At 46.2% G+C, this 288,358-nt stretch overlaps 1 protein-coding gene across 3 annotated transcripts; it reads left to right on the plus strand.

Moving 5' to 3' along the window:
* Positions 1 to 24,979: 24,979 nt before the first annotated feature.
* On the plus strand, positions 24,980 to 232,907 carry TP53I3 (tumor protein p53 inducible protein 3). 3 transcript variants are annotated; one of them, XM_069605866.1, is made up of 7 exons: positions 24,980 to 25,073; positions 51,107 to 51,255; positions 58,267 to 58,409; positions 138,655 to 138,922; positions 199,749 to 199,961; positions 209,499 to 209,695; positions 229,410 to 232,907. In XM_069605866.1, the coding sequence occupies exons 2-7, from the start codon at positions 51,198 to 51,200 to the stop codon at positions 229,590 to 229,592; spliced, it is 1,062 nt and encodes a 353-aa protein (XP_069461967.1). In that variant the 5' UTR covers positions 24,980 to 25,073; positions 51,107 to 51,197; the 3' UTR covers positions 229,593 to 232,907. The 3 variants fall into 3 exon arrangements, with proteins under 3 accessions (XP_069461967.1, XP_069461968.1, XP_069461966.1); XM_069605867.1 differs by lacking the exon at positions 51,107 to 51,255; XM_069605865.1 differs by lacking the exons at positions 24,980 to 25,073; positions 51,107 to 51,255; positions 138,655 to 138,922; ... (1 more) ...; positions 209,499 to 209,695; positions 229,410 to 232,907 and adding an exon at positions 111,386 to 117,456 and having other exon boundaries at positions 58,274 to 58,409.
* The last annotated feature ends 55,451 nt before the right edge of the window (positions 232,908 to 288,358 follow it).

Genomic DNA, 288,358 nt, shown 5'->3' on the forward strand with positions numbered 1-288,358 from the left:
TTTCATGAATGTTGCTTTCTAAGGTTGAGAGCGGTTTACCTGGTGAGATTTCATAATCTCTCTGATGGTCTTGGGTTATTTGCACTATATAAAATATATTAACTTAAGATAATATAAACAAGCCTTATGTTCAACAGATGCTGTTCAACCCATCCTAGAACCTCCTGACACTTCTTGGTAACGTACAGTTTTTATCTGAACCCTGTCGGGGTAATCTGTATCAGGCACCAAAGGGAAAATGCACCATTGGTTGCACATTATTGTACATTCCACCATGGCCCAACAGATCTTAGGTGGTCTGTTATTGAAAAAGTCACATGTCCCTGGAGAGGTGGGGATATACAAAGTCTCCTTCTGGGACGAGAACAAAATTGGATTTTCCGCCTCAAAATGGACAAACAGGGCCTCAATGAATCTATAGTTTGGCACACTTTGGCCACACTCACCTAATTAGTGTATTGGTATGTGTATCCCCGGCTAGTCACATCTGATGGTCCAGGATATCTGGTGCCACAGCAGGGGCACATTTATCCAACATATAGCACTAAAAAGGGCAATTTATTCTAGCCTTACTGGCCTTCCGTACAGGATTTGTAAGTATCATCATTATTTGCTCATTTGATGCCCACTAGCCCCATACCATCCATTGATACACAGAGCAACCACCTGTCTATAACACTGGGTGACACAACATCAGTTAATGCAAGTTGCCTGCCTGATTGCCTTTTCTACCCTTCATGAACTATACGCCATACCGCACTATTGCGCTGACGATTTCATATTCCTTACATCTGGTCTTGGCTTTAGTAGCCATTAATCATCCGGCGACTCATATGCACCCATATGCACTTTTCAAACACAAGGTGGCGCTTTGCCATCTGACGGACTCTCGCAGCCTGACTGCTTGACTCATTACGTTTGGGCCAAACATCGCAACGTCATGACATTAATCCGCGTTGACGTCTCAGCCTTTTTCTTTCAGTTTGTTAAGGAGAATTCTCATTCTATGGCTAATTTCCCTTACCTATAGAGTCCCCCAGCAGATTTGCTGGAGGTCCCCCAGCAGATTTGCTGGATTTGAAGGGTTTGTTTATTTTTCCTGCTAAGAGTGAGACTCTTTTCCCACTGTTAGGCATTTTTGCTATGTGTGTTCTTGGCTATTTTTGTGTTTAATGTCTATAGGATTTTCTCACCCCCATGGAAACCATCTTTACTCACATGTGTTACACAGCACCCTCAGTGCAGTGACACAGGGGTGTCATAGAGACCCCCAAACATAGACTCCATACCCTCGGACTAAATACTGTCTCCCAGGGCATGTAAAGTCCCCATTGACTTTACTAGTCAATTTGTATTAACTAAACCAGTACAAACCATCTTACTATGGAGGTACTGGAAAGGGTTAATAGTTTTTCCGTACAGTCCCTCTCTCAAAAGTTTCTGGCTGGTGGCAGTGGTTACTACCGTATATATTTGACCGCAAATATTTCCCTATGGGATTTTCACATTGTTCGAGGCTACCACTTTTTCTGACAGCCTCTAACATACTGCCGGTGCATTTTAATATTAACTTGACTCCGGTAGGTTTTATTTGCCAGAACTTTAATATAACTTCTTTCTCGTGTCTTTCACTAAAATCCTAACCCAGGTTTGGGGATCCTTTGTCCGTCCTTTTGGCGGGCTTCCACCGAGAAGCCCTCCTTTCGGTGCCACTGAGTCTGGGGTGGGTCCATTGTGTGGGAGGGGGAGTAGGACCCCTGGACAGGGTTGCCTCAGCAACCCATGTCGCACTCTATCCTGATAGGCTGGAGGGTCTCCCGCCAAGATGACCACTCCACTGTGTGAGTGACAGCTAGGCTGTATGAATGGGGATCTTTTTGCATAAAAGCAGGGTCCTGAGGACTGGAAGAGCAAGACGTCGCCACTGGAACTAAGGAGCCGAAGAGGAGAGAAGCCAAAGACATCTGCAATGACTGAACCACCGGTGAAGCCCTGCTGCCGCGTCTCACCACTTTCTCCACACGACGAGAGAAGATCTTCATCTGCAAGAGCCTTCTTCCCTTCAGCTGGTGGGGCCAACCAATTTGCCAATCGCCTTCCCGGACCTGCCTTGGTGAACCTCCCGTACCCAGTACTTGGAGGCCGGATAGCCAGGCACCAGTCCACCAGGACCGCGATTTAAAGGAGCGTACCTTTTATTCGTCGGGCAGCACCGCTGTGGGTAGTGCAGTAACTCGAACCTTCCTCCACAATGAGAGTCCCTCTTCCTCTGCTGGAACACCCGGACTGAAGGAACTACCAGGAACAACCGCCACCGCAGGAGCCACTTCTTCATTTAAAGGTACATTGTTCCGCCAGGCCGCCCTTTCTTCGCGGTAGCACTAAAGATGTTTTAAATCCTTTACCTACCTGTTGGGTTGGCCGCCCCTCTCTCTTAACATTGTCTTTTCAACTTCTGCATCCACCTTTTCAAATTCGTTAACCAAAGACTTGACTGCAGGTACGAGAACATTTTGCTCCTGGGCCTTTGCCCTGTACCACTGACTCTGGCACAGGCCTACTGACTCTGGCTACATTTGTTAGACCTGTCATCTTTAGATTGATTTTCATCTAGAACTGTGTGGTGCACCTATCTATTACAACTACCCTTTCCTTCCCATTTTTAAACCTTGTGAAATGCCATTTTGCTCAGTTTTCATTTAAGTATTGTCTATACTGATGCACTGTCTTGCTTAAGCTGGTCCACAAACATATGGGAAGTGTTGCTAGGGTGTGTAGGACACTATTTCTATATAACTTGTGCTTTCCCTCCCTTGTAAGGAATTGATAGAGTATCCCTTGTGTGTGGTTTTCACTGTGCCATTTTGCTCAGTTTTCACTCTGGTTCACTTGTTCTACAATTTAACTTGGGAGTGTGTATATTTTTCCTTTGACTTAAATTAACTTGCTTGATGACTGTGATACATGTGTTTTATTAGAAGTGTATAAAATAAATATATAACTACTTTTTAATACAAAGCTTTGGTTAGGGTAGAAAAGGCAATCAGGCCATAGTATTGTAGGCCTATTGTGTAAACCCTGAATACTGCTCATCTCCCTCTTGAGATAAGTCTGACTGCTCAGCCACAGCTACCAATTAAATCTTTGTGGTACAGACTGATACCAAAGGGGATTTATTGCTCTCACCTGTAGTTCTAATCTTGTGTAGTGCTCCCTAAGGGAACTGCACAGGATTCTGCCTAACACAGTTCATTCATTTCTTGGATGCAACACCACGCTCAGCAGAAGACGCCACTTGCTTAGAGAACGCATTGGAGAAACGCAGCTAGCTACACTCCCGTTTGGAACGGCACCCTGTTGCAAGGTAATTACAACCACTGACTGTGCCGATACAAATCCAGACCATCTGGCACGCACCATGTTATTCTTAATAGTGACATCTTCCCTTACAGGGATCTGACGATTTTTTGTTCCTGGCATAGCAGACCAACATTGGTAAGAGCGACTGCTCGCAGGTTTGTTTATGCTCATCCTGATGTAAGGAATCTTCAGCACTTGATACTACGCACTACAGGTACATATAGGAATAATGGCCCGTGCATGCTGCTAATATAGAAAGGGTAACTGGGAACTATGCAATTTCTAACTTACATCCCATTGCTTCTTTTTGGCTCTGGAATAGTGATAAATACAGCGAAACCCACTGAACCACGTACCTTATTGTAAAGTACAAGAGCACCACAAAGTCACTCACTCTAGTTCCTGGGAGAACAAAGTTCAGGTGGGCAAACACATCCACAGTGATTAATAGAGTAGATCTTACTAGAGGATCAATATCATATACAAATGGATCGTAATACGTTGCATTAATGTTTGGGATGTTGGCACCATAAGGGCCTATGTTGAGCCCATCAGACAGACACAGCAAGTCCCTACTGATTCCATCAGGTAGACATATAAAGTCACCAGGTTTGCTTAATTCAATGAGGAGATTGATTATTGTTCTTTCTCAGGTGTGTTTTACACACATGCTAAAGTTAGCAATGTTTGTTCTAATTTATTTAGCCTTAGCAACAACTCTAGTAACTCTGGTATTGTTTTTTCTTCACAGGGCCACAGATTCCTTTCACGGACTGCCTAGCAGTATCAACAAGGAGGATTCGAACCTGCAATCCTTCTTCCCTTTTCTCTCCAGTTTGTTCTACGGAGACTGTCCTGAAGAAAGTGGTTAAATCCAATTAAAAACCACTGAAATCGGTAGACACTGAACTTTAAGAAAGTATCGGTTCTATCTTCCACACAGAAGTGGGAGCCTCCCCAGGCAGTTCCCTTTCCTGTGGAAGCCTTAGTTTTGTCTTCAGTCGCTAATTTTGAGACAACCTATTTGTAAACAATTTAGAGGTTTGCATACATGGGTTGGGTTACTTTAGTACCCGGTTTTACTAAACTGATGACTCTGGTTATCTTTTATTAACACTTGCACACTCCTAGCCCACTTTACAGGTTATTAAATTGCATTTTCACCACAAGTAGATTGACATGGAGTGCGATTGAGCTCTGTTGTTTTGCTCACATTTATTTTTTACTGCTAGGTCATTGGACACACTTCATATCCATATAGTGTGTCTGATTTGTTTTGTGAGATCCTACCCAATTACTATTTGATGATAGGTGAATACTGGAAATTGGTAGATATTCCATTCCATCTCCTGTCACTTTTAGATAAGCAGCACATCAGCGCTTTCCAGTATTAGTGGGACTTAGGCAGGGATAGTTTGAATTCATCTCTATCCTACTGTCCTCTTTTGTATGCAGCTAACACATCAGAGTCTCCCCCGACATTGACCCGTGGCGACCCTCGCCTTTGGACCGCCACAGATTAACGTGACCTCTTGTTGCTAATGATCATTTAACTTGGGGTAGTGTTCCAATTTTTTGTGTTATAATCTTGTTGCATGGACAAAACCCTTTGAAATCTAAGGGACCCAATTGTGTGTTTTGAACTTCTTCCTGTTAGTCAGAAATGAATATTTGTATTTAGTTTCTTCTATGTGCGACTAATCTGGAGTATTTGCGATCTTCTTTTTCAACTATTAGGTTTTATTTAAGATACATTGATTTTGTCAGATGAATTTGATTCTGCTTTAGGCTCTATTTAAGATACCTTGATATTGTCAGATTAATTTTGTTCCATATCAAAGTTTTAACTGCTTTTCACCCTCCAATATTTCAGTTTTATGATACATGTATTTTCCTTTTCTTTCTATACACTGTTTTTAGTCTAATGATTGCTTTCTGATGATACTTGGTTTAATTTTTGTTTATTTCATTTATAATGTTGTAACTTAACTTATTTTGTCAATTTTGTAAAGGTTTCAATATCGATTGAACCAAATCTGTTGTTTTCTGGTCAGTCACGTTGCTGAAAACGAACGTGCTGGAAAGTTCTGGGAGGGGTGTGTCATGATCACTGGGTTTCCCTTCAGAGATTTTCTTTGGTTCCAGTGCAGCAGGGTATTCGTGGGTTAATGCTGAAATAGTCTGTGGTATTTACTTGTAGAACACTTATTAGATTTCAACATGGCTGCCAACGAAATTCCTCGAAATAGAATTCGCAGTCTAGTTGCAATCACTCACACCTCACTGGGTATTTAAGCCCCTCCCCTTTTTCGTTCCGCGCTTCGCGTCTGATTTTTCTTCAGAGACGCTTACCGCGATTCGGAATTCCTGCAGCGTTCCCTCAGTATTTTTCCCTTCTTTTGCCCGTATTTCCTTTCTCACCCTTGTCCGCCCTTTGTCCTGCCCATGTCATTGTTTTTCCGGGTATTATCCTGTTTGAGTTTTCACAGAGAGCAAGTTAGTCAAATTCAGTCGAAACCGGAGTACGGAGGGTTACACAGTCACTGCAAGTATTGTTTCCCTTATTGGGAGTTCTTCAAGATTCAGTTTTCTTGCTATTCAATCACTGAATTTCAAGGTAACCTAGGCTTTGAGTTAGTTTTGGAATGTTTGTGGTGCACCAGTGAATCTTATGCGCTTCGCCTTGAATTGTGCCATTATGGTTAATTTATGACAAGTCGTTGAGTTTCTCAGTAAATTCGCTCTCCCCAGCAGGCACGCGTATTCTAGTATTTAGTTACGCTTCACAGGCTAGTGTTCATTCAGCACCACGCGCACATGTTTTGTTTTTCTCCTCAGCAGGCACACGTATTCTAGGAATTAGTTACGCGTCACTGGCTAGTGTTCTTTCAGCACCATGCACACATGTTTTTTCATGACTAGTCTAGGTGCAGAATTATTTTCCTGCTGCACTTTAGGCGCGCATTTTTCTGTGAAGAAATTTTGAAACATTATTTAGCATTCCCCCACAGTTGTGTGTCACTAATATTAATTGAACTAATTCATTGTCCACACAGCAGTGCAGGAGAATTAATAGTGTGAGTCCTTCTGACTGTTTCCGTGTTTCTCTCAGACCCCTGTCAGCTTTCTAGTCAGCGACTTCCATTCAGTGATATCACTAGCCTCCCGTTCCCTCAGTCTTCAGAACAAGCGCCCCTGCCAGTTGCAGGATGGAGAGCTCACCAAATAAGAACCTAAGGTAATAATAAAGAACAGTGGGAATCAATAGTTATATCCAGTTATAGGAAAAGGTTTTCTAATAGTTGTCCCTGGTTCTCTCACTAGACAAAAGGTTCAAGAAGAAGAGTAGCGATAAAAGAGATAGTTGAATACAACGCACCCAGAGAAGAAAGTTATCAACATTTAGTGGTGTCCCCGCATAGTCTAAGGTAAGCGTTACAGAACGCGAAGCCGTGCAGAAAAGTACTCTGCCTGGACATCATGGGATCCCCTGAGATAGATCAGCTCATCCAATTATTGGGCGAATTGAGGTCTGAGGTACTTGCAGCCAGGTCTGAAACCAGTGCCCTAAGAAGGGAACTAGGAATGAATAGGGAACGAACTGACAAATTAGCTCGTCAATTGTTAGCGAATCAAGCAGGGCAGGTGCCCTTACCCCAAGACAATGCCCAGGCTTCATCCTCTTCATCGCACCCTGTTCCTGTTCAGGTGGTCATTCCTGGGAACATCCCATTGGCACCTCCAGAACGCTTCACTGGAGACCCCAAAGAGTTTGCAGTATTCCTTTAATCAGTGCAGACTCCATTTTTTGTGTCGACCGGGAGTCATTCCCAATGATCAATCTAAGGTGGCCTTTGTGTTATCTTACTTGGGGGGATGCGCGGCAGATTGGTCCATCCCCCTGGTAAATAGGGATGATCCTATGTTACAAACTTTTGCAGAATTTCAACACGAATTGGAAAAACTGTTTGCTCACCACACGCAAGGACAAGCATTGGATAATGAATTGCTGTCACTAAAGCAGGGCAATCAGGAACTGCTTGCATATGTTGCAACTTTTAATAGACTGGTAGCTGAAACTAATTGGCCCACTGAAAAGAGAACAACATTGTTCTATTGTGGTCTCCGCAATGAATTGAAGGACGTTCTGGCTCAAGTTGTAAACCCGCCGGAAGGAATTGCAGATTTCATAGATTTAACTATTCAATTGGATCATCGTGTCCAGGACAGAAGACTAGATCGGGCTTGTCAAGACTATCGGCCCTTCGTAGTCCATTCCAGAGAACCAGTGGGGAAGTCAGGAGTGGAAGCTCGTCCAGAACCTATGCAGTTAGGGGGAATCCGAGGCCCAATATCCCAAACAGAGCGAGACAAGAGACGGCAAATGCAGTTGTGTTTATATTGTGGCAAGGCTGGACACTTTTTGAAAGAATGCCCGGTGAAACCGGTTCGGAAACCATTGGGAGGAGTTAATCAAGAGAAAAAAGAGCAGGTGGCGGAAAACTCCAGTGCCCGACAAGTTTAGAGGTCTGCTTGTCGAGCATGGAAAAGGTTGCAGCGACCTCACACTTCGTGTTTCCTATAGTCCTTTTTCATCCAGAAAACCCCGCAGACAGGCATGCTTTAATAGCATACATTGACTGTGGGGCCATTAGTAATTACATGGATCAACAGCTGGCAAGCACTTTGGGATTCTCTTTGAGGAATAAGTTGGAAGCCGAGAATGTTTCAGGGGTCGATGGCACTCCATTGGTATCAGGTCCAGTTACACAGTGCACCAACCCACTCATTATGCTTTGTCAGGAAGGACACAAGGAGAGGATTTCTTTTGTCCTGATTCGAGCCCTGCAATTTCAGATCATCTTGGACATACCCTGGTTGGAAAAGCATAACCCCGTAATTGATTGGTGTGCCCGAACCTTAACCTTTTCCCCCAAGTGTCAGAAAGAATGCTTTTCAGTAGAAGGTTTGAAAGAAACTCGACAGCCTTGTGCAACTACCCAATCTACTCTAGGTTTAATAGGTTCATTGCCAAAGGATTATCAAAGATTCCAGGACCTATTTCAAGAAGAAAAACAAGCAGAAGTATTACCTCCACACAGACCGTATGACTGCCAAATTCCAGGAGCACAGCTTCCATGCAGTAGAATCTATGCCCTCACCGAAAAGGAAAATTTACACTTGAAGTCATACCTGGATCAATACTTAGCCAACGGATTCATCAGGCCATCTAAGTCTCCGGTGGCTTCGCCTCTCTTTTTCGTGCCTAAGAAAGAAGGTGATTTAAGGACATGTATTGACTACAGAGCCTTGAACCACATTACTGTGAAGAATCGGTATCCTCTCCCCCTGATTTCAATTTTGCTGGACCAGGTTAAACAGGCACGAGTATTCACCAAATTAGACCTGCAAGGTGCCTATCATCTCATCCGCATTAAAGAGGGAGAGGAGTGGAAGACTGCCTTTCGGACACGGTTCGGGCTTTTCGAGTATCAAGTCATGCCCTTTGGGCTTTGCAATGCACCCGCAGCTTTTCAGTCCTTCATGAATGACATCTTTTGAGAACTGTTGGACATCTGTGTGGTTGTCTATGTGGATGACATTCTCATTTTCTCTGCAACTATTTCGGATCACGTGAAACATGTAACATCAGTGCTGCAAACGCTTAAGGAGAATTCTCGGTATGTTAAATTAGAGAAATGTCATTTCCATGTTCCCGAAGTGGAATTCTTGGGATTCATCCTGTCGGCACAAGGAATCAAAATGGACAACAGAAAAGTTGAAGCAATTCTGTCTTGGCCCGCCCCTAATTCTATCAAAGGGATTCAGAGTTTTCTCGGATTTGCCAATTTTTACCGGCGATTTCTTTCTGATTTTTCCCGCCTGGTTCATCCTATCACTTCGTTACTGAGAAAAAATAGAAAATTTGAATGGACAAAAGAAGCTGACGAAGCATTTAAAAACCTCAAGGAGCGATTCACGGCAGCACCAGTCCTTCATCATCCAAGATCCGACCTCCCGTATGTGGTTGTGACAGATGCATCAAATGTGGCCATGGGAGCCGTTTTGTCCCAGCGTGATCCGGATACCCAAGAGTTGCACCCAGTAGCCTTTTGGTCTAAGAAATTCTCTGCTGCAGAATTGAACTATACCATTACTGACAAAGAACTGCTAGCAATAAAATGTGCACTGAAAGAATGGAGGCATCACCTGCTTGGAGCAAGACACACTGTGACCATTTTTACCGACCATCGTAATTTGCAATATTTACGCTCTGCAAACGCGCAATCCTCTAGGCAGTTGCGATGGGCCCTCTTTTTTGCCGAATATGATTTCCTCATTACCTTTAGACCTGGGGTGCGAAACGGTAAGGCTGATGCCTTGTCACGCATTGGAAAGGCGAAGAAGCTTATGTGCCTGTGAATCCCGTGGAGATCATTTCTGGGGAGAAGGTACTTGGGGTTCTAAATAGCGTTGATTCAACACTTGAAGATCTACAAAATGAGATCAGAACCAGTATTGATCAGGATGAATTGAGGAAGTGGGAGTCAAGGGGAGAACATTTTACTGTGCTGGATGGGTTACCTTTTTATCAGGAACGTCTGTACTTACCCACGCCAAAACTACAAGAGCAAGGGATTGCTAGTTATCATGGAGCACTGCTGGAAGGTCATCCTGGAGTCACCAAGGCCTTGGAGAAGGTAAAAAGGTTCTATTGGTGGCCTACTTGGAGAAAGGATGTCATTCAATATTTGAAAACCTATGGTAACTGTGCACAAAACAAAACTCAAAAACCTGCTGGTTTGCTTCAACCATTGAGTGTTCCTCCTGCCCCCTGGCACACGATATCGATGGATTTCATCACAGATTTGCCAAATTGCGAAGGATACAATACCATTTTAGTGGTGGTGGACTTATTCTAAAAAATGGCACATTTTACCGCATTAAAAGGATTACCATCAGCTTCTGAATTGGCAAAAACCTTTCTAGAAAATATTGTAAAGTTACATGGCTTCCCTACAATAGTGATTTCAGATCGAGGAAGCCAATTTGTCGCTAAGTTTTGGAAGAAATGTTGTGAATTAGCAAAGGTAGATGTACGCCTGTCAACTAATCATCATCCCCAAACTGATGGCCAAACTGAACGAACCAATCAAACTCTGGAACAGTACCTTCGATGCATGCTACATCAACTCGAAGAAACCTGGCTGAATGTTCTATGGATTGCAGAATATGCATATAACAACTCAGTGCATGCCTCCACTGGACTAAGTCCTTTTTATACTCTACATGGCAGACATCCACGTACTTCGGTCTATGATCCACCAGAACCTCTGGAGATGCCTGCAGTGAAATCTCTGCATGAAAAAATCACCACAGCTGTAAACCAGGCAAAAGAACATCTGACCTTGGCTAAGGAATCCCAGAAAAAGTTTGCGGATGCAAAGAGATGTGATGCTCCTGAGTATAAGGTGGGGAATTTGGTATGGTTATCCACTCGGAATTTGGCCCTGAAGGGATCCCGAAAGTTCCTTCCACGATTCCTGGGACCTTTTGCTATTGAGAAAGTAATCAACCCAGTAGCCATGAAATTGATCCTTCCGAGAACCATGAAAATCCATCCTGTGTTTCATGTTTCTCTTTTGAAACCAGTTTATCCAAACACCCGAATCCAAGAGGCTCCAGCCCCTGTGGAAGTGGAGAATGATCAGCTGGAGTACGAAGTCAAGGCCATCTTGGACTCCAAAATTGTGCGCAACAAACTATTCTACTTGGTGGATTGGAAGGGGTACGGCCCACAGGACAGAACTTGGGAGCCCCTTGAAAACCTGCATGCCCCTAGATTGTTAAAAAGCTTTCACCATAATAACCCATGCAAACCAGGGAAGGGGAGATCTTTTTAGGAGGGGCTTTGCGGGGGTATACTGTCATGATCACTGGGTTTCCCTTCAGAGATTTTCTTTGGTTCCAGTGCAGCAGGGTATTCCTGGGTTAATGCTGAAATAGTCCGTGGTAGTTACTTGTAGAACACCTATTAGATTTCAACATGGCTGCCAACGAAATTCCTCGAAATAAAATTTGCAGTCTAGTTGCAATCACTCACACCTCACTGGTTATTTAAGCCCCTCCCCTTTTACGTTCCGCGCTTCGCGTCTGATTTTTCTTCAGAGACGCTTACCGCCGTTCGGAATTCCTGCAGCGTTCCCTCAGTATTTTTCCCTTCTTTTGCCCGTATTTCCTTTCTCACCCTTGTCCGCCCTTTGTCCTGCCAATGTCATTGTTTTTCCGGGTATTATCCTGTTCGAGTTTTCACAGAGAGCAAGTTAGTCAAATTCAGTCGAAACCGGAGTACTGAGGGTTACACAGTCACTGGAAGTATTGTTTCCCTTATTGGGAGTTGTTCAGATTCAGTTTTCTTGCTATTCAATCACAAAACCTAGTAACCTAGGTTTTGAGTTAGTTTTGGAATGTTTGTGGTGCACCAGTGAATCTTATGTGCTTCGCCTTGAATTGTGCCATTATGGTTAATTTATGACAAGTCGTTGAGTTTCTCAGTAAATTCGCGCTCCCCAGCAGGCACGCATATTCTAGTATTTAGTTACGCTTCACAGGCTAGTGTTCATTCAGCACCAGACGCACATGTTTTGTTTTTCTCCTCAGCAGGCACACGTATTCTAGGAATTAGTTACGCGTCACTGGCTAGTGTTCTTTCAGCACCATGCGCACATGTTTTTTCATGACTAGTCTAGGTGCAGAATTATTTTCCTGCTGCACATTAGGCGCGCATTTTTCTGTGAAGAAATTTTGAAACATTATTTAGCATTACCCCGCAATTGTGTGTCACTAATGTTAATTGAACTAATTCATTGTCCACACAGCAGTTCAGGAGAATTAATAGTGTGAGTCCTTCTGACTGTTTCCGTGTTTCTCTCAGACCCCTGTCAGCTTTCTAGTCAGCGACTTCCATTCAGTGATATCACTAGCCTCCCGTTCCCTCAGTCTTCAGAACAAGCGCCCCTGCCAGTTGCAGGATGGAGAGCTCACCAAATAAGAACCTAAGGTAATAATAAAGAACAGTGGGAATCAATAGTTATATCCAGTTATAGGAAAAGGTTTTCTAATAGTTGTCCCTGGTTCTCTCACTAGACAAAAGGTTCAAGAAGAAGAGTAGCGATAAAAGAGATAGTTGAATACAACGCACCCAGAGAAGAAAGTTATCAGCATTTAGTGGTGTCCCCGCAGAGTCTAAGGTAAGCGTTACAGAACGCGAAGCCGTGCAGAAAAGTACTCTGCCTGGACATCATGGGATCCCCTGAGATAGATCAGCTCACCCAATTATTGGGCGAATTGAGGTCTGAGGAACTTGCAGCCAGGTCTGAAACCAGTGCCCTAAGAAGGGAACTAGGAATGAATAGGGAACGAACTGACGAATTAGCTTGTCAATTGTTAGCGAATCAAGCAGGGCAGGTGCCCTTACCCCAAGACAATGCCCAGGCTTCATCCTCTTCATCGCACCCTGTTCCTGTTCAGGTGGTCATTCCTGGGAACATCCCATTGGCACCTCCAGAACGCTTCACTGGAGACCCCAAAAAGTTTGCAGTATTCCTTAATCAGTGCAGACCCCATTTTTTGTGTCGACCGGGAGTCTTTCCCAATGATCAATCTAAAGTGGCCTTTGTGTTATCTTACTTGGGGGGATGCGCGGCAGATTGGTCCATCCCCCTGGTAAATAGGGATGATTCTATGTTACAAACTTTTACAGAATTTCAACACGAATTGGAAAAACTGTTTGCTCACCACACGCAAGGACAAGCATTGTATAATGAATTGCTGTCACTAAAGCAGGGCAATCAGGAACTGCTTGCATATGTTGCAACTTTTAATAGACTGGTAGCTGAAACTAATTGGCCCACTGAAAAGAGAACAACATTGTTCTATCGTGGTCTCCGCAATGAATTGAAGGACGTTCTGGCTCAAGTTGTAAACCCGCCGGAAGGAATTGCAGATTTCATAGATTTAACTATTCAATTGGATCATCGTGTCCAGGACAGAAGACTAGATCGGGCTCGTCAAGACTATCGGCCCTTCGTAGTCCGTTCCAGAGAACCAGTGGGGAAGTCAGGAGTGGAAGCTCGTCCAGAACCTATGCAGTTAGGGGGAATCCGAGGCCCAATATCCGAAACAGAGCGAGACAAGAGACGGCAAATGCAGTTGTGTTTATATTGTGGCAAGGCTGGACACTTTTTGAAAGAATGCCCGGTGAAACCGGTTCGGAAACCATTGGGAGGAGTTAATCAAGAGAAAAAAGAGCAGGTGGCGGAAAACTCCAGTGCCCGACAAGTTTAGAGGTCCGCTTGTCGAGCATGGAAAAGGTTGCAGCGACCTCACACTTCGTGTTTCCTATAGTCTTTTTTCATCCAGAAAACCCCGCAGACAGGCATGCTTTAATAGCATACATTGACTGTGGGGCCATTAGTAATTAAATGGATCAACAGCTGGCAATCACTTTGGGATTCTCTTTGAGGAATAAGTTGGAAGCCGAGAATGTTTCAGGGGTCGATGGCACTCCATTGGTGTCAGGTCCAGTTACACAGTGCACCAACCCACTCATTATGCTTTGTCAGGAAGGACACAAGGAGAGGATTTCTTTTGTCCTGATTCGAGCCCTGCAATTTCAGATCATCTTGGGCATACCCTGGTTGGAAAAGCATAACCCCGTAATTGATTGGTGTGCCCGAACCTTAACCTTTTCCCCCAAGTGTCAGAAAGAATGCTTTTCAGTAGAAGGTTTGAAAGAAACTCGACAGCCTTGTGCAACTACCCAATCTACTCTAGGTTTAATAGGTTCATTGCCAAGGAATATCAAAGATTCCAGGATCTATTTCAAGAAGAAAAACAAGCAGAAGTATTACCTCCACACAGACCGTATGACTGCCAAATTGACCTCATTCTAGGAGCACAGCTTCCATGCAGTAGAATCTATGCCCTCACCGAAAAGGAAAATTTACACTTGAAGTCATACCTGGATCAATACTTAGCCAACGGATTCATCAGGCCATCTAAGTCTCCGGTGGCTTCGCCTCTCTTTTTCGTGCCCAAGAAAGAAGGTGATTTAAGGATATGTATTGATTACAGAGCCTTGAACCAGATTACTGTGAAGAACCGGTATCCTCTCCCCCTGATTTCAATTTTGCTGGACCAGGTTAAACAGGCACGAGTATTCACCAAATTAGACCTGCGAGGTGCCTATCATCTCATCCGCATTAAGGAGGGAGAGCAGTGGAAGACTGCCTTTCGGACACGGTTCAGGCTTTTCGAGTATCAAGTCATGCCCTTTGGGCTTTGCAATGCACCCGCAGCTTTTCAGTCCTTCATGAATGACATCTTTCGAGAACTGTTGGACATCTGTGTGGTTGTCTATGTGGATGACATTCTCATTTTCTCTGCAACTATTTCGGATCATGTGAAACATGTAACATCAGTGCTGCAAACGCTTAAGGAGAATTCTCGGTATGTTAAATTAGAGAAATGTCATTTCCATGTTCTCGAAGTGGAATTCTTGGGATTCATTCTGTCGGCACAAGGAATCAAAATGGACAACAGAAAAGTTTAAGCAATTCTGTCTTGGCCCGCCCCTAATTCTATCAAAGGGATTCAGAGTTTTCTCGGATTTGCCAATTTTTACCGGCGATTTCTTTCTGATTTTTCCCGCCTGGTTCATCCTATCACTTCGTTACTGAGAAAAAATAGAAAATTTGAATGGACAAAAGAAGCTGACGAAGCATTTAAAAACCTCAAGGAGTGATTCACGGCAGCACCAGTCCTTCATCATCCAAGACCCGACCTCCCGTATGTGGTTGAGACAGATGCATCAAATGTGGCCATGGGAGCCGTTTTGTCCCAGCGTGATCCGGATACTCAAGAGTTGCACCCAGTAGCCTTTTGGTCTAAGAAATTCTCTGCTGCAGAATTGAACTATACCATTACTGACAAAGAACTGCTAGCAATAAAATGTGCACTGAAAGAATGGAGGCATCACCTGCTTGGAGCAAGACACACTGTGACCATTTTTACCGACCATCGTAATTTGCAATATTTACGCTCTGCAAAAGCGCAATCCTCTAGGAAGTTGCGATGGGCCCTCTTTTTTGCCGAATATGATTTCCTCATTTCCTTTAGACCTGGGGTGCGAAACTGTAAGGCTGATGCCTTGTCACGCATTGGAAAGGCGAAGAAGCTTATGTGCCTGTGAATCCCGTGGAGATCATTTCTGGGGAGAAGGTACTTGGGGTTCTAAATAGCGTTGATTCAACACTTGAAGATCTACACAATGAGATCAGAACCAGTATTGATCAGGATGAATTGAGGAAGTGGGAGTCAAGGGGAGAACATTTTACTGTGCTGGATGGGTTACCTTTTTATCAGGAACGTCTGTACTTACCCACGCCAAAACTACAAGAGCAAGTGATTGCTAGTTATCATGGAGCACTGCTGGAAGGTCATCCTGGAGTCACCAAGACTTTGGAGAATGTAAAAAGGTTGTATTGGTGGCCTACTTGGAGAAAGGATGTCATTCAATATTTGAAAACCTGTGGTAACTGTGCACAAAACAAAACTCAAAAACCTGCTGGTTTGCTTCAACCATTGAGTGTTCCTCCTGCCCCCTGGCACACGATATCGATGGATTTCATCACAGATTTGCCAAATTGCGAAGGGTACAATACCATTTTAGTGGTGGTGGACTTATTCTAAAAAATGGCACATTTTACCGCATTAAAAGGATTACCATCAGCTTCTGAATTGGCAAAAACCTTCATAGAAAATATTGTAAAGTTACATGGCTTCCCTACAATAGTGATTTCAGATCGAGGAAGCCAATTTGTCTCTAAGTTTTGGAAGAAATGTTGTGAATTAGCAAAGATAGATGTACGCCTGTCAACTAGTCATCATCCCCAAACTGATGGCCAAACTGAACGAACCAATCAAACTCTGGAACAGTACCTTCGATGCATCCTACATCAATTCGAAGAAACCTGGCTGAATGTTCTATGGATTGCAGAATATGCATATAACAACTGAGTGCATGCCTCCACTGGACTAAGTCCTTTTTATACTCTACATGGCAGACATCCACGTACTTCGGTCTATGATCCACCGGAACCTCTGGAGATGCCTGCAGTGAAATCTCTGTATGAAAAAATCACCACAGCTGTAAACCAGGCAAAAGAACATCTGACCTTGGCTAAGGAATCCCAGAAAAAGTTTGCGGATGCAAAGAGATGTGATGCTCCTGAGTATAAGGTGGGGAATGTGGTATGGTTATCCACTCGGAATTTGGCCCTGAAGGGATCCCGAAAGTTCCTTCCACGATTCCTGGGACCTTTTGCTATTGAGCAAGTAATCAACCCAGTAGCCATGAAATTGATCCTTCCGAGAACCATGAAAATCCATCCTGTGTTTCATGTTTCTCTTTTGAAACCAGTTTATCCAAACACTCGAATCCAAGAGGCTCCAGCCCCTGTGGAAGTGGAGAATGATCAGCTGGAGTACGAAGTCAAGGCCATCTTGGACTCCAAAATTGTGCGCAACAAACTATTCTACTTGGTGGATTGGAAGGGGTACGGCCCACAGGACAGAACTTGGGAGCCCCTTGAAAACCTGCATGCCCCTAGATTGTTAAAAAGCTTTCACCATAATAACCCATGCAAACCAGGGAAGGGGAGATCTTTTTAGGAGGGGCTTTGGGGGGGTATACTGTCATGATCACTGGGTTTCCCTTCAGAGATTTTCTTTGGTTCCAGTGCAGCAGGGTATTCCTGGGTTAATGCTGAAATAGTCCGTGGTAGTTACTTGTAGAACACTTATTAGATTTCAACATGGCTGCCAACGAAATTCCTCGAAATAAAATTTGCAGTCTAGTTGCAATCACTCACACCTCACTGGGTATTTAAGCCCCTCCCCTTTTTCGTTCCGTGCTTCGCGTCTGATTTTTCTTCAGAGACACTTTCCGCGGTTCGGAATTCCTGCAGCGTTCCCTCAGTATTTTTCCCTTCTTTTGCCCGTATTTCCTTTCTCACCCTTGTCCGCCCTTTGTCCTGCCCATGTCATTGTTTTTCCGGGTATTATCCTTTTCGAGTTTTCACAGGGAGCAAGTTAGTCAAATTCAGTCGAAACCGGAGTACGGAGGGTACACAGTCACTGCAAGTATTGTTTCCCTTGTTGGGAGTTGTTCAAGATTCAGTTTTCTTGCTATTCAATCACTGAATTTCAAGGTAACCTAGGTTTTGAGTTAGTTTTGGAATGTTTGTGGTGCACCAGTGAATCTTATGCGCTTCGCCTTGAATTGTGCCATTATGGTTAATTTATGACAAGTCGTTGAGTTTCTCAGTAAATTCGCTCTCCCCAGCAGGCACGCGTATTCTAGTATTTAGTTACGCTTCACAGGCTAGTGTTCATTCAGCACCACGCGCACTTGTTTTGTTTTTCTCCTCAGCAGGCACACGTATTCTAGGAATTAGTTACGCGTCACTGGCTAGTGCTCTTTAAGCACCATGCGCACATGTTTTTTCATGACTAGTCTAGGTGCAGAATTATTTTCTTGCTGCACATTAGGCGCGCATTTTTCTGTGAAGAAATTTTAAAAAATGATTTAGCATTCCCCCGCAGTTGTGTGTCACTAATATTAATTGAACTAATTCATTGTCCACACAGCAGTTCAGGAGAATTAATAGTGTGAGTCCTTCTGGCTGTTTCCGTGTTTCTCTCAGACCCCTGTCAGCTTTCTAGTCAGCGACTTCCATTCAGTGATATCACTAGCCTCCCGTTCCCTCAGTCTTCAGAACAAGCGCCCCTGCCAGTTGCAGGATGGAGAGCTCCCCAAATAAAAACCTAAGGTAATAATAAAGAACAGTGGGAATCAATAGTTATATCCAGTTATAGGAAAAGGTTTTCTAATAGTTGTCCCTGGTTCTCTCACTAGACAAAAGGTTCAAGAAGAAGAGTAGCGATAAAAGAGATAGTTGAATACAACGCACCCAGAGAAGAAAGTTATCAGCTTTAGTGGTGTCCCCGCAGAGTCTAAGGTAAGCGTTACAGGGTGTAACAAAATCATTGATGGATTCTGTGGAGGACTTAAGTCTGGTATAACATACATCCCCATACGTAGTGCCATCATTTTGGAGTAGAGTCGGTGCCAGTGAAAACAGGTGCCGTCTTTCATTGTCTACTGAGTTGATAAGAAGGGCATGCAGGAGACCAGGGCTGAACTTCAACCCAACAATAGCCTCAATATATGTTACAAAGAGGCTTTCCATGGGGACAAGGAGATTTGAGGAGCCAAAGGGCATTGCTGGAAAGCAACAGAAACATACCATTCATGACTCAAACTCTCCCGAAGAGACACATCATACCATTGCTAAGTATGCTACTTTGCCTCCCAGCCAAACAACGAATCACCTTCAAAACAATGTGCATAACACACAGTGCAATCCACGGCCAGGGAGCGGAATTCATACAAAAGAAAATCACCATCTACAAACTAACAAGAAACTTAGATCCAGCAACAACATTCGCCTAGAACCTAAACTCTACAGGAGAAAAAAAACGGGGAGGATCCGCCTTCTCTTGCAAAGCCGTAAAACTCTGGAACTCTCTCCTGAGAGAAATACAAACTGTGGAGGACCAACTAAAATTACGAAAACTTCTAAAAACCTAGCCCTTGAGCTCCGAAGGGGATGAAAACGACTGAACAACATCTCACACCACGAAACGAACAAATACACAGAAAAGGTGCCCAGCAAAACCAAGGACGGAAAGAACACAACCGACATGAACCGAGACCAAGCAAAGGAACCAAACCCCATCAACACAATCCAACAAGCCAATCCAGATAAAAATCAGCAAGAGAAACAAGCCTGAAAAGAGTGGAGTACAACCACTGAAGTACTCCAGGAAAACAACTTATTCGAATAACCTGATAGAATACGCCGACCGGCATTTAACCTACCCAAATAGTCTGGGATTATCCAGAATACTCATTATTTGTGCAAATCAGACACTCTTGCACTTAGCATCTATGTGCAGGTTAGCCACACTCAGCATCCAGTCTAATAGTATAGCTAAGCCTTGTGCCCCTTGCTGCACCCTGAAACAGACACTTTATAACTTCTGCATAATGCTGGGCTAATTGACACAGACTAATGGGGGTGGGAAATGCATCAAACCCAATAGACTGATGGGGGCAGGAATTGTAAAACACCCGGATTGAGAGTGGGTAGTGTGTTGCACTGGGGTTCAGGGCGGGGGATGGGAGAGGCTTCTCACTTGGAAGGGCGGTTGAAGACCAGAAGTGTTTCTCACCTTGATAGAGTGCTGAAGGTGGGATGCGTCCTTCACTGGGATTGATGAACAGGGGCAGGAGATGTATCACACTTAATTGGACTGCCAGTGTGTGAAATGCGTCACACGTAAAGCAATGGCATTGGCGGCAGAAACCATGTTGTGCACGGATGGAGTTCGGGGGACAGGGAACGCATCTCTCCTGGAGGAATTTGTGTGGGTGGTAATTGCTTCGTACTAGAATGAATGACAGGGGAAGGGATATGGGTCACATTTAGTAGGAATGTCAAGGGTAGGAAATGTATTGCCACTAACTAACCTTACTAAAAACTCACCCCTCTGAAAACACCCTCTCAAACTCTAAACGAAACACAACCATACTTCTACAGCACCCAAACCATACTTCTACAGCACCCAAAACCGTACGCACTTCACATCACCCTGACAAGGAAACAAACCATACACGATCTCACCTCGACACCACAAGACGGCCATCAAACGAAAACACGCCGACGCTCAGTGACTGGTTTTCTCCGAACTGAAGCTGCCAACAGCACATCACAACTCTCTTGCTCTTCTCCCGCTCAAACCGACTAACTTACCCCGCCACCCTCGTTGCATTGCAGATCCGCCAGGGCGAGAGGTCAAAGCCACTCCAACATTCTAATAAATGTAACAGTCACTAGGAATGCATTATTTCAACTGAATGTGTTTTAATGACATCTGGATAATATTGGTGGGGATAGAGCACCCAGGGGTATTTGAAAAAACAATACAGATAGGTATGATCCAGTGGAAAAAACTGGATCACAATGGAATAACAACAACAACAAACTGCTACTCTTGGTCAGTCAATTCAATTGTGCAGTTACAAGAATGAACATAAACTCAAATTCATGAACATATATACAAAAATCACAAAAACAATGCTTGAACTGTGCACTGTTCAGATGGTATTTGTCGTCGACACAACAGTGTTTCCGCCTAGAAGAGCTGTAAGGTGCAGCTATGTGAGCAGGCCTTCATCAGGACGTGTGATGGAATAATGGTTGTCCCAGGCTCTCTATCTATAAACAAACAAATGGAGTGTGGTGAGTGGAGTAGTGACCTCAAATATAAAATGATAATTCAGTGAGCTACCTCAGGATGCTGCATTAAAAAGAAGGAAAAAACTCCCTTATTGAGAATCCTAATTCTTACCGAAGACTTATCCAGTGCAAGGGTAAGCGAGAAAATCCATCATTGGTATAGATATCTGGACGGCATTAAATGCGCCGTTGAGGAAACAAGTGTGTACCTGTAACGACATACGAGGGTCTGTGAGGATTCTGTACAGATCCTGGTTCCACACATAAGTAAATGGGGAAAAGGGTAAAAACTTACCTCAGACGGTAAGTAGTGTCTTCTAAGCTGATATTAGTGGAGACACCCACTGTGGATGGTGGCTGCTGACCCAGATTGTCCAAAAGTGACAAAACCTGTGTACAACAAACGCATAACAGTAAGCGAACCAACGTTTCCAAAGCGCGTGTTGTAGAACAAAAAGTAGCTCATATTGGTGAAGAAACAATATAAGTATAATATTTGTATTAACTTTGGACAGGGTGGCGTTCTAAACTCCACCCAAGTAAGTAGCCCAAGCAGAGGCACATAGTATGGCACTTAGTTCCGTGACTCGAAATGTTCGTCTGGGCTGTGCGGCGCGGCGTCTCTGGATACGAAGGCTGCCGAGAAAGTGAAAGCATAGCCATGACGACTCTGGGTAATCAAACCCATGGGTCGTGTTGATTGGTTAAGCGGTGGCGCTCCCCTGGTGGGGCATCATCCAACATGTGACCAATCAGCGGCCGCCATGGGAGCCCGGGGGGGAGGGCCCGCTAGCTGTGTCGGCCTGGTGCACGAATAATGCATGCTGCAGGACTGGGATGGTGCGTGCGAGTAGCACGTAGGCTGTGGAGCTCTAACTAGCCCGGTGTGCAAGGGCAGCAGTGTCAGGTGTATGCACGCTGTGTTGCAAGGGTGGGTATGCTAGTTGTCACAAGATTGTAAACGTACAGACAAGGACTTCTAAATCACATAGCCTAATTATAAAATCATGTCTAAATTAACATCTGCACTCGGCTGTATGGGGACACAATTGTTCATTATTCCTCAAACTCGGTGTGGCGATATACATTTGGGATGCACGGGCAAACAGTGCTTATGATGACAACAAGAGAAAACAAACTTTTGGACAAACACATCCGAATTATACAGTCACGTGTGACAAGACATTTGCAGTCGACAAAAAAGAGGAGACAGGGACAAAGCACTGACAAGACTAGAACAACAGTTAGTCCACAAACTTGACACCGTCAGAACAGGTTTGAATGTTTCTGTAGAATGGAAACCCTTCTACAGCCAGTGAATTACAATGGATTCTTCGTTTTCCAGGTGACCCTCACATCCCGCCCGTACTATGGGGCCATCTGTTTTTGTTCTATGCTGGGCAAATAAAATATCTTTCTGTTTTGGCAGGCTACTACCAGAAATCTGTGTGGTCACCCAGCTTTCTGTCATCTACCTATATGGTATTTGTCTTTTTCTATCCATCTGTACTGCAGGCCTAGCTGTTTGGTTGGACACGAATAAATATTGATGACATTCATGTCTTGTTGTTGCAAACTGCACCATGCAAATATACCATCATGAACTGTATTCCTAATGTATACCGCCACACACAGTGTGAGGACTAATGAACAAAGGTTTCTCCAAAATGTTTTTTCCTATATGGTCGACTGCAAATGTCTTGTCATACGTCACTGTATAATTGGTATGTGTTTGTCCAAAAGTTTGTTTTCTCTTGTTGTCATCATAAGCACTGTTTGCCCGTGCATCCCAAATGTATATCACCACACAGAGTTTGAGGAATAATGAACAATTGTGTCCCCATACAGCCGAGTGCCGATGTTAATTTAGACATGATTTTATAATTAGGCTATGTGATTTAGAAGTCCTTGTCTGTACGTTTACAATCTTGTGACAACTAGCATACCCACCCTTGCAACACAGCGTGCGTACACCTGACACTGCTGCCCTTGCACGCCGGGCTAATTAGAGCTCCACAGCCTACGTGCTACTCGTACGCACCATCCCAGTCCTGCAGCACGTATTATTCGTGCACCAGGCTGACACAGCTAGCGGGCCCGCCCCCCCGGGCTCCCGTGGCAGCCGCTGATTGGTCACACATTGGATGACACCCCACCAGGGGAGCGCCACCGCCTAATCAATCAACACGACCCATGGGTTTGATTACCCAGGGTCGTCATGGCTATGCTTTCACTTTCTCGGCAGCCTTCGTGTCCAGAGACGCCTCGCCGCACAGCCCAGACGAACATTTCGAGTCACGGAAGTAAGTGCCATACTATGTGCCTCTGCTTGGGCTACTTACTTGGGTGATGTTTAGAACGCCGCCCTGTCCAAAGTTAATACAAATATTATACTTATATTATTTCTTCACCAATATGAGCTACTTTTTGCTCTTACAACACGCTCTTTAGAAACGTTGGTTCACTTACTGTTATGCGTTTGTTGTACACAGGTTTTGTCACTTTTGGACAATCTGGGTCAGCAGCCACCATCCACAGTGGGTATCTCCACTAATATCAGCTTAGAAGACACTACTTACCGTCTGAGGTAAGTTTTTACCCTTTTCCCCCATTTACTTATGTGTGGAACCAGGATCTGTACAGAATCCTCACAGACCCTCGTATGTCGTTACAGGTACACACTTGTTTCCTCAACGGCGCTTTTAATGCCGTCCAGATATCTATACCAATGATGGATTTTCTCGCTTACCCCTGCACTGGATAAGTCTTCGGTAAGAATTAGGCGCCTCAATAAGGGAATTCTTCCTTCTTTTTAATACAGCATCCTGAGGGAGCTCACTGAATTATCATTTTATATTTGAAGTCACTACTCCACTCACCACACTCCATTTGTTTGTTTATAGATAGAGAGCCCGGGACAATCATTATTCCATCACACGTCCTGATGAAGGCCTGCTCACATAGCTGCACCTTACAGCTCTTCTAGGCCGAAACACCGTTGTGTCTATGATAAATACTATCTGAACAGTGCACAGTTTAAGCATTGTTTTTGTGATTTTTGTATATATGTTCATGAATTTGAGTTTATGTTCATTCTTGTAACGGCACAATTGAATTGATTGACCAAGAGTAGCAGCTTGTTGTTGTTATTCCATTGAGATACAGTTTTTTCCACTGGATCATACCTATCTGTATTGTTTTTTCAAATACCCATGGGTGCTCTATTCCCACCAATATTATCCAGATGTCATTAAAACACATTCAGTTGATAAACTGCATTCCTAGTGACTGTTACATTTGTTAGAATGTTGGAGTGGTGTTGACCTCTCACCCTGAAATTTCGGTTTTGTTTATCTAAGTATACCCACTTGGGTTTTTCAGGGCCTTGCCAGGTGCCCTAATATTTAATTTAGATCTGCCAGGGTGCCAAGAGACTACACAGGTGGCAACAGTGTGCAAGAACCTTTAAGAGAACATAACATAACATAACCGAGAATGGTGGGATAAGGGGGCCGTGGCTGATGTTGGCCACAGAAGTGGGAGTGGGACCGTAATGTAGAGCACACGGAGTGAGATCACTCCCGTTCGTCGCCACTGTTGTGATCCAAAGAAGGCTGAACACGGTTTGTATTTGACAAGAAACAATATTTACTACGCAATGCCTCTTTCGGCGCAGCTACCTGGGGGCGCGGGGTGTGCACGCAAGGCACAGGGTGCATATACATTGCCTTTTTTATATATCTTGCTTTCACCTGAATTCCCAAAGTCAAAACAAGCACATTATACTATTATATTTAAAAATCGAATGTGCAGATATGTTCCTTGAGTCAAGGTTCTCACATCTTTTTAAAATGTGTACAGAAATGATAAAACCAAATCACTGAACATGTATCAACTGCTCTTTACGCCAGTAGTGGCCGCACCCACGCTCTATTTGCTGTTCTAGGTGAGCGGCACAATACTATCAAGTCTAAATGGAGGCAACCACATCATCACGAGAGATGGGGAGTAGAAAGGATGTTTGTATCCAAAAAGTAATATGAAACCTTGAAAAGAGAGCAGCCTTTATTTATGTGTTAATAAATTATATGACAGGTGTCAGAACCGTGGCGTAGATTGTTCTATGCTCTCTAATACCACCCCCCTATTTTGTTTATGAAATGGTTTCTTCCACTCGTCATGCAGGGCGGGCCCAGAGTTGCAAAGAGAAACTTCCAATAGTTGGACATCTGTCAGTTCACAGTGTTGCATTTCTCCAAGTGGAACGACGCTCACGCGAATTGGGAGGTGAGTCCCAGACATTCAGCAATCAGTGCAGTCTTCACACATGTTGTTATGTTCCACGTCTGCATGCGTTATTGGCGTATTTGCGAAATGTTTCATGTACGTGTTTTAGAAGCACTATAGTAGGCTGAAACGCTTTCCATGATTTGTTTTTCTTATGCCATTTTCAGGATCGTTTTCTTTTCCCCCGGCTACTGTCAAATAATTTGGCTTTTATGCTGGGTGATTTAATATCCACTCACTGTGGGTCTGCATCCAAGAGCAAGGCTTCTACATGCCAGCACACAATTTAGGAGAGCGTCCCCTCGTTTGTGTGTTTACAGATCTGTGCCTTATTATCCGCGCTTGTTATGCAATTAAATGTTTGCAGCATCATGCAGGGTTTGCAGCGTTATGTGCTTGTTGCAACGTCCTGCTAAATGTGCGTCGTCGTGCAATGTATGCAACTTTATTCTGTGACTAAGTCCCCAGGACAGGTGAAATCAGATGAGTTCACTTATATTGGGTGAGACCCCATTGAAATCTATGGATGGCATGGGGCTCTCGGTGTGTATAACGGACCAACCGCCAAAGGTGTGTCAGTTGAGAAGAGTGCAGATGCCTACTGTTCTCAAGCAACCCAAACTACAACACATCTCTTGCCACATAGATGCCTAGCTGCGGCAGTGCAGTTTCCCTGATCTGCCTCGCATCACCAATTCAGCTAAAGCAACCTTGTTCTTTTCCCACTATCCCACTCAGGTTTCTGTTACAGAACCAAAGAGCCTAAAAGGCAGGCAAATGTCAGAAGTCTGGCTGTACAAGTTAGGACCTTTTCTGCCCCCAAAGGCTGTGGTGAAGTGTGGAGTCCCCCAGGGATTCCCGCTGCTGCTTTTCTTGCTATGCTGAGACTGAAGTTCCAGTCTTACAGAGATAGTACTTGTTGGGGGCTGCACCGGGTCACCGGGCAGCCCCAGGCACTTGTCGGGAGCACCCGACTGGGTACCCGAGGGTGGCGCTCACGCCGCGGATGATGTCCTGGGGATCGCCCCATGAGCTCCAGATCACTGGAGGTCTTTTGTTGGCTGGGGGCACCCAGCACACTGCGGCGCCGGCTCTGGGGGCACCCAGGCCGGGGTCGTCCTCAATAGCCATGCTCACATGGCTCACAAACAGTGGAGGTCGGTGTTGCCCTGCAGGGGCGCCGGCCTCATGGTGGGCCCGGTCCTTGGCCCTACACCACGCAGTGTTGCGCCAGGCAGGCGCACAGGAAGAAGCACACCGGAGTCGATGGTGTGACTGCCGAGCCGGATACGGCTCGGTACTTTTATTAGGTGGGTGACGTGGCTACAGCCACGTGACCCAGGACAACATCCTGGGAGATACCATGCTCCCAGGAGGGGCACTATGCAACCGTACTCAGGTGCATCTGAACGGAAGTGGGCCTAGGTGCGACAGGAGGAACCTCCTTGTTGTGGGTATGCCCGTGCCTCGGGCCACCCGCGCACAAACTCGCTCACATGCATCCACACAAGGAGACACGGGACACGCATGTGTGCCTTACGGCGTCCCGGCGGCAACTGCCCGCACGGACGTTCTTTATTATCAACCCGCATGCGCAGACCAGAACGAGGCTCGCGCATGCGTCGTTCATGCTTGCAACGTCACATCCCTTTTTTTCCTCAACAAAAACAACATAGCATCAACATGGATGAACAGTATAACCTGAAAATATAAAACATGTAACCCAACGTGGGTTGGCCGGCTGCTGTAACCTCGGCTCAGTCTCCCGAGTCCAGGACATAGTCCTTGAGGCGAGCTGGCAGTCTGCGGTTTCCTTGCACAGGGTACCGAGGGGTGCTTTGCGAAGTCGCGCTGGGACCATCTGCGTGCGGAACGGCCTCCCTTTGGGCGTCCTCCGCCTGACCTTCTGGGACAGCCTCGGAGGATGTGCTTTCGTCCGGTTCACTGGCCCTCGTTGAAGTGTCCCACTTTTTTGAAGAAGGACCTGTTGCGGGTGACTGTCCCCCAGTTGCATGCTGCCGTGACCATGGTTCCTTTCACGTGTGTGACTGTCCACGGGTGAGGCTCGTAAGGCAGTGACAGTTTGCCTTCTGGGCGGCGATTCCGAACTAGCACGGAATCACCTACAGCCACTTCCTTGTCTTGGAGACCTCTCCTCTCGCTCTCTCTCTGATTGCGGGCTGCCCGCTCCTCCCTCACTTTTTCATTGTCAATGACCCAGGGTACTCTTCCTTCTACCTCCCGGTATAATGCCGCGATGGCAGCGCCCGAATAGCGCCTCAGCAGGGGCTACACCCGTCGATTGATGCAGCGTGGTCCGATAATCTCGCAGGAATTCCACAACCTTCTTCGGGAGGTCCTCCTCACCGCTTGCAGATATTCTCAGCACCTTGTTTAGCGTGTGCATGAGCCTTTCAGCTTCCCTGTTCGCATGCGGCCACAACGGGGATACTCTCCGGTGATGGATGCCCCTCGCTTTGAGATACTGTGCAAACTGGCTGCCCGTGAACGGGGGACCATTGTCTGAGCATAGTATTTCGGGGAAGCCATGGGTCGCAAACATTTTGTCCAAGGCCCTGGTGGTGTACTCGGTGGCGGTGGACTCTCGACCACCGCTAAAAAATACATGCCCCGACCCGTTGATCCAAAATCCACATGGACGGTTCCCCAGGGCTTTTCGCTCCGTTCCATTGAGCTGATCGGTGGAGCTTTATCCCCGGGATTCGCCGCCTGAAACGGCAGACACCTCTTTATAAACAGCTCGACCATTCCCTCGAGGTCAGGGAACCACACCTTGGATCGAAGCCACGCTTTGGTCTTGGCTACCCCTTGGTGCCCTATGTGAGCCAACTCCAACACACGATCTCTCAGGGCCTGTGGGATCACAATTTGCCTCCCCCTCAGCAGTAGTCCATCGTCCGAAATGGATAGCTCTTCCCTCACCCTCCAAAGCGCCTGAAGGTCTTTCTGGGCATCAGCCTGCCGCCTTCAATTGTTCTGAAGCACTTCTCTCCAACCTCTGCTTCTAACCGCCGTTTTGATGATATGGAACACTTCATCCTTGGACGATTCTGTCGCTATGGTGAGTCTGGACAGCGCCACCTTCCACCACATGACACAGCAGCCCTCGACAGTCAGACACCTCCTTGGTCTTTTCCACATTCTCTGAGTTTGGGTGTCGCGACAGATAGTCCGTCGGATTATTGGTCCCCGGTCTGTACACCAGTCGAACCCCATATTCCATAAGGGCCAGCATCGATCGCTCAATTCTGGGTGGAGGTTTAGATGACACACCCGCCAGGATGGGCACCAGGGGCTTATGATCGGTCACGACTATGACCGGCTTGCCCAGGATGTAGAGACGAAAATGGCGACAGCCCCACAGTATGGCCAAGGCCTCTCTTTCTATTTGCGAGTAACGCTTTTCTGTGTCTGTGAGCGCCTTGCTCGCGTACGTAATGGGTCGCATGTCCCCTCTCTTGTCCGCTTGCATCAGGACCGCACCTACACCCACCGGGCTGGCGTCAACAACGATCTCGGACTCAGCGGTGGGGTCGAAGTACACCATGGTGTCTCCGTCGGACAGGGCATTTTTGATGACCTGAAATGCCTCTTGCTTTTTCCTTTCCCACACCCAGACAGCGTCATTCTTGGTCAGCGCTCTGAGGGGTTCCGACAAGGAGGCCAAACCCTTAATGAAGCTCCTTACCTCCGTTGGGGACTGGGGTGCTGCGGCCTCCCGAATGTCCTTGATCTTTGCAGGATCGGGCGACACGCCGCTGGCATGAAAGATGAAGCCAAAAAACCCAATTCTGTCTTTGAAAAACTCACATTTTTCACGGTGTAGGGTAAGCCCCAAATCTTCTAGCCTCTTCAGCGTGCACTCCAATCTCTTCATGTGTTCTGCCTCTGAGTCTGCAAACACCAAAATGTCATCGCTTATATTCAAGACACCTTTCAGTCCTGCCAGCGACCCCCTGATTGTATTTTGAAAAACTTCGGCAGCAGATGAAATGCCGAAACTCAGGCGCTTAAACTGATAGAGGCCACATGCGTCGTAAAAGTCCTGATATAACGTGAGTCTGGGTGGAGCTCGAGCTGATGGTAGCCCGCCCTCAAGTCTAACTTCGAAAAGACTCTCGCCCCTTGCAGTTCTCCGATAATATCATCGAGAGTGGGCGTAATGTGTCTCTCCCTTTTGATAGCCACATTTGTGAGGCGCATATCGATGCAAATGCGCACCGCTCCCGGCTGTTTTGGCTTGGGGGCCACCACTATGGGCGAGACCCAGGGCGTCGGGCCTTCCACCCTCTCGATGATGTCCATTCGGACCAGTCATCGGAGTTCTTCGTCCACCTTCTCCCGGAGATGGAACGGGATCCGTCGATGTTTGAGAGCCATAGGCCTGATGGTGTCGTCAATGTGGAGACGCACAGGAGGAGCTCTCAACTTTCCCACTCCTTCAAAAATGCCTGAGAATTTGGCCACTAGCTGTTCAATGTCTGCTTGATAGATTGCGAACGCAAAATGCACAAGGTCCAATGCCTCCGACGCCGCACAACTAAGCAGGGAGTGGGGGCTCACGTCAGTGACGGAAAAAACATGCTTTTATGGACTTGTCACCCTTTGAAACGGGCGCCACGAAGACGCCCTTGATGGGGAGCGGTGTGTCGCCGCCGAACGTGAAGATCTTTGCCCTCGAGACATCCAACGGTGGTGGTCCCGGGATCGACTGGTAGTGATCTGAGGCCAGCACACATACCAAGGCTCCCGTGTCAATCATCACTTGTGTAGGGACCCCTTGAATGTCCACGATGCATTTGGGCTGCCTCTTTTTCCTTGCCCCTGTGGCTATGCTCGAAATGAAGAACACCTCATCCTCCTCTTCTTCCTCCTCGGCCATGTTCAGCCTCTGCATATTCTGTTCAACTGTCGCAATGCTCTTTTGCCCCCTCGACCCGCTGCCAAACAACCTGGCCGGACCCCTATGAGTAGCCACCGGCGCAGGAGCTCGGCACATCCGGGCATAGTGTCCGAGTCTGTTGCATCTGCCACAGGATCTGGATTTGGCGGGGCATTCGTCCGAGTGCGGCAAATCGTATCCGCAATATTGACAAATGGACGCCACTCCATGCGTTGGACTTGCTTCCTGGCATTTCTGGCCTCCCGACTGCAAACTCCTCTTCTGACCTGCCGGGATGCACCGCCGTGTCCATTGTGGCACCTCTCGATTCTGCCAGTTCATATATTCTTCCACTGTCCAGGATCTGTGTCAGAGTCCACCCTGGCTCCCTTAGCACCTGTCTGCGGAGTTTGCCTGAGCCACAGCCTTGGATGACTTGATTTCTAATCATGGCCTCCTCCTTGTCCCATCTACACGTCGTGGCCATTTGTCTCAGGCGAGCGCAGAATTGATCAAGCGACTCTTCTTCCCGCTGTTTTTCACTATTGAACAGGAACCTCTCATAGTCCACGTTAGACAGCGGAATAAAATGATTCTTTAAGGCAGTCTTGACCGCATCATAGGTGACTAGTTGCAGGTTAAGGGACACATAAATGCGTAGGACGTCCATACCCGCAGAGTACAGTAGAGTTGCCCTTTTTGCGTCATCGTTCGTTTCTCCTGTTGCAGTGAATTACATGTCCAATTTTCTTATCCACAGCAGCCATCTTGGGCCCAATTTTGAGGGTGGACCCGACGTGTCGAATTCTTGCATGGGTAACAGAGATCCCTGTTGTCTCCTCCTTACCACCACCTGGCTGTCCCTGCATCTTCGTCACTCTCCGCCATGTTCACAGGTCGCATTGGCACCTCCTCAGGGTTTAGAGGTCGCAAACCTGACTTGTGCAGACAGTCGACGTATCTCAGGCCACTGCGTGGTGGGGATCAACGTGGCCGTGGACCCCTCCAATTACCACTGCTTGAAGGACAGTCCTCTTGAATGTCGAGAACTGTCAGGATTCCAAAAATGTGTTCGTTGTAGTTTCTATGGAACGTGAGCAGCGCACGAGCACCCTTTCAGGCCGCTACTGCCACGTGTCCTGCGTAGAAACCCATCCGCTTTGCTCGCGCTGGATTCAGGGAATGCTCCGGTATAACGTTGCTGCAGTGTGCATGCAGCGTTATGTCAGCAGATCGCTCCGTTTGCATCCCACCTTCGTCGCCAGATGTTGTGGGTATGCCCTTGACTCGGCCACCCCGCTCACACATTCGCTCCCACATATCCACACAAGGAGACACTGGACATGCGTGTGTGCCTTACTGCGTCCCGGCGGCACATTCCCGCACGGACGTTCTTTATTATCAACCCGCATGCGCGGACCAGAACGAGGCTCTCGCATGCGTCGTTCATGCTTGCAACGTCACATCCCTGATCTGCTGCACAGAGGATTTAGAATACTGGATGCTGGAAAACGGCCTCCAGTTAAATCCTCAGGAAACAGACGTCATTCTTTTGGGCCCCAAAAATAAACTCCACAGTTCCTTTCAAGTTTGTCCAACTTGACCAGGATTTAAAAAGACGACGTTGGTGTTCTCTGGCAAGCCGACTGCGATAGCAGATTAACTTTTTTCTTTTTTTTTTTTAACTTCGTTTGCTCCTTATGTGGATAAGATCGATTATTCTACCTTTTTGTGGGTTTGCTTGTTAATTCAAAATTGGATTGTTGCAGCTCTCTGTACAAGGGAATCTAGGAGTATCAGCTTGCACGCTTCAGCCATTCACCAAAACCTGACTCGTTGACAGCATTGCGATAAGTAGAATCACCTTCGCGTCTTTATTCCTCGTTTTTAAATGCTGGCATGGTTTGCCACCTAAATATTTAGAGATTAAGGAACATCTGCATTGAATGGTTCGAGCCCTGTGCTCTGAGAATCAGTGTTTATTAGTCATTCCTACATTTATTTCCAAAACTCGGGGCAATGATAGCTTCTCCATATCTGCCGTTTTTGTGACACGCTTCCAATTTCTGTACGTAAAATGGATAACTATTTGCCCCTTCTGCTAGACCGTTCACGGGTGATTATTATTTAAAAAAATCTCGATCTTCTGTTTAGTTGGTCAGGTTCGTGCCCAGCTATTTTTTGTTTTTCGCATTTTCATGCAGTTATGTCTAACTCTGGCACATTACAAATACATTCAGAACTCCAGGTATGCATCAGTAGCTTATATAAGTGGATTAACAAAATGTCAACAAGAACGGGTGGGGCTAATTTGGGAGGATTCATAAATAGATGTACTCTGAAATTTCCTGTAGAGGGGACTTGTCGTGGTACTTCGTTGTCACATAGTGCTACTGGTTATGGACAATTGGAAAAAAGATTGCATCAAAATACAAACACGAGCAGGCTCTCAAAGTCTGTTTGAGCTCAAGGCTCTTCCTTAGGACTTGAAACACACCCACGGAGTGCTACTCCAACATTCGTAAAGGCTGAAAATAAAACACAAGAAAGCAGAAATAACATGACATCTTAACGGAAACAGGACAAGAATAAGAGTACACAATGAAAAACACATTACAAGTGCACCTGTCACCATAAAGCATGCCTCTGGTTGGTTTGAAAGCCAGTTCTTGGCCATCACTGGCAATAGAGTAATAGAAAGACTATTTGAGGCGTGCGATGCATAAGGAAAAGGACATAAGATACATCCACACGTTACTCTAGGTGTGTAACAGAAATTGATTTTTTTTGTTGAAATGTGTGATTGTACAACCTGTTCAACCCGCAGTGTTAAACAGTCACGCCACCCTGTGCAACAAGGTATCCTGTCATGAACGCCAAACACGAAAGGCCCAATACAAGCTACATAGTTGCCACAGGCTGTCAGTTACATAACAGGTTTTTCAACTTCTACCTTAGCACTCTGCATTCTCTGGTAAGTAGGCCTGAGTTTAATATTAATAATAATACTAATTTTCCATTTATATAGCGCTACGAACCCTCAGGCATCTGAGCGCTGCTTATTATTATTGCCCACAGAAGGTTGAAAGGCTGAGTTTGGCCCTGCTGGGATTCGAACCTGCATGGGCAGGTTAAAGCGAGCGCTCTTGTCGCGTGCTATCTGACAGGCTCAGTGCTATTGTCAGCAGGCTCAGTGATGTTGGTTTATTTATTCATTTGCTTCATTTATTGATAGCGCCCAGACCCAGAGGTATCACAGCGGTAATACATACTTGGTCGCAGGTGTTACAGTATACAGTCATGACGAGATATACAGTGAAGGTATTATACATACTTGATCAACAGTATCGTTTTTCGTTTTTTTCTAAAGACAAGATAGGAAGGCTAGTTTTTGATGCCTGGAGGCAGGGCATTCCAGAGTGTGGGGGGCTATGACCGTGAAACTAGCTCCCCCTGCTCTTTTTCTGGTGTATCTTGGTGTGGATAAGGCCAGGGTACTGGATGAGCATGTGCATCATGGTTTGGCAGATGCCTTGGCTTAGGTTTGTGGGTGCAGTGATGTGAAAGCATCGGTGAGTAATAGGATGTTTAAATTCACTATGGGCTTTGATGGGCAGCCAGTGGGCTACCGTCGAGTTGGTCAGCTATGGTCAATACGCTTGTTTGTTTGTTTGTTTATTTGATATAGCGCAAAACCAAACCCGCGGGTAGCCGGGCGCAAACATTACAAGGATACTTGAGAACTTAGTTACAATGGAAAACAGAATAGGCAGTGGGACAGTTCAGCAAGGTTACAGTCTGAATATGCTTATACAATTAATGCCAAGTGTCAGGAGCATAGAGTACTAGGTAACAATCAGCCACAGTGTTGTAGTCCCAGAAGGATCCAGTGAGATTCCTAAATAATAGCAGTAGTAGAAAGGAAGTCCCTGTGGGGGGTCAGGTTTAACAAAGGGCATAGTCGGGGGGGGGGGGGGATAACACTGAGGACGAGTGGTTCTAGTGGGAGAGGGTGGTTACATTAGATGTCATTCGATCATATCCATGAAAGAACCTTGCGCCTGAAGCTAAGATAGGGTTGGTCTTTTCTAAGTTCTAAGGGGAGTTTATTCCATGTTTGAGCTGCTATGACTGGAAAACTAGCACCGCCAGCTGTGCTCTTTTTGTATCTAGGCACCATCAGGGTATAAGCGTTGGTCATTCTAGTGGGGCGGTTTGAGATTCTCTTGTTAATTCTATTTGCTAGGTAGGGAGGTGCTATGTTGTTGAGGCCTTTGGATGTGAGCGAGAGAATTTTGAGGGTAATTCTATCTTTAATTTTTAGCCAGTGGATGTTCCTTCTGGAGGTAGAGACATGGGATCTATTAGGAATGTTTAAGGCTACTCTAAGAGCGTTATTTTGGAGTGTTTGGAGTTTGTTAAGGGTATACTTGTTAGATCCCGCATATAGTGCATTGCAGTAGTCCAATCTGGATATGATAAGTGCATTAGCTAAGCTAATACAGCTAGCCTCTGTTAGGAATTGTCTACATGCGCGGATCAGTTTACAAGTATAGGCTGTGGAGGAAGCTAGGGAATTAATTTGTTTCTTAAAAGTGAGTGCTGAGTCCAGATAAACCCCCAGGGTTTTGACTGCAGGCATCACTTTGATGACATTGTTGTCAATGTTAAACGAGGCATAATTCGGGTCAAGTTTTTTAATCGCTGTCTCTGTGCCAAGGATCAGAATCTCAGTTTTGTCATCATTCAGGCAGAGGCCGTGGGATGCCATCCAAGCCTGAATGAGAAGATATATCTTGTTTACCAAAGCTGAGTCTTCCAGGAAGTTACCCGAAAGGGGGATAAGGATCGGAGTGTCATCTGCATAGTTAGTGTAGATGACGCCCAGTCTGTCCAACTTGTCAAACAAAGGTTTGGTAAAGATGTTGTACATAGTGGGAGACACACATGATCCCTGGGGGACACCGCAGGAGACTTGTATGGGATCTGCAGCTGCTAGGGGGGAGAAGACTCTCATTGTCCGGTTAGTTTTCATACCCCAGGCAGCCCGTAGTGCGTTATTTCATATAAGTTGAAGCTTGGTTATGTTTTTTTTGTGAGCCGATGCAGCAAGCCAACAATTAGTTCTGTTTTGTCATCATTCAGGCACAGATGGTGATCTGCCATCCAGGCTTGAATGATGCTATGGACTCTATTGATGCTGTCAGAGTCAGTGGTTTAGTTTCCAGTAAGTTTGAGAAGGACTTGAGTGTTGTCAGCGACGTTGGTGTAGGGTACAGGTTGTCAAGGTGGCTGAAGAGGGGCTTGGTGCACATGTTGTAGAGTGTGGGTGATAGGCACATGCGGTACCCCCTGTAGGAGACTGGGGTGGGTTCTGCTGCTTCAGAGCCGGCGAATGCCCTGGTGGTGCGTTCGCAGAGAAAGGAGTTAAGGATAGTGGGGGGGAGTGTTCTGGCTGGATTCGATGTAAGATTTGAGGTTTTTGCAAAAGGTGATGATGGAAAGTGTGATACTGATGACGGAAGGGTGGGCGTTCCAGCCTCTGAGTGCCATTGGTGAAGGCTTGTTTTTGTGTCCAAGTGATCTTGAAGTATGGAGTGTGTCGGAGATTTTGGTTGGCTTGTCTAGTGTTTGTGTGGGTGATGGGTTTCAGTTTGTGGGGGAGATAGGATGGGGTTTGTGGTGGATAGCCATGTATGTGATACAGAGTGCTTTGAAAGCAATTATCTGCAATAGCCAGTGGAGCTGGGAGAGAGCTGTGGTGATGTCGGTGTGTTTGGGTAGGTGTAGAATGAACCTTGCTGCTGTGTTTTGTATGACTTGCAGGGCGGTGTTGGGTTCGCTAGGTAGTCCAGTGAGGATTGGACATCCGTAGTCCAGCTTGGAGATGACTAGCACCTGGACTGCGGCACAGAATTTATCAAGAGGAAGGATGTGTTGTATCCTGTGTAGGAGGTGTAACTATAGGTTGCATGTTTTGGCGATTTCAGCTATGTGGTGTTTGAAGGATAGGTGGGGATCAATGGTGAAGCCTAGAGACTTGATTGGTGTGGATAGGGATAGGCGTGGGTTGTCTGTGGTGAGTTCTTTGATCCAGGGGGTGAGGCCAAACTTGTGTCTGGGGAGGCAGATGCAGAAGTATTCCGTCTTGCATGGGTTGATTTCAGGAAGTGGGTGGCCATCCAGGTGGTGGTGGTGGTGGAGAGACAGTTTCTGAGGGTATGGAGTTCTTAGGGGGTAGGAGATTTGGAAGTATAGTTGCGTGTCATCTGCTTTTTGTGCGTGTCATCTGCTTTTTGGTTAAAGTGGATGTTGTGGGTGCCATGTCTTTCTGATGGTGTCGACATATAGATTGAACATGAGGGGAGATGAGGAAGATCCTTTTGGTGCTCGGCATTTGACTGGGGTGGGAGCTGATCCTGTCAGTGAGCAAGGGGCTAGACCACTTGAGAACAGTGCCTGAGTGTTTCATCGTGTGGGGGGAGGATGGTGTTGTTGATGGTGTTGAAAGCTGCAGAAAGATTGAGAGAGACTAGTGTTAGGGCTATTTATCCTTTGTTGATGATGTTGTGTGGGGCATCCAGGATATGGAGTGTAGCTGTCTCTGTGCTGTGGCCAGGGCACTGATTGAAAGGGGTTGAGTAGGTTGTTTGCAGTAATGGGCTGTTGGAGTTGGCTTGTGACAAAGCGTTCCATAATTCTGGCGCAGTATGGGAGGATTGGGATGTGGTTGTAGTTTTCAAGTAGCGATGGTTCCTTGAACAGGGGGTAGATTTGTCCTGTTTTGAGTGCAGAGGGGAATGTTCCATGTAAGAGATAGGAGTTGATGATGTTGAGCCATTGAGGATCCAGGATCGTGAGGCAGCTGGATGCAGCCCGAGATAGGCATGTGTCACCTAAGGATTGGGCTGGACTGGATTTGGTTTTGAGGGTGATATAGGTGTTACCCACTCAAGGATTGGGCTAGACTGGATTTGGTTTTGAGGGTGATATAGGTGTTACCCACTCACACATGGCATGAGGAATTTTGAGAGTTCTGCAAATACAGAAAACAAAAATAAGACATTTGCTTCTATATTCATTGAGCAAAGGTTAGTGGGTTTAATAAAGTATTTTACTAGAGAATTAGAAATCATGTTTCTGCCCTATAACTTGGACAAAACTGCAGCCGTTTTATCTGCCTAAAGATGCATCTACTAAAATATCCTGAAGACCTTTTTCTCTATTGTGGATAAATATTGACACATCCGAAATAAAATGCATCTTGTTATTTGGCAGTTCCAGACTAAAATATATGTAATTCTCTAAATATATGTACTGCATTTTCTCCCTCCTGCCTGCCTAACTGCATACATGTCCTTCATTGTCACACTGCAATTATGTAATGCACTGTATAAGCAACCTGTAACCAAGCTTTGAATAACCTTGCTGCTCATGCTCCCTCATACCCTCGGGTCGGGTGCGCAATACAAATGAATAAACTAAACTAAACGCAGGTAAAGCAGAGCTTCCTAATGATCCCAAGTCATGAGGGACAGGAGCCAGTTCTCGCTTTTTAGGTAACCATATTTTGGATTCATGGACTTGGTAGTACCATTGTCTATTGCATGGTAAATATGGGCCTCAAGACATGTAGCCTGGCAGCTATTTGAGTTGTTTTCCCCAGGACCTGCCTTTTGCTGCACTTTGAGACATGGGGTACATGGTTTCCCTTTTCTTTTCTCAATATTTTCCTAAAGCAGGATGATGCCATTTTATTTTTAATATTTCTCTTCACCTGCTTCCACCTTTCTTACTTGAATTTCTGCCACTGTCTTTATTTGGTGGATGCTGTGTTACCTGGTTATTTTCAATTCCCATAGCTGAAACTTTCCCATAACTTGTCCAGCCTTACCAAGGTTTGGTGGCTGTCCTTTGAACAGTATATCACATTTAAAGTCTTGTACAATGGGGGGGGGGGTCAAGGCTTATCTTCAGGTGGGCCCTCTGTATTTTATGGAGAACCTGAATTGCTGTCTTTGTCCCAAACATCTGAGAGCTGACTAGCACGGTGAACCCAGACCTTTTCTTGCGACAAAGGAGAAGCAGGTGAGCCTTGCCATGGCAATTGCACTAGAACCTATATGCTACCTTTTGCGAACAAGAAAGGAGCTTATGTAGCACCACACTGCCGTATGCCTCAGAGCACAACATGAAACAAGTCAAAACACACACTCAAACAGATAATACAGGAAAAAATACAAAGAAATGCAGGATCCATAGTTGACAGTCCTATAAAGAAGAGAAATCGACCACTATCTTCAAGTTCAATGAGACTCTTGACAAGTCATTACAGATAGACAAAAAAGATGACAGGTTACAAGTGCTCCAACCCACCAATATACACTGCCTGCCATTTTGAGTGCACCATTGATTTATCCTAACCCTTCAAATAATTTTAAGGTCTGACATTTTCACGACACCTGGCCCAGTCTTTTGATGTAACCATGCCAGAACCTTTTTCCTCAGGGCATCTCTTGGTTCATGTCTCACTGAAGTCTCCACGTTAGAAATGATAAAATGTCTACGGTCCATAACAATCTTTCAAGTCATCAGCAATTGGGGGCATACACGTTTTAACGAAAATGCGCGTTTCTGGGAAGACAATACTTCGAGTTAATGATATTTTGTTGGAAATTTAGTACATGGGTTTGGGCAGCCTCTCCTTCCCCAATCCGCCGGGTAGCAAAGGTCATTGAGTGTGCTTTTCAACTGAAGTGGAGGTATAGGGGACCGGTGCTTGTGGATCAGACATTCTTTTTCGTTGTTCCTCAGATTTGTTATCCAGAGGCTGTTAAGTATTCTCCCACTCAGCAGTTGTTTGATAAAAAAATATCCCTAATGTTCCTAGCAGTTGCACTCTTCCCATCCGCTGAAAGTTGTTTTTTTTTTTTACCACAGGGTGAGACATCAGAGATTATATTAAGATGTTTGCAGATTCTGGTTTATGTGCGTTTGGAATATTTGATCTTTTTTTATCTATGAGTTGATCCCATTGGCAGGATTGATCTGCCTTCACAGGCTGAAATGGCACTGCCAATTTGTCAATTATGTCTATCCAAAAACAGAATTCCGGAAAATGTTTGCATGAATTAAACTCTTTAATTACCCTATCCTTGATTGGAAGCCATTGTGTGTGGCTGCTTGGGTCAAATTGGCGAGTTGGTTCACACCTTCCCTCCAAAGGATCAGGAGAGGCTTGTGTAAGAGGTTCCACAATAACTTCCTGTATTTTGCAGTGTTAGTTGATCAGGGACTAATTTGTCGAATTCATCTATAGACATACCTAGATGATATAGAAGCATCAAGCCCTTGAACACAATTTTCAGTGGAATACTTCTTAGGGGGACACCACCTCTCTTTGGTATTGGTAATCAACTTGATAGATAATTTTCCAGTGCCTGGTAAAATGGCCTGCAAACAGCCAGAGTCATCCTTATCCTTATCAGCAAAGAACCCAGATCTCACATCCTGTAGTCTTTGCTTCTTTCTGGCACTCAATGCCATGACTTCCGATAAGGTCAGAAACAGAAATAAACAGCTCGCATACAAGCCCAAACCATGTTTCCTGTCACCCCCAAGCCCAGTGCTCAGAGTGCTCAATATATAGGACTCTCCAAGACTCACCCTAATGGAATACAGTACCAGAGACAGAGCCGGCCCAACCAGACGCTGCGAGTGTGCTAATGCATGAGCCCAGAAAAACACAGACAGGAAGCGCCACAGTAGCCTGACCCACACCGGCACGAAAGTAGAGCTGCAGACCCAGAAGGAATAGAGGCCCTCTGCGAGACAGTCTGCAGCCCGCTACACCAGACTGCGTCACTTGAGGTTCAGGGGCGCACCAGTCTCCAGCATTCAAGCCAGCATAGGGGGGAGCCCGCGCTGCCGACATCCGACAGGCCTCCAGGCCAGCAGCCCCAGTCCGACAAGCCGCACCATAGCACACACTCAATCGTGTTTGCACGCACGCCACCTCCGTCTGAGGTAATCCCTATCTTGCTTCACCCTTACACCCCGACACCAGACTGTATCATCTCCCAAGAAGACGAGGCTTCCTGGCTTGTAGGGAACACAGTCAATTTCCCAACTGCTGGATATCTCTGAGGGGTCGGGAAGACTGGGGCAGAGCCAGTGGAAAGTGATTGACTCATGTGACTGAAGGTGCTGCAGCCTTGTTGGCCTTTCCAAATGACTCTGTCGCTCTCTGCTTAAAAAAAGATAGTGGAACACTTCTAAGCACATGTAGTAACGTATATACCCCATCATATAGGTACACACTGATAGAGCAGTCTTTTTTCATATTGGTACATTTATTTGTAATACTGTTAAGTATGATTTGGTGCTCATTTCTATGCATCTGCACTTTTAGCAGATAAGGGAACTGAGGCGGAAGGAGGTAAAGAGATTGACTCCTGCGGTCATAACAAGGGCAATTGTTTGAGTCAGGATAAGAACCTAGATTACCGAACATCGTAGTCACCAGCTTGGTCCTCAAATCATATGTTCTCGAGAGTGAGGTTGCTGGCATGTAAGTAAAGCAAGACCATTTCTAATACACCTGTACCTGTGAAAGACCGTTAGTGCTGGGTGCAGAGACAGCCATTTGCATGTAGGCTTGACACATCACGTAATGAGCCCCATGCCTTTTGATATTTCGATGTAATTTTTCCACTTATGTTTAAAACGGTGAGCGTCAGTGAGAGAGAAAGTGGAACACTCCTGAGCGTGCATGCAGCTTGGATTTATGGAAGCATGCATGTGCTGTAATTATACAAATAATGAAGCAGGCAAAGTAGCTCTATATCTAAACTTTAATCATTTTAAGTGCCTTTTGTTTAGTCATATATTATACTTAAATAGTGCTTTCACAAAATAAAATATTTTATTCAGTTTATGGTTGGCAAAATCAAAATGCAAGAGGAACACAGTGCTGTCATGCAATGAAATTGTAAGTGACCCCTCCAGTTTGGCGGCTTCTTGGTGCAGTGGCAGCACAGCGGAGTTAAGACGGCAGAGTCGTGCCCACGAATGTTGATGGCTCTTTGTTCAGCTCGGGCTGGTTGGAAGGCAGAGAACAGAACACGTATCACTTCAAAAGCTTAAGGATCACAAGTGCACACACATTTTCAGGTACACAGTGACTTGAGCAGCCTCCCTTGTCTACTGCCTCCTCACCCTGGGAAATGCTGGCAAGGTAACACTAGTGTCAGTGTTGTTGTTTTGTGCTGGAAAAGGCTGGTGCTACAATAAGGTACTCCCCAGATAGCATCCAAGAGTGGCCCCATTATGGGGTGGTTGCAAGGTGCAGCATATTTACCCCCAAACATCATATGTTCTTGCTTTATCCAAGAGGTGGGTCATCAAAATGGCATATATTCTAGCATGGCATAAATACTCGCAACAATCCGAGTGCCGGGGTATGAAATGGGTATATTTTGCGCTTAGGATAAACCTCCCCCTTGGGGGAAATGAGTAATAGGAATATGACTGCAAAACCAAACACAAGAGACCTGTCTATTAGAGTCGTTTCAGATGAGTCCGTTAGTGTGTGCAGGATGGTCTTTGATGCCTTCTTGAAGAGCAGAAGTGTGGGGTCCTAGTTCCAAGGTGTGGGCTCCTAGACTGTAAAGTGCATGCCTCTGCACTTCAGCGCAGGAATGAGAGGTGGTTGGGAGATGGTAGTGGATTGAACATTTCTGTGGGGCACTCACTAATAACTGGAATCTTCCCACCAGAATAAAAATCCTCTCACACCAAACCACTACCAAAAAGCACTATCTTGACCCCTCGTCCCCTCCAATTACTGCCGCATTCCAAACAATCGCTTCATTGTCAAATTACTAGATCGCACAGCATACTCCCAGCTCAGTCTCTGCTGAATCCCACAGCATTCTTGACCCTACCCAGTCTGGCTTCAGACCTCTCCATGAAAGTGAATACTCCCTGGTCTCTATCTGGGGCGTCCTGAAAAGAACAGCAGACTCTTGAGGGCTGCACTGCTCTCATCCTTCATGACCTCTCAGCAGCCTTTGACATGATCAACCATACCATCCTTATGAACAGACTCTTTGACCTAGGTATAAGGGACTCTGCCCTAAGTTGAATCTCTGACTGCTCCCAAATTGTCTTTCTCCTCTGCCCCCCACCCAGTTTCCCACAGAGTCCCGCATGGAGCCCCCTCTCCCACTCCTCTTCAACCTCTACCTTTTGCCCCTCCCCGCGTTGCTCCGTTCACACATTTCACCTGTTGCAACTATGCACACACAGATCATCCTCAAGATTCCCAACACCCTGCCTTTACCCCACCCAGACCTGGCATCCTGCCCCTCAGCCATCAACCGCTGGATGATGAACAACCACTTGCTCTTCAACCCCGGAAAAAAAACGAAATCCTGATCTGTGGCAGGACAGCTCTCCTTCCCCCACCTATCCCTTGGTTAGGACCCACTTCCACTACATCCCTCTCAGTCAAAAACCTAGGAGTAACCTTCAGCTCGGATCTGACCCTCTCTCGTCACATCAATGCATTCTCCAGATCTTACACCTTCCATCTCTGCATCCTCAAGCGGATCTTTCCTTACCTTCCCTACTGTGAGGAACTCATGGTGGCAACAAGTAAGACAGACACAAGTGATCACAGTTCAAGTGTGCTTATTGAACAATGAATGTTGTATGCAGGTTGGGAAAATACCTATTCTAAACCTAAACCTAAATCTAAGATTGGAGCAAGTGTTGACCATCAAATGAAAATAAGGCAGCCCTAGTGGCTTTGTGTCAAAATAAAAGGCCTATACTACGAAACCTATTGTCAAGCATCACAACTTATACAAAAGGGGGTGTGGGATAGTTCTCAAGAAAAAAAAAGAAGTGTTCTCAAATAATATGTTAGGATGTGGTAGCCTGGGCCTCCCTTACCCATGTTTTGTTCACGCGGTCATATGGGAGTTTGGAGCACAGTACAGTCTTGGGCTTCTCCAGCTTGAGACGACAGTTCCAATGGCAGTTCTCAGGACCGTCGATGGCCAAGTCTCATTTCCTTTTAAAGTCGCTTGCCTTCGGGGTCTGCTGTGTTCAAATAACAAAAAAAAAGAAGTTCCTTTAACCAAATGAAAGTTAGTTAGGATGCTAATGATTCACCCCTGGGACCCGCTCTTCTGGGCGCTAACCCTTCACGTATCGTATTCTCAATTTATCTGTCAGTTCTTTTCTTACTTGAAGTTTGGATGATGGCTTCACCCCTGGATCACCCTCGGTCGGGCTCGGACCCCTCATGACTGGCAGTACTCGGGTGATTGCTTCACCCCTGGATCTCCCTCTGCCGGGCTTGGACCTGTCTTGACTGCTAATACTTTGGTCATAGCTTCACCTCTGGATCTCCCTCTGCCGGTCTCGAAACCTTCTTCTTTGGCATCCCTCCTTCGGGTTCATTCTTGCTGTCTCTTAACTTTTGTGTTCACTTTTCTCAATCTTGGGGTGACAACTTTTCACCCTTGGATCCCCCTCTGCCAGGCTCTGAACCCTCTCGATTCTTAGCCTCCCCTCACTGAGTTTACTGTGGCTCTCAATCGGAGTGAAAGTGGTTCACCCCTGGGTCCCCCTCTTCTGGGCGCTGAACCTTTACTTCAATGTTCTCTTTTACACAATTCAATGTTTTCGGAATTCACTTCCCTTTCTTTCACAGTGTTTGTAGGTCAAAGCCTTTAGATTGTACAGGGATTTTGCTTGATCCTCTGTATGACCACTTTGACCAATTTCGCTGGCCCTCCTACAGCCTTCTGGTAATTGTAGTTTTGCTCACTAGAGTCTCTTGAGTTAGCACCCACGTGGTGCCGGTTTCCCTCTGCAGCTGGTCTCCTCTTTACCACTTTTAACAGTTCATCGAAACTTGCTTCAAACTTGCCAGTCTGTGATACTCACTCAACACAGCCTCGTTCTTATTGGTTCTCCCTTTGACTCAACGACTGTGATAAACCGCTTGGCTTTCGGTTTTACTGGAGTCATGGCCGTACCCGGTCGCAGAAGCTTCCTTCACTCCTTCTTATCGGCATAGGCTTGGCCAATGTACTGTTGACATCTGCTGCAAGACACTTGTGCTATTGTTCACGGCCTTAGGCTCTCTTCCATGAAGTTTCCACGGGTCTTGGACAAAAAGGGCAAGGTCACATCTCTCCTTGCCACCCTCTCGTTTCCTGACGGCTTTCTCCTTCTCTCTGCCGCACCTGATTAGCCGTCTCGTCGTGCTCTCTGCCGTGCTCGCCTTGCTCGTACTGTGTTCTTTTACTGCACCTTTTATCCCTGTGGGGAAAGGAAAAGGCCATCCGGTGTTGGTGGTTCAGGTTATTTGCCTGACTTTGCCTGACCCTGGGCTTGGGACATGTCAAGTAGACAGGTTTTACATTGGTCCGTTGTCTTGTGTGTAAAGGTGACAAGAAAATGTGTGGAGTCACAAACAGAATACTTGTGCGCTATTTATCACTACTATATTCAGAAAAGGCGTGTCTAGCAGCAATTCCGTACCCACCAACCCATCCACAAAGGCTGGCAAAAGTTAACAATAGTATAATGAAAACGGGGGTAGGAATGCGCTTGACACTGTTAAACTAAAGTAAATCAACAATCTTGCTGAATACAATGTTTTTAATAATAAAACTTTCTTTGAAGAACAGCCGACACGTGTTTCGACACTTCGGTCGTTTTCAAGGCACACAAAACTAAAGATCATCAATTAGCTGGTTATATCCGGATCAAAATATTGAGAAAGTTCCCATCACTTGGGAAATATGGCGAAATGCAAAAGAACAAGGTACTAGTTGCCGTATTGGCCGACTGAAAATGTTTACCTTTTAAATTAGGTTCATTAGTTGGAACGTTATCCGTTGGTGATTCACTAAAATCTGTTTCAGAATCGAGATCCGAACTTGCAGGGGTAGTGTTAGCTGAGGTCGTTGCTGAGGCGGATTTACCGACAATATTAATATTGTCATATTTGGTTTGAAATGTATAGACCCTATCTTGACGATAATCCTTATCGTCTCGGAAAAACTTTCTGCATTTACGAAGTTTAATTTCATCCTGATATTCAACCAAGATTTCATGCATTTTGTCAAAATTCTTACGTTTGGTTTCTTCAGCATTTGGCATTTTAGTAATCTCATCTTTGAGTACTGTGATTTGGGTAAGAACCCTTTTGTGTTCTCTAGTGGCATGTAAAATTAATAATTCTATCATGTTCTTAGAGCTTTGATTAAGGTTATCTACCCACTGTTCCGCTAAGTCTGCATCCTCTTCTGCATCCTCTTCATTATCAAAATTCGGAAATGTTAAGTTGCGTAGGCCCCTCGGGATAAGATTGTCACTGTATTTTGTCACTTTTTACCTGTGCCAGCTGACCATCACTCTATTAATAATGGCTGACTATATGGCCAACAGGGACCAGGATAGAGCGGCCCTATTTGCCCCACGGGGCAGTACTGCCAATGCCTTTGCCAATAACACTAAAGCTTCTGAAACTCTTAAACAGAAATTTATCCGACTTGAAAGATTATCCAAGAAAGAAATCAATAAATACTGGGAGCAGGCTTCCCTCACTAATTATCTTGAAAACAATCTTATCCCGAGGGGCCTACGCAACTTAACATTTCCGAATTTTGATAATGAAGAGGATGCAGACTTAGCGGAACAGTGGGTAGATAACCTTAATCAAAGCTCTAAGAACATGATAGAATTATTAATTTTACATGCCACTAGAGAACACAAAAGGGTTCTTACCCAAATCACAGTACTCAAAGATGAGATTACTAAAATGCCAAATGCTGAAGAAACCAAACGTAAGAATTTTGACAAAATGCATGAAATCTTGGTTGAATATCAGGATGAAATTAAACTTCGTAAATGCAGAAAGTTTTTCCGAGACGATAAGGATTATCGTCAAGATAGGGTCTATACATTTCAAACCAAATATGACAATATTAATATTGGCGGTAAATCCGCCTCAGCAACGACCTCAGCTAACACTACCCCTGCAAGTTCGGATCTCGATTCTGAAACAGATTTTAGTGAATCACCAACGGATAACGTTCCAACTAATGAACCTAATTTAAAAGGTAAACATTTTCAGTCGGCCAATACGGCAACTAGTACCTTGTTCTTTTGCATTTCGCCATATTTCCCAAGTGATGGGAACTTTCTCAATATTTTGATCCGGATATAACCAGCTAATTGATGATCTTTAGTTTTGTGTGCCTTGAAAACGACCGAAGTGTCGAAACACGTGTCGGCTGTTCTTCAAAGAAAGTTTTATTATTAAAAACATTGTATTCAGCAAGATTGTTGATTTACTTTAGTTTAACAGTGTCAAGCGCATTCCTACCCCCGTTTTCATTATACTATTGTGTGTAAAGGTGTTTGTGTCGGAAAGGGGGGAAGTAAGAGTGTTGGATTGTCCTATGGGAAAGGATGGGGAAACAGTGCAATAGGGGATTATAACTTGTGTACCAGGGGGTTTGATGAATTTAGAAGGGTGAGAAAAATAGAAACGACCGGGATTGTTATCGCAAAATAAACAAGGGGGATTGTGGGAACGGTAGTGCTTTATCTGAGTCTGTTGGGAGTGCAGAAAACAATCAGTGGGATGTGAAAAAGAATGATAGAAAGTATTCGGATAGGGAACTGGAAAACAGGGATTTTGAGAGAGATGATTTCTGAATACAGCATGGTGTGGAATCCTATGGGATTTGTTACATACAGAAGGGATGGTAGGTTTGGGTAAGATGGATTCAACAGGAGGAAGGTTGGTAAACGTATTATAGTCTACGAAGGGCCCAGGTATATTGTCATCCTCTCCATCTTCCCTGATACAATACCGTGGCTCACCTGGGGCAATTCCCCGAACATAATCCCGGTCTCCCTTACCCAGGTGATCCTCCCTCGCTTGTCCACCCCCAGGGTTGGGATCTGAGAGTGCCAGCCCTCCGCAGGCCACCTGAATAAGGGTTTCCTGAGGTCTACTTGTGGAATACCCTCTGGTTTCTCACAGTACCCCCACAGAGTCTCTGCAATCATGGCCATCATCCTCTCGCGCCTAGACTACTCCAACTCCCTCTACCTAAGCGCACTCACATACCAACTCCGAAAGCTCTAAATGATTCAAAACTGTGCAGCAAGACTCCTCGTCGCCGTGTGTCCCAGAGAACACATCTCCCCCGCACTCCAGACAATTCACTGGCTGCACATCAGTCGACGGGCCTCCTTCAAAGCCATGTACATTACCCATTTTGCCATTTACAAGAAAGGTCAGGAATTCCTCCAAAACAAGCTCACATGCTACCGCTCCTCCAGAATCCTCAGATCAGGCTTCGCATACATCCTTGTATTCACTCACATGCAAGCTTCGTCCAGCAGCCCCCCTGCACACTCCCCGCCTCCTGTCCATCTGTCAGCTACCCGCATCATCTCTCCTTTCTTCCTCTACGCTCTGCCACCTCCAACCCCTCCTTGGTGGCGGCAGCAAACACATGGAGGACTCATAAAGGCACTCCGGTAAATTGCACTTGGAAAGAATCCTGAACAGTGGGCCAGGTTTTTGCACTGATATGGGTTTGGAGGGTGGGTAATGCATCGCACTTAAAATGCTCCTTCAGAAAATCGCTCTGATCATCCGGGAGGAAGGCATTCATGCTCTTCAGATCCCTCACTCGTGGCTGACACTGTATGTAACTCCAAGCACAGGAGGATGGGCCATGATGCCAAATGCAATCATGCAATGGGGACCTTGTTTCGCACTAGAAGGAACTAGGGATGGTATCCGCTCACTCTGAGATCCTCTCAGTGGGCGAGCATTATGCATCCATCTAGCACTTAAATCGTCTGGAATACATAGCGCTGCTCCATGGACATAGATGGCCCCCAGAATGTAGACATTGTTGTTTGCACAGCTGATCCTTTTCTCCAATCGCACACCGCCCCTTCGTAACTTAGCGGAAGGCACTGGCTCACTCCACACACCCTACACTCACATATAACACAAACAATAGTGCACTACACCTCTGCCATTAGAATGCAGCTACTTTCAATGATAAAAATTCGAACTGTACCTTCCCACATAACTATCTATCTCCTTCACTCCTTAAACACATTCCTACCCGTGTAGTTCATAGTATACCTCTGCTGCGCCCATACATTCCATTCAGACATGTGTGACACATGGGTGACTAGCAGGGTCACCCTCACATAACTTTAAAGACTGAAATGCACACACGCACAATAGCGCCTTTTTTGGACTCCAGTACCTCCGAGGGTGTTTAACCAACAGCGCGTTGGGACCATAATTATGTGAAAGGCGCTATACAAATGACAAAATGTATGTATTAATGAATGTAAAATTGTATTTCTGACAGACGTGCTGAGGATCCTCTTGTGAAGCTCCTGTGGGGAGTAAGTGGCTGAAACCCTTACTGTTAATTATATCTCTCCCTCGGAGCCACTGGAGGATCCATGGAGTGAGTAAGATGGGGCCGCTCCTCTTGATGCCACCAACGAGATATTGAGCTGCATTTAGTACCTTCTGAAGGGGGGGGGGTCACGCAAGATTTTGGCTAGACCAGTGTACAGTGCATTGGTGTAGTCTATTTTTACCTTAATAAGCGTGCCCAGAATGGCTTGTTCAAGTTCATATGTGCTTTAGGGGAGTGTCCGTAGCTCCTTTTGCCACAACTTTGAATTTGGTGAAGGAAAATTGCTATCAATAAAAAGGGGGGCTGCAGCAGCAAGACTTAAAGTTTCCCTCCTTTCAGTTTCAGTCTGCTCTCCCCCTTCCTTTCCTCTAGCTTTCACAAGCCATGCACCATTGAGGAGAAACCTTCTACTGCTTCTCTAACTTACTGGTAGATTTGTGTTCAGCATAAAATGGAAATGGAAGTGGATGAGGGGGGGCGGCTGTCCCTAGGTCTCTGGGAAGCTACATCAATGGAAATGTGTAAAGTGTTGGAAGAGGAGATTCCAATAATGCACTGTGGGATGGTACATGGTCCAGGTCCCCTTATGGGCTCCTTTCGGACAGAGATAAATTCAACCAAATGAAGTTTTGCAAGGACGTGGTATCCATGCTCCCTAGCAGGTGTGTTGTCCGCCTGTTTTGAAAAGTCAAGAATCCCTCTTTGACTTCTGACAGAAGGTCGTTCTAGATGGAGGTCAGAGCCATTTCTGGCCATGAACGAGAAGAAGTTTTGTTTGTCGGGCATCAGGACACAATGAGAAAATGGTACAGTTAACCTTCAAAAGCATGTTGGGGATCCTGAGAAGGCCTTCCATGAGTCCTTTCATGGCTAGGATTCCACGGTTTGGAGATGGGTTATCGAGGAGAGATGGAAGAGTTAAATCCTTGATGGGTTTTGCAGTCTATATCACATGTGGGACAGCACATTATGTGGTCAGTGTTATACTGACATCTCCAGTAAAAGGAGAACAGTGAATCCATGGAGATGTTGTCTGCATTGGTCAACTGAAAACACGTTGAATGTGAAACTGAGTGTTTATCCCATATGGGAAGGTGGGTGGGTCGCTAGTGGTGGAAGATATTTGGAGTATAGCCTTTCATTTTTTGAGACCATGTCCTTCTGGAAGCTGTCACAGCTGAGGGATCAACAAACAACTCAGGACTAAGATCAGGTGCAAAGGGTTTTAATATGCCAAGGGCTTTGTGTGGACTGGGGGCTAATCAAAGCAGAGCACTTTATGCTCACTTATGGGGCATGTGAGACTGGGGTGTACCCAGTGTTTATTGGCAATAGGGGGGTGTCATTTTGATCCAGCATGGATCCTAATATACTAGCAGAGATATGATCTCCACCAATTAATTACAATCCATGTGATTTTAGTGCATTTTCAGCATTGAGCAAGGTGGTGGAGCATAAGAACCATGTCCGCCGCCGCCATACACTCTGTGTACAAAATGCACATGCATCTCCACCCATACAGAATTTCATGTGGTAGAAGAGGCTGGAACCCGAATGTCATCCAGCCTGGCTTTTCATTTGGATTCATGTAAATGCCTCCTGCCACCTTCAATGCACGAACATTGAGGGCACCATTTATGAATGTTTTTGTGTTTGGGCATAAAACATAAAATAAACGTGTCCCACCCAGATTTCAGTGTTGGATTATAATTAATGCACATAAACAATTGTCCACAAGGCCTTCTGGGGCCTCGGGGCTCAATAACTTCAACTCTCTCTTCCTAAATATCTTCCTTCTTAAGCTCTTCGCTTGGCCACCTCCAACTCCCTCAGGGTCAGTAGCTTCGCCAAGCAGCAAGTTGGTGGTAGATCTCTTTCTTCGGCTGGGGCCTCCCTGCCTCTCTAAAAATTGAGGAGAACCATCTCCGGTTCTGGAAGCACCTCCAAAACCTTCCTCTTTGCTTCTGCTTTCTCTCCTCCTCTCCCCTACTGAACTCCTGGCTGAAACTGAAATTGCACTGGTCGGCTACCCTCTGTTCTCGGGCCCCGGTCCCCTCTCCACTAGTTGCACACCTGCACTGCCCCCCTGGCAACCCTTGCACTTTCTGTATCCCTACAGCCCCATACCAGCACTTGACACCTGATGTCTGCACCAACCTTTGCACTTGCCACCAGCTGGCCGCACCTATTTATTGCTCTTATTGTTTTTATTTATTTACTGTTTATCCTATGTACTGCACTGCCCCTCCACCTCCCCCTCGCACCTTAACCCTTGCCCTTCCCCCTCCCCTGCACTTGCGCGATCTCAGTGTCACCTGGCCTAGTAAGATCGTTGTCTGTCTTCCCTCTGTTCCCCTCCCTTGCCTCGTCGTGCCTTGAAACACTTGTGTATAGGCACGTTATAAATGCCATATTATATCAATCTAAATTACCTAAAGAGGGCTGTCTTGCATGTAAGTGTGGTTACAAGCCATTATCGCAGCACAATTTGGGGGCTCAATCCAAATGAGCCCCAATATATCACGTACCGCTCCTAGATACGCATGTTTTGAGTAGCCTCTGCTCCTAAAGTTTGTATATGCTGAGGCCTAATGTAGTAGTTCCAGGAATCTAATCCATTTGTTGTTCATTGCCAGGTCTGAGGTATAAGAGACTCCGCTCATGAGTGAACTTGGATAGATGTTTTAAGTGATTTCTGGCTTCATCCAAATCGAGACTTCTGCAAAGATGTTTGGGTTGATTCATATCCTTCGGAAGGAAAGACCAGCCCCCCTGAAGAAATTCAGTAGGTATTTTCCAGCGTAATCAGCGATTTAGTGGTGATTGGGGCTTAAGGATCTAAGCATGGTATCTCGGAGCACTCTCCTTTATCTGTGTTGTGTTACTAACAGCTCAGTAACAGCTCTAGATACAAACTTGAATATCATAGATGTTTTGTTATCTTATGGTCTACCATGGAAAGCTGTTCAGTGCATGTTGACCAAAAGTTCTCTTGGCTCTCTGTCTAAATGACAGATAGTGAGCAAGCACAGGAGAAGCGATGTTTTTTGGGATGGCGGCAGAAAGACAGATGACGGGAAAGATAACACAGGTGGAATAGAAGGTTGTTCCATTCTTGGTTGGCAAGCACAGTAAAAAATTGTCCGACACTGAGAGCAGTAAAAGGTAGGCACTTGAAGGAGCAGAAGCTGAAAGGAGCGGAGGGACCTGGATGGGGTGTAAAAACGAATGGAAAGAAAGTTGGGCTGGTTTTATAGAAGTATCTGTGGACTATACAGAGTTCTGAAAATAATTCTCAAGAGGATGGGGAGCCAGTGGAGGCTGCAAAGACTTTGTGACTTGGTGATAGTTAATGGTGTTGCCGATCAATCAAGCGGCTGCATTTTGGATTAGTTGTAAGAGGGGAGACCGAGGTAAAGAGTTGCAATATTTTCACTGAGATTGCACGAATGTAGTGACAGTGATTGTTCACGCAGGGGGACTGAGGAAAGTAAGAATCTGAAGAAGTACCTCGAGTTGATGAGAGCAAGATGAAACAATGTAGCAGATTTGTGTGACTAAGGAACGTTAGTATTCGAGTTTGAAACCTTGATTTTTAACAGCGGGCACAGGTGGGGGGCATGGCAGAAGAGATATAGGCCACATTAGAGGCAACCACAGAGTAGTTCGGACTACAAAGGCCATGACCGCAAGCCTTATCAGAGTTGAATTTCAGAGCGTTATAGCTCATTCAGGAGGAGATCTCGGCAATGCAGTTTTGATTCGATATTGGGGATAAGTTAGTGTTGATGTGAACCCCAGTTTGAGTTTCGTCGGCATAGGTTTTGTTCATGTGCCTCGGAGAAAGCTTAGGGTTCTATTTCCTTCTAATTAAAGGTGGGGCAAGGATCTCAACCATTGGGCTGCCTGAACAGATCTATTAGCTTTCCTTGATCTAATTTCTTTGGACGAATATCATTTTGACTAATTGTCTTCCACCAATTTTCCCACCTTTGTTTACCACAAAATGAAGGGTCCCTGCATCCCTATCCACAATCCCCTTTTGTTTCCTGTTCCCCAATTTACCACATATAGGTTTGTGGGGAAAAGGGTAAGATAAAATCAGCAAATTTTGTTTTTGGGCAACATGCCATTCGGCAAAAGTGAGGAATGCCGCCTTAACAGTAGACGGCTTAGTATTAAAGTAGGTGTGCATAAGTTGTTCAGTTTCTGGTGTACTCCTGGGCTGTCTTTGTGTCCTGGGCTGTACTTTCACCCTGACTACTCCTTGGCTGTCCTTCATGGCGTGGGCTGCACTTCTTGCCACGTGGGCTCAAGGCTGGATCTTCAGGGTGGGTTTGGTGTATCCTGGTGGTGTTTGGTGGAGAATCGTGGCCCTACTTTCACCTTTCTCGCACTCTTCCTTGTGCCATTCTCCCCTCAGAAGGGTACGTGCTGTGATCAGGAGTGAAAAGGAGCACGTTACAAGTACTTGCAAGGCATAAAAGTGACTCTGCTATCAGATCTGTACAGACACAGAGCACACCCTATCCTACTTTCCAGGAGTCAATAATCACTAGTCAATAGCTAGTGGTGAGTGCCAACGTTGAGGCCTGGCTGTGATTGTACACTAAGTGCATTCTCAGTCACCCATGTACTGTGATACTTTGGCAGGTAAAGCCTGATATGGCTAATCCATAATTCAGCTTTTCTTTTTTATTATAGTGCAAAACCTGAGCTGAATCATTTTGAGAATGTATAGAGAATGAGGCTACGAGAGAATGGAGAATACGGGATTCGTGATCTTTATCACTGTCAACAATTTACCCAATCAACCACATCTACTTCCATCCCTTCTCTAGTTTTACACCAACATGCTAAGATTTCTGCATTCAGTTCTTTGATGAGCAGAACCAGTTCCGGGATGGAATGAGTCTCACGGCTTGGATCCCAGGTCTGCCCTCCACATTCAGTTGCCGTTCTGCTGGCCGCACTCAACACCTGCTGAATGCCACTAGCAGCAGGCGCCTGCCCAAATTGGTGGGAGTTCATGTGCCTCTTCCCGCTGAGTCTTTATCTGCCGTTTTCCATCTGACCCCTAGGCCTTGAACTGAGAGCCAGGCAGCTTTAGAGATTGGAGGCTGGGCGATACTGCGTCTTTTTCCTTGGTGAACATCTCCTGTTATCAGTTGGATTCCGAGGCTATTGCCTGAAGTGGGTAGAAGTAGAGCGGTTCAGTGGTTGTGATTCCTGGCTCTGAGCCTTGTGTAGGGGGGCAGTCATTGTGTAGCCTGGTGTCATGTTAGCAACGTGACTTTCATGTTTCTGTGTGGAGCCTGGTAGTCTTGTTACCCTCCTTTATTGAACCCTATTATCGTGCCACTGACAAGAGGTGCCTTAAGGCAACTAAACCTATGCCACAATGAATTGCATCTGCCAATGGACCTCGCTCACCAACTGCCATCAGTTTACCCACTCCCATACCACCTAGTGGTTAAACTTATTTGGGGCCCAGAGACAGAATGGGGACCCAGCTCTGAGATCCTGCACAGCTCTATGTGTCAGAGATGATACCTCAAATAGTTGAATGGGAGAAGGCTGCCTTGAATGATTGCTCTTTCTGTGGACCTTTTAATCAGGCATGCTTGTAGAGCAGGATGCATCAGAAAAGGGGGAATGTACAAAGTGGAGAGTGAAAGACTCATTGATCAACCAGTTGGAATGCCAGGCCCCATGTCCACAATTCCATTTAAAGAGTGAAGAGCAAATTCAGTCCCTGCTGGCCAAAAGCCAGTGAGAACCTCTCTCATCACTGATTGTCTAACTGTCATTCAAGATTGGTGTGCCGCCAACGATCTTTGTCTGAATGCCAGCAAGACTGAGATCCTCCTCATTGGCACACCATCACCTTCCTTTCCCCTCACTCTCTGGTCGGCCTCCCTTGGCCCTCCTCCTATCCCCACCTGCGAGGCCAAGAACCTTGTGTCACCTTTGATTCCACACTCTCCTTCTCTGCCCACATCGCTGATGCATCAAAAAAGTCAAAACTTCCTACTGCACCTCCTCAGAGGTACTCTTCCTTTCCTCTCATTCCCCCAGAAGCTCACTGTCTCCCAAGCTCTGGTTCTCTCTAAGTTGAACTATTGCAACAAGCTCTTTCTTAATCTACCTACCTCTACTCTCCGCCCTTTGCAACTTATCCAGAACAGGACTGCAAGACTTGTCCTTGGCCTCAAGCCCTGGGATCGTATCTCTCCAGCTCTGAAATCTCTCCATTGGCTCCCAGTGTATGCAAGGATTAAATTCAAAACCCTCTGCATTGTCCACAAGGCTTTCTGGGGCCTGGGTCCAACATACCTTTGGCTATCCCTCCGCAAATACCTCCCATCTCGAGCACTCCGCTCCTCTACCTCTAACTCCCTCAGGGTCGGTCGTTTCTCAAAGAAACGAGCTGAGGGTAGATCTCTGTCTTCGGCTGGGGCCTCCCTCTGGAACAGCCTCCCTGCCACTCTAAAACATGAGGAGAACCATCTCCGGTTCCGGAAGCACCTCAAGACCTTCCTCTTTGCTTCTGCCTTTGCCCCCCCTCTCCCCTGCTGATTCTACTCTCCCTCGGCACCATGCACCTGGCCACCCTCTTTCCTCCGGGCCCAGGTACCTGCTCCTCTGGCCACCCGCACGCACTGCCTCCGTGCCACCCCCTTGCACTGGGGTCTGCGTCTGTAACCATACAGCCCTCACCCCTTTGTTTTGTTCTTCGTGCACTTATCAGACCTACCCAGCCTGCTGCCTTAAACGCAGCACTGCCACTTGCTGGCTGCACTCCCTCTGCTTGTTGCCTTTTTATTTATTAATTAATTTATTATTTATGTTTTTTTCCCTCCTTGCTCCTCACTCTCCTTTTGTTCCCCCTTCCATGCACTTCTCCCTCTCCCCCTCTACCATGCACTTGCGTGTTCTCAATGTCACTGGGCCTAGTAAGATCGTTGTTTTTGTTTCTCCTCTGTTCCCCTTCCCTTGCCTTGTCGTGCTCTGAAATGAGCGCGATAGAAATAAAATATCAATATCAATAAGTTGAGGCCAGAAGAGCATCAATGCAGTGGGCTACCTTCCCTTTAGTTCTCAAGTCCTCCTCTCAGTCTTCTCATCGCAATAGGGTGACCATAGCCATTTGGGTGTGCGCCCTATGATTAATGAGGCATAATGCTCTTGTGAACCCCTCCACTTACCTTCCCATAGAAGCAGAAAGCTAAGGTTTAAGACTTGTCTCGAATATTATTGTAGAATACTTCCTGAAGCAAACACGTGCTGATTGGACTATAACACCTTTGAGACAAAAAACGCAATCATACCACTTAACCCATTTCAAGAAAGATGCCACCTTCAGGTCCTATTGTACAATATACTGGGGTGCCAGTGTCCTCTGGCAGCGATAACCCCACCAGTGTAGCACACTTCCCTAGTCTTAGCTCTGATTATGCATCATATGCACCTCGGTCTTGTTCCAGTAAGAGCATAGTTTGCTCTTGCAGCTTGAATTTTGAAGGATCCACCAGTCACTCCTTTCCGTAATACCACACAGCCAGACAAGATTCTAAGATTAAAAAAGAATAGGCTGAAAATACAGGACATGCAGTTCACAGCCAAACAAGCTGAAGGGCAGGAACACTATTATTATACGTAACATCCCTTATCACTCCTGGCGTCGACCTTGTTGGCGGTGGGGGGTAGCAATTCGGAATAATATCATGTGGTGGATTAAGGTGAAATTAGGGGCAACCATGGTCTTGCGCTGAGACTTGGTGAACATTTAAAGAGAATTGATATTTCAGAATGGGATTTAACCACTGATTGCATTCACATTGACTGGAGGGGAGGAAGTCATTTACCAGAGTTTCTGGAGAAGTCCACTGCCTGGCAGCAGAAAGCTTTGCGTCTTAACATTGCTATTGACTCCTCGTCCTGCACGGGCCCTATTTGAAAAACTCTGAATTTCTTGATGTTATTTCATTTCAGGGTCAGACTCTCCGTACTCCAAGGAACATTTTGTTGGAGCTGAAGTATTTGGACCTAAAACTGCTAGCTGATCTTTTTATTGGTAGAAAATTAATTTAAATATCTTATGTCGCATTTAGTTTTTTATCCCTCTGGCATTCCTCTTTTCTTTTTGTTTCGTCTCGGCTTTGATATCTTTGGGTTGTTAGTGGATCACTAAATATCAATAAAGCGGATATGTGAAGCACCAGCGCATATTCTAAATCAGTCTGAAACTGTGAAAGACATTTATAATGAAACGTATTACGTAAAACAAGCATGATTTATTGTGATGGGATGCAGGAGGACCACAGTTAACAGCAACAAGCGCTGACTTATCTGAGCTACTTTCATCCCTTTCTAAATACTGCATAAAAAGGTAATTTCCTAAATGCATTAAAGTACATAGATATAAGTGTTTTCCACCTTTGCAATGAAGTGTCGCACATAAGCCATGAAAAGTCACACTTAAGCAAACTGCAGATGCAGAGATGTCGCCGACAGACCATGTATACAGAGGAATACAGCTCCCTACACAATAATAAAGGCAGGGATGCAATAGCAAGTCCCATTGTGGAAAATGCTTAATTTCCTTATGCCGGTTGGCAAAGCGTGCACTGCTTCAGGAACTCCTTGTTGTGCTGCCTCCCACTATACAATCAGTCCTAACTTTGAAAAGATGCATGAGCTCAAACGCACTTGGACGGCCAAAACCCAAGTGGTTCTTTTTTCAGTGAATCTCTCTTTGAGTTCTGAGAGCCAGTAGGCCAGTGGGTTGTAGAAACTCCTCGGTGCTGACGGTACCAAGGAGATTGCCAGAGGCAGCAGCTGCTCCCTACCCCAGCTACCCCTAATTGACGTCCATGGTAATTCCTCATGGAAGTGTCTGTATGCTAGGTTAATTCCAACTTCCTTTTTGTGATGTTTTCCCAGATTGGGTACAGACTGCACGAACATCATTGATATTGTCAGTCTTCTTTAGGTGATGGAATGATGGCGCTCTGCTCTTCTTTCTTTGCCCGTTATCATTTTGATATAGTCCCAAGATTGAATATTGTTCATTGTTTGAGGTCTTCTTTAGATCTTATTCCCTCGTTGTTGCTTCATTTTTATTATTCTAGTGCAGTTCAGACCAATGAACTAACACTGTATACATACTCTGAATCTTTCCAACCTGTTTCCCTGGGAGCAAGCACTGTTGTTGATTATTGGATAATTGCCTTGCAAATTAAATGATTAATAACCGCATTGTACAGTGGTCAGAGCTGTGATTTGCTTAACCTATGGTCTAAATCCACCTAATATGTCGAGTCTCCTTTAATATTCTACAGGTGTTGTGCAAGGCCATGTATGTATGTGGAATGTCTGAAGTGGACTATATGTGCCAAATTCATGCCTTTATCTTTCACTGTAGCTTTAATTAAAAGATAACTGTGCAAACGTTGCTGTCTTTGTTGTGTGAATGGACTCTCAATGAGGGTGATTTGCGAATTACGATGCAGACACCTAAGTATTTGTCACATCATCTAGACTCTGGGGCTACTCACCAGCCATGGGATGACTATTTGAAACTCAACACAGTGCCCCGGTGTTAATTGTTTTGTGTACACACATAGTACTTTGTGATTGTTCTGCTTCTCAATACTCTTGCCTGTGAATGTTACCGTTATCCTGATCTATAGTGCTCCACTGCTTCCAAGCTTGGTGTGTGCTAAATAAATACAATTATTAATATTGAATGCTCATATGTTTATTTGAAGAGATTTCTCTGTGTTTTGTACAGAGACCATGTTGGCAGCTTTCTTTGACACTCCTGGAGGCCCAGAAAAGCTTTATGTTAAGGAAGTACTCAAACCAAAACTAAAGGAAGGGGAAGTCCTTATCCAGGTTCAGGCCAGTGCTCTGAACAGAGCTGACCTATTACAGGTGTGTATACTGCGTTACCCCTCCAGTGCGCTCTCCATTAATCTTGTGATGCTTTACCTTCTGTTATGTGTCTCAACATGATGTGTGCCTGTATTTCTTAAAAACAAGTGTCTGGTCCAATACAAATGATATTCACTCTAGGAAAAAGCTACTATTAGAATTACATATATGGACATTAAATCCCAACTAAAATAAAGATTCTAGAACTGACAGCTGAAGGAGATGGCTGCCTGCGAGCTCCGCTCTGCTCCTGCCCTGAGATCCTGTCTTGAAGATGACTGACGTGGTTTCTATTGAAATGACAGACCCCCCTTCCTCTAGAAGATCCAGACAAGGGGGGTGAATCGGCTGAGCTTCATGAAAGTGATTTACAGCCTTCTTAAAGAGTCAAGGATGGATTGATTGCCTGCCGGGCAAAAGGTCAATCTATGGAAGACTATCTGACTCGGATTATGGATAGCGTGGTCTTGTCTATTGGAAAAATCTAACAGACTGGTCTAGAAATGAAAAGTGGCCAGGCTTTGGTTATAAAGTGAACTGAGAACTTGGAGTCCAAGGTATCGGATTCTGAAGACCATCTGCATGTTTTGGAAAACAAGATTTCTCAACTGTCTTTGCTTTTTGAAGATGCTCAAAGGAAGACCTCTGAACAGGAACATTGCTCAAGACGCTCTAATCTAAGAATAACTGGTTTTCCTGAAGGGGCTGAGAATGGTCTTCCTATAGAGTTTATGCAAAATGCTTTATCAAAGCTCCTAAAGCTCCCCCCGGAGATCTGCTGGAAATTGAGAGAGCACACTGCTCTCACACTGCTCTTTGGCTTCTAAACCAGCCCCTGGTCAACGCCCCAGAGCATTCCTGGTTAAGCTACTTGGGTTTCCTGTAATGGAGATGCTTTTAAGGAAGGCTAGAGAACTTGGGGGAACTAAGATGGAGTTAAAAGCACAGAATTATGCTTTTCAATGATTATAGCAGGGAAATAGCAGCTCAGAGGACTCTTTATGGAGGCAAAATATTTGGCACAAGAGAAAACCATTTCATACTACATGACCTATCCTGCAATTCTTAAAATTGTTGTGGATAGTGTTACCCATACCTTTGCAGACCACAAGGCTATAGATTTTTAAAAATACCTTTCGACAGGGGAAAGATGAGAGACCAGCTCCTAGAAAGACCAGACATTTACTATTGTAAAAAATGTATTTTTCTAGGTCTACTATGTTCGCTCTGAAATTTCTGTTAGTTTAAAGTTTGTGGCGCGAGTTGCAACCTTTCATGCTTTTCTGTAGGTGCTTGTCTTATGTTTATTTGTATCTGTAATACCCGGATATAGATTCTAAGCAAACCCATGTCTGCCTTTGCCTGAGCTGAAAGCTTTCCGTGTTGATTCGGGATGAGTACAACTTGGAACCGAGCTTCTATTTGTCCACATGGGAATCACACGACGAGTCTGCAGCTACGCCTGTGTTACGTACATGTATTGCGAGCGGTCATTTACCAGCATGCTGATAAACATTGGAAGGGAAACCGTATTTGTAATGCAAAAGGCGTATATCTTAGATCAACTTTGGAGACATATGTGATTCCATCGGTTAAACGGAACGTGGCGGATTGGTAAACGCTTTTTCCATTTAATATGCACTGGATCCAAAGATGATTTAGAACTTGGCATTTGATCCATACTTTGACCTTGCAAATTTTGAATTAATACATCTCTGGTCCATAATAAGTTATGCCCTTCACAATAGATAAGTTGGGTACCATCTAAAATGTGCCGCCATGTTTACTGTCATAATTATAATGAACTGAATGATTCTTTTGCTTAGAATTGTAATCTGAATGTTGATATAAACGCTTCCACCTTGTTTCAAGTTTTGATTTTTAAAGCGCGCACATGCCAAATTTAATCGTATTTAGGCGCAGATGACAAAAAACAAAGGTAGAGTATATAAATCGAAACAAGTCCCCTAAAAAGCAGGGCTGTCTACCTAAAGAGAAAAGTTTTCAATGCTCGGCGAAATTGCAGAAGAGAGCTCATGGTCCTAAGTTGCAGAGGTAAAGAATTCCACAGCTTAGGTCCAAAGACAGAAAATCTTCTGTCACCTCTGGAGATATAGGTTGAGTGTGGGATGATCAGAAGATGACTGTCACTAGAGCGTAGTTGTCTTGCTGGGTGATATGGCTGAATTAGCTCTCTCAGATACAGAGGGGCGATGCCATTTATGCATTTGAAAATAATGCAGGCTATCTTAAATTTAATGCGGTCAGCAATTGAGAGCCAGTGTAGCTCTCTCCGATAAGATGATACATGGGTAAATTTTAAATATCAATCTAATGGCCGCATTCTGGGCTCTCTGAAGTCGCTGAAGTTGTTTGGCAGGGATGCCCATCAATTGGCTATTACAATAGTCAAGGTGGGCGCTAGTTGGCGCCCCTACCACAGCGGCATGTGCCTCTTTGGGAATATAGGGAAGTGCCTGACATAGCATTCTCAAAACAAAATAGACTGCTTTGGTCTTTGCTCCCACCTGTGTTTCACTCCCCAGGGCTTCTTGCCACATACATCCCAGATTTTTAATTTTAGAGACAAATTGTAGATTTTTACCCAGCAGTGTTGGGACAGGCAGTTTTTTTGCAGCTGTCGGCAAATGCTTAGGGCCGAATAATATAAGTTCGGTCTTAGCAGCGTTAAGCTGTAAATAGTTCTTTGACATCCAGCTGCTTACCTCTGTCAAACATTGCTCCAGTTTGCTAAACGCTTCCCGGAAGTTGGTTATTCGTAAGAATATCTGGGTATCATCGGCATATGAATGGAAGTCCAACCCATACCATCTAAGAATTTCCAAAAGGGGTCGAATATATAAATTAAACAGCAATGGTGACCGGGAAGATCCCTGTGGGACTCCACAACTTAAACAGATGAGATTCGGTAAAAACTCTCCCAGTCTCACACGCTGATGATGGTTGGTCAAAAAGGACTCAAAACCATTTCAATGCTGAGTCCGAGACTCTTCCTACCTCCTGTAGTCGTTCTAGGAGAATTTCGTGATTCACTGTATCAAGGCCGCAGACAGGTCTAACATCACCAAAAGTGTAAGTTCCCCCTGGTCTGCGGCCTTTAATAGTTCATCCTGTACTACTAGCAGGGCTGTCTCTGTTCCGAATTTAGGTCGGAATCCTGATTGGAGGTTATCTAACAATAGTACATTTTCAACAAACTCCTGGAGCTGGTTAGTAACCACCTTCTCAAGAATTTTAGCTGGCCAGCATAGACCTGCAATGGGACGATAATTTTGCAGAACCTCTACGTCCAGTGATGTTTTTTTTTTTTTTTTTTTAAATTTGTTTTTATTAAGTTTTCAAAATAGACATTGTACATGAACAGAGAAGTAGAAACTGAAAATATCATTTGAAATAACAACGAATACCTGTTCAGATCAGGTTCTTCCTGGTGATAGGAAAGTGCAATTATAGAGCATACAGTAACAGAAGAACACAGGGGAACCAAGAGTATACACAGATATGTCATCTCTTTTCCCCAACAAATGTAGTGTCGATACCCCCTCCCCCCTCCCCCCCGGAATGGAAGACTGGTCATTTGGTGATTTTTGCATCGTTGGTCAAGGTGTATGTTGTGGGTCAGGGCTAGGTCATTTGAGTTCTGCTGTGGGGGCGTCCATGAGGGGGGTGTGGTTACAGGCCTGGAATGGTTGTGTCTAGTGGCATGGGGGAGGATCTGTGGTAAAGTGGCGGTGGGGTCGTCCCTAGAGGAGGAGGACGGTCTGGTCCGGCTTCCTCAGGGCAGAGAGCCATCTTCGCTGTGGGTTGGTTCTGGAGTGGACGTGTGTGCGCTCAGAAATTCGGACCATAACAGATCGCATTGTGACGCTCTACCATGGAGTGATGCCGTTATCTTTTCCATCGTGCAAAGGTTTAAAGCGACATTAATCCATTCTTTCTTACTCGGGGTCAACAATGATTTCCATTTGGTCGCTATCAATGCCCTCGCCGCAAGTAGTAAGTGGGGGACTACTCCTTGGACCTTCGTCCATTCGCCATCCTCCGCCTCCAGACTAAATAGCACCAGTTGCGGGGTCAGGGCTCTCTGGATCCCGTCCGTGTGTCTTATCCAGCCCAGCACCTCATTCCAAAAAATCTGGACCCTAGGGCAGTCCCACCACATATGCCAGTAATCAGCTATTTGACCACATTCGCGCCAACAGTGGGGGGATGATGTTTGATACATCTTTGATAATCTGTGTGGGTCGTATTGCCAGCGGTGGAGGAGCTTGATGGAGTGTAATTTGTATTGGCTTGAAATAGAGGTGCTTGTGGCCATGGAGCACATTTTGTCCCATATTTCGTCTACAATTTCAATCCCCATATCATTCTCCCATCGTGTTCGGAGAGTGTGTGTCGAGCCAGTACCACCCTCCAATAACAGCTTATACATTATCGAGATCAGTCCCTTCCTGTCAGTCTTGGAGTCTAACATTTTTTCAAATGGGGTGAGTTCTCTGCTCAGTTTATCCTTCCACACCTCCCTCGTCAGGACTCCTTTAATTTGGAGGTAGTGAAAAGCGGATAGAGTTCCTATGTTTAAGGTCTCTATTAGGGCTGGCAAGGTGATGAAGGAGTCGGTACGAACAAGTTGACCCACCCGCTCAAGTCCCGCCTCATACCAGGTCTGGAATCTTTCTACGTTGGGAATATGATTGTTAATACCTGGTGACCATAAATGGCTTAGTGGGGACGGCCAAGTTGTAATGCATGTCATATCCGTTCCCTCCCTCCAGATGTCCCACAGGGCTACAAATAGTGGGTGGTTTCTCGTCCTTCTCAACACCCATTTTCGCGGTGCCCACATCCACTCTCCAAGTGTTGCAGGTGCAAGGTAGTGGTTGTCCATTGCCACCCATTGTGGTTCCCTGTAGTTGCGCAGGTGGGGGACGAGTAGACGGAGTTGGGCTGCTGCATGGTATTTTCTCAGGTCAGGTAGTCCTACCCCTCCTTTATCTTTGGGCAGTGTGAGGGTGGCATATGCTATACGGGGCTTCTTTCCTTGCCAGAGAAATTTTAGAATTTCCCTCCTGATGTCTATGAAGTACCGTTGAGGGATCACGATTGGGAGCATCTGGAATGGGTAAAGGAACCGCGGGAGGCAAGTCATTTTTATCGCATTGAGCCTGCCCAACCACGATATCGTGAGTTTACCCCACCTGGCGAGGTCCGACCGGAGTTTAATTAAGAGCTGGGGAAAGTTTGCTTCATAGAGAGAGGCAATATTTTTGGTGATTCGAATCCCTAGGTATTGTAATGTATGGTGTTCGATCGTTAGCCCCAGAGAGGAATATCTTTCCGCGTTCGTGGGTGGGTCACCTTGTAAGGGGAAAAGGACTGACTTAGCGCGGTTGATCTTGAACCCCGACAGGCGGCCGTATTCCTCAAGTAGGAGGATGGCTCGAGGAATGGAGGTCTCTGGGTTGACTACGTGTAGTAGTATGTCGTCCGCATATAGCGCTAATTTATACTCTACGCCTCCCAGACGTATGCCCTCTATATCAAGGTCTTTTCTGATCTTGCATGCTACTGGTTCTAGCGATAGGGCGAACAAAATCGCTGAGAGGGGGCATCCCTGCCTGGTACCACGCGTTAATCGGAACCACCTAGAATATTCTCCATTCACATGGACCGATGCCGAGGGAGCTGAATAAATTGCTTGTATTCCCTTTCTCAAGTTGGGGCCAAGTCCTATCTTCTGAAGGACCTTCATTAAGAAGTCCCACTCTACCCTATCGAACGCTTTTTCGGCATCAATAGAGAGCAGCGCAGGGTTGGTATGGAGGGTATGGGAGGTATGTATCAAGTGAAGGGTTTTGCGCATGGTGTCAGCGCCTTGACGGCCTAATATGAATCCTACTTGGTCTGCGTGGATGAGACGGGGGAGGAACGATTCAAGTCTAGCGGCTAGGACCCTGGCGTAAATTTTCGCGTCTAAGTTTAATAGGGAGATTGGGCGATAGGAGCCACATCTCGCGGGATCTCTCCCCTCCTTTGGGATAACCACAATAATTGCCCTCGTGAAAGAATCAGGGGGTTTCCCTGTCTTCAGGATCTGATTGAAGAGATCGGTGAGGAAGGGAATGAGTTGTGTTGCAAACGTTTTATAAAATCCTGCCGAGAAGCCATCTTCCCCCGGGGATTTGCCTGATGTGAGTCTCTTTATTGCTTCATGGATCTCCGCACTCGTTATGGGGCTGTCAAGGGATTCGGCCTCTGTGACTGTAATCTTGGGCATGTCGATGTCGTTTAAGTATGTTTGGATGTTTAGTGTGTCGGGTTCTCCGTCGGGGGTATACAGAGCTTCAAAAAAGTTGGCAAATTTTTCGGGGATGGTGGTTTGGGGCCCTTCCGGGGTGTTGTCAGCATCAGATAGTTCATGTACCCTCCTGTCGGCTTGCTGGGCCCGTAATCTAGCTGCCAATAGCGCGTCAGCTCTGTCCCCTTTCTCATAAAACTTCTGCTTCAAGAGGACAAGTTTGCGGGCTATTAGTTCATGTTCTAGGAGACGGAGTTCCTCCCTTTTCTTCCTAGCTTCTAAGACCCGTTCAGAGTCCGCAACCCCGTTATTGAAGGTCCCCGTCTCTAGCGGGGTAATTTCCTTGCGGAGCTTGTTTTCGATCAAAGCCCTCTCCCTTTTTTTACTGGCCCCTTCCCTTATTAATACCCCTCTCCATGTGGCTTTGGCCGCTTCCCAGACTACCTGCTTGGAGACCTCACCATTGTCGTTCAGTTGAAAGTAATCCTCAATTGCGGTTTGCATTGTTTGTTTAAAAACTGCATCCCTCCAAAGCGATTCATTACAACGCCATCTACCCCTCCCCATTGGGAGGGAGCCCCATGCCAATTCGGCTCGTACCATATCGTGGTCTGACCATGAAATTGTAACGATATCTGAGCTAGAGGCTGTATCACATATGTCTCTTGAAAAGAAAAGGTAATCTATGCGGGTGTGTGTGTTATGTGGGGCTGAAAAGAAGGTGTACCGCTTGTCAGTGGGGTGCTTACAACGCCACACGTCCATCAAGCCATACAATTCCATCATCTTATTAAATTGGGTGTAGTCCCCAGTGGGTTTGGCCTTAGTTTGGGGATTGCCAGGATGCCAATCCATGTCGGGGTCCGCCCACATGTTGAAGTTCCCGCCTAATATTACATGGCCGGTCGCTTCCAGCATGATCTTGGGTATTGTTTTGGAGAGGTATCGGATCTGACCTACATTTGGGGCGTAAATTGTGGCCACCGTAATAGCTAGTTTACCTATGGTACCCGTGATAAGTAGCGCTCGGCCCTCTACATCCGCCCAGACCTTCGTGACCACCAGATCTATTCCTTTTCTGACCAAGATCCCCACCCCACCTTTGCGCAATGGGCCTGATCCCCAGAACTCCAGCCCCGTTCGCTTCCCCAAGATTGATCTTTCTTCACCTCTCACATATTTCGTCTCCTGTAGGAGAAGGATATCAAATCCCGACCTTCGGAACTCTCTGTAGACGAGGGACCTTTTTGTGGGCGAGTTCAGGCCTTTCACATTCAATGTACCCACCCTCATGTTGCCCCCATGGCATGCCTCAGCCATCATCACGACGGTGGTATCTCAGGTCACCTGGACGCGCTGACCCTTCCGCTGTTTCCCCGTGGTAACCGGGGGGCCACAAGCCCGTCTCCCTGTGTGCACCATATACCCAACATGTTGACACGAAATCAGCTTCCATTCCCCTTCCCCATCCTTCCCTCCCCCTCCCCCCATATGTTCGGTGGCGTTCGATTGAGCCGAGTTGGCAGCACTGGCCCATAACCGAACCACCAGTGGAGGCCGTTACTTCACGGTCCCCTTGCAGTATATACGACAATATCAACTTTAGAGCCCCCTGGAACCCCCCCTCCAAGTGTACTTGTTAGTCGAGCACAGGTAGGGTCGAAACACCCTATATTAGCAATGTCCTTTCGCTCTCGGTTTGGCGTGCAGATTAGCTGAGTGGAAATGTGATAGAATATAGTCAACCCAATCCCTCTGGTGAGCCATTTCCTCTGCGGTATTTTCTCGAGCCTTTAACTTTAATCCTCTTTGGGCCTTGTATTCGCCATTCCCTATCTTCGCGGGGTGCGTGATCGGTCTCTTCTTCTTGAGATGGATCGCCTAATAGGTCGAGGATGCAGGCCTTAATTTCTTTCTCCGAGGACAATTTGATTCTCGATCCCTCGTGTTCGAAGGAGAGGGAGAAGGGGTATCCCCATCTATATCTTATGTCTCGAGATTTAAGCCATGTGGTAAGCGGTTTGCACATTTTCCTCATTGCGAGGGTTAGGGAGGAGAGATCCTGGTAAATCGTTATGTGTGCCCCGCTCAGGGTGATGCTGCCTCCATTCTTTGCCTTTTCTAAGACCCTCGATCTGTCTCGGTAATGATGGAATCGGGCCAGGACGGACCGGGGTCCCCCGGGTGGCCCCCCCGCCCTGTGGATGCGTTCCGTTTTGGGTTCATCTATATTGTCGTCGGTAACGAGGAGCTTTATGATATCGTGTATGGTCGTTTTCAGGTCCTCTTCAGTTTCCCCCTCTTTTTCTGGGATGCCGAAAAATCGGAGGTTATTTCTTCTTTCCCGGTTCTCCAAATCGTCCATCTTCAGTTTACACTCTTGTTCCTTCCTCTCTAGATCGCTTATCCTTAGTGACAACTGAGTCTCACGGGTATCAATTGATACCTGGTTATTTTCAATCCCTTCGACCCTGTCCTCAATGTTGTCTATCCGCTGTGTGAGTTTATCAATTTTCCCACCAATGCTGGCACCCATGTTCCTGATCTCTGCGAGCAGGCCTGCAATATCTCCTTTCGTTGCTGCCGTGTTCCCGTCCGGGACCGGGTTTTCCGGGGACGCCATCTCGGGGTTGCCGGTAGGTTCGGGGTTTGCGTTGTAGGCGTAGATGGCGAGTTTCTGTCGGGGGTTCATGCGCTTGTGAGAACCCGTTCTGGACTTTTAGGTGAGTTCGCTCGGTAAGACTGTGGATACCGCTGAGGAGGCACACGCCCCTGTATCTTTCTTGGAGTCACTGGTATGCCCAAGAGGACAATGATGAGGCAGGGGCCTTTCCCCCAGCGGTGTGTGACCAGGCAGTTCTCCAGTGTGTTCAAGGAGAGTTGGGTCCAGAGAGTGCCCCCCATGGAGTGCCCTGGAGTCGTGGGGTTCAGTAGATCTGTAGAGCATTCGTGTTTTGGGGTCACCCTCTTCTTGCCGTGTTAGGAATGTCCCCTTCCTTGTGACTATATTCTTTAGCTGTGTGGTGAGGGCCTTCCGCTAGTGGGGTCCGAACAGGAGCGCTAAGTCGGGTCCACTCTGTGAGGCCTTGTGCTACGATGTCGTCCGGGTGGACCGGGGACCGCCTACTGTCCGCCATGTGTGGCGCAGGGAGGCCGCGGGTGCCGTGGGCCTGAAAAAGCGGGGCCCAGCTCGTGTAGGCCTGTGTGGTTGAGGCTCCGATGTAGTCGGGCGCAGCAGGGTTTCCGGGGTCTATGCTGCCCTGTGTGGGGGCCTCGACCCACCGCCCTGGGCTAGTTCGCTCCTCGGCGGGGAGGGCGGATTGTAAGCGTGGAGTCGTGCGAGAGCAGGCGGGGAGTGCCAGTGTGCGCACTTACTTTGTGTCTCGGCGGGGTTCGCTGGAGCCGCGTCGCGAGGAGGTTCTTCTCCCACTTTATGCTGGCGATCACGGATTCCTCCAGCGGGTCGTTCCCGCGAGGGTGGGGTGCGCGGGTGTCTGGGCGCTACCCCCACTCCGTGGGTCGAAGCGCGCAAAGTTTGCCGGGGACTCTGGGCACTGCGGCGTGGTGCTCGTTCTGGGCACTGTTAGTTTCGTTTCCGGCGCGAGACGCCCAGGGCTTTCTTCTCCGGGAGTTCTTGGCCGACTTCAGTCGGGATTTCGCTGTTTTGCGGGGGTGTCCTTCCGACACCCCTGCGCTCAATTCCTGTCCGGGGGGGTCCCTAAAAACGGGGGCTCAATCCGATTTGGGGGACCGTGCGACGGGAGCTCACGCGGACAAGGTCTGCATCCGCGCGCCCCCTGGTGGCCAACCAGTGATGTTTTTTTTAATAGAGGTGAGACTATAGATAGCTTTAAGCTCTCTGGAACAGTCCCTGTTAACAGAGACTTGTTAACAAAAGTGGTGATAAATGGACCAGGCTGTGAGAGATAGTTTTTTAAGAAAAACAAGCATGCATAGGGCATATTTAGCCATGTCTTAGTTTTAAAATATAGGCACATTGGGGACAATGCAATTAGAGGTGTAAGCTTGTTATGTGGATAGTTTTGTCTTTCGTGCACGATTTGAGTGGAGTGATGTGAACTCTTCTCGAGTTGAAAACGTGAGATGTGAAGGTGTTGTGCCCTAAATGCTTCTGAATTGGATTAACAGCTAGATCATCTGAGAGTGATGTATATATGTTTATCCACCTCACTAATCCAATACACTTTCATGATCGAATGTTCTTAATGCAATTAATGTAAGGGGTATATGGAAGCTAGATGCAATTCTGGCCTCGTATGATATCGTGCTGAATCTTGCTGGATATGCTATTCTTTTGCCACACAGATATGCAACAGCAAACCTACAAAGAGGTTTGTGTGTTGTTCTAAAAATTGTTGGATAGGCCCTTAATTTTTTTTTAAGTGAAGAAATGTATATTAAATGAAAGAGATGAATTTGTGATGACTAAAATTGAGACAAATGTATTTGGGTCATAATTAGCTATTACAGATGGACCAAATTTGATTAAAACTACAAGGGAGAGCTGGGTTGGCCCCTATCAAGTTGACAAGTGCCAAAACGGTAGATATTTGCTATATGCAGTTGATTGTCAACTCTTAAGTTTTTTGTTTTTGTTTTTTCTGTAAGGAATATGAAGGCTGCAGTTTAGGATGGGTGTCCATTAAGTTTTGTTTATTGAGATATGTTATAACCTATACTATTGTAGAATGACCATGTCAATAGGTAGCACGTGCACACCAATTTATTTCATGGAGATATTTCTTGCATAATTGTTTGGTTTTCTGAAATCTATGACAATTATGGGCCTGATTCACAGAAGCCTTTTATAAAGGCGCATTCCCGTTGAAAAAAGCTCTGTGAATTAGGCCCTAAATGAATTCTTGTTCAGTTAACTGTTGAACTATATGTAACGCGTTTGTGTATCTTTTGTATGTTTTTTTAATTCAATGTCATATGCTACAATTCTGTTTGTGCTTTCTTCATCTTTGTTTGAATGTATTGTATTATCTTATTGGGCAGCTGTTGATTTTCTATTAGCTATTCTTTCATCATGTTCTGGCCTTTTTATGTTATTTTATATCTGATTCTTTACGTTCTTTGTGTTTTGCAGAACTTTCCCATACTTGGAGTATTTACTCTTCTGTTTTACATCTCATCTGTCAATAATACGAATACTGAAAGTTAGGGGTTTGCGTTGGGAGATACGAGTCCCACTGAGGGTGTGACCATGAATTTATTGAATTGAACAATTGTAAGGCGAAGGATATTTATACTCTAATGGCTGACTCACTAAATGTGTTAAGCTGGAATGTGAAGGGCGTTAACAGCCCGATTTAAGAGAAAGAAGGTGCTAACCTTGTTAGGCAGAAAGAACCCTGACATTGTCCTACTCCAAGAAACTCATTTGCAACGTGATAAAATAGATTATATTTTAAATGATGTATATGTACAAGAATACTCCAGATACTTTGCTAGTAATTCTAGAGGAGTGTCTACTTTGTTTAAGAGAATATTACAACTCTCTGTGGAAAAAGTGAACATTAATACTATGGGGAGTTTTGTAGCTAATATATTGCAGGTGGAAAATGGACATCTAATTATTTTGACTGTATATACCCCCAATATAGGTCAGTATGAATTTTTGGGAAAATTGGATGATGTCCTAAAAGAAATGGGTAGTGGGGATTTCAATACTACCCTAGAGAAAGCATTGGATAAATCGGAACAATCTCATTCTTAAGCTGAGGAGAGGGACAGAAAAGATCTTTTAAAGTTAATGCAGTCATGGGACTTGAACAGTATTTGGCATCGACTAAACTTAGGAAAAAAACAATACCGTTTTTGTTTGGTACCACATGGCACTTCTTCTCTCGCATTGATTCCTTTCTAGTCAGCAGGGACCTGTTTGGTATTGATTTTGATACTTTATTTGTATTGCACTCGTACACATGTATTTCAGAGCGCAACAAGGCAAGGGAGGGGAACCAGGGAGAACAAAAACAACGATCTTACTAGGCCCAGTGACCTTAAGAACGCGCAAGGGCATGGGTGAGGGAAAGGGGAAAAGTGCCTGGAAGGGGGAGAAGTGGAAAGTGCAGAGCAATGGAAAACCAGATGAATAATAAAATAAATAAGTAATAAAAGGCACCAAACAGTAGTAGTGCAGCCAGCAAGTGGCAAGTGCTGGGTTTAAGGCGGCAGACAGGGTATGTCTGATAAGTGCTGGAAAAAAGGGGTGGGGGGTGTATGGTTACAGATACAGACCCCAGTGCAAGGGATTGCCCGGAGGCAGTGTGTTCAGGGTGAGCAGCTACCTGGGCCCAGAAGACAGAGGGTAGGCCAGGTGCACGGAGAGAGAGAGAAGATCAGCAGGGTAGAGGAGGTGGTTGAAGGCAGAAGCAAAGAGGAAGATCTTGAGGTGCTTCCGGAGCCGGAGATGGTTCTCCTCAAGGTTCAGAGTGGCAGGAAGCTGTTCCAGAGGGAGGCCCCAGCCAAAGACCGAGGTCTACCCCTAGCTCATTGGTTTGAAAAACGACTGACCCTGAAGCAGTTGGAGGTAGAGGAGCAAAGAGCTCAAGAGGGGAGCTATTTGAAAAGGGATAGCTGAAGGTATTTTGGACCCAGGCCCCAGAAAGCCTTGTGGACAATGCAGAGGGTGTTGAATGTAATCCTTGCATCCACTGGGAGCCAATGGAGAGATTTCAGAGCTGGAGAGATATGATCCCAGGGTTTGAGGCCAAGGACAAGTCTTGCAGTCTTGTTCTGGATGAGTTGCAAAGGGTGCAGAGTAGAGGCAGGTAGATTTAGAAAGAGGCTGTTAAATAGTCCAACCTACAGAGAACCAGGGCTCAGGAGACAGTGAGCTTCTGGGGGAAGGAGAGGAAAGGCAGAGTACCTTTGAGAAGGTGCAGTAGGAAATCTGACTTTTTTCGAGACATCAGAGATGTGGGCAGAGAAGGAAAGATGACCCTGAGGTTCTTAGCCTCACCGATGGGGTTAGGAGGAGGGCCAAGGGAGGCTGGCCAGAGATTGAGGGAAAGGAGGGTGAAGGTGTGCCGATGAGGATCTCCATCTTGCTGGTAATTAGGCAGAGATCGTTGGCGGTACACCAATCATGAATTGCAGTTGGGCAGTCGGAGATAAGAGAAGGAGAGGCGGTGGCCGAGGGAAGCCTGGAAATAAGTTGGGTGTTGTCAACATAGCACTGGAAATTGGAGCAGAAAATGGCAATGCAGTGGGCGAGAGTTGCTGGTATTGGTTGAAAAGGTAGAAAGGGTGATGGATGAAAGGAAGGACCCAAGTTGAACCTGGGATGGTCGATCGGAGAGGAAAGAGGTCAGCCAGGCTAGAGCCTGATTGCTGAGACACAGGTTGTCACGGAGACGGTTGAGCAAATCTTCATGGATGTTCAGGAGAGCAGCTTCCGTGCTTTTGGCTGCTCTAAAGCCAGACTGATGGTCGTGGGGACAGCTAACAGAATCAGAATGTATGTTAAAGGCATGGTCTAGTAAAATTTTTTATTGTCCCTACGGGTCGGCCATGTTTTTTTAAGCCTAAGTGGCTCGATTTTAGAAAACTTTCCTACGGACCTTACCCGAGTTTTCGTCCATTAAACGCATGCGAAAACAAGCACCAGGGAGCCACCATTTTCTGATAATCCTATCTTTTCCCCGATCGCCCTGGCTGACCTGCTTTTGCGGCACTAAATCAATTCCCCCTCCCCTGAGCCTGACATTATCAAAACATTCATATTCCCCGCCTCTCCCCGTGACGTTACTGTGCTGCGTAGGCAAACGCGCCCAGTCGTCTTCTGCGCGACTCCACACAGAACCCGGAAACCAACACAGATCAACTCGCAACACAGCGCGCCACAATTCGGAATATCAAACTGTACTTTAAAATGAAACAGCAACACGGTACATTTGGTAAAGTACATTTATTTGACATTAAATGTTTAGAGAATATTCAGCAATTGCCATATGAACTCCGGAAGCCATTTATTTTCTTTTATCTGTATCCGCAATAACTGTTCGTTTCATCTTGAGTCTGTTCCTTTATGGTACACAGGGTGTTCATTTTCGTAAAAAGAATCACTTTGGAAGCACGGTGAACCGCAAGGCTGTTCCATCAACTAGGCACTAGTCCAGCCTAAAGGTTGTTATGTTGCTTCTAGCCACTAGTACAGCGTAAGGGCATGTGGGCCCTTGGCGATCGTCCCATAATATGGTGATCGTGCTCCAGTTGTTGACACAAAGCTGCAGGTGTCTGCTGAAGAATCCATCCACCGGTGTCTCAAACAGATGGCAGTGGCAGAATGGGATCAAATACCTGTTATTAAAACAAAAAAATGATAATTAGTCTCGCTAGCCGAACTTCATTAATATTACTCATTTTATTTATTTACGGCCGATCAGAAACTATTTGCTTGCAAGGATAGTTCAATGGAGTATGTTCATCTCTAAAATCAATGCGAAAAGTAACGAGATAAATCGAGGCCAACACACAATGATAAACGACAGTTAGTCTTCATGCGTGAGGAATGATATATGATATGGCATTTGTAACGCGCCTATACTCAAGTGTTTCTAGGCGTGACGAGGCAGGTGGGGAACAAGGGCAGACAGACAACGATCCTACTAGGCCAGGTATCTTTCTGATCGCGCATGGGGAAGGGCTGTACATGGTTAGTTGAATACAAATTAAATAATAGGGCCAGCTGGTGGCAAGTGCAAGGTAAATGCCGGGAGAAGGGGCTGAAGGATACAGAGACAGTCCCGTAGTGCAGGTAGGCAGTGCAGGGAAAAGTGGCTGGGCCAAGGACCGAGATCGGTGAGACCAGTGGACCTGCATGCCCATGTGCCCACTACGAACAGTTTTACTTGCTTTTCCTAGCTCTTCATTCATTCATTTATTCATGCATCCATTCATTAAATCTTCATTCCGGTATAAAAGCGTGTAAAGATTTACTTACATTATATTTGAAATTTCCATTGTGTCTCTTCGTAATGCAGTCTGTAAAACGGACCGTGCTCTTGACAACGATTTCTCGTACACTGACCTAAAATGAAACTCGGTCTAGTTTCTGAATTTTCTGCCTTATCGTCTCTTACGTTATTGCGCACTCCCTTCAAATGTAGTTCTTTCGGCATGGTCCCTGTCTCAAGGTCAAAAAACAATAGACCCTTAAACTTCCAGTGCGACTTGTGGGCCTCATCTGGGCGCTGTCCTTCGCATTCTTTATTTGCAACATCACGTAGTATAGGCATCTGTGAGAACTTGAGTTTAGAATCCGTCTATGTAGTGCGCCTCAATGTGCAAATGCGAACTGGCTTCTCTCCCAAATGCCACGGCCCGCTTGGCTGGCGCGTTCTAAGTGCCCCAATTTTGTCCCCGTTGTCTGCGAGCTTTGCAGCCCAAATTGAGACATTTAATTTTTGGCGGAAGGTCAGGGAAAGTATAAAGTACCACAGGAGTTGAGTTAAAAGTGAGATTTATTGTTTGTTTGTTTGTTTTATTATTTGCAATACGCAAGCCTCCCCTCCGTTAACAGTGCGCAGCATTTACATTTACATGAGATGAGACATGAGAAAAATATATACATACACATATGTGAGGTGAATAGAGAGAATTCAAAGATGACACCCAGCTTGTTCGCCACCCATGATGGTGAAGGTAGGGGTTAGGTTTACAGGTACACTGTACAATAACATTTATTTAGAAAAAGACAATCGTATTGCAATTATTTAAACCGGGATTTGTACTTCACAATCAGCTGTGCTTCGGGTGGGCATGGCACAGTCGCAATGTTCGGTGGCAATGGATCACTGCTCTGCACAGAAACGTCCAAAATTCCATATCTGTGCTTCTCTAACACAGCAACAATAAGGCCTTTCACAAAGTCGAACTGCATTTCATCATAGACTGGTTTGATCACACATTGCTTACTTCGTTTTGAAAACACCTTAGTGTAGCGAGGCATCCTTACTTTACCCCTAGTCCTAGATTGTTCACGTCCGACATTGCTGTTATGGGCCAAGACCGCTAGTAGAGTGCGATGTTTCATGCCCCGAAAGCTAAAATGCAAGCGCTTTGGCCTTTACTTTAGGCACATATTGTGGAACACCTCCAAATCTCCTGTGTGACAGAATTCTGTCAGTCCTCTCAAATCTCTTGATAGAGTTTTGTCAAAACAATCTTCTCAATGGCTTTGTGTGTCGGTGAAGATGGAATCAACCACTTCTTCTTCCGTGCCTCCTCTGGGGACAAAGGGCCATGTTCACATTGGTGGAAATATTCATTTGCTGTCCAGCGGTGAACGTTGGTACAGTGGTGCATCAGTGACCGTCATTTTTCAAGTAGTATTTCCACTGACCCCTCACAAGTTTTTGAGCTCCACCAAAGATGGTTGGTGATCGAATGTGACCACTGCAAAATACTTTCAAAACCTTTTTTTTCCCTGCAGCCAAGATTTTCTTATTGATTGATTTAGCAAGATGCCATACGTCAAATTGATGTTTAATATGTGGGAACTGCTCTCTCATTGTCTTGGCAATTGAAACGTGTCTATCCGTGGCTATGAGGTCGATGTGCATTCCCCTCGATTGTAGATATTCCACTGATTTTATAAAACCTAGTTTCTCCATGGCCACTGAGGATGTACATTGTGTTACCTGCACGACCAACAAACTCACAATTTTCTTACTATCCATGTCCTGAAAGTGGTAGGTGCAGTACTTGGCAGAAAATCCAGGGCTGTCGCACTGTCCATCGCTGGCTAGCCTGAATCGTTTGCCTTCAAATGTACTTGCTAGAGACAATTGTTCAATTTTCCAAGCATCACTAATGGCCGGAAACAGATAATCACGTTGGTATATGTAGTACAGCGCTTTAGAAATGAAATAGAGTCCCACAAACTGAAAGAAAGCCTCTAACTTTCTAAAACTGGAGCCACTAAAAAGTGATGCAGCTGCACACAGTAGATTGCCTGCTGGCAGTTTCCCCAGCATCGGTTGTGCAGACCATGAGAACCTATGATTTAATCTACAGGCGACATTTATTTTGACGTTGCTGCCTTTTATTTGACGAGTCACATTAATCAATGACTTCCCACATACTTTCTCTCTAATGGAATGCACACATTTCAGCATACTTATAATTTCCATCAAACAGCTGTCGAATACAATGTATTTGCTCTCTTTCATTAGACTGTCATCCTGCTTCAACGTTGTTTCGGCCTTTGACGTTGTGGAGATTTCAACACATTGTAAAGTAATATCGCTGATATCAAGTTCTGATGCGTCTATGGATGCTGCGGCTGGTTCGTTCTCTGTCATTTCAACATCTATTACTTCAACATTGATGGGAGAACATAACAATGTCGACAGGTTTTTTGGCGGCAAATGTTTGGCGGGTGTAGATTGTGTAAATTGATCTGAGCTATCTTCAATACATTCAATAACATCTTCTTGTGGTGGTGCGGTCGCACTGTAGCTATGGTCCAATGCAACTTTGCTGTAGTCTCCAAACAGTTAATTCATGTTCTGGCCATTGGACATGAGCATCTTGAGCCTGAACACGCCTCGCCTCAATTAATAGTTCCTCCATAGTGTACACGGTCTGGCAAGCCACATCTCTCATTCGCTTCACTGTCTGTGTGTGTATAGTTCTGACACCCACGGGTAACTGGAGGATGTTCAGTTTAAACACAAGATGGAGTGTAGTAGAATTGACTGGAAAAAAACATAAAATAGTCCCCAGCACAAACATTTTTTTAAAGTTATGAACTGTTTGTAACTAACCTTTTTTTTGTTTTTTTTTCTTTGCACCTTTTTTGACTTGACCTTCAACATCTGCACGATGTAGCTCTGATTCGTTTCCGCATGTCCTCCCTTCCTCTTGCGCTGCAACGACTATATTTTCTGTATCCGCATAGACAGCACGGAATGAGGCTCCATCGTCTCCCTGAAACATAGTACTTTCATTACTATGTATCAAAATATTGTTAGCATAAAACACACGTGAGGACGAACACACAGGTACATCTCAATAGCCAAACACGATTTAAACATTGTGTGCAACAATCAAACGACAAGTATTCGACCTGTGATGATCTATTTAGATGGAACTGTCAGTATCCATACCTCTGGCTCTGCATGGACTGCCATGAATGGTTGTATTGGAGAGGAGGCATCCGCATCTCCCTGAAACACACTACTTGCATTAGTATGCTTTTCAATATTGGAAACACAACACACACTTATGATCCAAATATGATCACATTTCATCGACTTATTTCAACGATTCCTTTACATCTGCATCATCTAAATGAGATGTTGTGATTGTGGTGGAAGCTCCGTCGTCTCCCTGAAACACAGTACTTGGATTAGTATGTTTTTCAATATTGGAAACATAACACACACTTGGGGTCGACGCACATGTACATATAAAGAGATGACCGCAAATGATGCATTGTCCAAAAGAATCAAGGAAAATCCAAATATGATCACATTTCATCAAATTTTTTCAACAAATTCTTTACATCTGCATCATCTAAATTGGATGTTGTGATTGTAGTGGAAGCTTCGTCGTCTCCCTGAAACACAGCACTTGCGTTAATAGGGAAGAAAGTATAGCAAATGGAATCACGTTATATGATCACGCATGATGGAGCTGTCATTATCCATACCTCGTGCTGCTGAAGAATATCTATGGATGTTGCAAATGTAGTGCGCACTTCCGAAAGCTGTTGCGCCGATTCGTATACGCATGGTCCCGCTTCCACTTCCCCTGGAATTACTTGAATGTCAGGCTCTGCATCAAGTGCAGGGGTTGACGCTCCATCAACTGCCTGAAACATAGTACTTTCATTAGTGAGGATTACAATAGTGAAAACATAACACACACCTGGGGTCGACAGCACAGGTACATATCAACGGCTAACCACGAATGAAACATTGTGTAGAACAATCAAACGACAAGAATTCCAGCTCTGATGATGACGCTCGATGGAGCTGTCAGTATCCATACCTCCTGCTGTTGAAGAACATCTAGAAATGTTGTAGATGTGGCGGACGCTTCAGCATCTCCCTGAAAGACAGTACTTGCATTAGTATGGATAACACTAATTATAACCGAAAACAAACACCAGTGGACGATAAACAAGGTGTATATCAATTGGAAAGCACTAACCAAACATTCGGTAAAATGATTACACGATAAAATAAAAATATTACTTGACATGCATAAAACAGGTCTGTAGCGGATTAGCCTAGTAAGATTACCTGATAAGCGCTAGAAGTGGTTTATAACTGCGACCACGTCAAGGATGTAGAATGTTCTTGCTTCAGATTCAAGGGATAGTCAAGAAGTTGTAAAGGTAAATTAATGATTGATAATGAAATGCCAATATTAAAAATAGCCATGTAAGGCGACAGAATACTTGTAAAATGCTCAATACAGCACAGTTCCCTGTTCCCATATATATACATTGCGTTTGTGGGTTATGAAATCGAAAAATAATATATTGGTAAATGTCATTATTCAAAAAACTATACAATCATATCAATATCGAAATTATTACAAGGGATAGAACACCTACAATATCAATTAATCCGTTCGGATACCTACACACTACCGCAAGGCCTAAAGCTAAATCCGGACACTTGACTCACCGGTGGCGGAATGTGGACGAATAGAGTGGGAATAGCGTTTTCGAGTAATTTCCGTGTCGTTCGCCGTTTATTCTTCTTTGTTACCCAAGATGTTGTGTACATGTCCAAGGAAAAGTGCCGGCTGCAGATGCGGTATCAATCACCCCTCTTGTCCTGTAAGACTTGTTGGACTCTACTTTCCAGCTCATCCAGTGGATATCCGCAATGTCTGACCCATTCTCTTATTCGATCAACAGTTTTCGGGAATACATGCATTGTAGTGCCTTCAGATTTCGCATGGGTCTTCGAAGGGCAACCGCTAATCGAACAGGCAGGCATTGTTGATAAATCTGAAAAGTAAATATCGACTTTATTAAACAATCTTCAAGAATAAAGATTTGATACAAAAGTAAATGAATCATACAATGATCAATGCAAGGTTTGTTTTGGTCGCAGGAACTATACCAGTTCATTATGTGCGGCTTAGTATTTGCATAAGTTGCATAAATAGATCTATTGTTAGCATAGCAATGGAAATTCAAGTCAATAGCAATGAGACCAATGAACATAGCACTATTGGGTACTCTACTCGCAAATAGATAGAAATTTAAAAATCTGCGAAATATGACCAGGATACATGGCCTTACCTTGACCAACAAACCGTTGGATTCAGCAAGCGGAGCAGTATGTTGCGGGAGAAAAGGTGGATGGCCACAGGTAGCGCACTGATGGGTATGCTCGAAGCGGTCACAGAAGTTCACGGATAGCACGACGACGAGCAGATTAGCATAGATCTCAGTGGTTCCGAGGTAGCACGTTCAGGAGTTGACTTGCAAAGCACAAAGATGTTCTCATGAGACATATCGAGTGGTTTTTAAAGTATTAGAAACTGGGGAGTGTTTGTGAATGAATGACGTATGTATGTCGTGGTATTAGGGGGGCGGCCTGCTTCAAGGGGAGGCCTGGCTGGAGACACGGGGTCTGTGGAGGCCATGTGACCGATGGCCCCTTGGCGTAGGACACCTTTTGAAGTGTACATGTAGTTTGGCACCTTGGCCTTTCGCGCCCCTGACAACCCCCCATGCCAGCGCGCATCCACTGGCGCGAACCGCCTTTATATCAATATATAGTATATCGCCTTTATATCAATGATAGTATATCGTTGCTTATCAATAACAAATGCCACATACCGGAGATTCTTGTGAGCACAGACCCACACTTCAACCGGTGTATTATAGTGGTCAAGACCCTAAGGCCTGTATAATCGAATGGTAATTGTTAGTATAGATATATGTGTGACTTTTGTAGAGACATAACCTACTGAAAGACTTTGAACAAGTGTTATTTAGTGCGTGCATTATCGAGAATATTTTATGTTAGCTTAGATAGATAGTGACCACCCTGCTTCACAGCGACCAGACCTTCACCCATTCGGAGCACAGATGTCTGACGTCCATCCTTGAATGGAGACACACTGGATTCATTTAAAAAATCGAAACAAACGTTGTTAAAATATATGTGGTGTTTTATTTTGTATCTTATTTTCATGACACAAAAATACAAGACTTTAAAGATTATACAGGTCAGGTTGCAGCACAGTGAGAGAAAATCCCCTGTACTGACCGCTGTCACTCGGGAACGTTTCTCTAATGGCACGAACGGCACAGGCGGGTATCACTCTTCGAACGCGGTGTCCAAGCCTCCCGTGGAGCCACCATGTAAAGGAACGATAGGCCACCAGCCTGTACCACCTGTGAAAAGGAATGAAACAAACTGTTTTTAAATGACCAAGATAAGTTTAATAAACGTTTGTTGTCAATGACAATTCTTGTAACTAATGGCATTCTGCACGGACAAATGCTATCTAGACAATGCACACTATTGAACGACTTACATGCGTTACAATGATATGTAGATGTAATTTTGGTTACAGTAGAAGATCATGAAATAGGAGTGGCATGACAAGCAGAGTATACTTACTCGGATTACGAGGACGAACAGTTGCGCGAAGTTTGTGCATAAGCACCATCATTATTCTCAACACGGCCCGTGTGAGGCAGGCTGCCCTGAAGTCTGGCAGCTCGGTGATGCATTGCGGTCGTGGCTCGCCTTCCGAAATGTAGGCCAGGCATCCCGAGTTTTCTCGGCAGCAGCAGTTCTCGTCCTCAGTTGGCATTAGCTCGCACCGATTGCATGTGCACCAGGTGGAGACGCCGTCCATTCGACTAGGCCCAGGCTCTTCATCTGTTGATTCGTCCTGCCAACTGCCGTCCGAATCCCCATCGTTTTCGCGTGCTTCCCTTTCCAGTAGTTCCTCCTCGGTATACTCGGGCTCGTACATGTAGGGCATTATTGTAGCCATTGTGTGTTAAACAAACTAAAATAATTTATAGCGGTGGTACTGGTATCTGTTCACACGGGCTACAAGCGGCGAAGGTAGCTGACCAGAGCACTGAAACGAGTCACAGAATACTCAAAGTAACACAGAGAGAGGAATGGAATCGAAAATTTGCTGCTGTGTGTTGTGAAACGGTCTGTTTATACTTATTGAGGAGAGAGGCGTCCTGCCATTTCCATGGCGACACGTCATTTGCTGAAGCGCAGCGAATGTTGACACGAGACGTGCTTTGGCGTTGGGAAATGGGCGGTACGAGTCTGCTGATGACAGGCTCAGGGGCGGGGGAATTGATTTAGTGCCGCAAAAGCAGGTCAGCCAGGGCGATCGGGGAAAAGATAGGATTATCAGAAAATGGCGGCTCCATGGTGCTTGTTTTCGCGTACGTTTAATGGACGAAAACTCGGGTAAGGTCCATAGGAAAGTTTTCTAAAATCGAGCCACTTGAGCTTAAAAAAACATGGCCGACCTGTAGGGACAATACAAATTTTTACTAGACCATGCCTTTAAGCTGAGAGATGGCCAACATTTCCAGGAGTTTGCCCAGAAAAGGAGTAATGGAAATTGGACGATAGTTAGCCGGGCAAGAAGGATCAGCTGTGGGTTTCTTAAGAAGAGAATGCACAAGAGAGTACTTCAGAGGAGAGGGGTAGGCTCCTGAGGCAAAGGAGAGATTGCAGAAATCGGCAAGGGCAGCACCGAGGGTATCAACGTGTTCTTGATGGTTTTAGAGGAACAGGAATGAACCTGTTTTGACAAGGCTTTCATAGATCAGACTGTCTAGTGACCTCGTCAGGGGAGAAAAGAGGAAAGGATGAGAAAGAGGGGTAAGGGAGGAGAGGGTGGACAGGATGTCCTGGGTTTTAGAGATGAAGTTAGAGGCAAGGGCATTGCAAAGAGCCTGGGAGGCGACAGGAGGGCTAGAGACTGCAGCAGGGATGGACAGCTCCTTGCAGATTTTAAAGAGTTCAGCCGAGTTGTTAGATGCCGCAGAGACACAGGCTTGGATGTGGGTTCTCTTCTTGGTGCGGACAGAGAGTAGGTATTGCCTTTGGAGCAGGCGACAAGCCAGTTTGTCAGAGGCTGAACAAGAAGCCCTCCATTTTCACTCAGCAAACCTACACTTACGTTTAAGTGTATCTAGCTCAGAGTCATACTAAGAATTGCACTTGGCTTTGTACTTCAAACAGATCCTCATGACGGGGGCAAGAGCATCAAGAGTATCATGAATAGAGTAGAGCAGAGACAGGGCTGTGTCGGGATGAGTCAGCCAGAGGTGAAGGGGGGAGAGAAGGTGACACATGCTTCATGGGCCGGATGTCTGAGAAGGTAGGTGGCAGTGTTGGGGTAGGCTTGGCCTGGGGGGGGATGAGAGGAGGGAGTGAGAGGTCAGAGGAGGTCAAGACATCATGTGTGTGCCCTGCAGAGTGAGTTGGGCCAGAGGGGGGGATAGAAAGGGAGAGGGAGTCGCAGAGGTCCCGGAAGAGTACAGAGGATGAACAAGGAGAGGCTAGATGGATATTGAGGTCACCAAGGAGGAGTTGAGTGGTTGAGGCCAGGAGGGAGGAGGAGAGGACCGCCCACTCCGAGAGAAATGAGGTGATTTGACCCGGAGGCCGGTAGATAGTAGCAACAGTAAGAGAATGGCTAGGAGAGAGTGAGAGCCTGCAGACAAGGCATTCAAAAGAGGAGTAAGTCTGAGTGGGAATGATCGAGGCAGGAATCCACTCAGGAAAGGTCAGGGCTAAACCCCCTCCAGACCGAGAGGATCTAGGTGCGGATAGGATCTTGTAGCCATCAGGGAGGAGAGTATCAAAGCTTGTGACAGAGCTGGCTGTAAACCATGTCTCGGTAAAACCAAGGACATCGAGGTCAAGTTCTTCAAGGAGGTGGCAGATGTCAGAGGAGTGTTTGACAGCAGAGCGATAGTTGAGAGTGGCAAGATGAAGAAGGTTGCCAGCCTTAAAGACCTTCCGGGGAGGGGTACAAATCAGAGTTGCGCCATGCGGAGGAGAAAGAGCTTGAGGAGGGACACAGGAGGAAAGAGAGGGCAAGGTAGCCAAGGGGGAGAGTAGAGGATAGCAGGAGATGAAAGGAAATTGATGAGGCGGGGGATGCGTCTATCAAAGAGGAGGTGATTGGCCTGAGGGCCTTGGACCATGACGGTGCCATTAAGGTAGACATTGATGATGACTTAAGAGGAGTCTAAGGAAGCCAAGAGAACCTCCTAGCTGGTGCCACCATTAATGGGAGAGGAAGAGACAGGACAGAGCACAGAGACCCTATGAAGAGTCCATAGATCTGGCGAAGGAACGACCAAGAGGATGTCGCGGAGGGTCTGTCTGGAGGAAGCGTTAGAATAGGTCTCAGCGACAGGAAGACCAGGGTTTGAGGCCAGGAAAGCCTTTTTGAACTTCTTCCTACCAGACTTGGTGAGAAGGGAAGGATAGTCAATGGAGAAGCAGTTGGAAAAGATAGGAGAAACAGAAAGCGCCATGGGAGTGGTAGCAATGAAAGGAGGGAGAAGCTGGGGATGGGGCAGGTAGGAGTGTAGAGAGTGGTGAGGTTACTGCCGTAACTTGCCAGGGAGTTACAGAGAAGCAACATTTAGACGCAAAACGCAGAGCAAGTTAGCAAAAACAGCAGGCTTTGACTTTTAAACCAAAAAGCAAAAACAGCAAGCTTTGACTTTTAAACCAAAAAGCAAAAACGGCAAGATTTGACTTTCCGATCAGGTTCAGGTGTTAGCGAAGGGTCTAGAAATGCAATGCAAATCAGAATGAAAGCATGGGAGAGACGGCCAGAAGGGACACAAAGTCAAAAAGGGGTAGGAGTGAGTACAGAAGGAGGGAACTAACCTATAGTTCAGGAGGTGACAAGATAAGTGAGGTGGCAGCATCATGAAGGCTCAGGTGCTGGGGTACGGAGAGGACCCCAGGTAGCGGGCAGGGAGCAGGCTGGTGCCTTTGTTGTGGGCCTTTAGTGAGGGGGCTGGCTAAAGCCTGCCGGTCCCCAGTTGGCCAAAAGAAGGCATTCAACAGCCAATGAAGATGCAAAACAGGAGAAGGCAGCTCAGACACACTGCCTTAAACAAAGAAAAAGGTCAGCCATCTTAAAAGCGCTGCGTGTATGCAGATATGCAGGTAAAAATCATGGAAGCACCAAAAACTTCATGTAGCAGGCAGCAAATCATAGGAGAGAGACTGGCGGGTAGCACGGTGGAAATGCCTTCTATTTACTGTGATTTTCGGGGAGAAAAAAAGACGGTTTTTCATTTTTCTTTTTTTTTTTAAAGTGCCCGAAATTGCTTTGTTTTTGACCTGAAGGTGCAGTGGTTGAGGGCAAATGCACCTACCTCCTAGGGGGGCTTGCAGTAGCCCAGCAGAGTCACAGCACCTCAGATGAAGATGGTTAGGTGGGGAGATGCAGGATCCTCACGCTCCAATGTGATAGCAAGTAAGAATCCAATGAAAGGCAGTGGACCTTTGTAAGGGGGGCTGGCTAAAGCCTGCCAGTCCCCAGTTGGCCAGAAGAAGGCACTCCACAGCCAATGAAGATGCAGGACAATGGTGATGTGACTGCATCAGACATGGGTGATATTGTGATTTTTGGTCATGCATATGTGAACCTAAAGTAAGACAGTTCGCATAGAGGTAGGAAAGCTGATTGACATTGGAGATTTAATACTAGATTACTGTTGGATGAGGATTTTGTTAAACAATTGGAACAGAGATTGTGGGATGTATCAACCCACTCATCCAAGCCATGCAAAATCGCTATGCATTGCTGGCAGCAGAAACACCATAATGGCTACTGGAAAGCATGCTGCTCGGTAGAAATCACCAGAAATTGCGCAGTGAAAACTTGAAAAATAGGCCACCATCCACTTTTGCCTATCTTAGTGAGCACAGGAGATCACTGCCAAAAACCACCATTGGGCTACCCACAAAGTAGCCTGAAACCACTTGGAAATAGCAATGCTGATTGAAAAAGAAACACAGAGCTGTTTGAAAATCTGTTTTCTTGATTGTCAAAAATTGCTAAAATCATGGCTCACAAATCACCTAAAAGATCCAACCTCTTTGTTGGATGTTCCACATCATTTACTGCAAGAATCCACATCCATACAATGTCAGCAAAAATCATATGTTCTCAGACCAAAATCCTCTTTTAAAGATACTTCATGGAAATACAGCTGTCAAAATGGGTGTAGTACCGTTACCCGCCTCTGTCAGGTGCTGGCGATTTATGATTCTAACAGGAGAACTGGTGTTTCAGAAGTTAAATATGCCAAAGAAGAGAATTCCATCAAAATACCATATAAGAGTGCCACACAGTAATTTCAGGCTTGCTTCCCCTGAGAACCCTTCACACCTTGTCATTCCCACCAGAAGGAGGATGTCGCATTGGCATGTTAATCAAAAGGGGAGGGGATTTTCTCTGCAGCCTGGAGAAAGAAACCATGGGGGCTTTGGACTGAATAATTTGGGTGTAACTGGCAACAAACTGCTGGCAGGAAACAAGACATATGACCCTCTGAGTCAGCCCAGCTTTGGGGGCGGACCAGACTGAAATGTGGATTTAACATTTGAGTAAAATGTATGTTTTATAAAAATGCTTATAACAAAGTGTACTAAACTGACAAAAATGTGAAACTTTGCGATTGTTCAAATGAAAAATTCACTCACAGTTTAAGACTAAGCTGAAATCCGTGCGATGTTCTGTGACCAAACCCCGGAATTTATTCATATTGTAGCTACTGTGTTTATGTTAGGAACATGAAAACTTACAGTAATATGCCCAGAGAGGATATACATGCATGTATCAAATTTGGTGCAGAATCAATATTGAGAAACCCTCCAAAAGCGCGAAAATGTTGTCATTTCTGAACCCAAGCTCGTAGAAACATGGGACTTGAACAGAAATGTACCTTAAGCAATCTGTCATGTAATTGTGTATTCTCAACAACTTGTGTATCTGGGAAATATGTTTTTTGGGGACAATAGATTTTTTATGGAAAAGGGAGGGATTTCTTTTGGACCATAAACACAGCATCACTCGGACTCATTCTGACACGCTCATCCTTTCTCCAATCAGGGGATAGGAAATCTTCTAACCTATCGGATCCTGGTTGGGCCTAGAGAATCAGCCTGCCCACCCACTTTGGAAATACATAAATTGGGACTGTGAGGACAGATAGGACAGACACACTTCTCCACTACTCAACTGATTTCTTCGCGCAGCACCCTGCAGGAAGACTCCAAACTCCAGACTCCAGACAGAGATCCTGACAACTCCAGAACCAAACTATAGAACCAACTCTAGACCCTGAAGCAGAGGCATAACCCAAAAACTGAACTCTTTGCAGCAGGCCTCAGAATCTTTTGCAACCTGATTCTAACCGCTAAACTTCCAAGGGGCATCTCAAAATCCAACAGCCTGGCTGAGCTGTTTTGCTGTTCTAGCCAAGAACCCTGTGCTAGAACCCAGATCCAGAAACAGGAGCTGTATCCAGAACCCGTCAGATCCAGTTCAAGAGGCCACCCAGACCATAGTGCCGTGCGGAGAGCAGAACCCAGTGTCTGATCCTGTCCGGTGGCGAGTGAAGCCAAACCCATGACCAGATCTTTGACGAGGATCATTCCACTCCAAAGCTTAGGAGTGAGTATTTAGTCTAGAACTGTTCATAGGTAATCTCTTAGTTTAAAGTAATCTTATTCCATCCATTCCGCTTATCTAGAACTGCATAATAGAATCCTGAGTCCATCCTGAATTCTACTCATTATATTGTTTGTGATAATTGTAGCAATAATCATCTTTGCGCTGATATTTTCTGAAGAGGGACAAGTGTTTTGACGGACAGAGATCAGAGCGGAGGCGCCCTGTTCTGGTGGCTGCCCCGTTGAGTGTCTTGCTTCTTCATAGCTCATTAGTATAAGTCCATATTGATTCCTACTCTTTAAAGCATGATCTGTAATTTGAAATCTTGACTTTATTTTGGAAAAATCTACCTTCACAAAAACCTCTGTACCTTTAGAACTGAAATATAACTGTCATTTTGAAGCTAAGATCCTAAGCTTTCCAACGAACCTAAAACGCCATTCCAGTTCATTATAGTATTTCCGTAATCGCGTTTCACGCATGCTGGAAAAATTGCCGCGAATTGCAATTTAGCTCCATTTCATCACTTGTCAAAATAGCTGTTTCTTGTTTTAAACTGCTGAAATTTGTTTACAATCTGATAAATCATTCATGAATCATTGCTAGTGTTGACTTGAACCAATCCAAAGTAACTATCACTTATCCTGAATCTCCTTCAGTGAATTAAAATCATTTTAGCATATTTTTCCCATTCATTGCAATCATATTCAAAAGTATTTTTGACCTATTTTAATATCAAATCTGTTCTCTCTAAGCTTGCTGGGGGAACTGGGATTGAACTGGATTATTGTTTGTATTCCTGAAACCTGTGTGCCGTCATTTCCATCTCTTCATATTGCATAGGGGGAGTGAGTAGTCGCAGGGGGAAAAAGTGATCATATTGTCTTTTGATTGAAACCATATCAAGTTTGTTGCATTTTCCCATCATTGCATTTCCTTGAACCATAAAAGTATTCTCTGCTACCTTATTCTCCTATTCCTACTCCTAACTGATTAAAGAGATTGTTGATATTGTAATATTACCCATTGCTGATTCCTGTCATATTTATAAGTGTGCTATTCAGATATTATTGTATTAATGAAAATGTGTGATATATATTGTTCAGTTCTTCAAATAAAGCTTTTAATTTGCAAAACAAACCTACTTCTTGGCTAAGTGAGGTCGGGGAGATCCAAAGAGAGGGGCTTTATAAAAGGGTTCATCATCCAGATTTAAAGAACTTTGACATACAAATATATAAATAAGGGCTTCCATTGGGCATCCCAGACTAGGCATTGACTTAGTTGGAGTGCTGGATTGAAGTCACTCACAGATTGGGGGCTCGGTAGCCGGGACTTCTGGATTAGAACTACCACTTGTGCAGCTTAATACAGTGTGCCAACTGACGGGATACATAAATCCTGTTGGGCTACCACGCTGTGTTACGCTGTAAAAGCACCCCTCAAAAGGAAACAGTCTGTTTTGCAAAATAAAATAATAAACTTCTGTAAATCAGGAAGGAAATAAATTTCCAGAATGGCGACATTGGTAGACATCAAGATAGCTAGAGAGCACCTCTCACATAAGCTATTTGTGAGAGGTGAGTGGACTGAGCAGGACCAGAATGTGTGGTTGCAGGTGATCACACAACAGGTCACTGCAACTGGGTTAGATATCTGGAGAGATCAGGGCCCCTTACATGTGGCCCTGAGTGAACTATATATGGCCCCTAAGACCAAGGATGAGCACAACAAGATTGCCAGGGTAGCTGCATATTTATATTTATATATGGGAGCCATACAGACAAATGTGCTGAAGGCCAAGATCTGGCAAGTAGGCAACTGTTGGCATTAGAGAAGGCCCAATCTGATCTGGACTCTTCTGAGCACAGGCTGCAGAGGAGCCAGGAATCAGAAAACGAAAGTAGGCAGTATCTAATTAAAATCAGAGGACACGGGTATCCTGCAAGAGGAAAAGGCAGACCAGGATACCAGAATTCTGGCCTTGCAGAAGGAGTATCAAAAAGGTTTGGACTCCCGACTGCAGAGCCAGAAAAAGCTGGAGCAACAACTGGATTTCAATAGGGTATTCGCAGAGCAGGTAGTCACCCTGCAAAGCCACCTGGATAGAGAGAAGGCAGAGCGCAACCAATTATTTCTGAAAGCCCTGGACACCCAGGCAGAATTTGAGGAAGAGCGCCAGAAAGCTGGTGCCCTTCAAAGGCAGAGGGACGACCTGGCGGCACAGAGGGCAGGCTCTTGCTCAGGAAAGGGATACCTTGGGCCAGGAGTTCTGTAACTTAAAAGGGAGGCTGGAAGAAAATCACCTGGCCCTCCAGGGACTTGGTGACCTCCAAAAAGAGCATCAAAACTTGTTAGAGCACACCAGGAGGGTGGAAGATGCTCTGGCAAGGAAGGAACAGGCCAGTAGGGACGGGACTCGGGAGGTAACCCCCCTGCAGCAAAGACTGGCCCAGTGCTCCAGGACCAACCAGGAAGCACAGAGAGAGAATGAGGCTCAGTCAGCACAATGATAGGCTCCAGCGACAGGTAGCCATGCAAGAGAGACTGATAGTCTAGTAAGGCCTTGATCGAGGAACTGAAAGCTCAGGCTCTTGCATGGCAACAGGGAGCAGGGGCTGATAGAGATGAGGTTCGCTGGGAAAGGTAAACACCCGAGCATAACCTCAGGAGCCCTAGGACCAGAGGCCTCCATCTCTCCCAGTCCCTCGACTGTGCCACCCCCATGTCCCCTGGCGCACATGAGCCCAGGGCCATGGGGATGGAAGATTACTATCCAGTCAGAAGTATGGGGCTCATAGGCCAGTACCTCCCAGGAATGGATGGGCGGGCAACTGGGCATGGGCACCCAAGTACAGTGCAATTTAGTGGGGAACCCCAGGAGAGTAGGCCCACTAAGGGCATCCTGAAAACCTCTGCCCAGTTAGGTCAGTGGGGGGTACCCATCAAATCCTGGGAGCAAGGAGGAATCAGAAGACTCCTCTGAGCGTCCAGGACACAGGAGACTAGGTCCCCACATTCTGCCAACCATTCCCAGGCTCACAGAATCCGGGAAAACCTGGAAGGTCAGACGGGCACCTCTGGGAGCAGTGCCTCTGAGTCAGAGGATGAATGAACCCGGGTTACCCGAACCAAGAAGGCCAATAAGGCAAAAAAGGGCCTTGCTTAAGGACCCCTTAAAACAGATTAAGGCAATAATCAGTGTCATCATGCCTTATCACAAGAACGCCAAGTATTCTGTGTGGGAACACTTGGAGCTCTTTGAGCAAATGATGGAGACTTTCCATTTGAACGACAGCAGTAGCTGCCTTCAGTATGTAAAATGGACATTCTCCCCAGAATACTCCAATTTCTTTGTGGGGCTGGAGGACCAAAATCATTCAAGATGATCCACCTACAGGGCGGCCATCTTAAAGCACTGTTCTGTTCACAGAAATCCCCAAGAGGCTCGCAAGGCAGCCTACAATTTGCAATGTGGGGAGGATCAGGCCCCACAGGAATTTGTGCAGGAGTTGAAGCGTGCCTTTGCGCAGACTACCAAAAGGGTGCGCACGGACAGTAAAGAATTTGTTAATACGTTTTTCCATGCGCTGCCGAAATACATCATGACCCAGCTAGTGAGAGATTTTCATGAGAAAAGGTCACTAGACTGGGTCATTGAACAGGCCACCCGAATCTATGAGGTGCAGAAGCCCATAGAAAATAAAAATAATGCTCAGAAAAGCCCCAAACCGACCAGCACCCCTGCCGCTGCTAAGGTGGCAGAGGTAAAGGTTGCCCCCATTTTAGATTTGGAGATGGGTGGGGGGGGCTAAAAACCTGCCTGCACAGAATAATTCTAAGCCCAGAAAGCCCTCAGGCCAGTCACAGACAGGGAGTCAAGGAGGTAGTCCCACAAATGCGGTCCCTCGCTCCCCTGACTATGTAAGTCCCCGCTACAAGGGAAACCGACCCATCCTGGGTTATGTGTGGCCTCCTTCAGTCCAAGGGGAGGATCCAACCAAGCACCTAACCCAGGGAACTCCCCCCCCCCCCCCCCTTAACTTCCCCCAGGAGTGCAGAAATTCATCAAATCCTGGGCAGAACTTTTCCCCAGGTACCCACAGAACTTCCAACCCCAAAATCCTCCATCCTTCTTTCCCCACTTCCCTGAGCCCAGACAACTTAATCCGGGAGAGGGGAGGCCAAGGATGGGGGGGTACCCAAATCTTCCCAACCCGGGGTACTACCAGAGAAGGGGTAGCTACCCTTCCCGGGATCAGCCCAGGGGAGAAAACAGAACCCCGTATCAGCCTGAACGGGTTTCACAGCTTGAGCGGCAGGTCCAAAATATGGCACACGATCTGGGTCGCATGTTGAGGGCTCAGCAGAACCCTCAGATGAGCATGCCGGCACAGAATGCCCCAAACTCTTGACCTGGTGCTCCAGAACAATGACGGGGGCAGTACCCTGATAACTCACCGGCTCCCAGGGAGGACGCACGAGGGGAAGGGGGGTGTAAAGCCTCGGAGGAAGCTTCCTTCCACACTTGTAAACAGCCCCTGGAAACCCAGGAACCGGAAACAAAACCTCCTGCCCCTCAAAGCCTGCCACCCAAGGAGCAGGGGGGGTAGGAGAAACAAAGGACCCAAACAGACCCATTTTGAGGAGGAGGTACAGATCTTCCGATTTGAAGAGAGGGATCCTCAGAGGATCCTGGGAAAAGGATCTTCTCCTTCAGAGATGGGGGAAACTCCTCCCAAATAAAAATGGGTCCCAAGGGATTCACATCCAGACTGGGTAGATGTGGGGACTGAGCTAACGCCACCCATCACCCCATCCCAGAACCAACAACATCAAAATCCCCTGGTTCAAACCCATTCTGGTGACTGCCTCCAAAAAGGGGGGCCGGCCCAGAACCGGAACCAGGGGAACTCAAAACATCTATCTCCAGTTGTCAACTTTCACATTCCCAAGACTCTGTCTTGAAATGGGGAAAATCTTCCTCGCGACCAGCCCTTGAGAGCAAAAATTACCCTATTCAGCCCAAAATACAGGTTCTATTGTGCCGAGCAGTGAACTCATGCTAGTGACAAATGACACCTTCAAAACGTTTTAGCATTTATTAGAAACAGTGAATTTCAGCAACATCTTGGGAGAAGATTACAAAGCACAAAACTTAGAGATATAAAAAATATAGAGAAACTTAGAATTTAGAGAAACATAGAGAAACACAGTCTTACGCCCCTTCAATCAGCACTGGGAGACCCTGGCCCTCATAAGCTAGCTGTAGCCAGCCCCGCTCAGAGGACAGCACTGCAGGGTGCCGACAGAGCAGCAGGTTCCGGACACTCGATTTTGCTCGAACCAAGTCCACAGATTGATCTCCCACCTGAGTCATGTGGGCATGCATTTTTATAATCTCGTGCTGTCAGTCCATGACGTACAGTTCCAGAACTTTCCCTGTGCAAAATACAGGCTTGCTCATGGAAAAACCCAATTCTGTGATGCTCCCTGCTCGCTCCTACCCCTCCCTTGGAGCCCTCTCTGCGAAAGCACTGGAATGTCCTTATCAGCGTGTGGGCAAGGCCGTACCAGGCCTTCTCAGGGAAACAGGATTTGTTTACGAAGCCATGCAGGGCTACAGTTAGAAAGGCAGAATATTCTAAGAGAAGCCGAGTGTGAGCAAGCTCTAAAAGGCATGCACTCATAGCTCAGTGTTCATAGCGCTTAAGATTGGCTATCTAAGCGCTATATAGGTGCCATAATGCTCCAAACACTCCAATGTCTATTAGCTACAGAACTGGGGCCTCCGCCCTGCCTGTCTATCTACAATGCATAATGTGACCTACCACCCCTACTAGGCCTGCATATTGCTTGTAGCTCACTACTGCGTAATGGAAGTGCTACAACAGACTACTGTCAGCATTTTTGGCACATACTTTGAATAAACTATTGGCTTTCAGCGGCTAATGCTGTCATCTAAAGCCCTGATTGGCAAATTTGCAATTGTGTGTATCACTACAGACTCCCCACAGAATTCTGCCCAAATCTATTCTCTCTCAATGTCCAAAACTAAAAAAATAGCCCACCATAGCCCACCAGTTGTCCAAAAATGTGCATTATCTGTGCCCCCTTGCAGAGAAGGAGGGAAGATACTATGCCCCGGTTCAAGTACAGGGGCAGGGTACCATTTTGGCACTGGTGGACACTGGATCCCAAGCTACCCTTCTGTCCAAAAAGGCCTTTGATGAACTAAATTCGGGAAGGGGGGAGAATTACCAAATTCCTCTCTCCTCTCTTCCTGGACAACTTCAGAACTTTGACGGGAAAGAAATTCCCGTCGAGGGGACTGCAGATCTGGACATTAAAATTGGGCGACACAAGGTGGAACACCCGGCCATAGTAGTGACTCCAGAGGGCACCACTTGTTTACTAGGGAATGACCTCCTGAGAATGTTGTCACCCCTAATAGACTGTGTAAACAAGGTCCTCTGGACCCAGACTAGACGACCAATAAAATTGAAACAGAGTGTCAACCATGTTAGTTTAAACGGCACATGCCACATGGTTGAACAAAAATCTGACCAAGTAGAATTTCACTTCCAGAACAACCAAATTCCAGACGTGACAGTAATAGCAGTAGGACAACAGACTGGTGATGGGGGGGGGGGTCCTCTCTATTTCTGAAAATCAACCTTCCTTCCAGTTTAAGGTGGTATTCCACACTGGAAGGAAACACTCTGAAATTCTTTACCAATCCACAATCGGACATTCCCACTCCAATAGTCCAGAAAGATGTGAAATCAGCTCAGAGCCTGGCTGATATTCAGCAAATTGGAGAGCAGTTGTTCATCCCTGTTCAGTTAAATGAAGGGAAGGACTCTGTTCTCGCCCGAGTGTGTGTGAACAACAGTAAGAGCTTCATCAGCGAAGCCATGTTCCGCCAACTCCCAAAAGATCCAGCCATTCCCACATTTAGACTCATAGACAAATGGGAAATGGACCTGGAAGCACCAATTCCAAACATCTCCTGCCAAGCAGGTGTATGCTCAAAATCTCCATAGGCAACAAGAGCATAGTCCATAATTGTTGGGTCGTGCGAGGCGTCACTGCCGCCTTTTACTTAGGCAGTGATATTCTCAATCGCTTTGCCATTTATTTTGGATCTAATAAACTTCAAAGCTTGGTCCCGATTAGTGGATAATCCCATGGGCTTTGATGATCCAGAGAAAGCATTTAGGTCAGCTCAATTGCTACCTTATGCAGTTGAAATTCAGATTGGAGAGGAAGTCACCATCCCAGAAAGGACCCGACAATTCTCCCTGGAAGTGAAAGTTAAAAGAGAACAGAAATTGAAAAACCCTGATGCTTATATTCATCTAAATGCTTCTCTCCAACAGCAAGGGTTGGGGGTAAACCCAACACCATTAGTCAATATAGAACCTGACACCATTCCAATAGAGATGGATAACAGCGACTTAAAGAGTATCACTCTAGCCGCAGGCACCATTATTAGAATGGCGGTTGATGACCAACATTTTTCCATTGATTTAGGGAATTAACTGTTAGGGCCAATCCCCAGGGACTGTTTTGACAGTGACAGTGATGACAATACAACACCAGACAGGATCTTTACCCGGCAGCGGAGGGACTTCCTGGTGTACACTTCCTGCCCTTACGGCAAGGAAGATGTGACTTGTGACTTCAGAAGGGATGAGGTGATTTTCCAGGTCCATGAGGGCTGCCTTTCCCACCTGAAGCCACCAGTCCAAATCAGCACTTTGACCAGGGACTTCTCCACCCAGCTGGAGGAGGCCGCTGAGATAGCGAAACCAGAAGTCTTTCCAGGCTTCAGGCAGATGGTTGAAGAGAGAGTCAACCTAGCTGATGCCTGTGAGACTCTGGAGCAGAAGCAAAAGTTGAAACAAGTTTTCTTGGATTTTCAAGATCTCTTTGCGGTGGACGCATATGACTGTGGTCGCACCGACATCCACACAACAATTCCCACGGACCCTGGTATGACTCCAGTGTTTGTGAAGCAATATCGCTTGCCTCTCGCATCAATGGAGTCCCTCACTGAAATCCTTAAGAACCTGGAGTTCCGTGGGATAATCCGTCCAGTCCACAGCACCTTCAATAATCCGGTGCTGGGGATATTGAAGCCAAACAGCCAGTGGAGACTCTGCGCCGACCTTAGGGAGCTCAACAAACTGGTCCATACTTCCGAATGGCCTCTTCCCTACATTGACCAAGGGCTGGCCCAGATCCAGGGGTCACATGTATTCACGGCAATAGACCTGACCAATGGATACTGGACTCTACCTGTCAGTAGGGAGCACCAATACAAGCTGGCTTTTACCTTTTGGGGGCCAGCAGTACACATGGACCCGGATTCCCTTCGGATACCTCGACTCCGGCAATGAATTCAACATTTTCCTACATAAGGCCATGCCCGACCTGGGTGAAAGGGATAACCTGGCTTATGTAGATGTCCTCATCAAAAGCTCAACTGTGGAGGAACACATAGCAGAGATCTGTTATGTTCTGACACAGTTGAGGGCAGCCGGAGCAAAACTTTCCTTTCAGAAAGCACAGTGGTGTAGAACCCGTGTTAATTTCTTGGGGCATGAGATTACTCCTCAGGGTCTCTGTCCCCAGGAAAAGAAAGTGGAAGCACTCCAGAATCTGAAGGACCCCACAACTCTGCAGGAACTAAGGAGCCTCCTTGGACTGACTAATTGCAACAGAAAGTTCTTTGAGGGCTACGCAGAGATCACCAGACCCCTGATTCATCTTTTGAAGGGGGGGGGTCAAGTGGGAATGGGGTCCAGAACAAGCCGAGGCAGTAGGTGTCATGATCTCTGCTTCCAAAAGGTCAGGGTTTTCCCAACTCCCCTGGAAGCAGATCCATAACCCAGGTTCCGAGTGCCAACCAGTCCCAATTGGGACCTTTTGGACCCAGTCCTGGCGCCAGTGGCACCAGGCTCATAAATATGCCCAGTCCCAGCGCTGGAAGCGCCGGGCTCATAATGCTTGGGTGGACTTACCTTCAGCAGACCATGCTGCTTACTTGCCTGCCAGTTGAGCCTCTGATCCTCTTCTGTTTGGAACTACTTTTCCTGTTGGGTGGGGCTGGAGCCACTCCCTAGATTCAGAACACTGGAACTCTTCTGGAAGGCAGGAACTCTTTTCTTACCAGGAACTCTTTTCTTACTTAGGCGTGGCTGTGGAAGGAGACACCTAAGCACTACAGGAGGCTATTTAAACCACACCCGGTGGATGAATCTTGCTTTGCGTTATTCTGCAACCTCTGCAGCAGAACGCTCATCATGTCTTCTGCATCCGGTCCTGGGCCTAAGGAAAAAGGCTTACCATCCTGAATCCAGTCTTCAGCAACACCTATAAAGACAAGAAAGAACAGGTTAGCATTCCGGCATCTGAAAGGCAAAGGCTTACCTACTCTTCGTACGCTCCGGAGGCCTTCGGCGCTGCATCCCGCATCTGAAAGACAAAACAAGGTGCGTTTAAAAGACATTGGGGAACTTTAATACTCACGTGCCATTACTCCTTTCCACATCTAATCCAGTGGGTATTCCGGCACCCTGCAGCCGCTCCGAACTCGTACCTGCAAAATAAAAAGACAGTTAGAGCGCATAGTGAAGCAGGCAACAAGCGCTTACTTACGTGCTTCCAGGCGCTTCTATTCATCACACGGGCTCCATCTTCAACTCACTTCAGCCCGTCATCCGCCATCGCCGGAACCCTGCAAAACAAGAGACATCATTACTGAAGAAGACATTTGAATGACTCGAAACTTACCGTTCGTGCAGTAAACGACGGACAGCAGTCCTCTGAAGTCAAGAGGCCTGCGCTACCTATCCAGTGAAGAAACTGGTTACAGCACCCTGCCCCGAGGCAGATGGAGAGCTCGGCATTCACTTACCTAAGGTGAGAGCGTTAACCTTTGGGGGTCTACAGGAGAGGAGAAGAGGAAAGAGATAGGGACACCCCAATAACCCCAGTTCATTAACCCCATATTTTCTATCTGCAGACATCTTACTCTACACGTCAGGCATACAGTGCACAGAGGTCCAGCCCAAAGAGCCAACCGGGTGCTACACATCACCTTTGAAGATACGGTAGTCGCCCAGTCAAGACCGGCGCCTCTGCGAGAATCAGGTGAGCATTACAGAACGCAAAGCCTACCGCAAAACTCTCGCCCAGGCGCTATGGAAACCTCGGATACTGACCCCCTAGCCCGGTTACTTGGGGAACTAAGGGCAGAAGTGCATGCAACTCGTCAGGAAACGAATGCTCTAAGAAGGGAACTAATTATTTCCAAGGAGAGAACAGACAATCTTGCTAGACAAGTGCTACAGTCACAAGCCGGACAGACCCTGTTACCCGCATCAGGGGCAAATCTTCCTTCAACATCCTCTATGAATCCAGTGCAGATCAACCTACCTGGGAATGTACCTCTGGCTCCGCCCGAACGATTTTCTGGTGACCCAAAGAGGTTTGCAGTATTTATCAATCAGTGCCGGTTGCACTTCTTATGCCGGCCAGCAGCCTTTACAACTGATCAAGCAAAAGTAGCTTTTGTACTTTCGTACCTTAGTGGCAATGCGGCAGACTGGTCGATCCCTCTAGTTAATCAAGATGATCCGGTTCTCCATGATTTTCAAGCCTTTCAGCTTAGTATGGAAAAACTGTTCGCAAGACATTCACAGGGGCAGGCCTTGGATAATGAGCTTCTTTCGTTGCGACAGGGTAATCAAGACCTTTTGGCTTATATTGCATCTTTCAATAGACTAATAGTGGAAACTCAATGGCCTGAGGACAAAAGGATTACGCTGTTTTATAGAGGTCTACGTGGAGAGCTCAAAGACGTTTTAGCCCAAGTAGTGAATCCCCCACAAGACTGTTCGGATTATATAGACTTGGTCGTTCAAATAGATCACAGGCTGCAGAACAGGAAGGCCGATCGTTCCAAGTTTGATGCTCGAGTATTTTCCAAACCGCCAACTCCTTCCAAAGGAGTAGACTCCGGGGAACCCATGCAAATAGGGGGTCTGAAAGGTCCTCTAACACAAAGGGAGCGGGAAAGGAGGAAACAGTTGCAATTATGCCTATATTGCGGAAACTCGGGGCACTTTCTTCGAGACTGTCCGGTGAAACCTGCCAAGAAGGCAGTAGGAGCTGCAGTTACCAAAGTTACAAACTCTGAGCAGGGAAACGACCTCGCCCGACAAGAATAGAGGTCCTCTTGCCGAGCGTGAAAACCAGTTCCGTGACCTCGCATTTCGTGATACCTATGGTCCTCATTAGCCCTGATAATCCGGATCGATTACATGCAATTGAAGCTTACGTCGACAGCGGTGCCATCGGCAATTATGTGGATCATGAAATGGTTTTGAGGATGAATCTAACTCTTTGTCCCAAGGCTGTAAAGGACGTCATTACTACGGTGGATGGTACGGAGATAGCCTCCGGGCCAGTAACGCATACCACTCAAGAGGTGACGCTAGTAAGTCAAGATGGACACCATGAGAAGATCGTGTTCGATGTGATCAAGGCCCCTCAGTTTCAGTTTATTCTAGGAATACCTTGGTTAGAGAAACACAATCCTCTGATCGATTGGCGAGCAAGAACGGTCCAGTTTCCAGAATGTGTCTCTACTTGTCACCCTCCACCTGGTGTTGCACTGGCCGCAATTTCTTCAGAGACTCCCCAGTTACCTCCCGAATATCTAGAATACCAAGATGTTTTCCGGAAGGATCAGGCTAACTCTCTACCTCCTCATAGGTCTTATGACTGCCAGATAGACCTGATACCTGGATCTACTCCTCCTTGTAGTAGAATTTATTCTCTCACCGAGCCTGAGAACCTTCACCTTCGACAATACCTGGATCAATACCTGGCAAATGGGTTTATTCGTCCTTCCAAGTCCCCTGCTTCTTCAGCTTTGTTCTTCGTTCCAAAAAAGGAAGGAGACCTTAGAACTTGTATCGATTATCGCTCCCTGAACCAGATCACCGTTAAGAATAGATATCCGTTACCTTTGATCCCTGAACTCCTGGACCAAGTCAGAAAAGCATGCATATATACAAAGCTGGATCTTAGAGGAGCTTACCACTTGGTACGAGTAAAAGAGGGCGATGAATGGAAGACGGCCTTCCGCACCAAGTATGGGCTATTTGAATATCAGGTCATGCCCTTCGGACTTTGCAATGCCCCGGCCGCCTTTCAATATTTTATGAACGATGTCCTCAGAGAGCTCATAGATGTATGTGTTGTTGTTTACATTGACGACATCCTCGTTTATTCTTCATCGGAATCTGAACATCGGAAACACGTGAAAATGGTCCTCGAAAGATTGCGTCAACACAAACTTTTCGCTAAGTTGGAAAAATGTGTTTTCAACGTGACTGAAGTTGAATTCTTGGGATTCATATTATCACCTGGCGGAGTGCGTATGGATTCAAAGAAGGTCGATGCAGTTCTCAAATGGCCATCACCATCCTCCGTAAAAGGTGTGCAAAGCATGTTAGGCTTCGCTAACTTTTACCGCAGGTTTATCCCCGAATTCTCTCGAATAGTCCAGCCCATCACTGCCTTGTTAAAGAAAAACAAACGTTTTGAATGGTCTACCGAGGCGGAACAAGCTTTCCAGGATTTGAAGACTAAATTTATCTCTGCACCAATCTTAAAACACCCTCGCCCCGAACTCCCCTACATCGTGGAAACTGATGCTTCAAGCCTTGCCATGGGGGCAGTTCTATCACAAAAGGACCCGGTAACCAATCAGTTGCATCCCGTGGCATTTTGGTCCCGCAAATTCTCGCCTCCTGAAATCAATTACACGATTACTGACAAGGAACTTCTGGCTATCAAGTCTGCCTTTAAGGCTTGGCGGCATTATCTGCTGGGGGCCCGACACACCGTTACTGTGATTACGGATCACCGAAACCTGCAATATTTGAAGACCGCAAAAGCCCAATCCTCTAGACAACTCCGTTGGGCATTATTCTTTGCCGAGTTTGACTTCATAATTACCTATCGACCTGGTACAAAGAACGGTAAAGCCGATGCCCTTTCTCGGATGGGAGTGGAAGAACACTTGGTCAACCCTAAACCTGTACCAATCATTCCCGAACAAAGAATTCTGGGTGTAATCGCCACAGAATCCATAGAGGAAGTTAAGGATAAAGCCAGGCAACTTGTAACTCCAGCAGACATACAGAATTGGCATCTGCAGGGAAAGGACTTTGCAGTAAAGGACAACTTATTGTATTTTCAAGAACGATTATACCTACCCAGCACAGATTTACAGAAAAAAGTAATCTCTTGTTATCACGACTCTTTAATGGAAGGTCATCCCGGTATAGCCAAGACCTCAGAAAAGATCAAGCGCTACTTCTGGTGGCCGTCTTGGAAAAAAGATATCAGAGACTTTATAATGTCCTGTGGAGTATGCGCCCAAAACAAGAGTCAAAAGGAAAGACCAGCAGGCCTCTTACGCCCTATTGACATCCCACCTCGCCCTTGGCATACGCTTTCTATGGACTTCATCACCGATCTACCTCCATGCTCCGGATACAATACGATTCTAGTAATCGTGGACTTATTCTCCAAGATGGCGCATTTCATTCCGCTCAAAGGCTTGCCAACAGCAGCAACTCTGGCCCGAGAATTTCTCGAAAACATCGTCCGACTGCACGGTTTTCCTTCGGTTCTAATTTCGGATCGAGGTAGTCAATTTATTTCTCATTTTTGGCGAAGTTGCTGTCGGTCGGCTCAAATTGATGTGAGACTATCGACCAGTCACCACCCTCAGACCGACGGACAAACCGAGAGGACCAATCAAACTCTGGAACAGTATTTACGCTGCATGCTGCAACAAACTGAAAAAACTTGGAAAGATATCCTTTGGATAGCCGAGTATGCCTACAATAACTCTGTCCATTCGGGAACTGGGAAAACCCCGTTTTTTCTTTTGTACGGCAGTCACCCTCGAACCTCGGAGTTGGATCCCCTCCAAGATCTTGAAACGCCAGCAGTAGACTACCTGCATTCTACAATCACCCAAGCCTTTAAGGAAGCTGTTTCTCACCTTCAAAGGGCTAAAGAACAATACAAGAAAGGAGCAGATCAACATCGGAAGGAAGCCCCTCACTATCAAGTAGGGGATCAAGTCTGGTTATCCACCAAATATCTTATCTCTAAAAGGGCCACGCACATTCAACCCAAGATACTTTGGTCCCTATTCCATCACTACCATAGTAAACCCAGTAGCGGTCAAGTTGGACTTGCCCCCGCACATGAAGATACATCCGGTCTTCCACGTCTCTCTATTAAAACCCGTGCAACCTCAAACCCGACTAACCAAATCTCCAAAACCTATCCTAGTGGATGGAGAACTCGAGTTTGAAGTCAAAAGCATTCTGGACTCCAAGATCTCCAAATCTAAACTATTCTACCTAATTGACTGGAAAGGCTACGGCCCCCAAGAGAGATCCTGGGAACCTGCTGAATATGTCCACGCTCCTCGCCTAATCAAAAGATTTCACCAAACATTTCCTGACAAGCCAAAACCCCCGGAGAAGCCCGGTTTGGGAGGGGCCTTGAGGGGGGGTACTGTCATGATCTCTGCTTCCAAAAGGTCAGGGTTTTCCCAACTCCCTTGGAAGCAGATCCATAACCCAGGTTCCGAGTGCCAACCAGTCCCAATTGGGACCTTTTGGACCCAGTCCTGGCGCCAGTGGCACCAGGCTCATAAATATGCCCAGTCCCAGCGCTGGAAGCGCCGGGCTCATAATGCTTGGGTGGACTTACCTTCAGCAGACCATGCTGCTTACTTGCCTGCCAGTTGAGCCTCTGATCCTCTTCTGTTTGGAACTACTTTTCCTGTTGGGTGGGGCTGGAGCCACTCCCTAGATTCAGAACACTGGAACTCTTCTGGAAGGCAGGAACTCTTTTCTTACCAGGAACTCTTTTCTTACTTAGGCGTGGCTGTGGAAGGAGACACCTAAGCACTACAGGAGGCTATTTAAACCACACCCGGTGGATGAATCTTGCTTTGCGTTATTCTGCAACCTCTGCAGCAGAACGCTCATCATGTCTTCTGCATCCGGTCCTGGGCCTAAGGAAAAAGGCTTACCATCCTGAATCCAGTCTTCAGCAACACCTATAAAGACAAGAAAGAACAGGTTAGCATTCCGGCATCTGAAAGGCAAAGGCTTACCTACTCTTCGTACGCTCCGGAGGCCTTCGGCGCTGCATCCCGCATCTGAAAGACAAAACAAGGTGCGTTTAAAAGACATTGGGGAACTTTAATACTCACGTGCCATTACTCCTTTCCACATCTAATCCAGTGGGTATTCCGGCACCCTGCAGCCGCTCCGAACTCGTACCTGCAAAATAAAAAGACAGTTAGAGCGCATAGTGAAGCAGGCAACAAGCGCTTACTTACGTGCTTCCAGGCGCTTCTATTCATCACACGGGCTCCATCTTCCACTCACTTCAGCCCGTCATCCGCCATCGCCGGAACCCTGCAAAACAAGAGACATCATTACTAAAGACTTTAAAGACATTTGAATGACTCGAAACTTACCGTTCGTGCAGTAAACGACGGACAGCAGTCCTCTGAAGTCAAGAGGCCTGCGCTACCTATCCAGTGAAGAAACTGGTTACAGCACCCTGCCCCGAGGCAGATGGAGAGCTCGGCATTCACTTACCTAAGGTGAGAGCGTTAACCTTTGGGGGTCTACAGGAGAGGAGAAGAGGAAAGAGATAGGGACACCCCAATAACCCCAGTTCATTAACCCCATATTTTCTATCTGCAGACATCTTACTCTACACGTCAGGCATACAGTGCACAGAGGTCCAGCCCAAAGAGCCAACCGGGTGCTACACATCACCTTTGAAGATACGGTAGTCGCCCAGTCAAGACCGGCGCCTCTGCGAGAATCAGGTGAGCGTTACAGTAGGACAACTCAAAAGAAGCCCCTCACAAGCGCCTTGCCTAACTTACCCTGTCAGAAACAAGGAGTTCTTCTTGGAGACAGGGTTCTCTAATACATACTTGACTGCAGAATTATACCAAAAGCATGACAAGGACAATAAAGTAATCTCCTATGTGAGTAAAACTTTATCCTCTGTGGAGGAAAAATTCAACGATTGTGAGAAGGCACTCCTGGCAACGGGGTGGGCATTGAAGAATTACCGCCCGTTTATCCAGGGGGAACACATCATAGTGGAGACTCCACACCAGCCTCTGCAATATCTCCAAAGTGACAGAATCCGGGCCGGAAATGTGAGTAATTCCCGAATTACTTCCTGGATTCTGTCAATGCAAGGCTTTCCTGTGGCGGTCAGATGGAGCCAAAACAAGAAGAGTCCCCTCGTGCAAGGTCTGGCTGACTTGCATGATTGTGCCAGAGAAAACTGTCTCGAGGACGAAAGTCCAAAAATCAAGGACAACATGGAGGCATACCTCAATTCCCCACACAAAGTCTTTGAAGAAGACAAGTGTGAGGGAATGCCCACTGTCTATGTGGATGGATGCTCTTACCATGTTGACAACAACGGGGAAAAAGAACTTGTGGCTGGCATAGGGAATGCATGGGTGAATGAGTCCCCAGAACCCTCCGCTGGGTACCAGATTGGTCCCCGAAGTAGTCAAGTGGCAGAGTTGATGGCTGTGCATCAAGCCATCCTCACTGCTGTCCAACATCAACTCCACGAACTGGTCATAATCACAGATTCGGATTATGTACGGAACGGGTTCGTGGAGCACCTGGTTAACTGGAAAACCAGAGGCATGTTATGTGCTAATAACAAACCCTTGAAACATGGAAAGTTAATTCAAAATATTGATGATCTGGTCAACTCGAATGGGATGACCATCTACTGGAAAAAGATCAAGGGTCATTCCCAAGTAGAGGGACCAGACAAAACTGTAAATGACTTAGCTGGTCAGCTGGCCAAAACCAGGGCCATCCAGGGGGATCTAATAGAGATTGAGTCCCTGTTGGGGGAAATCCATGTCACTGCTATCACTAGGTCCCAGACAAATGCTCGCAATGATCTCTCAACTGCACAATGGAGTAAGGAGACCCCGGATGCTGATTTGATTACGGCTCAAAAAGGGGATCCAATAATTGGTAAGTTTTATCAACACATTGAGGACCCTGAGATCTTTCCTGACGGATACCGATTACATTGGGAAAGAGGACCTCGGAGTGTTGATGAAATGTCCAAAAATGTTCCGAATCCAAGACGGTTTGTTGGTAAGGAAATCCCTAGCTGGCCATGATCAGTGGGTGGTTCCTACCGCATTCCGATGCCTGATGTTATGTCATGCCCATGATGCGGCCACAGCCGGTCATAGGGGGATTCATACAACGCTTGAAATTTTAAGAGAGGTTGCATACTGGCTACACATGGGGCAGGACCTTGACCAATACTTGAAGGGGTGTCTTGTGTGTGCACAATTTCAGCCAACATCCCTCACACACTGTGCGCCTCTCCAAAAGAGGAGGATGACACTGCCATGGTCAGATTTGCAAGTAGATTTTATCGCCCCGTGATTCGCTCCTCTAGGGGGAATAAGTACATGTGGATGGTGACATGCTTATTTACTAAATGGGTGGAATGTCTCCCGGCCCCAAACTGCAAGGCAGAAACAGCAGCTGCCCTGATGATCAACCATATCTTTTCGCGTTTTGGACTACCCCAAAGGATCGAGTCAGACAGAGGTAGCCATTTCACCAGCGAAGTCATGACAAAAATATGGGAGATACTTGGGGTTAAAAGGAAGCTCCATATTGCTTACCGGCCAGCCTCTAGTGGTGCAGTAGAACGTTACAACAAACCATTGTGAGCATATTAAAAACATTTCTGGCAAATTCTGGGCCAAGTTGGCATATTCGATTACCTCTTGTCCTAATGGCCATCAGATCTACCCCTTCATCTGCAACTAAAATGTCACCGTTTGAGCTGATGACTGGACGCAGGTTGGTGCTTCCCCAGCATCTGCTCTACAGGACCCAAGAGCAGACATTGATCAATGCTTCCACAACTCATGAGTATGTTGAAAATTTAAGAAAACATCTTCAACATGCTTTTGCCTATGCTCAGCGAAATCTAGAAAGATCAGTCGACAGCATGCAGACCCACTATGACTTAAAGACTACCAGAGAGGAATACAATGTAGGAGACCAGGGTTTATCTATACAATTTCCAAAGGCACCAGGCCAAACAGCGGAAATTTCTGCCTACCTGGAAGGGACCTTTTTAAATTGTAGACAAGATCTCACCAGTCGCCTACAAGATCTGCATGCCCAAAGGCAGTTTGGCAGAAGGGGAAGACAAGTGGGTCCATATTAATCAGCTGAAGTGTTGCCATCCTAGGCACACTGCAGCAGCTGGAGGAGTCTTCATGAACCTCAGAGGGGGCCACTCCAGATCCATAAAATTCCAACCCTAAAATATTCCACATATAGTCTATAAAATACAATAATGCAAATGTCTCCTGATTTATAAAATGTATATGTCCGCCCCACTACATTAATAGTGGTGGGGAAATGTCTACAAATATGTTTTGCTTTGTCATTTTAGGGGGGGGGGAGGGAGAGAGAGAGAGACCGGGAGCAAAGATCCGAGGGGCCCGGGGTATCGCTCAATACTCCCATCAAGACTGGCGAGGAGAACCGATCGATCCACCCCTGATGGAGGAAAAGACGATTAACTTTGCCATGTGTGAAATCCGGAGAGATGATGCTGACATCTCAGTCTTGTGAAGTTCCATTGATGGAAGATCAACGGCCATCGCAAGAGGGGGGCTTGTGGGATGTATCGACCCACTCATCACTGCAACGTCACTATGCCTTGCTGGCAGCAGAAACACCATAATGGCCACTGGAAAGCATGCTGCTCGCTAGGAATCACCAGAAATTGCGCAGTGAAAACCTGAAAAATAGGCCACCATCCACTTTTGCCTATCTTAGTGAGCACAGGAGATCACTGCCAAAAACCACCATTGGGCTACCCACAAAGTAGCCTGAAACCACATGGAAATGGTAATGCTGATTGAAAAACAAACACAGAGCTGTTTGAAAATCCGTTTTCTTGATTGTCAAAAATTGCTAAAATCATGGCTCACAAATCACCTAAAAGATCCAACCTCTTTGTTGGGTGTTCCACATCATTTACTGCAAGAATCCACATCAATACAATGTCAGCAAAAATCATATGTTCTCAGACCAAAATTCTCTTTTAAAGATACTTGATGGAAAGACAGCTGTCAAAATGGGTGTAGTACCGTTACTCGCCTCTGTCAGGTGCTGGCGATTATAATTCTAACAGGAGAACTGGTGTTTCAGAAGTTAAATATGCCAAAGAGAATTCCATCAAAATACCATACAAGAGTGCCACACAGGGATTTCATGTTGAAAAAGACTTGATTTAAAGATTGCTTATTTTGAGTTTCTAAATATTATTTTTTTTCACAAGGAACTATGTTACAATTGATCAGAAAGTAACCTGATGCAGTTAAAACTCCAAAAGGCTTGCTTCCCCTGAAAACCTTTGACACCTTGTCATTCCCACCAGAAGGAGGATGTCGCATTGGCATGTTAATCAAAAGGGGAGGGGATTTTCTCTGCAGCCCGGAGAAAGAAACAATGGGGGCCTTGGACTGAATCGGGAATGCTAATTTGGGTGTAACTGGCAACAAACTGCTGGCAGGAAACAAGACATGTGACCCTCTGAGTCAGCCCAGCTCTGGGGGTGGACCATACCGAAATCTGGATTTAACATTTGAGTAAAATGTATGTTTTATAAAAATGCTTATGACAAAGTGTACTGAACTTACAAAAATGTGAAACTTTGAGATTGTTCAAATGAAAAATTCACTCACAGTTTAAGACTAAGCTGAAATCCGTGCGATGTTCTGTGACCAAACCCCGGAATTTATTCATATGTAGCTACTGTGTTTATGTTAGGAACATGAAAACTTACAGTAATATACCCAGAGAGGATATACATTCATGTAACAAATTTGGTGCAGAATTAATATTGAGAAACCCTCCAAAAGCGCAAAAATGTTGTCATTTCTGAACCCAAACTAGTAGAAACATGGGACTTGAACAGAAATGTACCTTAAGCAATCTGTCATGTAATTATGTATTCTCAACAACTTGTGTATCTGGGGAAATATGTTTTTGGGGGAAAATAGATTTTCTATGTAAAAGCAAAAGGGAGGGATTTCTTTTGGACCATAAACACAGCATCACTCTGACTCATTCTGACACGCTGATCCTTTCTCCAATCAGGGGATAGGAAATCTTCTAACCTATCAGATCCTTAGAGGGTTGGGCCTAGAGAATCAGCCTCACCACCCACTTTGGAAATACATAAATAGGGACTGTGAGGACAGATGGGACAGACGCACTCCTCCACTACTCAACTGATTTCTTGGCGCAGCACCCTGCAGGAAGACTCCAGACAGAGATCCAGACAACTCCAGAACCAAACTCTAGAACCAACTCTAGACCCTGAAGCAGAGGCCTAACCCAAAAACTGAACTCTTTGCAGCAGGCCTCAGAATCTTTTTCAACCTGATTATAACCCCTAAACTTCCAAGGGGCATCTGAAAATCCAACAGCCTGGCTGAGCTGTTTTGCTGTTCTAGCCAAGAACCCTGTGCCAGAACCCAGAAACAGAGACCAGAGCTGTATCCAGAACCCGTCAGATCCAGTTCAAGAGGCCACCCAGACCATAGTGCCGTGCGGAGAGCAGAACCCAGTGCCTGATCCTGTCCGGTGGCGAGTGAAGCCAAACCCTTGACCAGATCTTTGACGAGGCCCATTCTAGCCCAAAGCTTAGGAGTGAGTATTTAGTCTAGAACTGTCCATAGCTAATCTCTTAGTTTAAAGTAATCTTATTCCGCTTATCCAGAACTGCATTATAGAATCCTGTGTCCATCCTGAATTCTTCTCATTATATTGTTTGTGATAATTGTAACAATAATCATCTTCGCGCTGATATTTTCTGAAGAGGGACAAGTGTTTTGACGGACAGAGATCAGAGCGGAGGCGCCCTGTTCTGGTGGCTGCCCGTTGAGTGTCTTACTTCTTCATAGCTCCTTAGTATAAGTCCATATTGATTCCTACTCTTTAAAGCGAGATCTGTAATTTTGAAATCTTCACTTTATTTCGGAAACATCTACCTTCACAAAAACCTCTAACTTTTGAACCGCACGTCCTAGAACCGAAATGTAACTGTCATTTTGAAGCTAAGATCCTAAGCTTTCCAGCGAACCTAAAACGCCATTCATTATAGTATTTCCGTAATCGCGTTTCACGCACACGGAAAAATTGCTGTGAATTGCAATTTGGCTCCATTTCATCACTTGTCAAAATAGCTTTTTCTTGTTTTAAACTGTTGAAATTCGTTTTCAATCTGATAAATCATTCATGAATCATTGCTAGTGTTGACTTGAACCAATCCAAAGTAACTATCGCTTATCCCGAATCTCCTTTAGTGAATTAAAATAATTTTAGCATATTTTTCCCATTCATTGCAATCATATTCAAAAGTATTTTTGACCTATTTTAATATCAAATCTGTTCTCTCTAAACTTGCTGGGGGAACTGGGATTGAACTGCATTATGGATTGTATCCCTGAAACCTGCGTGTCCTCATTTCCATCTCTTCATATTGCATAGGGGGGAGTGAGTAGTCGCAGGGGGAAAAAGTGATCATATTGTCTTTTGATTGAAACCATATCAAGTTTATTTCTGTGTTGCATTTTCCCATCATTGCATTTCCTTGAACCATAAAAGTATTCTCTGCTACCTTATTCTCCTATTACTACTCCTAACTGATTAAAGAGATAGTTGATATTGTAATATTACCCATTGCTGATTCCTGTCATATTCATAAGTGTGCTATTCAGATATTATTCTATTAATAAAAGTGTGATATATATTGTTCAATTCTTCAAATAAACCTTTTAATTTACAAAACAAACCTACTTCTTGGCTCAGTGAGGTCGGGGAGATCCAAAGAGAGGGGCGTTATATAAGGGTTCATCATCCAGATTTAAAGAACTTTACCATAAAAATATATAAATAAGGGCTTCCATTGGGCATCCCAGACTAGGCATTGACTTAGTTGGAGTGCTGGATTGAAGTCACTTACAACATCTCGATTTTTGTTGAGAAAATGCTGAATCAGTTGACAGATTGACTATAGTTTGGGATGCGTTGAAAGCCTTCTTACGTGGTAAGATAATCAGCTATGTCTCATACAAAAGGAAAACGAACTAAGCAGATTTTTTTTTTATTGTTTATGGTTTAAAACAAACCTTTACAAAATTAAACAAGTTACAGGTTAAAATGAGAACATAAAAAGTTAGAAAATTACAAGTCAGTTTTCAAATTCAAATTCGAAATTACAAATTCAGATGCATTTAAAATTTCTCAACAGCCATTCCTCAATAACAAAACATAACAATATCATAAAAAAGCAAGACAATACAATGCAATATCCTTATCCAAATAAAACCTAAGTGTCAAGAAATAGACTAAACCCTAGTTTCTGTAAGCAGTTTATACTCCAAAATTAGAATTGAATCGAGAGGTCCTAAAAATCTTGTCAAACATAGTGTCAACCGTTGGCTTGAACCTTCCATACACCTTCTCCACAAGGATTCTTTCCAAGTATCAGAGTCATTATACATATACAACCCAAAGGATACATTTCTTTGGGAGTCGAAAGATGGACAAAACATAGTAAGGTGTTTCAAGGTTTCAAGCACTCTCCCTTGTTCACAATCGCGACAGTTACCCGTAGGTTTGTTACGACTGAATTGAGCCCACAGAAGCAACCTTTCATTTGTGATAAATTGATTCAGTTTAAACCTCATATACAGCTTTCTTGCATTATTACACAGGAAAATGTCCAAATAATGCACACAGTCTCCAAGTTTTCTGGTGAATTTGGCATATTCATAATACATTTTACTTTTACCAATTTGATCCACCATAACACACCAAAAGTATTTTTGGAATATCTGTTTACAAGCTGGGATTCCTATTATTAGATCATCCTTGTCAATCATGGTTTCCTTTAGAATTAATTTTATCTTTATATTTTACGATGGAGGGTACATTCTCCTCATTCAATAATTGTCCTCGTATAAGGATTTTTTTCGGTGGAGCCAATAGTTTGACATAGTTGTTGAGTCGTCGCCAATACCATTTAACAGATAAGGGTAAGATCCCAACTTCATGGCAAATCATCGTATTCGGTATTGACATAGCCATTCCCAGAACTTGCTTCCATAATTTTCCCTGTATACAATCCAAAAAGTCCTCTATCTCAAGCAGATTTTAAACAATTGGAATTGGAGTTTAAGCAACGTATAGCTGAACATACAGCCAATCCTTCAGTTAATTCCTTCTCGCCTATGATGAATGCAAAATGTTAATTGGATAAAATGATACACAGTAAGGCAGAGAGAGATTTCTTCTACACAAAGCAAGCATTTTGGGAGCATGGGGAAAGATCTGGGATACGATTGGCTGACAGATTGCCGGGAAGAGAGAAGGGGAAACACGTGCTTTTTATGTAAGAAGATAATGGCACACTTTTTAGGGAAAAAGAAGACATATGAGGTGCATTCAGAAAGTTTTATGAGACATTGTATTATGAAGAAGGATCTGTAGATGAAGTTGAAGTGGCCGACTATCTAGAAAATGTGTATCCTAGAGTTAAGTGATAGTGATAGACTACCTTTGGATGAAGAAATTTCAGTACAGGAAATTATCGATTCTATGGGGTTGATGTCTTCTGGCAAATCTCCAGGGCCAGATAGATTCCCGATTTAATTCTATGCTGTGTTTAGTGCTTCCCTTTCACATTTTATGGTCTATCATTTTACAGAGATTATTAATTCCGAACAGATGGCTGATTCTATGCTAATTGCAGTGATCTGTGATCCCAAAACATTGGAAAGATCATTCGAACTGTGGAAATTATAGACCCATATCTCTACTAAATACTGACATCAAACGTCTGGCAAAGATTTTTGCAGTTTGAATCAACCCATTGTTGCCGAAGTTGATTCACCAAAACCAGACAGGATTTATTTTTGGCCGGAATAGTTTTGAATATTTAAGAGAGCTTTTAGATGTAGTGCATTTAAAAGGTGATTCACCTGACCCTTATGCTGCAGTTAGTATTGATGCAGAAAAGGCTTTCGATAGGGTAAATTGGAGTTACCTTGGACAAGTATTTTAAAAATTGTGGATTGCGTATATAAACTGTTTAATGCATTAAATAGAAATGCTAATTCAAGGGTCTTGGTGAATGGTTGCTTATCTGAGTGTTTTCCTGTGTATCGTGGTACTCGGCAGGGTTGTCCTCGATCGCCTCTTTTTAAAAATCTTTTTATTGAGCCCCCAGCTATCTGTATTAAAGGAAACACGGATAATAAAGGTGTGTCGTTGGCTGACTGCATCTCAAAGGTCCTACTGTATGCAGATGACCTTCTAGTTTTACTCTCTGATCCGGAACCATCGTAAGGAGTTGGTGTCAACTCTGCAGGCATTTGGCTGTGTGTCCAATTACAAAATGTATGTTTACCAGACACTGATTTTCCCTATATCACTTGCGTGTCATAGAAATCACCTGGGTGTTGAACATGATGTATGGGAAAACAAATTAATTTACATTTCTGGGTATACCTATCTCTAGGCAAGTAAATACCCTGTTGGCGTATAATATCTGCGCTAAACCTGCGGAAATAGCTATGAAATAGAGTAGGCTGAACTTGACATTCTGGGGTAAAATCAATGTTATTAAGATGACTTTGCTTCCAAAGCTAGTTTATATTTTTAGTATGCTCCCATTTTCTCTAACAGGAAACTTAATTCACGACATTGATTATGTTTTTCAGGACTTTCTGTGGGGAGAGGGGGCAGATGTACTTTTGAAGCCGGTGCGCTCTGGAAAATCTGGCTTCCCAAATATTGCTCCATGCCACAGAGTCTTCACTCTTCGTACATTACACTTTTGGTTGAGGGAAGATGCTGCTATTTGTCCGAATTGTGTTGGTATAGAGAAATTCTCTGTTTATCCAATTCCTCTGGATTGCCTCCTTAGTATGAACAAAAAAATAGCTATTGATAAGACTCATTTTGTTTGGCAGGTCCTGAAAGATTGGAAGAAATGTTGTGAAACCTCAGGGATAAAATACCTTCTGCACTTGGAATCTTCAATCTTGCGGAACTCTGCTATTCAGTTTAATAATCGTCCCTTATCTTGGTCCTCCTGGCAGTCTTTGGGTAATTGGAAAATTGGGCACATTTTTGATGGAACTTCTATGCTTAGTTTTGGGTTCTTGAAATGTAAATATAAGCTACGAATATTGGAGGCACGCCATTATCGTGTACTTAGTAACATTTTATAATTATTATTTGTGCCATTGAACGCCTCTGTACATAGTCTCCCCGCCCCCTATGTTGCATTTGTCTAGGTGTGAACTTCTTTCAGCTCCTGATCCCCCGAGAGGAGCAGGAGCTCCCGTTCCACTGCAGGAGCAGTGGCCATCGCAGAAGCGCCACCGGAGGGCACTGGGCTGTTGCCTAGACCTCGGGAAGAAATTGGAATCCATGATCGAGTCGGAACGAAACGGGTAAATGGTCCGCGCAATTTACCTCGTTTTACCTGTTCCATGATTCCTCTGCCCTGGATGCCCCTTCCACCTACCTGTATCCACCTGCAGGCTTTTTCTCCTGCTTAATCTGCACTAACTGCAGTAATTTGCCACGAGGCTACCCCTCTCCAAAATGGCCGCCGCCATCACTGCCTAAGCCACCTTTGCTGGAAGTCCACACCCCACAGCAGCATCGTTCCGGATTGGCTAGCAGCCACTACTTTTCGTCCAATCACGAGCCGGCAGGCTCGAGCCGGCAATCCCACTAAGGCAACACACGAAGGCTACTGCCTGTCGGGAGCCTGTCTGGAGCTGGATGGGCTCTGGGCGTTCCGGTCAATCCTCGGTAAGGTCTGTCCTCTGACCCCTTTACCTTCATCTATACACCCTATAAATTAGAAGTTATATTGTCTAATGTTCTTCATTTGCACCATGGATCCCTCAGTTGCTTCCACGCCTTTGTCCTAATGCCATCTTCCACTCCTGAACTGTACTCTGCAATTGAATGACTCACGGAGACTCGTGTGACCTATCAGTGTCGGTTGCACCTAGACTTATATGCCGTGCTCCGAACAGTTACCTTTAGCCTGTATCTGCTACTAAAATTGTACATGCTTGACTTTGTGATACTGTGATATCATTATATATTGTGATATTTTAAACTAGTGCTGTGCTTTCCTAGCCACTGCGATACTTCACTCTAGGCGCTGTGCATGCTTGACATTTTGACACTCCTAAACCTGCACTGTAACTTCTTAGCCATTGTGACACTCCTATTCTAGGCACTAGGTAAATTTAGGTACTTTGCTTCATAGCCACGGCGCACTCAATTCTAGGCGCTATGCTCATCACTTATTATGAGAGTCTCAATCCTAAGTGTGGTGGTCCTAGCCACTGTGATACTACAATTCTAGTTGCTGTGCCCCCGACCACTGTGATATGCTTATTCTAGGCGCTGTGCTTCTAGCTAATGTGACACTCCTAAGCTGTGCCAGATCATCTCACCTACCACAGGCTACATCCTCCCTGCATAACCCTGTAAACTATTTCCCACCAAACTAAGTACTAGCTACGCACAATGTCCAGCCTACTTAGCTTCTATTGCATCATGGCTATTGCTACACTTCCAGTTACTAGCAAGCAGGGCAGCTACACAGAGACCCCACTATACTCACCTGCACCTCTATCACATATATCACCAGATATTATTACTAATACTCATGCCTACACTGACTCTATACACCAAGCTCTGTTAGAACCACTAGCTTACACTTCCAAGCCTAGCTCCACTCACGATAGAAATAGTAAACTACGTGCCAGACTTAACAAACTCCATGAGACACCCAGACGACTCCTCCTTACTACAAAATCTGAAATGAAACATCAAATTGGCAATACAGGCTACGCCTCCAACCACACCCTAGCTTCATCGCTTACCCAAATATCTGTGTCCAAGACAAAATCCAGTGCGAAAAACGCTCCTAATCCTACACATACTAAAGAGGAAACTAAGGATCACTCCTATAAAGGAGCACTCCTCAATGCCAGGTCACTAGTTGCACATGCCCTTGAGATAGCTGATCTAATCACTGAGAATAATCTGGACTTCATTGCCATAACTGAAACCTGGCTACACCAGGCAGCAGGCCCCTCACTCATGTTAGCCATACCTGACGGCTACACTATATGCAGACAAGACCGAGAGGGCTCCCGCGGAGGCGGAATTGCCATTATCTCTAAATCAAGCCTCTCACTAAGACTAGCCCCTGCACAAACGCTACAATCCTGTGAAGCCCTCACTGCTAAACTCCTTATAAATAATAATCAATCCCTAACCATTCACCTAATCTATAGACCTCCAGGTCCGCTTGGGACCTTTGAAGAGGATCTACACAAACTTCTAACCCTCAATGCTAAAACTACTTCTCAACTGCTGGTATTAGGGGATTTCAACTTAGGATTTAATGACAAAACAGATGCGCATGCCGCGACTATTGCCCACGCTATTAACTCCCTAGGCTTCTCCCAAAAAGTCAACAACCCTACCCATACGAAAGGTAGAATATTAGACTGGGTCGCTGACTCTAACTGTACTACAGTTATCTCATCTATCTCGGCATTATCATGGTCTGACCACTCATTAGTGTCCTTTGACCTCCTAACCTCCCAACCATCCTCTACAGTCGTCCCCATGGCACTCTCATGCCCTACAAGAAACAAAAAGAATATGACAATGGAAAATGTCATACCCGCTATTCTTCCAACTTTAAACGCCTTGCCTGACAATTCAGACCCCGGCACATTAGTTCATGAGTATAACAAAATCATGACTGATACTTTGGACAAAATTGCCCCACTCAAAATGCGCACAAGCAAACCTAAAGCCCATCTAAATAAATGGTTTACGCCGGAACTCAAGGCTTTACGTCTCACCAAGAGAAAATATGAATCCAACTGGAAAATATGTGCAACTGCTGAGAACAAGGCCAACCTAATATCTATCTCCCGTCAATACAAAAATGCAGTTTGTCTGGCTAAGAGAAATTCATATAACGATCGTATCGCTAACTCTAAATCAAGTGTGAAGGAACTCTTTTCCATCCTAAAGGAACTTGAGTCACCTATTGCCATACCAGACACTTGCACTAAAGATCAGACCTGGTGTTCTGACATCCAATATGCCCTAACTAATAAAATTACTACCCTCCAAAATAAAATTCAACTGAAAAAAGACTCGCTTAAACTACCTACCCTGTCACCACCTAAGGCTACCCTCATGCCTCAACCTACCAAATTTTCCTTCACCAAACCATACACACTTGAGATTGAAAAAATCATCCTCACCCTCAAACCATCTAATTGCAAAGGTGACATCTGCCCAGCACAGCTAATAAAAGACGCTGCCAGAGACTTATCACCATTTATCTCCAAACTTGTCAATGCATCCTTCTCCACAGGCATCATCCCAGCTAACCTAAAACAATCCTGGGTGCTCCCGTTGCTTAAAAAGCAAACTTTAGATCCTCTCATCCCTACCAATTACCGCCCAATCACCACAGTTCCGTTTCTGCTGAAGATCCTGGACAAAGTGGCCTACATACAGATTCAAAACTACCTCGAACTGCACAAACTACTAGGATCTAGACAATCTGGCTTCCGCCCATTACACGGGACGGAAACAGCCCTGATTGACTTAAAGGCCCAAATAGACGAACTGAGAGATCAGGGTAAGACAGCCCTCCTCCTCCTACTAGATCTCTCAGCTGCGTTCGATCTTGTGGACCACAAAGTCCTCTGTAAACACCTGGACGTTGCCGCTCACTTCTCCACCCAAGCTATCAGCTGGATAGAATCCTTTCTGAGTGAGAGAACTATGAGAGTCTTTTCCCCATCGGCAGCAGCTGACCCTATACCCATTACTTGTGGAGTCCCTCAGGGATCCTGCGTCTCTCCGACCCTTTACAATATATTCACCAAACCTCTGTTCGATGATTTGGACAATCCCGGTATCACCTACACTAACTATGCGGATGATACACAGATTCTCTTCCCACTTTCTGGGGATCATAGCGAGGATGGGGAGTTGGTGAATAGAGTGTATCTCATCATTCAGGCATGGATGGCTACTCACGGTCTTTGCCTGAATGATGATAAGACAGAGTTGATCATTCTGGGCACACAAGCCAATATTAACAAATTGGGCCCGGATTACTCAGCCTTCAGCATAGACGGAAATGTCATCAAAGTCTCGAGGGAAGTAAAAACACTTGGTTTTTATCTCGACTCTACCCTGTCCTTCACCAAACAGGTAAACTCCCTAGCCTCCACCACTGCTTACACCTGTAAATTGATTAGAGCAGGCAAGCCCTTCCTGTCCAATACCAGCTGCCTAATCTTGGCTAGAGCCTTAATTCTTTCCCGACTTGACTACTGTAATGCCCTATACAGTAGTGCTAATAAAGCCAATACCCAAAGACTTCAAACTCTACAAAATAATGCTCTTAGAGCTGCATTAGGAATAAAAAAGAGGGAGCATATCTCCTCGACTAGGCGGCAACATAAATGGCTCTCCACTGAGAACAAAATCCAGCTAAAAATGATCTCACTAACCCATAAGGCCTTAAATAATGCTGCTCCTAGCTACCTGATGGACAAAATAAAAAGAAAAACCTCTAATAGACCCATGAGACTCGCCAACTCCAATTGTTTGGCAGTACCCAGATTCAGACTTGCCAAAATTGGTGGCGTCAGCTTCCTTGTGAAAGCTGCTAACCTGTGGAACGCCCTGCCACCTAACCTAAGAGCTGACCAACCCTTCCCTCACTTCAGAAGGAACCTTATCAAACACATTATCGCCAACAACGACTTGACACCTGAACACTCACAAGTGTAGTCCTACCTAATGCACCCTGACGTGACATTAACCCTTATGTTTATTACTGCTAATCCTGTATATTGTTAACTGTACATTCATGTAAATACGGCAATTGTTTATTTGTACATTCTGGTAATTTGTGTAATATTGTGTAATACTGTAAATTCATTTATACAACATTGTAACATTGTAAGCTTCGCATATACTTGTTGCTGCGCCCGGTAACCTAAGGGTCTGGTGCGCAATATAAATAAATAAACAAACAAACAAACAAACAAACAAAGGATGTAAATGTGGCATCTGAACTGAATGTGGTAGGGAGATATGGAGTTCTGATCTAGGTTTAGTCCTCTCGGATAGTGAGTGCAATCACATTTGTGCAGGCCTGGGTAGATATAAAATTGACCCAGATTTGTGATTTACTCAACAGCGGGTCATACATTATATTTATTGGTCCCCTTCGAAGATGAAATTCTGTTAACTGTTAAAGGACGATATTTGCTGGAATTGTAAATCAGATTTTGGAACGAGTTTGCATATGTTTTGGCCATGCCAGAAAATTACTTGTTTTTTGGGAAGCTGTTTTTCAGAGGATAGACCTTGCTGGATTTGTCCCTCCCTCGTACTCCGTTAATATGTGTACTGGGATTGTTTCCTGTGGATCTTCGGGTGTCTGCTGATTTACTCTTTTGGGCATATGGAGCATTCATGGTTGCAAAGAAACACATTTTAAAATGTTGGAAGAGTGATGCTACGCAATTGATGATTGGTTACATGACCTTTCTATCCTTTCAAGTGGGGAGGATGTAGGAGGTTGAGAAAAATGGATACATATTTTGCCAGTATGGGATGTTTTCAATGACTTTCCCTTTTCCACCTCTGTCTTACTCCTCTCTATTGATTCTTTTATTTCCTTAGACTCCCCTTCTACTGTATATTTCCGCAACAAAAATATTCAAAATAACGAGAAAGGGGAGGAGGAATAAAATGGGGGCAAAGGGGGGAAAAAAGGGAAAAATACAGAGAAAAGAAGAAAAAGGGGAAAAGAGGAAAAATGTTAAATGTATTCAGTGATTGCTTTTTTGTATTCATTTGGTATTTGGACTTTTTCATTTGTATTTATTTGTTTTACATTGAACCTTTTTAATAAAAAGATTTTTTTAAAAAAATCTTTCCTTGCACACCATATGCATTTAAAATATGCATAGAGTGCTGATTGTACTGTTCTAACTTAACGGTGTCTATGACAAATGTGGGACAGGGGAGGTACTGCCATTGCTAGAGGCGAAATAGAGAGCAGAGATTGATAGAGAAGGATAAGGGAAAGTTGACTGACCTTTCTTAAGGAAAGGCATGTCGGGGTGAGTTGGCAGGGTGGACTTCTGGTAAAGTGTTCTGTTATAAAGGTAGATGGTAGTCAGCGTGTGAGTTCAGTGTGCCAGGGGGATCCTGTGCATTGGTTTTTCATACATTTGTATATACCTACAATATGAACAGCTCTAAACTCCAAGACAGGCCACATCAGCCTCTAGCCACATATGAATCATTCCGGTTAACTTTGACAGAGATATACATAGAAAAACTGTAGGAATCCTCTTAACCCACCAACAGTGGGATAAATGTGCTCAAAATTAAAAATTGTGTAGTCTAATGGAATGAATCTAAAAAAGATGCAGTTACTCTAACGGGTCACCCAATTGCCTCCCTACAACCTGGCTGACGTTGTCCAAGCCCAGCATAAAGCATATAATAATAATAATAATATATTTTTTTAAAAGTGCAAAAAGATGACAACTTTAATATATATATTGGTAGTCTAAAATTCCCATCAATACATTTAAGGAAAAAAGTATTTTATAAAGGCACAAAGAAAACCAAAAAAAATTGTAATCAATAAATACAAAAACCAAATTGCAAATGCTGAAAGCAATCTGAAAAAACCTCATGCAAAATCAAACAGTCAACAATCGGACAAATGTCTACTAGTTAGGCGGAAGCTCCTTTGGTTTTATATTCTGTCTCCGTCTTTCCAGTGATGTGTATTAGTTTTGACTTAATATTCTGACATTGTATGACTGTGTCTTCATCAGGAACAAAAGGTTGTGTTTTTCATACAGCAGGGGCTGCAGGACTGCCACAATGAGCAGCCTTTACTCCAGCCATGTCTGGAAGCTGCACTGGATGGTGCAGTAAGTATGTCACCAGGCCTGTTATTGAGCAGCATTTCACCTGACGGAAGGCCTGTTGGGGTGATGTGGGCTAATGCGGAGTGTGACACAGCAGAACTGGTGCCTTTCTCCACAACCGGCCTGCCATTGAAGCAGGTCTGCTTGCGAGCGTTGCCTTTCCTCTGAAGCAGGGCACCCAGTATCCTACCCTTACCTAAGGTCTAATTACACTCTGGGAAGACGAGAAAAATGCATACTCCCTGTTGTGATTTCACTCCAATTGATTGATTTTCATTTTACACTGGTGTATCATTATAACAGTAGAGCACAGTATCAGTGTTTGTTGTGTACAACAGCATGCTGTGGAATCACCACACAACAAATGTGAAGTTTCCAGGTGACCAAATATTGGATGCTCCATATTATTAAGGATATTTTGCTTAAGCCCACTGCATCTTTCTGACTTATGTACTGTTCGTTATTGCTCCAAAATCACAAGTCTCTCTAAGTGGTAGCCGTACCAGAGCAGCCAGGCCTAACTTTCAGGAGGTAGAGTGGTGCTGATTTACAGGTGCAGTTCATATTTCTCATTTATACCGAATGAGAAACATACTATATATAATCTTTACATTAGAAAAGGTAAAGAGAAAAATCTGTAGACTCACAGATAATTCAATTTGTTAATCAAAAGATAATCATTGGCGGCACACCACTCCTGGATGGCGGACAGGCAGTCGGAGATGAGAGAGTGAAAAGAGGTGGCTGAAGGTAGCCTGAAAATGAGCTGAGTCGTCCGCATAGCACTGGAAGTTGGGGCAGAGCGCAGCAATGCATTGGGTAAGAAGTGCCAGGTATAGGTTGAATAGCCAGGGAGAGAGGTTAGACCCCCCGAGGAACACCACAGATGGAGATGGAGGAGAGGAAGGACCTGAGTTGCACCTGGGAGGGTCGATCGGAGAGGAAAGAAGTCGGCCATGCCAGGGCCTTACCAGTGATACCCAGGTTATCATGGAGACGGTTGAGCAGGATGGCATGGTTAACTGTGTCAAAGGCAGAAGAGAGATCAAGCAGGATGAGGACACATGTTGCAATCCAGGTTGGAGAGCAGGTCTTCACGGATGTTCAGGAGAGCAGTTTCCGTGCTTCTGGCAGCTCTGAAGCCAGACTGATGATCACGGAGACAACCAACAGATTCAGTGTTAAGATTTAGCTGGGAGATGGCCAGCTTTTCCAAGAGTTTGCCCAGGAAGGGAGTGATGGAGATTGGGCGATAGTTAGCCGGGCAGGATGGGTCTGCAGAGGGTGCACAAGGGAGTGCTTCAGGGGGGAAGGGAAGACTCCAGTGGCGAAGGAGTGGTTGCAGAAGTCGGCCAGAGCATGAGCCAGGGGATCAATGTGGTCCTTGATGGTTTTGGAGGAACAGGGATCAACCTGTTTTGACGAGACTTTCATAGATCGGACTTGTCTAGAAACATCGTCTAGGGAAAACCGGGGAAAGGCAGGGAAGGAGGGGGGGAGGTGGCTGAAGAAGGGCCGAAGGAAGAGCAGGGAGTAGTGGCAGGAAGGGGAGAGGAGGAAAGAGAGGACAGGATGTCCTGAGTTTTGGAGATGATGTGAGAACCCAGTGCCTTGAAGAGGGCTTGGGAAGGGACAGGAGAGGTAGAGACTGCGGCAAGATTGGCCAGTTCCTTGCAGATTTTAAAGTGTTCAGCCGAGCTGTTAGATGCTGCAGAGACGTGGGCTTGAATGTGAGCTCTCTTCTTGGTGACAACAGAGAGGCGATATGAATGTGTTACTGATTTAAGGACCCCTTCGGTTCACGTGGTAGCAATGTCGGGTGGTTGAATAAAGACCCATCGACCTGTTGACTCCAGAGCTTTGGACGATCGGATATCCTCCGCCATCTAGTCGGAAGATCGCTGGGTTTCCTGTGGAGAGCGAATAGAAATCTTGCAAGAAAATTGAGACGTGGGCAGGGTCCCTCTTTGACAAAATCCCTACCTGTTTTAAACAGGCGCGTTGCGGACGGAAGGCAAGTGTGGTTGATTGGAGGAGGATATGATACAGAGGGCTTCGAGCCAAACGAGCAAATGAGTAGACTGAGGGGAAAGGCAAACTAAGGGGACGGGGTTGTGATGATCTAAAAATTAACAGGAAATATTGTGTAAAGAGAGAGAGATAAAATGCCCAAGAGTCCTAACCCAAGGGGGTTTTAGAAGTGGTTGTCTCACACTCCAATCGGAGTAAACTAGGCTACGTGCAGGACAGGTCCGCATAAGGTGATAATCTAAACTCTGAAGAGGGTATTAACTAGGGGCAAGAGAGTACGTTTGTATGTAAAGAGTCGACTGATGTATTTGTGTTGAATTAAGGTGCTGAAGAGTGACACGAATAGTTGTGCGAGAATTGATAAAAAGTCAAGACGTCATGCTATCTAGGGAAGTGGTTGGTACCAATCCAGAGGTAGACTGAGAAAATTGGAGAAATAGAGGTTTTGGGTGGGGATTGTTGGAAGGCGATCATATTTATTGTTTTTAAGAATTGAAAAGCGGCAAAGGTATTTTATAAATTCTGGTAAGTATTGACAGCCAATTGAGACTCGTCACAATGGGAGATATCGCTCCTCTGATGCATTTATGTAAGACATTGCCAAAACACATGCCCAAGCTCAAACAGTATAGTGCAGAATGGGTGAAAGGCACGACAGATAAGATGTTCATGCCATGGCCACAAGGGGGATAATTGTCAAAAGGGGTATTGCAACACATGACCACATACTTGCACGCTGCGTACACGGCAAAGTAGTTCGAGAAAAGGTTAGCTATTTTGGATCTCTGGAAAATGTAACAGGAAGAGAGGGAATATCCGCCACCAGAAGAGTGGATGCTTAATTAGTGTAAGGAGGAAGGTGTTGAGCCCTCAGCTCCCCTTACCTCGTCGGAAGTAAAAGGCGATAATACGGAAGAAATAGGATTGTATCCTTTAAAGGAACTGAAAGCGGCAAAGGGGTATAGTGATCTGATATACGATCCACCTTCTTATAGCAGTGACGATTGTCCAGAGGAGAGTAAGAGAAAAGAGGAGATTTTTAAGATCTCGCAGGCAAGGAGGAGAAAAGTGAGCGATCAAATATATCGACAGAGATATAACGAGAAATTAAGAGATGGAAAGGAGAAAAGGCTAAAGCTGATGAGGTAACGCTCGTATAGAACAAATGGATGGGAGGACAGATACTACTCAAGCTAGATGGGGGGGAAAAGCATTGAGGAAGTAAGGCAAAAATGAAATCGGGATAAACAGGATAGAAAAGATGGAACGAGAAAAGAGATTAAAGGAAGATGAGCATAAAAGAGAGCAGAGAGGCGAGAACAGATGTATCAAGAGAAGCAACAAAAGAAAGAAGAACAGGCAGAGGAGCAAAGGAACTATGACAACAGACAGCAATGGAAGAACAGGATAGATAAGAAAGAAAAAGAGAAGAGGAAGAAGCACATAAATTAAGGGACAAAAGAATACAGAGACGAAGGGGAAGAAAGGAGAGCAGGGGTAAGGAGAGAGGAGACGAGACAAGAAGAGGAAAGAGTTTGATGGGAAGCGAGAAAGCGAAGAGAATTAGATCAAGAATTAGAATGAAAGAGAAGACAATGGGACTTGATGTTAACCGCATTCAAAAGGAGCTAATGGAGCCAAGTCCTACAATATGATGGGACAGAGTGGAAGAGTTCCTCCCGGTGAAGGGAGCAACGCCAGGGCCATCTAGAGTGGCCTTCGAAGAGAACTTTGATATAGAAAGTATCAGACAGGATCGATAAAGCCTATCAAGAGTTTAGGGAAGGTAGCAAATCGAGAAGCCGAGGGAAGGGAGATCAAACCCTAGTCTTCCAAGCACGAAGCGAAGAGTAAAATCAATTTAGTCTAGAGCATAAAGCCTTATCCTTAAGCAGACTGACTTTAGATAAGGGTGAAGGGGACTAGCGTCACACTAGTTGGGGACTAGATATGTCAGACGAGGAGAGAGAATCCTTCCATGGGGAAGAGGGAGGAGGTGCATGTGCCCCAGAGGGAAGCCTGCAGGCAGACAAGGAAGTAAGATGGTCTGATCTAGAGCAACCGAACGATTGGACGCCAGATTCCATTGCATACCCAGAGCGTCCCAGAGGACGATTGTGTAGTGAGTAGGGAGAATCACTGCCAAATGTGAGCAGGTTAAGATTGTTGCTATGGAGGAGGCTGTTGGAAACCATTGTACCTACCGGGATAGGCAGACTATGGGAGCCGATTGCGGGTTAGGATTTATGCAGTTTCCCTTATTGGAAAAAGGGGGAGCAAGACCACAGTATATTCCATTTCCGCAGATGGACAAGAATAATTTAAGATGCAAACTCCCGAGTTTGACATCGGGTGCGGGAAAAGGGATTTATGATTTGGAAAAAATGACAGGAGGAAATACGCTAGCCATAGGGGACATTAAGGGTCTCTTAGCAGCTATTATTGGGGGGGGAGGGCTGATTACATATGGAAGAGAGCAGGCTATTCAAGTGTGACAACACACAACACAGCGCACAATGGAGCACTGTTTAATAATTGCAGAGCAGATATTTGGAGGCTCTCAGAATCCTGACACGTCAGACATGGGTTCAATCATTACACGTAATATGAAAGAAGATGAAGACGCTCTTGCTTACATTCAGTATATTCAAGAGCGTTGGACACTTGAAACGAGGGAACCATGGGAAAAAATGGTTGCCTTATTTTACCACACTTTATGTCCAGGATTTCCCCAGCAAGTACAGAGGCAGATGAAAAAACAAGTGGGAATGGAAGCAAAGCCATGGGCTAAAATACAGTTGACAATAGTGCATCACTGTCAGCTGTTGCAGGAGAAAAATAAGAGAGATGCGTTAAGCGTTAAGATATGAGGTGGAAGTATTAATGGGAGGAGAGAGGTCATTTCCATTGGCTGGAGCTCCTCCCTTTCTAACTGACGTGCTCCCTCTGGCCTATAACTGCCCTGCTGAACGCGCACCGCAGAAGTACCGAAAAAGTACTGTTTGCTGACTTGCTGCCATTCTGCCCACGCTACGCTACGCGGCGCCAGCGCTTTCAGGATTTGAGAGCCGTGTGTGCTCTCGACCGCGATTGGACTCGTGGAGGACGTCTGGACCTGCTGCACTGAACTTGCCTGACTTCCTTTCCACTTCCTTTCCACTGAGGTCATTTCCATTGGCTGGAGCTCCTCCCTTTCTAACTGACGTGCTCCCTCTGGCCTATAACTGCCCTGCTGAACGCGCACCGCAGAAGTACCGAAAAAGTACTGTTTGCTGACTTGCTGCCATTCTGCCCACGCTACGCTACGCGGCGCCAGCACTTTCAGGATTTGAGAGCCGTGTGTGCTCTCGACCGCGATTGGACTCGTGGAGGGCGTCTGGACCTGCTGCACTGAACTTGCCTGACTTCCTTTCCACTGAGGTGACTGATATTTTTGACCCGCCTTTTTCTCTATAATTAATCGCATCGCTCAGTCACACTTGTTGTGCTGGAGTGCTTTCCGGACCTTGGCTTGGTGTGCCCAATGCTGTGCGCCCACCATCATATAGTGCGCCCGTGGGAGTTGTCATCACCTCAACTATAAAAAAAAAAAAAAAAAAAACACAAAGTTGTAGATTCCATGTGAATTGTAAAGATTGAATCTACTATCACACGAATCACTCAAACTTTTTTCTTCTGCTTTTCTGTCATAGGTCATTTCCATTGGCTGGAGCTCCTCCCTTTCTAACTGACGTGCTCCCTCTGGCCTATAACTGCCCTGCTGAACGCGCACCGCGCGCGCACCGCAGAAGTACCGAAAAAGTACTGTTTGCTGTTCGCTGTTCGCGGTGCGCGCTCGGTGGGTAAGTTTAAACAGCTTTTTTACTTCCCTGGCTTGTGTTTATGTCAATCTATGTCTCTCTAAGCCTATGAGTATATTTACATCAGGGTAATGGTTAGTGGTCTTCGTAGTGGAGCTACGCTACATTCTCCTGCTCCAGCTAAACGCTCCAAGAGGAATCGCTCATTATTAAATAAGAGAGATGAGGCTAGGAAACTTGAGGAAGCCAAATTATTTCCAAAGAAATTGTCAAAATGTGCCATAGAAGGGGCAGTACTGACAAGCGGAGCAGGGCTGGGAATGCAGCAACCAGCGGGTATATCGCCGGCAAATGATCAGCGTCCGATGGTCCAAGGAGGGAATGGGTTTATGCCACAAGGTAGAGGCATGGGCTGCAGATGAAGGGGTGCATTCCAAAACAATCAAGGTGGGTTTCAGAAAGCACAGAATGAGAATGTGCAAGGAGGATTTAACCAAGGGGGACTAATCGGACAGGTTCCTCCTGTGTGTTGGACTTGGGAGATGACAGGACACATTGCACGTGTTTGTGGGAGCCAAGGGGATGTACAGAATGGCCAATTCTCAAGAGAGGGACAGTGTATCCTCAGCACATAGCTCACAAGCTAGGGACGGATTTTCTCACTATCAGACAGTGTATTAAACACAGATGCCACAAATACAACAGGCACAGCAACCACAAATGAATCCGCTGCAAGGGCAGTCGCAACATGCCCCCATGCAGACACAGCAATATGCAAACACGGGACAATTATTGACACCTAGAATAGAAGATGCCACTGTAGTGGGAGGGAATCCTTTTACAGGTACAGGGGTATGCATGTACCAATAATAGGACAACTCACAGGGAGACTTGATGTGTTCGGTACTATCAGTAACACCAAACCCCCAAGAGGAACCAAGGGTCGATGTGACAATAGGAGGCAAATCTTTTTCTTTTCTAGTAGACACTGGGGCTACTCGTTCATGTATACGAGAGGGAAAATATCCAATGTCAGGGATTGCCATGATTGCTCAAGGGTTCTCTGGAGCTACGAGTCGAGCTCCTTTTGCTGATGAATTACCGGTCTCTGTAGGAGAGTGTGACATGTCTGTTCCATTATTGTATTCTCGACAGACATCAGTTACCATTTTGGGCAGAGATTTCATGACAAAACTTAACATGACGATTTCTTTTACTGACAAAGGGATAGTGTGTTCCACTCCTGGAATAAATTATATGAATGCGGGCGAATTTATATTGGCATTCACAGGGCAAGTGGCTCTGCGAGGCGATCCAGTGGAGCCAGAGGTTTTCCTTTATGCGGTGAGCATTCTATTGACATGACTATCTGGCTTAGTGGGAATCACTATGAGAATACCTGATTAATTTTTGTTTAGACCACAGATACCTATGGACGCAGAGGGAGGGACAGACCATCTCTATAGAATTAGAAGCAGCCATAGCACGAAGGGAAATGGCGATGCTTGAAGGAACGTATGACGGGGGTAGATCAAGGAAGACTGTGATAGCCATCGAAGAAGGGTACAGACTGACTGACATACCTGACGATTACATGTTTAGAGATGACCCAACAGATGATGTAGTGTTCTTTATGAGCATTACATATTGGATTAAAATAGATAAAAGGGAGGTCCCACAGCGAATGGCAATAATGTGGCAGCCTCCAGCATTTTTTAATGAAGATTTGGAGAAGGTGCCAAGCCTCTTATGGACTACAGGCCCTTATGAAGTAGGACTGTTAAAGGGAATAGGAGAAGTCAAGATAAAGCTGAAACCAGGAGTGATTTTACCTCGAGCAAGACAGTACCCAAAGTCTTGAGAGGCGGATGAGGGTATTTTCAAGACTATCTCAGCACTGATGGAACCAGGTATTCTGGTACTGTCAGAATCATCATGCAACACTGCGGTGCACCCTGTGAAAAACTCAAACGGAGGGTCGTGGAGTGTCATACAAGATATGAGACCGATTAATCAGATTGTACATGCAGAGTTTCCTCTCGTCCCTAACCCGGCGGAGATACTATGCAGTATCCCAGTAGAAGCATGATATTTCACGGTGATTGATTTGAAAAATGCGTTTTTCTCAATCCCGTTGCACAAGGACTCACAAGACTTGACTTCATTTTCGTTTCGCCAGACTCATCTGAAACACACTTGTTTGCCCCAAGGGTACTGTGAGTCCCCAGCGATCTTTAATGGAGTCCTGCAGATGGACGTAGGCAATATTGATGTGAAGAGCTTTGTGATACAGTACATAGATGATCTTTTAATGTGTAGCACCACAGAAGATAAGTGCAGGCAGGACTCGATTCAGTTGATGACTATCCTAGCAGATAAGAGATACAAGGTGGACAAGGGAAAGTTGCAGTACTGTCAAGAAGAGGTGTTGTACATAGGACAGTTGATCTCGCATGAAGGAAAGAAAGTGACACCTGAGAGAGCTCAGGCGATTATGAAAACTGCAAAAGTGCACACGGTAAAGCAGATGCAACGGTTTTTGTGACTATGTAATTACGTTAGAACCTGGGTGTTTGATTATAGTTCATACACAAGACCCCTTTTGCAGTCTTTGAAGAAAGCACATGTAGATAAAGTCACAATAGAATGGACTGAGGAGATGGAGGAAGGGTTTGAAGAGTTGAAGAAAGCAATTTGTACAGCTCCTATTTTAGGAATTCCCAATTATGCTGAGGAGTTTGTCTTCTTCTCGTACACTAATGGGACAGTCATGACAGCAGTGCTTACACAGAGGACATTAGGGTACTAGCCTCTAGCGTATTACGGTGGGATTCTAGACCCAGTTATGAAGGGACACTTTCCTTGTGAACAGTCATTGGCAGCCACCACGTTCGCAATTGAGAAGTCTACAAGCGTTGTAATGGGTTGTTCTATGACTCTTTTTGTGGAGCATGCTTTGTTTGACATTTTAGAGAAACCCAAAGGTACATTGACATCCCAGAGAGCTTCTGTTTATGAAGTGATCATTTCGAACACAGCAATAAAATTGTCAGTCGGAATAGTGAATCCTGGCACGTTTATAGCTGAGCCAGTGACAGAAAGTGACCATGTACATAATTGTGCAAATTATATAGAATTCTGAGATGATATACCGTGCGTAAAAGAAAAAGCGTTGTCAGGAAGGGAAATACTCTTTATTGGTGGTTCTTTAAACATTAATCAAATTAGTGGAGAAAGGCATTCTGGCGCAGCTGTAGTGAGGCATAGAGCAAATGGCGAGTTTAAAGTTGTAGTAAGTGCAAGACTAAGTCTCCATTTTCAGCGGAAGAGGCAGAATTGGTAGCACTCATTGTCGCGCTTGAGAATCATGAAGGGCAAGAAGTGACAGTGTACAGTGACTGCCCATGTGACGTCAACCGCGCGTGTAGGGCTAGCACGCTGGAAAAGGAGGGGCTACCTCAGAGCGGACGGCACTCCAGTACAGTACACATCCTTATTTGACAGGCTTATTAAAGCAGTATAGCTCCCAGTAGCCATAGCTGTCGTTAAATGAGCCGCTCACACTAAGCGTGCAGACTTTTTCTTGCAGGAACGAAGCTGCAGATGCAGAAGCCAAAAGGGTTGCATATTCACCCGACATTTTAAGTTTTGATACTCCAGATATCAAAGTGAAGGTAGTCACATTTGTGGTAGTGAAAAAAGGATTTAATCATTTGCCGAGAATTCAATTAATGGAGATTCAAGGCAGTGCACCACAGGAAGAGCAGGAATTATGGAAGCGAAGGGGGGGTTCTTTATCCCCCACTGGAGCATTATTGCGACAGGATAGCACTGGAAAGCCGGTGATCCCAGTAGCATTGTTAAAGGTAGCGCTTGAACAGCTGCACTACCCTGCGCATGTAACTAGGGAAAGTCTTGCTGCAACAATTGCAGAAGACTGGATTACTCCAAATGTGTTAGAACACGTTGCATTTTATGTAGTAAACTGCATCTTATATCAAAGGTTTACCGCTGGGCATACACTGCGAACGAGAATGGGACTTTGACAGAAGCCATAACGTTGTTGACGAAACTACACAATCGGATGGAAGATGAGACAGAAGACAATGCGGATGTTAGCTGGTTTGCGTCTATCTTCATATGGGTTCCACAATGGATTGCGAATATCTTTAAGCTTTTTGGAGCAATACTGTTGATGGTGATGTTTGGATTCTGTGTAATCAGGATAATAATCACACAGTGTAAGAAGACAGCAAAGAATTCAGTCGGAATGAAGATCATGATCGATGTTGAATCAGGGTCCACACCCAAGGAGTTGACAGATGAAGAGATCAGAAAATATATACAGGCCAGCATCTTAGCACCTGAGGGAACAAAGTTCCTGCATCCAAGAAACCACAAAAAGTATGTGGGACGATGGGTCTATTGTAGTCCGAATGGACAGTCCAGCTACATGACCTGGAGTGTTGATGAACATGTAAAATCAGCATGGTCCCTGAAGGGAGTGGTGAAGATCTGGACTCCAAGAAGCATTTGTTCAAGAGAGGATACCAAGATGTGAAGACTGAAGGAGTGGTTAATGAATCAACCAGAGGGGGGAGTGTAGAGGAGCAGTCGAATGTCTGTACAGGAAGTCCCGCCCCATCCTTTCTATATGCTTGAAGCCAGAGATTGTGACATGCACAATGCCAGTGATGGTGCCTATTCCACTGACAGCCTTCGAGAAAAGCTATCCATTGAGAAAACCCTATCTGAGGTATCCCCGTAGAGATGACAATCTCTTGGAGGAAATCCCTGAAGGAATATGAAGATGAGAGAAAGAGAAGTGTTGACGTCACAAGAAGTGAGCGTGATGCACTGAGAAGAGTGGCTGAAGAAAAGGATGTGTACACTTTATGGAATCTGATGATGAAATAAAGAATAGAGTAAACTTTCATATGCGGAATAAAGATTGCGGCTGTGAAGAGCATTGCAGAAAATGCAAGCCGTTTTATAACTGTACAGATGCAGCAACGCAAGTAGACTAAATGATCTTAAAGGCTAGCTATAAGTAGTGAATAGACTGCAGGAGGTGCCGCCATTATAAAGAATTCTGGACATCAGTGTCACATATTTAATAAGCTCAGACCCACGGAGAAAGAAGGATCGGAAAGTTGTCGCAGAAACATGAAGGTAAGAGCATGGAAAGGCCTGGAAGAGCTGTCTGGCCTGATGTCAAAGGATGAAGTAGCCAAGAACTGGTTATCCTTGAAGAACAGGAACTGTGAGACGTTGGATCATCTCGTGTTAAGGTGCAAAGAAAGAACACCAGGAGTGCCAAGTTTATTAATTAAAGACCATTAAATGCTGCAAAACGGGCCAAAATATGGTCTCCTGTCACATAAGCCAAGGATGGAAATAGGAGTTGGGCATGCAGACTAGAACTGTGATAAGAGTGTGCCTATTCTCCCTTATATTCCCAGGAACAAGGATACTTTGCAAGGCCAAGTTCAAAGACAATCTGAATGGCAGAAGGCATGAGCGATGAGAGATGTTGGGCTATTTGGGTGGGGAGACACAGTCAAGTCCACCCACTGACACTTGGGGTACCAGCTTACGTGCTGCTAGTGAGACAAATGTTCCAGAAGGGCACGAGCGTGCCAACCAATTGTAATGGGCCATATAACGAAGGGCCTTATAGTTTGAGAGCCAATTATATACTGTGTACTCAATAACTGTTGAAGATGACTTGCACTAGGGGTGGCTATAAGTTGTCCACCTGACTGTAGAGACCCAATCACAACCCGTCCCTATGCATAAAGTATACTTGGATGTTCCCCTTGAGCGTATCACAACCCCGTAGGTTTTTCTTGTTTGCCAAGAAGTATGACATCACGTTGGACGTTAGTATATAAATGTGTTTTTTTTATGCAAAATGATTGAGAGCTGGAGCGAATGTCCGTTGAGGTCCGTTGTAACTCCCTGTTTTAGAGAATTGATAACAAAACAGTCAGATAAGACTTTTTGCCAACTTCCTGAGTCGGCCTTATTATTTGTGCAAGTTATTCTGCATCCGATACATGCATGACGTGTTACTGATTTAAGAACCCACTTCCCCCCGCCCTCTACCCCCGGGTTCAGGAGTGGGGGATACTCATGGCATAAGACACAGTGTTTAACTCCCTTTAGGGAGGACTTTGCCCAGCAGGACAGTATATGATGGCTTGTTGCCATAATAAGCCAATGGTTCCACAGATTAAACATTTAAATGTAGATAAAGTATGCCAAAAATCATATATTGTGAGAATCTCAAAAACATATGCCAATAAGTTTCCTTAATTCCCAAGGGTGTCACAAGAGGAATATATTGAATACCAAAAGCCTTGTGACTGAAAATCCATATTCCTATCTTCAAACCTATGTTCTGGCTAACTCTGATGACACCCCTTTGATACATATCTTAAAGAGTAGAAGTCGAGACTCTGGGGAAGAAATGGTTAAGTAAACTAACTTTCTCCTTACAAGTCCCATATTTCCCGCAATACTGGGACAAGGAAGAGGGAGTTAGAGGAACAAAGATGCAGGAGTGGTCAGCTAATTGATAACAAGGACCAACACCTAAGGGAGATGGAGAGGCTTAAAAGGCCCCCTCAAGTGTGGGAATGAGGGAAGCAAGGAAAGCACGGAATGCAGAGGAAGCCGCAGAAGCAGAGAAAGCTGACTTGGAGAACTCCACACAAGCCGAACACGCAGTGGAAAGCAAGATTAAAGCAGCTTGAAGACACCAGGACCTGTGTGGGTCCTTAGAGGGTCTGTACCTCTAATACTGGTAACTGCAGAGGCTGCGAAGTGGGAAGCGTGAGAAGGAACCACTTGCCCATTCAGAACGTGTCGTGCAGAGATTGCGCAGCGGGAGGCAGAAGCAGTAGAAATTGCAGAGAGGTTCCAGGTGGGTGGGTTGCACCCAGAACTTTCTGGAGCCACGGCGGCTCCAATTCGGCATGGCAAAACCAAGGGAGTGTTTGCCTGACCGAGAGAAGCAATGCATTCAGCGGTTCTGCAAGCCCTAAATGGAGCAAACAGGAGCAACCTACTCAGTGAGTCTGCAGCTTATGAATGACTCTGGGGCACTCTGACGTGAGCCGCGTGTGTCGTTCAGACAGTTTCGCTCACGAGTGAGCGAGAACTGTGCAGATGACTATTACACATACCAAAACCAGCAAAAGTGGCATTTCATAATGCTAAAAGACTTTAGAACTGAGTTAATAGGTTGTGAAAGACCCGTACAACTCAGTGGGGAGGTCCAATTGAAAACTAAGTCGCACAAGCAATGCCAAAGTCAAAAGGGGGTGAAAACTTGGCAATACCCTTTCATCATAAATTGCCAAAGACCAGAGGGAAATGGTGAGACGCCACAGGGTTGTACAGACCACTACTCAGAGTCTGGGATACAAACATGTGTAGTTGATACAAACCTACATTGCCAATGCCTAAAGCGAAACCAGAGAAAACGTATGGCTTGGAACTGTTGGTTGGTCTATCGGCACAGAAGGAAAAGGGAAGTGGCACTCGGGCTGCCCTTCTGGAGAAAGCTATCCCGAGGGAGAGGAGAGTTGCGAGGGAGTCCATAAGGGTTCAGATGAATGCTGTTTTCCCTAAAAAGAAGTTGAACAATATATGTTGCCAAACACTGCAACGCTGTTATTGTCCTAGGTTGGAAGGGACCAGTGTTGTATATTTCCTCTAGAGTTAGACGGGCAGGCGAGTAGACCTGGAGGTCATCAATGTTGTGACACACCTGGTTTGAGAAGTAATTGTGGTAGTTGTAGTCTTGGCAAGGGAGTAGAGCAAGCACCTGAGGATACAGTGCAACAGTTGATGAAGTGCGGAATTGGGGCAAACAATATTATTTGTGATAACAAGGAAATAACTGTATAAAGTGATCTTTGAACAGTGGTTGTTATTTCGAAGTTCTAATTTGACAAGTCATCCTGACAAAAACACATATTGTGGTTTACTGGGAAGACATACATGAAGATTCTTACTTTCTTTGAAGTGGTGGAACTTTATTGTTGAATTGAACTTACCAAGACCTGAATTGGTCCTTTGTCAACAAGGACCAGGATTTCCTACCTTACTTTTTGGAACTGTTGAGCAAACCATAGCTCAAATCTGGGGGAGGGAAATTGCAGAAGAGACATTGGTTATACTTTAAACTCAATGATGCATTATGTTTTCTGTTGAAAGACATTGCCATATGTTTCCTTATGTTGTTTGAATGTACAAGTATGTAGGCCAAATATCCTTTAATAGAGTGTTTCCTTTTGTTTATTTTAGGCAGGGAATCTCCTCGTTAGGGTAGAGACAGTGAGGCGTTTCACCGACCTATATCATTTAATAAAATCTCAAAAAGTTGTCCGCCTCACATTTCCGACCCCTCACAGAAGAGAGGCTAGAACTTGACAAGAAAGGGAGAAGGTACTTACACAAAAGTAAGATTGTATGCATAAAAGGGGAGACGAAAAATAGCAGTCCTCTACAAGAGTTACAGAACTTAATCAAGAATATAACGAGAGGTTGTTTGCGTATGGTCTATTGAGTGGAATGAAGAACATAGAAAACCCTTTGACAAAAAAAAGCAATCCGTAGAAGGGAGTCATTTTCCTGTCATTAGTTACTTACATTAGTGGTTGGGTCAGATAGGTTAGATCTGAACAATGGACGGACTTGTTTTTGGACATTCATCTTGACTGATGAGCACCTTAGTAAAATAGGTAGGGAACACCCCATAGATATAAGGAGAGTTGGGCCCTATTTTACTTTACAATAAACATAATGCTTAAAATGTCTTCACAGCCTACGTATCCTCCTTCTGATCCTCCACAGTGCATGCAGGTTAGTGTTGTTCAAAGGGAGTCATAAGTGCATAGTGAATGTCACAAAAAGCATCATCAATACAAGAGGCATGAGTAGGGGAGAGACAGCAGCAAGGTCCTCGCATCATCAAGATAAAGGGCAAGAGAGGCCTGCCTGAGTTTCCTCTTGGTCATTGAAGAGGAGGAGTAGAGGGTGGAGGGACTGATTGGTTAAAGTGAACAATGGAGCGATCAGATGGTGAGCGATTAAAGGCAATGTCAAGAGTTCCCATCAGAGTGGGTAGGCTGGCTCTCTAGGGAGTGATCAGAGAGGAGGGCGTTAAGTTCAAGGCGGGTCGGTGCGAAGGGTGTGGTGTATGGCTAAAGTCCCCTAGCATGACAATGGAAATAATGGTATGAAGAGACTGGGCCATGGTATGATGTCTGGGCCACTGGTATGATGTCAGGGAAAGAAGAGTTGACTGGGCCAGTGCGTTGCTAGAGAGCCGGAACAGTAGGCAAGAATAGTTGCAAATTCAAAAGAGGAGGAAGTGCTATCACAGGGGTCAGGTGACAGTGGTGAGGGCCTTATTGATAAGCAACCCCACTCCGCTGCTCGTCCCAAAATGTACAGAGAGTGGGAGAAGGTAGCAGAGTCAGTGTGGAGAGCCACTAGTGTGGCAGATTCATGCAGGGATGCTATTTGGGGGACTGATGGTAATATGGCCCTATAAACACTGATATTAACGATGCATATGGTGATCCATTCTTGAATTAAATGTATATCACATTATAGTGATATCGTAACCGTATTTTGCATAGTGTACTTAGGAACAATGCTATGTGATGCCACTTCCTGTTTTGTCAAGGGTCGTGTTGCATCGCTTCCTGTGATGTCACTTCTGGGTGGGGGTCGATGTCATCAGAGGTCAAGGGTCATGTAATGTCACTTCCGCTATTCCTGGCATTGTGGTGAAATGATGTCCCTGGAGTCATGAGTGGAGATCGAGACTTTTGTAATAGCAAGATGTGGAAGTTGTGGGGGATAACCGTCAAAGTGGTCAGTGATGTGGGAAGACTTGCTGCAGAGGGATTGTGCATTCCATAGGCCAAGTGAAAGAGTGATATGAGGTGGGGGAGAGCAGCAGGTGTTGTGTGGTAGGTGTGGGGGATAGATGAGGTTAGAGATCCTGGGAGAATGGAAGCATCAGGTTTGTGGGGTGTAGGTGCAGGGGTAGAGGAGCAAGATGGGGACCGGGTCAGTGAGAAGAAGTTAGACTGAGTTATAGCTGAGGGCTATGTGAGAAGGAGGACAAATGTGAGTACAAGGAGGAAGGGAGCAAAGTCAAGAGACATGATGGAGAGTAACAAAAATAGGTAATGAAGACATTGGAGGAAGGGTGCAGTCCAAGAGTCGGTGGGTAACTGAGTTAGTGGCTGGAGAAAAGGAGATTGGGGAACTGATTCCTGGGAAAGAGGGGAAGTTATGAGAAGAGTTAGAACTGGGCTAGGTGCGACCAAAAGGCAGATAGCAGGCTCAAAACAGAGATGTACCTTTGTTCTTGGTAGTAATTGAAATATTGCTATTGTGAGGAAGATTGCTATTACACAAAACCACTGTCGATTCTGCAAAGTTGAAACAACGCCAGAAACCATATTTCATCTGGTCATGGAATGTCAGTCACTTGCACTCCAACGCAAGCAATTTGGGACCTTCTTTGCCCTCTCATCTCAACAAATGAACACAGAAGAAAGATGGGCTGCCCTACTCAGTGGGAAAAACAATAAATATATATACACAATCACTCGCTTTCTCAGCAACATACTGGAACTCAACAGAAGAAACCTCTGAGATACACTATTTTTTATTATTTCTCCACATTTTAAAGAAACAGATGAAAAAGTTTTCAAATAAACTAAATCATAAAAAGAAAATATATATATTGCTAAAGTATGTAGACGACTGTAAAATAAAACATAATTCACTGGCGGCCCCCATCTAGTTTTCTATTCTTCTGATAAGCTTTCCTTTTATTCTTGTCTAAATTGAAATCCTTATTTGGAACGCGCATGCAGTAACATGTTAGTCTCTATGCCCTTCACTCTCCTCCCCCTCTAGAATCTTCCTCCTGCACTGTCTTCTGTTCTTCATTCTCCCTTTTATGACTGTTCCCATTTTTCTCTCACCCTCACCAGCGCTCTCCTCTCTCTCACCTCCCCTCCTTCACTCTCGTTGACTCTCCTTCCTTCACCTCAGCTCTCCTTCCCCCGCCCCCTCTCACTCATTTTCCTCTTCAGTGTCACCCCACCTTTCCTCTTTGCTACACCACCATTAACTAATTTCCACCGTGCTAGCGCAGGGAATGGGCCAGAACAAGACAGAGCTAGCACATGACTCTCCCAGGTCTTGTGCCTCAATAAGCAGACCGCTTTGAGAAGACTCAGCACTGAACGCTGCCTAGTTTTCTGGTAGAAGTCCAGTTGTTGGATCGGAGGTTGCTCAGGCGTGCTATAACTCCACAGAGCTGCTGCCCTAAACACTATCAACCAGATCTGTTCTGAAGCTGTATTATTACAAGTATTGCACGTACGATTAACCCCTTCTTCAATGAGCTTTCAGAAGACGCAGCACTGGAGACTGCATGCAGAAACTGCCAAAGCCTCACATACAGCTGTACAAACTGGTATAAAAGTCCTGCAATTTAAAGACCTCTCTTCATTAGGGTGAATATTGTGACCAATCAAAATGGAAGAGTCCATTATTCGCTTAAAAGGGTTTCTTAATCAATCACTATAGGCATGTTTAAAATTGTGGACATGATGATGTTCCCATAATGCTCTTTGCTTTTATGCAAATCGCCTGAATTGGGTTATATCAGGAGATGTTATGTTGTGCACCCGGGCCGGGTGGCCAAGCTCTTTGGCCCCACCCCCTCCTTCCCACAGCCCCGCCCATCCAAAGAGGTGACAGTTTCCCCAGTACATTGTTTCCATATCAAGCACTGGTGCTATCCACACCCCTGACTCCCACACCACTAGTCAGTCTTACTCTTCAGTAAATTCTTTCCATTTCCAGCCCTGGTGCATCCACACTCCTGACTCCCACACCACTTGTCAGTCTTACTCGTATTTTATCCCTCTTTTTGGCCAGTGTCTGGGTGGTTAAGTGGAGTGTGCTTGGGTATGGGGAACATTTGCTTGTGCTTGAGGATTGGATGCTACTCTTCTGGACTACAGATTTGGCAGGTGCCGGTAGTAAGTTAAGGGCCTGTCGTGGCTCAGCCAGCTTATGCCATAAAGCATCTGCCTGACATGTTGGGTTTAGTTCACGGGCAGCTCAGTCCACTGTTGACAGTGAGCTCCTGATTTCCATGTATTCAATATTCATGTAAAAGCTTAATTTTCTAATATGTCTGGACCCCTGTGTGTGGGAACGTGCAAGGGCCACATACTGTTGGGTCAGCAACCTTTGCTGACGGTTGTCTTGCCCTGAAGCAAGCATCTCTATCAAGTTGAGAGGATTTGTTGATACCCGTTATTATGGCTCTGGGAACCTTACGAGCCTTTGTCCAAACTATGTTCTCCGCTCCCCATGAGCTGACAACGTCCCAATACTGCAATGAGTATTAGGACCAACAGATCTAGGTTAACAACTGTGTTCCCTCTGGTATAGCATCTTCCATTACCGCCAGTGAGTTTTAAGGCCAACCAGGCAATGAAACCAATCAAGGCTAGGGATGGACTGGAGCCTGGAGGGTCCACCTAATGCCCCGACTGACACCCGCATCCGGAAGTGGGTGGTGGTACCTGCACTGCCCCCCCACCCTGCCCCCCCACCCCCACCTCCCGCCTACCTTTCCTTTCTATTGCCTCAAACATGGGACTTTGTCACACGGATCAGAGAATGCTTACTCTTTGGCTTTCTTTTTTGCATATCTGCTGCTCTAGTCTGTCCATGTCCGCCATAAGATGGGCTTCTCTGCCAGGTAGGAGGGTGACTCATATTTTGATGGCAATTTCATTAATCTTTTCTATAAAGCATGCAGCAAAGTGGCATGATTAACGAGTACATTCTCACTAAAAGTGCAACATTTGGTCAAAGGAGAACTTGTGAAAATAATTGTCCAATCCACATTTTCAAGCACTTTTATGAAGACAATGGCAAAGAGAGAGTTTTTCTTAACGTTTCCCCAAACTCATGTGTTTGAGATGCCGTTTTCAAAGGCGGGACTTTCTGTATTAAGTAGCACACCAGACCAAGAGCTCCTAAGATTACATTTGACATGGATCCATGTAAGAATTATGCCGGATTTCCCCACAAAATTGTCTCCCCAGTTCCCGAAGCCGGGGAAACTAAAAGGCCATGTTTGAGCAACAATACAACACCGAAACACAAAGATCAACTGTTGCCAGCAATCAGAGACTACCCCTTGAGCTCTTTGTCTTTGTTTTGCATTTATGCTCATTAAAGTGTGATTAACGTTAGATGGCTGCAGATATAGCAGTGAGTATGTATTGGGAGTGGATGCAGTCTGAGGAATGCCAATGAAAAGAGACCAATGTTTGAAGATTAAACATTTGAGTGGGTGCATAAAGCTGAATGCAGTGTGAAGCAATGAGTACAAGTGATGGCATAATGCAGTTTCTTTCACTCTATTTCTCTAAGTCTTGAAAGCATTTTTAAACACCCATTACTTTTCGTGCTGGTAATTGAAGGTTCCATCGGAAAAAATTAATATACTTTTTTTTATCAACATTTCACTATAATGATTCATACATTGGCAGGTTGTTGTAGTATGTTCCAAGCCCATCTCTATAAATTTGAGTGTTATTTTAGCCCAATCAATGGCCCTTCCATCATCCTGGCTTCTCGCCCGCTCAGGTGGGCTCCTAAGTATATGCTTTCCATTCCCCGCACTGTATCCATGTAAACCATGAGGAATCCCTTTAATCATCAAGTCGTTTCACAGCTTTAGGCACTCCCTGTGGCAGGCTTATTTTGGAGGCTGATGCTGACCAGCATGGAATACCAAGCTTCTTTTCCACTTTTTTCAATTGATTGAGATACTGATTAGGGGGCTGTGGATGTTGGTGATGCAGCACATAGATCCTTTGCTGATCAATAAGATTTAAGTTTGTATTGCTGCCAATTTGACTTGTTTAATATATAGCAAAATAAGGAGGAAACATAACTAAAACACTGAACAGAAATGCATATAAGTAGATTGATTGAAAATCTGTGAGTAAATCTTAAATTTGCATAAAAAGTATGCAATCTTTACAGAGGCAGGGGAAATACCCTCCCCCCAAAGGAGCCAGTGAACTTTTGGGGCTGGAAGCTGCTGGGATCATCGCTGGGTCCGGGCCTGGCTGTGCGGGACGCTGGAAGAGCGGGGATTCGGTAATGGCGCTCATGGCCGGTGGCGCGAATGCAGAGTATGCAGCGGTGCCAGAGGCGTATGTGATGCCTATCCCAGAAGGCCTCACTCCTACCCAAGCTGCCTCCATCCCGGAAGGATGGCTTACTGCTTTCCAGCTGCTGCATTTTGTAGGTAAGATGCTTGCCCATCTAGAATGTGAAATCAACTTATAGTACATATCGGACCAAGTGTAGGATGTGTTTCTGCACAAAGGTATACAACTACATGCATGAATATTGTCAATGTGGTTACTACAATAAACGTGTGTTCGGATTGGAAATTAGTTTGTATCCATTTTGTGAGGCATCAACTTAAGGTCTTATGAAACGAGGTTCATCGTTAGTTGGGCCTCAGAGCAATCAATGTTTATTTAGCTGGTAAGTTTAGCTGATTCAATCAATCTTATGATGATTTAATCAGTATTAGTATAAAATACTATTATTTTTAATGTTCAAATTTACAAAAGAGAACATGTCTATTGATAAAATACATACAGCATTATGCAAAGGACAGGTGAAACAGGGTAACATACATTACACACAGAGCACGCATTCACTTCAAATAGATTTTTTTTACATCAGACACGTTTTGAAAAGTCATTGGTGTCACATAGGAGAAACTGATCTCAAAAGAAGTCTTACCATAGGAAGTTCTGTAGAGAGTAGCATGGGTCGACATCACATAAAGAATTCAGCATACAGTAGTTAGCACGCCTTCATCAGGACCACAATTATTTCATACTGGACTCTGCGTGAATTCCAATAAACAGTATTGCGATAATTATACATGAAATGGCGGTAAAGATTTGATAGAAAAAAAACATACATTCTGTACTTTCACTGGGGTCTCAACTTTGAAGTTAAAGCCCATCTTCATCACAATTATGTTTTCTTGTGTTTTTTTAGGACCATCTGTTTATGAAGGGTATCCAGTGATTATACTAAATAAAAAATAGAAAATGAAATTTAAATGAATAAAAAATAACGAAAATAAAATGATAAAAAATATATTTATATGTGGGGGTGGGGTAAGGGGCTACATGTGGTGGGGAGGAGGTTGGGTTGGGGTTTTAATCATGGGGAAACGTTTTTTTTTCTCATTATTTATGTTTCGTTAAAATGTCTATCTATTTTTTCATTCGTTAAAATCAGTTAACTGTAAATCACTGGCTTTCACGGGCAGTTGGGACGGAATTTGCATCGCAGGAAATGCCTTCATATAAGGATTTGAGGGCCGGGCATGCAGCCTTTTTGTCCCCGTTCTGCAGTGCCCTGTAACAGATGTTTTTGTTTGTGTTGCGCTCCGTGCTCCAGATAAGATTTGGAAGTGGGAGTATTTTGCTCCATTTTTTTTTAATGTTGGGAGTAAAATGATTTTTAGTGAGTAAAATGTAAGTCCAATTCCCAATAGGGGTATTTTATAAGCAAGTAATACTGTGTTTTAACTGGAAAACTGTTAGTTTTTGTAATAATGGTTACTTTGTACCTAGTTATTCATGCACATTAAGGGATGCATATTTACTACTTCCGATCAGGCAGTGAAAATAGTAGTTTCTTCCTGTGGTAGTACATGCACTAGTGGTCCAAACATATCCATATAGCTGGGCAAGTGAAAACCGGGGCACAAGGTCCTACGTGTCTATTTTCTATTTTCTAGTATTTCTACTCCCCATGTTTATTTTTGGGGAGTAGTATTTGCCTATTTTTAGGGAGTAAAAGTAGCGATACACCACTTATCTGTAGGGTCTGTTGCTCTGTTCTCACTCTGTTCTATGAACCCAGTGGCTCTGTTCACCAGCCAGTGCTGCTCTGGGGGTCCTGTGGCCCGCAGATACCTGAAATTACCCTTTATGCACGGCAGCACTGAGCACTATGTTTTTTTAACAGCTCGGGAGGATGAGGTATGGGGGTGCTTGTGCTGCATTTGGAGGCAGGAGGAACGTGAGCATCTAAGGTAGAAGTGGGACCGGAGTGCCTACAGTTCACGTTTGTGGAGAGGAGGATATGAACCTCTCTAGTGCAGCAGTTAAGTGCTAGGCCATAATTTTGATGATTTGTAATAATCCTGGTGTTTTCCCCTGGCTATGGGGGAGGGTGTGAGCCTATGTCCTGCAGACCCACAGGCTTGGATAGTCTGCTGGTACCTCAGGCTGTCCACGGGGAATGGGGAGGTGCGGGCCCCATGTGTTTACTTTGCTGGATCTCATACCTGAGCAATGCATGTCCTGATTAGACCTACATGTTTTCTGGGGCCTGAGAAGTGCTTCTGCGTCATGGACACTGTTTTTCAATGGTATGAAGGGGTCCCAGTCAATCAAACAGAATTGATGAGTGGTAATGAAATGTTAAATGAATATGGCCATTTTCATCCATATTTGGTATTCCATTGCCTTCTGTATTTGTGTATAGGTCTACGTGACTGCGAACCCTATAGGGCTCCAGCAGAATCGAGAGAGAGGCCAGAAAGGACATTTCCCAACAGCCTGAGGGCCCGATTCTGATGTTGGCGCAGTGAGCGTGCTAAAGAGCACGAATCACTCTGCCAGATGTGGACGGCCAGGCTCCACCACTATTCTCAAGTGGTCCTGGGCGTCCTCGTAGTGCACGACAGTGCACCGCCTTCATTGCACCTGTTTCTGGTGACAACGGGCACAATGGAAATTCTCAGCAGCACTTTCCTTAAATAACGACATAATCGTTATTCACATGCTTTAAAACAATGTGGCAGCTGTATGCCAATATTCACCTTTTGGCCTGATAATTACATTACAAATTACCCGTCCCACCCCCCAACCATTAATCTTTGTCCTCCACCCACCTGCACTGCGACCGGCTTCCTGTGACACTCCTCCACAATACCGGCACCAAAATGGTACCGTACATGTGCACCATTTTAACACACATTAAAAAGTGGAGGAATGCCACAAGAATACCCATCTTAAATAGAAGGTAACGAATGTGGCGGTTGCTAGGTTGGTTTCCAACCATCCTAGCAACCGCCACATATATTCTGAAAGTGGCGCATTCATACTGACCTCTGAAGAATGGGCCACCTTCAGAATTGGTCTTAAGTAACGACGCTTTTTCCAACCTTTGTGGTACTTAACACCCACATGCAAATCGGGCCCTGATACCGTTACGAACGGTCATCTTGAAGCAGGGAATCATCTTCACCACTCAAAGGAAGAGAGAGAGAGAGATTTAAAAATCCAAGGAGGCACAGGGCAGCCAAGGGAAACATTGCCATGAACAGTAGAACAAATGTAATGCACCATGTAAGCACCATTGACATGGAGGACGAGGAGGGCAAATGTAATATGCGACGTTCATTTCCACGCAGTAAACTAGCCCTGCAAGAGTCTGATGGAGGTGGGTGAAATTGCAGAGCTTCTAATGCGAATTTTTGTTGCAAATGTGACATGCCACTTTCATTATCCCGTTAAGTGCTGCAAGATAATGTGAGAGCGGTTTTTGAAACAGATGTGGGACATGGAGCTTCTATTACGAGTCATTGATGCAACACATTCTGGGCGCACAGTATTGTGTGGTAAGAGTCATAGTGAAACTGAAGAGAGGAGAGTGACTCCTGTTGTAAGAAAGACTGATACAAGAATGGCAAGACTCATTTCTGTTTTTTAATGTGTGATACTCAACTTGTTACCTGCCTGAGAGATAGCAAGAGCCGTGGTGAGGCTACTGAAGTGACTCAACAAAGAAAAGTCTACAATATGGGAAACGACTGCTGCCACAGTTAGGAACTGTATTCATTGTTGCAAGTTCACTACTTCAGAAAGTGTAATGACAAAGATATTATGGTTTAAGACCTGTCCAATGAAAAATGTCTTTTGTAGGGGAGAACCGGGAAAGGCCCCAACCAGACAGAGAGAACAAGATATTTCTAAAACAGGAGTTTGGACATTGGTTATTTCATCGAATCCTCAGTAGACCGTACATGAGGTCACAGGAAGGCGACTCTGCACAGAGCCATCCAAGCTTTGAAGGAACATCATTGTGATCAAGAGACCAGATTTGCCCAGTTCTGTTTTTAACATTCTAATGACAATCCTGTATTTGAACAAAATATTTGATTTCAAAATCTATTTGGTCTCCAGCGTATTTCTTACTCTGTTCACCACAGTGGAATACTGCAATCTACTGTGTGAATGTGCTCTGACTCCTTTTTCACTAAAGGGGCAGAAGCCCCACTACCCAACCGTAGCTATGACCAATTGACGCTCTCATCATCGTAGATGTGAGGAGGCTAGGACACCCACCATCTGCTCCCTCCCTGTCTGGAGAGGAATCCCAGCCCAGTTCTCTGAGGCAGAGAAGCCTCATCTTGGTTTGTGTTCATCTGTTCATTGAATGCCCACAAGTTGAGCAGGGTAGTGGGTAATTCATAATATGATGCCAAATGCAATCTAACCTTGTCAGTTGCCTAAAAGGCCTGAGCAAAATGTATACTGTGCCTTATTTCATACTCAAATCTGTAGTAGTGCAAACTGTGTTATTGTTCAGTGATGCTCACTCATTGTTGTGCCAATAAAAGTGCATAACATGGAGTTGAAGGTTTCCCATCACTGCTCAGTCCACTGCTTCAAATGTTTCCAAATAGGAGCTGGTGTGTCATTCCTGTGTGATGCAATGCAATTTACAATACCCATAGGAGCTTTATATATTATAGAAAGAGCTTGTTTATTTCTCTCTTCTCAGGACCCTTCTGGGGTCTCTAGTTTCCAGCACTTTACTCATAGATTGTAATGTTTAAAAAAAAAAGATAAGTGTCTTACTCCCAAACAGATACAGCTCATAAGGCAACAGTTCAAGCATTCCTCAGTTTCAGGTTCAGAAGAGGAAGCAACAGTGCAAGTGCACCTCATGAACATGAAAGGTGTGTGGGCATTGAGAAATTCCTCCCCAAAGGCTAAGTATTTTTCCAAACCTTCTTTGACTGAGTGAGGTGGGTACTTTCTGATCTGAGCATTCAAGGATGTCCATTTCGACCAGAGCAGACAGGGGCAGAGTTTTCATCTGCCCTATGGGCAAGATCCAGCAAGGCAGACAAATCTGTTGCCTTTTTATGTCCCCCGTTCCTCAGTTTCAGTGATGCTGAAAGGCAGCAGCATCTTGAGTCTAGAAGGCTACAGCATATGCGCGTTCCTGCTGCGTTGCTTATCACTGTACAATTCTGGAACTCCACCATTACCTGCCTGAAATCCTTCAGCTGGCTCCCTAGAGGTAGAGCAGCCTGCTATAAAAGGACACCACCACTGTACTGTTATCTCAACCAACAGGTTGGGACTCTTTTTTTTTTTTTTTTTTTTTTTTTTTTTTTTTTTTTTTCCCGTGCAATGAATGAGTTAATGGTTCATATTTGCCGTTCGGTGCTAGCAAATCAAATGGTACCCACCCAAGAGGCTTTGGTCACCCTCCTATTTTAAGATTGTTATGTCTTTATGTATTTTTGCTTTCTCAGGAAGCAGGGACCTGCATTTCTTCCTGCATTGGCAAGAGCCCATAACGTCTGGGCGATTCAATTTAGATTATCTGGGATCCTGCATTCATCTTGCTCCTCAAGTGGGGAGACAAGGTGTTAAAGACCATGAGATAGTCCTTTGGTTAAGGTGGCCAAATTTGTTCTTGCACCCTGCTCTGCCTACCGGTGTGTGTGGTACCTGGAAGGAGCCCTGTCTTTGATACTCCGGACCCAGGGGGTAGGTAGTTGGCTGACTTGATGGCTGAGATACATTTTGTGGAATTGAATGGAAGATTAGCGGGAGATAATCCGCCCATGCATATGTTTAGAAGAGGGACTTATTCCTCAATTTTAAATGATATTTTGGTTGCTTTCTTTTTAAAGAGGTCAGAGATTTCAGGGTGGAGGATAGGCTGGGGAGTGATCATCGGCCACTGGTGCTATCTGTTGATCTATTTAGCGCCCAGCCTTTATCTGAGGGAACAGAGGATAGGGAGTGCAGCCACTGTATTGTTCACCTGAGCAGCTTGCAGGTGGGAACATGTCTAGTCTCCGATTAAAATCTCAGCCATTCTGCATCTAATAATTTCTAAAGAGATTTACCGAGAGGATTGGTATTAAAATTCTCCTGTCTGGCTGAGAGGATCCCAGAAAAATTATGCAAATGGCATAAGGGGAACTTAAAGGATTCACTCTCTACTAATGTGCACAACCCCTGGTGGGTGAGTGTAGGAAGCAGATGTGTATCTTGAATAATGCAATCTGGTGTGGAAAATTTGTGGCGGGTTAAATTTACCATTTGAAAAGAGCATATAAGAAATGTCTAAAAAAAAAAAAAAAAAAAAAAAAAAAAAGAAGCAAGTTTATACAGAGACTCAGTGGCAACTCTTTGCAACAGCGGTCTCTAACAATGACAATAAATTATTTTGGAAATTGGTGGCGAAAGGTTGCGACTTGGCACAGAAACCCCATGGAGGGGCAATCACTAAGGATACATGGGTATCACATTTTCAGGGTATTTTCTTTGACAAGCTTTGAAGTGACCCCCTAGTCTAGAGAGGGTGGCCTTAAAGGTGAAATACACTTCACGAATACAGAGATGTTAGAGGTGATTGGCCAAATGAAGTGCAGCAGAACCGCAGACCCGGATGGGCTGGCATCAGATTTGTTTGTGTGTTTCCCATACTGGTGGTTGCCCGTTTTGGGCAGGTTATTTCCAGCTGTTACAAAGGGTGTTGAGGTGCCTAACCTCTGGAGGTGCAGGATAATTGTCCTGATTTTTAAAAAGGAGGTTTTGGGGGACCCACCCTGTTATAGACCTATCTCCCTATTGGATGTCTCATCAAAATCTTCTCGAAATGTATTTTCTCGACTGGAGGATTGGGTTGCTAAGAATAATATTTTGCAATCTTTTCAGGCAGGCTTCAGACATAGTTTTACGACCGTTGTTCACTGGTTTGTCTTGAGTTTAATTATTAATAAATATTGCAACGTCGTGGGGGACCTTGTATGTTACCTTCCTTGACCTGGAGAAGGTATTCGACTCAATTGACAGGGCCACTCTATTGCATAGGTTGGATGAAATGAGGGTCCCATCAGGGCTGCTGAAGTTGATTCAAATTTGTTATAGGGATACCAAGGCGGCAGTTCAATGTCCATGTCCATTTCTACACCTCAATCCCTCTAAGACTGAGGTTCTGTTTGTTCCAGCTTCAACTATTCCTCCTGCTCTTCCTCCGCTGTCTCTTTTCTTTCCTCCTTCTTCTTTGCCCTTTTCCAATTCTGCACACAATCTGGGCGTTATCTTTGATTGTTCACTTTCTTTTACACTGCATATTTCTTCTATTGCTCGCTCCTGTACTTATGCTCTTTTTAACATTAGTCATGCTCGCCCCTATCTTTCATTTCATGCTACTTACCTTCTTCTGTTCTGTTTGGTTTTTTCTCACATCGACTACTGCTCTTCTTTCCTTTTTGGACTCCCTGTCACACATCCTCTTCCCCTTCTACCTGTTTATATTTCCTCGGTTGTCTTCTGTTTTTTGCTCTACTATTACACCTTCTTTACTGTCTATTTCACTGCTTCCCTTTGAATGGCTCCTTCTCTACCATTTTCTTTCAATGGTCTTCAAATGTACTCATGGCTTGGCTCCCCTCTATCTTTCCTCGCTAGTTTTGTTCTGTTCTCCTTCTCAGACTCTCTGATCACAGAATCTGCTCCTTCTTACTGTCCTAAACACCCCTGTGTATCCTCAGCCTTTCTGATCTTTTACTCTTAGCCCCTAAACACTGGAATTCTCTCCCTCTTTCTGTCCGTTCATCTTTATCTCTGTATTTTTCAGTCTAATCTTAAAGCTCGTCTTCTGTCCCTTCAATCAACTTAGTGATTCTATTCTTTTCCCCCTCCTTCTCCTTAAAGCTGTTTTTGAATTATCATGCAATTGTACCAATTTGTAACAGCGTTTCTGGTGAAAGGCACTCTATGAATTCAATACAATGAAATGAAGCTCAGGGGGGATTACCCCCTTTTTTAACACCAATAAGGGGGTAAACCAGGGCTGTCAGCTGACCCCGTTGATGTTCACATTGTCTTTGTCCGATTTTGACCAAAGCAAAGCTGATGGTAAGATCCCAAATTGGGCAGGGTGGAGTATAGCGCATTATTGTATGCGGATGAAACCGTGTTACTGGGGTTAACTCCAAATTCCCTTTATATTGGGTGTATCAGAGCTGCCAGAAGCATGGAAACTGCTCTCTTGAACATCCGTGAAGACCTGCTTTCCAACCTTGATTCCAACACCCCCTGTGTCCTCATCTTACTTGATCTCTCCTCTGCCTTTGACACGGTCAACCATGCCATCCTGCTCAACCGTCTCCGCGATAACCTGTGTATCACCAGTCAGGCCCTGGCGTGGCTGACTTCTTTCCTCTCTGATCGACCCTCCTAGGTTCAACTTGGGTCCTTCCTCTCCTCCCTCTCTATCTCTACCTGTGGTGTTCCCAAGGGGTCTAACCTCTCTCCCTGGCTGTTCAACCAATACCTGGCACTTCTTGCCTACGCATTGCCGCGCTCTGCCGCAACTTCCATTGCTATGCGGATGACAATCGGCTCATTCTCAGGCTACCCTCAGCCACCTCTTCTCCCTCTCTCATCTCTGTCTGTCTGTCCGCCATCCAGGAGTGGTGTGCCGCCAACGATCTCTGCCTTAATGACCGAGATTCTCCTCATCGGCACACCCGCTCCCTCCTTTCCTGCCACTCTCTGGCCGGCCTCTCTTGGTCCTCTTCCTGCTCCCACCTGCGAGGCTAAAAACCTCAGGGTCATCTTTGAAGTCAAGAAGTCAAACTACCAGCTGCACCTCCTCAGAGGTATTCTCCCTTTCCTCTCCTTCCCCCCCCAGAAGCTCACTGTCTCCTGAGCTCTGGTTCACTCCAGGCTGGACTACTGCAACAGCCTCTTTCTAAATCTGCCTGCTTCTACCCTCTGCCCTCTGCAACTCATCCAGAAAATGACTGCGAGACTTGTCCTTGGCCTCAAGCCCAGGGATCGTATCTTTCCAGGACTGAAATCTCTCCATTGGCTCCCAGTGGCTGCGAGGATTAAGGTCAAAACCCTCTGCATTGTCCACAAGGCCTTCTGGGGCCTGAGCCCTCAATACCTTCAACACTCTCTTCCTAAATATCTTCCTTCTCAAGCTCTTCGCTCATTCGCCTCCAACTGCCTCAGGGTCAGTCGCTTCTCCAAGCAACGAGTTGGCGGTAGATCTGTCTTCGGCAGGGGCCTCCCTCTGGAATAGCCTCCCTGCCTCCCTGAAACTTGAGGAGAATCATCTTCGGTTCCGGAAGCACCTCAAAACCTTTTGCTTTTTCTCCTCCTCTCCCCTGCTAACTTTCTGACCGAAACTGAAACTGCACTGGTTAGCTGGCCACCTTCTGATCTCTGGCCCAGGTCCCCTCCCCCGCCAGTCGCACACCTGCACTGCCTTCCTGGCAACCCCTGTACTTGGGGACTGTTTCTGTATCCTACAGTCCCGCTACCAGCACTTGACACCTGTTATCTGCACTTGCCACGTGCGTGCCATACTTTGACTTAATGTTATTTATTCTATTATGTGCTGCACTGATCCCCGCCCCCCACGCACTTTCCCACTTCCCCCTCCCATGCACTTGCGCGATCTGAATGAGATCGTTGTCTGTCTTCTCTCTGTTCCCCCTCCCTTGCCTTGTCACGCCTTGAAACACTTGGGTATAGGCGAGTTATAAATGCCATATCATATGCCAATACAATTTTCAAGAATAATACATTACAACGAAATAAAAGCAAGACAAAAATTATGATATTCGGTAAGCATTCTAAACTCTGTAGCTGGACTCAAAATGTTGAACAAGTAGAGGAAGTAGACACATATTTGTATTTAGGCCTTCTGTTCTCTAGAACTGCCAGTTTGGCTAGCCACGTAAAATACCAAGCAGAAAGAGGCTGTCTTAGAGTAAAGGGTTTATTGCGGTTTTACCACCTGTATGGGGCTCAGAAATTGGATAGGTGTCTGTATGTCTATAAGTTGAAAGTTGCATCACTAATGTTATACGGAAGTGAAGTTTGGGGATATCAGGATTGTAACCCCATGGAGGTTGTTCAGAATAGTTTTTTGAGACAACTGCTTGGGTTCCCGCCTGGCTGCCCAAGTGGTGCCTTGAGGGTTGAGCTGGGACTACAGGATATTCATTTTCTAGCACCATCCAGTCTCATATCTTATTGCGCAAAGCATAAATTAGGTTTTGCTGATGATTTTAACGTGGTTTTGGGATTCCTAGAGTTGGAGGCCTCTGTGAGTGTGGTGAACACAGGTGGCTTAGGAACGGGTATGGTCTCTGGCAGGAGTTTTTGTAAGTAGCTGGGAAAAACTCAGAGCTAGTTACATTAAAGCAAGTCAAGACAAGTGTTCTTACCTGGTTGAAGGGAAAGGCTCTTTAGTCAGTGGTGGTGAATTCTCAATATTTACCCTCGTTGGCTTGCTACATTGATTTGAAGAGCTTTAAGTTGGGTCCAGGTCCCATTACTAAAATGAATTCACCTGCAGGCAGAAGGTTGATAATCCTGGCACGTTTAAACGGTATCAGGTAATATTATCCCCAACAAAAATATTGCCGTAAATATGGCCGTTTGGTTCGCCATAGGCGATATTTTTATTGGGGATATTATGTGGGAGCAGGGATTGCTGGGGTGTCCCCCGCACATTAAAAAGTGATGCAGAGTTTTCCGGGGGTGTCCCCCGCAGGGTCCATTGTGAATTTCGCAGCATATATGCGATATTTTTGTATGGCGATATTTTTGCGGCAAAATTATCACATGGAACTGTTTAAACTTGGTGCCTCTGTCCAAAAGGAGGAGTTGGATCAAGGGGTCTGGCAAATAAAGGTGTAAAACCGTGTTTGATGAGGATCTGACCCACTTTCTTTTTATTTATCTTCATTATCATAATGTGAGGAAGGAATAGTTCAAAGCATATTATAGGAGTAATCATATTAGGTCTATTAAGGAAGCAATGGGGCTCCTTACAAGTTTGGCGGTGCAGGAAAAAAGTGGCAGCAGTTCCGTTACTGCCACTTTTCTTGCACCCCTAATAGTTTGCCAGTTAGGGTTGCCTGATTTACCTCCAGCCAAGAGCTGGAGGTAAGGGAGGCACCCCAACAGCAAAAAACAGCCGGTATTAAGTGGCGATAAAATCAGAAATCCCCCCATGGAGTCCTATGGTCTCTCTAGAATGGGGATTAATTTACTGTTGCCGACACCTGTAATCTGCCGGCAATACCGGCAGATCAGGCGCCACTAATGGTAACACCATTTGGTGGTATCCTGCCGATTTACTGGCGGGATACCACCAAACTTGTAATCAGGGCCATATTTAAAATTATGAGGATATCCCTTTTGTTATATAATTTGGCTGCATTTATAAAAAAAAGAGCCTTAAAATTGATATTGCACATTTTATACAATATGGGCGAATAGATCACTTATGTTTCTGTCCACCTTGGAGTACATCAGACTGTTTTTTAAAAACATTTTAGGGTTGGAGCTTGAAGATTTTAAATTGGATTTTACGTTGATGTATTTATTATGTTTATCTGATTGTATTTTTTTTGTAATGATAATGGAGAAATCCGAAATAAACTTTGATTGATTGCCTACCGAAGTAGACTCCTCCATCCTGCAAGGGGCTAAGAGCTAATCCCCTCCCGCCCCCTACTCCAATTGATAATTGTTCTTGGTGCCTAAAGACCTGGTCTGTGGCCATCTGAGACTGAGAATTGACATTGTGGGTATCTATGAAGCAACATTAAAGAGCCGGTTGATGAGGTCTTGCTAATTTTAAAGATAGCCATCTCTTCTTCTATTTGGTTACACATTCTTTAATACCCTGTAGGCTAGTTGTGACATTCTGCTATGCACCTATCAGCAATATGCTTTCTACAGGCACATTGGGGTTACATTGACCAAATGTTACCCCTTCTTTTTGAAGCCCCATCCAGTTGGTGTGTTCAAATGCTCCTTTGACAGTTTTGTTTCCCCAACTCTTTCAGGCATACATAATGTGGACCCGTATAGCACAGCTGATGCTATGTTGTTGAGGTCTTGGCGCTAGGTTCTTTGAGTGGAGGTGAGTTAAGAGGCAAGATTTGAAACCTGAGCTTTTGAATACGGATTGCAAGAGAATTGTGTGTCAGTATGTTTCTCGCTATGTTGTGAGAAGAGCACTTGGATTATGGGTATCCTGAGAAAGGTTGCAGGTATTAATAATGTAATTTCGTATATTTAAATAGTACTCCTCTTTACTTTGAAGCACTTGGCCCCTTAGGTTAAGGGTAGTTTTTTCAAGTTTCCTGTTATATATTTTTAGTTTGGGCTATTATGTGTCGATTGCATTGGAGTACAAATAGGGAGGAATGACATATGAGGAGGGACACAGAGATGTGCCCACACATTGCCCACACATGACCATGCTAATCCCTAAGGCCATTCCCACTCTTTCCTGCCTCCCCCTAGCCAAAACACCTCCTCATGGAAACTCTGAGCTTGCTTAAATCAATGCAAAGCCTGATGGTAAGGCTTTGCATTCAACGTGCCTGCCAGAGTTTATTCAAAGCAGTCTTGTTGTGAGAGGTAATTACTTAATTTTCTGTTTGGTTTGTTTTGTCCCTTGCATATGTCACACTTGTTTACACCCTCATGAACTGGATCACTGATTGTTCTCATCTTCTTGCTATTGTATAGGCCCCTTTCGTGGGAATGCCTCTGCCATCTGTGAATGTTCTTGTAAGTAATTTCTGTTCGTAATTGACATCCCTGTTCTTCAATAAATACAATTACATCACAGGCGGGATCAGTGCAAGTTTCCCAGACATGCTCGTGCAGCGCAGACAGCAACCGTGTAAGAATTGCTCACATGAAGGAATGTCTGAGTCTGCAAAAGGTAAAGTGCCCTTCACATGCAGGTACAGCACAGGCAGCAAAGGTGAAAACGACCCTACACAGTGCAGCACACCTTTTTAGGGATTTTTTGAGCAAGTGAGTGTGTTGCACGCCCGCTAGGACTACCATGTTACACGCCCTTAAATTGTACATTGCCAACCAAACAGTCCCAGTAAGGCATCACAAATTCCGAGATGGTGTCTTGGGCAGATGAGCGCAGTCCTCTATATACTTCTCTATAAGCTCCAATGTAACTGCACCCAGGCCTGTTCATCACAAGATTTAAAGGTGGTATACATACAATGCGACCGCAGGTGAAGAGCGGTCATTTGACCCACTGCATGCCTGCTTTGTACACTCTGAGCCCCCTCTGAATCTGCGTGTGCTCTAGAATCAAAGCAGTGACCCACTGTACACATCTATTGATCCCTGTGCCAATTTCGGGACGTTGCGAGGCATTTTAAGAGGCGTTTCCCCCCGAAACTTCTGTCAGGACGTTATAACTTGTAGTCACTACTCTTTCCTGAAACACCATTTTAGAACTTCCCTATAAGCGTTCCATCATAATATTGGATGGGTTGGCATTCATTTAGTGCCTTGTGGTGGTTGGGCTGTAGAAGGGTTGGTGATAGTCAGTACACCCCCTTAATAAGATACCTCTGCTGGTTGATTGCTTGCTGCGAAGGTCTACCTGATGATATCTGCCCAACATTGAGTACCACTGAAATGTATTCTTCTAATATGTATTATTATTTATCAAACAGACCAGTTGCACAAATATTGCTAAATTAAATGCAAGGGATACATACATGCTAATAAATACCACCAATTAAGCCCGAAGAGATGATTCGGTTGGTAGTGCGCACTGCATCAATATTCTAAAATGACAACTCTTCTATATAAAGATAACTCTTCTTTACTTGACGGCAGTGCTAAATAATGGTGCTCGGCCATACAGGCGACGACCGGGATGCATTTGACTGATGTTGCAACGCTCCATCTTTCAGCCCTAGCGACCTGGTGTCGAAAGGTGCTGGACCAAGTGTGCCTTTTTTGTAACCATTAAAAACCTTCCTGTTTGGTTTTTAACTATAGACTCCGATCATGGCTGTGTCTCAGCTCCATCACAAAAAAGCCATCAGCGGTTTCCCACCACTTTATAAAAATGACTCATTCTACCATAACATTGTCACATTGCCGTTGCAGGAGTATTATCGCATGGTCGCTAATGAAGGAAAGCGTGTGCAGGCTGATGACGGTGCTGTGCAGGGGTGTTGCTAGGTTTGGAAAAGATCTGGGCTACACTAATGTCGGGACTGTCTGGGGCTACAACCAAAATACCTGGGGCTATAGCCCCCTCGGCCCCCCCAGCAACGCCTCTGGTGCTGTGTAATGTAAATCAAGAAGTGGCTGCTACAGCTGGAAACAACGGGGGTAACCAGCCTTGGGGACCTCATAAGCACAAAGCTATTTATTTATTTCATTTATTGATGTTTTATATATCGCCAAATTACAACAGTCGTTTAAAAAGTGGATATCAGGTGGGAGTGGGAGAAAATAAATGGAAGATGGGGATACTGTGTGGAGAATTAGATGGGGGCAGTTAAACGATCACTGTACAAAGCAGTACCTGTAAGATGCAGCACATTCTTGTTAGGACCTACAACACAAGACCCACCACATGAGGGATGCAAAGGGATGACAGGTTCCAGACGGTCAGAGAGCACCTGATTCACGGGCAGTTGTGGAGGCCAATCTGGACCTGGAGATCTGTGTCCACTGTATGATGCCACAAAAGGAATACTACTATGCAGGAACACATGTATGAGTAGTGGTTTCTAAACACTTTATCAGCCCTACAGTACTGCTAAACCATCATAAAAGGTGAATCAGTCACAGCATGACCGGTATACCAAAAGGTACACCTCCTTCATCTCTGTACGGTAGCATGGGCCAAGGGCAGGCTATGCTCTTGGTGTGAACCAGCAAGGAAGCATCCAAACAATAGTACTGTGGTACCAAAATAAAAGAAATGTGTGGCCAAGCTTATATTTACAAAAAATATATAAAAAAAGAACTGAACTATCAAAAACAATAGCAACCCACCCCTTTAAGGGGATACACAGAGCATGCAGACTATTAGGTGAAATGGGCATTCTGGGTATGAAGAACAGCGACATGCCAGCAAGGAGTCTTTGCAAGCAAGTTCAAATGCAAGCATATGTATTATATGTATTTTAAGATGTAAAGTAGGGTCTTACATTTATTTATTTGTATGCTTATAGAGCGCCGAAAGCCCGCAGGCATCAGGGCGCTTGACATAAATCATACAACTAACCCCTCCACCAAAGCACAAAACAAAAACATTTAACACACATACAACAGCAAGTATCTTAACCCCAAACCTTTAGAGGGTTAACTAAGGCTGTGTGCTACAAAGCAGGACATGTATGTAACAGAGCTAGGGTGAGAGCACAGCTGTTAACAAAGACTACTACCATTCGGTAATTCATTCAGAATAATTCTGAGGTTGGTAGATAAATACACATGTTGCGAAATTAAATATTTGTTTAAATAAATGGGTAGACTGCTGGCCCCACAACCCACGACAATGCAGTCGGTATTGGCCATAGAGCACCACTCGTCAATCTGAGTTCTCCGGAGTACTTTTAAGTCCAGCGTTCTTACACGATTAGGGCCCACTATAGAGTTAAACCAAGCCAAAAGCTTCTTTTTCAGGGCTTCCCTAGATTCAAATTGGCTTGGTCTGGCCACATTAGTAATTATAAAATTCCTGGAATCTAGGGCAACGTTCATAATACTCGGGTCACAAGGGCATTTCACAAAGGTCAATAGAACAAGGCCAGGGGGACAGAACCACTGCTTTATACATTTAACCTTCTTTTAGAAGCTCGACTGGGTGCATTCTGGTGAGTCCAGTCTGTCGAGCTGGTTTGACGCTATACAGCAACATGGGCAACTCTGCAATGGCTCGAGGCTCAAAGAAACTTGGGACAAGCGACAATGTGCACAACCAGGCTAGTCGGAGGCCCGACAGTGGCTCAATTTCAGACATGTGGCAATTCAACTTCAACAGTGAGCCGGTTTGTCTGGGTCCGACAAAGCAATGCGGTTCTGTAGCAGCAATTGGTTCAAAGAAGCTGGAGAACAGGCAAGTGATGTTCTAGCAGCGATTCCAAAAGTCACAATAGCAGTTGAACCGGCTTGCAGTAGTTCGGAGATGCAGGGTGAGCCAGATGCAGCTTTTGCTTGAAAACTGGGGTGTTGTGAGGCCATTTCTAGAGTTTCAGAGATAAGCGCAAGTCCTTTTACTGCCCTTCCCAGCCAGGAAACATTGGAAAGTGAGGCCTGGCTACTAGATATTGCTTTCTGTGAGAGAAAACCAGAATCGTATTGCATAGCAACAATTAGAAATGTCAGGCCAGTACACCCTTGCGGATGGCACTCTGTCATACTTGGAAAAGGTCCCTCCCATATACGCACTGGGTGGGGTTGGAATGTCATCTTCCTGACATCTGGAGGACCATGCTGATGTCACAGGTCAATGTTGAAAGCACGGACTCCAAAGTCTATGTTCACCCTGACTGGAATTCTTCCACCCATCTTGGATTCAGGCAAGAAGGGCAACGATAACACCCTCTCTTGGACATTTCATCATTGTTGCCGAGGACCAGAATCACTTTACATTCATCTTCCGGTGGAAGGACCTGGATTCATCTTGTTAACATAACCTTGTTTCCTGACACACCCCTGCAGAGGGACACAAACTGTAAAAGCAACAGGAATTGACTTTTATACTTTTGTTTCTATTGGAGAACTGCTTGGCGGTTTAAGCTACACCTAGTAGACAAAAGGTAATCTCTCACATGCGAAGAACTGGGGGGGGGAGCAGGGCCCTGCAAAGGAAGGTACAGTCTTGTACAGTGTCATTAGTGACTACACATTTCTCTAATGCAGCTCCGGTGTTGTGGTGACCTAGAGTTCTCAGTGGGTTCCTGACTTAAATATGCCCCTGCATCATGGGAACATGCCCCTCCCATATCATCCTGTTGCTGGGGAGTGAGTGGGTCCTCTGGGGAGAGTTTGAGTGTATTCCTGCTGGTTTCAGAGGTAGTTTTGCAACATGGCTGGTCTCTGCCGAACATATTGCAAGAACCTTTTCTCTTCCCTCCCATACCACGGAAGGAATAGTAGAGGAACCGGCCACTGCCATACAGAGCCTACAGTTATAGGAAAACCTAGAAATACTCCAATATGTCACTGCTCTACAATAGCTTTACAGAAAAATTGCCAGTGGTAGCATAAATTGCGGGTTAGCGAAAGGGACAGGACTCCCAGCCTTGCGACAGTCCTTATGTGCACTCCCTCCATGCCTAGCTAATACTCTGGAGACCATAGGAAGTTTGGACCTTTTCTAGCCATTGTGGGATAAATTTATATGATATGATACGATATGGCATTTATAACGCGCCTATAGATAAGTGTTTCAAGGCGCAAATTTCCTAATCTGTCCTCAGCTCCATGCTGCTGAAAATTGTGATTCATGTTCTTTAATCTGGAAAAAGACTGCCTTGCTTTGGGCAATCCCTTGCATTGACGCCCATGATCCTATGCTGACTAGATATGAGTTTCTTAGGCCTTCAAATCCATGTTTGTTCGGCAATACATTCGCCAGTCCATACAACATGATGGAATAAAGATTTATTGATGTACATAACACAATTTTAGGGTTGACTTGTCTACCGCGGCCTACAGGATGAACTCCATGACGCCATGTGTCAACTCATCTTCCTCCAGAGACTATTTCTGACTACATAGCGTTAGTTATCAAATTAGATCCAACATCAGAAGGAAGGAAGGAAAGGGAAGAAACCTAAAAAGCTGTCCATTTAGTAGAAGGGGATTCACATTCCCCATGTGGTGATACCGAACGCATGCAACTAGGTTGCACTACAGGGACATTAACCTATGAGGAGCATGAGAACTTACAGAGGCTAGCAGGGTATCCACGAAGGATGTGCAAAAACAGTCCCCGTCCATAAGAGGAAACGATCAGTAGAGACTATTGGCAGGTGAGACATTGAAAGACTCCTTTTTGACCAATCGTACCATAGTTTCTCATAATTTTCCCCATATGTACATTCTTGTGGATTTGTACTCCAGCTAGGAATGGAATGGAGCTTTAGCCCTGCCGGGTAGAGTTTCCACAGGGAATTTTATCACTAAAAGAAAGGATTGTGTTGTACACCAAAGCTAGAATAGTGCCCATTTTGTCCATGACTGGGTGCTTACATCCCGGCCAATATCCCACCAGTAAAACCCCATTGGGAATGGTATGTGACCAATATCACCAAGAAGTGATCACTTTTGACCCCATTTCAGCACCACATTTTCAAATTATTCTGGGCATACAATGATTGGATTGGCAGAAGAAGAAAGTAACTTTCATGGGACATCACTGGTTGCTTTTCGTTGCCAGGAGGAGCCTTTGCAGTTTCCGGATACATCATTGTCTTGTTGTCCATCCACCTCAACTCTGGCCAGGATCCTGGTTACTCGGGACAGCCTTCCACAAGAATACAGTGATTTTCAGGATGTGTTTGATCTGATTGAGGCGAGTAGTTTACCACCCAGCCGCCTGTTTGCCAGATAGAGCTCCCGTTCGGAGCTCAGATACAATACACCAGTGCATTTCCTTCTCCTCAGAAAGTGAGTACATCATATACATTGAGGACAACCTTAAAAAGGCTTTTATTCGCTATTTCTCTTTGCCCGCCTGGGCTCTGATCTTTATTATTCCCATCAAAATGTGGCTGTGCTCTGCCCTTGTGTGGACTGTGTGGTGAGTTAAAAGAAAGAGTCAGACTCTTAGAGGACATTTCCAAATTAGTTTTATTTAAATGATAAGATAATGCCCTAGCAATTCGAAAGGAACTTAAGGTGCTAGTCTGTCATCAGGATGTCCCAAGCAAGAAAAGTCCTCTGTACAAACCTAGTTCTACCCTGACCCTACCATAAGAAACTAAACTTAAACAGTTCCAGGTGATTAGCTTGATTCTCCTGATATATCAGTCTTTTGCAACGGCTTCCTTCTTTATATCAATGGGGCCTCTTTCTGAGTTTGCCGGTCCAGAAATAAGGGTGCTGGTGGAAACTTACTGGCACCCTTTCCAGACCAGCAAACTACAACTCTGCCTGCCAGGATTGTAGCGTCCGGCAGGTCTGACCTGCTGGGCGCATCGGCCCTGGTAGGCAGAATTGTCCCGGAAGCACCGGCATCGTTAGCAATGGTGCCGGTGCTTCGGAGTCCCCATTCTTGTGGATTCCTCTGGGACTCAACGGGAATGGGGACCAACGTTTTCCAGCCCCCGTAACACCGGAAACAGTGTTAAGGGGGAAGGGGCCACCTGCCTGTGGCACCGGTGGGCTTCCGACAACCTTTTAATGAAGCCCAATGTCTTTATTCTGGTTGTTATTTATCTAGCAGAATGTTCAGTAATAGTCTCTCTTTATTTCTCTTAACTCTTGATATTCCTTTAAACATTCTTGGACTTGATGTTCACTTTTAGGCCAATCTTTCTCGTGATAAATTCTCAGTCTATTGGTCCAAGTTCTCTCAGCTAGTTCTTTCCCTTTGTTATTAGGTTCTGGTTTGAAACCTTCATAGACATCCCATTCAGGATTATTCAATTCCCTGCTGCTCAGCTTTATACAGTTCCAATGACATAGGTTTATATTAAGTAACTCTTCATGAGTACTGAGACGAGTTCCTCTTCTCGCATTCCGTTGCCTCAGCGACCTCCCGCTTCTCCTGTACTCCCTGTTACCTCTCTTCGGGCTGGGGAACGTCGCAAGCTCTTGCGTTCGCTTGGGTTCTCTTCTCCGGTACTTGGTTTCTCTTTCCTTCTCTTGGTCACGCCCTCGTCTCCAGCTGTCCCTCTGCCGTATGTGGAGTGGGCGTTTGGGAAGCTGCTCGCGGTCCTAATTACTCTTTCGTTCTGGGTACTCATTGGTCTCCCATTCTCAGCTTCCTGATACGATCTGCTCTGAGAGAGATTTGTCATGAGCAACTTTACAGGTAAGACATTTACTTAAGTTCAAGGTACAAGTTCAGCGTATGAAGGAAGATAAGTTACATAGAGGGAGAACATCTAGACCCCTTACTCTGGGCCGGCTCTCTTCAACTGACATGCACAGAACCTCCGGGGGCATTCACACCACAACATTCCACAGGCATTCTATCAAGCAAGCATTCATGCAGGACCAAGGCAGGGAAACACAAGACATAACACTTCCCTTGCACCATACACAGGCTTCACCGCTTGGAAGCTGCTCACGCTTCCAGTTACTTTTTCGGATGGCCTCGGCATGTTTGGTTGTGCGCTCTGCCCAACACGGTGGAGACATGGTCTCGCCACCACCTGCAGCAGGACTCTGCTTTCCTGCAGTACAACTATTCTCCTGTTGTTGGGTACGCCGGGTCTCCAGAGTCTCACTCGGGCATTCAGCTGCTCTTCGAAGGTCATGGGCTCCAGGACTGTTCTCTGGTCTACCTCCACTACACGTGCTCGCATCAAGGAGCTTCCTCGGTGTAGGATACTCTCTGCTTCTTCAACTTCCTCCACTCATCCGAGTTAAGTATGCATGACCTCTTAAAGAGATATTCTCATTTGCTTCTTCATGCTGGTGGGTTGCAGCATTAGCTTCAGCCAAACGAGTATATGGTACATTAGTCTTTGTAGCAATCAGTCCCATCTAGACTACTAGGCTGTGTGGCCTAGGGAGTTCCTTAAAGGAACAGGAGTCCTTAATCCCTAAAGGGGAGCCTCTCCCTGTGAGGTCCCACTTACCCAGATCCCAAAGGAGGGTCTTGCAGAGAGGGCTCACCTCGCTAGCCTCAAAGGGGGAGGTTCCCCTTTGGGGAGAAGGGACGAATACCTTCGATTTGTCACAACTTTATTATTACTATTATTATTATGGTATTTATCGAGTACAGACCTAGCTTCGATAAGCAACGGAGAGCTGTATAGGGATATACAACAATTCAGAAATACAACTGAGCACTTTACAGAGATATACAACATCACAGATGCATAATGAGGTGCTTTTCAGAGGTAACAAAACTGATATACACTGGGAGTAGGATACAGTGGGGCACAGGAGGGGTACAGCTGTACAGGGTGGCAAGGAGGAGAGGCGGATGGGTTATAGCGAATCGGGTGGCACTGGGGCAAGGTGATGGTATATGTTTTTAGAAGGAGAGACTCCTTGAAGAGGTGGGTCTCAAGTTCTTTTCTGAATTGCAGGAGCGTGGGGTGAGTCTGATGCTGATGGGGAGGAGGTTCAATAGTCTTGGGGCATAAGCAAAGACAGCTTGTTTTCTGGTCCTTTCCTTTAGCAGTGGTGGATTTCAGGTCTGCACCTTGCCTGGCTTCTGGTGGTGTGCTGTCCACTGGAGATGCTGAGTTTCTCAGGGTAGCTGGATGACTTGAGGGCGACTGCCTTATAGATGATGCAGCAAGACTTGAAGGGGATTCATGATTGCAGTGGGAGCCAGTGAAGGTTGATGGAGGCCAGGGTGATGTGGTTGTATCTGCATAGACCCTTTATGAGGTGTGAATCCACGTGTAGGACACTTCTCAGGGGCACAAGGAAGGACGACGGGAGGCCTTCGAAGAGGGCATTGCCCCCATCCAGGTGGGATAGGACCAGTGCTTGAACAGTGTATCTAAAGCTGTCCGGGGAGGGACCTTATGCAGGAGGGAGAGCTGATGCCAAGCTGTCTCAGTTGTCTTAGCTATGTGTGTCTTGAGAGGTGTTTGACGATGTGGAACCCGAAGGACTTGGTGCAGGAGGTGAGCTTGGGTGTGAAGCCCTCAGGGTTCATGGTTGATGGCCAGGTCTTTATGGCTGGGTGTTCGGTGTTGTTGGTGAGGAGTAGAAATTTGGTTTTGGAGAGGTTGAGCTTCAAGTATGCACTGGACATCTAAGACTTTATCAGCGAGAGGCAGGTTTTGAGCCTGTGGATGTCTGGATGGAGTCGATCTTGGGGTATAGCTATGTGTCGTTGGCGTATTGGTGGATGTGGATGTTTTGTGTGTCTAGGAGGGCTCCCAGGGGCACCATGTATAGATTGAAGATTACTGGGCAGAAGATGGAACTCTGACGAACTCCATAAGTGAGGGGTACCATTGGCGATCTAGAGGAGTCCATCTGAACAAACTGCTGCCAGTTAGTGGGGTAGGACTTGAACCAGCGTAGGACAAGGTTGCTAATCCCCATGCGCCGATGTAGTGTGTCTGTGAGCCCCTGATTATCTACTGTGTCGAAAGCGGCAGAGAGCTTGAGTAGAATCGGGAGGCACGGGTGGCCTTCATTGAGGATGTTGGAGGGCGTCGTCGACCACCTGTTTGGCTGCCGCCTCTGTGCTGCATTTGGGTCTGAACCCGGATTGGTAGGTTTGGAGGAGATTGTTGATGTCGATGTTATGCTGCAGTTGCGCGGATACTGCTTTCTTGATGATCTTACCTAGGAATGGTTGATGAGTGATGGGGCAATAGTTACCTAGGTTGTCGGGATCCTGAGTGGGTTTCTTTAGTAGAGTGAGGATTTGTTGTGTCTTAGGCTCGATGGCAAGGTGCCTTGAACCAGGGAGCTGTTGATGATCTCAAGGTAGGGAAGGAGAGCTTCTGTGGGGATGGTCTTGAGGATGGATGCAGTGAGGATGTGTCTTTATATGATGTGGCTTTGAGGGCGGCCATGGTTTCTACCTGGTCCTTTGTAGAGAGTGTCTTGAATGTTGTCCAGGGTGTGGTGATTTCAAAAGGTGGAACGTGAGGTGGGTATGTGGATGCAGAGCTGGTTTCTATGTGCTGGCGAATCTTGCTAATTTTGTCGATGAAGAAGGTGATGATGACGGTGGATTTTGCAATGGAGTGTGGTATGGCAAGGTCGGGTAGTGGGTTGACGCAGTGCATGACCTCTTTGAAGAGGGCTTTGCTTTTGTGGTCCACTTCTGCTAGGGTGTTCTGATAGTAGGAGGCCTTGGCTGTGTTGATTAGTTGTCAGCGGGTTGCTCGAAGTTCCTTGAGGAGCTCCAGGTCGGATGTGGTCCTGGAGCGGCACCAGGTTTTCTCTTATTTCCTGATTACTCTTTTGCTGAGGTTGAGTTCTTGCGGGAACCACAGTGCGGACAGTTTCCGTTTGCATGTGTGCTGTTTCAGAGGCGCATGCCTGTCGATGGAGGCTGAGAGGGTGGTGTTGAGTGTTTCCAGTAGAGTCTCAGTTCGGTGGAGGGTGTTCGGGCCATGTGAGTTGTAGGTTTGGTGAGGACATCCGTGAGGGATTCCTGTCCAATTATATCGATGACTAGAGTACAGCAAGCATACTATGGCAGCCCCCGCAATGGACACTCACCTGAGATTGAAGAGCTTGAAAGGAGGACTATGGAAGAGCCTCCCTAATTCCACTCAGGTCCTGTAATGGAAACACACAGTGGCCAGAGGGAAATCTGCGAGACCCTCCTGGGGAAGAAAACACAAGCACAGAATATGCTTTGCTCCGATAATGCAAGCTTGTAGAATGCAGCAGGAGTTATTCCTTGATCTCTGGAATGAGCATAGTCCAAGATATGCCAGAAGCTGTAGGATGAAGCGGCAAGGAACGGAAATCCTATATTTCCGAGTGCAAACACTGTCGAATAGTACAAATATGAGCATTGATATAAAGTTATGCTCGGAAGCCCTGCGTGAAAGGAGACAAATCCGATGCCGTAGAGCAGCCGCGCATGCAATGGGGTCGAAGAGACTGGGGAATGTGTAGGGCTGATCAGAGAAGCAGAAAGGCTGCAAGAGGGAAGCAAGGCCCAGGAAATAGCAAAAAATGATGAACGAGTTGTAGAAGAGGTAACAAGAAGAGCTGAAGTGAAGTAAGGTCCAGAAGTCCAGCATTGGTCATGGGTAGTCCAGAAGTCCAGCGTTGGTCGTGGGTAGAGTAAAGGAATAGAACAGTAGGAAGAATGGCGAGGATAGACAGGACGGGAATAGAAGAGCAGAAAAGCAGGAAAGGGCTAGGAATAGAAGAGAGCTTACAGTAGCATTGAATCAAGCATGAAGCGATGCACGGTGCAGCAAGATGCCGTCCTCTTTATACCTGGGATTGGATATTACTGATTGTCCTGCATTGGCTGGTGGCCATGTTTGATACAACTAGACAGCAGCTGGTGTTTCTCCGCAAGGGAAAAGGGTAGGTCATCTTGGGATAGGTATGTAAACTTCCAACATGCATCCTTTTCCATCTATGCCAGAGGGTCCAAGAGGGGGTGCAAGTGTTGACACTACAACTCTGAAGTTCTTGAAGGACCTGAAGGTTTTTCTGATGGGTTTCTTCTGGGAGTGCTTGACTTGGGTGGTGTGCAGCATGTTGAAAGGACGGCCAGGTGGTCAGAACAGTCAAGCGGGAGAGGAGAGCTGTAGTAGAGGGAAGACAGTGCAGTGATGATTAGGTCAAGCATGTTACTTTTCTCGTGCGTTGGGTCTTTCATGTGCTGTGTGAGGCTTAGGGTGTTGAGAAGGCCGAGGAGAGCTTCCTTCAACGGTTTGGTGGCCTTGTTGCCTGGGAGGTTGAAGTCGCCTAGGAAGATGTTGTTGGCATGCGTGAGGGACATGGTGGTGACCAGGTTGGTGAAGTCTCGGATGAAGGCAGTGTTGGGTTTGGGTGGATGAGATGGAAGGTGACTGTGTCTGTCAGGAAGAGCAGGAAGTGGCAGGAGAGGTCTGCGAAGGAGCCCGTGTTGTCGACATGCAATCTGGTTCAAGGGCACGAGGTCTTGTGAATGACTGCGAGGCCTCCGCCTGTCTTGTTCGGACGGTCTCTGTTTTGGATGTTGTAGCCATCGGGGACAAGGACAAGGATGTGGGTGGAGGTGGGTGCCGGCCAGTTCTCAGTGATGAAGATGGTGTCAAGGTTGTGTGTAGTGATGAAGTCAGCGATGTCTACTGCATGGGTGATTGCTGAGCGAATGTTGGCGAGCATCAACCTTTGTTGTGGACGATGAGGGGGTGCTGATGGACTTGAGGCTGATATGGGTGAGGTTGTTGCATTGCAGAGCCCATGCCTTAGAGGAGGGGCAATGTCGTTGACATTGGAGTTGCATGGTGATGGTGGGTAGCCTGTGGGGACAGAGGGAGAAAATAGATGTTTGCGCGTGCTTACTTGTTGTCTGAGCAGGGGTTTGGGCCCTGGATCCTCCCGGTTTGAACAGGAATTGCCCTTTTCTTTGTGCTTCACTTCGAACTCCCTGGTGAGGGACGCCCTTGATCTAAGAGTTAAGAGCAGAAAGGAAGAGACAGGGCTAAGAAGGTGGGTGAGGCTTAGGCCACATGATCTAGATCCACTTGCACCTGCTCACCGACTGCAAAGGAAAAGAGGCTGGAGGGCTGCTTAAGTAGGGAAAAGAGAGGCAAAAAAGGAGACGGGGCTTAGGCCACGTGACCTAGATCCACTTGCACTTGCTCACCAACTGCCAGCAACTCATTGCTTTCACGATTAAGAACAGATATCTTGTTCTGATACAAGTTTTGATAGACCAGGCCCAGGAGAGCCAAATCTGTACGAAGCTTGAAGTGAAAGGGGGTGTATAATCTGATTTGCATGTACTCTGAGATTTGCATGTACTCTGATGATGAATGGAAGTTGGCATTTTGCACCCCTTTTGGGCATTATCACTATCTTGTGATAGCCTTCGGGTTGTGTAACTCCCCCACTGCCTTCCAACACTTCTTAATTGATGTGCTCAGGGACATCTGGATGTTTACGTAGTCAAAAATCTAGATGACATCTTGAACTTTCTCTTTCCTATGCCAATCATAAACACATGTATGTGTGCTGTTGAAGAGTCTTCAACTGTTCAAACTATACGCCAAGCCCTCTAAATGCACACAAACGCATAGCATATTTGGGATATATTTCTTATACACTACCGAGAGATAGAAATGGATCCAGGAAAAAGTATTGGGGTTATGAAATGGCTGGCACAGCTCCTGGAACATGAAAGAATTACAATGTTTATTGGCCTTTGCCAAGTGTTACACGAGATTCATCCCTGAATAGTATCCTTATTCCACTAACTAGACTCTTGAAGAAGGGGACAGCCTTTGCATAAAACCAACACAGACTTTCAAACCTTGAAGGCTTGATTCACCACTGTTCCAGTGTTGCTCCTCCCAAATCCTAACCTCCCTTCCACTGTGGAAATGGAGGCTTCCGATTAGTCTTTACGAGTTCTGTCGTTGTAAGAGGATCTAGTAATGGCTGCATCACCCCCGTAGCCTATTACTCGTGCACATTCAATCAAACTGAAAGGATTTATAGTATCTCTGAGAAAGCATTGTTGGCTATTTGGCAGATTTTCATTAGCTTGAGACTCTGCCTAGAAGGGACTTGCCACCAATTCAAAAACGATCACAACCTAGGGTTGCTTAAGACTGCTAAGGCCAGGAATCGAATGCAAATAGGATGGATTTCCTTCTTTTTGACGTTTAAGCCTGGAACCCAAAACACCAAAGCTGGTTATACCTCAAGAGATTATCACTATGATTTAGGGAATCCAGTAGACATTCTGTTAAATGTCCTGACAAGGTTTTCAAGGTAGTCATCAGAACTTTTGAGATGTATGAACATTGTTTTGAAAAAGCTTATACACTCCATGCCAGAGAGGCCTTTTTGCACGCCAAACCAACTCATCATGAAGAACAGCTATTACTGATCTGAAGAAATAAACTTTGGCTTTCCCTAGGCAGAGCCAACACACAATGTTACATTGGTGTCATGGCCTTTCAGGAGCAGGTCATTATAGTATTCAAAATTCCTTTTTAAGCATCTAACCTTTCTGTAAAACTAGGGTATACAAAATGTATTTGTAAGTACTGTGAGGCTACAGAAGTAATGCTCAGACACAATAGTGGTATGCTTTTGGGCAGAAACATTTATTTGAAAAAAGGTTGGAAAAATGCCTCTCTGTCCCTAAAACTTAGAGGGGTTTCCCTGGCTCTAAGAAAACCCAAACTAAGGACATTGTCAGAAAATCCAAACTATAAAGTCTGTCCACTGTCGTGTCTCAAAAAGCCTACTTCTGTCCCTAACACTAATAATTTAAACCAACTGTGCAGGGATGATCTCTTCCTAAAGTAAGTTCTTAATTGATCCAACCAACAGAAATGTTCCCAGTCTCTTGGGTAACCAAGTAACCAAAACTGGTGACAATAAAGAAATATTCACAAATGTAGGATTCTAAGGTTAGGCTTGTAATCCTCTCTCCTAGATTCTTTTTTATAATGTTCTTTGTCCTTTTGGGGCTTACCGGGCCTGTACTTTCTTATACAAATGTCAATAGGCAGCTCACAAGAATATACTCTTCATGCTTCTGCTATTTAACCCACCAACGTGGCACACGCCTTTTGCCAAGTGTAGGGTTTAGTTCAGTATGCATTCTTCACTTATTTTGGATGTGGGTTCCAGACTTGCAGTATTCAGAATGGCTTGGCTTGTTTACCTGCCAAGCAGATGTCCTCTCATGGGCTGTCCCTGTTTTGGGTGCCTGTCCCATACTTGCAATATAATTGCTTAGTTAACTTTCCTGCCAAGCAGTTATCCTTTCATGAACTTCTCATTTGAATGTGGGTACCAAACTTGTAATATTCAAATCGGCTTGGTTTACTCTGCTGCCAAGCCTTCACCCTCTTGTGGAATGCCCCTCTTTGGGTGTGAGTCCCAGACCTGTCATATTCACAGTTTGCTTGGTTCACTCTCCTGCCAAGCAATGGTCCCAGTGTAGACTATCTCCCTTTGGGCGTGGGTCCCAGACTCTCAATATTCAGATTGGCTTTTTTTTCAATTTCTTATATGGGTGTGGGTCCCAGTTCGTATTGGCTTTTGCTTCGGGTTTTCATGAGTGCCGTTCCCAGACACTCTTGCTCCGGTTTTCCGCCTTCACCCTCTTGTTCCTCACAACCTCATGCACCACTTGGGTAACCCGCGTACCTGTTTTCTTCCCTTTGGTAGGCACCAGCATTTCCAGAGAAGCTGCTGCATCCCTGTAGGCTCCAGTCACGTTCAAGGCTTTGTCGCGGTCGGTAGCGGCTCTCCGGCGGTGCATCCTCTCTCCTGTACACTTTGCCGGTGCTCTGGATTCCCAGAGGTTCCACATGGCAGCAACCGGAACAGACTTTGCTTCGTGGACCTCGCTCGCGTTTTCCTCCTCCGCACTCAGCACCCCTCCGTCTCGCTCTGTCCCTTTTAGTGTAAATGGTCCGGGGCCCTGGTGATCTGGCAATACGGGTAAAATAGGATTTTCCCCTGTCATAAAGAAGAGAGAAAATAGGAGGGGGAAACTGGTATCAATATAATGTGGGAAATTTAATATGGCTCTCCCCTCTTCCCACCCTGACTGGCTCCCCTATAGTTCCTAAGGCCAGCGCTCTCCTCACCTGTGTTTTGATGTTCGGGAGCTCTCCTTCCTGCTTTCAAGCAGGGGTGCGTTGGTGGTGAGGCTCAGAAGATACTCGTGCTGTAACTGGAAGAGCTTCTGAAGGTAAGTGCCTGAAATCTTGGAGGGGTTTTTAGTCTTTTGTCAGGAGAGCGCTGAAGTCTGAGAGAAAAAAGGTTCTGAGGTTGGAGAGATCTCTTGATGCTTTAACAACTCTCACTTTCTTTTGCAGGTTCTCTGAAGAAAAATAGGTTTTCATTTGAGGAGTTCGGGTGTCGTCAAAGAAAGAACGTGAAGTCCTCTCCTGTGGTAAGTATGCGTGCGTAGTTAGGAATAGACGCGTGACACAGCGTGCCTTCGTAACCCAGCTATGCATTTTCTGTTTAGGTAAATATGCGCACGTAGTTAGGAAAAAGGCAAGCGGCACAGTGTGTCTTAGTTATAAAGCTATGGTTCCTTTTCTGTGAGGAAATGCATGGGAATGTTTGGAAATGCTCGTCGGAACTTCAGGTACGTATGCGCGTATGGTTATTTTCATTCACTAATAAGTCTTTAATGTTCTTTCATTAACTATGTTACCTTTGTCTTTGTAGGTTTTCGGAGGTCGGAAGATTTCAAGATGAAGCCGCGGCCGTGGACGAAGAATGCTTTGTGAAATGTGGAACTACGGAGAATGAAGTCACCTGTCGGAGGACTGCTGCTGCAGAAAACGCTGGAAACGTACGTTGAAGTCTAAGGTCTGTGGATTTTCTGTTAGCTATTCGAGTTCATAACATGACTTTCTATTATCTTACATCTCTGTAAGTGAACGCCGGTATCGATACACTGCTGTAATGGTCAGCGGAACTAACGTGAAGTGCCTGTTACTGCGGGGGCGGGGCTTTTATAGTCCTCTATGCCCAACAACTAGTTCTCAATTACTACTTAGACAGTGACCCGCAGGGCGGCCATCTTAAGGGGATTGGTACACCATTGGATCTCTATGGGAGCCCATTGTCACCTCAGTACTGGGGAATGTGAGAATGCCATGTTTGCCATGCTAAAACCCATCTAGCCCCTACAGATCTGTACCAAGACTTCTTCCTGGCCCGGACACCAGAACCCAAACCAGAAACCCTGGAAGTGATCATGACACCTACAACAATGTGGACCATCAAGCATTCATTAACAAAACAGACCAATTTAGTGTCACTAGCTTCTGTGGCTTCGGCCCCTAACCTGGCTAAAGGTTTCATGGACCATGCATACCATTACCTGGTCTCCACAAAAGCATTATGCTGGGTGATAGCTCAAGGGCAATGCCTTGGGAAGAGAACAGTGCTGTGCAACATGGGCATTGATCCCTGGGAAAATGCTTAGAAGATGGAGACCAGCAAGAAGTGCTATATTAATCACTAATATTAATAATATCTTATTACAATGGGTTGGGGTTCACAATTTGCCCCAGAATACTGTAAGGAAGTGATCCGTCTCCTGTGGTCCTCTTTGAACTACAATTCAGCTTACCATCCCCAGAGCGATGGTCCTACTGAATGAGGCAACCAAACACTAGGTCAGTACTTAATGTTACGCAACTGAACAAGACCACCATTGGTTGTCCCTGTTGCTTCTGGCTGAGTCCACATACAATGATTCCCTACTTACTGTACTTGCTGGTACCCCTTTTCATGTAGGAAATGGTTACCCAACAGCTTGCATCTTTGTGCCTATCCTAGGTCATACTTGCATGCGGCAGCCGAGATGGTGGGGCATACACAAAGAGGGTTCCTTATAGTTAAATCATACCTTCAACACAATAAACCCTAATAAAAAAACCTGTGCAGGTAGGAAAGGGGGTCCAACACCAACTCGCAGTCCACATATCGGTTTGGCTGTCCACCTCCCATTTAAATATTCCTTCCTGTTCCCGCAAGATATATCCAACCATTCCAATAGGCAAGGTAGGTGATTGATTAAACTCAAGCTTCCTCGCACTTATCCCATTCAACTAGCGCTTCATGTTTCACTCCTCAAACATGTCACCCCAATCCATATACATCAACCCTCCTGCACTAGAGCCACAAGATGAATATGAGGTCAGTGGGATTCTTGATTCTGGAGTCTATCGTAACTCTCTGTAGTATTTGATAGAATGGATGGGGTAAGGCCTGGGGAAACAGACTTGGGTCAAGGCTAGGGATGTGAATGTTCCTCTCTAGGTGGCTGGGTTTCAAAGACTGTTCCTTAGGAAACCTGATAGCATTGTTTGCTGTCCTGGTACACAGGGGGGAGGCTATGAGAGGCGACAAACTGTTAGAACCTGCAGCACAAGACTTAATACAAGAGGGATGGACAGTTTGCAGATGGGCACCTAGCGCCCCATTTCTGGGGGACGATTCTAGAGGTCATTCTGGACCTGGTGCCACAACATTGGGCCAAATCAGGGGGCCATTGGTGCCGGTCCTACCCATGTACCCATTGGGCAGTGCAGATGCTCATCTTCTCAAATGATGCATGAGGACCATCCTGGGTCCATGTTGGAAGGGTAGAGTTGGATGTCTGTGTTTAAAAGGATGCAAGATGCCTAGTCTGGCGTTCTCGCAAATATCTTGAATTCGGACTACCTGGGGAGCGTTCACCGCCTCTCCTGGACATTGCCTCATTGTGTCCAAGAACCACATTCCCCATGCATCCATCGTCTGTTGGAAGAACCCAAGTGCCTCTTGCTACCCCTCTCTCAGCGCCAGTGCCAATCAGCCCACTTGTCCATTTGCATTAAATAGGGCTATTTTTGGAATACCAGCACACCACACACTGTAAAGTAACAGAATCTGACTTTACTTATATTGTTTGTTTGGGAACTGATTGGTGGTTCAAGCCTGACATTTGAGACACAAGGTAATATCTTTCATTAGATTGCTGGAGGTAATAGGGTCATGTAAGGGTACAGTATTGTTCAGTGTGATTATTGACTGTGTGTTTCTCCTCATTCAACATTAAAGGCCGGGAGGATAGCTCAGGCGTAATGCGTTTGTCTTGGAAGCAAGACAACGCATAGCAACACAGGTTTGAATCACGGTCTTGTGCTTAAAAACCGGTCTCCGGTATTAAGCGCATTATGAAAGAACAATTATAACACGTTGTGGTGCCAGAGGGTGTTCTGGCTTAAAGATGCTTCTGCCGGTTCGAAGTGAAAATATCATATAAAAAACGATTGATAAAAAGACCGATTTAGAAAGACCACTTGCAGCGGTCTTTCTAAATCAAACTATTACACACATGCTACGTGTGTGTGTGTGTGTGTGTGTGTGTGTGTGTGTGTGTGTGTGGGGGGGGTGGAGGGGGAATATTTGTGTCATGTGGAAGGGGGGGGATAAACGTGAGTGTGTTTGCATGTTTGTGTGTCTGGATCAATATGTCTGTGGTGTGGGCTCTGTGGGAATGCTTTCGGGATGCGGGTGTTAAGTGGACCTTGTGGGGTTGAAACACCCCCAATTATTGAGAAAACGCACCAGCGCAGGTGGGGGTGGAGCAGGCAGAGGAACGGCTACCCAAGGGGGGTGGAGGTGGGGTGGAGCCTTAGGCGTATGCCTTCTGGTTTCTGAAGGAGTTTCACAACATGCCTGGCGTCTATTATATTCCAAGTAAATGTCCACAAAACTGAAAGGGTTGACTAAGCTTTATTCTGGAATTCAGGTAAGGCTGCAGCTCTCTGCGTTTGGCAAGCACTTCAACTCATTCAGTTCCTACAATAACATTATAATGTCTCTACATTCTAATTGGTACCAAGGGAAGTGTTCTATGCCGTGGTATGAGATCACAGAAGCACTGGTAATTTGAACTATGTACAGTGAAGACTATTGACAATGACATCCCACATCCTTCCCTTTGAACATGAAAGAGGAAACTTGTTAAAGATATCTACACAAATTACATTTCCCAACACGTTCCTTATTCCAAACATCTCCACCCTCCAGCTGAACTTCATTACCAAGATCATCTTACACTGTCTTGGTTTCAGAGAATGTATTATCTGTTTTTCTGGTCCACCTTGGGAGTTTTATCTTGACCTCATCGCTTTGACATTCTTTAAATTACAACCATGTCTCACATCATACCACCTTTTACTCTGCTCACCCCTTTGTTCCACCTTCTCTTTCACTGACTGCATATCAACATTCACCATTTTCGCACGTCCCACCCAGGTATCAACAGGGTGCTTGGCTTCCGAACACGCATCTGTCACAACCTCTACCCTTATAACGCCTGCCTCCACCGACCTAGTAACCCAATCACACATAAATGTCCCAGTTCCCTCTCATTGGGCTCACAGGACTCCACAACGCAACTCAACATGGGGAGCCTGGAAACAACCCAGCTGGACCAGGGCATGCCGCTCCTGGCACCAGCTGCATTGTTCAACACTGGGTTAACCACACAACATGGAGGGAAAGAAGTCCTGAAGGAACTCATGGGCAGCAGTCTAGTCTCTGGGTGTGGCTGGCTATTTAAGCCACACCCAGGCATGATTCCACGCTTCGCGTTGTACTGCCCAAAAGCAGCGGAACGCTCACCGTGCTTCACGAGATTTATCCCAGCCATCCCTAGCAGCCACAGTGATCTGGGCCACGTGCAGCTCTCTGCGTTCCTGCTAAGGCCCCCCCCAGTTCTCTCCAGGTCCCCACTTACCTGTTTCTGGCTCCGCAACGTCCACAGGCGGCTCCCTGTATTTCCGTGGGCCGGTGGCTTAAATTTTCAGATCCGCGATGTCCCGGCTCCGCCCCCGGCACTCCGCTGCTCTCCAGCTCACAGCCTCCAGCTCATCACATGAGCCCTTCTCCGCTCCGGCAATCCGGACCCTGTAAAACAGCATAAACGCACGCGGCGGAGGCAACACGTGCAATAAACATTTAGCATTTAAAGGGACATGCAGTGCAACAGCTAACAAGCAAAGGCAGAAAACGTGCAACAGATTAAGCTTGCGATAGGCGAAGAGGCTGAAGCAAAACAGAAGCAAAGGCACATATAACAGACAACAGAAGTCTGAAAGAAGCATTGAGCTACAAAGTAAGGCATACCCAATAAACAGACAGACAGAACAAGTTCATAAGAAGGACAGCAAGCAAGAAAGGAAAGTAAGCGCATTGGGACTAATCACACGCCCTAAAGCTCAGCAAGCAGCTATCCAATGCCACAGCAGGCCTGGACGTGGATGTCATCAGTGAAGCAGCTGATGGTGCAGGACTATTGCGCACTGCTGAGGAATGAGAGCAGAACGGAGAGCCTACTACCTAGGATACACAGTACCGAGGTTCCAAATACTCCCACAGAGCTAAGGTGAGCGTAACAGCATCAGTTCAAACTGAGTGAAACCATTTACAGGATGGGGTGTGTTCCTATACTGAAATACTCTCTAACTCATTTCCTTCTTCCAATCATCACCAAATTGCACTGCCATGCATATTCCATCCATGAGTGTCCTATTAAATTGTTCTACACACCCATTGCTTTGCGGATGATAAAGCGCTGTCCTCAATTTTGGGACTATCTGGTATCGCCATGGGGGGTGCTCTCATTCTCAACACCTTGTCACTATTTCTGCATTGCTCGCACTCTTTTATCCATGTTTCAATAAATGCGTCCATCCCTGGCTACCAGAAATCCATTCTGATCAGCGCTTTTGTCCTACTGATTCCCATGTGGGACCTACGACCAAGATCTACAACTTTTTCGTACATGCCTTCAGGTACTACCAGCCACTGTCCTTTACACAATACGTTGTGTATCATACATAACTCCTCTTTGACTCTCCTATATTCTCTTAATTTCCCTTTTACATCCTCTTCAATGTTACACCTCCACTTGAGCAGCGTCTTTCTTTTTTATTTTTTTTTACTTTTCTTTATTGGCATGAAGAGAGAACAGATAAACAACACATGGCATAGGACAGGTAATATTGCAGCTGCTTGAATGACATTACATATGTTTGAGGATGACAGTTAGGGGGATAAGCCCCTGGTTTTACGATTTAGTGTGATTCCGGGATATCCGAGCTTACTTCCTCTGGAGGGGGAGATGATAAAAGTTCAATGTCCTCCTTGCTGTTCAGATAGCTACAAAACTCAGTCCATACATTCTTGGGGCGAGAGGTCAATGGGAGGGTGTTAATGTAGTCTTCCTTACATGCTTGAGTCCAGGTGAGGGCCTTTAGCCACATCTTAAATGATGGGGGGTGGGGGGAGCGGCGCTTCCAACACTGCAAAATGTATTTTTCGGCCACCATAGTAGCGACATTTAAGACATCTTCCTTACCTCTGGCTCGTCCCATACTCCGAACAGGACAGCCAGAGGTGTGGGAGAGATATGGGTCGTTATTATCTCTGAGAGGGCTTCCATAATGGCTTTCCAGTATGGGCCCAGTGCTTCGCAAGTCCAGAACATGTGGATGTGGTCAGCATCTGTGGATGTACATCTAGGACATGTATGAGCCTAGCCGTGGGCAAACCTTCCCACCCTGTGTGGCGTGTAGTATAGGCGATTCATTCAGGAGCTTATATTGCATGCATCTATATCTGGCATTTAGGGAGGTCCTACGTGTGTGCATGCACATTTTTCTCCACAATGCATCTGAGAGGGGTAAGCCCAGTTCGCCACTCCACATGTCTTGCGCCGGCTGCGGCACATCCTCAGGGATAGCCATCAGCATCTTGTACAGCGAGGATGTTAGGCCCTTGGCCCACGCCGAGTTAGTTATGTATTGGATTTCCGGCGAGTCTGGGGGTTTGTTGGGATAGGAGGGCCACCAGGCGCGATTGCTGCCCTCAACCTGAAATACTGCAGCAGTTCCAGGGCCGAGCCAGAGTGCCCGGGTCGCCATGTCTGCGGGGTAATGAACTTCCCTTCGGGGTATAGGTCGGACAGTGCTTGGTAGCCCAGGCCGTGCCAGTGTTTCATTAGGAGTTTGTCGTGAGTAGGGCTGAGGCCCGGGAACTGCCAGATGGGCAGCCATTTGTATTATGGGTGGTGGCCAGGGTGTGCTTGTAGTAATTGTTTCCACGCAGTGGTTGTAGCTGCTACGGGGTCAGCAGGGGCATCAATACGGAATGTATGATGGAGGATGAGGGAGAGGGTGTTGACTTCTTCACTTGCTAGTTTCTCGTGTTTCACATGTGGGGGAGGATCCGTGAATGTATACCAGTGTGAGGCGTGTTGAGCTTGTGCGGCGGTCCAGTATTTGGCGAAGTTTGGGGCAGTGAAGCCACCCTTCTCGTAAGGAAGAGTCATATGCTGCCACTTCTTACGAACCGCGCCAGAGTGCAGTGGAGTAACTTTGCTGAAAATGTTGGGGGGGACATGACATCTGAAGAAAAGGTGTCCCAGCCAAATGAATGGGGACAAAATGGTGTGCCATGAAAGTTGGGGGGGGACAAACACCCCTGTCCCCCCCTGAAATTCCGCCCATGCCAGAGTGCCACAGAAATTGGGCGCAAGCAGTGTGTAGGTCCCTGAAGTATCGCCTCCCGGGCCAGATCGGCACATTCACAAAGATGTAGAGCAGTTTAGGGACAATTATCATTTTGATTAGGGACAGTCTGCCCGATAAGGAAAGCGGGAGGTTGCTCCACTTCGACAGCCGGGCCTCCACTAGTTGCGCCGCTGTTGCGTAGTTGTCGGCTAATAGTGACGGTTTAGTGAGGGATACCTGAACCCCTAGGTATCTGATACCCCCAGGTGACCAGCGGAGGGGAAATTCACATTCCGGTTGGGAGGTTGCTACCGTGGGCGGGAAAATTTCAGATTTAGTGTAATTCATGGTGAAGCCCGAAAATGTGCCCATTTTTGTTATGTCCCGTGTGATGGGATCTAAGTGAGCAGCCGTGTCTCTGATATAGAGAAGTACGTCATCCGCATACAATGAGATTATCTCCGGGGTGTCTCGCAGGCGTATACCCTTTTGCGTGTGTTTGTCCCTGATGCTGTCCGCCATGGGTTCGATAGCAAGCGCAAAGAGTATTGGGGAGAACGGACGACCTTGGCGAGTGCCTCTGTGGAGCGCGAAGGGGGACGAAACCTTGGAATTGATAAGGACTCTGGCTACAGGGCCTGTATATAGTAGCTTGATATATGATATCATTCGTGGGCCGATTCCCATTTTGTGGAGTACCTACCACATGTATTGCCACAACACTATGTCGAATGCCTTCTGGGCATCAAGGGTGACCGCTACTGCATTGGCGTTGGGTTCGATTCTGGACATGACGTTGAACAGTCGGCGGATATTAAGGGCTGTGGATCTACCGGGAACGAATCCACTCTGATCAGGGTGAACTAGGTGGGTCATTATGGGGAGGAACCTGCTTGCATTGATCTTAGCAAAGATTTTCATGTCAGTGCTGATTAGAGACAGGGGCCTATAGGACCTTCATTCGTCAGTTGGCTTGCCCGGTTTGGGGAGCACGGTTATGACGGCCTTGCGCATAGACTGGGGCAGAATAGCCAGCCCGAGTGATTCATTCCAGACTTCAAGGAGTCTGGGTACAAGGATGGCTACATGCTCCTGATAAAACTCCGAAGTGAGACCGTCTGGGCCGGGTGCTTTGCCCTTCGGGCAGTTTGATATAGCTTCGGTAATCTCGTCAAGGTTGAATGGAACCTCTAGCTGATCTCTGGTAGTGCAGGAGAGAAGGGTCATGGGGATTTGGTCAAGCACGAGGTCCGTATCTTGTGGGCTGTGTTCTTGTTTGTTCATTTGTTTATTTATTTATTGTGCGCACCGGACCCTGAGGTAGCAGGGCGCATAAGACAAGAGGACTTACAGCTTGGTTACAGAAGTTACAAATATACAGAGCATGGTAAAAACTGTTTTCTTGGCTCCACAGGGTGAAGGTAAGGCAGTAAAGTGCATATACAATACGGGGTTGTATAGAACGCGGTGGACTTTTCAAGGATGTGTTGGTCAGCCCAGCACAGGGCACCGGATGTGTCTTTGATGCAGTCTATACCGGTTCTGCCACCCTCTGCGTGGACCAGTCTGGACAACGTCCTCCCTGGTCTGTCCCCTTCACCGTATTTCCGGGCTGCCATGGGACGGGCATGGTATTGTATCTCCCTCCGGGAGTGGGCCTCGAACGTTTCAAGTTCCGATCTAATTTGTGCCAGTATGGTCTGGGAAGGGGCAGAGGCATACTGCTTTTCAAGTTCTTTTAGCTTCACCTCCGACTGCTGTAAGCTCTTTTTAATGCTTTTGAGGACCCCAGCCTCCCTGGAGATACACATCTCCCTGATGTAGACCTTGAATGCCTCCCACCGGACCCCATCGGATGTATCCTGTCTGTTATTGCATTCAAAGAAGGTGGTGATATCAGCCAGGATATCAGCTTTGAAATCTATATCTTGGAGGGCCTCTGACTTGAATCGCCAGGCTGGACGGGAGGGCTGGTCATGTCCCAATGTGATTCTCAGCGTTACTGGGGCGTGGTCCGATGCACAGCAATATCTGTGTATCTGTGGCCTTGCCCACCATTCCACTCGATATGAGGAACAGGTCTATCCTAGATAGGCTATCATGTACTGATGAGTAAAAGGTATGTTCTCTCGCATGTGGGTGGAGGACTCTCCATACATCTTTGAGACCTAGCGTGTCCATGTGTGTGTGTAGTCTGTTGGCCGCACGTGAGGTGGCCCTTCGGGCAGTCCCAGATCTGTTGAGCTCATTGTCCAAAATCAGATTCATATCTCCACCCCATATGATTGGAACCCCGACATATTTCAAGTATGGTGGTGATTGCATCGAAAAAGTCTGGAGCGTCAAAATTAGGGGCAAATGTGTTCACGAGGAGGCATTCCATGTTAGAAAGTAGACAGTGGAGTATTACATATCTACCCTCAGGGTCAATGTGACTGGTGCGGAGCAAGAATTGGACTGATTTGTAAACTAGAGTAAGTACTCCTCTGGACTGGGTTGAATATTTTGTGTAGTATCTGTTGACGCCCCAATTTGGGGCAAGACATGTCTCTAGGCGCCACAGGGCGTGTTTCTTGAAGGAGGAGTATTTTAACTCGTGCCTCTGGGCATAGGCAGTTATTCTACGGGCTTTGGTGTAGTTGCTCAGTCCCCGGACACTCCAAGTCATGATGTTTAGTGACATAGTGCCGCATTATGGGACATCCCAGCAATGATATTCATTATCATGGAGTATCTTTCGCTCATCTGCAGTACAGGCATATTGCGTTGCAATCATGTACCCCTCTTCTATGTCGTTTTCCTTTAACCAATTTCCAACATTGCCTCCCCCCACCCTCCCTGCCCACCCCCAACTTGCAGTGTAGACCCCCCCCCATGCAGGTGCCGACAATTCCCCAAGCCCAGGTGGTTCCGGCTAAGCCAGTTGTCATGATGCCTACCCCCAGGCATCCAGACCAAGCCCTTTAACCCCGGAAGCAGGCATCATGTTACCTAGAGAAAGCCCAGCAACCCTTGTTAGGGGCTATATGGGTACAGTCCTGGCGCCTATGGCGCCAGGCTCATATGGGGGATCAGTCCTGGTGCCATAGGCACCAGGCTCATATGTTAAAACTTACCTGATGCAGACCATGCTGCAAGGGATCCAAACCCATGTGAGGCCTGGAAGGTTACCTTAGGGACTATTTGTTACTTGGGTGTGGTCGTGGAGGAATACTTACCTGGGAATACTTTGGAGCCTATTTAAACCACGCCCGAAGAGCAGCACACGCTTCGCGTTATTCTGCATCCAGCAGCGTAATGCTCACCGTGTCTGCAGTCAGTATCCAGCCTCCTGCCACGCCCGCCTCGAGTCCAGAGGGCCTAGAAAGAAGGAAAAGAAGAAGAAAGGTTAGAACAAGAACATTACTGGATTTCTTACCTGATTCCGGATTCAACGCATCCTCGAACCAGAAAAAGATTTAATTTTAAACGTGCCGCATCGCCAGCAGCAGCGCCGCGCCATACTCACCATTCCTCGCAGCATCTCTACGATCCGGCGCTGTCTCCATCATTATGTTGTCGCATTCCAGCACCTAAGGGGGACAAGAAAACAACAAGGTGAGCCCGGGGGAAAACAAACAAGGACAAACTCTTTGCCACCATATACTTACCTAATTTTACCGCCGGAGGTATTATCCACCAGCACGCCAAATCTTCCTACGCCGCACCTGCAAGAAAAGAGAAAGCAGCGAGTTAAACCTTGGCATCATTTACCGGACAGTGTTGGATAACACAGACTCTTACCTGAACGCTTTCAGCTGCCACACGACGATCTTCGTTTGGGTCTAAGCTGCAAGAGAAACAAAGGAATTGGACGAGTGATTATTCAGACATTTTTGAACTCTTAAGAACAATATACTTACGACCCTTCGCCAGGAGGTTTGGAGCCAAGATTTGTCTAGAACTCTTCCAATATCCTCAAGCCAGTGAAGTAACTGGCCATCAACGCGCCCCTGCGTTCTTTGCAGGATGGAGAGCTCATCATACAAAACTATAAGGTGAGCTTTGTGAAAGGGAATATCAGAGGTGATAAGTGGGGACGCAGTGAGGTGCTAATACTCAAATCCACGGGTGGCTAATCCCCTTTCTCCGCCTTTAGGAGACTACTTCTATGGGTCAAGCAGACGAAGCTAGGTGGGCCAGTCCAGTCAGTCATCTCTGCACTATGCATCACGTTGGTGGAGACCGTGGCTGTCAAGTTCTGCTCGACACCCCTGTGGGAACCAGGTGAGCGTAACAGAACGCAAAGTCATTCTACAAATCCTCACCCGGGTGTCATGGAGACCTCTGAAACTGACCAACTGGCCCAATTATTAGGGGAACTTAGGGCTGAAGTACATGCCGCTCGCCAAGAAACTAATACCCTCAGGAGAGAGCTGATTGTTTCTAAGGAACGCACGGATGATCTTGCTAGACAATTACTGCAAAGCCAAGCTGGGCAAACACTCTTACCTGGACACTGGGGGGATTCCAACCCCTGTTTCACCAAGCAACCCTGTGCAAGTGATTTTACCAGGAACTATCCCTTTAGCCCCGCCAGAACGCTTTGCAGGGGACCCGAAAAGATTCGCTGTGTTTATGAACCAATGCCGTTTGCACTTTTTCTGCAGACCTGGAGCCTTTCTAAACGATCAAGCCAAAGTAGCCTTAGTATTATCATATCTCAGCGGCAGTGCAGCGGATTGGTCAATTCCACTAGTCAATTAGGATGACCCTATTCTTCGGGATTTTCAGGGTTTTCAAATGAGAATGGAAAGACTATTTGCCCGATCTCCCAAGGACAGGCCCTGGATAACGAACTTCTGTCCCTACGACAGGGTAACCAGGACCTTCTAACCTACATCGCAACCTTCAATAGGTTGGTGGTGGAAACTGTTTGGCCCGAGGTAAAATGGGTTACGTTATTTCATCGTGGACTTCGAGGATAACTCAAAGATGTTTTGGCTCAAGTTGTGAACCCACCTCAAGACTGAGCTGAATATATAAACTTAGTGGTACAGTTATATCAGAGACTTCAGAATAGAAAGGCTGACCGAGCCAAGTTCGAGAACCGGGTGTTGGTTAAATCCAACGCTACCCCCAAAGGAGCAGATGCCTCAGAACCCATGCAAATCAGAGGAGTCAAAGGACCCTTGACTCAGAAGGAAAGAGAAAAGAGACGGCAAATGCAATTGTGTCTATACTGTGGAACTTCGGGACATTTTCTACGGGATTGCCCTGTAAAACCATCCAAGAAAGTGGTTGGAGCTGCTGATAAAAGCCATATGGAGTCTGACTCGGGGAAACGACCACGCCTGACAAGTGTAGAGGTCCGCTTGCCGAGCTTGAAGAAGGATACTCGGACCTCGCACTTCATCATACCAGTGGTCCTTATAGATCCAAGGCAGCCATCACGTATGCACGCAGTAAGAGCATACATTGATAGCGGGGCCATAGGAAACTATGTGGACTATGAATTGGCTTCTAGGATGAATCTACCTCTCTGCAAAAAGTCCACTTCGAATGTCATCACCACCGTCGATGGAACTGAAATTGCCTCTGGGCCTGTAACTCATTCCACCGCAGAGATGACACTATTGGGTCAGGATGGGCATCGAGAGACTATTGTGTTTGATTTAATCAAAGCCCCGCAGTTCTAAATAATGGGAAACACATAATCCTTGTATTGATTGGCGAGAGAAGAGAATAACCTTCCCGGATTGTGCACATACTTGTTACCCGAAAAGACCCTTGAACAAAGACCTGGCCACAGTCGCTACTCCATCAAGAATTCCAGGATGTTTTCCAAAAAGAACAGGCAAACACCTTACCACCTCACAGATCATACGATTGTCCAATCGATCTCATACCCGGTGCACAACCTCCATGTAGTAGGATCTACGCCCTTACGGAACCCGAAAACCTTCACCTACGACAATACTTGGACCAATACCTTGCTAATGGCTTCATTCGTACATCCAAGTCCCCTGCATCTTCAGCTTGGTTCTTTGTGCCAAAAAAGGAAGGTGACCTCAGAACGTGTATAGACTACCGCGCATTAAATCAGATCACGGTTAAGAACCGATACCCATTGCCTCTGATCCCCGAATTACTAGACCAAGTAAAGGACGCTTGCATCTACACTAAATTAGATCTCCGAGGGGCATATCGTCTGGTACGTGTAAAGAAAGGCGACGAATGGAAGACTGCTTTTCGCACTAAGTATGGGTTTTTCGAATACCAGGTGATGCCCTTCGGGTTGTGCAATGCCCCAGCAGCCTTCCAGTATTTTATGAACGTTGTCCTTCGTGAACTCATTGACGTCTGTGTTGTCATAATCATAGATGATATTCTAGTGTACTCCTCTTCAGAATCAGACCATGTGAAGAACGTTCGTGCAGTCCTTGAGAAACTACGCCAGCACAAGTTATATGCAAAATTGGAAAAATGCGTTTTTCATGCTACGGAAGTTGAATTCCTTGGATTTATCCTGCCTCCAAAAGGAGTCCGAATGGACTCTCGAAAGGTGGATGCAATTCTCAAGTGGCCATCACCCAGTTCAGTTAAAGGGGTACAAAACATGCTCGGATTTGCTCATTTCTATTGCAGATTAATTCCGGATTTCTCACATGTTGTACAGCCTATCACAGCACTTTTGCGAAAAAACTAACGGTTCTTGTGGACCGAAGAAGCTGAAAAGGCCTTCCAAGAGCCTCCAAGAGCTGAAAGCGAAATTCACGTCTGCACCTGTCTTAAAGCATCCACGCCCTGAACTTCCATACATAGTTGAAACTGATGCATCCAGTTTAGCCATGGGAGCTGTCCTGTCCCAGAAGGATCCTGAAACCGGTCAACTTCACCCAGTAGCATTTTGGCCCAGAAAGTTCTCAGCACCAGAGTTAAACTATGCGGTTACCGATAAAGAGTTATTATCCATCAAATCTGCCTTCAAGGCTTGGCGGCATTATCTTCTCGGTGCCAGGCTTACCATTACGGTAATCACCGATCACCGGAACTTGCAGTATTTAAAAACAGCAAAGGCCCAATCGTCGCGCCAACTTCGATGGGCATTGTTCTTTGCCGAGTTCAATTTCGTGATCACTTATCGACCAGGCTGTAAAAATGGCGACACCCCTGTGGAAACCAGGTGAGCGTAACACCAACACCCTCACTCAAACAGAGGTCGGCGGGCAGCACCCAAAGTGGGTGTGCCTCTTTCGTGGCCCAACCGGGGCCCAAAAACAGTAGCAACCAAATGGAAATGAACAAAAACATTGCAACTGCAGTGAGGTTCGCTGTTGCTGTGTGGTCGGCATTTTAAACATATAGTCGGACAGTAGATGCTGTCCAGGATAGGTTTCTGCGGTGGGCGGATCCAATGTCTGGAACCAGGGCCCAATATGTTTACCATACAAATAGGATGCGGATGCAGGAGTGTTCAAGGCAAGCGGCCGGCCACAGGCACCGGGGAGAAAGGATGATGAATGTCTCCAGTTCTGAAGCGTGGCCGGTAGCCAGGTCGCTTGTGGCAGGGAGTTATATTTGCTGATTAGAGAGCGACGTTGTCATCATCGCATTGAGAATCAAGGATCACCAGATAGCATGGGCGTCTTCGAGCGTGGTGATCCGTGGCCATGGCCAGCTCCACCTCCTGGGAGGGAGATGGAGAACGATGTCCATAGTTCAAAGGCTGGGCCGGAGCCCGGGTGAATGTGGATGGGGCTCAGTTCGCTGAGTTTGCAGTAGATTGCCATCAACACATTCAGAGTCAAGGATTACTAGATGGGTTAGGCCACGTGAAGCTAAAGTACACTTGGTCAGTTATCATTGGCGCGGTCGCCAGCTGGACCATGAAGTGGAATGTGCGCCTCAATGAATTTCACCGCCTCGTCAGGAACAGTAAAGAAGTACAGTTTGCCATTTATGAGTAATTTTGAGTCGTGCCGGGAACAGGATGGCATACGGGACACTACGTTCCCTAAGCAATTTCTTGACCCCAAGGAATTGACGTCTCTCCTGTTGCACCGCTATTGAAATGTCCGGGAAGATCCTGATGGTGTTGGCCTCGAGGCGTAGGTCTCCCTTTTCACACGACAGGCGGAGGATGAGGTCTCTGTCCCGGTAATTTAGGATCCTGGCGATGATGGGCCTTGGGATGTTGCCCGGTTTGGGGCGTGGTGACAAGGCTCGATGGGCACGTTCAACTGTAAAGTACGGCGAGAGGGCCGGGTTGGCAAGCAGGTCTTTGAGTAAGGTTTTGGCGGCATCCTCCATACGCCCCTTCAAGGAGTTTTCAGGTACCCCAATAATACGCAGGTTGTTTCTGCAAGAGCGCGATTCCAAGTCATCGCACTTTGCTTTCACACTCTTCATGTCGCGCGACAAGGAGGCAACTGTGTTCTGCAGCACCTGAATATCATCTTCATTTGTAGATATCCTACTTTCAGCATCGGTGATTCTGGTCGCCGCCTGGTCCACTCGTGATTTTAGGGAGGCCACATTGGCATTGATGTCATCCAACTTCATGGAAGGAGGCAAAGTTTTTGGCCATGGATTCCATAAGTGTAGTCAAGTCGGGAGCAGTTGCACATGGATGAGGGTCAGCCTCAGGTTCCTCCTGCAGGGATGAAGTGTGACCTGCATCCGCCATCGGGACAGTCTTGGTAAATTTGTCCATGGCTCCCCCCTTAGAGGCCCCTCGAGACCTGTTGTACATTGCTGGTATAAGCCTGGGTGAGGCGGGGGCCCACAGTCGTAATGAGTGGGGAAGGGCGGGTGGCCAAGAGATCGAGGTATTGGAGGGTAGCCGTCACTAAACTTGTGTCGTCGGCGTGAACGGACTATGACAGCAGTGGAGGCAGGGAGGCCGCAGCCGGATAGCAAGCATTGGGCCACTCAAGGGGCTAAAGGGGGAGGTCGCCGATCCACGAAGGCAAGCAGCCACCTGGTCAACTGTCATGAGGGTCCTTAATTGCAGGCCATCCGCATCAAGTTTGGGGTAGGGTGCAGCCCGGGGCCCCAGTGATAGGGGATGGAGAAGTGTCCAGTGCTAGTAGCATGAGTTCCTACGCATCCGCTCCCCAGAGTAGGCAGACAGGATATGGCGGGCCAAACGAGTGTGGGACAAAGTTCCAGGGTTCCAAGCGGCAACAAGGCGGAGGGTTAAAGGTTGGTACGGGAGGCACCGCAGTGTCCACAGCTTGGGCCCCACCCCCGCAACTCAACTGAATGATATGGGCCTCTGCCCAGGCTCGTGGGCCACGGAACGCAGGGGGGAACCAGGCTCCGGCCCAGCCGTCCTACGCTGTGTGAGTGTGTGACCTGGCGCAGGCGGTGAGGGAGGGGGCCGGGGCGCGCCCCAGCGCAGGCCCATGCAGTGGATCCACTCGCGCAGCGGCGCGCTCCGAGGGGGGGCTGCCACGGTCGGTGTTGAAGACCTGCCCCCAGTAGTCGGTCGCTTTCAGTGCAGCAGGGCCCTCAAGGGGGGGGGCCAGGGCAGGGGTTTCCGGGGTTCCAAGCGGCAGTAAGGCGGAGGGTGGAAGGGCAGTATGGGAGGCACCGCAGTGTACCCAGTGTGGGCCCCTCCCCCGCTCCGCACCTGGATGATATGGGCCTCTGCCCAGGCTCGTGGGCCACAGATCTCGAGGGGGCAACCAGGCTCCAGCCGCCCGCGCCGGGTAAAAGCGAGTGATCTGGTGGTGAGGGACGGGGCTGGGGCACGCTCCAGCGCAGGACCCTGCCGCGCAACGGCGCGCTCTGAGGGGGGGCCGCGGCGGTCGATGGCGTAGTCGTGCCCCCAGTAGCCGATCGCGGACACTGCAGCGGGGGCCCTCAGGAGGGCGCTCAGATAGTGCACTTTGCGCTCAACCGCCAGCCGCAAGCGAGAGGAGCCGGAGAAGATGAGGCGGGAGCCAGGTGCGCGTCGAGGCCCCTGCAGGTTGACAGGCAGCTGGCGCCAAAGTCCCGTTGCAGGTTTCCAGAATCCAATTCGAGTCAGGTTTTTCAAGGTGCAGGCAGGAGGGATAGATCAACTCCTCAGCAAGATGTGGGGTGTCAGGAATGAAGGAAACAGCAGCTGCAGAGGATATTGGCCGGAGCCACACAGAGCGCAAAAGCTAAGCAGCCATCTTAGCGCCCCCCCACCCCCGAGCAGCGTCTTTCTCATGGCCTCCTGATACTCATCCACACATGCTGCTAACCAGTGCTCCTCCTGAAGAGATTCCTCCACAACAAATATGTCACTAATAATTTCCTCACATAGTGTTTCTGCATCATCATTCGAAACCACTGGCTTCCTGGATAAAACATCTGCAACTATATTGTTTTTATCACTCACATGTTCCACAACCAACTACAAAACTTGTAACCTTGTGATCCATTTTGAAATGCATCTGGATAAACCATCCAAACCCTTCTTGGTAAAAATGGCTAGAAGTGTCTTATGATCGGTGCAAACTATGAACTTCCTTCCAAATAATTACACCTTGAACTAATAGCCCACAAAATGGCCAAAGCCTCTTGCTCAATAACTTAATATTGACATTCCACCTATTTTAGAGTCCTGGAGGCATACGCTACAGTGTATTGTCTTGAGCCCTCCTATTGCATCAAAACAGCACCTAGCCCACTCTCTGATGCATCCGTATACACTATGGTCTTGGCTTCCTCCTATAAAACCTTGTAGAACGGGTGCCTTCGTTATGTCTTCTTTTATCACTTTGTACTCCTTTTCACACTTCTCATTCCATTTAAACAAAACTCCTCTTCTCCTCAGTTTTCACAAATTGGTGGTTTTGCTTGCTAATCCTCAAATAAACTTCTCATAGTATTTAATGAGACCAAGAAATTAAGACACTTCATTCTAATTGGTTGGTGCAGGCATGTCTACAATTGCCCGCACTCTGCTCCCTTTTGGTTTCACCCCATGTCCAGAAATGCTGTAGCCTAGATGATCTACGTGTCTCTTTCTGAACTTGCATGTATCTAAGGTTAGCGGCAAACCTGCTTCTAGTTTCTTTAGCACACTCTTGAGTCTCTCCATGTTGTCTGACATTCCCACCCCACACCAAGATGTCATCCTGATAAACCTTTCCCCCACACAAAACTCCCAGAATACTATGCATGGCACGTTGAAAAACACCGGCTGCAGAAATAAGGCCAAAGGGCTTCCTGACACACTTGAACAATCCCACATGTGTTGTAAACGTGAGACTGTCATGAGATAAAGGATGCATTTTCACTTGGTGATAGGCTGTGCGTAAATCTAACAAAGAATATATATTGAAAACATTGAGTTCGGTGATCATCTCATCAATCTTGAGTAGAGGAAACCTCTCCGTAATTACATTTCTGTTGACTTTCCTAAGATCTATACACAAACAAATTGATCCATTAGGTTTCTTAACAATGACAATGGGGCTATCCCACCCTGAAACTTCCACTTTCTCTATTACACATCTTTTAACATTCTCTAAATTTCTTTCTCCACCGCTTTTTTGCATGCTAATTGTACAGGCCTAACCTTTGCACCATTCTTTCCCAACTTAATCTTATGAACAAACTTATTCAAACATCCAACATGATCCTGAACTACTTTGGGTGCCCACCCCTCTATTTCACTATTGTTATTCTATTCAATACGTTCACCACTCTCACCTATTCCCTTCACAGATTGTACATCTATGTGATTGCATTCATTATACACTTGTTCATCTCGATTGGGATCTAATTTTATCCCCCAACTGTGCTTGACATATCCATGACAGCAAGTTTCCACCTACATCTGTGACATACACTTTGGACTTAACCATCTTCTCTTTGAAACTCACTTCATTATTAGGTTTTCCAATAATAACAATGGGGTTTTAACCATAGGCATTGGCTTTGACATTAGCCTCTTTCAATGTGCAGTTTGTAAGTTATCCTGCCAAGACCTCTAATCTGCCCCACAGTTCACTAACATTCTAATTCCAGTCCCACTTATCCCAATAATGGCTATGGGCTTCCTGACTTTGATTTCATTCGTTGTGGAGACAGCATGAATCACTTGTATGATGTTGAACCCTTCACACACTTCAACATCATCCATTTCACCACTCCAAAACTTACAACATCTAGAAATGTGTCCCCTTCTACCACGTTGTCTACATTCCACAAAACTGGCCATACACTTTGTCTCTGGCGAAATGATTGATATTGCCACATCTGTAGCATCCACCACCTCCTCTTGGATTGCGCCCCCTAAATGTTCCTCTATGTTCTTGAAACCTTGACGTTCCTCCTCCGTTGTATGTTTGAAGTCCTCTTCCACCGAAACTGAATTCTTCAGCACTCTTCTTATTGAGAGCTATAACCCTCCCTATAGCCCTGTCTGTGTTTTGAAGAGCATGGTGCTGTGAGCAGCGCGATGCGCGGGTCCAAGAAAGGGATAGCTACACGGCAGGGCTCCTGATCCCAGCTACCCCTACCCTAGAAGCAGTGCTCCAGCTCCTACACCATCCATCTGTCTATCTCCGACACTGCTGGAGATGACGCGTACCATGTGACTGGCCGCCACCTGCTAGAGTTTTACCCCGTGAAGGCTCCCCCCATGCACACAAGACCCCTAGGGAGCCCCCTTTTTGTCTCCCTTTCCCTACTCCTTGATTCACAGTGGGTCCTTGGAGACTTTGCCCGCAGGCTGGCCCCCGCGGCACGCAGATTGTATCCATGATGTTGGAATATGGATCGAGTAGAATAAACTACACGTGAATTCCCCGCCCATCCCCCCTGGACTCGAGCTTAAGGGAGACACAATCCTTTGGCCTGGAAGAAGGCACCAAATCCTGGAAGCCGAAACGTCCTAGGGTCCAGCCTTACACCTGCTGGCCCCTACCATATCTCTGGGTATCTTTTTTTCCCCGACGTAGACCAAGGGTTGGTCACCTATAGTTAATAGACGAATATCTAAATATACAGGACTTGCCTCGACTATGTAAGGACAAGAACCTCTCAGTCTAATGTGTGCTTGCACTATAAATTAGTGCCTACTATACCTGCTCCTGTTTCACTGCAGTCTATTTTTATGTTACACTTCACCAAATTGTTGTTAATGAACTGTTGTCTAGGTTCTTTTATTTTTATTTCTGCTTTCATGCTTTTCAGTCTACAACTCCTGTGTTTTGACAAAGTATGATTACATGTGAACAGCTTGTATTTTTTTTGCATATTAACTATTGTAAAACACATTCCAGATACATGCTTCTAAATGCTATCTGTTTGTCCTCGGAAGTATCAAGATGCCCTACCTTGATTGTAGTCGGCCTGATATCATCAGCGTAATGTAATAAATTTGCACTACGTAAAGCTCCTTTTCTGCCAGTACTGTGCTTCTATGTACGAATGAATGTGCCTATAGCCTTTACCTAATGGGGTCATTTAGACTCTGTCAAAAATATGGATCAGTGGTGATCTCTGTAAACTCCACAACTACTTTTTCTTAAACAATGGCATATAGAACCATGAGTATGCTATAACTATTGTTTGGCGGCTACCTACCTCGGTTTGCCAGGGACTCACCAGACCGTGCCTTCATCAGCTGCAGGCCAGGCAATGGTCAATCCTCGTCACCAGTATTATATTCCAAGTAAATGTCCACACAACTGGATGGGTTGATGAAGCTTTATTCAGGAACTCGGGTAAGGCTGCAGCTCACTGCCTTTGGCCAGCACTTCAACTCATTCAGTTCCTACAATAACATTCTAATGTCTCTACATTCTAATAGTTACCAAGGGAAGTGTTCTATGCAGAATGGTATGAAATCACAGAAGCACTGGTAACTTGAACTATGTACAGTGAAGACTATTTACAATTTATGTATTTATTGTTTCTTTGTTAGGCGCGTATACAATAAGAAAATACAGTTTCAAAGCGCCTACAGGGCAGGCAGGGAGCAAGGGTGGGAAATACATTAAAAACACAATATTTAATAGCAGGGGGGGGGGGTAGAAGGTACGGACCTACCATGCCTTGTGAGTATTCAGAATGTGCGAGTGCAGCAAGGAAGAGGGAAGTACTGGGTTACATCGGCGTACACCTGACAATTCCTCATAACCCATATTTTCAGTAAACTATCAAGGGCCCTTGCCCTATTTAACCCAAAACCTCTAAGCCTCAGTGGAAGGACTCATAAGGCCAGGAACAATAGCTAGCGTGTGATGTAACAGATACCAACGGTGCACAGAACCCTCCTACACTGATAACCAAGGCAGGGAGAGATGCTTGCTACCGTGGTACCGTCCTCGACTCCAGAGACAAGAAATACCAAGCGGTTCATCACAGCCGGTGAGTCAGAGGGAGAACGAATACTAAACTAAACTGAACTGTGTTGAGCAAAGATTGCAAATGGCAACATAATGCGAATCAAAGAACAAAGACTTTGTGTGTTACAGAACTATTAGAAAACCCAGGGAGAGACCAGCTGCAGAGTGGTCCGCCACCATGTGGGCACTCATTCGAAAGACTCTGGCCGGTCTCCTTTTGTTGAATTACTGATACCAGAAAGCCCTAGGAGAGGCTGATGTAAGAGGTCGAAGTGGCCATACAAGGGTCGAGTAAAAAGCGCTTGTACAGTCGAAAGTCTTTGACACACTGGGGATACCAAGTGAACTGTGTTTGTGGCAAATGTGATCCCTACAGAGGGATACCTGCGAACTAGGGTGGTCAGTAACACCCCGAGAACATTGAAGTCCGTGAAGCCTGACTGGGGGCTGAAACCCGGACTTAAGTAGGAAAAGAAGATAAGAGGTCTAACCAGCCAAGGCAAGTGTGAACCCGATGGAGGGATGCCGAAAGAAAGCTAGGGGGAGGGAACCCTGCTTTTCTAATGAGATGTTACAATCATGTACTGTGTTAGAACGATGAGCATGAGCCCAACAGAGGGATGTCTACAGTGAATTGATGGTCTGAGCCCGATGGAGGGATGTCATCGTAACCAAGAGGAAAGCTAAGGGAAGTAAATCCTGCATTGTGTGGAACAAAGTGAACTGTGGTACTGGCAAATGTAAACCCGGCTGAGGGATGCCTGTATAACGGGATGAGGAGCGATAAACCTGTGAACATTGTATTGACAAGAGTGAACCCGGCTGAGGGATGTCCACAGTGAAAGATTGTTTAAAAAGACATTGAGACTCGTGAATACAAGTGAAATATTCTGAGTAAAAGGCCGTACTGAACCTGACGGAGGCAGGCTAACATTTGAGAAGGGTCTGAACCCGGAAGAGGGGGATCCAAGGGTGAAGCGTCATCACCCAACGTACATACGGAAAGGAACTTTTGGTTTGTTATTTTGGACACATCAGGCCCTCGGCGGGAGGCAAGAGACCTTGTAGAAAAGAGACTTAACCACTGAAGGTCCTGATATTGCAGAAAACGTGGGGAAGGGAGACCCCAGCCATAACATTCTGACTTATCATTTATGAACTCTTCTTTCTTTTCTTGTGAACACGATCCCACATTCTTATGTAATTTAGCTGTAAGGATTGGCAATCGTTTTTCATTTTAGTATAGGCCCTTTTATTTGACAAAACGCCACTAGGACTGCCTTATTATTATTTGATTATAGTAGCTTGCTCCCATCTTAAATTTAGGTCTGGATTATACATTTTTCTCACCCATTTATACAGTTTAATAAACACCCTTGAACTGTGATCACCTGTGTCTGTCTTTACTGTTGCCACCATGAGTTCCTTACAGTAGTGAGTGCACATCCTATATCTTGCGGGGTCTAGTACAAGCTATATAGTGCTGGACTGGGTGAGGGGGGAGCAGTTAAGAAATCACAGGACAGTAGACGTCATAAGGTATTTTTATGTATGACATGAATACTTGTATTAACAACACCACCAAATCTGTACTGTACCCTGTTCATTAATTGCAAAGAGGCCAAATTAATGTTACCCTACTGTTAGGGAGAATTCTCTGTTTAGGCTGAATTTCCTAACCTAGTGAGTCCCCCAGCAGCTTTGCTGGATTTTTGGGGTTTATTTTTTTTCTCCTGCCAAGAGTGAGACTCTTTTACCCTCACTCTTGGACATGATTTGAGAGTGTTTCTTTGAATCTAGATGTGTTTAATGGGCTATGGGGTCTTTTACTCCAAAGGGTTTCATGTGTTTTGGTGATGTGTGTTACACAGCACCCTCCGTGCAGTAGCACAGGGGTGTCATAGTGACCCCCCAGTATAGACTCCATACCCTGGGACTGACTACTGTCTCCCAGGGCATGTAAAGTCACCATTGACTTTACTGGTCTTAAATTCTGACCAGAACCAGTACAAACCATCATATTGTGGACGTACTGGCTGGGGCAATTCGATTGCCCCAGGGTCTGTTAGTCGAGGGGGCACGTCTCCGTCCCCCCTGATCGAGTTTTGGCTGGTGGCAGTGGATACTACTTTTTATATTCAACCGCAAATATTTTCCTATGGGATTTCCCATTGTTTTAGGCTACTATCTTTATTTTATTGTTTACAGTAGCCTCGAACATACCGCCGGTTTATTTGATTAATATTAATTCTCCGGTTGGTATTTTTTGCCAAAACTTGATTCTAAAATGGCGTTTGTGTTCTCTTCTGTGACTCCAACCCAAGTCGAGCCCTTTGTTCCACTTTTTGGCGGGCTTCTCCACAGAAGCCCTCCAAAGTGGTGCCACTCTGTCTGGGGTACTTAGGAGGGGTGGAGGGGAATTTAGGCACCCTGGACTGAGTTGCCTAGGCAACTCAAGTCGCACTCCGTCCTGATTGGCTCAAGTGGTGAGCCGGCCGGCTCACCACTTAGCATGTTTGAGTGACAGCTAGGCTGAGTGAATGGGGGTTTGCTGCATAAAAGCAGGGCTTTGGGGACTGGAACTTCAGAAGTCGCCACAGGACCTAAGAATCCGACGAGGGAGAAGCTGAGCCGACATGCCACGACACCACCACCGGTGGAGCCCTGCTGGACTGCCTCACCACCTTTCCTAACGACAGAGGAGATCTCCCGCCGGAGAGTCTTCTTCCTTTGGTGGGGATAACCAGTTTCACCGTCTTTTCGCTTTCCCGACATATCTCGTGGCCGCCTTGCCCGTGCCAAGCACCATACCGGTTGCCAAGCAACCGGGATACCACGTTTTACCACGACCACGACTGCGAGACAAAGGTACCACCTTTAACCGGAAAACTCTGCGACTGGTTTCTGCCCTGGTAGTGCAACGCCCTTCATCTTTTCTCCAAGTCGAGATCTTCTCTTCCCCTGGACGACGACGCAACTTGCACCCACTACCAGGAACAACTGCCACCTCTGGAGGATCCTTCCCACTTAAGGTACCGTGTCCCGCCTGGCTTTCCTTGCTACCGACTGTACGGGGTAGATTTAGCCCCCGGCTTTCGAACCTGGGTTAGCCTGGGACACCTTGGCTAAACTTTTTTAAGCCTCTCTAAACGCTTTTCTGTACCCTCTGCAAGACTTTCTAAGCCTAGTGTAACTGTGTTATCTTGGGTGCGTTTGTGCTTTGCTCTCTAAGAGTGGGCCCAGCCTTTGGACTTCGGCCCACCAGTGACCTTTTGCTCTCTGGCTTGCTAAGTGTTCTGGAATCGTAGAGTGGTGTGCCTCTTCATATTCTGTCTTTTTCCCTCCCTTTTTCACAAACTTATTAGAGTGCAATCTAGTTAAGCGCTCACCTCTGTATGAAAATAAGTGGTGTCTTACTGTGATTTTCTAATAGGGAAAAAGGGGTGTATATATCATAATAGTAACTGTGTTTAGAATATTTTACAATAAGAGTGCTGGAGTGTTTCAACTGTGTGTTTTTAAATAAATAATGATATACTTTGATACCAAAGCTCTGGTCAGTGTTTGCTTGTATTATTGTGTCTGAGTACCTATTGAGTATACTTTGCATACTGCCTAACTCTTCTTGAGGGAAGTCCGACTGCTCAGCCACAGCTACCAGGTAAATCTGGGTGGTACAGACTGCTACCAAGTGGGTTTACTGCTAACACCTGTAGTCTTAAATCTTTTGCAGTGGTCCCTAAGGGAACTGCACAGGTTTCTGCCTAACACCTACCTAGTGTGGACAGTCGGTAGTGTAAGGGTGCAGAAGAAGGCAAACGGCATGCAGGTGGCACGTTGCTTTTAGTTTAGACTTTTATTGTTTTTATAAGAAAGGAAAAGGGTTTGGGGAAAGGCCTAACTATCCCTAACCTTTAAGAGGGGTTGCCCTGCCTCAACACTAAAATACTATGGACTCGGTCTGGATGTCCCTCAAACAATAATGGCCACCGTCCTGTGTCTATGTAACGCTCACCTGATTCCCACGGAGGCGCTGACCCAAACTGGACTGCTACAGTTGCTTCTATGACTATGATGAGGCGTAGAACTCGGAAGACGCTCTGGGCAGGACCTCCGAATATTGACTGCCTAGCTTGTAAGGTGAGTTTTCTGCAGGTGGAAGAAAAAGGGGTAATTACAAGCTGGTTGGATAAGTTCTCCCACCAATCTTCTGCTTTTCCCACTTCTTGGTTCTCGACTGGTCTCCACAAACTCTCACCTTTGGTTTAGTAAAGCCGAGCTCTCCATCCTGCTTCTGGTGCAGGGGCGCGTGGAATCCAGTTACGTCACTGGATGATTTCAGTGTTTAGGCTCAGTGTCCTTTTGTGGCTTGTAATAGTCCTTCAGGTGCCGAGGAGCTGTTGGCGACACCACCACTGCTGTGCAAGAAGAGGCTCGTGAGTATAGAAGATCTGAGGCCGCTTCTGAAGGAGCACCCTTTTATAATGTCCTTTTCTGTCTTTCAGGTGCCAAGATGCTGTGGGCGATGCCGCCGCTGTTGCATGTGCGGTGACACGTAAGTATAACTGAATTGTGGCCGTTTCCAAATGGGCGGCTCTGATAATGTCTTTTCCTTCCTTTCAGGTGCCGAAATGCTGAGGGCGATGCTGCCGCTGCTGCGCGTGAAGAAGCGCGTAAGTATAACTGAGTTGCGAACCCTTCGGCTCGGACACCACTAACAATGTCTTTTGTCTTCCAGGTGCTGGGATGCTGCCGAAGCGAAGGCCGCGGTGAACTCCGGTGTGATCACAGATGGATAAGGTAAGCGAGCGCAGCTGCGAGCGTGTTGCCCATTTTCTAACCTTATGTCTTTATTTGCAGGTTGTCGGAGACTGGACTCTTGTGGCTGAATTCTGGTGAGTAGATGTTCCTGTGCCTTTTCTTCATCCACAGGTTGCTGCTCGAGAAGCTGAGGGTGTGTCTGGACCTGGAATGCAGGAGCCGACTCGGTGAGTGTCCTGCTGCTGTTGCAGAGTAACGCGAAGCACGTGAATTCTATCAGGCGTGGTTTAAATAGTGGAGAAGTGCTTTGGTGCGTATTCTTCCTCCAGCCTCACCCAGGTAAGAAAAGAGTTCCAGTGTCAGAGGATTAGCATCAGCCCCACCCAGGTAAGAAAAGAGTTCCTGTAACAGAGGATTGGTCCCTCCCAGCCAGTGGCTGGGACTTCACCCAGCTTGGATTGTTCTAGGTGAGTATGCAGCATGGTCTGCCACAGGTAAGTCCACCCATTCACTACTGCACACTTTAAGAATATGAGCCCGGCGCCCATGGCGCCGAGACTGTGGTTCCTTATGAGCCTGGCGTCAGAGGCGCCCGGACATGGTCCAAAGGGCCCCTCTAGGGGTCTGCTGGAACCGGGGGTGTGGATGATGAGCCTGCTTCCGGGGACGCTGGGCCAGTCTTGGCTCCTCGGGAGTAGCGCTCATGACAGCCGGGGCCTATTTCCATCCATTACACTCTCAATGTAACTAAAAAGAAAAGTGGGTGTCTTCTTGATTCCAGAAGGAGACCTCTCCCGTTCTGGATGCAGACACCAAAGTGCCGTTCTTCTGTAAAAGGAATGTAGACAGTTCAATGTTCATAAACCTGGTCAACTTAAATATAACCCAGTTCCCTGCTCTCCTGGGGGAGCTCTTCCTGGGTTCCTAGTTCTCCAGTCCATAGCACAAAACATGACCCTTCCTAGCCTCTTGTCAGGCCTGGTTCACTAACCTGCCAGACTTTACCGTAGACTTTTCCAGTAGTGTAACAAGTCTGGTTTACTCACCTGCCAGACTTGCTTTCCACAACTCTCGCTTCAAAGGTATCATTTGGGCTTCAGCCCACATATTATATTATAAATCTTCTTGATTGGAGGTGGGTCCTCGACCCTTATGTATTTCACTGGTGGGCTTTCATCTGGGTCCCCGACCCTGTTGATTTGGCTTGGCAGGATCCTTGTCCCTTAATTACCTAGTGTCCACTTGGACAGAGCTGGTATACTTCCCTGCCAGGTACTGTCCCACCTAGGTGCACTCCCAATGTTTGTTTGTGCTTGTTTGTCTCTTCTTCTATTCTTATCTGTAACTCTTGCATGTTTTTCTGCTTCGACCAGTTCGCAAAATATATTCCAAATTTTCTTCTCACCAACTTGTGCTCTTCAGGGTTGTTCTTAGTGCATTTAGAATGTTCATATCTACTTGCATGCGTTCCTTATTATACCTTCGTAATCTTTGTAGTGTTATTAAGTTTGTAAATCTTGTTTTATACTCTTTCACCCCTTGTGCTTTTCGGGATGTTCCTATCGGGTTTGTCAGGTTTGCAAAGTTCATTTTCACAAGCTTCCTTAGTTCTGTTGATGCCCCACGGACCGGTCTGCCCCTTTCCCTACGTTTGGGAACTCTCGGGGGGTCTCTGGTCTCTTCAGGAGTTGGAGCAAAGCTTCTCTGCTCCTGCTGCGATCAGTGTTCTCCTTCACGCGGCTCTGCATCTCCAGTGTCTCTCTCTATCTCCTTCGGCTGCCTGCGTCTCGATTTCTGGTCGCTTTTCGCTGGTCTGGCTTCCTGCGTCTCTGCCACTGATCAGGTCTGCCTCGCTCAGACCTCTCAGGTACTTGTGGCAGTCTGTGTCCCAGCCTTCAGTTTTCAGGTTCCTCCGAATGGGACCAGCGTATCCTTCCCTGCTCCTCCAGAGCTGGTTTGTCAACCAAGCAATGAGCCCTTTTTCCCTTTTTACCATCTGCTCTTCCCTTCCGCAGCTGTACTGCGTGTGTTGGTTTAGCTGGGGTCTTTAGCCTCCTAGTATCAGGTTTGGGAGAGTATCTCTCTTCCTTGTCCAAGTCCTTTTAAGTGTGTCCTCTATGTGAAAAACTGCAGGGTGTTTCACAACCTAGTCCAGAGGGATCCCGTACTTAGGTGGCCAGGGAAGTGCCATCGCTTTTGGATCCTGACCCTGGGAGTGGACTAGCGAGTGAGGATTACCTGGGTAGGGGGGGCCCTTGGGGGATTGGGGGAGACGCACCTGGTGGTGAGACATGGTATCCCCCTTTTTCCACACCCTTCTAACCCCTATCCCTACTTATTTTATGGGAAACTACAGCGCCAATAATTCCTCCCCACTTTATATTGACAACACTACTGAGCCGTGGAAAATGAAGAATAAGATCAGGCAGATTTCCTCTGACTTGCAATGGCTCTGTCCCTGTAATGAGGTCAGGCAGAGTCAGGCACGTAATCCTAACTATATACACCTGCCACTTTTTAACGCGCCCATTCAGGCGAATAAAAGGTGGTGCAAACAGGCACTCTCTGAGTGAGGCTGGGTACGAGAAGGAACAGCCCTTTCGGGGCTGATGCGAACCGGGCGATGGAAGTCGGAAGGCCCAGGGGCTGACCTGCAGTTATGAAGATAGAGAGCCAGGCGAAACTCCCACTTTTTCGGGAAGCCGTAAGAATTCCAAGACTGAATCCGAGTGAGCGGAAGAAAGAAACCTTCAAGGTACTTGAAAGTGTTGCCGGAGTTGGGGAGGAGCAGAGGAGACGTTGGAAACGGCCTTGACTGCTGCATGAAGAGCATTGATAAAAAGAAGACTGATTAACACAACCAGTGAGTTATCAAAGGCAACAAAAGTCTAGTTTGTGTTAAAAGCAAAAGTAATCTAACATGAAAGTTGAAGGTTGCGCCTGTGCCGATAAAACACGTAATGAAAAGGACAATTGCTGAATTGTAAAAGGAATGGATACAAAGTAAGAGTGGTCCTGCGAGGCACAATCGTACATTCGAAAGTCTCTGTGAAATGTTCTGAGTTGATTGGGAACCGAAGGCAAGAAAGTAACTGCGATTCCGAAAGAAAGTTGAATGAATAAAAAGCAAAGCATGTGAACTTTGAAAGAGGCCAAGAAGGCAAACCAAAGAAAGTAAACTCTAAATGTCAAGAAATATTGGTGTCACATATGCATTTTGGAAAAGGCCAAGTAGGTAAACCAAAGAGGATTAAGAAACTACAAGTACCAAGAGGCATTGGTGTTGTAAGAGGAGGAATATGGTGGATTGTAGAATTATTTCAAGTGAGGTCAAAGTGGTCATGCAGAGGCCTATGTAAAATCGTTGCAGTTTCGAAAGTCTTCGACAGTGAAAAGTCACCTAAGACGAAACATGGGGAAGGGAACCCCACAAAGAGAAAGACAGGCTTGAGCCCGGCAGAGGGAAGCCTGTGCAGAACAGTATGATAAAGTGAAAGACTGGCCCGAGCCCGACAGGGGGAAGCCTGTACAGAACTATGTGATAAATGAAGAAAATGAATGTGACAAGAGAGGCAGGGTCGAGCCCAGCAGAGAGAAGCCTCTGGCCAATTGTGGGAAAGTATAGGTCAAAAGCGGAACTGTATATATATTACTAGGCAGACGAGGCCTAAGGAAGTGATTGAGCTACCAGAAGCTTGAAGCCCAAGCCTGAACTGTTAAATTGTACAAGTAAGCCAACAGTGCGCAAGACTGAAAGAACTGTGCCATCCACCTATACTTTTTAGGAAGCTCTCTAGACCCTGTGGTGCTGAACGTGGGGAAGGGAGTTATTTAAGGCATTGTGACAATTCTTTTGAGACACTATTTTCCTTTTGTATTCCCTTAACACATTTGTCATTTTGAGAAGGAGGGCAAGGTTAGGATTTTTTTTGTATAGGCTTTTTTATTTTGACTCTACTAACTAGGACTGTTTGTTGGTTATTTAATGGTCGAGATTACTTCAATTCTACAGTTAGGACCAGTTAGGAATTCTACCAACCCAACCAAAATACCAAATAAAGGTTTTTGAAACTTGTATCCATTGTGTCTGTGTCTACTATTGATACCTTGCCTTTCTTACATCTACTAAACCATAACAAATAGTTGTGTGGGGGACGAGAGGGCTGGAGTGGGGGTTAAGGAAGGTGAGGACACCAAAGGGAAGGATATATGCTGCGTTCTCCAAGGACCATTGTCACCAATTCCATGAGAAATGTCCTCTCCCATGAGTGTTTTCCCCTCCCATGAGATCAATTTGCTGAGTACCACCCCCAGGGGGACATTCGGGTAGCAGCCCTACCTTCCTGGCCTCAAGGAAAGCGGCCTCCCCATGGAAGATGTGACAATACCCTGGGATTTGTCACAGTAGCCTCAGGTGGCGTGATGTGTGTGCTGATGTGAGCTAGAGGGGATATGGTTAGTGTGATGATGGGGGTAAACCGATCAGAGAGCACAGCGCGTAGAGCGCTTGCTTTGACATCCGTGCAGAGCCTGCCGACGCAGTTTTGAATTCTGGCAGAGCCAAACTCAGCCTTTCATCCTTCCGAGGTTGATAAATGAGCACCACACAACATAGGTAAGCAGCGCTAGATGCCTGAGGGTTTGTAGCGCTATATACAATGCAAAAAATAAAAGAAATCTCAAGTGGTCTCAGGGAACCCTCTATTCAGCACTGAAAGCTATTGAGGCAAGTTTGAATATGGGATAATTTTCTCCCATTCTCACTGTGTTGGATGGTTCATTCCAGCCTTTTGCTGCATATAGAGTCTATTGAGTTTAGAAGGTGTCAGGAGGTTTTCATCTGAAGATATGTAGGTCCTAATTGGGCAGTAGGGCTGAAAGAGAGGAAGCCTTTTTGAAGAGACAATGGTGTGCTTGGCAAAGGACTTCAAAAGGGATGTGGCGTTCAAAAAGTGCCCACTGCTGAGTCTTTTGCCTTGGTGTGATGTGATCATGCATTTTTACACCTAAGATTGATTTAGTAGCAACATTATGCATCACTCTTAGCTGGTGTATTTGGATTCTACGTAGTCTTACATAAATAAAATATTTTGTCTTGCTTGGGGTTACGTAAAGGTTATTAGTCATCACCCAGTCCTGGACCGCTAATAGGCAATTAGAAATATTGTCTTGGATTAGGTTGGTCTTTGTCAGAATTAAACCTATTTGTATGCCATCCACATAAAGGTGGAAGGAGGAGGAATAGCTAACGGTTTAATGGAACTGTTAAACAACTAGGGAGAGAAAGTCGATCCTTTGGCTGATGTAAGGGATGGAGTGTGTTTTATCTGAATTCCCTGACTTCTACTGTGATGATCCATTCCCTGAGGACAGAGGTCAATCATTTCAGGACTCTTCATGTAATGATCATAATAGGCTGGAGCCTATCAGCATTGTGTGGTCTATGGTATCACATGCTCCAGCCAGCTCCAGCAGGATCGATGAAGACGTGAATTTTTATCTAAGAACATTAGCATTTCTTCTCTCATAAAGATATGGGTGCTTCCGGTACTTCTGAAGGGTCTAACGCCTTACTGGTTGTCGTAGTAGAGGCCCTATTTGGTCATTTAGAACTGCCTCAGAGCACATTTTCTCATTATAAAGTAGTCCTTGACACATTGTTGCATCTGACTGTTACTTTCTTTTGGCCAGTACCAAGGGTTATATCCTAGGCAGTGGCCTGTAGCATGCAACTCTTCAGATATTTCGCACTGTGAATGCCATGATCCTTTACTATTGACTCAGCTGGCTAGAGCTGGCAAAATGTGTAGTTCAAAGCTTTTGCAGTACCAAAGGCTACATACCACTCCTCTATGCCATGGATGCTGCTATACGTTTGTTTGACCCTGTTAAAATCAAATGGTTACTTTGTCTTTAGTCTGATGTGCCTAGCAAGTAGATCACTACATTAATATATTGACCATTATTGTTACGTTGTGATGCAGGAAAAGTACAGAAGGGAGAGACTGTGCTTATACACGCGGGAGCCAGTGGCGTTGGCACGGCAGCGATTCAGCTGGCTCGATTGGCAGGAGCAATCCCGATAGTTACAGTGGGTGTCAAAGAAAAACTTCAGATGACTGCAAAGCTCGGGGCAGCCGCTGGCTTTAACTACAAGGAGGAGGATTTTAGTGAAAAGGTTTTGGAATTCACGAACGGTAAGTAGCTTGTTGAATATTCCATTGTTGCATATGTTAATGGTTTGCACATGTTAAACAGCAAAGCATACTGAGCTACTAATCATTTTCATGAATTACATTCATTGTAACCATGTTTACACATGATACTTAAAAAAACTAACTTTCTATATATATATACTTTTGTTTGTTCCATAAAAGGTAAAGTATCTATGATGCAACATATTTCAATGTTTTATGTTTTATTGCCGATACTAACGGAAGTATCCAAGAAACAGGGTGTTTACTCTTGAGCCATTAGGAAGGTTTCTAAATAACATTGTGTGGGGAATCCCGAGATGTTGTCACTTCTCCCAAAAGGGGAGCCCCTTCCCGTGAGGTCAGGGTGGTGATGCTGCTGCCCAGTAGTCCTCCTGGGGTTGGTACTCAGCGGAAGGATCTCATGGAGAGACTCCCCCCCCCCCCTCCCCCTCTGGAGATCAGGGAGAACATCTCAGGAGAACGGGGTATGGCCACTCCAGTCCAACACCTCTTGACACCCCCCACCATATATACCCCAACACTATAATAATAAATACTTTATTGTGATACAATCCAAGAATTGGATTTTACACAACTCATACATTTTTATACACATTTCAAAACAAACAAATCATACATATCAACTCATTAAATTCTATATAGAAAATATACATAAAATACATAAAATCCATACAGTCGCATAACAGCAACCTAAATAGTAGGAAAAATAGTAGGAAAATTGCACAGTCGTGAGAGTGCCCTATAGCAAGTAGGTAAGAATAATGTAGATAAAATCCTTACTGGAGCAAGGGCCTTATCTGATTCCATACCCTAAAAAGAGCTAGCTGTAGACTTAAGGCAACTGGGTTCAGACATCCATACCAGAAAACTTCATCTTTTATCGCCTCATAATTATGAACCCATTTTTCATAAGCGTTCATATATATCGAATCAAGTTTTGGGCAAAGTGTTAAGACGTGACGAGTTGTTTCAAGTACTCCAGATACCTGACAGATTCTACAGGTCCTGGACTCTCTGGGCATTTTTAGCCTTGGCCCGATGGTCGTGAGAACCGGTAGCTGGTTCGTTCTCAATTGCAAAAGAAATTGTCTAACTTCGGGCGCCGGGGATAATAATAGGTACATTTGGGGTCTTAGATATCTATGGGTGACATGGGAGACTGCCTCATAGCCTTTAAGTGTAGTTAGGTGATATGTGTTCATGCACCAGTCCCACTTATTTAACTTATCTTGGAATGATCTTTTCTGGTGTTTAAATGGTAAATGTTTTAGCTTTTCATGAGGCCAGTCAATCTCCACAAACAATGATTAATTCAAATCTTTATATGAGCCACCCCTAGGATGTTTTTCAAGGTCATAACTTTGTCCTGCCAACTTAAGCAATTTACATCGAGGATTTGCTAAGGCTTTCAGGTAGAAGGAACCTCGTGCTCGCAGTGCCATACCTCTCAGGGAAATTAGTCCCAGTTCCAATCTCAGGTATTGCACTGAGCAAGAGGGTCCCAAGCCAAAGACACTGCGCCAATAATGGCCCTCTAGTGTATTTAACCACGTCAAGTCTTGCATTGCTAAGGCCTCTAAGCCATATAGTACTGCAGGGACAAAGCACTGCTGGTACAGTTTCAAAATACCAGCCATACTAAAACCCGCAGTCCCCTTTGCAAATCTGCAGGCCTGGAGGGTGAGCAATTTAGCTTTCCTTTTTTTATTTCTAATAATGGCTTCATAATCTGATAGCGCCTTGAAATCCAGCCCCAAATATGGGTATTGCTCCACCATAGCAATAGTTCCCAGATTGGTATCAACGCCAGACCGCCTTGGCCCTTTTCTTGCAATAGCCATTATTTTTGTTTTTTCCAGGTTTATGACCAATCCAAGTTGTCCTGAGTAAACCTGAAGTTCATTAAGTAGGTTCTTAATACCGGATATCGTACGGTCAAATAGGATCAGGTCGTCTGCATATAGCATTCCCGTAATAGGAGTTTCCTTCAATTTCGGTGGACAAATACCCCAACACTATACTCAACCCATTTACGTGTATTGCAGTCAATGTGACATCAACTGAGATAAGGAAGAGCTTAGACTACCCAGTGGAGATGTGTATGGGAAAGACTGAGATGAGGTGGAGGCACAGAGTAGTGCAGAGTGCTCCGCGGAACTCAAATGAATGTTCTGTTCATTCATGTCAAACTGTTTCAACAACTAACACAAAAAAGGAAAAAGGACTGAATACCTTGTCAAACAGGCTGACAAGCTGTCTCAGGAGGAACAGAGAGGAGAGTAACTGTTTGTTGCAGGAAATTCAAGCACCCGCTGACCCGGACTCTTTCAAGCAGTAAGATGTGTCTCTGTGGGATCCGACATCGGAAGACCTTGCAAAGAACTGACGAGTCATTAACCCAACTTCAGAGAAGAAGTGGACCGCGTGGTCTGAAACGGATAGGCATACTGCAGGGAGGCAAACTGTGCAGAGCCGCCGTAATGAAGGAGAAGTCAGCGGGAGTCGTGAGAGAGCGAGACAAGAGAACCACAAACCGCGGTGATGGCCTATCGAAGGGGAAGCCCGCAGTAGCCACAAGAGAACTGAGCAAGGAGGAAGCCAACCTTGAGACTGGCCAGAGCCTGAGAAGAAGAACCCAAAAGGTACGGGAGTGAATGGGCTGGCTGGTGGGGGCAGAAGAGGGTCTTGGCAATTGCAGAGGGGCACCAAGAAAGAAAACCTACAAATCTGGGGCAACATTAAATTCCCCCCTTACAGACAATATCCCAGAGTCCAAAAAGCAGATATTTTATAATTAAGGGGAATGCTGAAAACCCCCTCCTAAAGAAAGAGAACCAAGAAAGAGGCATCCACAATCTTCCTTGTGGCAGTACTTGGCAGGTGAATAAACCAAGTCTGCCCATCACGAGAAGCAGAGAAATACGGGTCTGGGACCTGCGCTTAACACCAGTGAGACTTGTGTATTGTTTTCCTCGGGGCCTGGCTTGACAGGAGAGTGAACCAAGTTGACCCAAAACCAAGTGAAACCAAGTGAAACCAAGTGAAAGAAAGACCAGGGGAAGGGAGTCATTCTCCTGGTAACCCATATCCCAGAGGAAGGGAGTCATTCCCCTCTGGTGCTGTGCACTGCAGACATTAAAGAAAGGCCAGTGGAAGGGAATCATGCTCCCCCTGGTGGTGTTGAACTGTGCAACCAAGTGGAAAGAGACCAGGGGAAGGGAGTCATTCCCCCCTGGTTATATCGAACTCTGAAAGCCAAGATACCAGGAGAAGGGAGTCATTCTCCTGGTAACCAAGACCAGATGAAGGAGTAATTCCCCCTGGTTGTGTTGAACTTTATCCCCAGTCCAGAAGAAGGGAGTTTAGTTTTAAGTTTAAGTATTGATTTACACAGACATTCTGACAGAACCCTTAGTGTTTTAGTTGGTTGGGGCAGGGAAATCCCTCTCAGAGATAGGGAGAGTTAGTTTTTCTCTTTATTTTCCTGACTAATAAAAGTATATAGCAATCACCATGCCCCCTGTGTATCAGTGTACATCTTCTGTGCCCTTACAGTTGTCATAATGAAGTACACCGGTTTCTTATTTAAATAGATAAATACAGTTGGAATAAAAAAAAATTATATGTCTGTATTTATTTCAAAAATGGGGACCGGATTCAGGATTCCAACACACAGCGGTATGTAACCATGATTAACTGGAACAATTCATACACACATACATGGGATGTAGGTGCTCCCATTTCCTTCTGCCCCCACCTCCCAAATCTAATGCGAGTTAGACCGGAGTGTTCTTTTCGCAGGAATGGCAGGGCAGACTGGGTGTTGAGTAGTAATGCAGAATGAATTGACACGCTTGTATATACTGATCACTATATACCAGAGACATAGAATCCCATAACTCCTGAAATGTGATGAAGGCAAAATAGAAATGTTAACATTTTGAAAATGTTATCCTGAAAATCAAACATTCCCGTTTAGCAAGGCCTCTGGGTTAGCCTGTTTGGCATGAGACAGACTGATATAAGCATATGAATCCATTAACCTATAGAGAAACATAATGTTCCTAGATTTCTTATGATTAATTACCACCCTGGGGTTAGGGTGTTGTGATGAGTGCTTGGGAAAACACAATCAGCCAAATTAATATCCATGTCAGAATAGGGTATTTATTTGGGTTTCACAGAAAGGATGCGTGGGTGTGATAAAGAACTTCTTTTTAGGGACCAAAGTAATAAGTACATTAACTACCATCTCAGTGTTACACCTCCCTAGTGTGAGAAACCTGAGGGTATTCTCACATCTACTCCCCTGGGATCCTCTGTTCAGGTGGCCAGGGAAGGGCCATTGCTTTTGGATCCGAACCTGGCGGCGGGCAAGCGAGGGAGGACTACCTGAGTGGAGGGTCCTTGGGGATTGGAGAGAGGATACCTGATGGCGAGACATGGTAACCCCCTCTTCCCTGACAATAACCTACCCTCCCCTCCTTTAGTCTTTATGGTCTATTATCAGGCTTATTCTCTTGACCCTTACAAAAAACCCTTTAGTACTGAGACGAAGAGGAGGCAACTAGGAATAATGCAGATTACCCATAACAAAACCCAGTTTGGTACTGTGACGAAGAGGAGAGGATCAGAGGCCTCTAGCTATCAGTCAGGTACGTCACTTTAATAGGTACAGGCAAGATAAGGCAATTAAGGGTGATTTGAATCACCTGCAGCCCATTGATAATCAGGGAGTGTATAAAAGGTGGGAGCAAAGGAAAAGGAAGAAGCAAGGAGCAGGACTGTGAGCAGCAGGAGACTCGTAAGCAGAGGCAGCCATCGGAGTCTAGGAAGAGCCAAGACGCCGGCAAGAAACCCAGAGAACTTGTGGAACCCAGAGGAGCTGGGCAGTGTATTTTCCCAGAGGCCGGGAACCTTCCAGGTGTGGAACTGACAGCAGGAGCTGCTGGTGAGTGTGGAGCCCTGAGGACTAGGGCCGTGTGTGAATGCCAGTGACAGAGGTGCTGGCAAAAGTGTTAGCGAGAACGAAAGAGAGTAAAGGCGTCCAGCGAGCTAGTGAGGCTCGCCTCCGTGACCATCCCTGCTTCCTGAGAGAGAAAGAGAGAGAGAGAGAGAGAGAGAGAGAGAGAGGAGGAAGCCGCAGGAACCATGGGAATCACATACAAAGTAAATAGGAGTGTCGGAGGAACACTCCAAAGGTCCAGAAGCCGCTAACAAACTTCAGTGGGTAACGAACTGGAATGCAATAGTGAAAAAGCATATATCGAATGCCGCAGTAAATGGAAACAATATATTGAATGAAATAATGCTGAATGAACATTTATTGAATACCAAATTAAACAGAAGCAATACATTGAATGAAAGTATTACGGCAATCTTTGAATAATGAGCCACCATTTAGAAACCTGAATAATGAATGTCAGAAAGAATCTGCGACTGACTAACGTTGAATGTGGCGAATACTTTGGCAAGAAGGGTTGAGGTAGCCTACCCAAGTGAAATTGAATACTGCTACTTTCTTGCTAAAGGGACGCCTCAAGAAATATTTGAACTTGTAAACCATTGAACGTTAGCTGGGGAAAACCCATGGTTGCGTGACCTGTGATGGGTAGACCGTAAAGTCTGACAGCTGCGCCTAGACCATTGGGTTTCCATGTGGCAACTTTGTTAACATCAAGTTACAATCAAGGCAATTAGCTTCTGGTTGCATGACCAGTGATGGGTGGACCGTGCGGTCCGACAACTGCGCCTAGACAACAGGCCACAAAAGGGTTGACAAGTGGCGAGAGGTGTCAAGTGGTGTTACTAACCAAAGAAGGGGTTACATGGACCCTATGGTTTTCTGAGAATTTGTGAAGCAACTATTATGAGAGTGACCCTTGGGGAAATGGATCCATGAGAGGTAAAGCCTGAAGAATCTTTGTCTTGGGGAAGGGAGTCCAGAGACAACAGTGTTGAAGTGTTGTATGAACCTTTCGCTATTGCAATTGAAACTGGGGGAAGGGAAACCCCTAATGTTAGTTTTGATGTGAACTGTTCTATTTACGAGTCTAGAGTTGCTGCAGTCCTGGTTGAAAGGAAGTCATATTGGAACTGTGTTAAACGTTAATTGGAGAACTTTAACTACATGGAAATCTGAATTGCTATTCTTTTCACATTTTTGGCTTTGGAACATGGATTTTGGTTGAGAATTACCCCACTAGTTTTGATATAGTTGCAAGGACAGCATAGGGTTTTGACACAGACAGGGTTTTGCCTTTGGACTGCCTGACACAGGGCCTCATTACAACCTTGGCGGAGGACCATGGTGCTATTTGCACCATGGCCATGCCGCTAAGGTTGCAATTCCGCCATGGTGGATGGCGGAATTACCGCCCCATTCCAAGGTGAGTGGGGCGGTAATTCCCCATTCACCAATGGCCCCTTCCCCATTCCCATGTTTGCCCCATAGGGCATAATGGGAATGGGGAAAGGCGATAATTACGGCACCGTAAATTACGGTGCCGTAATTATCGCCAAGGTCCCTTTGCGGCATGGCTTTTAACGCCTGCAAAAAGCAGGCGTTAAACAGCCATCCTGCAAAGGGATCCTTGTAATCAGGCATTAAGGGTCGGCGCCATTTACGGCGCCGTAAACCCCTTAACGCCTGAGTCGGAATGAGGCCGACAGACTTTCCTTTGTTTAGGTAGGCAGGGAAATTCTGCCGTAGTATAGGGCCAGTTAGGTGTCACACCATCCTGAATCTTAATAAAGTTGTTGAAACTACAGTTACGTTTCCTGTGCCATCTCTCTTGGTTCTGTGTCTGTCTCACACTAGTCATCCCATCTATAAGGCAGATTAGTTCAGCGGCAACGTGCGCGCCTTGGAAGCAAGACGACATGAAGCAACATAGGTTCGATCACCGGGTCCGCGCTTAGAAACCTCTGGGTATTTAAGCGCAATATAAATACGCAACTAAGACAAAAAAAAATTACGCAACTAGAAAACAAACAATTCCTGTAACAGCGCCTTGATCCCCGCGGGCTGTGTGAGCGCTTTAAAAATGTAAATAAAATAAATATAAGGCTGGACCATGTCTTCGTTCATGATGAGTTAACTGGAGAAAACACACAGTCACTCTCCAAGTTCTCTTTCCTGGTATGGGGCTGGGTCTGCCAATAAATATATTTCTAGGGTACCCAGGCCCCTCTCTAGACATTCCTTCTGTCAATGGGGTTCATGAGTTGCTACTAGCATCTCTCCATCTGCCCAGAATTGGCAGAGGGTCTTTTCAATTATGTACTAAAATATACATGTGTGTATCCCCAACAAACAGTTTCTTTTGCTGTGGGTCTCTCTCCGTTGTATTTTTAGACAACTCCGATGTCCTCTTGATCTCAGGTGGATTACGCTTTGCTGATCTCAGGTAGGATAACTCCTTTCAGGTATTGTAGACACTCATGGTGCAGTTTCAAGCTTTGTTATTGCAGATTCTCTGCGTTACCCAGAGTGAGGTGGCCAAGGAGAGTCTCTAGGTGATGTATGCAGTTCTTCCCCATCCCCGTTTCCCAGGGCCTGCTCATGCTACTAAATCTAATCATACTTCTTTTTTCACCAAGCTGGCACGCACACGTACCTGGGGGCCTGTCTAAGTTTTAGGTCTGTTCCTGGGGCTAGCTGTAGGTCGACCTCATCATCTCATCATAACCTCCTCCTCCTTCGACTTCTCTTAGACAATGGTTAGATTATTAGAGTGTTGTTGTCTTACTGGCTGACTCCCTCTCTGCTGGTACCTCCTTGTATGTTCCCACTGCTGTTCTACCTTTTCTTCAACTTTTCCTCTACTCCTCCAACTACAGACCTTTCATCTGATCTCATTCCCCCTTCCTTCAGATGTTTTGTCCCCCTTTCTCTCTCAATTGCTCTTTCACTCTCTCTCCCGTGACCTCTTATTCTCTATCCCCCCCTGATTTTCGTTTACCAACTTTTTCTCCCTTCTTCTTGATCGCCACCTCTTTCACTTTACTGTGCTCTCCTCCCTCCTCCTCAGTTTTTGACACATCAACCTCTTCTCCTTTCTCTTCCTTCTTTTGCTTAATGGTCACCTCATCCAACCTTTCATCTCTCCGTTATTCCTGATCCTCCATTCACTCTGCACTTCTACTTCCCTTTGCTTCTTCTGCTCTCTGCCCCTTCACCTCTTCCTGCACCTCCAACTCTTTCTAAACTTCTGCCTCCTCCTGCACCTCCATATTATTCTACACCCCATCTCTTCCTGTACTTTCAGCTCTTTCTGTATTTCCACCTCCTTCTGCAGATCTGCGATCTCTGTACTCCTGTGCCACTCTGTTATTACATCACCCCACACTGCTTGCCTTCTCCCACAAGTTTATATAGTTCCTTGATCCCTCTCCCTAGGCCTGTCTTCCTCAAGAGTTTGCAGCTCGGGTTTGTCATACCATGGGCATCCATCATTTGAACAGACCAAGCCAGAATTGGGATTTTAAGAACCTTTATTCTTGCTTTTTTAAGAGCAGGACTTGGGCAGAGCTCCAACCAGTCCCATCAATTCCAGGATTTCCTTTTCGAAATTCGGGTTCTTCCCTGACACTGCTTGCTTGTCCCAAAAGCCACATCCTGAATCTCCTGTGAATGTTAGACTATGACCATCTCTGATCCTTCTTGTAGTATTTTTTACAATGCAACGTCTCAGCCAACCTGTAAAAACAGTAGGAACGTTCTTCTGGGTGAGTAGAGAGCAGACCAGGTTTTTACATCCCAGTTACTCCTGGGGAATTTTGAGAGGGCCTTATCACTTCCCTTCACTAGCATTATAATTTCTACCTTGATATATGCTCTCTAATGGTATTCTGGTCCTGGTCCTCATGGACCCCCACACAACACGCTTGTTTCTCCTCCTGCCCCAGGTTCTAATCCTCCTGCCTTTGGCAATGCTTGCCCTCTCATTCCTTTCTGTGCTATCTATGAAGTAACTCGCTGGTGCAGAACACCTCCTGCTTTCAATCCTCCTCCTGCTGTTTCTTTCCTACCATCTCCTGATGTCATCTCCTGCCTCCTCCTGCTAGTCTCCACACCTGAACTCCACATCTGATCTTCCCACACTTCATAGACCACGGGTATGCATTTCTTTATCCACATACTCCGCTAATATATTCCCATGTCAAGGGAGTGGAATACAAAGGCTAATGTTTGGACAGTTATAATGCTAAACATTAACTCAACAGAGGTCTTTTGAACTCACAAAGATGTTGTACAGTGTCCCAAATGTGTGCAATGGTTGACTTTTGGTATTCAGTTTTGCATTTTCAAAAACATCAGACATGCTTTTTAAAAAATAAACATTTACTGTGGCCCTTATCTAATTCCTATGGTATCAGATGCTGTTCTGATGTGTATCCAGGTAACCCTTCCTTGCTTTTCAAGTGAATATAAAGAAACAAAGAAGGATAATTTGATTGTGATTTAGGAATGCTTGTATATTGACTATCTTCTGTGTGTATGTATTTTTTCAGGCACTGGAGCCGATATTATATTGGACTGCATAGGTGGCTCCAATTGGGAAAAGAATGTGAAGTGCCTCAATACAGATGGACGCTGGATCCTGTATGGCTTGTTGAGCACAGGTGAAATTCAGGGAGATCTGCTGTCAAAGATGCTTCGTAAAAGGGGAAATCTACTTTGCAGTCTGCTGAGATCGCGGACGCACAAGGTAAGCACAGATCAGTCACAGCCTTTTTAGTTGTTGCTGAAAGTTGGCAAGCCACTTAGGCAAAATTATTACCATTGTCTAACGTGGGCTTTTGGATTTGGGTAAGGAGACACACTACTTGGGTTTGTTGTTTCCTTCTTATAGAACCTTCATCCAATCAGACTTGCTCGTGACCTTTATATGACAGTATCAGGCAGACCCTGATTCGATGAATACTCCTGCCACTGCATTCATAACATTAACACATTATAGTATGGCATCAGGGTTGACAAATTGGGCTTTTCCCCTCCATCAGCTGTGCATATCTGGGATACAGAAACATGTACCTTGTCTGCACTTTGGGCTACTTTTAGCCTTTCTTTGCCTTTCGCCCATTTGCAGAGCAATCATCACTTATTATTGTTGCTGTAGAGATGGGGGAAAGGTAAAGGTATTGTTGGGGCGTGCCTGAACGCTTCCAGTGCGAAAGTCAGCTTCTGTGAAATGACAAATGCACTTCTTTCAAAAAGCAGGTTTATTGCATGCTTACGTTCGGGAGGGACTAGTCCGTTACTTCAGCTGAAAAACTAACCAAGTTCTCTGAGCAATACAAAATAGCAGCTTATATACAGTTTAAACAATATACATAATCGCACATATTTTGTTACAAAGTCATCCGCCAACCCTCCATTGGCTAACACAAATACAAAGTAACTTAATCCCCCAACTCTAAAATTCCCATTGGATACTTTCATATGGTACACCCCTTTTGACATGTGATCGTCTTCCATTGTCAGACATGACATCTCTCCACATGATACATATATTGTTCATAAATAGCTGTTTATTATTATTCATACCATGTGACCGAAACCCATTAACTTCAGATGGCGATTGTACAGAGCTATTATTTCTTTGGAACAACAATAAAATTCAAACCCGCTGGCGTCTTAGTATTATTTTTCCATCATTACCTCCTGCAGCCTTACTTGCCACTGCCATTTCATACCATATAATCTTTAACCCACAACCTGCTTATTTCTTTCAAAGCCCCTAACACTACGCGCCTGCATGTGATTTATTAACTAGCCCTTCCTTCGCCCTGCGATGCAAGTACCTACGTGCGCCCAAGAAAATTGCCACTTGTATCTAAAATTCAGTCCAACCATAAAGACTCTGGAAACATGGTTTTGCATCCTGCTCTGCTATGCGATATTATCACAGCTGGCCATATGCGGCTCGCTCCCATCCCCCAATTGTGACATAGGTCATGCTGCCTTTCTATTATGACATAGGTCATGCTGCCTTCTAGGCCAGCTGAAAATCAAATCCCCTTCCCTGCAAACAAATAAATTGTGGAACTTACATGGATTTTTATACTGAGTGAAAACTCTTGCACGTTTCACGTCTTCATATACTATAATGTTTTTATATTTTGAGCTTTTGTCAAAACCTCACATGTAAAATGTTTAGAATCTCTCCATGTTAACTTCTTTTTGTTCCCATGTGCGCATAGCTTCACGCCTCATGCCTCTAAGCGCTACAAATGGTACATTGCACAATAAACTATATCCATGCCCCTGCTACTGATGTTGCTGCCTGCTGCGACTCACAAAATGTGTCCAACTAAAATACAGACTAAGCCGCATTAAAATTCTTCTAACTACATTGAACACGTATTTACTTGCGACATCGCGTTTAACCCAGCCACACCATGGCCTAGTACAATGTACGCAGTGTGAACCTCTTTCCCGTGTTGGGATCTAAAACGTGTACCCCAACAGTATCCATTGGGGATGGAGGGGACGGGGGGGTTTCATTGGGAAGGGGTAGATTAGATAGATTGGCCATTAAACAGTGCGGGCAGCATCAAAGCTTTTAGAGTTTACAGCTTTCTGCTGGTTTAAAGCTTCTGTGCTGCATGAGATCACTACAGTGGGTGTGCATGTGCTTTTGAGAGGAGAGACATTCACAGTGGTGCTTGTGGAGCAGAATGTATTTATAATGATATGAGAGGAGTGGACAATATCCTGTGCACCTACCCTCTGTGTTTAGTCAAAGAAAATCATATTCTCTTTTGTTTTTGCAATTTAATACAATTGTGTGGCCTGGCAACAGACCCTAGCAATGACTGATATCCACTAGTCAGTCAGCAAGTAAAATTAGATAACGTGGGTATGGTAGGTTGCTTGCGGCTAGCCTTTTAGTTAAAGTAGAAATTCGACAAGTGAACTTTATAAAAAGTAGTTTATTGGTTTTAAACCAAAGTTCGTTTTTTAATTGTTAGAAAATTGCCAACATACTCCAGTTGGAGGCACGTGCAATTGTTTGCCCTTACCTAGGCTTTCTCAAGGCACAGTTACACAATATTGTATCGCACACATTATTACTGTATGTCATTCAATTAGTACACTCCTGCACATATTTTACACTTAGTAAATAAATCAAGTAGATTAAACCTTTGATTAGTAATCATGCACACAAATTTCATACATAAATGTGCGTTCTATTCTGAGCAACTGATATTGAAATGGATATGCTTCGTAGCTCTATTGTAGGAGGGGGACAAAGGGGAAAATAAAGTAGACTAGTGTTAGGTTAGGGTTAGGTATATCATGCGTGAAGTCAAATGGTGTCAGATACTAGTGTCTTACCTATGAAATCAGTTCGGAATCTGTTCTTCCTTCCTAGGTCAAAACCTTAGAATGTTATCTTTTATAATGCTGCCTATTGATGATTCCACAGTGATACCAATAGTTTAGTGCATTTTGAGGTGCAAATTTTAAAGAAATGCAAAACCACATTAGTCACCTTTGAATTATTCATGAAAGGCGGCATGAACATGCTAATGGACTAATTTGGTTTGCCTTATGTTATTCAGAGTCAGGGATTCTCATGGATTAGTTAGTGTATCTTCTTGGCAATAAATCCAAGCGTTCCTTCACATAGTATGTCTGGTATGGTATGGTATTGTTTATTTATAAAGCGCCTGTACACGGGCAAGCGATTCAAAGCGCTCAGGGAGGGTGGGAACATGGGGGGGAAAAAACAACAGTCGCTCAGAGCTCTTGAAATTCTGAAACTATAATAGTCTGCACAGGCAGAGTAACACTGGAAGCTATAGGTGAAAGTGGCAATCACACGTGCATTCTTCTGTAAATAAGTGAGACTGAGCATTAGTCTGGTTTGCCATGCATGATGCCCAAATAAATGCGCCTGTTTTGCTGCCTAGTAGCATATTACCTTAATTTTACATTAAGCTGCGTGTTGGGGTTAATTATCTTAATTTTACTTCCAAGTACTCCTCATTAGGATTTATCTGCAATTAGATTGGACTAAGTATTAGTTCATTTGAAATTAGGTTTATCCCATTTAATGTTAAGAAGCTTTTAGCCCATTATCCCCTTACCTTCATATTGGTGGATGGTCCTTGTTGGGGCTGAGTTCTTTCAGGATGGCAGCGCTCCGCTTGTTGCTAGGCCGCCACCATCCTGAAAGTGAATTTTAAATGGCTGCCGACGTGATGACGTCATCCGCCATGACGCAGTGACGTCATCACCGTCATTGGCAAATTTTAATCTTGCTGCAATCGTGGGAAAATACCCTTTGTTTAAGTTTGCCTTTTTATTGGCATTCGTAATAATACAAACAAGTCTGTACATGCCAGTATTCATTATTTACTTAACATATAAGTCATAGCTAGCTCAATATATATTGTCAGTTTCCTATGTCTTTTAAGATTACGAATTGTATCCAGCTCATTGGTTCACTGCATCTCGATACCTCTACACTAAAAAGAGTTGTTCCTAATTGGCTCAGTATAACTCACCTATAGTCCGTGTGATTGCATACTAAGTGCCTTTGGTCACATGAGTTATAACGATTGGCGACATTTAGCTTACTTGCTTCGTTTATAATAAGAGGCAGTGTGCAAGGAATTCTTGTTGGAATATTTAGTGATGCCCATTATGGTCGGTATTGATACTATAGGTTTTTTGTTTATCACGCACAAGTCAATCTCCTTACCAATTATTGATTAAAGAACTTCAGCCCAGAGGTGGTGGTTGTTACTGATGACACTAATCATTGTCAAATTAATTTTAATTTGTTGGGTTCAATAATTACCATGAGGGTTTACTAACTTTAGTATTCAGTTCAGCTTGATAGTTCATAATTTTATTCTGCCATTGCAGTCTGATGTGGGTTTAGAGAAGGTTCTTAAGCGATGATTATCGCAGTTATAGCCTTTATGTCTTGTTTGCGGTGTTGCATGTCCCAGTCCACCATAAATATTCTGTAGAACCAGAGGTTCTGTAGAATCCAATCTAAGTTTCTAAGTAACTTCTTTAATAATTGATAGTGCTGTTACATCACCAAAAACCAAACATACCTCACCTAATTATAAACATACTACAATTCCAACAGTTGAAAATCCACTAATCCAAAATGATAATACAAACACATTGCCTATTACAACTAATAGCACTATTAGTACTATGTCAATGGTACAAACTACTCTTAATGCACCCGAAAAGAAAAAACATCTTAGCACTTCTATTTCTAAATATAAAACTTTGGATATAAATAAAACTAGAACAAGTAATGTCCCAATAACAAATCATATTACATCAGCAAATAAAACACTTAAAACATCACTTTTAACTAGTAGTACTTTAAAGTCAAAGTAGCATGGCACAAAAAACTGATTGACCTATTACTACTACTCCTTTAACTTCTATATCATAAACTTCAACAACTGAACAAATACACAAGTAAAAATGTGTAGTACTGACAGTAGTCAAAGCATTCCAAGCACTACTACTAGTAAAAGCACCACCCCAAAAATATAACTACCTCTGAAACAATTCCATTTGGCAAATTAAGGTCTTGGATTTTGGACTACTTTGTAACTCGTGCCACAGATGATGTGTGAAATGTAACTGAAGTAATTTGCACCATCTGCAAATCAAAATTAAAAAGTGGTAACCCTCAAAAATATAATTTAGGAAATTCAGCAATGTGTTGGCACATGCACAAGATAAACATGACAAATATACTTTAGAAAAGTTTATCAATATCAAACTACCGAACAAACGTCAATGAAAAAAAACCTCTTTCACTGTAGTTAGTACAACACAAAAGGCAAATACTAAAAAAAAAAAAACGTACTGAAACTGTAGAAAAAGAACCTGGACCTTCGAAAGTTCACAAAACGTATCAAGTTGGTGATTTTGTGTCACTTCCAAATAGAGGCTGCAAAAAACGTGGAACAATAATTGTAGTGGGAGAAACAAATGCAGCTATTTATATCATCAATTAAGACATTCTTTTAGAAAGTACATATTTAGTAACACCAAATCAATTTTACAAATGAGTATACATTTTATACCAATTTAAAATAATTAATTCATTAACATTAAAAAGGCGCACAGCACATAATATAGTTTTTATTGTGTGTTATGCCTTACAAAACATATTCACTCTACAAACATTACTAATTAAAAACATTTAAAATAACCAACATAAATGAATGAATAACATGTAAGTCTACTTTTACATACCTCCTCAATTTCTGGTGATTTTGGTAATGATTCCCAGAAAACATTTAACAAGTACACACAATTATTCTTATTATAGGTACAAGAACCTTTAATTGATATTTTCCAAAAGGTATTATACATAAATACACTAACGTTACATTTGGTATTTGCAATTACTCTTTTTAAAAATATTATTTTTGTAACAACCCCAACATACCCCTTTAGGCCATCCGTTATCTCCAATTTTAAATTTGAAAAAGAGTCCAATTGGGTTTGTGTTGGTTTAAGCTAAACTCTTTTGTAAAAAAATGTTTTCTCAAATAATATATATATATTGCTTCATATTCTCACTGATTTCAAAGATTATACTTCATACAAGTTTCATTAGGGCCTCATTACAGTTTTTGGGGATATTTTGGGTGAAATGCTACCAGCAGTAATTACAACCACTACCAGAGGGATTTAAAAAGATCCACCCATTTACTGAAATACCACTGGCTCAGTGGTAATAGTATTACTGGTTTACTGCTGACGACATTGAATGAATACCACTTGCTTAGTTTAAAAAATATTTTGCATCCCTTTTCATCCTAATATTGATGTGAAGTAGTTAGATACTAGTGCAGGTAAAGTATTTTGTGTGAGAGAGAGTGGTACTTCGTGAAAAGTGTACAGCTGTGATTGGGAGAGTCTATGTAACAGTGAATGGTAGTGGTAGTAAATGAGGTAGAAAAGGGGCAATGGGAGAGTGTAGAATGTGCAGGAAATAAAGAGCGTGCTAGAGTAGTAAGGTGGAGAGAGAATGAGAGAGATTGGCTGGGAGAGTGGCGTAGTGAAGGGTACAGAGGGAGAGAAGAAGGTTGAAAGTCTGAGGGAGGAATGGTAGGAAGAAGGTGCAAAAGGTAGATGGGAGGAGATTGTGAAACAATCTGAGGGACAGAGGAAGAAAGAGATGGAAAGTGAGAGAAAAACAGAAAGGGAAAGAGAGAGAGAGAGAAGAATTTACTTTTGTAGGAGCGCACTTAACCCTCGGGCGTAAAGGCGTTGGTTACAGGCAATGGGCGGTAAGGGACGCTAATTGAACAGGAAGGTCTTTAATTGTTTCCAGAACATGCTGAATGATGGCTCTGCCCTCGTGGCGGGAGGTAGCGGGTTCCAGTGACAGCAGAGACAAGAAAACTGGAACCACCAGCTTTAGAGCGATTGAACCTGGGGATCAACAAGCGGTTAGAATAGGTGGCATGCATTGGCCTGGTGGAGGAGGGTCTGGGTAGTCTCTGGGCCAGGTACCTGGGGGCAGTGTTGACAAGGCATCGGTGTGTAATGGTGAGGATTTTTAACTTGTATTCTTTTTCTAACGGGGAGCCTATGAGCATCTTTTCTTATTGCAGAGATATGGTCATGTTTGTTGAGGCCAAGGGCAGCTCGGAGGGCATTGGTCTGTATAGTTTGCAGCTTGTTTAAGTTTCTCTCAGAGGTGCCCCCGGGAGAGCATTGCAATAGTCCAACTTGGAGCCAATGATAGCACGAGCGATGTTGAGGCAATTGTCAGTGGATATGAAGGGTCTGCTAGCATTGATGAGTTTTGTGGCATACATGGCTGAAGAGGCAGTGGTATTGAAGTGGCGCAACATGCTCAAGGTGGCATCTAGGTGGAAGCCGAGCCTCTTGACAACAGGAGAGATGTGGATGATGTGGTTATCAATGGTGAACGATTGGTAGGATGGGCTCAGTTTGGCGAGGTGGGCTGGGTTGCCTACGAGAAGGAGTTCTGTTTTCTCATTGTTGAGGCACAGGAGGTGGGTGGCCATCTAGGCTCCAGTGGTTTCGTAGATGGAGTTGACTTTCTGGGAGTCCAGGTGGTAGTTGCCGGTGAGTGGGATGAGGATCTGAGTGTCATGAGCATAGTTTGTGTACTTGATGCTGATGGAAGCAAGGTGGTCAAAGAGCGGCATGGTATAAACATTGTAGAGGGTGGGTGAGACACAGGAGCCTTGGTGTATTCTGCATGTAGAAGCTGTGGGGGTTGAGGGGTGATTGCCAGAGAAGACTTTGGAGGTGCGGTCAGCAAGGAAGGACGCAATCAACTTGGTTGCAGTTGTTGAGAAGGTATGCGAGATGGGCAGAGATGGTAAGGTGGTGAAAGAGGGTGGAATGGTCAACAAGGTCGAATGCAGCAGACAGGTCGTCAAGCTGGTTCTTGAGGTCAAGTAGTACTGTTTCTGTTCTGTGTCCAGGGAGGAAGCCGGATTGACAAGGGCTAAGAATGAGGTTTTGCTGGAGGTGTTGCTGGACTTGGATATAGGCAGCTCGGTCAATGATTTCTAGCAGGAAGAGTACTGTGGTGATGGGCTTGTACATGGTAGGGATAGCTGGGTCAAGTGAGGGCTTCTTGAGGAGGGGTGAGATCCAGGATTCTTTTAGCAATGTGGGGACTGAGCAGGAGGCAAAGGAGGCATTGATAATGGCAGTGATTTGCGGTAGAAGGTGATCAGCGCAGTCTTTGATGAGTGGTGCGGGACAGGTGTCTCCTCTACATCGAGAGGTTTTGAGGCCTTTTAAGATGTTAGCGACGTTGGCTTCAGTAACTGGATGGAAATTGAAAAGGGGTATGCTGGTGGTGCGAGGGAGGAGTGGGGGGTGCAGGGGGTGATAATGGTGTACAGCTTCAATTGGATTTTGTTTTGTAGTAGGGCGATTTACACCAAGTGTCGTTCTTGATAACAGTGAGGGAGACACTGGCGATTCTAGTTCACGTAGAATGGTGAAGAGCTCATGGGAGTTGGACTCAGCATTCGCAATACGAGTGTTGTAGGCAGATGCCCTAGCAGCTTGGATGGCTTTTTTGTAGATCTTAGAGAGGACTGTGAAGCAAGATTTGTTCTCTGCTGAAGGGCAACTATGCCAGAATGGAGAGAGGGAACAGGAGCTGAGAGGTGAAAGCAGAAGAGTACGAGGGGGGAGATCGGAGGAATGGGAGGTGAAAGAAGGTGGTAAGGTAGGAGAAAATGAGAACCAGAGCGATCATAGGAAGAGGAAAGGCGAGTAGAAAATAGGGAGACATAAGATTAGAATGGAAGTGAGAGGGAGGGAGTGGGTGAACTGAAGAGTGGTTGAAGAAATACAGGCAATATTAATTCTTAAATACCAACATTTGGGGAAGACTAAAGTAGGGTATCCCTTAGAAAGTCCCAGAGGGAGTAAGGCAGATATGGACTTTTCCTTTAGACACCCTCACGGTAGAGAGGCTACTCTACACAGGAGGGTTTACCGATCTCTAGCGTTCACACTGACTTTGAGAGTGAGAGATGCCTGTGCTAGGGTGGAGGGAGCCCAGGGGGAACTGAGAAACCAGTTAAAAGAACTCTTTAGTCACATTAATCGGCAATCTAAAACACAGCATGCCAACAAACAAGAAGCTTGTTAATAAAACAACTGTTTAACCATCTTTCACATTTGTGCATTTGTGACAGAGTAGCTGCAGCATCATGAATGTGTTGTAATGGCAGTGATGTGGGCACCAAGATCATACACGTGTTTTCAATGGAAATGCAGGCCCTTCTCATGCTGAGCCCAAGCACTGAACTCTGGTATGCCCCAGGGATCCGCCCTTTACACGATTCTTTGTAATATTTACCTAAGACTCTTAATGGACTTTCTACATCAAACTAAGGTCTCCTTTTTTTAACTATGTTGATGATGCACACATTTTAGTCGACTTCTCAGGAGATGACTCAAACACACCTGAAACAATAAGACAGTAGCGTCTGGTCTCTATCAGAGGCTGGATGGACACCAGTTTCCTAAAAACTCAATCCTAGCAAAACAGAATGTTTACTAGTAAATGAGAAACCTAATACTTGGTCGTATCTTTTTGACCACCCTCCTTTGGTACAAGTCCAGACCCCAAAACCACAGTAAAAAACATGGGTATCTAACTAAACCAAGAGCTTACTTTAAAGAAACAAATCTCCTCAGTAACAAAAACCTTTCTCATGCTACTAAGAAAAAACAGTCATACCCTCCAGTTTTTTTCCTTCTCCCATCAGGTAGCAGTCGTCAATTCCATCATCTCCTCACAACTGGACTATGGAAACGGCTGCTATCTGGGGCTCCAAAAATGCACAATATCGTGGCTGCAAAGAGTTCAAAACTTAGCTAAAAGACTCTTATCGAAGCCAAGAAAATACTACCATATTAGTTTAGCGTTACGGTCAATGCACTGGGTGCCAATCCAGAAACTGATCATATTTAAAAGCATGCGCATCATCCATAAAAGCCATCACCACCCCACGGTCACTTCATTGGCATCCATATTCATCTTATATCGACCGCGTCGCCATCTCAGACCCACTCTGGATACCTACCATCCCAAAGTACAAGAAGGAGAGACAGGGTGGTCGCACCTTCTTGGTCCAGGCCTCCAGAATCTGGAATTATCTTGCAGCTACACCTTGCAATATAACTAACCTCCTCTGATTTCGGAAACTGCTCAAAACCTACTTATTTGATCTACCTCCCAGTAGACCACTGCTAAAATAGCTGAGTATATGCCATCAATTTATTTCTACAGGGCCGTGACACCTTTGGGTAATACAATGCGCTTTTCAAAACTCACATAACATAAATTATGGTCAAAGGCTTCATGAAAATGTTGTAAAATGTGCCTGTGTACTTTTGGTGACTTGGTGTCTCTTGTATTTTGTCATGTATTACCCTGCTGAACTGAATGTAAATTGTATATTTTCTATCCAGTTTTTCTCAAAAACGGTCCTGCAAAATGCACAATTTCAATCCAACTTAAAAAAAGAAAATTCTTAAGGGGAATTGCCCTTCCATCACTATGTGGATGGGACACAATGGGCCTCATTACGGCTATGGCGGTAGCCATGCCGCTATTGGCGGCATGGCTGCCACCAAAACCGGGTCCGGGTTCCCTGAATGGGGAATTACCGGGCCATTCCAAGTTTGGAGGGCCCGGTAATTCCCCCTACAGGGAACCCGGGCCCGGACCTTCCCCATTCCCATTTGAGCCCCTATAGGGCTCAATGGGAATGGGTGCAGGGAGCTAACAACGGGCCGATTACGACCGGCCCGTTAGCTCCCTGGTCCCCTCGCGGGACCCGGTAAGGACGCCTGGTTTACCGGGACCCGCGAGGGAACCCCGTAATTTTGCGGAATGGGTTTAACGGGTTCGCTTCCATTAGCGGAGCCCGTTAACCCATTCCACAAAGGTTATTTTTTTTTTTTTTCAAAGTATTTTATTGGTTTCGTGATAAGGTAAAACAATACAAACTCGTGAATTGAACAAGTGAAAAAGAGGGAAGGAAAGAAGAAGATGGGGAGAAAGAAAAGAACAAAAGGAAACTTATCTTAAACAACGATAGTCTTCGTGTGATGTAGTAAGTAGAGTTCGTGATGGTGGTTCAGTCCAGAGTGTAACTTCTCAGGAAGTGGAGGGGAACAGCTGCAGGAGGCATATACCTTGTGATGGTGGGAGCCTGTTACTATGAACCACAACAGGTGTTCAAGGGGGCTTATGGTCCGCATCGAAGAGCATGTCCGTCAGAAGGGCCCTCCAGGCGACCAGGGAGCCGCTTGTGGCTTCCCCGTTGGATGTAGTTCCTTCCTGCCAGGCTCTGGTCTCCGCAGCCGTCCACCTCGCCATTTCGTTTAACCAGCGCTCATGTCTGGGGCCCGCTGGCGTCTTCCAAGCCATCGCTATGGTCCTTTTGACGAGTATACATGAAATGTCCATTAGTTTCACGAGGTGTTTGAATTTACTCGGTCTGGGGTATGTACCCAATAGGCACTCTCCTGGTGACCATTCGTATCGCTCCATGCCGGCGTCTCTACAGGATTGCTTGGCTTTCGACCAGAGTGTCATCACTTTGGTGCAGGACCAGAACATGTGGATCATGTCTGCCCTGTCGTTCCCGCACCATGGGCACACCGGTGGGACCTTCGCGTTGAACGAGGCAACTCTGTGGGGGGTCATGTAAGTTCGATAAAGGACGTTCAACTGTATCTGGCCAAATCTGGAGTTTCTTGACACTTTCTTGGGGAATATTAGTGCTCTTTCCCATTCTTTATCAGTGAGCGGGGCTGCAAGGTCTACTTCCCATTTTGCCCTCAGTGTCGCTCCCTTAGGGTTAGGTTTGTCGATGAGCCTGTTGTATAACCTGGAGACAGGTCTCCATCCATCAGAGAGGTCATACATTTCTTGTAGTAGAGGGTCCGAGGTAGGTTCCTCTGGCCAGGTGGGCCACTGATTCTTGGCGGTACGTTTGAGCCTATGGTACCAAAGGAACTGGCCTTTGGGTAGCCCTTCGATTTCTTGCATCGATTCGAAGTCCCTGAACACTCCATCTTCAAACATGTCTCCCCATGTGTATATCGCGGCTTCCTCCCACCTCCTTGCTATGGGGAGGTCTGCCTCCTTCTTGCACACATCTGCCATTATGGGATGGTCCGGAGAGTATGGGTGTTGCACCTTCCTGATGTGGCAAGTCCTGGTCCATATCTGTCTGCCAAGCCCGACGACCATAGGGGTTTCCGAAGAGCAGCAGAGGGGATTCCATAGGGTTTCCTTGGGAGTTAAGTTGGTGTGGGGTTGCTTCAGTAGCCCCAATTCAGCTGAAGATTCGTCTGACAGCCATCTCGTGATGTGACTGAGCTGGGCGGCCAGGTAGTAGAGCTGGAGATCTGGAAGTTTTATTCCGCCTTCTTTATGTGGAAGGGTTAGTGTGGCCAGTGACAATTTATGTCTGTGGGGTCCCCATAAAAAGTCCTTGATAATAGCTTCCAATTTCCTGAAGAAAGGGGGCCGTATGTAATGGCAAATGTTCACAAAGAAGTATAAAAAGCGAGGGAGGATTATCATTTTGACAATCGCCGCTCTCCCCACCATTGCCAGTGGGAGTTTAGACCAGAATTTTATGGACCGTCGGAGGTTGGTGACGGCTACTTCTGTGTTGTGCTCATGTGTCCACAAAGGTTATAATGAGGCCCAGTGCCATCTGTGTACATCCTAGGATAGAACTACTGGTAGAATGAGCGGCAGAAGCTGCCTGCCACAGTCCCCACAAATTCACACTGGGAGAGTAGACTGCTGCTGCAAGACTTCCCTGCCAACTGCCGCATTCAGGTCTTTCATTAAGTTAGCACATGGGCTGTCACTCTTAGTCTTGCATGTTGTGTTGCACATGCTCGAACTTTCTGCTGCATTGTAAATGGTGGGGCACTGTGATGTAGCTTTGCTGTGGGCTTCAACCTGCTGTTCCTACGCTCACTCATTCACCCATCCTCACATTTTCCTTGATTTGCCCCTCCTCACACTCGTTGATCAGTCCCTGTATGAGAATTCCAAAATCCATTCCTCCACATCACACGTGTGCATTTGTCCATTCATGCTCCTCACACTCCTCTCCCCTTAAACTTTCATGCATTCATCAGTCTTCAATAACTTTCATTCATCCTTCCAGTCATTTATTCCTACAGCTTCCCATACTATTTCTTGTCTCAATCCTCACATTTGCATACTTTCATCTATCTACCATGTACGCTCCATGTCCTGTCTTTGAATGACAATAGAATAAGTAGAATTGATTGAAAATGAAATGTTTAACGCATCTCTCATTCACTGTAAAACAGCTTACATAATAGACAGTCAGGCTGGGGCACAGAAAAGACTCCCATGGACCTGCAGGACAGGACCTGCCCTCTGTCAACAAAACAAGTAATCAGCCATGACGCATGGGTATGTATCACACTCCATCTTAATGGATGATAGCCGTATCCCTCCGAAGGCACGGCCATACATCTGCAGTCATCCACTACTTGAAGACAAATTGCACAACAACTCTGCCATTAAAATCCAGCTAAATCCCATGATAGAAATTTGGTCTAGCTGGACACATAATCAGTCTCCTTGACTTGCATACTCTCCTGACTGCCTTCACAGCACCCATCCACATGCCAGCTTTACATGGGTCGCTAGCAGGGACTTAGCCACCCCTACCTACCTACCTTCGCACTGGCTAAAATGTACACACACATTTCTAAATTACTCTGACCAATTTCTCAAATCTTAGACTTCGGTCCTCCAAGGGCGTTCACCTACAGCACTTTGAGGCCAAACCAATGGGGAAAGGCGCTAAACAAATACCATATTACATTGCATTACTTTCTCCACTCTGTCTGCTTTCCCCTCATCATGCCACCTATCTGCCAGAATGTGCCTGTGTGCAAAAACGCAGAACTTGTTTTCACCAGATAACAGCCAAATCTATTGTCATTGTCAATGATTATGTATGTAGGGTAGTAAATGTCTTCCATGAGGGAGCAATGTAATTTTGAGGGGCACAGAAGGACAACTAATGTAGTTCCTAGTAAAATATGTATGCACCGATAAGGTGAAATTATGAACCATGGATTTGCATGATACCAGGAAGAATCGGCCAGAGGCTAGGTGGGGTTGCAGAGGAAAGAGGCTGAGGTGTGCTATTGCATGTGGGCAGAGGGAGTAATGGTAGTAGCTGCGAAAAGAAGCAGAGAATGAGACGCTGAGCTTCGGAAGAAAAGGAAGTCATGAGTGGTAACTGATGATTAAATACTGGTCAGAGGTTTATGGTCTATCCACAATTAGAGGAGGATAAGGTGCAGTGATTGGCACAGTAAGATAGCAGTAGATGATTGGAGGCAGTCATATATGAGAAGGTAGAGGAAAAGAGAATGTGATCTGTAATAGGTAATTGGATACGGAAGAGGGTCATGGGCAGCTAGAGGAGAGTTTTAAACCATAGACAAAGTTCAGCCCAGGAGACCTTTCATGAGCATCCAAGGCCACGGCGTGCGCTCATCATGCTGCTCGGAACACAGGCCTTATGCATAGGTTCCAAGCAGTCTGAGTTGTATGCGCTCCCAACTCTCTGGCTCATGCTCACCTTGTCGTCTTTTCACTAGCCCCCCCCCCGCCCCCCCCACCCCTGTCCATTCCTATCAAAAGATCGGGAAAACTAGAAGGTTTCATCATACATTTTCCAGAGAATCTACTTCTGCCTCTCTACATCGCCTACCCAGGCAATATGGAATGTACAAACGAGCCATGTACCAAGCTCCAGTTGCTTCTTTTATAGTACTTTAATTTTGCTTTTGCATTTTTAATAAAAGAAGAAAAGGTCTGCAGAGTAGCTAAATTCATCCACAGTGCATGGTAGGTAATCTGTAAAGCTAGGATGGAACCATCTAGATATTGACCATTTATGTATGCTAGATGTCTTCTTCCTTCTAATCCTGGGGACTGCAAGGGTTCTCTCCCCCATAAAGGGCAATTTTAGTAGGCTACCCTTTTCAATTTGTGTATCAGGCTGGCCTATTTTATCCATATATCCTGATGGGGTTGCGAGTATTCTCCCCCTATATCTGGTGATGGTTAGTTTTATCCATGTTTGACCCGTTTTTATTGAATGTAACTAGGGTACTGATTCATCTGTTTTGATCTTGTTCTTAAATGTGTTTTTGTAATGTGACGAGATTGTATGTTGTGTTGTACTCTTAATGGCTTAATGCTGAATAAAAAGAGTTATGATGATGATGATGATGAAAAAAAGAAAATGTGTGCTTCCTGCGCTAAACATTTCTTTACCCCCCCCCCCAAAATAGGACTATTAACACCTAGGACTTTATGCCAGGATGCTAGCGGTGATAATCAAGTGGGTGAAGGGCTGTACTGGCTGATAACAATGCTGCTGCCCTTCACTCAGGCCATTACCTCAAAGTGCTGGGCCATTAGCCACTTGTACAGTCTGCCACTGAGACAATCCTATGGGATGTTAGACTGGAGACTTCCTGCAAGGGTTGGGCCAAAAAGAGGTTGGGATGTTGAATAGGAGTTGACATGGTACGCAAAAACTAAGACAATGGTGTGCTTTTCTACCTTAGAGCTTGAATGCACTAGACAATATACTGAGTATTCTGCTGGTGCGATTATAGAGTTGGGACCAGAAGAAGCTGTGAGAAACCTGAAGGTGTCTCCCTGACCAGTCCCCGCGGGTCTGTCATCCATGTGGCCAGGACACAGCCATCGCTATTGGATCCAGTTCCTGGGGGTGGACTAGTGAGGGAGGATCTCCTGTATGGGGGGTCCTGGGGGGGGGGGGAGTGGAAGTGGGACACTGACGGGTGAGACGTGGTATCCCTCTTCTTGTAACCCCTTTTTCCCAAACTACCACATAGGATACTCAAATACTCTACCCCCACCCCCTTTCTGACACAAACACTTTCGCACACCACAAAAGACAACAGACAAACACCAAATCCGTTTACCTCGCATGTCCCAACACCAGGGTCAGGCAAAGTCAGGGTTCACACACACCTGATGGACATTTCCCTAAATGGTGGAGATCGAGAGCACAAGACGAGCAAGGCAGACCGCACGACGAGACAGCTATCCATTCAAAGCATTTCAAGAGGAGGAAGAGGCTCTGAGAACTAAATGGCTGCGGAGGAGAGAAGCGACCTTGCCCTTTCCGACCCAGACCCGCGAGACCACCGCGGAAGGAACCGTAAGACCGCAAACAATAGCTCACGTGTGTCAGCAGATGTCAATGGTACACAGAGCGTGACTAAGCTGATAAGCAGGACAGAGGGAGACGCCTGCTACTGTGGTACCGGCCTTGACTCCAGATACAAGGAAAGGCAAGCAGTTCATCACAGCCAGTGAGTCAAGGGGAGAACCAATAAGAAACCGGACTGTGTTGAATGAAATCCGCAAAGTGGCATATTGAGGAAAGTTCAAAGAACTGTAAATTGTTAGAACTGTAAAATTGTTAAGGGAACTGAATCATCCTCTCAAGTGTAAATTTGAAAGGAACTTTTGGTTATAATTGAACTTATCAGGTCCTCGGAAGCAAGAAAGTCAACCAGCGAAGGTCCTGATAGTGATAGGAACTGTTAGTGGGTCTAAGCCCGGAAGAGGGGGATCTAAGCCATCACACAATGTACTTTTGATAGGAACTCTTTTTTTGTTATTTTTGGAGGCTTTCAGCTCCTCTGAGGCAAGAGACTTTTTGTTGAATAGACACTTAACCATCAAAGGTCCTGATAACCAAAGCTGGAACTGTTGCCTCGTGCTGAGAAAGCTTGAGCATGTGCTGTGCTCAGTAGGCCCACCTTGCCCCATGCTCAAAACACGAGGAAGGGAGATGCCCGGCTACCTCATCCTGACTTATCTTTTGTGAACAATTCTTTCTTTCTTGTGAAACTTATCCCACGATCTTTTTGATATTTAGTTGTCAGGATTGGCAATAGTTTTTTTTTTTAGTATAGACCCTTTTATTTTGACAAGACGCCACTAGGACTGCCTTATTTTGAGTTGATGGTCGTAGCTTGCTCCCATCTTAGATTTAGGTTTCATTTAGGCGTTTTTGCCACCCTACCTATACAGTTTCATAAACACTCTCGAACTGCGATTGCTTGTGTCTGTCTATTCTTGATGCCATGCCTTCCTTACAGAGCATAGATTACCTTTTAAGGTCCCAAGACTGAGGAAGGAAAAAAAATAAGCTAAAGGGCAACAGCTTTGAGGTGCTGTCCTGTTAGTTGGAGAACTAGACACAAACCTACAATTGAGGTAAATATACTGTAGGCATCCCACTATTAGTGCAAACAGGTTGAATCCAAATAAGGGTAGATGCTGGTTCAAGAGATACTGACGGCCATGTTGGTGGATGCAATCTGTATTTGGGTTTATATAGTGCAAACCTAGCTAGGAAGGACCTGAGAGCTGTCCACGATTTTTTTAACAGAGATTATGGAAGGGGAGGTTACAGATTATTGTATCCTGGACAGCCCATACTACAGAGGCGGGATACACCTAGGCGTATTAGATCCTCTAGGTATTCCTGGAAGAGCAGGCTCTTGAGTTCCTTCACGAACTTCAGCTGTGTTGGTGCAGTCATGTTTGCAACCATGATGGTGTTCCAGTAGGCGTGGATGTAACATGAAAGGCATGTGTCCAGGCTTTCTCTTTGCGTGCTAGTCCATTTTTGAGCCTTGCAATGGTCTGGCTCCTAGAGGAGAGTGTCCGACTTGAACCCACAGGTCTTGTGGGCAGGTTTGGTGTTCTTCAGGAAGTGATTGCCTTATATGTGAGGCAGGAAGTTTTAAAATCTTTTTCTGGCTCGGATGGGCACCTCTGTAGTTCTCTTAGAATGGGGGAGATAGATGTGGTCACTTTTCTTAGTTCTGCTTAGTGACGAAGGGACAGATGAGAGACTACAGCATGAAGATTAAAAGAGGAGGATTAGGGTGTCAGACATGTTAAAGTGATGAAGGACAGCAGGTTCAATAAAGGAATTTCCTAGATAGGTAAATGCATTACTCTATGGCGTGTGACAGGGCCATAGATCTGTAGGGACCCCTTTCAACCTAAGGTGGGGGGGGCCTACCAGTGTTTACACCAGTGCCAGTCCCAGAGACAGATAGTGGGAGTTGGGAGGGCCCCACTCCCCATCCCCTTTGCCTAGTTTCTTGATAAGAGTACTACCACTGTCCAAAATGGTGCTGTGCACCCCATGCACATAAAGCACCATTTTGGTCAGTGCCTTTCTCTTTCTCTCAAAGGATCTCCAATGTCAGCAGCCAGTGGACACAGAAAGAGAAAGAAAGCGGAGAGAGGTGTGCAGCATGGAAGTGCGGGTTGTTTGGGTGAGGTCAAGGCAGGCGCAAGAGGACAAGAGTCCAGATGGAGGACAGATTTAGCGGCGGAGTGTGGAAGAGACTTACAAGTAGTGTGTGCAAAGTGAGGTATTGGTTGGTGAGTGAAAGAGGCATTTGGTTTTGAGTGTGCTTGAAAGGGGTGAGAGGAGACTGACATAGTAAAGTGACTGGTAAAATGACTTGAAGGGTGAAAGGAGGGTGACTGGGAGATGGTGTGGGTGGAGTAGCAGCGTGGAGAGGAATGTAGCAGTGTGAAGGGGAAAGCAGTAGCGTGGAGAGGAGAGTAGTAATAGTGCAAAGAGGAGGGTAGTAGTCTGAAGGAGGGGGAGATGGAGAGTAACGGGGATTAAGATTAGAAGTTAACGGTAGAGAGCTGAGAGAGGAACGTCGGATGGACAGGGGAGATAGTATCAGGTAGAGGAAGGAGAGAAGGTGGGTGGAGAAGCACAGAGAAGAGTAGGAAGAGGGAAAGGTGAGTGACATCGAGAGGAACAGGGCATCAAAGGTTTAGAATGAGTGGGGTCTGAGGGTCTGAAAGGCACGACTCATAGCTTACATCACATTGGGGAATCTAGAGCAGGGTCCACCTAGATTGTTGCCTGAGGGAGTCTAAGATAGATAAGGCGTTTTCTTAAAAGCTGTCACACTGAGTAAGACAGCTTGTTAGATAGTAGGAGTTACATCTCTAGTGACAATTTCCGGGGTTGAGGGATGCGTGGGTTAGGGAGGAAGTGCCTGTCACTATACGAGAAAAAGGGGGACAGCCATTAAAAAGCCCATTGATTACAAAATGAATAAAAATCCTTCAACTGTCTTCGAGAGTTAGTTTATTCTTGAAGCCACCTGTGACAGGAGTTGGGAGTTGTGAAGCAGGGAAGTAGAGATCTGATGGTTAATCGAAAGCAGTATCACGAGCAATGCCGATATAGAAATTATTATAGTACAGCCCAATGTGTTACAAGTGAGACAAATGGCCTGATGCACAAGGACCTGCACTAGAGCAAATCAGAGATGCCAATTAGCATCTCTAATTTGCTCGTGCTACCTTGCATCTGATTCTCGAAGAGTGAAAAGTGGAGCAAATCTGAAGATGCCTTGACCATCTCCAAGATGCACTTGAGCAAGTCCTTGGAAATCCCATTTGCACTTGAGCATCTCTTAGATGCTTCAAGCATCTCCAGATTAGCTCTAGCTTTAGGCTTTGTGAATTGGGGGTAAGGTGCCATGTGCAAACCAGGAATGCTTATGGGCATCTCGGATTTTCTCCCCAATGCAAATCTTTGATTTGGGCCCACGGAGTGATAGGCATTAGTTAAGTATTCTGTTTTAATGTTATGTTTTTTTAGCATCCATCATTATTGCAAATCTATATCCATACCTAAGAGCAATTCACGAGCGCTGCATTTGCAGATTTATATGTCTTCACTAATGTTACCTCTGCTTGCCCATTTTGTATTTGTGTCTATGTGCTACAGTACAAAGAAGAGCTGGTGGCAGCATTTACAAAAGAAGCCCTGCCCTATTTCTCTCCAAATGAACAACTGCAGCTACAACCCATCGTGGACAGCATCTACCCGCTGCAGAAGATTGCTGATGCACACAGACGCATGGAACAAAACCTGAACACCGGGAAAATTGTAATTAACCATAATGCATAAGAGAGACCGCAGGGCGAGTTGGTTCTTTTAAAATGAATTGAAACCCGTTGTAGAACTGTTGTTAAAAACCTTTGTGGATGTATAGATACAACCTAGGCTTCGATCAACGCACAGAAAATTGTTTCCACACATCTTTATATAAAAAGCTGAATTTATGTATTTGTGTGTATGTTTGTCCGGCTATACATAGCCACACCGTTGAACCCACGTCTACCAAATTTTGCATGGATTCCTCTTTTGTCTGGTGCAAGATTGCAGTCTGTTTGGATGCAAACAATTCACTCCGTAGACAGCCTCATTTACTGATGCTCACCCTGATTCACTACAGTAGGTTCTAGAAGGATGCAACAATTGGAAAAGTGTCTGAGGCAAAATGTTCGATGTGTTGGTTAATCCTTTGAAATGTATTACTAATGTATACAGTTCGATAGTGTTTATTAAAGCATATTATAAGGGAATTAAAAAAAAAAAAAAGTTTTGTTATCACGCCACTCCAAATATGGGAAATTGCACGGTTACAGTTCACTTAAATTCATTCACGAGAAGAGAGCACAATCAATCAATCTTTCTTGGACATTTTCTCAAATAGGCTGAAGCCATTGAGTGACAGAAACATACCACACAAAAAACGAACATCACTTGGAAAAGCTCCATCTGATGAAAAGCGAAAATCAACATCAAGAGCTTGTGAAACACAACAACAAACAGCGGCACGACTTGCCAACCAGAGGACAAGAGCAACATCCTCCAGGACACATGAGATACCACTCGATCAGGACACGGGCAACGCTGGGTACCCCAGCTAGTAGATAATAAGTAGCCTTGAATATATTGACTCTGTTTTTGTGTTTCTTTACTCTACCTTCTGTCCATCTGTGAAGGGGCTTTTTGATACCTGCCTCTGGGGTATGCCAGTCTGCCAGCTCCTGCCGATGTGCCCATATGGAGACTACACTTCCCTCATATTGCGTGCAACAGAGTAGAAAACTAGACTAAGATCCAAATAGGGAATCAAACACGCCATTAAGTGCTTACCGGGACATATGCCCATGCACGCAGCACCCGCTCGTTGATGATGTACCTTCTGCAGGCATAGGGCTTTCATTAACGTTTAGATAAGAAAAGTAATGACTTCATTTTGGACACCAGATATCTTACAGATCTCTTCAAATAAAAGCAATCATGAATGTTAAACCATAGTAAACGACACTTGTGACAACATTTTGCAAAATTTGTATATTTTAGGTTACATTCTAGGGTCATTCATTTATTGAGGCAATGTTATTAAATCCGGTCCATGTAAAGGGACAAGTGAATGTGAGAAACATTTATATTAAGCTCCTATACCTTTTTTTACTTCATTTATCTGTGGTTACCCCAGGGGTGGCCCCATTACACATATTACTTAGAAGCTATGGTGTTAACTGGCGCAGTGCCAATACATTTTACATTCTGTTACCAGTATGGGGAAAGCCTTTCCACAAATCGGGTGCTATACTTGATAACATTACACAGGTGAAGCCATGTAATGATATTAGAAAGTGCTTTTGGTGCACTTTTTTCCACTGACTGTATCTATGCAAGTAACATGTTTGTAGGTGCGAGGAATGTAGCAAGGTAAGAGGGTCAAATGTAAAGTGTGCCCCAATTTAAGAGAGAAAAGTGAGGAGGGGAAAGGGCTCACAGAGGTGGAAGAGATAATAGGTGTTGAACTGATCATGCAGTGTAAGGTGGAAACTGAAGTGCAAGGTAAAATCACAGGTATTCTAACAGAGCCATCAGACAATCAGCCAAGCCTGGACACACACATAAGCCTTCCACATGGAATTTGCCTGCCTCTGTTTTCACAATGTACAATAATTAAAATATGCTTGACAAAACAAGCTGATGTTATTTCCGTTGTCCTGATACATTTTGAGAGATTAAATGCATGCATATTATAAATAGGAACACTTGTTTTTCCTGTGTCTTGATTTTGAGGCACTTGCCACAATGACCTCTACACAAAGGCTCCCATAAATGCATATTATCATCGTGATCACCAGCAGCACCCGTTTATAAAGCGCTACACATTCACAGGGGGCATTTCAGCACAGCATTCCTATTCCTTCCTGTTCTTTGCAAAGCAATGTGTTGCTGCTAGACGGTTTTTCTACAGATTGGCAAATACAACATGTCAACTTCCGTCCAGTCTACAATACTTCTTTCTTATAAAGCGGGAATATGGCATGGATGTAGGCGAAATCCATGAAGAATGGCCCTATATGATTCGGAAAGATCAGACAACCAAATCAGTTATCCTTATAAAGATATCATTTTTTAAAGATTTCTTATTGATTTTTTTTCACTTGCATATGTGGTTCATGGGTTTAACTTAGAAGCTTCTATCATAAAAAAGACAGATGAATGATGGCTGCATTGAAAGTGAAACACTATGAAACAGGTTAGTGAACAGAAAAACGACTGCAAATTAATATAATTTTGCCTCAGTCACCTGATATCCAGGCCTCTCAAAATTACTAGTGGCTATCAGAGTCCTTCGTTGGTGTTAAGACGCCACACGCTGACACTTTGTTCACCTTTGAGCCGAACATCTCCGTTCCTCTATTCAGTACCACACTGCACCCAAAGGTCCAATGAGCCCTGGTTCTATTACCAAACTCTCTCTGAAAAATGCTCCCCTTCCAGGATTCACCCCCGATCTCCAGACTCCTGGGGCAATGCGTAATACAGGCTGCGTAGCACCAAAGCCAATCACAGATATTACCCATCATTGACTGACCACACCCATTTCTGACTTCCAGATACCCCTAGTTCCCTGGTGAAGATGTTTCCTATCTCTGAGAACTCCGCAATCCATTCTATTATTTACAAAAACAAAACCCTTGGTATGGGCGGTCGAATTACATCATCTCGTCGGGGGGTAAATCGACACATCTAATTACTTCTTGCAGTAATGCTCGAACAGCCCACCAATACCTGTGCAAATTTGGGTTGGAAAGGGTATTTATATGCGAAATCATGGTTGTATTATTTGTCGATGTGATTAGATTGCCACAGATATTGGTCTTTTAAAATATAGTTCATTTATTGCAGTCTAGACATTTGTATCATTCACTGCATGTAACAGCATTCACTGCATGTAACAGATTGGTTCAGGCCAATCTATTGTTTCCAGAAGAATATGGTCCAGCAAACACTTGTTGCACGCGTTGATTTGCTACTCCTCAGAGCTATATTGCAAAGGGGAAAAAAAAAAACAATTTCCATGAATAAATATTTACTTGAAATAAAGGTGCAAGGAATTAATAAAAATGAAGCTTGTCTCGCCTAATGAATCTATAGTGGTATTCAGAAAGGTATGTGGAGGTAACAAGAAAATATGAAAGTTCAGTTAACAGCCTAAAAGTCATAAAGTATATATACTATTAGTACCCAGCGAGGGCGCAATCAGAATGCAAGAGCCATTCTGATTGGCCCTCGCCGAGTCATTACCAAACCGGGAATCCCTCTGTCGGGATTCCACGGCCTTTGTCCCCGGCAGGGGCGTGGCAACTCCTCAGCCAATGAGGAGGCTCTAAGCGGGGCCAACCCCGCCCCGCACCTTCACACAGCTGGAGGCTTCCATCATCCCCTATCGGGGACGCAGGTACGTTTTTCTTTTTTTTTTTTCCCCTCCCTCCCTTCCGCTGTCCCAACCCCACTTCCCCACTTACCCTCTGCTTCTTTTTTTTTCTTTTCGGGAGCGGACATGCTGGGAACACTTGTGTGCCCAGCGCGTCCGCTCCCGATGGTCGCCATGGAAGGGGAAAAGGGACTCCGTTTTCCCTTTGCATGCCGGCCATTTTCTTGGTCGTTTATTTTCTTTTTTTCTGTCCAGAAACACTGCTGCGTTTCGGGACAGAACAAAATGCTTTTAGTGCCCCGGTCACGCACATAATGCGGGCCGGGGTACTAATAGCAATATGACCCTCGCGGCGGGGGCATTACCGTCTCGGGTAATGCCCCCGCCGCTCGGGTCATATTGCTTAAGAATTCGTTTTCTAATGAAGGCCATACTGCTGTATATCTAGTCCTCCTTCTGGGGCTGGCTCTCTACAGGCTCAAAAAGGAATGACCAGCTGCCACTGTGCTCAAAGAATCCTGGTGTTTAGATAGGGCATGTAGTGTTGTCTATTTCTCACTACAGTGTTCTGGGAATAGGCGCACAGATGCATAATGTAGCCCCCCAATGTAACCTGTGCACATTCGTTATCTTGCACATTAACCAACACATGAAGCGGATCACAGTCTTGATCTGATATTTGATTAGTATATCAACATAGCTATTTTTGACTATGTACCACTCTCCTGTTTAAACCATGTTTTCATTCTCTTTGTCAGGTAGAGGGGTCTGTGACACCCTTCTGTCTCTTTCAGGCGAGCCGGCCTGGTTGAGAGATCTAGAGAAAGTCAGAACATATGCCTTTACAAAGGTGTTCCTTTTACCACCGTTCCTGTTGCTAACTCACGGGGTGACATTCTTGACGACTACGAATATAGGGTAACCCATGCTCTGAGCCTTGTGGGCTCTCCCTTAAATGCTGGCAATGCATCATTTGAAGAACAGTTCCACACCCTGAGGCATTGTGGTTCGGCCCTTGGAAAATGATCGGTTAAATCCATATTTTCCTCTGACCGCACTGCGTGCACGATTTGCAAAAGATGGTTCAAGAAATTAGTTTAAAATACCAATTTGGACATAGTAGAATAGACAAAGTCAACAATTCTAAGAAAATGCTTTTCTGAATGATCAGGGAGCCGACTCTCCCACTTCAGACAGCCATGTCCGTGGGGCCCTAGAAACAGTTCTGACATTACTAGATGAAGTTTTTCTATTAGAAGATTCATGACTCAAGGTCTTGAACTGAATAGGCCTCTTCCTTTCACCAGGCAGATAGTACATCTTATAAAAGCAACACCCACCCCCCAACACTGTCGGATTCAGCTCAGTCATTGAGCAAGCAGTCAACCAAATCATAACATCCTTTGTAATGCTCGAGTGGCCAAGTTAGGTCTTCAGTTAACACACCTACTGGTTCAAAACTCAACAACGCCATAATCAACCAACTTCAGAAAAGAAAAACCCTAAAACTGACCAGATGGTGGTTTTCAAGATTCTAACCCATTGAGGGCTTTGACGTGTGTCCAGAGCCTTCAAATCTCTTGTCATCGTGCAACTCCCCCCACCCCCCCCCACCCAATTCTTGCGCGAAATCATACTGAATGTATGAAAGGTATTTGTATAGTGCAAGCATAGCTAGGAAGCAATGGAGCACTTGGCAACGGTTCAATGAACACACAGGTGACAAGGGTAGTGCTGCGCCTCCCACATGGGCGGAAGTGGATCGGTGCTGTATGGTGCAGAGAGCTTTAGAGGAATTCCTTAAATAGTGTTGTTTGCCATTCTTTTCTGAGCTGCATGATAAATGGTGCAAGAGGAAAGGGACGAAGGCAGAGCTTCCCAGGACTTTGGGAAACAAGGGAAAAGGCAATAGAAACCAAGAGTCCACAGTGGCCATCTTGCCTTTCTTTGGGAATCCATTGATTCCTATTGCAGGGCCTGGGTGTCCCAAAAATGGAGGACACTAAGAGCCACTGCCGAGTCACCATGTCGCTGCCACCAGTCCATACCCTGCTCTGTGGGCAACACACAGGTGCCCACAAACCCACTTAAGGGGCACAAGGGTGTACCCCCATAAAGGTATCCCGTGGGTGTTGTTCACCAAAAGGAAAACAAGAAGAGCTGCACTGCCAGAGGTCCAGGCTGGACCTCAGTGGCAGAAAACATAAAGAAAACCCACACAGAAAAGTGGTAGGACAAGGACTAGGAGGCCCTTTCCCTCCAAAGGGCATGTTTTTGTCAGGCTATTGGGAATTTCCTATGTAGGACTCCTAGATTTAAAATATTGAAGCCTTGCCCTACTATCTTTTTCGATCTCTTGTCAATCGGCATGTCAGGTTTCACTGTCTGCCAAACTCCCCACAGGATCAGTAGCTGCAGAGTCTACAGTTGAGTCCAATCCCTCTATACTGTCACCAAGGTCCCCTGTTCTTCTTTCAAGTGACTGCTGCTCACTCTGGGACTGATCAGATTCATATTCTCTCTCCATCGCTGCTACGCCTCAGACATTAAAAACATTGGTTACATACGGTCTAGCTCTCTTCATGGAAAGTCTTTCCAACAAGTATTACGGAATAGATGTGTTAACATCTAATCCCAAGTTACATACACACAAGAAAACGATAGATGTCAAAATAATGTGAAATTAGATGTTTTTCTTAAAAACCGCAGAAATTAAATATAACTGAAAAATCCAGGCATGTGTAAATTGCGCCTGTAAACAATTCACATCCACAAATTGCACATGCTCAAAGTCGCCATATGGAATACAGACATGTGGAATACAGACAGGTGGAATACAGACATGTGGAATACAGACATGTGGAATACAGACACAATTAAAGGCAGAACTCTATACTTGTCCTAAGGTGTTTTACTCGCCATTCTACACTTTCATGAGGAGCACCAACGCACAAAGGCTCCTCACAAGCTCATCAACCAGATGCCACAGGCACACAAATCCCAAACTGGAATTTTTGTTTTAATTCAAGTGGTACCGGTTAAAGGAGCAAAAGGCGGTTTTCTTTGGTAAAGAAACACAGGAGCTGACCCACCCATCAAGGAACAGGGGGCCATTGTTGATGAATTGTTTATCTTTGGAGTTTCCCCCAGAGGGGCGAATGAGGTGAAGAAGAGGCGGAGGACCTCAATACATCCCCGTGGCTCGTGAGAATGGCTGCCAGGAAGTATGCTTGACTTATAAATGCTGGTCCAGCTTCTCTGGCTGGAGCTGGCAGGGACAGCGGTCACAGAGCAACAGGTGAGCGGTGCACATGTAACTGTCTGGAAATCCCATCAGGATTGAGTTATGCAAGGGGAAAATAGGCTACCTTTCCAAAACCAACGTACAAACTGCCTCGCTCACCTGCTCCCATCCTACCTCCTTCATGCCAGCTTGTGCTCCATTCACAACTAGTCCCTCTGCTGTTTAGTCCCTCATAGACTCGCCCCCCCATGGAACTCCCTTCCCCTGACATCACAAACCCCACCAACTTTCACTCTACAAATAAGCCCTGAAGCTCCATCTCGGATAGTTTGAAGGAGCACCCAACCTCTCTAAAAGCATTACCTCACCGCCCAAAAGCCATTTTTCCTGCCACCATTGCACTTACTGTCCTCTAAAATGTTTTTTCTCTACTGTCCATGTTTACCCATGCTCTTTTTGTCCCTCAATGCTGCTCTGTTTACCACCCCATTACTAACTGGTCGTGTGCAAACTGCTCACCGAACATCTTTCTGCAAGTCCCCTGCTTGCAGGACTGCCCCCTTTACTATTTTCTACTCTGATTTAAACACGTCAATAAAGTACACAATACATACATAAGTGAAAGTCTTGCTAGTGTTACATGCAATATACATGCCCAAATGAGTATGCTCATGGATGCCTAAACATATGTGCTACCACCAATACCACGCATATAAAAAGAACTAGTCTTTAGAAACAGGTGTATGTATTTCATCCATAGGACATTCCGCAGGAGTTCAGTCACGTGTGTGTCCATTGGTTGGCAATGTGCAGGAGGTTTTTCTGATGCTGGCCTGCGACTTCAACAGGAATGAAACTGGAATCATAAAGTTAGGTGCACTGGACTACTTTGAGACACAAGAACAGTGAGAATGGCACTTTGATGCCTGCCTTCCTGAACCCCCGCCACTAATCATGTGGTTGTGCCTTGCCTGGCAGGTCCCCAATACCTCCAGAACCTTCCTTCAACCCAGTGGAAACAACATGGTACATTCAGTGGCGTAACAGAAAAAGTGGGGCCCCCTGCGAGCCATGCTGAGAGTAACTCCCCCCTGCCTCAAGCTGGCAACCAAGCACAGACTGCACCCCACTCTGGGCCGGCCTGGACTACCACGCATGAGTAACATGCGCGATGATCATGCTGCTGCAGTGGCACGCTGCACACTGCCCTAGGTGAAAGGTGTAAATATGTGTTTCATCATACCTTAATCAAACCTTAAATCTTTCGCCTAACGTAGAAACAAGGGGCTGTGTCTGGCTCCTGGCACCCAAATGTACCAACCAACTCTGTGCGTGGCCAGTAATATTACACACCGAAATGATACCATAAGAAAACATGCTGGCTCTGTCGGTATATGTCAGTACCCCACGTACGAACATTCCGCTGTTGGCTTTGCTATTGCCACAGGAAGAAGACATGTTGTTGTTGGCTGCCGTAGGGTTGACCACCCTCTGCACTACCATGTAAGAATACTCTTGATGTTGACTTTGCCCTCAACGCCAGTAAAACATGTAATGCCACAGTAAGGAAACATTTACTTGTTGACTGCACTAGTGCCCCCACCCTCCCCATGTAAGAACACACATGAAATTGGCCTTGCCCCTTTTATGAGTAAAAAGAGGCCATGCCACAGAAAGCAAACGGCCAGTCTACTTGCCGTATTATGCTGTGCAGCCCCCCACACCAAACCCTCCACCATAATAACATTCATATTCATTTAGTGGGCTTTGGCCAAAACTGGCAGTAAAACATTTAGAAAACGACAATGCTCTGATGCCCTTGCCACTCACCCAAATCACCAGCCACCAGTCCGCCGCCATGTGGTGGCTAGTGATTTTTTTATTCGAAGGGGCATTAACATTTTTCACAAATATGCTAGAGTAACACAGCGTAGAGAGGGACCTTTAACCAACCAAAGGCAGCTTAAGGGGTTTTCCCCAGAACAAGCCTTTTAAATAATGAGATAGAATGATGCATTATACAGCCCACTTCTTGTGAAAATTTGGCTAAAAGGGCACACAGTTTGAAGTTGGTTTTATAGGGTGACTCCAATCCAAACCCCTAAAAGATGCACGTCACCAGCAGTTCACAGGAGCATTTCCAAAGCATTTTAATGTTGTCTTTGCCCACGATATGTCACTATAAAAACATTTTCACGCTGACTGTGCCCTACATTTCCATAATGTCTGCACAAAATATGCCATCATTCCAATATAAGAACATACTCCTGTTTGATGTGTGCATAATGCCAGTAATTATAACACTAGAACACGTGTCAATGCTGACTCTGCCAATATGTGCCAGTATACCCACGTAAGGATATACTCCTGTTGACCATTAAAAGTGCCATGCCACAATAAGGTAATAAACTGGCTGCACAATGTAGACAGTGAAGACACTTTGTAACACTTATTATTTTCGGTTTACCATTGATACCCAGTAAGAAATATCTAGACTAATTGCACCGAAATGGCAGTCTATCCACGTAACAACACTTATAATGCTAACTTTATCATAGATGCCCGGGAAAAAATGTCATGCCACAGTAAGAAACCGCTAGACTGGCTGCACCAAAATTCCAGTCTAGCAACGCAATAACATTTATCATGCTTACTTTTTCATAGATGCCCAGGAGCAAATTTAATGCCACAGTGAGAAATGGCTAGACTGGCTGTACTAAAATGCCAGTCTAGCCTGGTGATAACACTTATTACACTTACTGTATAATAGATGCCGCGAAATAGATGCTGATTAAGAAAAATGCCATGCCACCATATGAAATCGCTAGACAGGCTGCACCAAAATGCCAGCCTAGCAACATAACAACACTTATCATGCTTACTTTAAAGTAGAGGCCCAGAAAAATTCCATGCCACAGTATGAAATAGCTAGACTGGATGAATTAAAATGTCAGTCTAGTTACATAATAACATATCATGCTTGCTTCATCATAGATTCCCAGTACAAAATGTTATGCCACATTAAGAAATGGCAAAACTGGCTACACCAAAATGCCAGTCTGTCCATGTAATAACACTTGTGTTTGCTTTATTATAGATGGGCAAGCCACTATAAGAAATAGCTCGACTGGTGCACCAGAATGACAGTCTAGCCATCACACATATCATACTTGCTTTGTCATAGATGCCCAGTAAAATATGTCATGCCACAGTAAGACATTGCTAGAATGGCTGCACTAAAGTGAAATCTAGCCATATAATAATACATATCATGCTTGCTTTATCATGCAAGCTGATGAAAACTGCCATAATAGTAACTGCTGCTTTCCCCACCATGTTTTTTTTCTTACCCGTTTCCAGTATCCACTGCACTGACCCTGCTCCCACGTTTCACGCAGACAGGAAGCAGTGAGAGCATCCTGGTTCCCGACATGCTCAGTGGAGCCTTAGCACCTCCATCTCACACTGCAAAAGGAACAATTTCTTTCTGAAGTCTGAGGGGGCAAACTAGTGGATACATTTGTACACAATCCTACCCACTTTGAAAGCTAGAACAAGACTGAAATGCAGCGATATGTCACACTACAGGGCTTAGAACATCACAGAAGCACAGCCAATACCATGAATAGTCAGCAAAGGACCCTTTTCACTCATAAAACCAATAGGAACCGAAAGGCACATTCAGCACAGTGTTTTCTAGTTTATAATGATTAATGTGAGCGAATTGCTGCGATGTACCACTCTGAAATACACATACATTGGCAGGAATAATGTGAAAATATCAGGATTTCTCCAACAGGTTCAGTACTTCTACATGGAGTAAATGTTATGGTTAATCCCGGGAGGATAGCTCAGAGGCAACATGCTCGCCTTGGAAATAAGACGACACGAAGCAACACAGGTACGATCCCCGAGTCAGCGCTTCGAAACCTCTGGGTATTAAGCGCGTTATAAATACGCAACTGAGACATATTCCTATAACAGTGCCTCGATGCCCCTGGGCTGAGTGAGCGCTTTAAAAATGCTAAATAAATAAATAAAATAATAAAATGAATGTTATGAAGTTTCTGAAGTTAGAGAAAAATTGTAGGGTTCACCAGGACCAGCCCAATCATTCTTGTGGTTATGAGTTCGAGGGAAGTAAATAGTGCTTACAGTTCATATGTGGAAGGGAGGCGGCAACCAATAAGGTACAGAGTCTTATAGGCCCCATCAGAGGAGTTGCAAAACCTCTTTCCAGTACCAGAAGCATAGAGAACGATGGCTGTGGTATGAGGTTCAATCTCACGAGCGTAATACAATCCTGGTGAGGGGGGCACAGAAAACACTTTGCGTCCAGAGCCAGGAGAGCCTAGAAAACAGGACTGTGATGCTGGAAATGCATCGGAGGGACAGGGCCTTTGTATCCTTGTCCTTTACTGCCTTTTTTCGTGTGTTATGTGGCACTCCTGGCGGTGCAGCTCTCCCTTTTTGTTTTGGTGAACCGATCCATGGGATACCCTTATGGCACCCATGGTGGGAGTACAACCCTGTGCCCCTAGTGTATGTTGTTGGGCACCTGTGTGGCCCACAGAGCAGGGTACAGGCTGGTGGCAGCTCCGTGCTGAATTGACTGGTTCCCTGAGCGTCCTCCATTTTGGGATGCCCAGGCCCTGTCATTGGAATCAATAGATTCCTGATGGAGACAAGATGGCCCCCGTGGCCTCTTGCCTTCCATCGCCTGTTACCTTGATATTCCCGAAGTCCTGGGAAGCCCTGACTCTGTCCCTTCCCCCTGACTGGCTGTTGGGTGGAAGTTCCATATATGGCAGTGTGGGGAAGTGCCGACCTGACTGGCTGGAGTCTTCCCAACGACTATATGTGGTGGCTACTCCCTGTGGGTGGGACCTGTGTGAATGGAGTTTGTGACGAATACGCATTCTGTGTTGTGGATGTCTAGTATCTGGTGTTTGACACAATGACTGAGACAGCCCTGCCTGAAACAGGTATGAATGCAGTGTGGAGTGTTGAATGGCTGGGTACTTGTCCCAATACACAGAACTTGATGTGAGTGTCTGGAGAGAAGTGAATGGGCTGAATGCACTATGCACCTCATTGGCTGCCTGTCTGCATGAATGCCCTTCTGACCGATTGGTTGCCTGAGTGTGACCCAGCAGAATGAATGGGAGATCTACTAGTATATCTGGGGGCCTCTCACTGCTAGAATTCGTGTTCAGAAGCTGAAGCCCACTACGACGAGTAACTGGAGTAAACCTGAAGCTTAACCTTGAAGCCCTGCTGGAAGAGAAGAATTGCTGTTGCCCTTCTTCATCGATCTGAAAGCTGCTGTGTCTCCAAGGACTGGGACTGATCCAGAGAGGACCTGGTAAGGCGCCCTCTTCCCGAGCTACGAGGGTCCATCGTGCACCAGCTGATCTTTGCCAAAGCTCCCTGGTAGACAGACCTACGACAGGCTGCCGACCAGAGACGGGGACTGCCGCGGAATCCCAAAGAGAAGCACCCGGACTGTTGTGCACCACTGTCGACGACTGCCGTCGCCGACCGGAGCAGCAGTGCTCCCGTTGCCTAAGAACTTTTGATTCCCGGACGCGCTTGGCCGCACCGCCACCCGCCTTATCCCGCCAGAAAAGGCCAGGCCGTTGATGCGCCGAGAGACGCCGACGACTCAACGCCCTTGCTGGGTCACAGTTCTTCAAACTCTTTGCGGTCCTGAACTATTGACACGGAGGTGCCCCGCACGCCTCTTGCTTGCAGGACGTTTACACTTCCCCGTCGACGAGCACCACTAGGAGAGAAGCTGTCACTGCACCGTCGTAGCTCACCCTGTTCTCCGTCGGATGTTCGACAACCCGTGACTCCTGCCTTAAAGGGAGGGCACTCAAGAAGGGCCGGTGATTCCCCGACGAGGAACGCTACAACGCCAGGTACTTTGGGGTTGGAGAACTATTGGAAAGTCTCTTATGAACAATATATGGACTGGGCTCGTGATACATTTTTATTCTACAGGTTGCCCAGGTAGGGGGATCTCCACACAGAACTGTGTCTAGGTATCGGGGCCAGTATTCTGCCAATTGTTCTAACCAACTGCTTTCCTCTTATATCTATTGTTGGTTTCCGTTATGAACTGATTTGTGTGCCATTTAACCATACAGTTGATGCACTTTAAAGCGATCTAATAGTAATTGTGGTACCACATAGAACTGTATATTTGCCATTATAGATAACCGAGTACAAAGTGAGTTATCGTGATATTGTACATAACCTTGAATATTAATTATATAAAGACTGTGTTTTAACTAATACAGTGTGCAGACATTCCTTTGTGGGTGCTTGGGGACTACACTGTACTTAAGAACCAGCCCGCATCACCTCCTGAGAAGCTAGGCCTTGATTGCTCGACCATGCACCAATAATAGAGAATCTTGGCTGGTGTCCTCTGTGCCTCTCCTCTGCCATATAGAGAGAAGTACAGACACCCCCCCTCCAGTCCTTCACACTGGTGGCAGCAGTGGGATGCTTATGGTTTTAAGAATCAGTTTATAACTGTGCCACTTACAAGGATATCTGCACTTTGTTAAATTGAGTTTTAGTTGTTTACAAGATAACTGCATTACAAGCAATGGAATCTATTGCGAATGGTAAATTGACTCGGATGAGCTTAGAGGCTCTCCAGGATGCTTTTGAAGCCAGGGATATGACTTTGTGGATAAGTCTAGGGCTGAGCTGATAGCTGCCCTGGTGAACTACCAGACTGATGGTGAAACTCTTGAAGGGGGGGATGCAACCATTGAGGACTCTGCCCCGAGGGTTGTCGCTGAATCTGTTTCTGGGAATGCCACACTTCCTGCTGCCTCTGTTCCAAACCCCAGCAATTCCTTGGAACTTGAGTTATTAAGGATGAAATTGGCCTTTGAATATCGCAAATTGGAAATAGATACTGAGCTTAAGAAAGAGAAGTTGGCACAGCAAGTGGAGCTCAAGAATCTGGATCTTGAACTCAAAGATAAGGACCTCGAACTCAAGAACCGGGACACTAAATGTCAGCAAATCCAGTTAGAGAAAGCTTCAGTGGAGACTTCAGCTAAACCAGTTGAGAGTCTTAGGTCCCCAGCAGCCAAGTTTATGAAAGATTTGGTTGGTGTGTATGCGGAGGGTTCTGATATCCTCCAATCGATTGAAGCGTTTGACATGGCTTGTGCAATTCATGATGTTGATCAGAGAGATTGGGCTAGGCTAAGTGTTTGTTAAGCAGAGTGCCTCAGACTGGATATGACTGTATTCTGAAACTGAGTGTGAAAGAAAGGGGTCAGTACGAGTGCATGAAGTCTGCTTTAATTGGCAAGTTTGGGAAGACACCTACCCAGTACCTTAAGAGGTTCAGGGATTTTAAGAAACGAGAGAATGTGTCTTGGATTGACTGGGTGAGTGCTGCGCACATGAACATGATAGGGTGGATTGATGGTTACAAAGTAAAAACGTTTGTTGAATTGTCCCACCTTTTTGTTTTTTGAGCATTTTTCGGAAGCCTGTTCACCAGAGCTGCGTCAGTATGTTGCTGACCAGAACATTTTGGACCCCTTTAAGCTGACTAGGTTGGCTGACAAGCGGGTCTTCCATCGGGTGTCCCCTAAGGACTCCAGTGGGAAGGACAAGGATAAAGAAAGGGGGGCCTCTCAGAAAGCTGAGGAGTCCCAGAAGCAATCACAGTCGGGTAAACCAAAACCTTCCTCTCCTAAGACCCAAAAACCTGGTGGGGATAAGTCTGTTGTGGGTGGGAGTAAGAGTAGTGGTCTGCCTGCTGCCAAGCAGGGTCCCAGTGGCTCCAGTACCGTACCCCGCACTCCTGGCACTTGTTGGGATTGTGGGGCTCTGGATCACAGAAGGGGTGACCACAAGTGTAAGGGTAAGGCACTTGGAGTCCAGGCTATCAGCCTGACCTACCCCTACTCCGTACCTGAGGTGGAGGCCACTGGCCTCCCCTCCCCTACTGGGATCACCTTTGGTGTTCCCGTAGAGATTTCCTTAGTGTCCCTTGGGGCCTGGGACCAGTACGCAGAAGTACTGGCAACTATCCCACAGAACACTTGTAGGTTTTTGAGAAGTGTCCTCTTGAATAGCCAGCCTTCTACTGGCTTGAAAGACACTGGAACAAGCATGACAGTGGTGGACAGGACTCTGCTCAAGGCAGAGGACTATGTAGGTGCTCCTCTGAGAACCACCAGGTTAGCTGGTGGGCCTCCCAAATTATCGCCTGTAGCCTTAGACAACATTACGATTGGAGTCAAGACAGCGAAGCTTCCTGTCCTGGTTCAGGACAACGTGCCTGCGAACATTTTGTTAGGAAACGATTTGGTCGAGTTGGGGATGATCACGGATGGTCTACCCATGGCTGCTGTGGCGGTCACCCGATCGCAGGTCACACAGGATCTGGCTGGGAGCCCGGTATCCTCGCTGACAGGGAAACCCAAGGCACGAAGGAAACGGAAGATTAAGAAGGCCACCTCTGTGGAGGGAGCCCCTGCTCTTCCTGCTGTTCCGACAGCACCCATTGGGATCCAGGCTCCGGACGGGCTGGGTCCAGTGGTGAACCCCGTCTCAACTCCTGTGGGAGAAAAGCCAGAAGACTTTCCTGTGGGAGAGGTACTCAACCCGGAGGACCATCCCGACCTTCAATGCTTGTTAGCTGAAGGGGGACCCTCCCGGGCTGACTTCTGTAAGGGACAGAGAGAGTGCCACTTTCTCGAGGGTCTGAGGAAACAGGCCCTGTCCCAGACACGAGGAGAAGTGCCTAGGGCATACCAGATCTATTGGGAAGGTGAGCTCCTTGTTAGTGAACCCACTAAGCCTGAACCTGGTGCCCTCAAGAGATTGGTGGTATCCCAGGTTTACAGGCACTTCCAGCTGCAGTTGGCGCATGAGGTGCCCTTAGCTGGTCATCTTGGTATCAAGAAGACTAAGCAGAGGCTCTCTGCCCATTTCTACTGTCCTCAGATGGGAGTAGAACTGGAGTCCCACTGCAGGACCTGCCCAACTTGTCAGTTGTCTGGCAAGACTGGAGGCAGTGTCATTGCCCCACTGCAGCTATTGCCAGTGGTTGGCACACCGTTTGAGAGGGTGGACATCGACATTGTCGGTCCTCTTGACCCTCCCACTTCAGGTGGACATCGGTTCATCCTGGTCTTGGTTGATCACACCACCAGGTACCCTGAGGCTATACCCCTTCGGACTGTTACTGCCAAGGTGGTTGCCAGGGCACTCCTGGGCATTTTCACCCGTGTTGGATTCCCTAAGGAGGTTGTCTCTGACAGAGGATCCAACTTCATATCCAGTTACATGAAAATCATGTGGAAAGAGTGCGGAGTAACCTATAGGTTCTCCACCTCTTACATCCTAGACCAATGGTCTGGTTGAGAGATTTAATAAAACTCTCAAGGGCATGCTAGGTGCTTTGGAAGAGCCCCTAAGGAGGAAATGGGATCTCCTCCTGCATGCCTGCTGTTTGCTTACAGAGAGGTACCTCAAGAGGGTGTTGGTTTCAGCCCCTTTGAGTTACTCTTTGGACATTGCGTGAGGAGGGCCCTTGCCTTGATCAGAGAAGGTTTGGAAGGCACCCCTCTAGGTCCCGCCAAGCAAGTGGGGGACTATGTGTTAGGCCTCAGACGGAGGATGACACAGATGATGGGTCAGGCAACAGCGAATCTCAAGGCCAGCCAGGAATTTAATAAGTACTGGCATGACCTTAAAGCCTTGCAAGTGGATTGGACTCGAGGACAGGAAATCCTTATGATGGAGGCTACCAGGCCTAAAGCTGTGGCAGACAAGTGGACTGGACCCTTCAGGATCATCTCCAAGATGGGCGAAGTCAATTATCTGGTAGACATGGGAGTCCCTGTGGTAGCCCCTCAGGTATTCCATGTTAACAGGCTCAAGCCTTTCCACAGGTGAGCAGAAGTCTCATGTCTCTTGCTAGCTTCAGAGCAAGAAGAGGATGAGAGTGAGCCCCTTCCTGACTTGTTGCATAACAACCCTCAGGACGGCTCAGTGGAGGGAGTACATCTCTCTCAGGATCTGACAACAGAGCAGCAGAGGGCCTGCAGAGCTTTTCTCCGGCAGTATGCCTCTGTTTTCACTAACACCAGGCCTTACACCGTGGTGTAGACACGAAATTGACACTGGTGACAGTCTACCTGTCAAAAGCCGGTGCTACCGTATGTCAGATACTGTTAAAAACCACATCCAGGCTGAGGTCGCCAAGATGTTGGATCTGGGTGTTATTGAACCCTCAACCAGTCCCTGGTCCAGTCCTGTGGTCCTTGTCCCCAAGTCAAGGTCCCAGGCAGGTACCAAGGATTGGAGGCTCTGTGTGGACTACCGAGGAGTCAATGCCGTCACCAAAACAGACGTGCACCCATTGCCCAGGGCTGATGAGCTTGTTGACTCCATAGGTGCTGCCAAAATTGTGAGCACCTTTGACCGTACCTCTGGCTATTGGCAAATAGCTCTGATGGACCATGCCAAGGAAAAGATGGTGTTATCAACACCTGAAGGACTCTACCAGTTTAGGGTCATGCCTTTTGGGTTGAAGAATGCTCCTGCCATCTTCCAGAGATTGGTCAATCATGGGCTCAGTGGGCTGGAGGCCTTTTGTGTGGCCTACTTAGACGACATTGCTGGCTACAGTTCCACCTGGGAAGAGCATTTGAAACATCTGGATAAGGTGTTGCAGGCCTTGAAAAGGTCTAACCTCACTATCAAGGCCTCCAAGTGCCAGATAGCTCAGGGGAAAGTCACGTATCTTGGTCATGAGGTAGGAGGGGTCAAATCCAACCTCTCCCCAGTAAAGTACAGGATGTACATGACTGGGAGACTCCCACTACTCAAACCCAGGTGAGAGCCTTTTTAGGCCTCACTGGGTACTATCGCAATTTCATGGCAGACTCTGGAACCATAGCTGCACCACTGACCGCTCTGACTTCACCCAAACAACCTAGGAAGTTTAATTGGACTGAAGACTGTCAGAGGGCCTTTGATGGCTTGAAAGAAAGTCAGTGTTGACACCCGTGTTGTGTGCACCTGATTACAGAAAGCCCTTTATCATTCACACTGACACCTGCGACACCGGAATTGGAGCTGTCTTGTCCCAGTTAGATGACAAAGGAAGAGAACATCCGATCATATTCATCAGTAGACAGCTTAAGGGTAGAGAACTTAGGTGGGCTACTATTGTAAAGGAATGTTAGTATAGTTTGGAGCCTTAGGCATTTTAGACCCTACCTTACTGGGTCTACCTTCAAGGTCCAAACCGATCATAAGCCCCTGAAATGGCTTATGCATTTGAAGGGTGAGAACCCGAAACTGCTCAGGTGGTCCATTAGCCTGCAAGGGTTAGACTTCACCATAGAGCATAGACCAGGGAAGAGTAACGATAATGCAGATGGCCTTTCCAGAAAGTATGTTGACCGTCTGGAAGAGGCTGTCTATCTCCTGGGAGATTAGGCACCCTAGCCTCAGTCTGGGGGAAGGGGCGACTGTGATGCTGGAAATGCATTGGAGGGACAGGACCTCCGTATCCTTGTCCTTTACTGCCTTTTATGTGTGTTCTGTCGTGTTTTCCGTGCAGGAGTTCATGTGGGACTCCTGGCGGTGCAGCTCTTCCTTTTGGTTTTGGTGAACAGACCCGTGGGATACCCTTATGGTACCCATTGGTGGGGGTACAACCCTGTACCCCTAATGTAGGCTGTTGGGCACCTGTGTATGGCCCACAGAGCAGGGTACTGGCTAGTGGCAGCTCCGTGCTGAATTGACTGGTTCCCTGAGCGTCCTCCATTTTGAGATGCCATGGCCCTTTCATTGGAATCAGTAGATACCTGATGGAGACAAGATTGGCCCCCGTGGCCTCTTGCCTTCCATCGCCTGTTACCTTGATCTTCCCGAAGTCCCGGGAAGCCCTGACTCTGTCCCTTGCCCCTGACTGGCTGTTGGGTGGAAGTTCCATATATGGTAGTGTGGGGAAGTGCCGACCAGACTGGCTGGAGCCTTCCCAATGACTGTATGTGGTGGGTACGCCCTGTCGGTGGGACCTGTGTGAATGGAGTGTGTGATGAATATGCATTCTGTGTTGTGGATGTCTAGTATCTGGTGTTTGACACAATGGCTGAGACAGCCCTGCCCGAAACTGGTATGAATGCAGTGTGGAGTGTTGAATGGCTGGGTGCTTGTTCCAATACACATAACTTGGTGTGAGTGTCTGGAGAGAAGTGAATGGCCTGAATGCACTATGCACCTGCTTGGCTGCCTGCCTGCATGAATACCCTTCTGACTGATTGGTTGCCTGAGTTTGACCCAGCAGAATAAATGGGAGATCAACTAGTATATCTGGGGGCCTCTCACTGCTAGAATTCGTGTTCAGAAGCTGAAGTCCACTACGACGAGCAGGCCTCCAGATAAGGTGCGTACCCGGCCTTTGTACGCATGAAAATCTTGTAAATACGACAGGTTTAATTTCCTGTGTACATTTACACACCGGTTTAGAGCAGATGGCAGTGCAAAGGTCAGGTTACTTGACAGAAACCAGAGGGCTTCTTTTGATTTTTATCTACATGGATGTAATTGCAAGCCACCTCTGAAACAGAATGTATTTCTCTGAAGCCTTTCAAAAAAAGAAACTGCACACTTTGATAAAAGGAAAGGTTTCTTTTTCATTCAGCTTGTTGAGCAAACAGAAGCACTGTGCATATTTTTTTCCATACAATTTTAGGATTGTAAAATTAATAAGATGGAAAACTGAGTTGCAATTGCGAATTAATATTTTGTAACAAATTATGCTTTTTTCCAGTGAAAGCAAACCAGTATTGCACAATTGTATTTCCTGTGCTGTGTGCATATTATCGTGCAGAGGCAGATCATTTTTACACTCATAATTTAATGTACACTCTAATTATAAAAACAGTGTGTAAAATGATGACTATGCACAGTCTAGTTTACATCCATTCAACCTTGCAGTCAATTAGGTATGTTACTATAAATGGTCAATGGCAGCAGAGTCTTTGCTCAAGGGTGAGTGATTGTCATTACACCAATCACAGGTGTTCTAGCCTCTCAAATCTTCAAGACTACAATTAAAACATCCAAAACCTGACTCTACATGAAGTGCCAGTGCGTTCAAAAACAAACAAATGAGTTACATTTGTAATTTAAATAGAAACTCAGCAAAACCTGTCCCTGTGATAATCCAGATAGGTATTTAACTTTATGTAGCGCTTCATAAATGGTTTGTCCAACATCTATGTACTTTGATTATTATACCACAGTCGATGCTTAGTTAACTGACCTCTGAAGGATGTTAGCCAATAAGATAGCTCAGCCGGTTGAGCACTCGTTGCTGCAATTTGTGTGTGATCTGTAAGTTGCAGGTTCGAATCCCGACAAGGCCAACTCAGCCTTTTATCTTTTTGAGGTCAATAAAGTATTACCGGCTTTGGTTTGGTGATAATTGTAATAAATATGTTCTATGCAAAGCACTTTGCCAAAAGCACTATGTAAATAACCATTTGACCATGAGATTAGGTATAGAATTTAGCATGGAGTCCTTGCCTCTATGCACTGTTGTACCATAGCATTGGCATTCCATTAGGTAGTAATAGCTCCAGGAAATGAAGACTTTCATTAAACATCAAAAACACAATTCTGCTGTCGAACCTCAAAACACACAATACAATTCATGTTTGCTTTACTATGTAATTGGCTAGGTTTTTGTGATTTCAACATTTAAATATATACAGGAGAGCTCAAATGGCCAAACCGTAGATAAGTAATGAAAGGTGTATTCTGTGTCAATGCAGAAAGCTGCCGCATATTAATGATTTCCATATAGTTTTTGCACACGTCAGCTGGATGTCACATACATTTTACTCTCTGGAAAAGGAGGAAAGTAATTTTTACTCTCTTAAAATCACATTTACTCTCAAAGTTTAAAAATAGGGAGTAAAATACTCCCATCTCAAAATCTTATCTGGAGCACTGCCGACGAGTAACTGGAGTAAACCTGAAGCTTAACGTTGAAGCCCTGCTGGAAGAGAAGAATTGCTGTTGCCCTACTTCATCGATCTGAAAGCTGCTGTGTCTCCAAGGACTAACCCCGGGAGGACCTGGTAAGGCACCCTCTTCCCGAGCTACGAGGGACCATTGTGCACCAGCTGATCTTTGCCAAAGCTCCCTGGTAGACAGACCTACGACAGGCTGCCGACCGGAGATGGGGACTGCCGCGGAATCCCAAAGAGAAGTGCCCGGACTGTTGTCCGCCACTGTCGATGACCACAGTCGCCTACCAGAGCCGCAGAATGTTCGACTGCCGGACGCGCTCATCCGTATCGCCGCCCGCCTTTTCCCACCAGAGAAGGCCAGGCCGTCGACACGCCGAGGAGCATCCGCTGGTGGGTTTCCCGCCACCCAAAGACCACAGAGATGCCGACAACTCGACGCCCTTGATGGGCCACAGTTCTTCAAACTTTTTGCGGTCCTGAACTATCGACACCGAGGTGCCCTGCACGCCTCTTCCTTGCAGGACGTTTACGCTTCCCCGTCGAAAGAGAGCAGGAGAGAAGCTGCCACTACACCGTCGTAGATAACCCTGTTCTCCGTCGGACGACAAGGAACGCTACAACACCAGGTACTTTGGGGTTGCAGAACTATTGGAAAGTCTCTTATGAACAATATATGGACTGGGCTTGTGATACATCTTTATTCTACAGGTTGCCCAGGTGGGGGGATCTCCACACAAAACTGTGTCTAGGTATTGGGGCCAGTATTCTGCCAATTGTTCTAACCAACTGCTTTCCTCTTATATATATTGTTGGTTTCCGTTACAGACTGATTTGTGTGCCATTTAACAGTACAGTTGATGCACTTTAAAGCGATCTAATAGTAATCGTGGTACCACGTAGAACTGTATATTTGCCATTATAGATAACCGAGTACAAAGTGAGTTATCGTGATATTGTACATAACCTTGAATATTAATTATATAAAGACTGTGTTTTAACTAATACAGTGTGCAGACATTCCTTTGTGGGTACTTGGGGACTACACTGAATTTAAGAACCAGCCCGCATCACCTCCTGAGAAGCTAGGCCTTGATTGCTCGACCATGCACCAATAATAGAGAATCTTTGCTGGGGTCCTCTGTGCCTCTCCTCTGCCATATAGAGAGCAGAAATACAGACACCCCCCTCCGGTCCTTCACAAGGACCAATGATGGGATGAGGGTCACATGACAGAGCAACTAACAGGCTGGACCCCATCAGAAGGGTTCCATTCCATGGAGAAGGATAGTTGCAGTGCAGGGACCAAACCCACAAATGTAATATGTTTCAGCGGTGTGGGTTGGTGGGCAGAGAAATAACTTAGCACCTGCAGCCAGAAGACCCTGGACGACAGGGCAAATAACGAAATCAGGGTCACAGGACCGAGGGACAACTACACACAGTGCTAGTCATGGCAGAAACTGTGACTTTAGATGTCAGTTTTAGGTCTGGCTAGGCAGCATTTTAAAGTCTCAGGTGCAGATGGAGCCCAGTGAACAGGATGCCAACAAAATATAACTCATTCCAGATGCCACACTACTAGGAGGGGACCACAGCAGCGAAGGTATATAGCAGCGATCCAGCAAACAGGTCAGATGGGACCCCTGAGGACACAATCAACCAAGGCAGCAGGAACAACAGAGAGCAGCTGCAGGAGGTGATAGCAGACATACCTAGAAGGAGCAGAGAGCAGATAGTGAACCATTCAGGGACCTGCCAGGCAGCAGAGGGGATCTCGCCTCCAGTCCAGTGAAGATTCCAGGGGCAAGGCTACTGTCATGGTGGTATGGTTACATGCATAGTTGTCATGCATGTCTTCAGTATCTGCTTCAAAACCAACAACATCCTAATCATGATACCTTTTTATTGGATTAACTGGAGGTTCTGCACTGAGCTGGTACAGTGCATTAGCTTTCACAGAACACCATCTGATGGAGGAGTTTGGGGGACTTCAAAAGCTGATGGATTTAAAGGAAACAAAACATGGATTCTTGGGGATTTCTAAACTGGACAGATATGGCGTCAAACCTTTCTTTGCACTCCAGACCCCTCCAGGAAAAGGGACAGAGTTGTCAGCCTTGCATTAGGCCCCTTGAGGCGAACTTGGGTTGGCGGTATCTGTGTACCTGGAAGGACAGACGACTAGGGATGTTAACCCTTAGAGACTTGTTTCCAAGATGGACATTAACACAGGGCTGATATGGACTTGTATTGGGACAATAGTGCACGATATGTGGCCAAGGTGACCTTCATATACCGATTTAGACTAGGGTTACATGGTGCATCCTTGTGAAGACTGGGCACCAGGTTTTAGATCTTCATGGACTAGGCATGGTCACACAATCGAGGAACCTTGGGTGCAATCTCGGCCAGCGTCACAGGGAGGTGCAAGCAGGAGACCAGCATTCTGACGCACAAAGTGTAGGGAAGTTGGTAAATAAGATGACCGTTGGGAAACGCTAGCTACCTGTAACACATGAAAGCACGACATACAATGTATGATGAGGCTACATAGAAATGACACTTTCTTTAGCCATTACACTTTTTTAAAGGGTTTAGCAATAGATTCCAAAATGCATATCCAATGTTGATAGTTGATGAAAAGTAAAATAAGTGTATTCCCTCTGAATACTGAGTGCACTGCTGGCCGTACTTGTACTTATTGTTATGTATTCTATGTATCCCATGTACTGCACTATTCCCTCCCTCTTCTCCCCTGCACTTTCCCCCTCTCCTCTTCCCATGCACGTGCGCGATCTGAATGACACTTGGCCTAGTAGGATCGCTATATTTATTTTTATTTTTTTTATTTATTTATTTGTTTTTGGTTTTTAAAAGAAAACCTTTACAAAAGAATAGTGCATTTCCTTAAATAAAATTACAAACGGTTCTCGGAAACCAGGGAATAACTAGAATAACTGAGAGGCCAAAGAATGTCAACCAGGAAGCTCAGTAGGCTGTATCATCTTTTGATACTTTGTTAGAATAGTAAGTTCCTCTGATACTTTTACTATCGCTGCAGTGAGCATGATTTCCTGGCCGGAGATCAGTCTGTTCCAGAATGCATCTTGAATTAGACTCTCTTCTCTGCTGACAAATCTCCTCAGTAAAGACACTCTTATGGCCCATGTGCCTTCGCACTCCAACAGTAGATGTTTCAAGGTTTGGAGGTTCGAAGTTTTACAGATTTCGCAGAATTTTATTGCCTTCTCTCCCTGGTTTCTTTGAGCCAATATTTCTCCTGTGTAGGCTTGAGAAAGCTGTTTCTTATCTCACGATCTGGGAATTTTTCCAGGTAACGTGGCATGGTTCCAAGTTTCCTGTCTGCTATCAGGAAGGAGTTCAGTAATTTTAGGTTTCTGACTCTTGTGATTGTGTCGATCCAGTCAGCCATTTTTAGATTTTTTTTTACTTTCAAGGGGTTTTGTAGAAGGATTTCTGTTGTTAAATCAAGCTTATGCAGAATCTGTCCAATCTTCTCTTCTAGGCTCAATAGCTGGTTTGATTTTGCTTTCTTTAGATGTTGGTTTATATCGAAAAAGAGAGTGGCCTTATTGGCTGTGATTATATTGCGGTAGAGTGAAAGAAGTTTCCACTCTGCATAGCAGCTCAATGAGGTCAAGCCTAGTTCGAACCTCAGACTGACTGACGATGTGCACATTGGTAGCGAAATGGATGATTTCCAAATGAGGCCCTCAATTTTGTTCCAATCATAGTTCCACAGCAAAGGTTTTGCCTCCAATCCATAGAGGAGGACAGGAACTGCTTTGCCTACATAGAATTTCTTGAGTGGTGACAATGAAAATTTACAAAATTTTCCGTTTAAGTTTTTCATTTGCGCAATGATTTTTGAGGTCTTGTTGAGAATTGATGAGTTCACCTTATTTACAGTTGGATGGGCTAGGACTTCGTATCCCAGGTATATGAGCTCATCTACTCGGGGAATTTCCTCGTTGTCTAACACCCAGATTCTTGATGTTACCTTTTTTCTTGGATGTTTGAAAATCAGAACCTTAGATTTTAGTGGGTTGATTATTAGGCCATTTAACTTGGCATATTCATTGAGTTTGGATAAAAGATGTTGCAGTCCTAATGCTGATCCATCCAAAAGAACAAGATCATCCGCATAGGCCAGCCAGTGAAGTCTTCTGCTGTTAATCCTGGGACAGATAAGCGACGCCGAGGCCAGAAAGTCTCCAATGTCTGATAGAAAAAGGTTGAAAAGCAGTGGTGCACCCAAGCATCCTTGTCGTACCCCTTTAAGGACCTGGATTGCTTCTGAAAGGTTGCCGGCGTCATCCAGCCTCACTCTGATCATAGTATTTTTATGTAGTTCGATGAGCATAGCCAGCAGGGGGGCTGGAATTCCCCGGTTGTTCAGTTTCTGCCAGAGGAGTGATCTGTCCACCAGGTCAAATGCCTTGGACAGATCTACCCATGCCCCATACAGCGGCACGCCGCCTTTCTCATTCGAGCTTTCGCTCAACAGGTTCAGTGTAAGGCCATTAAGGCTGGTAGAAAGACCCTTCCTGAAACCTGTTTGGTGCGGGGGGAGAATCTCATTTGAGTCCACCCAAAGAGAAAGTTCCCTCATTAATATTCTCATGAATATTTTACTGTCTATATCCAAGAGGGCTATGGGTCGATAGCATGTTGGACTTAGCCTATCACCCCTTTGAAGAATGGAATCATCACTGCATTCTTCCACGATGGTGGAAAAGTTTTTTCCCTCAAGATCCCTTGAAAGAGATGGAATAGCAGTTTTGACCAGAGTTTTGGCTGATTTTTTTAACACCTGATATGTGAGGCCGTTCGGACCTGCGGCTTTCGAGGTAGAGGATGATGTTATAAGTTCTTCAATATCCTCTTCGGTAAAATCCAGAGACCAGGTGATGTTGCTGATGCTAATGTCTCTTAAGCCTGTTGCTTCGAAGTTCTTGGCCAGATGGTCTACCCACTTGTGTTCCGACACTAAATTGCAGAGAGAACTTTTTTGGCCAGTTTCAAATTGATTTAGAGCTGCCCAAAAGTTTCTGCAGTTATTTGAATTAAGAAGCGAAAGCATTTTCTCCCCATCCTCTTGAATTTTTAAATGTTTGTGATTCTTGGACCAGTTTCTATAAATGTGTTTGTTTTTTTTAAGTTTTTGAATACAGCCTAAAGGATCTTCTGCTCTGGTCTGACTTATACTTCGCAGTGCTTGTCGCAGAGTTCTTTTTCTTTTGAAAGTTTCCTCGTCGAAGTGATGGAGGTGTGTCTGCTTTCCTTCTATTTGTACTTCACTTGGACGGCAAGTGGACCATATAAACTTTCCGAATTTTTCTGGATGACACGTTTCGGCCACTTTTGAGGGAGGAATTATTGCTAGCTGATCATTCAACTTTTCCCCCCCATGTTTGTACTTGACTACTTTCAGTTTCCCTTTAGAGCCCTCCAAGTCCTGTCTGATGCGTGGGTTTGCAGAACACTGGATTTCAGGAAAGTAGAGTTCCATCCTCGCGTGATCACTTCCCCCTTCCCAATCTAAGGTGAGATGATGTTGGTGCAGGGTAAGTGATGATGAGGCGAAGATGTAGTCTATAATTGATTGCAACCTTCCCTGCCGCCATGTTGGTCCGGGGTTGTCCGTACTGCTATCGTCTTCAGATATCATGTCGAGATCCCATGATTGGAAGAAGTCCCACCATTGTTTACCTTTCTGTGTGGAACTGTGTTTAGGTAAGCTGTTTTTCCTATTTCCTACACTAATGAGATCTGTGTTCAGGTCCCCTGCTACAACAATCTGTGCTCCTATGTGATTCATCTTGACCCTAGAGAAGAGTTCATTCAGAGTTTCTATGAAGTCTCGAAGTTTGGAAATGGCTGGGTTCCAATAGATGTTTACCAAAATGAGATTGGCCTGGCAGTCACTCTGTGTTATCTCTGCTTTACAGGCCTGGATGCCCACTGGGTTATTACATAGCGTGACCACATTTTTAATGGCGGAATTTTTGGTTGCTATTAACATTCCTCCTGATGGTCTTCCTTTGGCTTTTTGAGAGGCCATGAGGTTTTGCACTGTGAAGCCCTCTATCTCGATAGAGTTAGCTAACCATGTCTCCTGGAGTAATAAGATGTCATTGCGCTCTAAGAGGTCGTTTTTGAGTTGCTTTTTCTTCAAAAAGCTTGGGCCTCTGGTGTTCCAGGAGACTAATCTAAGGCCTCTCCGACTAAAGACTGTTCTGTTCCTCGCCCAGTTTCGGGAGGATTTGCGAGATGATTTCTGGGAGTTTAGTTATCAGATCGTCTTTTAATCTGAGACCACTTGTTACGTTGCTTTGGAGCCCTCTAGTAGTTCCGGCAGTACCCACAGCAGTGGGTGCGGGTTCCTCTACGGTCTGATTATACCACCGGTAATTTCCAGATATTCCTTCTTCCTCTGATTCATAAACCCAGAGCCCTTCTTTAGCCAGATCGTCTTTATTATTAATGAGCGCCTGTTGTGCCTCTCTTGAGGTGAGAGCTATCTCCACAAAGAATTTGTCCTCCCTGAATGGGAAAGCTAAATATTCAATGTCCTCTGAATCGAAAAGAAAGAGATTGTAATTCTTTTGAATTTCTGACAATAGGACAGATCTGCATAGTGATGTCTTTGTACTTTGATCCTCTAGTCTAAGCCACAATCTTGGGATTGTAAAGTTTGATGCCGCTACTTCCTCTTTTCCTACCATAGGGGTTTGTTGTTTTTGTTCGTTTTTCTCTCTTTCTCCATATTGAGGACACATTTCCAGGTTTTTAAATTTCCCAGACCGTTCCAGCAGACAACTTCATTGAATGAGAAGCTTGGTGATGTCACATCTTTGATGGCTGACACGGGAGGTGTATTTTTTTCTTGTAATGCAGGAGCTTTTTTACCTGACGGTTTCAGAAAAATAGGGGCCATTTTTATAAATGCTTGCTTGGGCTCCCCGCTGAGTTCCTTTCTTTGTTCTTTATGTAAATTTTGTTTTAGAAATATTGGAGCAATCTTGATGTTTGTAGAGACCGGTGTGCTTTTTTGATTGTCGGAAGCTGCAGGTAGTGGAAATATAAAATCCGTTTGCATACCAAAGTTTGATGTTTGAACCTTGATTTTACTAGGACTCTCTCTGCCCGTTGAGCACGTCTTTTTGCCCTGGGTTCTCTCAGGAACACACTTGCTTACGAGGGCATCATGTGCTTTTGATGTTTGTGAAAGGTTAGTAACTGGAGATGCAATAACGATGGAATCAGCTGTCTTTTCCGCTGTGGGAGTAGTGAGATTTTTCAGGGATGTGTTTGTCCCTGCTTTCTTTTTTGCCTTATTTTTCTGGTTTTTGGGTTTCTTCATTGTTCCACCTGAAGGTTGAGAAGAGGTGGCCTCTCGTTGTTTGCCCCTTTTGTGACATTTTCTCCTTCTCAGTATCTGTGGTGCCTCGATATTCTGATTTAAACTGTCGGATTTCTTTTCTTCGTCCTCTTGGGTTTTTTGAGGGCTGTTGTTGATGACTTCTATATAGTCAATATCTACATTTGCCAGCCTTCGAAATTCTTCCAAGATTGAGTCTGAGAGTGGTGTATCATTGAAGAGATCTTTTGGCCCTTCTTCGTTTAGAGTCTTGTTCTGGGTTTGCAGTTTTTGAATTTCCGAGGGTATTGTCTTTATGAGTTCATGAGTGATTGAATTACTTTTTGCCCCCTCCTTCAGTAGGCTTTGAATTTGGGCGATGTCTAGCCCCTGTTTGATGCCCTCTATTTGTGTTTCCTTTAGAATTGGAATCAGAATGCTATTCATGATATTGTTTACAGCGACCATAGATGATTCATTTTTCGCAATTTCCTGCGACATTTCCAAGAGATGTCCTGCTTGTGTTTGCACCTCTGTTCTTAGTAATTCGAACACTGAGACCAGTGAATTTAAAACATAGCTCAGGGCTGCCAATGTGTTTTCAGATGCCGATGGAGGGCCTTCTGGTGAGATGGCCAATGGCTCTTCTTGTTGGCTGTGGTTTCTCAGTAAGATAGCCCTGGTTCCTTGAGTTTTGTTTGTTGGGGTGGTGTTTACTTCTGACCCCTCTGTTGATGTATTTGTGGCCGGGGTATTGGGTTTATGTGTTGGTAAATGCCAGGTAGTGTCAATAATGCCCTCTAGGTCATTGGTGCTCTTGTTCCTTTTCCTGGGGAAGTGATCGTTAATTCTTGTCTGGATTTTTTCAGTTGTCAGAGTGTACTCTAACCCTCTTTTCCAAATTTTTTGAATGTTAAGATTGGGGAATCTTCCCGCTGGAGTTTGTTGTGCGTCAGAATGGGTTTGAGTCTCCTGTGAGGCTACTGGATCTACGTCTGAGACAATAGATGCCCCCCTCCCTGGCTCGCACCTTGCCTCTAGGTAAGACCCCTCTTGTACATCCATGTCTTCTTCAAGAGGCGAGCTGCGCAGTCTCATTACGGATGTTATAATTATTGCTTGATGGTGTAGGTGCGTGCAAAACGCGCTAGTTAATTACCTGTTGGGTGCGCCTCAGACCGCCAAACAGCCGCACAACAGCCGATGGGCTTGTCTCCTGCCGGGCTTAACACCGCGAGGGTGGTAAACTCCGTCCTTTGAGTCTGCCCCAGATCACGTGATCAGATCACGTGTCCAAACGAAGCCGCGCCTCCTCCAGGAAGCGCGTTGCAGTGATCATTGCTGGCAAGAGTCTGTGAGAGAACTTGCAGTGCCAGATAGGATGTAAAAGGTAAGTCCGCTTCCAATCTCAGCGCTTTTGTGACTGAGAACCGTGACTGAAAAACCTAGCCACAGCTGCTAAAAACTGGTTAGTCACTCTTCATGACTACACTCAAAAACCCGACATGTTTCTTTCCATCTTTGATATTAAATTAATTAATGGAAATCCTTCAGAGGTAGAAATATCTGGAATCTTCGGAAATGAGTGAAACTGGATTGTTGTAACGAAATGGTTCTATTGCCTTGTCCTTACACACCCTTGATATTAGTGTAGTAGATGCCCAGCTGAAAGAATGTTCATAACAATGCTGGGTGTAACCAACGGCTGTCACTAATTATGTGCAAAATGCTGCCAGGAGTCACGGGACCCTCATGCGCGGCTGGATTCACGTGCGCACATCCGGAAAAACAACATCGCTATATCTGTCTTCCCTCTGTTCCCCCTCCCTTGCCTCGTCGCGCCTTGAAACACTTGTGTATAGGCGCGTTATAAATGCCATATCATATCACACATGCTTTATTAAATTGCGTTTACTCTTCTGTTATATATCATCAGACAGGGGAATTTGTAGCTATTGGTGAGGCATTCCGTCAGTGCTTGAATCCAACTTGGTAAAAGCCTTTGTAATGGGGCAAACCCAGGTGGCCAGCATAAGCAAAGCAATGTAAGAACTGGGGCCAACGTGTCCTGTTCACGTTATGCAGGTGACTTATACCCACACCATTGAAACATTCATTGCCAACAACAACTTCTTTGACATGATCAGCAGGAGCCAGAAAAACACTGACACAAATGACAATCGGACTATGCCCTGTACATGGGCATATCTTCCCACCATGCACAAAAGCAACATACTATCCCAAAGTACACTCCATGGAAGACCTGACAAAGAACATAGCACCCGCCATGCAACATCCTGCTCAGATGCCATAGTAGCAGCCTCCATTATCAAGACATTCCCTGTGGCAGCACTCCTCCCCATCCTGGTCCTGGCAATCCTCCACTAATGCCCCGTGCAGTGGACGTTCCCCATCACCCTCAACACTGAACTAATCCTCTCACTAATCAAGAAGCCAGTACTGGAACCAGATGACCTCAGTTACTATCACACACCTTCCTTTGCTGATCCTTGGAAGAGCCATAGCCAGCAACGTTCAAGCACACATATCTGCCAACTCTTTACATAAAACCTATCAATCAAAATGCTGACCCAGATGCAACACGGAAATAGCCACCATCCAAGTGGTAGACGAAGTATTCTGCATTCTTGAAAATGGGCACCAGTGTCTTCCTGTACTCTTTCCCTTCAGCCTATGACACAGTAGATTAACTCTACTTTCCCCTTCCTCCCTGATCTTCCTCTTCCTCTCACTCACTCACATACAGTCACATGGCTACTACTTTCTCAACCCCAACACCTAACCATCACTCTTTTCAAGCACGCCAATACTCTCATCCAGCTCCTCCTCCACTTGTTGCACGCTACTCTCTGGTCTCTTGGTCCTCCTGTACCTCCTCCGACCTCACCTCTCACTGAAGACTGGCTCTCTTGTGTTTATACAGCCCTTCCCTTCCTGCCTGTTAGGTTCCCTAAGCTCAGGGCCGGCCTTAGCGGCAGCAATGCCCTATGCAAATTGGTGCCCCCACACCCCTGTCCCTGCATGCCACTGGTCAACAGGGTAGGTGGGGGGGGGGCAGGATGCGACACATTTTTTTTTCAACCTCCCTGCTTCTGTGCCTCGCAGGGGGTGAATCACTGGAATAGGGCGCTCATGCTAAGGCATGAGCGCCCTATTCCAATGCAAACCTCCTCGCTTCCATGTCGGACCGGGGAGGTAATCATGTGAATAAGGTGCTGATGCAGCATTAGCACCCTATTGTTATTAAATGCGCCCGCCACCAGCGTGGGCGCATTTAATAACAAAAGGGCACCTGGCGCGCATTCTCCCACTATGCGAGCTCGGGGAGCACTTGAAAGACTCCCCCGAGCTGGCGTGGCAGTGGGCTAATGGCGCCCTGGGGGGCTTGGCGCCCCAGGAGGTCTCCTGTCCCACTCTGCCCTAAGGCTGGCCCGGCCTAAGCTCACATTAGGCACTGAGGTCAGTTTTCCCACTGGGCCATTCACTGCCTGTCTGCCCAAAACGCCACCTATCTCATCTCTTTGTGGGTTGAATTCCTCCCAGGAGACTGCATAGGAGCTTTTAGCCCCACCCTCTTTTTAGCTGATGATACCCAGCTGCTGTTCATGTTGTCTGGAGATATGGCTTCGGACACCGGCCTGATTAATGATACCTTCAACAAACGCGGTCAGTGGTTGGTTGAGAGATGACTGACTCTGAACAACCAGAAACCCTATCTACTGCCACACAAAATATGACAAAGACATTTAGAAATACCTATGACTCTTTTTTATTGGGCCACTACTCTATTCCAATCATGAAAAAGGCCAAACCATCAGGTCTTTTTTTTAACTCGGGTATGAGCACGAATACTCATATCCCTGCCACACTACCTCTGGCTGCTCCAACAGATTAAGCCATTTATCTTGGATGCCAAGGCTGCCACCATTGCCAGAGCGATTATTGGAAGTAAACTAGATTATGGGAATGCCCTGTTGTCAGGTGAGCCAACCTATGAAGTTGCCAGACTTTAAGTAGTGAAAACTTCGGATGCCAGGATAGTGGGCAACGTTGGCAGGCGTACTCATAATAATAATAACAATAATAATAATTTATTTCTTATATATTGCTACACACCCATAAGTCTCGGAGCGCTCAAATAGCAGAAGACATTATTCAAATTATTCATATTTCGCCTACTCTGAAAAAGTCACTAGTTGTCAATTGCGCAACAGATTACATTTAAGACTGTAATCATCACTCATAAATGCCTGTTTGGCAAAGCACAAGCCTATCTTAAAGACCACCTTCAGTGGTATGACCACTCACGCTCTTTGCGTTCCAGCGCCGCTACTAATCAATAGGCGCATCAAGCGTACCACTGGAAGATCATTTCATTCTCTCGCACCTGCTTTATGGAGCACTCTACCCCTATGTACTAGATCTGATTCCATCCTCACTTCCTTTAGAAAAAGACTGAAAACCTTCCTCGTCTCTGAGGCATTTACTTAGATGTACTCTGGATTTGGCTGATACTCTCTCTGCTTACTGACTTTTGCTGGACAGTTGGCCTTGCTGTCTCTAGTGGCATTTGCTCCCTGCTCTCCTCCTGTATCAAGTGAGTCTCTGTGCCTTAACATTCTGGAGAGTTGTTCCTGGTCTCCTCAACTGCTGTGCACCTTCCTGCTTGTGCTGGCTCTGCCACTGCTACTCCACAGATTGACCAATCTGAGGAATCTGTGGCAGGCTTTGGGTATCCCATATGGTGTCTGAATGTGTGGGGAGAGTCAATTTTCATCAGGGCACCCATTTCTTTCTTTTTGGGTCCAGGCTTGGTTTTAACCGTTGGACTCGGATGCATTGTGGTATTCATAGTCCTTGTCATTGGTCTCCAGAAGATGCTGCTGCTTGGAGTTCACATATCAGTATGAGGAGTGCTGTGCATGGTGGTAGTTGTAGTCTCTGGGTCATGACTCTGGGGCGTCATCTGAAAGACTAGAGAATAAAGGGCAGAGGCGGCTAGGCACTGGGACAGAGCAAGCGGCTCCAGTGCACATATTTGACTCCACCCGTGCTGGGGAGCTGGGATGTGGGTCCCTCTCAACTACCTCACACCACTTCTGGGGTAGCTATGCCCTTCATAAGCCATGTATCCCTGTTGACAGGTGTCCTTGGGGGGGCGGGGGGCCCATCACCGATGACCCTGTCACATCTGCCACTGATGGGATGCTTTCAATATCCCAACTGTAGGTTAACAAATTGCCATTTAAGGATGTTCCAAAAATGCAATTTTGCAACTTAACAAAAAAAATACATATGTTGTTGGATATGTTTATATAAATAAAGATGTTTAACAAAATACATATGTAAGGTGCTGAAAGGGATATGTGCAGGCAGGGAGTGAGAGCAAAGGAGGGGGGATGGGGAACAATGAGGCATATGGTCTAGAGCCCCCTTAGTAGGCAAGCTTGGAAAAAGGGAGAACAGTTTTTTTTTTAAGCCTGGAAACTGCAGGTTGAGAAGGGGGAGGATGGGTCATAGGACCCCACTCACACCTAGCACTAAGTCTCTGGGGTTCCACATAGCCACCTCTTCTTCAAAACACATATATTGTAGAAAACCAACTATCCCTCCTGTGGAAAGAAAAACATGTTCAGCTTCAGATCCACCCTGCAGGCTCTGATCTGCTCTCGCCTTGACTGAGGGCACATCCGTGCATTGGCCTCTGTGGCAAATTCTTACTACTGTTGAGAAGCGTTTGACATTGCAGGGCCCACCTCATCAAGAGTCTCCAGAAATGCGACCACATGCGCCCCACACTCATTGGACCTGGCTGGCTATCCCTACAGACACACACCTTCAAAGCCAGGTGCACCATAGACAACGCTATCACCATGCATGCTCCCTCCTACCCGGAAAACAAAGTCACCATTTCCGGCCGTCAGCGAATCACCGGAATTCAGGATGTGGGCCGACTCGAGCATCAGCAATGTAAATGAGAAAGAACCAGGAGGCAAGCATACTGAATCCATGCCCCAGGAGAGGGCCACATACCTTGACCATAAAGCAGGACCATTCTATTCACACCATAAGATGATAAACCTACTGAGCCCACCCAGCCCAGTTTCCCTATAAACAACCACTCTTTACAGCCCACACCTCTCCTTCGCATTTTTATGTTTCCCACTAACTGGACCTATTAACTATTCTCTATTACCCCAAATAGCATGCTAATAACACATGCTATGTTGTAAGGAGTGTTCCTGTCTGTAACCATCTAATGTGTGCCTGTACCCCATATTGATATACAGCGCTCCATTGCTTCCGAAAAGAATAATACCAGATAGAAAATACATACAATAGGTGGTAGAACACCCTTAGAGTTAGTAGGCTTTAGTCACTGTGACGAATTGCTGTATTCAGTCAGTTCGCCCCAAGGGGGAGGCTTTGCCTGTGAGGCTGTGGAGGTGAGGCAGGAGGCGAGGCTGCCATACAGTGCCCTCACTAGGGGTAGATGCAAGCAGGGCCTCACCTGGAGGGATTATCCCCTTGGGCTCAAGGACTCCTGTTCCACCAAGGAGCGTAGACAATACCAAGAAGAACAAGCTACTGTTTGTTACTATCCATTAAAACAATGTTTCAATGTTTGGAAACATATGTTATTAATACTAGCAAGTAGAAGAGTACTTGAGAGATACAGAACACTCAAACCTCAGAGACTGGTAGAACTGAGAAGAAACTTTGCACCGGTGCAAGTGAAAAATTGCATGGTATTAGCACTAGGGCTAAGTTTGCCCTATTTTTAAAAACACTATTACATATTAGAAAACTATTGGACCATGATAAGTGCAGTTTGACAGGGTATAAGCACCAGGGCAAAAATGGCCCTTGGACACAAATTAAACATTTTCACTGCATTATTGCAACAGGGCAAAGTTTGCCCTAGTGCTAATACAGAATGGTATTAGCACTAGGGCAAACTGTTCCCTGGTGAAAAACCTATCAAAAATGTATCTTTTTTGCACGATGGCCATTTTTGCCCTGGTGCTGATACCATGCCAAACTGCACTTGTCATGGTGAAATAGTTTTCTTATATGTGCCAGTGTTTTTTTAGAACTAGGGCAAACGTTGCTCTAGTGCTAATACCGTGCACCTTTGCGCTTGCACCGGTGCAAAGTTTCTGTAATCTCGCCCCAGGTTTGGATAAGGGACTGACAGTGCTTGAGTCAAAGGATGTCATTGGTCTTCAAGGCTCCAGAGCCTCTCCCCACCACCTTGTGTACCCCATCCGACCTTTCCCTCAAATTCTTGTTTCTGATGGTTATCGGTACTGATAACCACCATGAATACGGCTTATTCATTTGGGGCAATTGTAGAAGCTGTGTTGTGTTCATAGCCTTGGCTGCACTTACTCCCAGTTTTATGCTTTTTTGTCATTCAAGTAGACTCAAATTTCTATTTGTTTTAGGAACTGTCTTTCTCAAGTTCTTTTTCTGGGGACACGTTTTTATATCTGTTGTTGTTTGTTGTCACAAGAAAGAAAAGGCAAAGCAGCCCACGAAAAAAGAAACTTCCAATGTATCCTCTTGTTTTGAAAGTTTTGCATTTGAGCTTCAATACATCTTTTCGTTATATTGCAATGCTATTTCAGTTTCCAAAAATACAACATTTAAGGATATCAAATCTTTCTTCCAAAAGAATACCCAAACTTACCGACACATGTTTTGGGCATATCATGTGGGCCTTCTGGGCATAATATTGAAATTTTAGCACAAAATCAGTTGTATTGATCTTTATCCACTGTGACGAATCTGAGAATGTCGTCCCTTCTCCTTTGGGGAGTCCTCTCCCATGGAGCCAGGGTGGTGCATCCACAGTACAATAGGGCCCCTTTGGGGCGGTGTACTAAGGGAGGATCACATGGAGAGGAACCCCCTTATGAGATAAGGGATGACCATGTTCAGAGAACGCAGTATTCCCCTGCGTTAGTACACCTCAAACCAATATTTATAACTGCTTGGTTAACTCTCCTGCCAAGCAGTTATCCCTTCAGCAACTTCTAATTAGGGTGCGGGTCCAAGACAAGCATTATTCAAATCAGATGGGCATACTCTCCTGCCAAGCCTTCGTCCTCTCATGGATTGTCCCTATTTGGGTACGAGTCCCAGACTCGTAATATATTCACTGGCTTTGTTTCTGTTTCTCATATGGGTGCGGGCCCCAGACTCACAATGTTCTAATTGGCTTTTGTTTCTGTTTCTCATATGGGTGCGGGTCCCAGACTTGCACTTCATTGCTAGGGTCCCAGACCCTTTTGTTCCAGCTTCCACCTTCACCCTCTCTCTCCCCTGGACCTCCAGCACCTCTCGGGTAACTGAGTACCTGTTTGCTTCTTCCTGACAGGTACCGCATCTTCCGAGCAGCTGCTTCGTCTCTTGACGCTCCAGTAGCATTCGGGGCTCTGTGGCAGACTGCAGCTGCTCTGCGGATGTCTGCTTCTGCCCGGCGGTGCTTCCTCTCTCATGGACGCTTCAGTGATGCTCTGGATGCCTGGAGGTCCTTCTCGGTAGCAGCCCGAGCAGTCCCTGCTTCCATGAGTGCATTTGGGTTCTCCTCCTCTGCTCGTGGCTTTCCTCCTGCTCGCTCTCATCTGCTTGCTTTCTGCATGGCTCACCGGCTTCCTCCTTGAGGGGCAGTCCTCTCTTTGCATCTCAGCGGCGGCATGTTTAAACTCCAGCGTTGGAAAATGAAACTGCTTTCGGTCAATCACATTCATTGAGAAGCTAGAGCGCTCGTTCTGCTTCTCCAGAGTGATCCTTGGACTCCTGGTTCTCTTCTTCTTCTGAGTACATAAGTAAAGTCAAATGTAGCATACTTTGCATTCTCTGAGGCTTTAGTTTCGTGAAGAAGATTAGCCTTCCCAATACTGGAGGTAGAGACATATGCATTATACTTTGATGTTTTAATTCTGTAAAATATATTAGGTTGACCTATTTGACAATAGCAGCTGTTGTTTCTATCAAAAGAAGGAGAAGGAGGATTTAGCATTGTGGAAGGTTTTAGGTATACTAACGAGGGGAATACCGCGTTGTCTGAACATGGTCGTCCCTAATCCCTATGATCCTCCCTCGGTGCACCACCCACAGGGGGACTATTGTACTGTGGACCGCGCAGGCCCCATGGGAAAGGTCTCCCACTGGGGGAGAAGGAATGACATCCTCAGATTCATCATAATTCCCACACCCATTCCTTCCCATACAGAGAGGGAGAGGTCGGTGATAAGTACTGAGATGAGGAAGGGAAGGTCTATGAGTAATGAAGAGTACCACTAAAGAATCAGATCATTATCTGCATGTGCCTCTTCCTTGTACAGTACTTACTTATTAGGAATACCAAAGCCCACTTGGAATAGGTTGCAAAATCAGACTCTGACCAAAAGTATTCTGTGCACACACCCGCCAACAATTTATTAAAGGCTTCATCAAAAAGTCTGTTTACAAAGTGCCCGCACTCAGAACGGAACGCCCCTACCAAACAAGGACACCGCTGAGTGCAAATTGAGATGGTAATGTCTCGTGAAAGTGTTTGGATCTGCTCAGGAAGCTCTGTAGATGTCTTGCAAATTCACACCTTGGGCTTCAGCACATGAGGCCTACATTCCCCTCACAGAACGTACCTGAACTCTTTTAGGAAGGGGCAGGCTGGACCCCTCATAAACCAGCTTAATCAAATCCCTTATCCAGCTACTGCTAGAAGGACCAAAAGCCTTCCTATCTGGATTTGCACAACCAAAGGTAACAAACATGCTATCTGACACTTGTGCATTGAGGCAGTCTTGTACAGATACATAAGAACGGTCCGTCCTACATCCAGAGCATGCCACCATAGTTACTCTGGAGACTCAGGGTCCTGGAAGAAGGAATATGCCAAATGGAATTTTTAGACCACCCTTGGGTGAAAGCCGGGTTACACCACAAATACAGCACATCCGCACATATCGCCAAGTGAAGGGGCTAACATAAAAGAGCCCCAATTTCTCCCAATCTCCTTGCTGAGGTGATAGCAACTAGGAACACTGCCTTAAGCTTAATGCACATTAGGTCAATCTCCTGCTGGGCTGAAATAGCTCTTCCTGCAAGGCTTTGAAAATCAATGGCAAGCCCCATCTTGGCAGGCCTTACACCTGACCAGGTCTGGAAATAGAGGACTCTTCAGCAATCTATTCACCAGAGTCTCATTCTCAGTTTCCTTCTCTCAAGGAACCCCCACTTCCTGGGAGGCCACCCATTGGGCTTTACGGCCAGGCCCAAATGAAACCATTCACTTAAATATTGCAAAATGGCCAGAGTAGGACACTGCAGGGCAAGCAACCCCATTTTACAGCACCACTTCAAGACATTCCCCCAGAGTCAATCATACACCTTTAAGTTAGCTGGTCTTCTTGCACACTGAACCCGCTGAACCAAAAGTGGGGTTAGACCTAACCTCGGCAAGCCGTCCCTTTCAGTTTCCATTCCCCCAACAAGGCACCTGGACATAGTCTCTTCCATGCTCAGAATCAACAGACAAGGGCATAACAGAAGCAAACACATGGGAGCAACAGCCAGCTCTATTATTAAATGTAAAGATCTCTTCGGCCAAAAGGGCCTGAAAATCGCCTCCACTGTGGAGTTACTGATCTGCACCACAATCGTCAAAATTAATGTGAGAGGAGGGAATGTGTATAAGAGCCCCTCTGGCCAAGGAGTATTCATATCATCTATCCCCAAAGCCCGCTGACACGTGAACCTGGAGCAGAATATCTCCACCATCGCATTGAGTGCAGAGGCAAATAGGTCCAAAACTGGAATTCCAAACCATAGGCAAATCAACTGGAATACCTCCTGTTTCAGTTCCCAAGAAGCAAACCGAAAAACCCTGCTCAATAGGTCCGCTACCCAGTTCTCTTCTCCCTTTATGTGGACAGTGTGGAGGGCCAGAAGAAAGAGACCGACTAGATGATTCTATCTTCAACAATATTTTATTCAAATCATAAGAAAAAGGCCTCACCCTAAACTGTGGGTTTCCCTACTTAACACAACTAACTAGGGTTCTAGTCATAGGTTATGAAGTCCAAATAATAGTCTGTCCTCCATCCAACACTAAGCTATTCTAACCCTGCAACTTATCCAAAACAACTAAAGGTCAGGAGAAAAACTCCCTTCTCCTCAGGCTGCTTTATAAGCGAGTTCTTCTCAATTTAAGATCGTTAAATCTTAGCGATCAACTGCAACAGTTCATTCAGTACACTTGGGTGACTTAGGACATTTTCAAGATCCTCTTTACAGGTGCTCATTTTCCCAGAGGTTCTTTAAATCTGTCTTTCTCACATATATTTGAAAGTCTTTCTCTGATGCCCAACTTATATCTTTTTTTAATGTGACATTTCTATTGTTTTATCCAACAGAACATAACAGAAAAAGAACACAATGAATATAACCATCACTGCTTGACTTGGCGACACAAACAACTGGACATAACCTAAATTGCTGGACTCTCCTCGGGAGTCCAACACAGACATTGCGTACCACTTCCTCAGCTCGTACGTTGGGCCAAAAAAAAAAAAACACTATCCACCTCCTCCCCATCTACCCCAAACCTTAGTAAACTTTGCAGGGCACCCTCTGGCATTGTACACACATCTTTCCAAGGCCATACATATATCTATTTCTGCCACCCAGCGGTCCATCTGTGGACAGTCCGGGGACCTCCACAACAAAGCAATAACTTTCTTTATTAGTCCCAGGGCGACTGCCAGGAATGTCTTATGTTTAGAAAGCCCCTCATTGCCCCATAGTCCAAGTATTACACATTTTGGGTCCGTAGGTACCACCACATTCAGTACGTTTGACAACCTTTGTATGCATTTCCCCCACAACAATTGTGCCCGAGGACAATGCCACAGGGTATGATAAAACATGCATCCCAACATCCCGCACCTTAAACCGCAATCATTATCAGCCTGGCCCCTCCCACAGAGCATGATGTGAGAGTAGTAGACCCTATGCAGAATCTTACACTGTATGAGGCGGAGCCTGGCTGATAAACCAATCTCCCAATGGAACATCAATGCATCCACCCATTACTCAGCCTCCATGGAGCCCACATCCCCCTCCCACCTGTCCGTGAGGGTTCAGATTCAGATCAAGAAACTTAGCAAGCTGGTCACCCAGCTGAATCCCAAGGTACCGGAAGCTTGTCGAAGACATCGGATACGAGCAATCCTGCGGGAGTGCCGTGTCCCCACCCTGTATAGAGAAGAGAACCGATTTCTGCCAGTTGACCTTGAGGCTGCTGTCCTCTTGATAATCCCTTAGTACCCTGGCCACCGCAGGGCATAGACGGTTTGCCCATGTATATCAATAGGTCATCTACATATAAAGATATTCTCTCCTCTCCTCTCCTCCCCAGGGCCACATGAAGCCCATCCACTCCCAGCTAGACCTGAGCTGTACTCCCAGCGGTTCTACTGCTAAGTTAAAGAGCAAGGGCGAGAGGGGGCATCCTTCCCTCATTCCCCACCCCAAGGGAAACGGTTTAGAACAAAACCCATTGACCTGCACTTCTGCTGCTGGTGATTTGTATAGTGAGCGCTCCCAGCTCAGAATGTTTTCCCCAAAGCCCATACTCTCCATGGTTCCCCATAATGTCTCCCAATGCACAGAATTAAATGATCTTTCAAAATCTACTGACAGTAGAGCCAGCAAGCCAGAGATCGTGGAAGCTTGGCCCAGAGCCATTTGTACCCTGCGCAGGTTCATGGGAGTAGACTTGTATGGCATAAACCTGCACTGATCGGATGGGCCAGGTAGCCGATAACCCTCAATAAGCTATTTTGCCAAGAGCTTTGCCAGGACTTTCACCTCCCCATTAATTAATGATTTTGGCCCGTAGGAGTCGCAGAGTTCGGGGACTTCCCTGGCTTGGGAAGAACTATTATGCACGCCCTCCGCAGATCATCCGGCAGTATGCCATCCCTTCTACACTGCTGAAATAACCGGTGCAGAGGCCCTAACACTGCCTCCCCCAGTTTCTTCCACACTTCTACCGGGAAGCCTTTAGGACCCGGGGACTTCCCCGACTGCAATTGGGAGATAGCCGCTGCCACCTCTTCCTCTGAGATATCTGCTTCAAGCCCTTCCCTCTGCCTGCACTGTCAACTGTGGCAGAACCACCGGATTCGACCCTAGCGGTTCCCCATTTCATAGTTGGCAGGACGGGGCGCTATACAGGGACTCCTACTTCCTTGCAAACTCCTGCGATCTCAGCGTCTCTCGTGACTTCTTCCCCAGTATCTTTCTGCAAGGCTCTCACAAATCCACTTGCCCTCCCCCTAAGCTCCAACCATGCATGCATATTTATTGCCTTGTCCTGAGCCTCATGAACCTGGCTACGCTTGAGCCAGTGTGCCTGTTTCGCATTGTCTAATGCTATGCTTCTGAGGGCTCCCTGAGTCGTCCTCAATTTTAGCTGTGCCTTTGGAGACTTCGAAGCCACGAGGACCGTCTCTGCTCTTTCTATGGCCACCTCTGCCTCCCCCACCACCTGAGCATGTTGTCTGCACCTTGCTGCCACTAACGAGATCACCATGACGGGGCTGTCCACTGATCCCACATTCACTGAAAGGTATTCCTGCGTGGTGTGCGCTAGTGCCTCAGTAAACTCTGGGAAGCCCAAATAGTACGAGTTCAGCCACCATGCTGGTGCAGGTGACTCATGCACACTCCTGAGCCCGTGACTGTCTCCCAGCGTGATGAACAGATAGTCCAACCTGGATAGGGAAGATTGAGCCCCAGAGAAGAAAGAGTACCCGGGCTCGCTAGCATCCACGCATCACCAAGTATCCAGCCAGCCCATTGTCCTAAGGAAGGAGCATAGTTTGGTGGGGAGCTCCAGATTCCTACTGCTCACGTGAGACCTATGAGTCCTATCTAGGCCCAGGTCCATCACATCATTGAAATCTCCTCCCAGGATCCATCTTTCTGCCTCTTGCAGGACCCGTGTGAGGGGGGGAGGTGCATAAACCGCTTCAATATCCCATATGGCTCCCACAGTTCCCCTCGGATCATCACAAACCTTCCCCCAGGGTCATTTTGCACCTCAGTGAACATGAATAGCACCCTTTTGTGTATAAGGATCATGGTGCCTCTTACTCCTCTGGCAAAGCCAGCATGAATGGCCACTCTGTAGTTGGTGCGCGTTTAAAAACCTACATTGCGATCCCGACAGATAAGTTTCGGTGAGGAGGGCAAAGTCTGGAGAGTGTCTATTGAGGAATTGCAGTACTAGTTTTCTCTTGATGCCTGAGCACATCCCATTCAGATTCCATGTTAAAATTGTGACCCCTTTGTCCTGAGCCATCATCTGCCAGGTGCATACATTTGACATTGCCCATTGGGGGTCCCAACCCCCACTCCCAATTAAGAGGCCCCACTTGGACCCTACATGCTGATACCCTCCTGCCACATCCAAGCGGTGTAAACCCAGAATTGTGAAAAACAAAGAACATCCCCAACATCCCCCACCCTACACTTCTCCCCAATTGATGCACCTGTCGCCTCGGGCCTGCACGAAACCTGCACAGACCAAAAAAAATAATCATGTTCGGAGCAGCCACATGTGCAGCCAAGAACTCAACCTCCTGCGCTCTGGAGGCCAGTGGCTCAAAGTTGCTTTGCAATGAAATGTGTATATTTTCCTTTACACCTGGGTCCGATGCCACCTGCCACTCCTAGTTCATCCATCCTCCCCTCGGTCCGGGGTCCTGCCGCTAACTTCTGGGGAAGTCGGATTCTGTGAAAACAACGGGGCAGATGAGGGCACTGCCTCTGACTCCGGTTGCTGCGTGTCCTTCTGCGGAGTACGGGCCACTGGTGGTTGAATGTTTTTTTCATACCACTCCCACACCTCCTGTGGCATGCCGAAAAGGTGTGTCTTTGTCCCATGGTATACTTTCAATTGTGAGGGGGAAGAAGAGGGCATATTTGATACCGCTTGAGAGTAGCTTTCGCTTGATAGAGTCATAGGATTGTCGTGCCTGCTGCACCTCTCTTGTGTAGTCGGGGAAAAGCCCGATACGGGAACCATTATATGTGGTCGGGCCCGACACCCTTGCCATCTTCAGAAGGGTGTCCCTGTCCCTGAAATTTAAGAGCGTTACGATGACAGTGCGTAAGTGGGCTCCCGGCACAGGCCTCCCCATGGATTCTCGATGGGCCCTTTCCACAGAGAAGAAGTTGGAGAGTTTCTTCTGCGCCGTTAGCTCTGTGAGCCACTGCTCTAGGAAGAGTTCCATACTAGGAGCCTCCACTTTCTCCGGTAGCCCCAGAATGTGGAGGTTGTTCCACCTTGATCTCTCCTCACTGTCATCCGCCCTGCTTTCCAAGACTTGCAGTTTCTGTGATACCACAGTTAGCTGTTTCTCCATCTTCTTTATGGTGTCTTCCATGTCCGTTATCCGCTGCTCCGCCTCTCCCACCTTAGAAGATAGTTTGCAAAGGGTATGCCCAGACGTGGGTCCCTTGCTCGATGCGCCATAGGGAACCAAGCTGCACCTTACTGAGGAGGCCCAATAAGGCCGAAACCTGTCTGGGATTGCTTGTGTTTCCGTGCAGAGGGGACCTGGCCTAGCAGTTCGGGCTGCGATGCACCCATTGGTGGCAGTACCTGACTGATTTGCATATGGCTGGACCCCTTTTGCAATGGCGCAGACGGGCTAAAAAACGGTGGTGTGGAAGGTTGTCCAGAGCAATGCCAGTGGTTAAGATTCATTCAAAACCTTCCACCCATCACTTTTGTGGTTATAGTTTGTCTCACAATGTGAGAGAGGGTATGCCCAGGCGTGGGTCCCTTGCTCGCTGTGCCATAGGGACCAAGCTGCACCTCACTGAGGAGGCCCAACAAGGCCGAAACATGTCTGGAGTTGCTTGTGTTTCCGTGCAGAGGGGACCTGGCCTAGCAGTTCGGGCTGGGCTGCTACCATTGGTGGCAGTACCTGACTTATTTGCATATGGCTGGACCCCTTTTGCAATGGTGCAGACAGGGTTAGAAACGGTGGTGTGGAAGGTTGCCCAGAGCAATGGCAGTGGTTAAGATTCATTCAAAACCTTCCACCCATCACTTTTGTGGTTATAGTTTGTCCCCCTATGTGAGAGAGGGTATGCCCAGACGTGGGTCCCTTGCTCGCTGCGCCATAGGGAACCAAGCTGCACCTCACTGTAGAGGCACAAGAAGGCCGAAACATGTTTGGGTTGCTTGTGTTTCCGTGCAGGGGGACCTGGCATAGCAGTTCGGGCTGGGCTGCTACCTTCCACCCATCACTTTTGTGGTTATAGATAGTTTGCAAACGCCTTGCCTCAAGAAGGAGACCTCCAAGGCCAGCCCATCAATGTTTTCCTCCACTTAAGACCGGGACTCAGCAATGGCCCCCATAATGTCTCTTAGCGAGATGCCTGGATCTACGGCCACGTTCTCCAAGCAGGCGGTGCCTTTTGTGGCAGGCTGCGTCACCGCGTGGTTGTCAGCTGCAAATTGATCTATCTTGCTCTGTTGCAAGGGGTTTTTGCCCTTCTCTTTCACCATCTAATGACGTGATGGGGGGGCCTCTCCGGTGGGATGTTCAACAATCTCCCACTGCGCTCTCCAGTGGCTAGCCTCCTAGCCCCTGTTGCGTTGGAGTCCACCCTGCGCCACTCAGCCCACTCTTATGCTCCACTCTTCTCCCAGGGCGTGATTGCCGTTGCAGCAGCTTCCTCACCCCTTTTGCCAGGCTATTGCTGCTAATTCGTCCTTCCATGCACCCAATCCTGTCAGGGTTGGCTTTCCCTGCAAGGCCCTTCAATTCAACATGTATTTCTCATCACAGGGGCTCTGCAGATATTGTCACGTAAATGCACATCCGGGTCCACCTTCCCTCTCACAACTGCCCATGGTCTTTTACCAGAAGCACCCTTTTTTTCTTCCTCAGTCCAATAGGCCATGTGATAAAGTCGTAGCGAAAATGGCAGTTTTAAAAGAAATCATGGGAAAAAGGCTGCCCGCCTTCCATGCTCCCCTTGTGTGGTATAATAGTAACACTTTTACTGGGTCACACCACTGTCTTTTTGCTGAGATTTTGTAGAAATGGCAATTTTTTGACAACCATATTACTGGATATCAATATGCCTGCCACTGTTGCCACGACACCACTGGGTCCCCCCCAACTTGCCAGACACTCTCTGCAGAAAACAAAAAGTCTCTCCAGACCCCCCGCCGGCTGCTGCCGGGGTATTGCCTCCAGCCATGGTTCAAGTTCTACCCATCTGCTGCCCCAGTCCTCAGGGCCCCGGGTGCATTGACACTTTACCACCTTGCCGCTCGGGTTGTTTCATGCCGCTGTAGACCGTTCACACTGGCCCAGAGGCCCAATCTGTATTGGGGACAGGAGGAGCACTCATGCACTGCACCCCCACTCCCACCTGCTGCTCCCTTTACTGAGGTTATCTCCCACCTTGAGGCTCCCTTGCCGCTGGCACTCACCGCCGGGGCTCTGGGCTCATCTGCCCCCGCTGCACACGTGTCCTGCAGCTAACTAGCGATTCCTTGCTGCTCCGGCACTCCCCACTGGCGGCTGCCATGCAACGGTCTCGTTGCCGGTGTCCATGCCTCAGCACCCGTTGCACCGTCCTCAACGCCTCTCCGCTGGGGCTATATGCGGTTCTGCTGGTGGGCTCGATTTGCTCAACGCGCAAGCAATATGGCGGCCACCGCACTGGGTCTTCCGTTGGCTGCAGCAGCGGTCATCTCCGTCTCCACTTCCCGGCCCCTGACTGCTCCACAATTGCACCGGGTGGCAGCCGGCACCTTCCCCTGAACAGATTTGCAGCCAGAAGCAATCAGTGGGCAACTTTGGTAAGGATATATGACAGGATTTAGTCGGCCTCATGGAGCGCCAAAAACCTACATCCGCATTTGCTGCTGCTCCACAGCGCCCCCCCAACTTATATCTTGAGAATGATAAACAAGTTTCTTATTGTTACACTTCTCAATCCTGTTCTCACTTGGCTTTTCACTGAGATGAGTAAGATGATCCCAGTGATGATTCACTCTCTTCTGGATATTTTTTTTTTTTTAAACTTTGTTTTATTAGCATTTTTTATAATACAACAAACGGGCTCAAGGCAAATTCAAAAAGATATACAAATAACTGGCCCAACAACCCTCCCCCCTCCTCTCTCCCTCCCCGAACAGACCCTCCCCCCCCTGAAACTTTGACCCAGATGGGTCTCCTTGTTTGGGGAGACGCTGCGGGAGTTTTATTTGTCCGGAGCACGAGAAAAAAGTTGTAAGTTGACTATGTTTGTGGCTGCACATCGTCCACCAAACCCCGGGCCGTGGGCGACCAATCCCTCCTTCTTTCCTCCTCGTGGGTCAATGAACGTCCCATCCCCAGGTCTGCTGTACCCCGAACCAGTTCGCTTGGAATGTGCCCAACTTGTTATTCATCATTGCCGTCAATTTGTCCATCAGAAACATGTTCTTGACCTTTTTTAACCAGACCTCCTTCGATGGGGTCTCCGGGCTCTTCCATTTTTGTGCCAGGGCCACCCTCCCCGCCCTCAACATGGTTTCCCACATCCCTGGGTATCTGGATATGTCTGTGTCCTCTGGGGGGAGGCCCAGCAACATTGTTAGGGGGTTCTGGGGGAGCAGTTCCTCAGTGATTTCGGCGATCCAGCCCCGTACCTCTGCCCAATATGTCTAGACTTTCGGGCAGTGCCACCACATGTGACCTCTTGTGCCAACCTGATCACACCCCCTTGGACATGCGGGGGACACTCCCGTGAACATTTTCGCCAACTTCGCAGGATCCCTGTGCCATCCCTGCAGGATCTTGAAATTATGTCCATGTCCGCTGTGAATAAATTCCCATGGAAAGCTATCTTAAATATCCTTGCCCAGGCGTCCTCAGAGATCTCCTCCCCCGCCAAATCGTTCCAGAAGGTGCGGAACCTCCTCCTCTCCCCTAGGTTGACAGTGTTCAATATTCTATACATCCCTGATACCGCCCCCTTCCTGGAGGTCGCTGTATCCACAAATTTTTCGAAGGGGGTCAATTGTCTTTTCAAGTTCTGTCCCCAGGATTGGTCGCACAAGATCCCCTTCAGGCGGAGATATTCGAAAATGGAGAGGGTCCCCTGCCCCAGGGCTTCTCTCATTTCCTCATAGGGGCGGAATTCCCCCTCCTTGAACATTTGCCCCGCCCATACCATCCCCGAGTCGGACCAGGATTGAGCGTTGCGAAACCCCCTGCTTCCCAGTCTAAGGGGGTGACCCCAGAGCGATGACATCAGTGACGGCCATGACGTTAGATGCGCTGTCTGGGGGCTTTCCCGCCAGATCGCCCAGAGGACTCCCAACGTTGGGTGTGATTTTAGTCTATTCGGAATGAATTTGCTTGGGGCCCACAGGAGGTCTCTGACTTTGAGTGGGTGGGCGTCCATGTCCTCCAAGTACGTCCAGTATGCACCCATCCCCTCCATGTGTTCGAGAAGTACGCGCAACTGGGCAGCGCGAAAGTAGAGTTGGAAGTCCGGTAGCCCGAACCCTCCCTCCTCCCTCGGATTGCTCTTGCTGTCCTCGGGGTCCTACCCTGCCATATGAACTCACGCACCGCATTCTGAAGGACCCTGAAAGTTTGGTCGGGAACACTGGTTGGGAGGGCAGTGAAGAGATATAGTAAGCGCGGGAGTATGTTCATCTTCACAGCCGTCATACGGCCGTACCAGGACAGGATCATTGACCCCCATCTCCTCAGATCCGCAGTGACCCTTGCCATTACGGGGTCATAGTTAGCTGGGGCGAGGCTGGAGAGGTCCCGGGTGAGGAGGACGCCCAGGTATCGGATGGAAGACCTACCCACTTTTATCCCTCCCAGGCTGGACAGGGGGTCCAGGGTCGGGTCCCTTGTTCTCATGGGGAGCAGGACTGATTTAGAGGCATTGATCTTGAGCCCCGAGAGGCGACCATATGCAGCCATCAGGGACATGAGGGGGGGGGAGCGAGGATCCCGGGTCCACCAGGTAGGCCAGGATGTCATCGGCGAACAGGGAAAGTTTAAATTCTACTTCGCCTCTCTGGATCCCCCTGATGTCTGGGTGTGCTCTGACCGCTATGGCCAGGGGTTCCATGGTGAGGACATAGATGAGGGGGGAGAGCGGGCAGCCCTGCCGCGTTCCCCGCGAGAGGGGGAAAGGCTCTGACAGCCTGCCATTCACCTGAACCCTGGCCTTTGGAGCCCTATATAGCGCCGCCACCCAGCCCATGGTGTGTGCCCCAAAGCACATTTTCTGGAGGGTGAGTTCCATGAATCTCCACTCCACCCTGTCTAATGCCTTTTCTGAGTCGAGTGATAAGACGCACGCGTCAAGGTCTGACGCCTGGGCGTAGTGGAACAGGTCTATAGTTTTTCGGATATTGTCAGAGCCCTGTCTCCCCCTAATGAACCCCACCTGGTCTCCGTGGACCAGCTTCGGAAGGACCCCCTCCATACGCCCCCCCGATCACCTTAGCCTGGATCTTCACATCGGTGTTCAGCAAGGAAATTGGGCGGTAGGAGGAGCACTCCGAGGGGTCCCTGCCGTCCTTGGGGAGCACCACTATTATCGCCTCCATCATGGAGTCCGGGAGGGGTCCCCCTTCCAGCACTGCATTGAATACCCTAACCAAGTAGGGGGATAGGATTGAGCAGAACCTTTTGTAAAAATAGACCGAGTAGCCGTCCTCGCCGGGGGAAGTACCCCCTTTCATCCCTCTGATCACGCGCTCCACCTCCTCCTCCGTCACCGGGCCCTCCAACCCCTCCGCCGTCTCCCTTGATAGGGCCGGGATCTGTATTGAGCTCAAAAACCCCTCAATCTCTGGCTCCCTCCCGTTAAATTCGGACGAGTATAATTTCTTGTAGTATTGGCGGAAGGCCTCCCCAATGTGGGTTGTGTCGTAACCTATCTCTACCCCCTCGCTTCTGACTGCTTTCACTAATCTGCCTCTCTGTACCTCCCTCAGCTTCCAAGCTAAAATCCTGTCCGCCTTGTCCCCTTTTTCATAATACTTTTGTTTGACCAATTGGAGGTTTCTCTCTGTCTGGTGGAGGAGGAGGTCCCTCAGCTGGAGTCTACAGTCCTCCAGGGCGGTCACCTGGCCTCGGTCCAAGGGGACCGTGGGGAGCCCCCCCGGTTGAAGTTGGGCTATTTTCTCCCTCAGTAATCTTTCCTGGGCCTCCCTTTCCCTCTTTTTCTGGGCACCCATTTTGATCAGGACTCCTCGTAGAGTGTCCTTAAAGGCATCCCATAGGGTATGTACACCTACCTCCCCATTATCGTTAAGGTCAAAGAAATCCGTGATGGCCTCGAGAACATCCTGGGCTAGTACCTCGTCCTTTAACAGGGAGTCGTTGCACTTCCACCTCCCCCTGCGTTCGCTTAAACCTCCCCTTGCTATCGTGATTCGGACCAGATCGTGGTCGGACCAGGGAATGGGGTCAACCCTATGGCCTGAGGTGAATGGGTGCAGGATCTCGTCCACCAAGATATAATCTATCCTGGAGAACGATGCGTGGGTGGCTGATTAGTATGTGAAGGGGGGGGTGTTCGTTCTGGGGATCGGGATCGTGTCCATCAGTCCCAAGTCTTGATTAACCCCTTGGAAGTTACGCGCCATGGTCTCGTCTGATGCCCTGGAGGGCTGCGGGCCTGTGCGTTTTCTGTCCCGGGTAGGGTCCAGGACCATGTTGAAGTCCCCCTCCACCACCACCGAACCATGGACAAAGTGCTTGAGTTTGTCCCCTACCTTTTCCCAAAATAGGGTCTGGCCTTCATTTGGGGCATAGATTACAGCTAGGGTGAGTAGGGCCCCCTGAAGGGAGCCCCATAACATCAGGTAGCGGCCCTCTGGGTCTTTCAACGTGGCCTCATTCCCGAAGCCTGTATTCCTCGATACTAAGATGGCAACCCTTCTCTTTTTGCCTTTATGGGAGGCACTGAAGACCTCCCCTATTCCTCCTCCCTGCATTTTGGGCTCGTTACCCCGCGGCCAATGAGTCTCTTGCACAAAGAGGAAGTCGAGGTTGGCCCTTCTAAATTCCCTGCAGACCAGGGACCTCTACGTGGGGGTATTTAAGCCCCGTACATTTAGGGAGCCCACACCCAGGGGGGGCAGACTGTCAGCCATAGTCTAAGACTTCCTCTCTCTCGGTCAACGTACTCGACATGCTCTTCCTGACGTGCTCCCTTGGTTCGACTTTTCGTCCCCGACTCCCCCCTCCCCTTCCCTCCGGGTGGGCCAAGAACAAAACCCCAACTGCCCCCCTTCCCTGAACCGTAACCGAACAAGCCCAACTTCGTGTTCCCCCTTCCCCTGCGTCCCCTTTCCTAGCTGTGCCGTCCCCCTCATGGCTCCCCCATACTTGCTGTTCGTAGGGACGCTGTTAATGGTGAATCCGCTGGCTTTTCTTAGTATCCCACATGACTCGGTGGGTTTCCCCAGGTCTCAATCCTCGGGATCGTTCAGCTCCCCCTCCTTGACTGGCGATGGGGTATTCATTTTCCTATATTTCCTTGCTCCCGTTCTGCGTCTCCTGGCCTTTGACGAGCCCGGGCTCCCCGGGGTTTCCCTCCCCGGCCCCGACGGGGCCCTCCTGGAATCCGAATCCACAACGTAGTCCTGGATGGCCATTCGTATGTCATCCTCCGTGGTCAGGGTTGACCGCTGGCCCATGTACTCAAAGGTCAGAGAGAAGGGGTAGCCCCAGCGGTAGCGGACCCCCTTTTCTTTCAGCAGGAGTGTTAGTGGGCGACACATCCTGCGTTTGGCCAGGGTGTAGGCTGAGAGATCTTGGTAGATTGAAATCTGAGCGTTGTAAGTGATCTCCCGAGCCTTCCTGGCTTCCTCCAACACCTTAGTTTTTTCGGAGTAGTAGTGGAACCGGACCAGGATAAAACGCGGCCCCCTTCTCTCCCCCCAGCCCTGTGCACTCTATCGAACGTGGGTTCCGTGGTCATCTCTTCGGCAAAGAGGAGGGTGATGATGTCTCTCACCGTGCGGGTAATGTCTCTCTCCGTTTCCCCGTCCTGTTCCGGTACCCCGAAAATTCTGAGATTGTTCCTCCTCTCCCTATTTTCGAAGTCGTCCATCTGCCTGGACCTTTCCTCCTCTCTTTTTTCCAGGGCCGCTATCCTCAGTCCTAGGTCCATCTCTAGGGACGTCGATGATGTCTGGTAGGCCTCAACCTGCAACTGTCTGTCTTCGACCTTGTCCACTCTTTGATCTATTTTTTCGAATTTCTGGGCAATGTCAGATCGCATGTCCCTGATCTCCTGTAATATGGAGGCAAAGCCTCTTTCCATGGCGGACGTGGGGGGACCTGGGGTCTCCGACTGTGCAAGTCCCTTGGGGGGGCTTGGGCTTCTCTTGCTGGACGCCATCTCCTGAAAGCGGAATTCCTGTAGGGTTTGCCGCCAGTCCATCGGGCTTCCCCCCCTGGGTTAGCCAGTGGTTCCCCTCCTGGGGCTCTCAAATCGGGGACGTGATGGCGGGAGGGGAGGGAGCCCCCGGGCGAGGCGTGCCCCTCCCCCACCGTCGCGTGCTGCTGCAAGGGGTCTACGCCGGGCGGGCACACGCCCCACCGTCCCCAGGCGGGGGCCACACACCCGGGCCGAAGGGGCCGCAGTCCGCTTAGGCTGCCGCTGGTCTTTATGGGCCAGGATACATAGGCTGCCCCCCTCAAATCACCACACCTCCGTCCCCAAGTGTGGGGGGGGGAACGCTGTCGTCCCCAGGCGGGCACACGCCCCACCAAGGTCTGGCGGGGGCCCTGCTCCCGGGGACCATGCGTCGCTGCCAAGACTCTCCTCGTGGGGGCGGCGGGGCCCCGGACTCAACACGGGCGGAGCACCACACTTGCCCGACCCCGGTGGATCTTCCCGCTCCGGGCCTTGCTTCTTCACGGCGTGCGGCCGCCCAGTGGAATCTCGTCTGGGCCCTTCACGTTGTGGCGTGGGGCCGGCTGTCCTGCTGGGGGTGGCCCCCCCGGTGTTCTGGGGTTCCCGCTCCTCTCCAGGGGGGTCACCAGCGCGGGTCTTCCCAGCGCTGATTTCTGTCCATCGACGGGGGTGGGGGGGGAGGGGCGCGGGTCTGTGGTGCTGATCGCTCCGACCCCCACGATCCGTCCCGGACCAGGTGTTCGATCGGGTTGAGGGATCCGTTGAGGAAGGCGGGAGTGGAGAGCGCCCCCTCCGCGTGCGCGCGGCTTCCCTGGAGCTCCTCCACGCTTCTTCGGCGCCGCGGTCGCCGAGGCCTGGAGCGGCCTCGTCCCCGCCCGACACCACGGGTCTCGTTCTCGCTGGTCCCGGGGGCCCCGAGCGTCGCTCCTTCGCTCGTTGGGTGCCTGGGGGGTTCCTCGTGCCCCTCCGTCCTACTTCGTCCACCTGGGGGCGTTCGGGGGGGCTCAATCCCCTGCTACAGCCCAGCTACGGCGGGAGCGGCACAATCAGGCAGCCATTGCCTGCGCGCCCCCTGGTGGCCTCCTTCTGGATATTTTGTCTCTCACTGGGACGAGTCCCCAGTGAGAGGGGACTGATGTGCCCAGTAATTAATCTCACTCTTCTGGTTACTTTGTCTCTCTCTGGGACGAGTATGATTGACCCAATACTGTTTTGCAATCCTTTGGTTACTTTGTCCATCACTGGGACGAGTATGATGGGGCCAGTAATGATTCTCGCTCTCTTGGTTACTTTCTCTTTCACTGGGACGGATATGATTGATCCAATAATGCGCCCCACTCTTCTAGTTAGTTTGTCTCTCACTGGGATGTGCGTGATGGGCCCAGTAATGATTCTCGCTCTCTTGGTTACTTTGTCTCTCACTGGGACGAGTATGATTAGCCCAATAATGCTTCTCACTCTTCTGGTTTGTTTGTCTCTCACTGGGAGGAGTATGATGGGCCCAGTAGTGGTTCTCACTCTCTTGGTTACATTGCCTCTCACTGGGACGAGTATGATGGGCCCAGTAGTGAATCTCACTCTCCTGATTACTTTGTGTCTTTTCTGAGATGAGTATAAGTATCGTTCTCGTTATACTCGCTACCCTCCCTGGGTCTCCTGCTCTTCCTGGTACCTTCATGGTCACCGGGTTGGTGGTCTGCTACACAGACTCTTTTCCTTGGGTCAGGAGGGCACATTTGGCATTCACTTTCTCACTCCTGACACTCTGTGAGGTGTCACTTTGTGTTTGGCTGCATTGCCTGGGGAGCGTTCCCCAATGCTCTCTCGCAGCTTTTCCGCTTGGGACGTCGCTTCCTCACTTCCTGGACTTGCCTGCTTGGCTTCACAGGGCCTTACTCCGGTTCGGTACATCTCGGGCACCATAAGGCTTAAGCTTTCCTTGCTCGTAGGAAGCTGTGTCGCCTTCCCAGCTTTGCTCGGTCTGCTGTGCCCGCAGCTTTGAACTTTTCGGGCTTCTCTCTCTATATGTAGGGATCACGTCACCGGGCTCAATGCTTCATTGTAGCTTTTTGCTCTGTTCGTCAGAATGGCTTCCTTTGCCTCTTCCTTTTTTTATGGACCTGCTCTGCAGTGCTACTGTACCCGTGGTCCTGGTGGTCTGAGACACTTCTCTGTCTCTTTGCAGTTCTCCAGTTCTCCACCGGTCCGTTCCTTTGGCTCCCTAGAGCCTCTGTCTCTTTAGGTGCAACTTGGGCAGCAGCGCATCCCCGGATACTTCAGCTCCTCTGCAGCAGCTAATTTGATTTTTCCGGGTAGCTCTCTCTTTGGTCTACTCCTCCTAAACATTTGATGCTGCACTGGGACTTGCCCGGTGTATTGTGGAAGTCCTTCTTTAGTGTTTGGTTGGTACATGTTATTGTTCCATTGGTTTTATTTGTCACAGTAGTACATCCTGAAGTTTTAATGCCACAACAACAAATATTTACTGTTTCGTCCAGTGCTCTTCCCGCAGGCCTCATCAACCTTGAATGATGGGGAAACAGGAAAGAGAGTTCCTCATCGGAACAGGAGTTCTTGTCCCCAAGGTGGGAGTCTCTCCCAGTGAAGTCCTGCTTGCCTCTATCCCTAGGAAAGGTATTACGTAGCAGGCTCACCTCCCTAGCCTCACAGGGAAAGCCTCCCCCCTGGGAAGAAATGACTGAATCCCTCAATTCGTCACAACAGCTTTCAAAGACAACAGGTGCTTCTCTACCCATCCCCGTAGGGAATTTGCCAATTTCTCCAAACTTCTCAACCTGGCCCCCCGGGGGTTCATCTATGCCCTGGCCAAAGTATTGACTGTTGAAAACTACAGCCTTCACCTGCCTGCTGCTGCCAGATCTCTCGAGTTGGAGTAGTGGGCTGGCTCCGGAGTATCCCACTTTTCCTAATGCGTGAGATTCCCCTCGATAGCCACTCAACCCAGTTTCCTGGCATCTGTGGTAACTATGGTTGGACAAGGCTGACAAAGAGTAAACTCTTTCTGGAGCTGATCCTTCAGGATCCCCGGGACAGGTTCACTTTCTCAAAGTCCTGTGATTCCACCACCCAGTACCTGTGCAAATATGAATGCAGGGGCCTCATGTGCATCCTGGCCTAGGGGACTAAGAACACACATGAAGCCAAATGACCCTGGATCTGGAAAAATAATCTCTCCTTCACCTCCTGAAGCTAAATCAATAACCGGATCAGATACTGCAGTCTGACAGTTCTCTCTTCCCGTAACAGCACTCCATAACCAGGCTCCAATATAGTTGAGGTCCTACGATGGATGTGGATGGGACTTTGTTTCCTTCAGAATGAACCCTATGCTCTCCAATGTTCTGCCACATGCTTCTGTAGGCACCTCCTGAGAGGAGTCCCTGATGAGCCAGTCGTCCAGGTAAGGAAAGGCCTTTATCCCTTGAGAATGAAGCCTCGCCACCACCGGACCCAATATTTTTGGGGAAAAGCCTTGGGGCTGTCTTGACCCCAATCGGGAGAACCTGGAATTGATAGTGCAGGCCACCCACTGAAACCCTTACAGATTTTTGATGAGCCTTCCATACTGGCACATGATAGTATGTGTCCTGCAAGTTCAGGAATGCCAGGAAGTCCTTGTTCCATATCATAGGAATTACTTTTTGTAGGCTCTCCATCTTGAACAACATGATTGGCCTCATGGCCTGATCATGAGTTGGGCGGTAGCCCTTAAATGCGGACGTAACAGTGTTACTGCCGCATTTAAAGGTCCGCCCAATCTGAAGTCTGGCATGTTTACCCCAAGCTCATAGCTGGGGGTAAACACGCCAAAATAATGACAATTTCGAGGGGATTGGGTCCTCTGACGTATTCCATATCTATGACAGGTAATGTCCACAGCTGTGCTGCTTCGGAAATCTTTGGCGTCTGCGTCCTGCGTCGATGACGTCGATGCGCCGTCCCCGAGGACCTCCTCCGACGGCCGACGTCACCCGATGTGATAAGTAGGACGCATGAAGGCCATAGCCTCAGTTCCGTTTTTTCCGCAAACGTGTTTGCTTCATGAATCTCGGTATGCCTCGACTCGTTGGAGTTGCTGTTTTCTATTCTCGGTTCGTTGAACCTGTTCGGGTGGTTGTGAAGACCTGTTCGTGGCGATGTCTTTCTCATCTTCGACCCCGCGTCTGGGCTTCAAGAACTGCGGGGACTGTGGGTCCAAGATGTCGGTCACGGACTCGCACAACGCCTGCCTCTGGTGCCTCGGGAAGGCCCACGATACGGACGACTGTGTCGACTGCCAGTCGCTCACTGCAAAGGCCTTGCGGGAACGCAAGAAGAAGCTGTCGGTAGGTCGGGTGTCTAAGCCCCGGAAGTCGAGGTCTGCGGGGCTTTCGACCGATGACTCGAGGGGTGACTCTCCGCGTCGTCGTTGGAAGTCCGGTGGGTCTCCTTCCAGGAGTCGGTCTCGCCACTCCTCCGCCTCTTCTAGGCATTCCAGGAAGTGCCGGCATAGGTCGCCTTCCCCGTCCTCTTCCGAGGACTCCGCCCGTCGGCAGGTCGCTTATCCCTCCATGCAAGCGACACCGGAGGAATGGGCTTCCTTCGGGAAGCAGATGCTAGCGATTCTGGAATCGCAGGGCACCGGTCCGTCTGCGCCTCCGAGTGGGGTCGGTCTGCACCGGTCGAGAGACACCGCCCATACACCTTCGGGCTCGGGTGGTCGGCACGGCTCGCGGGAGAGGTCCCGCTCGGACAAGGGTAGCCGTTCTCGCCATGCCCGTTCCAGGTCCCGGTCCTCGACGTGCTCGAGACTGTGTGATCCTGTGCCGTCTTCAAAGAAGACGTCGACGCCTGTGGCGCAGAGGTCGTCGACGATTTCTCTCGAGGTTCCGTCTTCGAGGGGGTCGTCGACACCGTTGGCGCCCAGGTTGTCGAGAGACACGCTCGGAGCTCCGGCTTCGAGGACTGTGTCGACGCCGCAGATGCTGGAGGCGTTGCAGCTGACGTCGACGCCGATTCGCTCGACGTCGACGCCTTTTCTGTCGACGCTGGCGCCGACTCGTTCGGCGCCCTCGACGCCTTTTCTGTCGACGCCGGCGCCGACTCATTCGGCGCCCTCGATGCCTTTCGAGGCGATGGTGTCGGAGGGGCCCCGTGGCACGGGGTTTGCCCCTAAAAAGGCTATGGCTAAGGTCTGGCACTGCTTTGGTCCACAGAGGTCTTCCTCTCCCCACCTGGAGTACATTTCAGAGGGTGATGAAGGCTCTGATGGCGGCCTGGTTCCGGTTACGGTTCCAGATGACCTTATCTCGGGCCATAGTCAGTTTGATGACCTGAGGCAGTCACTGCATGATGCCAGTGGACTGGACACCTCTCCGGAGGTGGAGTTCTGTCGGCCGGAGCCTGGCACTCATGCCGATTCGTCATATCGGCGCCTTATGTCTCGGGTTACCGAGTACTTGTGTTGGTCAGCTCCCCCAGGGGAGTTCGTTCAGGATGATCTCACGGACATCCTTGATCTCAGTCCACCCACTGACCCGATTTTGCCTTTTCATATGGCTCTGCAGAGAAGGGTGGCAGCGGCTTGGACTGCTCCGGAGAGTCTCCCGGCAGTGGGCAAGTCTTTGTCGCGATAATACTGTCCAGCCAGTAGCGACCCCTGCTACTTGTCTTGGCACCCCACCCCGGAGAGTTTGTGGTGCAGGTGGCTACGGCCCCGGCAAAGCAGGCGTCGTATCCTACCATCCCTCCGGATAGGGACGACAAAAGTTTTGACGGCTGGGCGAAGAAAGTGTTTTCTTCTGGGGGTATGGCGCTTCAGGCGGCCAACTCCATATGTGCCTTGTCTCGTTTCACACACACTCTGTGGAACTGTGTTGCATTAGCGGCTGATCATATTCCCAAAGGGGACGAACGGGATGGTTTCCTTGCTATGGTTCAGGATGGCAAGGATGCCATGTGTGAGGCCGTTCAGTCGGGTTTGGACTTGGCGGATTGTGTCAGCCGGTCCATGGCGGCGAGCACCGTAATGCGCAGGTTTGCGTGGTTGCGGAAGTCTGGGTTCGCTCCTGATGTGCAGTCCCGGCTCCTCAACATGTCCTTTGACGGTGAACACCTTTTTGGCAGCAAGGCTGACGAGAGCCTTGAGAGGTTGCAGACCTCCAAAGCTGCAGCGAAGTCGTTGGGCGCTGCAGTTCGCCAACCTCTGCCTTTTCGTCCTGGGGACAGCAATGGAGGGGAGGTTCCTTTCGCTATTACTCGTCCTTCAGTAAAGCCAGAGGAGCTATCCTAAGAGTGCCAGAGGTGGAAACAAAGGTACTCGAGGTGCCAAGGCTGCTCGGGCAGTTGCCTCTTTGCCCTCAGGCAACGCTGCAGCCGCTACCACTCAGTCATGAGGCCAGGTCCCATGGTTCGCCGGTTGGGGGAAGGCTGGCGCAGCATCTTGTAGAGTGGCAAGCCATTACTTCGGATGTGTGGGTTCTGGAGATCATAACCCATGGCTACTGCCTTCCTTTTCGGCAGAGGCCTCACGACAATCCACCAGGGAACCTCTCTTTGAAGAGTCTGGATCCACTCCTTGCGCAGGAAATTCAAGCCCTGCTGGAGAAAGGCGCCATAGAACTGGTGCCTGTAGCGGAGAGGAACAAGGGATGGTATTCCCCTTATTTTTTGATTTCAAAGAAAGACGGGGGATTGAGACCCATCATGGACTTGCGCGGTTTGAACAAACTCCTCAGGAAGGACAAGTTCAAGATGGTGACTCTTTCTCAAGTCCTCCAGGCCCGTCAACTTCAGGACTGGTTGGTGTCTCTAGACCTCAAGGATGCTTACTTCCATGTGCCGATCCATCCCAAGCACAAGAAGTACCTAAGGTTCGCGGTTGGCGACTCGCACTTTCAGTTTCGGGTCTTGCCGTTCGGATTGACCTCCGCCCCAAGGGTTTTCACCAAGCTC

Source organism: Ambystoma mexicanum, chromosome 4p (assembly GCF_040938575.1).
Source record: "Ambystoma mexicanum isolate Mex_15411 chromosome 4p, UKY_AmexF1_1, whole genome shotgun sequence".
Classification (NCBI taxonomy): Eukaryota; Metazoa; Chordata; class Amphibia; order Caudata; family Ambystomatidae; genus Ambystoma; species Ambystoma mexicanum.

Coding starts and splice junctions, on each gene's coding strand:
- TP53I3 (XM_069605865.1), top strand. CDS start 113,223: ATGTCCAGCCTACTTAGCTTCTATTGCATCATGGCTATTGCTACACTT.